A 288358-nucleotide genomic window follows, 5' to 3' on the forward strand; every position below is an offset into this window, starting at 1 on the left:
TGTGACTACATTATGAAAAGTATATAACAAACAAGACGGTCGACATCAATAGCAACTACTTGGAACCAAACGAGTTTGTGTCTTAAATCTTTTGTTTTGAGCAAAAAATCAAACATTATTTTTAAGCGACAACACAACGCCACTCCTAACATTGAACCGTAATTAAATGTTAAGAAAAAGCGAATAGCAAGTAATTTGATTTATATTTGGATAATAACTGGAATAGAACACGTGTTAATTACATAGAAATGAATTGAGTGCTGAACCACAGCAGTAGTTTGCCACAAAAGGAAAGAAAAAAATAATAAAACCAAACAGGAATAGAATCTTATAGATATGTATGTATGTTGCGTTGATGCTAATAGAGATGACGCAGAGAAATGACATCAGATAGTCGTGAGGGAAGTAAATTTTTGTGGTTTTTCAGCTATAGATTTGTTTTGTTGAGTAAGAGCGATGCACCGCTGCCGCAATGAAATTGATCTGTCCGAGCAAAAAAAGGAAATGTTAATTGTGTTAATTGCAATTAGTTCAATTTGCAAAAAAGTTTAATTACAAACATCTGTATTGATATGTTAATATACATATATCAATTGAAATAAAATGTGTATATGTATGTATGTTATTATGCAATTTATTGTTATTAAAAGTGTTGGCGGGTTTTAATTTTTATGGTTTTTATTTTCTGTTTGGCGTTATTACCAAATCTGGGTGGTATTATTTGTTTTTGTTTTAAGTTGTTTTTTTGTTTTGTTTTTAGCTGGTCTACTATTAACGCTAACGGTTTATAAAACAAAAGAACAAAATACACAATGAAATTTATTCGACCATAACTTAAGCGGTAATAATATAATTTAACCCATTAAGAGGACATGAGTGGTGTGTGGTTTATAACACTATGCAACACTGAAAATGCAAACAATTTCTAGTACGCATTTTTTGAAAGTACATATTTAGACTACAAAAACTCTAGTAGGGTTTTGTCCTGTCAGATCCAGTTCGGATTTTATGGCCTCGTCTAAACCGGGCTAAATCTACACTTTTTTGCATTTATCAGGCCTTTATCTCAGAAACGAAAAGGAATTTGTCCTTGCTGTCTTTAGCAATATTGTAGCCCTAAACTAGTAGAAGTTATCTTTTAAAAAAACCACATAAGAAAAACTCCATCTAGGGCATCAAAATCAATAAAATATAGAAAATGTTACATAATTGCTGAAATTCTGGTCAGTATCGGCTAAACTATTGGGAGTCGAACCAAGTAACCTTTTGCAAAACTCTTCCAAATAAAGTTCTCAACAATTCTTTAGAACATTCTGAAAGTCTAAAATGCTTACTTCATCTTGTTTCAGGGGTATTTTGCATCATATCTTTTACAACACGTATTTCAAACACAGTTCACACCAACAGTTTATTCTGGCATTTCGGATTTCACTGCATTATCGACATTTTTATTAAATCGTCGTTGAAAATGTACTGAAAACAACAGCATAGAGGCGTTTTGCAACAACGACATGTTCTGAAGAGTTGTGTATTACAATCCAGGGAATATTTTTCCAAAAGAAAATATTCATAAAAAATTAACGGTTTTGGAGATACGGTGCGAAATGTATAAAATTTGTTGAATTTTTTAATATATTTTGAATTTTGAGGCAATAAATGTAGTTTTTCGAGTTCATTATTTCTCCAAATATTTCATTCTTGTCCTTATCTACAAATTTGCTTCAGAAGTCAGAAGAAGATTCGCATTGGTTTCAGAGATATAGCCCCGAACTTCTTTAAAAACTCAATATTTAGCCATAAAATCTTAGCTGGATCTGACACAACAAAACCCAACTAGGGTTTCTTGTCGTTTGGGTCTGTACTTTCAAAAAATCCTCAGTTCGAATTGTTTGCACAAGATCACTTTTAAAATGTTGCACAGTGTAATAAAACAAAAAATAAAAATATGGAAACATAAGCCAAATAAAGTGAAGTGAATTTGCTAATCATATAGAGGCTATAATATTAGGAATAGGAAGACGTTGTTTACTCTGCAATGTTTGAAATTCCCTATTCAATCATTTATTAGATACTCTTTGGCTTTATACACATTCGAACTAAGAATATAAGGGTGTCTTAGCAAAGACATCATTGCAAAATTGCGTACATTATATAACCTTCGAAAATCCTGGGGAGATCTTAGACTCACCCAAGAATGTTGGGCTTAAAATATGAACACATCAAAAAAGCTACAGTAGGACGGCACAGCGATTTGTTCTCTAAGTCTACCCGAATTCATCTTGTAGCATTCTTAACTAATGTACGTTTTTGCACGTCAGATTGGAATAATAGTTTGTATGGAGTTTTACAACTTCAAACATTGATCTTTATTTATACATAATAGTGTTAAGATGCGGGAATTACCTACGTCTCACGAGTTCATATAAACGGTGGCCAAAAATAGAGGGAGTTGGCGTAGCTGGATAAATTTTGGTACAAGTACTTATTATAGGCTGACAATGTCGAGGGCAAAAAATTGGGATGGTCAGTCCACGTTTTGGTACAGCCCCCATATAACGGTACTTTCGAATTTTCGATATTTTTAATATTTTAACTAAATTTATCGACCAAATTGGCTGACATTTGAGGAGCAGGGTTCCCAGTTGACACAAAAACTTGTCCAAGAAAAATTATGGGCATAAGTCCACCTTTTGATATCGACCACATATAACGGTACCTCCCGATTTTCGGTATTTTGAAGATTTTATCTAAGTTTCTCCACCAAACTGGCTACATTTTTGCATCGAGAGTTCCCAGTGGAGCAAAAACTTTTCTGATAAAAACTATGGGCATAGGTCCACGATTTGATATAGCCCCCATAGAACTGTTACGCCCGATTTTCGGTATTTTTGAAGGTTTTAGCCATATTATCCATTCGAAGTAGCTGATATTTGGTATTTAGCCTTCGCCAGGGCTGCGAAATATTCCTACAGAGAATTGTTGCTATTGGTCCGCGTTTTGATATAGCCCCCATGGAACGGTGCCGCCCGATTTTCGGTTATTTTGAAGGTTTTAGCCACATTATTCATCCGAAATTACTGAAATTTGGTGTTCAGTCTTTATATGTTTTTGTGGGCTTATTGAATACATCAATTTTTATACCATCAGAATTTATGCTAACGAGGGTATATACACTTTCATACGGGCAAAATGTGCCTAATCGAAATAATGGTTTTAGAACCCAAGTATTTTTGGACGAAATCCGTTTCAGACAATTTGGAGTTGATTTAACCATGTCCGCCAGTCTGTCTGTCTGGCTGGAGCGCACGAAATCTTTCGAACGGATCAACCGATTCGGTCAAAAATTTTGGCTTTCGTAATATTCTATCCAAACTTAGTTTAAGTTCGAAGATGGGTTATATCGGTCCACTCCTTCCGGTACCTCCTCCACAAAAGTTCGAGGGAGAAATCGATTTGGCCCATACATTGCATATCGTAAAAATTCTACCAGGCTTAGATGAGGTTCCAATATGGACTCAATCGGTCCACTCCTTCGAGTACCTTCTACACAAAATTTCGGAAAAGTTCGGTTTAGGACCTGCTGATTTTTGCTGTGGCAACTTGTATTCACTGTCCCTTAAACGACGGTATAAGTTTCATCATGGGCAGGTCCATATTTCCTGAGAAAATAGCCTGAAATGTGTAAAAAAACTCGAATAAAAAACTCTAATGGTTGCATCGCAATATAACTCTCGAACGGATCTACCGATTCGGTCCAAAACTCGTCCTTTGTAATATTTTGTCCAAACTTAGTTTAAGTTCGAAGATAATCCATATCGGTCTACTCCTTCAGGTACCTCCCCCACAAATGTTCAAAAATGTTCGGAGAAAATGTTCGCATGATAACTATTGAAGAGAGTGACCGATTTGGTCCAAACTTTATATATCCTAATACATCTACCAGATATTGGTTTCAATATGGGCTATATTTGTCTTCTTTGTCACTCCTTTGATTACCTCACACACAAAATTTCGGATAAGTTCACTTTGAGACCTGCTCACGACTCACATTGATTTCTGTTGAAGCAATTTGCATTCACAGCCTCAATTACGACAGCAATTGTTTTTTTCGTGGGCAAGTCCATACTTCTTTATAAAACAGCCCGAAATGTGTAAAAACCCCTATGGCACCATATCGCTCATTTACTCAAAGAGTGGCATAACTCAAAAAATGCGTTACTCAGTGAGCAATTTCTATTTTTTTTCTGCGACTTCTATTTTTTCTTGTGTCAAATTTTCAGACTGATATTTCTAAAGCTGAACGAGTTACAGTGCATTTACTATGAGTTTCGAATAATTCAACCCAAAAGCACTAAAACACTTCAAATCATGTTTGACCTTGCACAGAAATTTAGCACTGATATCTGGTTAGCTGTTTGCAAAATATGGTCCAAGTAATTAATTTATTTTTTTGGAATAATCTTTTAAAGTTGGGAAGTCAAATTTCAATCGCCAACTTAAAACGCGTTTTTCTCGAAATTAGATTTTTTGAGATGTGTCACTCTTTGAGTAAATGAGCGATATGTAGTCGCTAGAGAGCACGAAAACTCTCGAAATAATCAACCGATTTGGTCCAAAATTTGGCCTTGGTCGTATTTTGTCCAAACTTAGTTTCAGTTCGAAGATGGGCAAAACTTTCCCCAATATTTAACAAGGTCACTAAAATTGTCTGCACGATATCTCTTGAACGGGACAACCAATTTGGTCCAAACTTTGGATCTCCTAATAATTTCTCTAAATTTAGTTTATTTCTAAAATGGCCGATATTGATCTTCTCTTCTTAGGGTACCTCCCCCACAAAAGTTCAACATTTGTGTCTAAGTGCAGTTTAGGGTCTGTTCGAAGATCCTTTGGAAATGTATACCGATGTTGTTCGTTATTGTCCTGTTTACAGCGATATTATGTTTTCCGTGGACAAATCCATGCTTCCTGGCATACTGGTCCAAAATAATAGGATGACCCAATGAAATGACTAGTGAGTCCAATATATATCGAAAAGATATGACTCTCAAAATAAGATGCACTTCCATAATGGGCTATTTTGGCCCATTCATTTATGTATCTCCTCAGCAACACTTTTAAACTTTAATTCTAATCCACATTTTTGTCATAAAAATGGTCACAAAATTCTGAAAAGATCCTAAATGCACTCGATCTGTCCGTAGATTAAACTTTCAATTCACATAGGCTGAGGGTATATCTCTGTCGGCAAAGCCGACCGATACTTTTTTACTTGTTTTCTTTAAATAACAGAATTTTGTTTAAAAAAGCGTTTTGACCGATTAATGATCGAAAATGATCAATTTTTTGTTAGAAATCGAAATTCCGATTTTGACCTTTCACCATTTGTTAAAATAGCGGGTTACCCTGTAATGAGGTGGTCACTGAAAAAGATAAGTAACATAAGTAACATGCAAGCCTCTGCAGCTGGTACCATTGTACATTTGAGGTACTCACTTTCCACAAATCAAACAACAAATAATATCGATATAAAATATTTTCACACTCCACTAATTTTAATATTTTCTCCACAAAATTGATGAATTAGGAATTACAGACCTGGGTAACGGAAAATACCGTATGATCACTATTTACTTCCAAGCAAATATGAAGCTAAGTTTATTACATCCAAAGCAATCTAAAAAATTAGTTTAATAATGACCGTTACTTGAAATATTCAAATAATTTAAGATAATAAATGTTGTTAATGTTATGAAAATATGGAGAAAATGCACATTGGCAACAATTATCGAACCCCCATATAGACAAAAGTTCTTAACGTATCAATGCCAAAATTCAAAATCCTTCTAATTGGAATGTTTTCTATCGACTCCCATCAATATATTTGTGCTCCGAGGTACTTGGTTTGACCAATTTTGGCCGCTGTCGTGACACTGTAAGTCTCCTTTTCCAATACCCTGGGGTATACCAAGACTGTGAATAATTTCCATTGGAAATCCACTCTTACAATCATATCTATATGGGACCTTAACAGGTTAATGTGGTTTAGCAAAAAATACCGCAGGCAAAATACACGCAACCCCCGTATATTCTTTTGTGTGAGCACAAACAAAGCTACAACTAACTATCCAAGAAAAGACACCGCAAATGTTTAACAAAACTCTTTTGAGCAAAACGAATCAGACACAAATCACAAATAAGAGTCTCCCTCTCTAACACTTCAAATGGCTTGAAACAAACCCAACCAGCTCATAGCTTAACTACCACTACAACTCAAAAACAACGAATAACAGCAAACATTTTCTAAATGTTTACCTTGAAAGGTGCAACTGAAACGTGAAAACAAAAAATATATAATAGAAATCACACACAAAATACAAGAAAGAAACAAAAATAAAAAATAAACTCACCTCAATCGCCACAGATGCAAAGAACAGAACAAAAATGTGGTAACACATACACTTACAAACAAACCTAATTGCAAACATTAGAAAAAGCTTATAAAATGTGCAAGTGGTGAGTTTTCTTTTGGAGAATGTTGGCTGTAATCATGTTACGCTTCGTTTGTTACTCTGAGCGAACATTAAACTAACAATCAAAAGTCTCCAAACAACGTTATGATCATTGAGATGAATTGACCGTCAGGGTTGGGAATATTTGTATATTAAATGTTTACATTTTTAGGCAGAATACGAAATTAAAAAAATATACATATGTATATATTTTATAATGCAAAAATTAACAAGTGAGCAGAGGCTATAGTCGGGACGGTGCCGACTCTGCGATACAATACACCACTAACCCTGTGCATAAGCTTTTCACGGGTAAACATTCCTTTTAGGTTTTCTTGGAAAAGGACATACAGTTTGACAAGTAATTGTTTTCAATCTAAGAAAAAGAACACTTTCCATGTAGTGAAAAATGACAAAAAATTGTGATAAAAATGTCGAGTTTTTTTGCAAGAATTAGTTAGTCGAATTGTTTAAGACCAGTAAATACTTAAAAATCATGACATTTTATAACTTTTATTGTTAATAAGGTTTAACTACTAACAAGTGTTCACAATATTAGGTATATAATATCGCAACTAAGAGGCTTATCATATGGTCCAAGGGAGTACCAGATTGTATTACACGCAATCAATATCCTATGGGTCTCAAACCGGGAATATCTGAAAACGAAGACGTTTTATGAGTTTTTTTGTTCACCAAGATGGACTACCACCAACTACAATAAATATTGTCTACAGAATAACTCGATCAGGAGGGTTGCAGGATCGACTAAAAAAGTATCAGGTCTTGTTAACAGTTAACGGGACCACCTAGGCCCACAACCACGGCATACAAGTAAAAAATTCAATTAAATGAAATTTCCGAAGTCATTTTAAAACAAGTAAGAACCGCTTTATGTTCCGCCGGGCCGAACTTCTTATACCCTCCACCAGGTGTGGTATTAAAGTAAAATGGAACAATTTCGTTGAAACAAAATCGCTAACCTTCAAAATACGGATATTCGGGAGGTACCGTTCTATTGGGGCTATATCAAAACGTCGATCTATACCGAAAAATTTCTGGCGTATAGGGGTTATAGGAAAACGTGGACCTATACTGGTAATTCTTTTCTGGAACATTTTATAACCCCATGAAAGACTAAATAAAAAATTTCAGTCATTTCAGTGTGATATTAACGTCACATTCTTCACAATTATGAAAATCGGGAGGTACCGTTCTATGGGGGCTATATCGAAACGTGGACGAAATTCAGTCGGAAAGGGTTTTACTTCAAACGGGGAAGAAAGTTTTGGGGGAAACTTTCGTGCCCCCAACGAAGAATAAATACCAAATTTCAGCCATTTCGAAGTAATATTGAGACCACAACCTTCAAAATACAGAAAATCGGGAGGTACCATCCTATGGAGGCTATATCAAAACGTGGACCGATGTAGCCCATTTGCAATACCAAACCTCCTAGGAGTAATGGAAACTTCTGTAACAAATTTCAAAGCTCTATCTTAAAAAATTGAGAGCTGTATCTTGATTTCAACAGACGGACGGACAGACGGAAATGGTTATATCGACTTAGAATTTAACCCTGATCAAGAATATATGAACTTTATAGGGTCTCCGATGAATACGAGTATTTCGATTTGTTACAAACGGAATGAGAAATTTAGTTATACCCTCCATACTATGGTGGAGGGTATAAAAACTTGAATTTCTCAGAAGACCGCACATTTCCGCAGCTGTTTTATGGCTTTGCGAACAGAGTAGACCCCAATCTTTCAGATAATATATATCTTAACACGGGAATATACGGGACTCACTTTTGAAATATGCATGGAAAATAAAAAATAATTTTGAAAACCTCAAAAAAGCACTTCTTTCCGATTAAAATTGCCCGAAAACAATAAAAGTGGCAGGCATACTGACTTACCATTTGTTCGCGCCGCGCTATTTATACCCTACACCACCTTGTGGTAATGTGCATTAGTTTGTAACATGCAAAAGGAAACGAAATAGACCCATAGTTCCATTTAGGGATATACATAGAATCACTTTCTGAGTCGATTTACGCATGTTCGTCTGTCTGTCCGTCTGTCCTTGTATTTTTGTAAACAAAGTACAGGTCGCATTTATTGTCTTTTTTTTGGTCAACGGACGAACGCTATTTATTTTGGTAAAAATCGGTTCAGATTTGGATATAGCCCCCGACATATCTTCGCCCGATTTAAGGCATTTGGTGCACGAAACACGCTATATATGACCGATTTCAATGAAATTTGGAATGTGCGACGGAATTTAGTCTAGCAATAAGTGTGCCAAATTATATAGAAATCGGTTCAGATTTGGATATAGGCCCCATATATATTTTCGCCCGATTTAAGGCATTTGGTGCACGAAACACGCTATATATGTCCGATTTCAATTAAAGTGTGCCAAATTTGGATATAGCTCCCATGTTTCAATAAAATTTGGAACGTTTGCCGGGATTTGGCCTAAAAGTAAGTGCACCAAATTATTTCTTATGTTGTTGTATTGTTAGGCTATATATAGGCTTTTCAAGTAAAAGACTTGATGTTTAATTTTTCCAATCTTTATTTGTTTCCAATATATCGATTGGATTCTCCAATCATCTTCAGGGAACTACAATTATTACAATTTGTACATGTTTGACAAAAGTGATGTGTACTTAAAACTTACTTAAAGGAAGTGTAATGCCTGTTTACTGTCCAAAGTACTACCTTTAACTAAAGGTTTTTCCTATCTGTATTTATTTACCAAATGTCTATAGATCTGAGCGCAATTGTCGGTGTCCATTTTATAATTTAATCTTTTGTTAGTGGGTGTGCTTATTATGTGCAACATCTCAAGAGTAAAGCGTTTATGGTAATTGTTCTCTTGAGCTAAAATTTTTACGTCAAGAAAGGGACGTGTCCTGTGAGGGTGCAGTGCGCGGCAAGCGCTGTTTTTTTGTTCTATTGGTTTGTTTCGAGCTATTAGATCTGATTTGTGTGATGATGTTCTGGTCTTCAACTTGGTTTTAGTCAGGGCTTCGGAGTCGAGCCATTTTTGGTCAGACTCCGACTCCAGTCCATTTTTTTCTCGACTCCAACTCCGGAGTCGACTCCGAAAATAGATAAAATAGAATTCACAATTTAAATTACAGTCATCTCACTTTGAACTTTCAAGATACATTACATTGGGAGGATACCAATTTTTTCTCGTTGACAATAGGAATACAAAGTAACAAGCACTTCAGCATACTTCACACTTCAGAACATGTAGCAAAACCCTTCAAAAGACCGAATATGTCGTTTAAAAAATAGCAGTAACATCGTCTAGATTCTAACTTCTCTCATACAAATTCAGCAAGAAGTCTAGTAGGTCTTTCGTATGATTTCCCTTAAAGTACTAAAAGGTCTTTCATAGAAGTCCAACAGGTTCTTTCACAGCATACATAAATGACTTCTATTCGTTCATCTCCCGCGTTTTTTGGTGATTAGTTTTGGCTGCACGATTTATAAGGTTGTGTATAGTCTCATTGGGAAAACTGTTATTGCTAAGAATTTCTTTAAAAAAAAAATTAATTTTATGTACTTTCAACATTTCTCAAAGTTCAACAAAACATCCTGCATTTCGCACTGAGCGTCGTTGGTTTAAGTGAAGTTCGTTGGAACTGTAGTGGTGAATTTTGCAGTCAAAGGGGTAAACTCTTAATATTCTCTGGCATGCCACAAAGCGATGATTCACACATACGAATGGTGGGAATCTTCTTAAGCAAAATAATGAAAAACGCGTTAATATCATGGAAAGCTATTAGAGAGCTCATTATTACAGCACGCATAAGAAGTAGTAAGATCAATATGACGGAGTGAAATGCTACGCTCCTACAGAAGACATTGAAAGGATAGAAAAGGAAGATTTCCGCAGCATACTAAATAGAGTTCTAAGTGACCTTCCTCGTCAGGACATAGTACTGAGTACGGAGAAAACGGAATAAATGATTGTATGGGAGAGACATTTTGAGAGGACGTTAAACGTTATTCATGGGCAAGATCATCCTAACGATGGAAACATATTACACTGAAAGAAAAATGTTTCATTGATTTTGAACCAACGCACAGTGGTCGAAACCACTGATCTAGCGGTGCGAAATTAATAACTTGGAAACGAATGAAGATATCTTTCTGAAATTTTGCACAAACTCAATCTGTGTCTGTGGGTAATTATGGACTAAATATGAACAACATAGGCAAATATTTTGGTATAGCCCCCATATAACGGTACCTCATGATATTCGATATTTTGAGGATTTAAGCCACCTTTTACTTCCAAATTAGTTGTAATTTGATACTTGGGGTTCCTAGTGATCACTAAACCTTTCCACCAAAAATTGTGGACATAGGTCCACGTTTGGGTATAGGCCCCTTTTAAGGTACCTCCCGACTTTCAGTAGTTTGGGGATTTAAAGCTACATTTTTCGACCAAATTATGTGTAATTTGGTATTTGGGGTTCTCAGTGGACACAAAAATTCTCCAACAAAAATTGCGAACATAGGTCTACATTTTGATATAGCCCCCATATAACGGTACCGACAGATTTTGGGTATTTTGAGGATTTAAGCTATTTTTCGAGACCATTTATCAGCAAGATTTGCAGCTAAATTTTGGTTATTCGGAATCTATGGAGTCCGATTTAATTATTAAAAAATAACTGGTCCAAACCTCGGTGGACCTTTGTAGTTACGCTCCATCCAACAAAAGTATATTGCACTAAAAACATACAAAAAATAATAATTTTTGAAAATTTATTGCTTTATAACTATGTAACTTCAGGCCCCAAACATTTTATTTTAATTTAACTTAAACCCTCCCCTATCATTATAAAATAAACTTTGTTTAGTTTTATTACGAATTTATTTAACAATTAAACAAATATGAGATCGGGTTTTTAGAAACAATTTTATTAAAATCTGATCCGTCAAAATTTCTTGCACTTGACACTGAATAACTGAGTGAATACTTACAACAACAAAAAAGTAAAACCAAAATCTTAGTCAGCAGAGTGTCTGTAATCGATATGATGGAAAACATTTCGCAATTTTATACTTTGATTTTTTGACTTTCGCGCCGCTAGATCAATGATTTCGTCCTCTGTGCAACGTAGAGTTTCATTGAATAAATAAAAAATTTCATTAAATAACAATAATGAGTTTCTTTATTATTCGAATGTGTACAACAAGGATGCGGACTATCACCAATATTGTTCATAATATTATTATAGATATTATACTATAGTGGGCAAATCAACATCATTATGGAATTAAATGGACCCTACATGATAAACTAGGCGAATTAGCTTAAGCATATGACATAGTCCTTGTAACAAACAATCGCTCCGACATGTAAAATAAACTGAATAATATTGTCGCAGAGGCTGAGAAAGCAGGACTAAAAATAAACATTGAAAAATTTATAGAAACAATGAGGCCATAAAGAGCATCGACAAATTTGAATATCTAGGCAGTATACTTACGAATCATGGAGGTACAAGAGTTGATGTGGAAAACAGGATACGAAAGGCACGTATATCTAAGTCTAATTAAGTGTTGTTATATGGTTGCGAAACTTGGCATGTCACCAAATCGATTACTACGAACATGCAAACCTTCATAAACAGATGTTTGCGACGCATACTTGGTATATGGCGGACCCGCACAATATCAAATAATAACTTACTACACGTTACCCAGCAAAAACCTATTGGTAAAGAAACTCTCCAACGATAGGACATACGCTGAGGAAATCAAGAACTGAAATAGCTCATGCAGCGCTGGAATGTAATTTCTAAGGACCTTTAGTCATTCACACAATATTCCAGACATATCTTACAGGCAATAGGGAGCAAACTAATGGCCCTATAATATGAACACACTCTTACTTCCTTTCTTGTGGCGGAACATAGAATCCCCTACAATCAGATAGTGTTAACCACCAAATACAATCATAAACAGAATTTTTGGTAAGCCATCGGCTTCTGCGGAATTAATATTCTTGAGCCAGTTTAAAGCTGTTTTTACCTCAACAAATTAGGAAAGAAGAGAAACAGATAAAGAGGAGTAGGGATCTGCTCTTAGTTCGGCTTGTAGGACAGATTTTCTGTGGATGGCCATATACATATGTAAGAAAGTAAGTTACAAAGGAGATGTAATACTGTGTGACGTAACCAAAAACACAATTTTTTCACGCATTTTGTGTACGTCGCATAGTGGTTCAGAATTCAATTTTCTTCCTAAAAAAACCACAATTTTTTGTGATTACCGGTTTCTATATATGGAATTTGGGTGCCACCGTGATGCAATGGTATGTGCACCCGCCTTGCACTCAGAAGTTCAGCAGTTTGATTCCCAGCCAAGGCAACATACAATTTTCAACGGTGGCAAATTACCCCTCAGTAATATAGGCGACATTTCTAGAGTATTTCAGCCATGTAAAACTTCTCTACAAGTGGTGTCAAAAGACACGCCATTCGGACTCGGCGATAAACAGTACACAGGGTGCACACATTGATATGAGAGAAGTCTTTCTTGTCCCTTTTGGGATGTTTGTGCAACAATTATATGTGTTATATGTATATATGGAATTTGATAGTAAACATATCGAAACTATAAACACCGAAAACATTGTTCAAAATATTGAAATATGTGGGAGAAATACGTGATTTGTGAAAATTTCTGAAGAAAGGAATATATTTTTCGTAAACTATTTTTTTACCTTAATTTTCTCAGAACTCTGTGATTTTAATGCAGTTTTAATTGACGGAAAACTTAAGATGTCACCTGTCAAAAAAAAAAAAAAAACAAAACATATAAATTATAATATGTTTTGTTTTTTTCCATCCGTTTAAGAGTTACAGAATTATGGAAATGGAAAAATAATCTTAAAAAATTTTAAAAAGTGTAGAATTGTTTATAAAATTCATAAAATTTATCCATCTCTGATTTGAAGCTGAGAGCAAATAATGAGACTGATCACTTGGCTAAAATTATTTTTATTAGAGTAGATAAACTTAAGCTTATAACAACATTTGCTAACTGTGGTAAAACACAATAAGCCACAATGCCTCCTGTGAGGGCAGTAAGCGGCAGCATGAGTTGCGCTGGCGTCGCAACACCCAAGCAATAAGGCAACACAATTTACACGCTCTACCACCAAAGTCAGAAAGCTGGCTTTCTGCCGTGGAGCAGAGCAGAAACCAGCTAGCAACTTAGCCACCAGGTATGCCAAAGCGATTGCAAATGAATGAATGCTGGCTGATGTTGAGGTTGATGGTGTTGGCTAAAACAAAAGTTTTGAGTGTGGTTTAGTCGTGAGATGGTAACTGAATAGAACGGGTAACGTTACGGCAAAGGTAATTTAACGTGATTTCAAATTTATGGTTTGTAAAGAGTGAGCGATTATAAGGCGCGTTGGTGCGTGTATTGTGCTTCTAAGATCTTCAAGAAAAATCGATCAAGTTTTTTTTAATGATTGGCTGTTAATAATGAGAAAGTAGTGTGCGATTTGCAAAACAAATTCAAATAATAAAATAAAATTAATGACAAAATATACCAGTAACCAGCCACACACATATTTACTAAGTATATACACAGTAAAAGTAACCAAATAACAGTGAATCTCAGTGAATGTTTATATAATTAAAAGCAACATTGCCAAGCAGCAAACAACTAACAACAAAACAGAAACGAGTTTAATAAAGAAAAAAAAAATAACACAGAAAAATCGCAAATATAAAGCTGATCTAATGTTTTCAAAGCTTTTACGTTAACTGTGAATGTGGTGGTCAAATGTAGAAAAAGAAGAAACAAATACCAATGCAAAATATGTGATAAAAATTTATAAATACATTTTAAAATGTGCACAATTTTTACAAAATAATACAAAAATTTCAAATAAAATTTAAACTGGCAGTTGAAAACAAAATTATGTATAATGGAAGATAAAAAAATATTATTAAAAAACAACCGTATTTCAAAGTCTTAACAGTTTTTAGCAATGAAGGTCATAAAGCCAACGCAAATTTAGTTGTGTTCCAAAAAAACCTAAAGAGTCATAAAGAGCAACAACATCATAGTCAACGTCAAGATCATCGCCATCATCATTAAGAAGAAACCCACATATCCATCGACAGATGACAACAAATTGAATAATACATAATTAGTTATGGCTTAAAATCCAAAAGAAATATAACTTTAAATAAGCCAAGCCAAGAAATTTTTTGGTGTAAACTAATTTATTTGCCAATTAAGTTTTTAGTTTAGTATTACAACGATTAAGGCTGACTAGTAATGAATGAAAATGATAAATGATAGCAAGCTGTACAACTAAAATTGAGACACATTGAATCTTCAAAAAAAAAAAAAAAAAAACAATATAAAAACGTTAACAATTCGCGCAATTAATTATTAAGAAATACAAAAGAAATGATTTTGTTTTAAACAAATAAAATCATTAAAGAAATAAATACATTATATTGCTTGGAAGTTTGTTTAAAGCTGAGCTATTACGAAACACCATTAAAGCACGAAATTGTTAATAATATGTTGTTAACATAATAGATGTGTTCGACTATTGTTGATATGTTCATTTGTCGTTTTCAATTAATATTGAATGAATAACTACGAGGTATTTTTTGTATTTGTATTCTCCATTCCATAATAATTTTTTTTGTAGTTTTCTATACCGCAAATACACTGCCAGTGAAAACGCAAAATAGTCTGGGGTGTTTTAGTTATTGACATTTTTCCCTTGTCTTGTCCAGATTACCAAAATTTCTTGTATAACTGAATATTATTTTAACGCTGATATATGGTTATATAATCTATTTGCTACTTGCTGGCCAAATTTTAAACAAATTTTGTAGTAATTAACCAGTTGTCTTTTTATTGTTTTTATGAATAACGGAACCGATTAATTTTGAATAGGTATATTCTGTAATAGAATTTGGTATATGCAATGGCCGGCCCCTGTTTTAAATATTTTTTTCAATATATATTTTGGTTTATAATAGATATGGAAATTATTTATTGAAAAAAGCTCACATTTCGCCACATGAGTATTTTTAAATACTTGGAACATGTTTGGGCTTCTCTGAAATAAGAATAAGAAACTGATTTTTTTTATATCTTAAAATAATTTTGTTTGCAAAGGCATCAACGTAAAACTTGACGGCTGATGTCAGAAAAGATTTTATTTGTATACAATAACATTGGCCAAAAATGTTGAAAACAATGCATGCACCGGTCGCATCCAGAAGTTTTAGGATCACAAATTATTTATTTTTCTTAAAAAAAAAAAAAAAAAAACAAAACAAAGCATGTAAGCATGGCATTAAGATCGCCCGAATCGAAGTTTGCAAATCCTCCACCAAAAATTGGCTGACAATTTTTATATCAAAATCGAGCGATATTATTCTATAACAAAACGTAGAGCTGTACCGTATATACCACCAACGAACACTAAGTACCAAATTTCAGGTATTTCGGTTGGATAATGAAGCAAAGACTTTCATAACTTCTAAAATCGGGGAAGTGCAGCTCAAGGAAACGTACAATTCATTGCAAAAATATTTGGTACCCCAACGGAGACCAAAAACCAACTTCTAGCAATTTCTGTAAGATAATAATTTTAATTATACCCTACACCACTATGTGGGGAGGGTATTATAAGTTGGTTTCGGCCAAAAAGTTTGTAACGCATCGAAATAATGGTCGTAGACCCATACTTATATATACCAAAATGAATGTCTCGACGAGCTGAGTCGATCTGGCTATGTGTGTCCGTCCGTCTGTCCGTCTGTCCATCTAAACTTTGTAATCACGCTACATGTCGCAATTTTGATCGGATCGTCACGAAGTTTTGGGTGTTGATGGGGGTCCCGGAGGGAAAGAAGCCTATTGATTTTGGTGATGGTCGGATAATATTTAGGGGTCGGAATGGGCAAAAAACTTATGTGGATAAAAAGACAACTTTTTTTCCAAAGCGAATATCTCAGCTTCTGTATGGGGTATACCAAAAGCAAAACCTGACAATGAAAGTAGAAAATATCACCTTTCTAATGATGTAAAGTAGGTTCTTGTAGGTGATCAAAAAACGAAGATATCACAATAGTCGCAAATAAACCCCACATTTTCATGTTTGCGATTTTAGTTATAATGACGAATATCACAGCTTTGGCTGGGGACTTTCCCAAAGCAAAGAAAGTATGAAAGTAGAATATCCCATCTTTACAATGATGCAAACTAGGTCGGCGTAGGTGACCAAATAACGGAGATATCGCAATATTCGATAATACATCCCATTTTTCCATTTTTTTTGGAAATCACACTACTGGGCTCAATTTTGATCGGATCGTCACGAAATTTCGAGGGTTAATGAGGGTCTCACAGAGGAAGAAGCCTATTGATTTTGATGATGGTCGGATAATATTTAGGGGTCGGAATGAGCAAAAACTTTATTTGGAGAAAAAGTCAATATATATAAAATATCACCTTTACAACAATGTAACGTACGTTGTCGTAGATATCGCAATAGTCGCTAATAAAACCCAACTTCTCATATTTGCGATTTAAATAATAATGACGGATATCACACCTTTGGTTGGGGACCTTCTAAAAGCAAAGCCAGACTAAGAAAGTAGGTTGGCGTAGGTAGTCAAATAATAGAGATATCGCAATAGTCGTTAATGCATCCTTTTTTCCACTTTTTCTGCAATAACACTACAGGTCGGAATTTTGATCGGATCATCAAGAAATTTTCTCACAGAGATAGAAGCCTATTGATGATGGTGTGGGTAAGGTTGTAGGACCAATATGGGCCATTTTAGAAGTTAAACTAAATTTTGACAAAATATTAGGAGATCCAAAGTTTGGACCAAATTGGTTGCACCGTTCAAGTGATATCGTCCTAACATTTTAGTAACATTTTTTAAATATTGGGGAGAAGTACCGGAAGTTGGGGACCGGTTTTGCCCCATGAAACTAAGTTTGAAGAAAATATGACGAAGACCAATTGTTGCACCAAATCGGTAGAACAGTTCGAGAGCCACATACAACATAGGGCATATGGTAACATAGGGCTTTTTACAACTTTCGGGATGTTTTCCCAAGAAATATGGACCTGCTCCTGAAAAAACTTTTAACGTCGTAATGGAGGTAGCGAATGCAAATCGCTTCAACAAAAGCCAAAGTGATTCGAGAGCACGTCTTAAAGTGAACTTATACGAAATTTTGTGTGGGAGGTACACAAAGCAGTGGACAAATATAGTCCATATTCGAACCTGATCTATATCTGCAGATGTATTAGGATGTGGAGAGTATCTGTTACTAGTCACTCCCTTTAAGAGTTATCGTACGCATATTTTTTTCGAAGATTTTTGAATTTTTGTGAGGGAGGTACCTGAAGGAGTGGACCGACATGGTTTATCTTCGAACTTAAACTATGTTTGGACAAAATATTACGAAGGCCAAATTTTGGACCGAATTGGCAGATCCGTTCGAGATTTATCTTGCGCTCCAACGCACGGTGTCATAGGGTTTTTTTGCACCTTTCAGGCTATTTTCTCAGGAAGTATGGACTTGCCCCTTAGGAAACTTATACCGTCGTATGGAGGGACAGCGAATACAAGTTACTACAACAAAAATCAAAGCGATTCGAGAGCAGGTCCTTAACTGAACTTTTCCGAAATTTTGTGTGGGAGGTACCCGAAGGAGTGGACCGATTGAGTCCATATTTAATCTTCATCTAAGTCTGGTAGAACTTTCACGATGTACAAAGTGTGGGCCAAATCGGTTACTCCTTTCAAGAGTTATCGTGCGCACGAATTTTCCGAACATTTTCGAACTTTTGTGGGGGAGGTACCGGAAGGGGTGGACCGATATAACCCATCTTGGAACTTAAACTAAGTTTTGGGCAAAATATTACGAAAGCCACATTCTGAACCGAATCGGTTGTCAGACAGACAGACGGACGGAAATGGCTAAATCAACTCCAAATCGTCTGAAACACATTTCGTGCAAACATACTTGGGGTCTAAAACCATTATTTCGATGAGGCACATTTGCCCGTATGAAAGTGTATACACCCTCGTTAGCATAAATTCTGAGGGTATAAAAAAGGCATGGTTGGACCTTTTAGATCCCAAAGAAGGGTCTAGGGTGAGAGACACAATCACCATTGTATATTCATTTTCAAACCGATACGTTCGCATGATATACAAAAAATGCGTTTTTTTTAATAAAGCCTAGTGGAGGTACTCCGGCCCCTCCGAAATTCAACGAAATATGTAGCCTATTTTCACCACGGGGTCATCCCTGTGCATTCTCTGAAAATTTCAGAAAAATCAGTTCAGTAGTTTTAGAGATATAACATATTTAAAAAAGTGGGCGTGGTCGGGTTTTTAGTTTCTAAATAACTAGCTAAGGTCGCAAATTCAACCACCGTTGCCTCGCAAAGCTATTTTCTATACGATACGCTCATAAGTTTATCAGAAAGTAGCGTTTTTAAAAAATAGGGCCCCACCGAAATTAAAAAAAATATTTATTGTCTATTTTCACCAGGATCATCCCGGTACATTCTCTGAAGTTTTTTGGAAAATCGGCTAACTTGTTTTAGAGATATAACATATTTAAAAAAATGGGCGCAGTCGGGTCTTTAGGCCCCAAATAAGTATTTATGTACATGTTTTATTGTTCACATGAAAAAGCTTTCGATATTATCATTATGGTCAAATTGAATTATTTATAAAAATAATAATAACATCAAGTTGTTCTGATGAAATTAGCAACTATATGCTTAAATATATTGTCACGATTCGATAGCAAAAAAATAATCTTTTTTGCTTTATTTCTTCCACATGGACTTTATAGGTATTTGCCTACTAGCCTGCCGCAGATTTAGATTTGTTTATAATTTGGGTAAATAATGAAAATCGCTTGCACCTAGGAGGTTTTAGCGGATTCTGAAACAATAATGTTCACAGATGAGAAAAATCCAAATATAAGTATTTCTATCGTAGTTTTGACATTCGCGTACACTGTAAGCCTTCCGGTTAGTGAAACTTTGTTCCTGAAAAGTTAAATTCCACTAAATTTGGAATTTCACTAATATTTAGTACCTGGGAAAAATATAATAGCTTACTTTGTGTAAACGTTTCTGTAATTTATTAAAACTATTCTTAAACGTAGGATATTTGTCTAAGGTACAAAATTTTAGTGAAATTCCAAATTTAGTGGATTTGAAATTTTAAGTAACAATATAAAAGAAAGTTTCATTAACCGGAAACCTTAGTGTGCTTTGTAAGCGAATGTCAAAACTTCGAAAAAACAATGAACACATTTATCTGCTATCGTTTCCGAGAATAGCTATTTATTTCTACAGAACGGTGTCTCTTTTAACCATTTTTTAACTTCCTCAGTAGAGCCTAGCTGCTGGACGCCTGAAGATTCGTATGTATTTGATTTTATCCCCAAAGTTTTTTAAAGCAAATCCCAGCAAAAACTCCCATTATCAAATAACGGATTGATATAGTACTTTTTAGTATCCGTAACTGCATACAAATCAACCTACTCACTCATAATGCAGAATTTGAAAATGGATTACACTGTGCAAGATTTTTAAGGTAATCAATTTGAGCTGATATTTTTTTGAAAGTACAAATCCAAACGACAAAACCCCTAGTTGAGTTTTGTTGTGTCAGATCCACCTTCGATTTTATGGCCCCATCTAAACATGGTTAAATATTGTCTTTTTAAAGCAATTCTGGGCTATATCTCTGAAACCTATGTGAATCTTCATCTCTCCTCTGAAGCAAATTTGTAAATAAGGGCAATAATAAAATATTTGTAAAATTAATGAACCCAAAAAACAACGTTTATTGCTTCAAATTCTATAAAATCACGAAAATTTCCATAATTTGTATACATTTGTATACCATATCTCCAAAACCGTTAATTTTTTTCTTAATTTGTTTTCTTTTGGAAAAATATTTGCTGGAATGCAATACACAACTCTTCCGAACATATCATTGTTGTAAAATGCATTTATCATATTGTTTTCAGTATATTTTTCAACGACATTTTAATAAATATGTCAATAATGTGGTGAAATCCGAAGTGCGAGAATAAACTGTTGGTGTGAACTGTGATGCAAAATACCGCTGAAACAACATGAAGTAAGCTTTTTGGACTTTCAGAATGTTCTGAAAAATTGCCGAGAACTTTATTTGGAATATTTTTGCAAAGAGTTACTTGGTTCAACTCGCAATAGTTTAGCTGATACTGACCAAAATTTCAGCAATTATGTAAAATTTTCTGTATTTTATCGATTTTAATGCCCTAGATGGCGTTTTCTTATGTGGTCTGTTTGAAAGATAAGATATACAGTTTAGGGCTACAATATTGCCAAAGACAGCAAGGCTAAATTCTTAATAATTTCTGAGATAAAGGCCCAATAAATGCAAAAACTGTAGTTTTAGCCCGGTTTAGATGAGCCCATAAAATCTGAACTGGATCTGACAGGACAAAACCCTACTAGAAGTTTGCATTTTCAGTGTTGAAAAAGGTTATTCGGCTCATGTGGCTTCTAAATTTTTGCGGGGGATTTTACTTTATGTATATTTAGATTTTGCATTTTTATTTACATTTGCACCTTTTTATACCCTCAGCATTTATGCTAACGAGGGTATATACACTTTCATACGGGCAAAATGTGCCTCATCGAAATAATGGTTTTAGACCCAAAGTATATTTTGACGAAATGTGTTTCCGACAATTTGGAGTTGATTTAGCCATGTCCGTCCGTACGTCTGTCTATCTGCCTGGCTGGATCGCACGATAACTCTCGAACGGATCAACCGATTCGGTCCAAAATTTGGCTTTCGTAATATTTTGTCCAAACTTAGTTTAAGTTCGAAGATGGGTTATATCGGTCTACACCTTCCGGCACCTCCCCCACTAAAGTTCGGAAATTTGTGCGCACGATAACTCTTGAAGGAATAAACCGATTTGGTCCATTCTTTGCACATCGTGAAATTTCTACCAGATTTATATGATTTTCCAATATGGACACAATTGGTCCACTCCTACGGGTACCTCCTACACAAAATTTAGGAAAAGTTCTGTTTATAACCTGCTCTCGAATCGCTTTGATTTTTGTTGTAGCAACTTGTATTCACTGCCCCCATATCAGAGGCAAAATCATACTTCCTGAGAAAATACCCTGAAAGGTACAAAAAACCCCTATGACACCGTGTCTAGTGCTTGGAGCGCAAGATAAATCTCGAACGGATCTGCAGATTCGGTCCAAAATGTGGCCTTCGTAATATTTGTGCAATTTTAGTTTAAGTTCGAAGATAAGCCACATCGGACCACTCATTCAGGTACCTCCCCCACAAAAGTACAAAAATGTTCGGAAATTGTGCGCACGATAACTCTTGATGGGAGTGACCGATTTGGTCCATACTTTACACATCCTTATATATCCACCACATATAGATCAAGTTCGAATATGGACTATATTTGTCCACTCCTTCGGGTACCTCCCACACAAAATTTTGGATAAATTAACTTTAAGACCTGATCTCGAATCACTTTAGTTTTTTGTTGAAGCAACATTCGCTGCCTCAATTACGACAGTAAAAGTTTTTTCTGGGACAAGTTCATACTTCTTGAGAAAATAGTCCAAAAGTTGTAAAAACCCCCTATGGAACCATATGTATGTAGGTGAGAGCTCGAACCGAATACTGTGTTCGTCCACAGTTTGGATATTGTAAATTTTCTTCGAATATTAGATGAAATTCGAAGGTGGTGCTTATAGGTCCACTCTTTCCGATACCTCCCCCACAAAAGTTCGAAAATATTCGCTAAAATGGTACGTGCGATTTCATAAAGACGTTGCAACCGATTTGGACTTTGGACCTCTACATATTGTTGAAACATAGTTTATGTTTAAATTTGGGCCATGTCAGTCCAATCCTTGTAGTTCCACCCACACAAATGTTCAACATTTTTGTGTGGTTAATGGTCTGTTCGAGGATCCTTTGGTCATATTTAACGAAGGTTTTCATAGTGACCCTGTTTACAGCGATATTGTGTTTTTCGTAGGCTAGTGTGATATAAAAGCTATCTATCGATATCCCCGCAAATTCTTGAGATTTAATCCTGTCCATACTTTTGTCGGTTCATACGACCAAAATTTTGAAAACCCCCCTAAATACATACGTTTTTTTTCTTTGGAAAAAAGCATTGCAATCCACACCGGATGAGGGTATATATCTGTCGGCAAAGCCGACTGATACATTTTTACTTGTTCTGAAGAACATTTAATAGGTCATATTACTGCCGCCTTTTCTGAAACCTCGTTTAATGAGGTTCTCTTCAGAGTCTACAGTTGATCTATGGTGTGTTTCCGGGTCAATGTTTTCCTTACTTTAATGCGAAAGACGTATGCTATGATTAAATGTTATTTCTCCAATACTGTAAAGTTTCAAAAGTTTAATAATGATTGATTACTGTTGTTACGCTCCATATACTTGGCTACGATTTTGTTAACATCCGGAATTTGTAAGCAAGCCAAAACTTGTTTATGCAAATCATAGTGAGAAAGAAAACCAATACAAAAGGGGGTTTGGCTTTTTCAGAAATTTTCGTAACAAGTTATTTGTTAAATATAAACAAAAGTTAATATTTGAAATAAGGTAGTAGTGGACGGTCGAAGTGAATATTATTAATTCCTATTGCATACATATACATACATATGAGCCAAATCAAACTGTTAGTTTCTTTTTGCTGAACATCATTGTTTGGCAAATTAAATTACATTCGAAACAATCAAGGTAGGGAAATTACGGCGGTAACCTATCTGCAATATGAACCCAAAATGGGTCTATAAGGACAAGGGACACATTTTAAGTTTTATTCTTAGACATTTTTAGAACTTCGTGCTGGTATTTCAGTTAAACAAGTAAAGATGCCATTAGTTGTTGCAGGGCAAAATAGCAAAATAGATTTGAACACATACTCGTAGTATTTCTAAACACCCTTTATATGACTTTTAGCCGATTCTGTAAATCGATTGTTTTATAGGTATATGCTCAAGTACATAAGAAGGAATAATAAAATACTAGTCCCAAACTCAAAAACAAATCATTTACGTCCACCGTTATTGTATATATAACGTACCAAACGGTATCGGTCCTATACCTCATATTGAAAAGATACAACCGTTCTCAGCAAATCAAAAGCAAATGTCATTTAAGTTTTTGACATAATCAGATTAAACGGATGTTCCGTCTTTTTATTTCAGTATTTTCTTTAAATCTGTATAAAGTCGCTGCTTAATTTTTTTATTTGGCGTTTGCACACAAACGCAAGAAAACAACTTTTATTTATTTTAAATTTTTAAATCGAATCTCAAGGTAATCTAGGTTGCGTGTTTTAGTCATTTTTGTTGGATTTTCTTACTTTTTTCTGTTAAATTGTGTTAATTGTATGTGTGGCTCTGCAATATCAACGTACATACATATATCACATTTTTCTGACTTGCTAAATGCGAGTATTTCGTTGTACATGTCGTTGTCGTCGTCGTTGAAGTAATAAAAACAAAAAATAAATAAATAAACTATGTAAGCCGTGTTGCCAAACCAGCCAACCAGACCTTAAACAATAAAACAACTAGTAGTACACATAGTCGTTGTTGGTGTTTGATGCAGTTTGTGATGATGACGATGATGTTGTTGTAGTTGTTGTTGCTTCTGTTAATTCAACAATTTTTCCTTAAAAATAAAAGAAGAAAAAACCCGTAAACAACAAACAAACATACCGAAAACTAAGCACTCTTTCTTTGCAATTTGGGAGCTATGTTCCGCTGGTGCTGCTGGCTTTCATTGCATTTGAGACCAAAATCAACAACATCAACTGCCAGCCAGCCAGTGAGTAGAGCAAACCAACTAACCGACCAACCGCCACTATAATCATCATCATCATCAACAAGTTTTAAAACCTTTTGGCCAGGCCAAGAGAAAAAAGTTAAAACATATTGTTTTTTGTTTTATGCGGTGTTGTGAATGTGTTTTTTTTTTTCATTTTGTTTATTTTCCTTTTCTTCGTAGCGTTGTATAAAGAAAAGTTGCAAGAGAGAAATAATAACAACGGCTAAAAAAAGAAAATAAAAACAAAAAAACTTAAATAACGCAAATTGGGAAAGTGTATACGGTTTTATTTTGGAGACTTTTTCTTGCTGGACAACTTGACGTCTTGGAGCAGTAGCCAACAAGCAACACCTTAATACCCGTACCCCCCACCATCACCATCACATAAACTAGGAAGTTTAAATGTATACATAATTGTGGTAAGTAGACAAAAAAGTTACTTTTTTAAACATTTTCACCAAAATTTATCGTAAATTTAAGAAAAAATTGGAACATTGTTCTATATTGTATTTAATATTATGCGAAGGGTATTAGGAAAGTGAAAAAGAAAAGTTGTCGAATGTTTGGATTTTAGACAACAACTAATCATATACTGTGTTTATGAGTTAACATTTGCAAACAATTCGTGATGTAGTCATGAATGAATAAATTGTTTTTATACCTCAGTCTTTAAGCAAACTAAGGTATCGTGCTGCTCAAAACATTTGCAACTCAATTGCCTATATAACATTTAAATTATTTTAGGGACATGTTGTGTTTTAAAATATATTTATTTTTGTAAATAGATTCATTATTGACCATACTTACAAGATTACAAGACTTTTGTTACAAAAATGTGTGAAATATCGGAGGATCACTTGTTTTATCCTGCTCAAAACATTTGCAACTCTGTGGTTCGAATATATATTACTTTATTTTTGATGAGTTTTTTGTACTAATTGGCATAATATTGTTTTTAATCAGAAAAAGGGGACAAAAAGCTATCATTTTACATTTTATCCCGCCTACGATTAATTTTGACAGATAAGTATGCCGAAAACAAGACATTTTTAATTTTTTTGAAAAAAGGAAAAGTTAATGTCCGAAATTTGTATCCAAGATATGCAACAATTTTTATTTCTGAAAATTGTAGATCCAACGCAGTCGAAAAATTAACATAAGAACAGTACAATACTTAAAAAAATCACCATAAGATGGGAAGGAGGTGAATGTACAACTATATCTACTGCAGGGAATAATCAAATAATGATGCTTATTTTTAACAGATCTCTCAGAGGGCATGAACAGATGTAAAATAAAGGCTTAATACTGATAAATCTATACAAAACCCTCCGATACCGGTGTACCAATATTGGCAAATTTTAGGAAAATAGTAATTTGCAGGAACAACTAAATTTTTCATATTAATTTTTGGAGTTGTCAACTTAAATCAATATCTGAGTTATATGACTTGAAAAAATTTACTTGATCACCAGGTCGAATGATAATCGAAAGGGTTTTGGAACTAAACTGAACTTAGACACAAATGTTGAACTGTTGTGGGGAAGGTACCCAAAGGAGAGGACCGATATATTAGGAAATCCAAAGTTTGGACAAATTGGTTGCCCCGTTCAAAAAAATCCTGCATATCATTTTAGTGGCATTTTTTTAATATTGTGGAAAAAATTTTGCCGTCGTAATTCAAGTCAACAAAAACAAGTAAAAAAGTGTCAGACGGCTTTGCCGACAGAGTTATACCCTCAGCCAATGTGAAGTAAAACTTTCATCTACGGACGGATCGAATGTATTTAGGGTCTCTTCAGAATTTTGTGGCCCTTTTTGAACATTTGAACTTGCCGACAAAAATGTGGATTAGGAATAAACTGCAAAAAGACACAATTGTTCAATTTTTGTGGGTGAGGTAACCTCAGGGAGGACCGATATGGACCAGTTTAGAAGTTAAACTAAATTTTGACAAAATATTATGAGATCCAAAGTTTGGACCAAATTGGTTGCCCATTGTGATATTGTCCTAGCATTTTAGTGAAATTTTTTAAATATTGGGGAGAAGGAGTAGACAAATATAGTCCATATTCGAACCTGATCTATATCTGCTAGATATATTAGGATTTACAAAGTATGGATCAAATCGGTCACCCCCTTGAAGAGTTATCGTGCGTACAATTTGTCCGAACATTTTTGAACTTTTGTGAGGGAGGTACCTGAAGGAGTGGCCCGATATGGTTTATCTTCGAACTTAAACTATGTTTGGACAAAATATTACGAAGGCCAAATTTTGGACCGAATTGGCAGATCCGTTCGAGATTTATCTTGAGCTCCAACCACTACACACGCTGTCATAGGGTTTTTTTGCACCGTTCAGGCTATTTTCTCAGGAAGTATGATTTTGCCCCTGATGAAACTTGTACCGTCGTATGGGGGACAGTAAATACAAGTTGTTACAATAGAAATCAAAGCGATTAGAGAGCAGGTCCTAAACTGAACATATCCAAAAATTTGTGTGGAAAGTACCCGAAGGAGTGGACCGATTGAGTCCATATTAGAACCTCATCTAAGTCTGGTAGAAATTTCACGATGTACAAGGTATCGGCAAAATCGGTTACTCCCTTCAACAGTTATCGTGCGAACAAATTTTTCGAACATTTTTTTTTTTGGGTAAATTTTGGACCGAATCGGTTGATCCGTTCGAGAGTTATCGTGCGCTCCAGCCAGCCAGACAGACGGACGGACATGGCTAAATCAACTCGAAATTGTCTGAAACACATTTCGTCCAAACATACTTGGGGTCTAAAACCATTATTTCGGTGAGGCACATTTTGCCCGCATGAAAGTGTGTATACCCTCGTTAGCATAAATGCTGAGGGTATAAAAACTAACCGGACATATAACATGTCGAATTCGCACCATGTACACATAGATGTCGTATAAGAGGGTGTTTTGGCATAATACCGCCGATAAACTTATATATGTATAAAATATATATTTTTTTATCGGACCCAATCAGCTTAAGTGATCTAAATCAATAACGGAGATCCCGGGACCCTAAAATTTACTCTACACGTTTATGTGTCGATTAAAAGCTAAGTATTTAACAATTATCCTTGGAGACACAATTCAAAAGGATATAATAATTTGTTTAGTTAACTGGATACCTTTATGATGTGTCCAGATAATAAATAAAAGGTTTAACTCAAAATATATTATCGCAACAAAAGTAATTTCTTCAGATTTTGAATCAACTTTTCTCAGATCCAAATGTTTTGAGTTGGACCAAACGTGAGTCTGAGCTTTGTTTTGTATATTTTTGTAAAACAAGTGCAATTATTTCAAATTACTTTTTTAGAACTTTAAAAAGGAGCCAATAAACAATCAACCTACAAAAATATCTGTATTTCAAATCCATCTCTATCTCAGAACTATAAAAAAAGTGAAGTAGTCATTCGAGTTGCAAATGTTTTAAAATATTTTTTGACTTTTGATAATAGACGATATAACTGCAATCTGGACTCTGAATGTTATTAAATCCAAAACTTAAATGTCAAGAAATTTCCATTATTTCCTATGTTTCTGCCTCTTGCACCCATGCTCATGCCCATTCCGTAGACCGGTGTCGCCCAAGAGTTACCATCAATGTTTTAGTATATGTGGCTCAGTTGCATATGTATTGACCATTAAATTTTAAGGCGTTTTATGTATTTTCAATTTTTTTCATAATTTTTGTTGGATATTGGGTCAAAACTTTTTATTTTCTTATACTTGAAGCATTGAATTATAAATAATAGCAAAAAATACCTAATTTGTCTTTCAAAAAAAATATTTGCAGAACATTTTCTAAAACATGCAATGCAAATGTATTGGTCACCACTGTATATGCACGAAACCCGTTCTTTTCAGCTCTGTCCGTCTGGCTGGCTGGTGAGAACGATAACTCTCAAACCGATCAACCAGTTCAGTCTAAAAGTTGATCTTCGTAATCTTATGGACGTCAAGATTAGGTTTGAAAATGGACGGTCCACTCCTTCGGGTACCTCCCACACATAAATTTATTTTTTTTTTTTTCGTACCAGAGCAATTTGAAGACAGGTATCGGATCTTCTATTACAACGACCCAGTTTTTTCGGGGCAAGTCCATACTTCCTAGGATAATGGTCTAAAAGTTATAAAAAGCAAGGTTTGGCCTAAATTTCCCCATTTTAAAATTTTCTGCAGATAAAACATCATGACAGAAGTTCAACATTTCCACTTAAGCTCGCTTTAATGATCGTTTTGAAATGTTTACCGAAGGTACTACGTGTGGTTCTACTTACAATAATATAATGTGTTTCGAAGAAAGTTGTTCCCTTCGAGAAAGGTAGTCTTCCTAAGAGAACCTTCTTGTATGACAGGGGGAATTCATAACAAGTTCCGATTACTTTACAATAGGGCAATGGAAATATTAAGCTTTCGGAAAAATCCTGGTGATATGTTAGTTAAAAGACGCTCCACCAACAAAGTTGAAATTAACATATTTTCATTACTCATGTAATATCGCATGACCTTACAGTGAACACTATAAAAGATTTAACTTATTATTAAATAATTCGGTTATCTAATAAAATAAGGCTTTATTATTTCCACATAAATGCTGTCACTTCTATACCAACTTTAAAGTTTCTCATTAAATAGTTATACAAATCTTTCAACTACAACTAATTTCATAAAAACGAAAGATTTTTATAAGCCAAGCCACTTTTATTACTCACACAAATGCGAAATCCATGGTTGAAATGTGTAGATTGTCTAATTTTGCAAAACAACAAGAAACTGACGAGAGAATGAGAGACCAAAAAGAACTCGTATTCTCTTTGCAGTTCCGTTAACGTATATGGGCGTGCAAATCTGCTTTGAACTGAGTTTTAAGACATATTTCGGAATGTATTTTTAGTCGGTTTTAAGATGCAATAAAAATGCATTCCACGCCATTTTATTTTTGTGCACACATTACAAAATATCCCAGAATAAATATGAACTTATTATTTGTTTAAAAAAAGAATATTAAGAATTTTATTACACTAACAATACAAGCGAAGCAATTGATTTCGCTTCAGCCCTTCATTAAGAATTTCCTTCTTGAGAATGTTCCGAACTTTGTTTGTACTTTTTTCTCTTATTTTTTAACCACATTTTCGAAATTTACCAGGCACACTTTTTTAAAGAAATTTTTGTCGCTTCTTAAAGCGGTCTACAAATTGACTTTCTTGTAGAGATCTCTAAAATGTAACAAAAAGAGTGCATTTTTCATGATTCATGATTTATACGACATCGAAACATGACTCTTCATTACACGACCTTCAAAATTTTAGTTTTTTCTGATGACATTGATATCATTGTTCGCACTTTAAATGCGACAACATTGTTGGCAAAGAAACTGTAACAGTTGAGTTGCCAGTTAATGGGTATAAAACCACGTTGATGGTTTTGAGATGATTTAAAAGTTTATATTATTTCTTTGCATCTTGCTTTTGCTTTACAATAACATCAATATTTTATTTAAAACATACATATATCATTTTAACCTTTGGTCTCGATACAAACCGATACAACAAAAATATAATACATTTCCAATTGTTACATTGTTTTTGATATTTTGTAATCATTAAATACCCACTTCTTGAATTTTCAACCCCCCTTATGACCTTTGTCTGACTATTCAAAACAAATGCTCAGTCATACAGTCAAAAAGGAGCTACACGATGATGATGATGAACTACAACCACAATAATCATCAAATGATGTAAATGTATGTTGCAGGTCAATGCCTTCACCTGTTAAGTAGCACTACAAATTCATAGCTAACAAAAGGTATGAATTACCTGCTTCCTACAACGGAAGTACAGATGAGAAGAATAACAACAACAACAATAGAAACAAAATACATCAGCACTTAATGAAATAGGTAATTAAACATTATTAACAAAACGAAATTTTGTAAATAACGTGTGTGCGTGGGGGCTAATTTTCTTGGCTTTGAGAAAACAACGAGTTCAATGATTTTTTTCTAAATGCTATGGGGTTTTCAAATATCGACAGTACTTGACATTTGGTTTGTAACACTTGTCAGATTAAAAGTTTAATGAACGATATTTGGTATTTATTCATTAATAAGTGAAGAAAAAATTCAAACTGAATAATTTACTCCCACAAAGATGCAATGGTTTTAGTTGTCTGGTTTAAGAAAATAAGTTTTGTGTTTATAATAAAGAAAGCAGTAACTTTTGATTTAAAGAGAAAATTTAAAAGAAAATTAATTAGAATTATGCATTAGAGATTGAATGCCATCTTTCAGAAAGCGCAGTGAATTTCATGGAGAAAAATTATTATACATATAAACTAAAAAAAAACTAACAGAACTAATGAGGGTTTAAGGCGAAATGCGAAACTATGGTATTATCTATCTTTAAAGAAATCAAATCTGATTAACTACAACTCATTTTTAAAACTTGTTGTTTTTCACTAAAAATACTGAAATTATGTTGAATTACCTTAGAAATAAAAAGTGGCATTATAATATTCTTAAGAAACATACTTATGGAAAATCATAGAAAAACATTTAACTTAACAGACTTAAAGATTTAATTATGAAATAATTCGGTTGTCTAATAAGCTATGGCTTTATTATTTCCACATAATTTATGTCACTTCTATACAAACTCTTAAGTTTCTCATTAAATAGTTATAAAAATCTTTCAACTAAAACTAATTTCTGAAAAAAGACTTTTATATAATAAGCCAATCCACTTTTATTACTCACACTAATGCCAAATCCATGCTTGAAATACGTAGATTGGCTAATGCTGCAAAACAAAGTAAAGAAACAGGCAACCAATTCAAACTGTGAAGTAGTGTTGCCAGCTTAAATTCGTATTGCTATCAAAAAAGGCTTATTAGAAAATTTATCAAAACAGAATTCTTAGGAGAAAAAGGTAAGAAATACCAAAATTCAGGAATTCGAGTTCAAAGGTAATTTTTTGGAGGCTTTATTTAGTTTTTGGATTTTTTGTCAAAAATGGTAAGTTTTACCAAAAATTAGTATATTTACCAATTTAAATTGAGATATTGCGAAAGGTCAGATTCCACATAAGCCGCCTAAGTGGATTATGAAGGGGAGACATTAATATACGCACTAGACTGACCCAAAAAAACATTTTTTTGGAACTTCCAATCAGTTATGGCGATCAGTTAACATTATCTGAAGGCCGCAATTATATTCCAATCGATAAAAATACTTTACCAGATCATTGTTGTTGCTAAAACACGAGTTCTGTATAAATTAGGCTATATTTTGATGTTGCTCAAATATGCAAATATGTCAAATTTTAAGTAATTTAGGCCGTATAATAAACCTAATATTAAAATCCGGTCAGATTTTCATAAATTTTTGTAGGATTCGCTTTTAGCTACAAGAATGAACTGGTAAATTTCTCTTCAACGATTGGAAACAATGTTGTCACGGGTTAACGTTAACCGGTCGCCATAAAATTTCATATATAAGGCTTTTGGATCAAACGAAAAAGTTTTAGGGGGTAGGAGTTCCAATTTTTTTTCTCAATCTAAGAACCACACCATGTTTTAGGTATTTCTCGTTTCCCGTTTCTCACTTTGTAGTAATCAGTTCATGAAAACTATACATTTCCGTAATCAGCTCACCCCTCAACCCTACCAAAAATAAAAATACTGTGAGTATTTTTTGAAGTCACTGTAAGCAGATATACAATTGAAAATAAACTTTAGAGTCACATAAGATAATTAAACTGACATAACATTTATTTCTCACTAATTTTCTTCAATTCTGAGAATCGTAAAAATTTCGTAAAGGCTTTTATTTAAAGATATAATTTTTTAACAAAAAACAAAAAATTTAAAATTTTTTTAAAGTTGTTTGTGCATGACCTTTTTCAATATTTGAATGAAATAAACATTATTATAGTTATTAGTAGGCTTATATTTATTCATTCGTGCAACAAAAAATAATTTTTGAAAAATTTTTTTATTCATTTCATACATTTTTTCAAAAAATTATATTTTTAAAATCGATTTGTGCGTGAACTTTTTTATATTTCAATGGAATAAACGATAGCGTAGTGATTATTAGGCAAAAGTTCATTCATTCCTGCTACAGGAAATCATTTTTGAGAAAAAATGCCAAAAAGTCATAACCCTAATGTGCATATAAATTATGTGTCTTTTAGAAAAACTATATCTCAACAATGGTTCGTTCTAAGAAAAATTAGATAAGACACATCGTTATCAAGAAAAATTTCTAAACGCTAAGAACCCTTTAAATTTTATTTTGACCCCAAATAACTTCTTTTGCACACATGGGATCGATGGAAGCTTTTAAACATTGTTTCCAATTGCAAACCCTGGCTCTGCTCCAATACTTAGCTTTATGGAAAGTTTTGCTATTTCAATTTCTTGTTTCACTGGGCTATAATCGTTGTTTCGAGATTCCTAGTATCAATACAGTTTGTAAAACCCTACAAGCAGCTACATAATTTTTCAAACACAAAAAAAGCTATAAAAATGTTTAAAACGTTATTATAAAACAAAAACAAGTAAGAAAGTATCAATCAGCACGGTGCGCCTTAACTAATTTTAAATGGAAGGTGCTTACACCTGGGAAGTTTTTGCAGATTCTGAAACTACAATGCTCATAGATGAGAAATATCAAGAAACAAAAAAAAATCGCCGGAGGGATTTTCAAATAAATCGCGATTAAACTTCACATTTTTAGGGGTTCTTTAGGTTTTCACGATTTTGCTTAGAAACTGCGAGCCCTATTTAAATGGGCCTAAAGAAAATGTTGTAGCTGTAAAAATTCTTCACAAGATTGACCTTTATGATATTTTCATAGGTTTTACCGTTTTTGAGATATAGAAGTTCAAATTGAGACAATGCACTGACTGTATCGCCTCCTTATAAAACAATGTCATTACTGAAATTTCCCAAATTAAACTTATATATCTCGAAAATGGTACTACCTAGGAAAAATAAATCGTCCAATCTTGTAGAGAATTGTCACAGCTTCAACATTTTCTTTAGTCCCATTTTGATATGACTTGCGGTTTCCAAGCAAAATCTTGAAGACTTAAGATAAAAATCTAAAAATTTGAACTGAACCTCTATATCTCAAAAGTGGTAAAACCTGCGAAAAAAACCTATAGGTCAGTCTTGTAGAGAATTTTCACAGCTACAACATTTTCTTTAGGCCCATTTGTATAGGACTCGCGGTTTCCAAGCAAAATTGTGAAAACCTAATGAACCCCTAAAAATGTGAACTTAAATCGCGATTTATTTGAAAATTCCTCCGGCGATTTTTTTGTTTCTTGAAATTTCTCATATATGAGTATTGTAGTTTCAGAATCTGCAAAAACTTCCCAGGTGTAAGCACCTTCCATTTAAATTTGGTTAAGGCACACCGTGTCAGTTGTGCCGACAGAGATACACCTTCAGCTTCGGACCTAATGAAAAGAAGTAAACACAATACTTCTTGTCCCCGAAAAAAATGTATCGTGGTAACTAAGGCTACGTACACAACATCTTGCCAAAATTTTCAAATGATCTCAGACGAGTCCTTAAATTGCATTCCGAGAGTGGAAATTCATAGTCCAAATGAAACTTTACAAGCGTGGAATGACAGATAACAGGCAGTACTATAACAAAATGCAGAAAAACAACCATTTTTTGTGGCATTGAAACGACCAGTGGCTTTAAGTGGGTTAAGTCTACATACAGTTAGTCAACTTAATTATTGCAAAACTAAAATTATCACAAAATTTTAAATAAAACATCATTTTATTGGTATAAGTAAATATCACTATTAATTGTTTTGTTAATAGTTTAATTCTTACACATGTTTATTAATAAAATAAAATAAAACAGTAGCTAAATTTCACTAAAATTGTTTTTTAAAATTAACAAAAAGGAGAACAACACACTATTTGTACTGTCACCTTAAAATTGCAAAATTCACAACTTTTCAGTCTTTCACGGTATTTTTCGAAAAGTTGGTTCTAATATTTCGTATGCCCACCTTGGGCATCAATAACAGCTTGTTATTGAATTTTATAAATATGTTTCCGAATATCATATTCCAATGGTATTTTTTGCCATTATTCTTTCCCGACTTCTGTTCTTATGTGTACCCATGAATTGTCGATGGGGTTATAATCTAGACTTTGGACTGGGGTGTCAATGACTTTGATGCAGTTGTATAACAACCAAGTTTGCGATTTGTTTAAATTTTCAGGGTCAATAGCTCCACATTTCTTGACGCTGTTAGTTAAATCATTTTTTAAAACATTTAAATAAACCTCCTCTGTCATTGTTTCCTCCAAAATCTGGATGTTACCAACGTCGCTGCTTGATACATAAGTCCATACCATAACTGACAGTCCCCGAACTTTACGGTATGTATTAAATTTTTGTTTTCCATGGCTGAAAGGGGTTTTCGCAATATTTTGTGAGGCCCATTGTGATAGTACAACATAATTTTAGTCTCATCAGAAAATATAACGTCGTGCCAATAATAAAGATGGCTTGAGTAGTTGTCTGTAACATGTCTGAATCGTTTCTAACATGTCTGAATCGTTTCTCTCGCTGCGGTATATGATGGTGATTTTATAATTGGAATAGACCAAATGTAGCATATTTTCCGAAATCAGTTTACCTGACTCTCCCTTTATCTGAATAATCGTCTATGTTTCACACAAAAATTAATTTATGATCAAAAATTATGGATCCGCATGTCAACATTATGGTACCTATCCTTTTGTTGTAATTAACTGGTAAATCAACAGATATGTACAAAATACCCAACAATATTTGAAGAATTCCTTGTAGTAATTCCTAATTAAAACCCTACATTTTTAGAAATTCATCTTTTGCAATAACTTAGTTGACTTACTGTATATTTTTAAACCTGTCCCGACTCTTCTATATTCAAAAAGTTTTTCGTATCCTCTTAATAAAATAGCGCTATGGAACAATATACAAATGTTTCTCAGCAATAGATGTCGCAAACAATTGTTTACGCGTTGAGTGAAAGCTACTCTCTTCACTCAAACTAAAATTTATAAAAATATAAACATTTACGAAGTTAGTTAGTAGAATTCACGATGAACTCGAAAAAAATACAAAGATAGTGTCCAAATTGTAGAAAAAAGAAAAAAAAATTTCGAAGTCGAGTGATTTCAGTTAGCTGTGAGTCAGATGACTAGCCCTAACATCACTTTGTGTGACATCTGTTAGGAACAGAAAATCAAAGATTTTGTTGTCTTTACATTCATTAGTGTATGTTTATATCATAAATAATATCACAAATCGCTATATAATATAGCGTAAAACATGTCGTATTTACTGGACAAATGGATTTAGGATGGCCTAACATGCAAACACTGACAATAAAGTAAGGTATTGCGAAAGTAATATAATTATATAGAATTTTTTAACGCTCCGAGGTCTCATATGTTGAAGATCACGTATTACAGAATGAAAGTGAGATTTAATTGATGTTAAAGATGTCTAAAAAATATGGAAAAGTGCAGCACAGTTGTGAAATGTGGACGAAATTTCAAATTATACATTTTCTACTATTATCGATTCGTATAGTTCAATATGGTAACACTGATAGTTAGCCGCAATAAAAATGGTCAAATCAACCTACGCACAAAATGTATACACACACACACACAATTTGCTGTGTTATATACTGATGGACGTTTCTAATACACACTGTATACTCGGTATCTGTGCAAATGTTGATGTCTGTCTTCGGTTAATGTATTTAACAATTTGCTTAATAATGCAAAGGCGGTCTTGGCTTAAACAGTAGAGACAAAAGAAAAAAAAAATAAAGCCAAAGCACATCAAATGGGTGAATAATATAAATACAAGCACATATAACGACAAACTGGCAGTCAAAACGACAGGCCGACCGACAGAACGAGAGGCGTTCAAATAGGTGGCCAAAAGCGACACATGTGCCAATATAGCCACTACACAGCCACACACAGCAACAACAACATGTTGCTGGATTTTTTATTTTTTTGAAAACTTGAAGTACCTTGTTGAGGTTTAAAACACACAAAAACCAACACAATTGTTGCTCAGTTATTAAAAGACTTAAAGTTTTAAGCTGATATTTGTTATTGCGGTTGTTTTGTCTACCAAGAGCCAGTTTGTTTTTTTTTGTGTGTTTTGTTTTAAACCCAAACAATGCGAACCAGATTTAGGTGTAACCAAAAGATAGAGGGCAAATATACGAGAAAAAACCCTCAACGACAAAAGTGCTAAAGTGCTGGGCTAGATTTAAATATGTTGTGGTTGTTGCTGTTCATTCATCTGGATTTTGCAGTAATCAGAATTTTCATCTGGGGTACTGACTGACGTATGTATGTTTATGTACAACGGATGTATGAATCTGTGTGTGGAAACATTCATCCATGTATTTAATACAAATCAAGATAGATTTGACGTCAAGCCATCCATTCAACGCCTTTCATCGTTCGAACAAAAAAAAAAGAGTTGAAAGCAACAGACAAACAAAACAACAACTCCCAGCTCAACGCGCGTGTTGTAATTGCCACCATAACCATCAGTCCAATTCAACCTAGGCTAGGTTTAAGTTAATTCTAAACACACACATAGATAGTATAGGTGGATTGACAAGACTGTCGGGCTATCAAGAGTACCAGCCAAACAAATGGACAAGAGCGGTTTTATTTTATTTATTTAAGTAACAGGGTGTGTAAATAAACAATTTACATAAATACACATAGATTGCATTTGAATGGCAACAAACAATTAGGTGAGTCGCAAAGTTATTTTGTGTGGAGGGGATATGAGCGTTATTTTTTATGGTTTTTAGTTCGCACCTTCCCATACAGGTGGGACCACTGTGCGCTGTGGTCTTTAAAACGGAGATTTTGTGACGTTATGGTGTACTATATGAAGACTTTATGGTCTTCTATAAGATGACCTTGTGGTATTCTATTCGAAGACCATGTAGCCTTCAATTAGAAGACCTTGTGCACTTCTATGTATAAGAAGAGGTCTTATAGTCTTCTATAAGATGAACTTGTGGTTTCTAAGAGAAGACCTTGTGGTCTTCTATGAGAAGAATTTGTGGTCTCCTATAGGAAGACCTTGTGGTCCTCTATAAAACACATTTATATGAGAAGACCTTGTGGTCTTCTATAAGAAGACTTTGTGGTCTTCTATAAGAAGACTTTGTGGTCTTCTATAAGAAGAGCTTGTGATCTTCTATAAGAAGGCTTTGTGGTCTTCTATGAGAAGACCTTGTGGTCTTCTATAGGAAGACATTGTGGTCTTCTATAAGAAGACCATTTGGTCTTCTAAAAGAAACCCGTGTGATCTTCTATTTGAAGACAGGAATACCTTGTGGTCTTTTAACAAAAGACCCTTTGGTATTTTATCTTCTATGAGAAGACCATTTGGTCTTATATAAGAAGAACTTGCGGTTTTCTATAAGAAGACCTTGTGGTCCTTTATAAATTCACCTTGAGGTCTACCACAAGAAGACCTTGTGGTCTTCTATAAGAAGACCTTGTGGTCTTCTATAAGAAGACCTTGTGGTCTTCTATAAGAAGACCTTGTAGTCTTCTATAAGAAGACCTCGTGGTCTTCTATAAGAAGACCTTTTGGTCTTCTATAAGAAGACTTTGTGGTCTTCTATAAGAAGACTTTGTGGTCTTCTATAAGAAGACCTTGTGGTCTTCTATAAGAAGACCATATGGTCTTCTATAAGGAGTTCTTGTGGTCTTCTATAAGAAGAATTTGTCGTTTTCTATTAGAAGACCATTTGGTCTTCTAAAAGAAGACCTTGTGATCTTCTATTAGAAGACAGGAAGAAATTGTGGTCTTCTAACAAAAGACCCTTTGGTCTTTTATCTTCTATGAAAAGACCATGTGGTATTCTATAAGAAGACCTTGTTGTCTTCTATAAGAAGACCTTGTTGTCTTCTATTAGAAGACAGGAAGACATTGTCATTTTTTAACAAAAGACCCTTTGGTCTTTTATCGTCTATGAGAAGACCATGTGATCCTCTATGAGAAGACCATGTGGCCTTCTATAAGAAGACCTTGTGGTCTTCTATAAGAAGACCTTGTGGTCTTCTATAAGAAGACCTTGTGGTCTTCTATAAGCAGACCTTGTGGTCTTCTATAAGGAGATCTTGTGGTCTTCTATAAGAAGAACTTGTCGTTCCTTTTTGTGATCTTTTATTAGAATACAGGAAGACCTTGTGGCCTTCTAGCAAAAGACCCTGTGGTTTTTTATCTTCTATGAGAAGACCATGTGGTCTTCTATAAGAAGACCTTGTGGTCTTCTATACGGAGACCTCGTGGTCTTCTATAAGAAGACCATTTGGTCTTCTATAAGAAGACCTTGTGGTCTTCTATAAGGAGACCTTGTGGTCTTCTATAAGGAGACCTTGTGGTCTTCTATAAGAAGACCTTGTGGTCTTCTATAAGGAGACCTTGTGGTCTTCTATAAGAAGACCATTTGGTCTTCCAAAAGAAAACCTTGTGATCTTCTATTAGAAGACATGAAGACTTGTGGTCCTCTAACAAAAGACCCTTTGGTCATTAATCGGCAGACTTTATGGTCTTTCATAAGAATATTTTGTTGTCTTCTATATGAAGGCTTTGAGGTCCTTTATAAGAAGACCTAATGGTCTTCTAAAAGTGAATACCACAGCAATATGAAGACTTTGTGTTCTTCTTTAAGAAGAAGTTGTTTTGATCTTCTAAGATGACGTTTTGTTCTTTTATAGGACGATCTTTTGAGGTCTCCTATAAGAAGACCTTGTTTCGTTCTATAAGAAGGCATTGTGGTATTCTGCTAAAAGAACTTGTGGCCTTCTATAAGAAAATCTTCTATAAGAAATCGTGTCTCCTATAGGAAGTCCTTGTAGTTTTCTATTAGGTCTTCTTATAACCTTTAGTGATCTGAAAAAATAACTGTTCGTCTACTATAAAATTACCTTTTGGTATTCTATAAGAAAATCTTTTGGTCTTCTATAAGAGGAGGAAATTTTTAGTTGTGTTCTATAAGAAGACATTACGTTCTTATGTAAGAAGACTGTGGGCAATCAGTGTGTAAGGCGGTAAGCTTACTATTTAAACACGGCTAGCTTTTGAATCACTACACTATCACAGCTTCGAGATATATGTAACATATCTCAGCACCGGAAGTAGTCCACCATCAAGTATATACTTTATTCGTATTTACGTTCAATATGGTAGGATCCTTATATAATGTAGGTTGAAGATGAATATTTTTTGCAAATATGAAACCCTCACGGATAAGACACCCCAACTGAATTTTTATTTTATGTTTTTTTTTTGTTTTTTTTTTTTTAACCACATATCCTACAAAGCTTACGGATTTCGAAATTCTTGCACTAAGTAGAAAAATGCATGCATACATAATGTTCGCTGGAAAAAAAGCTTTTAAATTAAATAAACTTTACATTTGTCTTGATTATTTCAGTACTCGTTATTTGCCCACTTGTCTGTCAAGCATTTCGTCTCTCTATCATGCATTTCATTCATATATTCATCGTCCATCAGAATAGTAACCGAGAGTGTGTATGCGACTCGTTTGGTTTGGATGGTAGAAACCAAACATCAAGAATAAATAATGGTTGAGATACAAGGTGACTCACAACCATTTATGGCAAATCCATCATCATTATAGCAATGATTACCAACGTCAAACACCAAAGCAACATTTCGTACAATACATACATACATACCTACTCATTCTAGTTTTGTAGATAACATACATACATAGGTGTATATAACCACCATTCATATATGTATCTTATTAATTTATATTTTCTTGAACTACTTTATTAATATATTGTGTCTGCGGCTAAAATTTCAGTTATATGTAGGTGTTTTATGTAAGTTGTCTTGTGTGGCTGTTTTGTGCTTTAGATTATGAAACAATATTACCACATTAAGTAACTTGATTTTTGCACATACATGCACATGTGCCTTTGAATGCTTCTATATCTTAAAAATATCTTGGTTTTATAACAATTTTCCATATAAGAAACAAAAGAAATTTCTTGCAGGGCAGTCATTATGTGATTGATTTTGAAAAGAGAAAATAATTTTGTCACCTAACGCCTAACTAAAGCTGACTCATGATTACAGCAGTTTTTAAAAATTCAGTTCTTTCACAATATCACTTTAATCCTACAAATCATTATTAATAAAATATAGCAAAAATTAAATATGTATATTTTTTATGTTAGGCTGTACAAAAATATAATGTCTGTTTAAAATTCACATCTTTCCTTTTTTACATATTTTGCAAACTAAAATAAACAAATTTGCATTTATGATTCTTAAACTAAAAGAACACACACAGAGTGTAAATCATTTTTAATTCACAAACAATTGTTTTCCATTAAAAATACGCACGCATTATTTTATTAGCTTTACCCAATATTGCATTGGGACGTGTTTAAAATTTTGATATACTAATCTGCAAATAACAAAGACAAACCAACAAACAAACAACACGATACAAAACAAATAAATCGAAATATTTCAGACATGACGTTTATTTGTTGCTGTTGATTATTTGTCATAACTTCGTTGGTTGGAAAAATATTAACTTTTGCCGTATAGCAATATTGGCTAATAACGTGAGGTTTTAAATGGATTTTCTGTTTATTTACTGGTTTGCATGCAAGTATTTGTTGGCACAACTCATTCGCTGATTTATCGAATGGTGACTGAAATCCCATGCGGCCGGTCGCTCATAAGGAATTCTCTGTTGGTTTTGTTCAATACAGACTGATGATCAGTATTGATCTTTTTCAAAAGAAAATAATAATAAAAAAACAAATATAAGAAGGAAACGTGAACGCATTTGTTTTAAGAAATATTAAAGAGGTTTTTGTATGCAAAACTCGCAAAATATTTGATATAACACTTTTTTTATAAATATTATGATTTATTGAGGTTCTAAGTTGGCTTAATATTTAATAAGAATTTTGGGAACATTCTTGGAAGAATACAGGTAGGATCCCGATGTTAATATTTATTGCATAGTCCATAAAATTTGTTTGTGTTTGTTGTGAGCTTCCATCCCTTCAGCTTCATTGCATCCGTTCTTCGTACGAAGAACGTGTAGATGAAGGTCATTCTTGACAAGTATTTGATTTATGTTTTATATGAATGTGTTCACATAGGATTTTTAGTGACAGGATCGTTTTTAGGGAATTTGTTATGACTTTTTTCTATTGAAACAAAAGCTCTGTTCCTATTTAAATATAAGTAAATATTTTTAAAATCCAATAGTAAATGAAAAAATATTGTTACGAATGTAACTGATAGGTTTAGGTTAATTTAGTTTAATTTCCGTTAATTTAAAAATTTGAATTGTACTTTATTTAAGCAGCAACAACAACTACTACCATGTAGAATTCTCTTCATCATTCTAGTTCTTACTTTACCTTTTATTAATGTGCTTTTGTTTGTTCTCGAATTATGTAATTATCGTTGAGTTGCCATTTCTTATTTCTTGCATTTGTTTGTTGTTGTAATTACGTCATTAGTGTGCTTGTCCACTTGTATTTGTCTTCCCCCACGAATGTGAGTATGGTAGTTCCATTAGTGCGAATGTGCGTCTGTGTGTTCGCTGCACAGATTCGAGGTGTTGCCAGATGTTCTGTATAATTCTAGACCAAGGAGATTTTGGGAATAAATACAGGTTGGAACGGCAACATTGAGTAAGTTGTGTTTTAAGCGTTGAACTGAGCAGATCGGTTAAAAAATAGCTGCGTGCTAACTGGAGACAAGCTGTGTGCTTAGTAATTAAAGTCGGTTCCGAATAAGTGTAATAAATTAAATAAAGCATTGTAGAAACGTAATCTAAAACGAACCCTGTTTTATTTGGTACAAATCGTATCGGGGAATAAAACAACGTCTACACGGAGATTAGTTAAACCTAATTCCGTAACAATATAATAATGGCTCTTATTGTGATTAGTGAATTTATTTAATTGAGAATTCTCCAAATACTTATATCTATAATCCAGGTTTTTTGAGCCCAATCATATCGCATATCGAGTGGCATAACTCAAAAAATGCGTTTTCTGAGTTAACATTATCTATTTTTTTCTACGACTTCCACATTATCTTGTGTCAAATTTTCATGCTGATATCTCTAAAACTCGCAAGTTACAGCTCATTTACTAGGAGTTGCCAATAATTCAACACACAAGTTTTTCGAGGTTATGAAGCACTAAAACACTTCAAATCATGATTGATCTGGCACAGAAATTTAACACTGCTAGCTAGATAGCTGTCTGCAAAATATGATCCAACTAGTGATTTTAGTTTTTGTGTAATAATCTTTAAGTTGGGAAGTCAAATTTCAATCGCCAACTTAAAACGCGTTTTTCTCGAAACTGGATTTTTTGAGATGTGTCACTCTTTGAGTAAATGAGCGAATATGTCAAATGTCTTCTATAAGAATACCATATGGTCTTCTATAAAAAGACCTAGAACTTGTTTTTTCTGTAAGATGGACTTGTGGTCTTCTTTAAGAATACATTGTGCTCGTATAAAAGGACACTTTGTGGTCATATATAAGAAGACGCTGTAGTCTTTAAAACGTAGATCTTGTGACCTTATGGTCTACCATAAGAAGACTTTATGGTCTTCTATTAGATGACTTTGTACTATTCTATTAGAAGACCACGTGGTCTTTAATAAGGAGACCTTGTGCACTTCTATGTAGAAGAAGTGGTCTTCTAGTTTTCTATAAGAAGACCATGTGGTCTTCTATTAGAATAACTTGTGGTCCTATTAGAAAACCTTGTGTTTTTCTTCTACAGGAATACCTGTGGTCCTGCGGTCTGGTAAAAGTCGACCTTGCGGTCTTCTATATGAAGACCAAGTGGTCTTTTTATACCCTCCACCATATGGAGGGTATAATTAAATTTGTCATTCCGTTTGTAACACATCGAAATATTCGTCGGAGACCCTATAAAGTATATATATTATTGATCAGCATAAAATTCTATGTCGATTTAACCATGTCCGTCTGTCTGTTGTCCGTCCGTCCGTCTGTCTCGCAATTTTAAAGATAAAGAGTCAGTATTTGGTACAGAAGTTTGTATTACTTGCAGGATGGTTGGTATTGAAAATGGGATATATAGGTCCACGTTTCGATATAGCCCCCATAGAACGGTACCTCCCGACTTTCGGTATTTGTAAAGTTTTAGCTTCATTATCCTTCCAAAATGGCTGCCATTTGGTATTTAGTTATCGTTGGGTGTATAAAACTTTCCACCTGACATTTGTTGGTATAGGTTCACGCCTTCATATAGCCCCCATAGAACGGTACCTACCGATATTCGGTATTTTGAAGGTTTTAGCTTCATTATCCCATCAAAATGGTTGAAATTTGGTAATTAGTCTTCGTTGAGGATATAAAACGTTCCACCTAAAATTTGTTGGTATAGGTCCACGCCTTAATATAGTCTCCGTAGAACGGTACCTCCCGATATTCGGTATTTTGGAGGATTTAGCTTCATTATCCCACCAAAATGGCTGAAATTTGGTATTTAGTTATCGTTGGGTGTATAAAACTTTCCACCTGAAATTTGTTGGTATAGGTTCACGCCTTCATATAGCCCCCATAGAACGGCACCTCCCGATATTCGGTATTTTGAAGTTTTTAGCTTCATTATCCCATCAAAATGGTTGAAATTTGGTAATTAGTCTTCGTTGAGGATATAAAACGTTCAACCTAAAATTTTTTGGTATAGGTCCACCACGCCTTAATATAATCTCCATAGAACGGTACCTCCCGATATTCGGTATTTTGAAGGTTTTAGCTTCATTGTCCCATCAAAATGGTTGAAATTTGGTAATTAGTCTTCGTTGAAGATATAAAACGTTCCACCTGAAATTTGTTGGTATAGGTCCACGCCTGCATATAGTCCCCATAGAACGGTACCTCCCGATATTCGATATTTTGAAGGTTTTAGCTTCATTATCCCACCAAAATTGTAATTGGGCGGAGCTAAGTACTTTCGTAGATGAAAGGAAACTAATTATTCCATTCTCTTTCAATTTAATTTTGGTGGAGGGTATACAATTTCGGTCCGGCCGAACTTAACGTTTTCTTACTTGTTTATTCTGTATCATGCATTGAAAAATACCAAAAATACATGTCAGAAATTTGCCACTGCTTATTCGTTTAAAAATAATGCAAGTAAAACTGACGTTAAGTTTCATTGGACCCCTACATTTCGTATATATTAAGGCAAGTTGGCTATATGTGAGAATAACTAAAAAATAATCAGTCAATCGGGCGAGAGATATGATATGAAGTAATGGCTTTCCCTAGCAAAATTTTAAAATATTGTAGTCATAATCCCAACGACACTTCTTATTAAAAGTTCTATTCGATTCGAGAAGTTGCCTTAAACTGGATTTAAGAGGAAAAGAGTTATACTTTTGCGGAAGATATACCTAAAGGAAAAGTCTATCTTGGCAGTCATTCCTTTCGATAATTTTTGTGCTAACCAGTCATTGATGTTGGTCACCTCAGGATGAAAATTTCAAAACAGTCTTCGAACAGCAATTAAGCTGCACATAATCGAACATTTTTAATTTTTGCGATGAAGGTACCGAAAAGATTTTTCCGATATAGTCCATCTTCGAATTTAAGTTTGAAAGAAATATTAGGATGCTCAAAAGTTGAACCGATGTAAGTTTCTTCGATGGTTATCGTGCATTTTATTTGGTCCCCGCAGAAGTTTATTAGAGCTTTTTGACCATACCCAGCAAAAATTCGGATCCGTTAATCATTATGTAACCCATTTCAAAGTAATGTAACAAGGTAAAACTACTTACTTAGTAATGAGTACGGTGGCACAGAACGAGTGAGTCCGACTAAAAATCCTAGGTTTGTGGGTTCAACGGTCGCCGTCGGCACGCGACTTTTTTGTTAAAAATTACAAAAAAACAGTTGTTGGTGCACATGTAAGTGTTTAAACAACCCTTAATGCACACATATGCGTAGCAAAGTGTGTAGTGTGTTGCGCTATAAATCAGAAGTTTGGATGATCAAATCCAGCAGAGAGCGAAATAAAATAAAAATACGAAGTGTGTTGAAATTGAAAACAAATTCCATGCCAACTGTTCTAAAAATAGAACATTTGTTATTAGCTTATTTTTCAACTTAAGAGTATTCTAGTGGTTATGGAAAAACTATTGTACACGAAAATGTGAGGAATGAATATTACAATAAGCAAAATTTGGACCAAATAGGTCACTCCCTTCCAGAGTATTTGTCCGCTCCATTTTAGTAATATTTATTTACCGTCTTTTGGGAAGATACTGGAGGGAGTTGACCGAGAGAGATAGAAATTAATACCGGTTGTTGCACTTCTGAAATGACCTTAGATCCGCCTTTTGAATTCAAATCGTTCAAACAGGAAATAATGTAATAATTGATCAGCATTAATGGGTTATGACTTCAAGGTGTACACGGACGGATCTAAGATAAATTGTGGAGTGGGCTCTGGTGTCTTCTGCGAAGAAGTAAATTCTTATCCACTTCCACAAAGTTGCCTGAAGGCTGCTGAATTTTCAGTATACCAAGACCTCGCTTTACGTCGTTGATAGGTTCCAAAAACATGACTCAAAGTAGAACGACGAAAAGCGAATTAAGATTTTTCTATGGACAGCCATGTGAAGTTCGGAGATAGGTTCCAGGGTAAAAAAAATACTATTTTTTCTTATGCTCATAACCAGGAACCCTAAATGCCAAATTATAGCTATTTTGGTTTAATTCGGCCAGATAATGTAGCTAAAGCAGTCAAAATACCTGAAACCGCGAGGTACCGCTATATGAGGGCTATAATAAAACGTGGACCTACGTTCATCATTTTCATTATAGCTAACTCGGTTCAAAAATGTAGCTAAAAATGTAAAATATCTGAAATTGGTCATTGGGCTATCGATAACCATAATAATGAAAATGAAATGAAAACAAGTAAAAAAGTATCAGTCAGCTTTGCTGACAGACATATACCCTCAGACTGTGTATATTGAAACAATTTTTTTCCCAAAAAACGTATGTATTTAGGGGGTTTTAAAAATTTTGGATGTATGAACCGACAAAAATGTTGATTAGGATAAAAGATCAAAAGTTTTGCGGAGGAGATACTTAAAGGAAAAGATCGACATTGATCATTATGGAAGTGGATCTCCAGCCATTACATATGGAGCCATAGGGGGTTTTTACACCCTTCGGGCTGATTGCTCAAGAAGTATGGCCTTGACCCTGAAAAAAATTTTACCTTCGTAAGTGAGGCAGCGAGTGCAAGTTGCTTCATCAAAAATCAAAGTGATTCGATTGCAGATCTTAAAGTGAACTTATCCGAAATTTTGTGTGGGAGGTACCTGATGGAGTGGACAAATATAGTCCATATTTGAATTTATATTAGGATGTGTAAAGTATGGACCAATTCGGCAACTCCCTTCAAGAGTTATCGTATGAACAATTTTTCCGAACATTTGTTGTGGAGGTACCTGAAGGAGTGGACCGATATGGCTTATCTTCGAACTTAAACTAAGTTTGCACAAAATATTACGAAGGCCACCATTTGGACCGAAACGGCAGATCCGTTCGAGAGGTTTCTTGCGCTCCAACCACCTCACACGGTGTCATAGGTTTTTTTTTTTGCAACTTTCAGGCTATTTTCTCAGGAAGTATGGACTTGCCCCTAATGAAACTTATACCATCGTATGGAGGGCAGTCAATACAAGTTGCTAAAACAAAAATCAGAGCGATTCGAGAGATGGCTCTAAACTGAACTTTTCCGAAATTTTGTGTGGGAGGTACCCGTAGGAGTGGACCGATTGAGTCCATATTGGAAACTCGTCTAAGTCTGGTAGACATTTCACGATTTGCAAAGTATGGACCAAATCGGTTACTCCCTTCAAGAGTTATCGTGCGCACAAATTTTCCGAACATTTTTGAACTTTTGTGGGGGAGGTACCGGAAGGAGTGGACCGATATAGCCCATCTTCGAACTTAAACTAAGTTTGGGCAAAATATTACGAAAGCCAAAATTTGAACCGAATCGGTTCATCTGTTCGAGAGTTATCGTGCGCACCAGCCAGCCAAACAGACGGACGGACAGACAGAAGGACGGACGGACATTGCTCAATCGACTCCAAAAATGGTCTAAAACCATTATTTCGATGAGGCACATTTTGCCCTTATGAAAGTGTATATACCCTCGTTAGCATAAATGCTGAGGGTATAAAGAGATGAGCATCTCTATATTCCTGTATCATATTTTGATGACTTTTTATTTAAGATTAAATAAAATCTTACATATAAGTTAATTCTATAAAAAGGCCCCAAGAACAAAATTATTTAAAAACCAGTAAGGAAAGGATCAAAGTCAAGCGGGCCGGCTTTATGATACTCTACACCACTGTGAATATGTAAAATATGTACATATATATGAGAGCTATATCTACATCGGCACCGATTTCGATATACTGCACACACTTGTTTCTAGGACAAATTCCGAGACACATTCCAAATTTCATCAAAATTAGACACATATTGGGTGTTTGGTGCAGCAAATACCTGAAATCGGCCGAAAATATATGTCGGAGCTGTATCCAAATCTGAACCGATTTCGATACAATCTATTTCTAGAAGAAATTCCGTCACACATTCCAAATTTCATCAAATTCGGACATGTATAGCGTGTTTGGAGCAACAAATACGTGAAATCGGTTGAAAATATATATGTATATTTAAATCTGTAAAGATTTTCACAAAAAGCAATATGGCTAAAAGATGAGATTCCCATTTTTCGGTTGAATCGGACAATAAATGCGACCTGTACGTTGCGAACGGACCCCCGTATAGACGTGTACAAGTCGACTCAGAAATTGATTCTATGTATATCCCCAAAAGGAACTATAGGTCTATTTCGTTTCCTTATGCGTGTTAGGGGTAGTTTACACTATATGTAAATGTCATATGACATGAAATTTTCCATCATTATATAGTCGCTAATATGTGCACTATTGGGGATTTTCCTTACCCCATTTACTTTGTGCGTCCACACCAGCAAAAATGTAATAAAATTACGTCTCCACATTGCCTTCGTGGGTAGATATGGAATGTTTTTATTTCGTGTCATATGACATTTACATATAGTGTAAACTACCCCTTACATAGAAATGCACAAAGACATAATACACCTTACCACAGTGTGGTGGTGGGTATAAACAATTATTTCTAAGTATATTGTGCGTAAAGTTTTTTATTGAATCAACTTATGTGTAAGATTTTATCTAATCTTACATAGAAACTCCTCGAAATATGATAAAGGGATATGAGGTTGTACAAAAGTCATCACCCTAATATACACGCGCTCATATGCATTAAAAAAAACTATATTTGAATTTTATTTTTGTAAATTTCCAAATAATATTTTTGTGATGTGTTATTTTAATATTTTTTGAAGAAATATGTTCTTATTTATATAGTGGAATCCTTTGTAACTTCCGCTTTCTTCTCATAAAACAGAAAATCATGTAAATTTGATCATTTTGAAAAGATTCTTATCGAATTTTTTAAAATCTCCATTCTAAATTTCTTTCATTTTTTAAACAAATAAGTCCATATTTATATTCGGTAATTTTCCTTGCGGCAATTGTCAATTTGTGCGTGAGAGAGGGTGTTGAGAGGCAAAGAGTTACCATATCTTTCCTTCAAACTGACAATTACCGCTAGGAAAATTTCCTAATATAAATATGTTATTTATTATTTTAAGAACATTTTTTTTTTAAATTGTATAATGATAAGGTCACATTAGGCAAATATTTGCTCCAGCGATCGGTTGTGTGCGCTTACTGAGAGCAAGTGAGCTTAAAAAAGTCATTGACATTTATGCTCACTTGCTCTCAGTAAGCGCAAACTGCCGGTCGCTAGAGCATATATTTGCCTAATACGACTTTACCTTAACTCTGAAGAACCTAGTGCCATTGTAATTTTTTTCTTTACAATATTTTTTAAGCTCGCAGTTGATGAAGTGTATTCTTCGATCTAAATTGTTTTCTTTTCCTGGACAACATTTCTTCTAATGAATTCATGTATACCTTAGCCTAATTGTCCCAAGCCTCTGGGACTACATAATTGTTAAAATAATTCATAAACTCATAATTCTTTTCGCGCAAAATGTTTGTAAATTCTGAAAAATTTTCTCACTCACTATCTTAATAACGCCATTAAAAAATCATAAAATCTTAAATAAAATAAATGATACGTTATTAAATAATTTGTAAACTTTGTATGTGCTAGCCTTCATAGAAAATGAAATTTAAGAGAAAAAAAATTTACTCATTTCTATCATTAAATACAAAAGTTGAAAAAATTATACTCATCAGCTGAGTCTTAACACAATCATTAATCTAAGCAAAGCTTCTGACAGCGAATATCCCGCCATGGCATACACGAAATGATTATCTCAATAGTGGACAAAGATAATGGGCGGAAGGAAGGTTTCATCATAAAAGTTGTTGCAAAATACCAATCATCCAAGTTCTACAACCTGCGGGGACATGAAAACTTGGGTTTGAGTGTGATATCCTTAAGCAAACAATAGCTAAACATAAGTCTTACAAAAGTGTCATAAAATTTACATAATTATGACTGAGACACCAGCACTAGAAGGAGGAACAGGACAGAATAAAGGCTGTATCAACAACATTATCAGATAGCCAGGGAGGTAGAGACATAAGTAATGGCAACACCACAAGCACCACTACGAACGACAACTACAATGATTACGAACTACGATTACTATAATTTATAAGCTACTAAAAACTGATGACCGACCGCACAAAAGATAAATAATGATGATGATGATGATGAGGATGATGTCGACGTCTCCAATAATCATACCAACATACACACTATTAACATACTCGTATCTGTGTATTATGGATTTACCTATGAATAGAGTAAAGGGGAGACATCCCAAGGATGCATACGAAATATGCACCTGCTGAGTTGGTGTTTGAATTCTGAAAAATCAGCAGAAAGCTTTTGGAATTTGTTTGCTTTGTTAAGGTGTCTTTTAAACAGATACTGCTTAGGTAATTAAATATACTTTAGTTCTATAGGTTGTTTTTTATTGACAAACAGCTTTAAGTGGCATTAAGTTTAAGTATTATTCAAGCCATAAAAACAAGTCATAGCGAAGGGAATAAAACTCGTCAATGAAATGGGAATTAGGAAAAAATAATTAACCGCCTACGGCTAAAGTAACATGGAGCGATTGTGATCGGTTAAATCATGGGAATATCCAGAATTTATTTTGGTCCTTAATGTCAATTATTGGCAGACTTTCAAGCAGTGTCCTTGAAGAGCTCCCTTTTAAATACGTAAAATTGAGCCAACATTTCGTAATAGTAGTTTGCGCTGAGACATCATCCCAGCAAGAAATACTAATATTATCAACATCCAGGGGAAAGGAATCAAGACAAAAAGGAACGTCTAATGATGAAGATACTGAAAAACGTTGTAAGGAGCATGGTTTGGGACTCTGTATCTATAATGTCTAACACTTTTTCAAAACGTGGTTTTTGATTTCCTTTATTTCTCGATTGTTTGATGCTGCTTCTCAACAAACCATCATAAGAAATACTCATAATTTCTTTATTTGGTCCAAATAGAAAAAAGGAAAGGATCAAAGTCGGGCGGGCCGACTATATGATACCCTACACAACTGTGAATACGTAAAATATATATGGCAGATATAAATAAATCTGAACTGATTTCGATATAACATGGTACAGTTATTACTAGACAAAATTCCGTCAGGAGCTATATCCAAATCTGAACCGATTTCGATCAAATTTGCCACATTTATTTTTAGGCCGAAGTCAGAAACACATATTATATTTAATTTAAATCGGAAGTATATAGCGTGTTTGGTGCAGCAAATACGTAAAATCTGCCGAAAATATATATGGGAGCTATATCCAAATCTGAACCTATTTTCACCAAAAGCAATAGCGTTCTTGCTATGGCTAAAAAATGATATTCCCCAATTTTCAGCTGAATCGGACAATAAATGCAACCTGTACGTTGCGAACAAAAATACATGCACCGACGGACGGACGGAAATGCATAAATCGACTCAGAAAGTGATTATATTTCGTTTCCTTCTACATGTTACATACAAATGCACAAAGAAATAATACCCCTTACCACAGTGTGGTGTAGGGTATAAAAATAGTTTTTTTTTTTTGATATTTTTAATAAAACAAATAAGAACGGCGTTAAGTTCGGCCGGGCCGAACTTGCTATACCCTCCACCATGAGTTGTTTTAAAGTAAAATGAAACAATTAGTTTCCTTTCGTTCGGTAAAACAATGTAGATGAACTTCAAAATACCGAAATTCGGCAGGTACCGTTCTATGGGGGTTATATCAAAACGTCCATCTATACCTACAAATTGCAGGCAGAAAGTTTTTAGACTCCATGAAGACTAAATACCAAATTTCCGATATTCAAGAGGTACCGAAAATCAAGTGGTACCCTTCTATGAGGCTATAGGAACCCACGGATTAGCTGGAATATTTTATAACCCCATGGAAGGCTAAATAACAAATTTCAGTCTTTCGGTGGGATATTGACGTCACAACCTTCAGAATTACGAAAATCGGGAGGTACAGTTCTATGGGGGTTATATGAAGGCGTGGACCTATACCAACAAATTTCAGGTTGAACGATTTTTTTATATCCTCAACGAAGACTAATTACCAAATTTCAAACATTTTGATGGGATAATGAATCTAAAACCTCCAAGGTACCGTTCTATGGGGGCTATATGAATGCGTGGATGTGGACAGATATATACCCTCAGCCAATGTGAAGTGAAACTTTCACCTACGGACAGATCGAATGTATTGAAGGTCTCTTCAGAATTTTGTGGCCTTTTTGGACATTTGAACTTGCCGACAAACATGTGGATTAGGAATTAACTGCACTAAGACACAAATGTTGAACCTTTGTGGGAGAGGTACCCTTAGGGAGGACCGATATGGGCCATTTTAGAAGCTAAACTAAATTTTTACAAAATATTAGGAGATCCAAAGTTTGGACCAATTTGGTTGCCCCACTTGAATAGTGGTATCGTCCTAACATTTTAGTGACATTTTTTAAATATTGGGAAGAAGTACCGGAAGTTGTGGACCGGTAATGCCTCATGAAATTAAGTTTGGATATAATATGACGAAAACCAAATGTTGGACCAAATCGGTTGAACAGATTGATAGTTATCGTGCTCTCCGACAGCCACATATGGTGACATAGGGATTTTTTTATACCTTTCGGGCTGTTTTCCTAAGAAGTATGGACTTGCCCCTGAAAAAACTTTTACCGTCGTAATGGAGGTAGCGAATGCAAATCGCTTCAACAAAAATCAAAGTGATTCGAGAGCAGGTCTTAAAGTGAACTTATACGAAATTGTGTGTGAGAGGTACCAGAAGGAATAGACAAATATAGTCCATATTCGAACCTGATCTATATCTGGTAGATATATTAGGATGTGCAAGGTATAGATTACATCGGTCACTACCTTCAAGAGTTATCGTGCGCACAATGTTTCCGAACATTTTTGAACTTTTGTGGGGGAGGTACCTAAAGGAGTGGACCGATATGGCTTATCTTCGAGTTAAAACTATGTTTGGACAAAATATTACGAAGGCTAAATTTTGGACCGAATCGGCAGATCCGTTCGAAAGTTACCTTGCGCTCCATCCACTACACAAGGTGTTATAGGGGCATTTTGCATCTTTCAGGCTATTTTCTCAGGAAGTATGGACTTGCCCCTGATGAGACTTGTACCGTCATATGGGGGCAATGAATACAAGTTATTGCAACAAAAATCAAAGTGATTCGAGAGCAGGTCCTAATCTGAACTTATCCGAAATTTTGTGTGAGAGGTACCCGAAGGAGTGGACCGATTGAGTTCATTTTGGAACCTCATCTAAGTTTAGTAGGAATTTCACGATGTGCAAAGTATGGATCAAATCGGTTACTTCCTTCAAGAGTTATCGTGCGTACAAATTTTCCGAACATTTTCGAACTTTTGTGGGGGAGGTACCGGAAGTAGTTGACCGATATAGCCCATCTTCGAACTTAAACTAAGTTTAGGCAAAATATTACGAAATCCAAATTTTGGATCGAATCGGTTGATCCGTTGGAGAGTTATCGTGCGCAGCAGCCAGCCAGACAGACGGACGGCCATTGCTCAATCGACTCCAAATTGTCTGAAACACATTTCGTCGAACCATACTTGGGGTCTAAAACCATTATTTCGATGAAGCACATTTTGCCCGTGTGAAAGTGTATATGAGGAAAAGTCAAAATTTTTTAGTTTCCATGAAGCCAAGGTTTGCACTATTATAATACGCGAACTATTGTAGTTTACCAGTAACTATGACTATTGCTGGATTAATTTAGATGTTTTTGTACAAAGCTCAAAAATTTAGCAAAAAAATTTAATTTACGTGGTAGTTACGACCGCGTAAAGGAAAAAAACATAGGTAAAAACACGTTGAAGCTAAACAGGTTTTTTACATTGGTATTCGATTTCTGATTAAACCATTCAAATGACGGACATCTGTCCAAAGTAAAAGTAGGAGAATACAAAATGAAGATTACACTTCTAATGTATCACTTTCCAAAATTTCCACTGCATCCACCTTTTATGGATGCTGACATTTTGAAGCCGGATTTCAGGTGTTTTTTGTATTTTTTATGTAACTGGGACGCGCATTCGGATATTTCGAAAAACCAATTATAGGATTAAAGAACTCGCGATTTCGCATAATTTGATATGTATATTGGCTATGTAGCCCACACAGCAGCAGAGTAATCTACTGCCCAAGGCCAAAATTTTGTGCGATATTTTTTCTAAAAAACCTATTTTTTGGGTACAGTATTTGCAATATTGTTTTGAGTGTGCTGGTACCCCGCGATATTTTAGTTTTTCGACGATCCGGATCATATGAATCACAGATCGTAAAAATCCATCTACTAGAACGGCGGAAATGGCTACTGCAAAAATTTAAAAATTTGCGAAAAATGTTTTTCAAAATATCGCTGACTAATTCGCGTTTTATGTGGATCGTTTCCATTTCAATGAAGAAAGTGAATCATCACTCGCGTTTGTGCGAAAACAGCGGTTTGAAAAATTTATTGGCATGGGAGCTGTATCCGATTTATCCAAAAAATACTGTGTAATGCTACATCCACGGTTCTTGATGGATTTTATTGAAATATGTTTTGATCGATGTATTTTTATACGGTTGATAGTGAAATCGGATGCGCATAAAAAGTGTATGCACTTTGTGCAAATTATAAGCATTATACAGTTTTTTGCACACTAAACTGTAGACGATGCTACATCTTAGCGGCCAAAGTAAATCCTGGCAAATGTGTACAAATTAAAAGAGAAGAATTCGCTGTATTGGTAAACCGCATGCGCATCAAGTGATTTTGAGGATTTCGCGATTTACACGCCTTTCAAAATGAACATTACCCGATACAATTATATTTCAAGATTATACCCCATTTAAAGGAACCCAACATTTATTTGAAAGATATCCATATCTTCTGCTAGATGTTAGCGTGTTTTCGAGAAGTTATTAGAATAAAAAAATGAGATTTATTGCGTGAAATTTAACTAAAATAGAAGAAAAACTCCGACCTATTTTTCTAACATTTTGTTCAACTAACTCACAAAATAAATTTTGATAAATATTTTCTCTTACAAAAATTTTATAAATTTCCTCAATATATTTTTTGTTTTTTGCTATAATATGCAAACCGCTAAACGGATTTGTATAGTTTTGGTTTCATTTGAATCTTCGCGATGTTTAGATTACGTACATATTTTTTATATATTTTTCAGATGCATAAACGGCTTGAATTTTATTAGAACAAGTTGTAAACTACCAATTGTTTTGAATGCTTTCCTAATTTCCGCGAAAATGTACAACTTTTTCACTAAAGTTATGGGACCTCAGTAAACATATAGTATGTAGGGAGCCCCTAATTAAGAGAGTTTCTCAATATAATGATTAGAGTCTTTTAACGATTTTTTTCTTTTTATCAGAATTGAAACCGCCATAACTTTTGCGCGCAACAACCAAAATTAGTATCACGAACAGATTTAAGAATGGCATTTTTTTCCCAATCCATGTACCAAAAATCTTTCATGTAGCTTAAAAAAAAAATTTAATTTTTTTTTTATGGAAAACTAAAAATTTTGTCTTTTCTTCATATACCCTCGTTAGCATAAATGCTGAGGGTATAAAAATAAAGGAAATCAGAAACCGATTTCACTTAGAAGTCTTCATACACTCTATGTAACGTGGTTTTGTCGTAGGCTGGGGTAGACTTAGTCGTGTCCAGGGTCGCCATAAGGACCCACGGATCGGATATTTATTGATGTAAAACTATAAAAAAAAACGATAAGAAGGATAATTGGCTGGGGGATCGGCAACTTGGATTCAGCGATTGATTTGATGATGATGATCGGGAACTCGGCGTTTCGCCGTTCGGTAGTAGGCGATCTGCAGATAATCGGGAACTCGGTGATTCGCTGTTCGGTTGTAGGCGATTTGAAGATAATCGGGAACTCGATGATTCGTTGTTCTGTAGTAGGTGATTTGAAGATAATCGGGAACTCGGTGATTCGTGTTGCAGATGTTCGGCCACTCGGGGTTCGTATGTGGTCGCCCACTCGGTGATTTGGTGTTCGGGGTTCGGTCACTCGGTGATTCGTGTTGTAGAGGTTCGGCCACTCGTGAATTGGTGTTCAGGGTTCGGCCACTCGGTGATTCGTGTTATAGATGTTCGGGCGCTCGGAGTTCGTATGTGTTCGGCCACTCGGTGATTCCGTGTTCGGGGTTCGTTCACTCGGTGATTCGCGCTGTAGATGTTCGGGCGCTCGGAGTTTGTGGAACAACACCCGAAGGTGGAGTGAATGTATTAGCCACCGCGCAAAGGGGTAGCTCTCAAAAATACTTCCCAACCTCTCTACACTCCCGTGTCGGTTGGCGGACCACGAACACACAACTGTACTCAAGCCCGTATGGCTGGCTCCCTGCAGTAGCAAGCCTGTCTTTCGCCAACGAAATTGGAATATTAGTGTGTACAGTCGCACAGAGCATTTGAGAATTACTCTGCAGTTGTTATGCTGTCGCTTGCCTATATTTGCACTGTAACACACACATCCCACACAGGTTGTGACGCTGTTGTGTAGTGGGGCTTTGCTGTTCTCCGTTGGCCGGTTGTAATGTTGTTGTGGTAGTGGGGCAGCGCTGTCGTTGGTTTTATGTATGTGATCAATTTGTCACGTTACATCTATTGAATCTGCCAAGAAACAAGTTTGACCGTCAATTTGCACTGTGCAACACTAAAACGTCAAACTAATTCTTTGTAAGGTCAATTTTCTACTCTCGTTAAAAATATGCACTTGACAAACTACATATTGTACCAATTAACTTATTTTTAGAAGGTGAATCGATTTTGATCCTCCTAGCTGCAATAACAACCAACACCAGCTGATAATATAACATTTCATCACGTACTGATTTGAGGCGAAAGCCGAACATCTCTGTTCATATTATAATTAATTCAATGACTCGTCACTTTTTGCCAATAAAAAAGGATTTGTACAACTTTCATTAAATGAATTACAAATGTCTTCAATATGTAATCATTTAACCAATAACATATTTAAGGATAGCAAATGTAACCTCAAACTATTTATTTACATGGTCTATGACTTATTTTCCTTTTACTCATGGAAAAGGAGAACGAACCATCGGCCTACCACAACTACTACTACTAGGTATACACTATTCGTTATACTGTCAAATGTTAAGTCATATTCAATTAGTTAAGCCTATGAAATGCAACATCATTTCGTATGCAACTCATGTTTTATTATTATTGCTCATAAATAAACGCTTACACTCTCTGAGTTGAGTGAGACCCATGACGATTTTTATTGTGTTCAATTTGTTGTGTGTTGCTGTTGCTCTGCTCTAGCTTCTTCGAGGTTAAACATTAAGTTTTTTTTTGTGTTACTATCATCATAGTTGTAACCATACTCCAACGACTATGACAAAAACAACAACACCAACATCTTGGGCCCATTGTGTGTCTTGATAAGAACAAGCATAACGCCATCCAAACTGCACTCACTCACTGATTCACTCCTTCATTGTCACAAACACATTGGGTCTGTTTAGGCCGCAACAGCGATTAACATAAACGTATGTAGTTATGTATTTTTTTATTAATAATGATTGATAACCATTTAAGGTAGGTGTGCAAATGACTTCATTTATAAAATGTGAAGAAGAAGCTTTCTCGATGTGTAATATCTTATTGATTTTAATTACTAGTCGTAGTATATGTACATACAGGTGGTTGGCCTTCACAAAATGACATCATGTGTGTAATTTATGTAAATTATTTAAGGGAATGTGTCTATGAAAAAAATCGTCAAACAATTTTATAACAATTTAATAACTTGCGTTGAATACTTCTATTCGTTTGAAACGGATCAAATGACAAATAATGTAGTAGAGTTATGACTTACGACTGATTCGCTTAAAGAACTCTCATCGAAATTACGGGTTTTGATCCAGATATCCTAGGTGTCATGCTTAAGTGTTCCACACGTCATTTGCCCGTTTTGAGATAATCGCATTTTAATGTTTTGCGTCACAACTGTGTGGAGCTGACAAAAGCAAATATTTATATATTTGACATGAAATATTAATAATGGTATAAAGAACATATTTGCAAAAATTTAGAGGAATATGTGTTGGAATATAAAAGTTATAGAGATTTTTTTAAAAAAAGAATTTTTGTCGATTTGTTCCATATCAGCACTTATGACACAAATGTGAAATATTGTAAATCACATGGAACAAAGTGACAAAAAATTTTCCCATATTTGCCTCAATAAATGAAATACTTCTAAATCGAAAATTAAAATTCTGATTTTTGAAATGTGTCTTTAAACTTTTAAGTTTTTAAAATATTAATTTCATAACTGAAAAAAGTTTATGCTTTCCCATCGAGAAGTGGATATCTCGGAAACTAGAGCAGATAGGAGTAAGCCGACAAGAAATTCAGAAAGAGCATACCGAAAAACCCTAGCAACCACCTATATCTCTAAAAGTCAAAAATGGGGTATGGAACACTTAAGCATGAAACTGACGATATGTTAAGACTAAAACCGTTACAAACAATTTGAAGCCAACCTGGAGATAGATCTCTGAATGAAATCGGACACTTTTTCAAAAAGTGGTTTCTGATTTCCTTTATTTTTTGCTGTAGTGATGCTGCTCAGTATATTTTCAGATTTTTTAACTCGCGCCTTAAAAAAGAGAATTCTGTAAAAACTATAGGCAAAGAAATAGGCATAACTTCTTTAATATTGGCCCAAATATACAAAAATAACAAATGTTTCGCACTTGTATTAAGAAAAATTTGTAAGGAAAAATTAAAAAAAAAACAAGTAAAAAAGTATCAGTCGGCTTTGCCGACAGAGATATACCCTCAGCCTGTATATGTTGAAACAATTTTTTTTCCCAAAAAACGTATGTATTTAGGAGTTTTTACAAATTTTGGGAATTTGAACCGACAAAAATGTTCATTAGGATTAGAGATCAAAAGTTTTGCGGTGGAGATACTAAAAGGAATGGATTTACATCGACCATTAAGTGGATCTCCAGCCACTACATATTGTGCCATAGGGGGTTTTTACACCCTTCGGGATGTTTGCTGAAGAAGTATGGACTTGCCCCTGAAAAAAACGTTTACCATAGTAATTAAGGCAGCGAATGCAAGTTGCTTCAACAAAAATCTAAGTGATTGGATAGCAGGTCTTAAAGTGAACCTATCCGAAATTTTGTGTGGGAGGTACCGGATGGAGTGGACAAATATAATCCATATTTGAACCTGATCTATATCTGGTAGATATATTAGGATGTGTAAAGTATGGACCAATTTGGCCATTCTCTTCAAGAGTTACCGTATGAACAAATTTTCCGAACAAATTTGAACTTTTGTGGGGGAGGTACCTGAAGGAGTGAACCGAACGTAAACTATGTATGGACAAAATATTACTAAGGCCAAATTTTGGACCGAATCAGTAGATCCGTTCTAGAGTTATCTTGCGCTGCAACCACCTCACACCGTGTCACAGGGGTTTTTGCAACTTTCAGGCTATTTTCTCAGGAAGTATGGACTTGCCCCTAATGAAATTTGTACCGTCGTATGGAGGGCACTGAATACAAGTTGCTAAAACGAAAATCAGAGCGATTCGAGAGATGGCCCTAAACTAAACTTTTCCGAAATTTTGTGTGGGAGGCCGATTGGAATATATTGAAACATTATCTAAGTCTAGTACACATTTTACAATGGGCAAAGTATGGACCAAATCGGTTACTCCCTTCAAGAGTTATCGTGACCACAAATTTTTCGAACTTTTGTGGGGAGGTACCGGAAGGAGTGGACCGATATAGCCCATCTTCGAACTTAAGCTAAGTTTGGGCAAAATATTACGAAAGCCAACATTTGAACCGACTCGGTTCATCCGTTCGAGAGTTATCGTGCGCACCAGCCAGCCAGACAGACAGACGGACGGACATTGCTAGATCTACTCAAAATTGTCTGAAACGGATATCGTACAAACATACTTGGGGTCTAAAACCATTATTTCGATGAGGCACATTTTTGGTCGTATCAAAGTTTAAATACCCTCTTTAGCCTAAAGGCTGAGGGTATAAAAATTATTTTGTCCGGATTATATTGATATTTTATTTAATATCGACATTGGAGCTGGGGTTTGAATCTTGAACAACATATGAAATGTGTTATCACGGCGCATAATGTCGCGAGATCATATTAACTGTGGCCAAAAATAGAAGGAGTTGTCGTAGGTACATCAATTTTGGTACAGGTGCCTATTATTGACTTACAATCTTCAGGACAAAAAATTGGGTTGGTCGGTCCACGTTTTGATATAGCCCCCATAGAACCGTACCTCCCGATTTTCGGTATTTTGAGTGTTTTAGACACAATGACCAACCGAAAGTATTCAAATTTTGTGGTTAGTCTTCGGCAGAGGTATTAAATATTCCAACAGAGAATTGTGGACTTAGGTCCACGTTTTGATATAGCCCCCATACAACGGTACCTCCCGATTATCGGTATTTTGAAGATTTTAGCCTCATTATTGCAACGAAATTACTGAAATTTGGTATTTAGTCTTCGTAGGGGGGCATTATACCTTCATCTTGAAATTTGTCTACATAGGTCCACACCTTCATATAGCCCCCATAGGACGGCACCTCCCGGTTTTCGGTATTTTGGAAGTTTTAGCCTGATTATCACACCGAAATGGCTGAAAATTGGTATTAAGTCTCCGTTGGAGGACTTATAACCTTCCACCAGAAATATGTCGGTATAGGTCCTCGTCTTCCTATAGCCCCCATAGAACCGTGACTCCTCATTTTTGGTATTTTGAGTGTTGTGACCTCAACCCGATATGGCTGAAATTTGGTGTTTAGTCTTCATATTGTTTGTGAGAATATAGAATATATCAAACTCTTGTCTTTAAATATGAGAAGTTTCCTTTAAAAAAATTTTTTGAGCGATTAGTGGTCAAAAAACGTTAAATTTTTTGTAAAAAATCTAATTTTGATTTTCGCTGTTAACATTTTCTTTAAATATTGATATTCTTAAAATTCTCTCGTTTTAAAGCAAGATTATTAGGTACTTAATAAGCTCACAAAAATATATGATGATCGGTTCATTCGTTTTCGCGCTATAGCCAACACCGCAAAACGATTTGTTAAAAAAGGGGGTATCCTCTCAGTGAGGTGGTCGCTGAAAAAGAGAAATGACAAATTCGTCTGCAAACCTCTGCAGCTGGGACCTTTATATATTTGAAGTACTCACTTTTTACTACTCATACAGCAAAAAATATCGATATACACTTTCATACCATTTTATCCCACTCCACTCAATTTAAAATTTGCTTCAGAAAATTAATAAACTTAGTAATAGATGTTTGGGTAAATGTAAACACCATATGATTAATATTTACATGCGAACAAAAGTGTAGCCAAGTTTATTACATCCCAAGAGAACTTAGGAACCATTTTTGCAGCGACCGTTACTTTTAAATTTTAAATATTAACGCATAATATATTTTATTAATTTTAGAAAAAAAAAACACAAAATACGTATTAACTAAAATTGTCGGATTTAAATCCTCATATAGCAAAAACTACTTCACGTATCAGTACCAAAGCTCAGATTTTTCTTAATTAATATGTTTTCTATCACTCCCCATCAATAAATTTGTTCAACGAAGTATTCAGTTTTTTCCATTTTTGGCCACGGTCGTGACACTGTGCGTTCAAAGCCAAGCTCATAACTTCCACTGCCGCATGTGTTTCCAAGTACAAAACATACGAAAAGTTGGTGATGCACATGCATGCGTTTAAGGAACCCTTTTATGTTTGTAAGCGAGGCAAAAAGTGTATTGTGTTCAGATATATGTAAATAAGAAAGTCGCAAGTTCAAATCCAGCAGAGGCAAAATACAAAGGTAGGGTGTAGTGTAATTGAACAGGTCTCAGTTTTTCCGCTTCTTTGTCGAATTTTTTTTGGAGGACTTGCTTATTTCGAGTGAAATGCCATATAATAGGTTAGTAGGTTGATTAATAACATAAATAGTTACGGCTACCAAAAGCACTACATAAACCCCATATATGGTAATGATGATGGATGCTACAATCAAAGCGAAACCAGTAGCAGTTTTAAATCGGCGTTGGCTTTCCTTTATCGTTTGTAGAAATAACTTCCTTCACAGTAATACATATATTTTGACGGCATTGACGGAACGCCTCTTTCACCTTCAACATCATGGTAGTGATACAGACTGTAGGCCGTAATTTTTCATATATTCCACTAACTTAAAAAATTCAGTAAAAATTAGTATTTCAATATCAAAAGAAGCATGGCAGGGAATACTATAGTTTCGATCCTTTATACTTCGAGCTGACGATTGATGTTTGGGTATAACAAGTTTCTTGTTGAAGAAGTTATTGAAAAATAACTTCGGTGGAGAATATCCACAAACAAGAAACAAGGGAACTGATGAGATCCAGTGGCGTGGATTGAAACTATAGTATTCCCTGCCTTACCCCTTGGCAAACAATGCCAAATCTTTTCCACTAATAAAATAGTTGTTTTAAAATATTAAAACAACAACAATGGGATTAAGCCAGACTATTTTGAAAAAACAAAAAAGTATTTCAATATCTTTAAATTCAGAAGTAAAACTGACTGTTTTCGCATCCCACATACACATCACCAACCCACTATGCAAACAATTTAAATCACATTTATCAAAGGACCTTTACTTCAGTACAATTATTGTAGAGAGAGAGAAAGGAAAAAACTTTTAAGGAGTTTTACGATGCTGCGTGATAGCGATGTGATGACGGCAACTTTTATTAAGTTAATCCTTCTGTGCCAGTTTTATTTGTATTTTTTGCTGCTTAATATTTTTTCATATTAAGTTGTCGTAGATAAAATATTTTTTTTGTTGTAAGCTTTGCATATGCTTAATCATCTTTTTTAATAAGGAAAACGCAGGTCGAGAATGGCCATAAGGAAGAATAACTATTATTATTATTGTGAAAAACGATGGATACAAGATGACTGGACATAAACATGGGATGTCTTCATCCAATTAGTTGAGTGCAGTACATGAAAGTACAAGAGCAACTTTAGAGCACATGTTAAACATAATAAATTATTATTAATCATAAATGGATAAATCTTTCGTTAGATTTGGATGGCAGCATCATTAAATAGATATGGGAATGGTTTTCTTTAAATATTACTCATTATTTAATGAATACCATTCCCATATTTTTAATGATGCTTTCAAGCAAAGAGTTTAAATGTTTAAGAAAAATAACGAATTTGACACAAAAAATCCACTGAGAAATTAATAAAAATTAAATTTTAATAGCTGAATATATTGATATTATCTGAAAAAAAAAAAAACAAAATGAGAAACCATTAAACACTCGTCAACATTTGTTCAAAAACTCCACTACAGAACACCTTTAATGCTATCATTCTTCATATAAGAACAAAACACAATTGTTAAGACATTAAAAAACTGCCATCAAATTAACGATTATGTTGTCATCACTATAAAAACTGCAGCGGCTTGTAGCGTGTAAAAGAAACAATAAACTTCGTTTCGCTTTATCTTTGCCGCTTCATCGGAAATTATTATGATACCTTTCTTCAAAAACAAAACAAAAAAACTCAATTCCAATTGTATTTTATGTTTTGTTTTAAACCCAACTAAAGTTCTTTCCTTCAATTTTAGACGGATGAAAAAAAGGAGAAGAATTTCACAGATTTATCATTGTTGTTTTATAGCACCATTGTTTTGGAGTTTAACATGGTCTATGATTTGGATTGAGCTATGTTTCCTAGAAATTTAATACAATTATCATTAGCATTGTGTTGAGGTGTTAAGGAAAGGAAAACAAAAGTAGTAGAAATAAATAAAACTTTAAAACATTTTAACTTGTGTTTCTGTTGCTGCTGCTTCATTCCCCAGACAATTGAAATTCATTGAAACAATGCACATAAATCAAATTGTCTAAGAGAAAGTTTCTCATTATTCGCAAAAAAGGGTATTTTAAGTGTTTGTTTTTTCTTTTTTTCAAAAGACTTTAAATAAATCATTGCAGGTCTACTGTTTTAAGCATGAAGGCAAAGTGGAAATTTTTAAAACTGTTTGCAAGTGTTTTTAAGGAGTACTGACAATGTATGCATTGTGGTGATACTAGTTGAAGTTGCTATATTATTATAACAGAACCACCTGATTTTATGTATTTTGAATATTTTGCCTACAGCAATCAACCGAATTAACTCAAAATTGTTTTCGAATAAAAAAATATACTTAAAAAAGTTTCCAATATAGGTCCACGGTTTGGACACGGGTTTGGAGCAAATTTACCTCCCGTTTTAAATATGTTAAGTTTTCTATGTTTTTATATAGCCACCATATAACCACCGCACGGTGCTCTTGAAGCAACTTTAGATGGAAAGTGCTTACACCTTCGAAGTTTTTGCGGATTCTGAAACTACAATGTTCATAGATAAGAAAAAAAAAACAAGTAAGAAAAGCGTTAAGTTCCGGCCGGGCCGAACTTTTTATACCCTCCACCACGAACTGTATTGAAGTGAATAGGAACAATTAGTTTTATTTCGTTTATGAAAGTACTACACTCTTCCTTTTATTGCAGGAGTACATATATCTCAACTGATAATACTCCCTTCAAAACAGTTAATATGGAGCGACACTTTTGTTTTTTCCAAAACATCGACCAATATTTAAAATTTATTTATTTATTTACGAAATACATAAAATTGTGCAAAACCCACTAGACCTAAACCTGGATATTCTGGATTTGGATAGTTAACAACATCGGAAGTGCCGTTAACCTGTACCGATAAACTTCTGAAGGAAAGTTTCGTAACTCCAGCGAAGATTAAATATCAAATTTCAGTTATTCCCATAGAATATTGTGGCTAAAACTTTCAAAATAGCGGACATTTTCAGGTGGGAAGTTTTATACCACCAGCGGAGCTTAAATATTGCATATCATCCGTTTCGATGGGATATTGATGACACAACCTTAAAATACCGAAAATCGGGAAGTATGCTTCTATGGGTTTATTTGAACAAAGGGCTTATACCGATAATTCTCTTCTGCAATATTTTATACAACCATGGCAATTTAAATACTAAATTTCAATCATATCGGTGGTATATTGAGGCCACAACTTTCAAAATACCGTAAATCGGAAGGTACGGTCCTATGGGGGTATTTGAGGACGTCGGCCTATACCGACAAATTTCAGGTGGAAACTTTTATACCCTCAACGAGACGAAGTACCATCTTGCAGCCATTTCCGTGTTATAATGAGGCTAAAACCTTCAATATACCCAAAATTGGGATATACCCTTCTATTGGGGTACCCCCCAAAAAATGCACGTATACCGACAAATTTCTGAGGGAAATTTTTGTAGCCCTGCAAAAGACTAAATACCAAATCACAGCTACTTCGGTGAAATAATGAGGGTACAAAATTCCAACTACCAATAATCGGGAGGTACCGTTGACCTGTATCGACAAATTTCTGAGAGAAATCTTTGTAGCCCGGAAAAAGACAAAATACCAAATTTCAGCCACTTTGGTGGAATAATGAGGCTAAAACCTGCAAAATATTGAAAATCGGGCGGTGCCGTTCTATAGGAGCTATATGAAGACGTTGAGCTATACCGACTAATTTCAGGTGGAAGGTTTTATACCCACATCGAAGACTATGTACTAAAGTTTAGCCATTTCGGAGGATAAAACCCTTCAAAACACCGAAAATTGGGATGTACCGTTCCATGGGGTGTACATTAAAGCGTGGACCGATACAGATAATTTTCTGGGAGAAATTTTTGCATCTCAAAAGAGGACGAAATATCGAATTTCAGGCATTTTGGTAGTATAGTATAGCTTTCAAATTTCAGCCATTTCGGTGGAATATTAAGTCCACATCCTTTAAAATACCGAAAATCGGAAGGTACCGTTCCATGTGGCTATATGAAGGAGTAGACCTATACCGACAAATTTCATACGGAATGTTTTATACCCCAAATGAAGACTAACCACCAAATTTCAGTCATTTCGGTGGAATATTGAGGCCACAACCTTCAAAATACCGAAAATCGGAAGGTACTGTCCTATGGGGGCTATATGAATGCGTGGACCTATACCTACAAATTTCCGGGGAAAAGTTTTATATCGCCAACGAAGACTAAATACCAAATTTCAGCCATTTCGCTGCGATAATGAGGCTAAAACCTTTAAAATACCGAAAATCGGGAGATATCGTTTTTTAAATAAATTGCGATTCAAGTTGACATTTTTAGTTTTTTTTTAGTTTTCATGATTTCATGATGACTAATACATTCAAAAAATGTTAAAATGACGCGTACTATATATGGGGCCAACGTGGTGCAATGGTATGCACAACCGCCTTGCACGCTGAAGGTCGTGGGTTCGATTCCCCGGCCATGGAAACATCAAAATTTTCAACGTTGACAAAATACCCCTCAGTAATGTTGGCGACATTTCTGAGTATTTCAGCCATGAAAACTTCTCTACAAGTGGTGTCTCAGGACACGCCATTCGGACTAGTCGATAAACTGTAGGTCCCATATCATTGAGCATAATATGAATCGGGGTGCTCTCATTGATATGAGAGAAGTCTCCCTTGTCCCGTATGGGATGTTTATATAAACATTTTATGGTAGATATGTTTCCCAGCCTCTTGAAACGCAAAATACAACCGAATATGTAATCGAATGGGGCTAATACATTCAAAATATCTTAATAAATTCGGTGGTAAAATGGGATAAATATCCCAAAAATTTCCTTAAAACGACGACGCGTCACGCGTCACTTTGAATGGGGGCTATACGAAAACGTGGACCTACATAGCCCGCTTTCAATACCAAAAGTCCTACGTAAATATAACATATTTTCCCAAAATTTCATCTACCTACTTCAATCCGTTCGGACGCTTGAGTGATTTCCACAGACGGAGAGACGGACGGACATGGCTATATCGATGTAGAATTGCACTCTGATCAAGAATATTTATAGTTTGTGGGGTCTACAATGATTATTTCGAGTAGTTACAAACGGAATGACAAACTTAAACTTAACCCATCCAATGGTGGAGGGTATAAAAACAAAAAAGTTGCCGGAGCGCTTTTTAAACAAATTTCGATTCAAGTTGACATTTTTAGTTTTTTTAGTTTTCATGATTTTGCTTGGAAACCGCAAGTCCTATCGAAATGGGACTAAAGAAAATGTAGCAGTGAAAATTCTGTACAAGATTGACTAGATTTTCGTAGGTTTTACCGTTTTTGAGATATAGAAGTTCAGATTAATTTTTGAGATATATTAATTTAAGTTGGAAAACTGCTGTCATGACATTGTTTTATAAGGAGACGATACAGTAGCGCATTATCCCAATTTGAACTTCTATATCTCGTGTACAGAATTTTTACAAATTCGGTCTAGCGGTTGCGGAGGAATTCGAGGTCAAAGTTAAAAATTTTAGTTTTTTATATTTTGCATCAAAATATGAGTATTTTTGAGATTTTTATATGTTGTAACTATATAAGAAAGTTCAAACCGTATTGCTAAGTTTACATTTACGAAATCCACTCGATTTCAATTCTCAAATCCATAGGTTAAACGTCAAATGAAATCCAGATGAGATTTCATTTGACGTTTGAGCTATGGAATTGACACTTGAAATCGAGTGGATTTCGTAAATGTAAACTTAGCATAATAAACAAACAATAAAAATATAAAAAATTAACTCCTCCTTTTAATATTTTGGTCAAATTTTTTTACTTTTCTTAGTTTCAATATGTTTACTATCGAGTCCGTAATAGATATTTACAATAGGTGTCAACAAAAAAATTGGGGGTTTTGGCAAGGAAATCGATTTCTGAACCACTGTGCGGCGTTTCATTGTCGACCGAAACAATTGTGGAGCGAAACAATTGTGGATTGAATTTTATAAAATTTTACAATATAAAAAGTAATAACTTTGACAGCCTGGTAGGCATCATAAAGCGATGTCGGGTTGAAATGTTTTTTTAAGTGGTCCAAAATGTTAAGAATCTAATCTATTCAAATATATGACTTGAAAAGTGGGACTTTTGCCTCAGAAACCTACCATTGGGCCCATAGTGCACCGGGGTGAAACTGCAGACAAATGTTTTAAATTCCGACGAACTTAAATTCTGCAACCAAACTCCTGTTTTATATCACGGCAGCTGTAATAATACACGGCGTTCGGACTCAATGAAGGACTATTTTAGCATTTTGAAAAATAGTACCACAATGGAACCCAGATTAATTTATTATTCATTCATTGAAATTCACATTCATAAATACACACATACACCTATATTTACATAGAAGCCATTTCCGATTAGATAAACGGAAAATGATCATTATGCCCTAAAAGTTTTGTAAATGTTTGCAATAACTTGTTGATACATACTGGCATATTTTAGTCTGATCTAAAGCACAATTTTGTACATGTATGTATGTGTACGTTGGTATTGAAGGTTTATTCCAGATGCACTTGGGTGATGCAAAACAAATAAAATAATTACAATGTGAATTTGATTTGAAATATTAGTATTGGCTACGGATCAGACAAACAAACGTTTTAAAATTACCGTGAAAAATTGCAGGTTTACCAAAGTCAATAGCAGACGGCAATAGCAAAAACACAATCATTCATTTTTCATAATAATTTCACATGAGTCACGATCATAGTAACACAGAGAAGAAAAAAAAAAACAAATACCTGAGCTTGTCAGTCAGATGCTGACTATTTAGAAGTGAGTATCTTTAGTAAGCAATCAAAACGAAGAACAATTGTAGACTAATAAATTTAAAATAATGTCCATCCGACTATTTTTGGTTATAACGTGGAGACAATAAACTGTAAAATCTAACTGTAAAATTCCATAAATAAATGTTAAGATTACAATCTGACTTTAAAATTAGAAGAGCAAAAGCGGCGACAGACAACAAAATTTGCCAAAAAAACGTATGCGTCATTTCTCAACAAAAACAGTTCACAAATACAAGCGCATCTTTCAGTTTTGCCAAAAAATGCCATACAGGTTTCTTTAAATTATCATTGTCGTTTAACATTTTGTACTCTGCGAATTCGCTCAATTCAAGGTCAAAAGAAAACAACATACAAAACAAAATCGATACGAAACAAAGGGACAGTTTGTTTGAAAAATGAATTCGTAAACTTCACCAGCACACACTCGTCGGAATATGCATTGAAAAGATTTTGTTTCTGTTTCTGAATTTAAAACGAAAATCGTCGTTGAAACAGAATTAAAAATAAAACTTGAAATTGAAAATGAAACAAAAGGTTAATGTGAAGTTCAGTACCTGAAGCTGGATTTTTTTTTTATTTTTCATTGGCTGAGATTTGAAAGAATGCGTTCATTGAATAATGCTTTAGTCGAAAAATATTAACACTTTAGATTTGTGGAATAAAATAAGAGTTCAAAAAATGTTCTTTTAAAGTATTGAGACTGTCCCTCAGTTCAAAGTGCGGAAAACAATTTATTTTTTTGTCTTTAAAGCAGCTAGCAAAAAACTGAGAAAGGTGAGAAAATTTATTTTTTCCTTCTTTTCTTGATTTCCAATTGCTGCTTTTGTTTTTTTTTTCGTATATCAATTTTCTTTCTTATTTTGTTAAATTCCTTTCAGGTAATTTTATAAAACATAATATGGGAGAGAAAGACTTCAAACCACAAAATCTTATTTTGCAAAGAACAAAAAGAAGCAAACACGACGACTGTCTGTTAAGCCTAAAATTTGTGAATAAAAAAAAAAATTATAAATATCATTTCTGCAATGGACAGCTTGTGGGTGTCCGGTATTATCATTTTAAAATCACGTTTGCTTGTGGGCGGATGTGCAAATATGCGTTATTATACGAATCATGCCACCGCATACACAGAATAGTGGAGAGTGGTTTCTAAAAATAATCACTTTTTGTCTTAGACACGTTGATGCCTTTATAAGTTACCTTTTATGTGGTTTTAATGTGTGTGCGTGCGTGCGTTTTTGTTTTCTTATTTTCATAAAGTGTGGGTAATTTTTTAATTCAATTATACCTTAATTACATGTAATTTACTCTGACCTTTTGACATTTGCATACATACACCTTCTTTGTTCACAAAATTATTGCGCAAAGTTTTATCTTTTTCTACATATAAAATCTTAAATGCGTGTTTAATTTATATACAAATCAGGATTAATTGTCTGCTATAATTAAATATCATTAAATAATTTATTCAATTTTCTTTCCTTTTCAGGTAAGTGAGAGTGCAACCAAAATGGTTACTAATGTGAACACTACAGGGGTGAGTAATATATGTATATGTAATATCGACGCCTCCAAACAATAGTATGCTAAGTCGACTTAGCATGTTTTCAAGTTCTTTACATTTTTATATTTAACGTTCTTTAACTTAAATTCTGTCAAATTTTAGTAATGATCGTACAATCCGAACAGAATTTATAAACAAATATTTACTTAGCATAGTACTGAAGGTCAAAAAAATTTCCAAACTTTTAGAGCTTGTCCTGCAAAACTCGCTTTTCAGAATTAGCAAACTATTATTTGGAGGTGTCGAACGTCCTTTAACTTAAATTCTGTCTAATTTTGGTAATGATCGGTCAATCCGAACAGAAGTTATAAACAAATATTGACTTAGCATAGTACTGAAGTTCAAAAAAATTTCCAAACATTGAGAGCTTCTCCTGCAAAACTCACTTTTTAGACTTAGCATACTATTATTTGGAGGTGTCGATATGTCATATGTGTTTTTAAAAATCTATGAAAATAAAAGTACTTAAATTTTAAAGTGGGATAGCTGAGTGTATATTTCTATATCTCTGGTATTTAAGCACTATTGTTAACGCAATTGGGACCAACTTAAAACTCAGGAGGTCCTCTGCAACATTGGTCATTGTTGTTGAAATGCCGCCAACAGAAGCTGGCATGTTTGTCATTACATTAAACCCCAAAAATGGACACAAGGGATGGATTAGCGATTATTACGTTTGGCTGTTTTGTCACGACAAAGTTTCACGACAAACATTGTGAAAATCGGATCAGATTTCGATTTAGCTATATAGGTCCCAAAATATCTAAAATCGGTTTATCGGAGCTACATATGAGGCGTTCAGAGCACACTTCGACTAACTCCATAAAACAAAAAGTTGAGAAAAGCAATGATGAAATGTATATTGTTTTTTAAAATTCCCCTAATAATATGGATTCAAATATATAATGTAGAATGCATAATAGCAGGTATAACTTTCATCTAACGGTATATAAAATAAAATAAAAAATAGTCAACAAACAATCGTTAGTAATGTTGTGGTAATGGTGGAGTTAATCGAAGTGTGCACTGAAAAAAGTAATAAAGTTAGGTCTTGATTTTTTTTTTGTTTTTTTTTTATTAACGAATAACTTAGTTTTTATACACATAATATGTGCAATTATCCTTGCGGCAATTTTCAGTTCGATGGAGAGAGAGAGGTGAGGTATATGGGAACCCCTTCCCTCTCAACACCCTCTTTTACCTACGAATTGCCTAATATAAATATGGACTTATTTGTGTTTCAATCAGAGATGGTCTGCTTTTTTAGGTTTTCGACGGTCACAAAGTTGTAAACGTCAAAAACATCAGATACCAGTAGAAAACGTTTAAAAAGTAGTAAACGTCATAAACCTCAAAAATGCTACGTTATCACCACATTTTTTACTGGAAACTAATTGCAAAAACTTGTTATACCCTACACCACTATGTGGTAAGGGGTATTATGTGTTAGTGCATTTGTATGTAACATACAAAAGGAAGCGAGATAGACCCATAGTTTCTTCTAGGGATATATGGTAACATGGGGCGCCTTCGCCACGTTTTTTTCAAAATGTTCTCATATCGACATCATTAAAGTTTTTCCAAATATTATTTTTGGTAAGAATATTAGCATGTCTTGACTATAAGTTTTGATATATAAATGATTATAATTTCGTTTTTAAAATATTATTTTTTAACATTTACAAAATGTCTAAAAAGTGGCGAAGCCTCCCCACCCATGGGGTAGCTTCGCCATCGACATAGGACATATATCAACGGACTCTAAAACTGGCATTTACCATACTTCCTCCCCAAATATCAACATTATGCATAAAAGGAACATGTTTTCTATTTAATAATCAAAAATGATTCTACAATTTACAAAAAGAAAGATATTCTAGCCGTTAATTGAAGTAGGTACCTTGAATTTAGGCATAAAAATGAAAATTTTGCCAAATTAGATAGGTTTAGCACAATATTTGATTTCAACTTCACATTATAGCGTGGTATATCAATAGCATAAACAATTTAAGTTAAACCTGACATATTTCTCACATTAACCCACAACACTCCCATCATGGCGGAGCCGCCCCACCCCCTACATAGTTCATAATATGAATATATTAACGTTTATAATTACTTTTATCATGCAAATTATTTGGATTTATATTCTTCAGTAGTTGTCTATTAACGGTATAAAATATAATTTTGATATCACAAAAGGTATACAAGATATTACAAAATATACCTACCATAAATATTTTTCACAATACCCCAGAAACATGAAACCGCGGGCATCAGCAATCATATATTTGATAGAAATGCCAATTTTTGGGAGATGTAAGATCTTCGTTAAACTCACAATTTTTCCTTTAACGGCATTTCTGTAGCAGTTATAATTATCAAGAAAATCGGTGCTGGCGAAGGCGCCCCAGTGGCGAAGCCGCCCCATGTTACCATACATAGAATCACTTTCTGAGTCGATTTATGCATGTCCGTCCGTCCGTCCGTCCGTTCGCAACATACAGGTCGTATTTGTTGACCGATTTCGCTGAAAATTGGGGAATACCATTTTTTTAGCCGTCGGAAGATCAAGTTCGAAGATGGGATATATCGGTCCACGTTTTGGTATAGCCCCCATATAACGGTACCCCCCGATTTACGGTATTTTGACGTTTTCAGCTACATTTTCAGACCGATTTGGCTATAATTTGACATTTAGGGTTCTTAAGTGTCAATAAACATATATAACAAAACTTGTGGACATAGGTCCACGTTTTGGTATAGCCCCCATATAACGGTACCCCCCGATTTGCGGTATTTTGACGTTTTTAGCTACATTTTCAGACCGATTTAGCTATAACTTGACATTTAGGGTTCATAAGTATCAATAAATTTATATAACAAAAGTTGTGGACATAGGTCCACGTTTTGGTATAGCCCCCATATAACGGTACCTCCCAATTTACGGTATTTTGATGTTTTTAGCTACATTTTCAGACCGATATAGCTATAATTTGACATTTAGGGTTCTTAGGTGTCAATAAACTTATATAACAAAAGTTGTGGACATAGGTCCACGTTTGGTATAGCCCCCATATAACGGTACCTCCCGATTTACGGTATTTTGACAGTTTGAGCTACATTTTCAGACCGATTTAGCTATATTTTGACACTTAGGGTTCTTAAGTGTCAATAAACTTATATAACAAAAGTTGTGGACATAGGTCCACGTTTTGGTATAGCCCCCATATAACGGTACCCTCCGATTTGCGATATTTTGACATTTTTAGCTACATTTTCAGACCGATGTAGCTATAATTTGACATTTAGGGTTCTTAAATTTCAATAAACTTATATAACAAAAGTTGTGGACATAGGTCCACGTTTCGGTATAGCCCCCATATAACGGTACCCCCCCAATTTACGGTATTTTGACAGTTTTAGCTACATTTTCAGACCGATTTAGCTATATTTTGACACTTAGGGTTCTTAAGTGTCAATAAACTTATATAACAAAACGGTACCCCCGATTTGCGGTGTTTTGACGTTTGTAGCTTCATTTTCAGACCGATGTAGCTATAATTTGACATTTAAAGTTCTTAAATGTCAATAAACTTATATGACAAAACTTGTGGACATAGGTCCACGTTTTGGTATAGCCCCCGTATAACGGTTCATTTAAGTTCATATTTTCGTATAGCCCAGATACCTCCGAACTAGCTGTTAATGACATTTGAAGTTCCCACGTTATGTACCGATTTTCGATATTTTGAAGATTCTAGCTAAATTTTTTAACCGAATTAGGAGTTATTTGACATTAAAGGCTCCCATCAAAAACTGTCAACATAGGCCCATGTTTTATTATAACCCCTATATAACAGTACCTCCCAATTTCTAGCCCACCAAAAATTGTCAACATACATAGTTAGATATAGGCACCATAAAAAAGGGCCTCCCGAATGAAGCATAAATGTACATAAACATTATCTGACATTTTAACGTACCCACTTAAAGTTGGGGACAGGAATATTTTATGGTGTAGGGTATGAAAAGTTCGGCCCGGCCGAACTTAATGCTTTTTTACTTGTTTTATATTAAAATGCATAATAAAAAACTCAAATGTTAATTTTCTTTAATTTTTTAAATAACTAAAATAATTGAACAATAAATTGGATGACGCACGCCATCTACCGTACAATCTGCACACTTCCACTACTTTACGTGTGTTGCATCTGTCTACAAAGTGACTTTGTTTACTATGTCGAAAACCTTGTTTTGGCTAAGTTTACGATGTATGTAATATACGTCAAAAATGTATGTCATATACATCATAATTTCAACAAAAGCCGAAAGAGCATTGAATGTAAAAATGTACACGTTGCGAGCAGAGCTACATTTGAATGTGGAGTTAATCGAAGTGTGCACTGAAAAAAATTGAATATTATTCAGTGGTCAAAAAAAAAAATTGTTATTTAAAGGTGCTCATCTTTATTATTCAGGAAAGATATTATAATCATAAATAGATATGGCTATATCAAAGGCTTTGACACTAAAATCTCAAATTTTTCAAAAAGTGGAGTTAGTCGAAGTGTGCGGCTCATATATCAAAATTCCATCCGATTTCCACAATTTTTTGTTGGAATCGTTTTTTAGCCACAACAATGAACTTAAAATTGTTTCATCGATTCGACCATAAATTGGGATATTAGAGAATTTTCGTGGAAATTCCCCCATAAAAATGACTATGGTGGCACGGGTTAACGTTAACCAATCGCCATAAAATTTCATATATAAGGGGTTTGGGTCAAATGGGGAAAAAAAACTTTGTATTTTTCACCTACATAGGCCAATCACCATTGCAAAGGTGTAATTTTATTTTTTATTTATTTTTGTTTCTTTCGTAGAATACAATTCTAAGTCCTAGATCCGATTAAAATTATACGAGGGCTGCACGAAAGCTATCTGGTCTAGGCAACACTGCGTATTGCCAGGCGCCATTTGAATTTTTTGGTGGAAAGTTTGGCTGTTTTCAGCCTAGAATTACTCAGGACAGTTTGTCGTACGACCATTTCATGTGTTGTTTTAAGTGACCTGAAATGGAATTTACTTGTGAACATTTTCGTCCAAGAATTTTTCACAACTTTCGACGTGGATAATCACCGCAAGAGTGTATCGATCAAATTAAATCTTTGTATGTCGATAAAGAACCATCCTATAGGACTATGAAAACTGGTTCAATGAATTCAATCGTGGTCGGCTCTCGCAAAAAAACGAAGGTTGTGAGGATCGCCCAAAATCAGCCATTGTGCCTGAAAAAAATATGCCGTGCATGAACGGATAATCCGAGATCGCCATGTTAAATATCGTGAGATAGATGCATCCTTGGGCATTTCTTCCACCAACTAACATTTGATATTGCATAAACACCTAGCCGCAAAAATGGACAATCGCTCAAAAAAAGCTCCTGTGAATTGGTTCAAAGGAATTGTGCATAAATTCGATTTCGGTGCTTTTTTTTTTTAAATATAATCCTTTATTTCTCAAAAAATATTTACAATAGTTTCAAATGCCTCAGCGCCAAAATGGCTTTGTAGAGGCTAGCTGGCAATATTAACAATATTATCAATTCATAATTACATAATAATATATATATATATATATATATATATATATATATATATATATATATATATTTTAATAATAATTTATTAAATGTTATCTAATAATGGAGTTTTATGTTTTTTGATATTTACAATGGAAAAAGTATTTCAACATTTTCTATTAAGTAATCCTTTAACTTCCGTTAAAAATTCGAAAATTCCACGATTTCTTTTAGCTCTTCTGGTAATAAGTTATATTGCATGGGACCAATATGTGCGATGCGTTGCTTAGTAAGTTCTAAGCGACAACGAGCGATGTTTAAATTCCTTGACTGCCTTGTTATTCGTTGTGTAACAGTTAAATTTGTTATAAAGTTATTAGTTAGTGATCCTACCCCTCTCAAACATTTAAATACATACATATTTACTTGCTGTTTGTATAAACCTTTTATTGGAAGTACGTTTTTAGCATAATTTTTAAAAAGTTCAATTGTACCAAATCTTCGGGGAAGGTTAAAAACAATTTTCAATGCTGAGCTTTGAGCTGCCTGCACAGATCTTAAGGCTGTCGTATTCCTTGATGCATATATCATTGGTAGATACGTTAAATGCGAATGAATTAAAGACTGGTATAGCATCATTTTCAGATCAACACCAAATTTGTTTTTAAACTTATACAATATTCCTATTCCCGATGCCATCTTGGATTTAAGATTGCCGATGTGCTCATCCCATAACAAATTTCTACTTAGGTGCATTCCAAGATATTTTACACTGTCCGACTCAATAATCTCATTACCATCCACATGAATGCTCACAACCTCATCATTTTTAGAAGCATACGGTCGAAAACGTATAAATTTAGTTTTATTTGAATTCAATACGAGTTTATTTATCCGCAAATATTCGCAAAGTATGGAGGCATCATATTCGATTTGTGTTTGTAATACTCTCGTATAATTGTAGTTGTAAATTAAGCTGATATCATCAGCAAACATAAATAATTTGCCGTAAAAGTTAATATTTTTAATATCATCTATATATATTTTGAACAGTAGAGGTCCAAGTACACTTCCTTGCGGAACCCCACATAAGACTGGAAGTATACTGCTTGTATCATCTTCAATTTGTACGTATTGTTTTCTCATGGTCAAGTAGCTCTTAAATAACATAAGTGTGTTGGGAGAAAAACCAATAATTTTAAGTTTTTGAATTAGAATATCATGATCAACTAATTCGAATGCCTTCGAAAGATCAAAAAACACTCCCGCCACTCCCTTATGTCCACTATCTAAACCACTACATACACAATCAATCAGATTTACGACACATTCATTTGTACCTGAACCCTTTTAAAACCATATTGACGCTCATATATGAATTTATTACTTTCAAGATATTCACTCAGTTGATTGAACATAACCTTTTCAATGACTTTGCTTATAGTAGAAAGCGTATTAATCGGTCGATAATTTTGAATCGATTGTGTATTGGAGCATTTAGGAATTGGCACTATCTTCTGCATTTTCAATATGTCTGGAAAAATTGACTCGTTTGTCATTGAGTTAAAAATATTAGAAAGAATCTGTGCTACTGCATATTTCCTTGTTAGCAGTAATTTCGAAGTAATTTTATCAAAACCAGGGGCTTTATGACTCTGTAACTTTTCCATTATACTTTCCATGACATCAGAGGAAACTGGTTCAAGATTAAAGCTTTTGTTAGTTGGAACCAAAGTTCCAAAAACATTAATATTATCATCGGCATAACTTGCTACTCCCGAACGTAATTTATCTATTGAATCTGAGAAGAATTTATTTAAGTACTCAACTTTATCTTGGTTTAATGATAAAACAACTCCATTTTCTGTAACAATTTCAGGTACAGTTGTACGCTGTTTCCCTAAATGCTTGTTCAAAAATTTCCACGTTTTCTTTGTGTCACCGCGGCATTTTTCTAAGTTATTTTTATAATAATTTTCCATTAAAAACCTACTGCACTTTTTTATAATTTTGCTCGTTCTTTTAAGTATTTCAGATATTTCCTTGTTGTGCCTATTCTTCCTTCTTTTAGATAAGAGATTATTTTTATAATCAATCAAACGTTCCAATGCATCATTAATCCACGGATTAATCTTTCTTTTTTTTATTAACAGGCGACATAGAGATTGTTGTGCATTGATCTATCGCTGTCGAAAAAATGTCTATTAAATTCTTACTTAAAACAGAACATGTCATACTTTCATCAAACAATAAATGCATATCAAGGAATTTTCCGACATCATCGTAATTAATATAGCAACGTTTTTCATAAGTAGTTTGAATCATTTGAATCATGCTTCAAACGACGATTATAAGATCGTCACAAATGACGATTCTAGGATCTATACTTAGGAGCCTTAAACAACATCAGGAACCGGCCGTTTGGGTGTTCGAAAGCGAGACAAATCAAATGAAAATTTTTCATGTAAGATGCACTTCGAGGCAAAAGGTTGCCAGTTTCTTTAGTAAAACTGACTGTGTGGCGACTATACTTCTTGAGAAATATAGGACGGTTAATTCTGAGTGGTACACTATAACTTGTTTGCTTGAAGTCTCCTGAGAATTTTGAAAAAATTCTGAAGCCTTAAAAACGTGTTTTGGAAGTGTCTTATTCGGAGTGGAAAATAGGTTTGAGCGCACGAAAAAGTGTATAAATCATGCTGGAGACTACTTATGAAAACAATAAAACCGTTTTTGATGGTAAATATTAGCGTTTTCATTGTTAGACCAGATAGCTATCGTTCAGACCTCGTATTGATGGTTTTTTGCTCCTAATAGAACTGCGGATGTTCGCATATGAATGATACATTGACTATTTGCTAAGATACGATTTTTGTCTACTCCGATCTCTGAATATGATCCGACCATCAACAAAGTATGTTTCTTCCAATCTAAAACGCCTATCTCCACCAACAATTTCTTGACTGCCTGATCAATATTGCTACCTGGAGCGTGATTACAAGATTAAGATGGACAGACGGAAGCGCGGATAGTTTGTCGAGACATTCAGTTTGGTATATATAAAGGAGGGTCTTACTTAATTGCTACCTGGAGCGTGTTTACAAGATTAAGATGGACAGACGGAAGGACGGATAGTTTGTCGAGACATTCATTTTGGTATATATAAAGGAGGGTCTTACTTAATTGGCCCTTTTCAGTAAGTTTGTCCTATGAGCCGAACTAGGAAAACATTTCCATTCCTCTCTATTTGTTGCCTTACTTTTCCAATTTGGAATATCGTGTTTTTCGATCTTGTCATCCACTTGCTTACTCCGCCGGAGCCTTGGTCTTCCATTATTGCATGTATCGCCATGCGGCCCGTTTTTATACGCCCTTTTAGCTGGTTCATCATCGCTCATTCTTATGACATGGCCTAGTCAACTCAATCGTTGTATCTCGATACGTTAAACTATTCTGATGTCGTTGTATAGCCGATACAGCCCGTGGTTCATACGACGTGGATATTTACGGTCAACGCATATTGGCCCGTAGATCTTTCGAAAAATGTTTCTCTCATGCACTGTCTTATCTGTTTTTGCGAAAGTACCCCGGCTTCGGAATCTTACATTAGCACGTGTAGTACCGTTGTTTTATAAATTCTTATTGCTGTTTTACGTAATGTGCCTTTGGTTTTAAACTTTTTTACTTAAGCCAAAGTAGTATATGTTGGTCAATACTATTCATCTTCGTATTTCACGAATTATGTTGTTTGTGTCTTTTGCCTAACTCTAGTTTAGTAAAATCTCTCCGATTTTTCTGAATTTTTCTCCACAGGTAGTTATCGTTGCGCTGATCACGGGAATGTATAATTTTCTTGAGGGACGGGCCCGGTTACTTGGGAATTTGACCCGAAAGAACGGGTGTAAAACCCGGGTTAGATCCGTCTCTTCTGAACCGTTTGCTACAACCGATTGTATCTTTGAAAAGCTTAGGAAATACCTTTCCAACAAGGTGTCACACGAAGGTCCGTCCCCCAAGAAAATTATACATTCCCGTGATTAGCGCAACAAGTAAAAAATCGGAGAGCTTTAACCAAACTGGAGTTGTTCAGTGCCTTTAACTACCTGAACATAATAGGTGCCTATTCCTACAGTTGGTCCGAGTTCTATGGGGGCATTGTTACCATCAACTTGTTCTTGTCGATGTTTACTGGCAGACCCACTTTAGCAGATTCTCCTTAGACCTTCTTAAATGTATCAATTACCTACAGACCCACTTTAGCAGATTCTTCTTAGACCTTCTTAAAGGTATCAATTACTTATTTTACTGATCGACCTGTGATGTCAATGTCATCAGCAGGATCACATGAAAGGCTATCTACTTGTCAAAACCACTTTTGTTATTGAACTGTTCGGAGAGGTTCCTTCCTATTTTAAGAGAGGATTAGTTAAAGTCATCTTACAAAGACGAATGAGCTTTGTGGGGATACCAAATTCAGACATGGATTGGAATACATTTCAACTTAAGGGACTGTCGAATGCTGCTCTATAATCGACAAAAAGGTGGTAAGGTCAGTGTTGCATTTGCCAAAACCCGCATTGTTGTGATCCAATTATTTCGATAACTATAGGTTTTATACGTTTGCACATCTCTGACAATGTCTTATAAGCAACAGGAAGCAGACGTATGCTCCTATAATAAGAACACACAGTCCTTTCTCCTTTCTTGTGGACGGGACACAGTATGCTCACGTTCCAATCTTCGGGTACGCGTTCTTCCTACCATATGGTGGTAACTAGCTGATGCATACACCTTATCAGCGTGCCGTCTCCGGTTTTGTACAGCTTGGCTGGTAAGCCATCGGCTCCTGCTGCCTTATTATTGTTCAGCCGGTTTGTTGGTATCTTTATTTCATCTTAGCTGGGATTGGATCTGTGTATCTTTCGGTAGCATACTTCTCGGGAGTATGTTCTATTTCCTGAGATAATTACCCTAAAGCTATTAAATACTTACGGCCTCCAACTAAAAAGACTGGTGATCGAGATAACTATTGAAGGTAGTACCTGGTTTGGTACAAACTATGCACATTGCAATAGTTCGAAAAAAGGGCGATAAAAACCTCACAATACCTGAAATCGGGAGGCCCCATATAACAGGGTCTGTTCCAAAACCTGGACTAATGACCACAATTTTTTGTGTAAAAGTTTTTTGACCACTAGGGACCCTAGATGCCAAATTATAACTAATTAGGTCAAAAATTTAGCTAATGTATTCGAAATATCTTAAATCGGGAGGTACCGTTATGTGGGGCTATAACAAACCCTGGACCTACATATGTCGACAATTGTGGGTAGGTCAGTTTTATGACCAATGTATAGATTAAATGTCAAAATACAGGCAGTGTGGTTAGAAAATGTAACTAAAACTCAAAAATACTTGAAATCGGGGATTTCAAAAAGTGGGCCGATATGGATTTTTTCTAACTTGACCTCTCGGACGCATAAGCTCTGTGTCACTGTACTCATTACTTAGTAATGAGAAAAAAAGAAGTTTTGCTTTGTAACATGTAAAATAAATAATCCATAATTTTCCAGGCATTACAAAATAATGTAAACAAGATACCTTCTGTAACTAAATTATACAATAAAATTATCAAAATTAATGGTATATGGCGAAATAAAACCTCTTTTGAATTATAGATAATTTTCTTGTAATTAATGCATTCTAATAAATTTTTAATATTCATAATGCCATTTTACGATATAATTACAAAATATTTCACTTAGCAGACCTTTATCATAAACCTAAATCTGTCAAAAAGTCAAATAGAATATATAAATTCTTATTAAAGTATTACTTCATAAACTTGTATGAATCTTATAGCTTCTTCGAGGTAATTTAGTTTTTCATTGACAGCAACAACAGCAGCAAATGCAACGCATGAAATGTATGAAGTCTTATGTACGCAATTTATGGAGTGTGAAAACATAATGACAAACTTGGCCTTGCCTCTTCGCTTGAATAAAAAGCAAAACAATGTTAGAAGATTAAATATCATAAAAAAGTTTGTATGTATGTGTGTGCAATGCGCAACGGATATAAACGTCTGTCTCTCTGTCTACCTTAGAGTAATGCAAACCAAAGTATTTTCCATGAATGCAGACTAAGAAGAGTGTTTTGTTGCCAAGCTAAAAGCTTTAATTTAGCCGGCATTTCTCCAAGGATAATTATGAACGGATATTTGAAAAGTTTTCTTCCGTCTACATAACTTAGTTAAATTATACCCAATACCAAGAAGATTTTTCATAATTAAATGGAGAATGTTAAAGAATGTTCATGGTTAATACACGCAAACACAAAAGACATGCTTAAAATCTTTAGAGGTTACCCTGCGGAGAGTGTTATTAGTGCAATGTTTGTCTGTGGGAAGTTTATGGCACACTCATCAGAAATAACAGTTGAAATGAAATATTCTCATAAAACATGTTTAGTACCCAAAAGGAGGATTTGCAACAGCCACATAATTCGTTAAATAAAATCTTTATAAGAAAGTAAACATTTGCTTTCAATGCATGACATAAACTTTCGATATTATCAGATCCCAAGAGTGACACCGAGCTAAGTACATTGTTTGAAGGTAACTGCATTAATGCAACTAACACTTGTGTGAATAAGATACAAATCGCATGAGACTCCAAAATATGCAATAGGTAAAAGAAGCAAATACGAAATGCGTTTCATACGAATATACTCTTGTTCCAAAAACATTTTTCCTCTGTGTGTTTTTTCTACCTACATCTTTTTTGGGAACAAAAACATTCAACTTTAAAATGTTCTTTTGGAAGATATTCTAAAGATTTAATATTTTTTTAAAGTATGAGTGTGTGTGTACGAGGTAATGGTTGTTTGGTATAAAAAGAAAGGTATCTCACTACTTTGCCAAGCTAACAAGTTACTAAGTTGAATATACCTGTTCATTAGATTTATACCTTTGTCATAAACAGTGGTAATAAAAATCAAAATTTATATTCGAAAGAATGTTCTTTGAAAACTTCCTTCGATAAAGTAATGAAATTGATAATTTAATCGTTAAAAATTACAAATTTGTCAGACCATAAGGTTTTCACTAGTGTAAGAGTAAGAAGAAGTTGTTGTGAATATAGTTTATGACCATAGGAGTAGTAATAACCAGAATTGTCGTTAAGTAGCACTGCAAATCAAGTGGTTTATGTCGTTTACTTATATATAAGAATAAGTTGTAGCGTAATGTATGGGACTTTATACTCTTATAGTATGAAAAATATTAATTTTATATTTAGTGAATTGAGCTATTATGACTTATAATGACTAAATGTCAAAAAAAGTAGTCTATTTTTAGAACTCTTGAAGTGATTTGGTTTTTTTTAAACGCTACACATTTTGCATTGAACATACGGTTTTCTGATAAGTAGCTAATATAGCGACCAATTTAAAAAAATTAAAAATAATTAATTATTGGAAGCCCACTACCAAATAGGATTTAAAATGTTTGTAGGACTAAAAATCGTAGCTTAATCAAAAAAAAAAAAAAAAAAATTCAAGAAGAGTACAACCTTTGATAAAAATTTATTTTAAATATTAAATCGTGAAAATTGCATCCTAGACCACTGTGCAAAATTTGTTTTTATTTTTAGCTGATAAAACTACAAAAAAAGATTATTTCTACTTGGACCAATATTAAAGAAGTTATAAGTATTTCTTTGCCTATTGTCTTTAAAGAATTCCACTTTTTCAAGGCCCGATATCTCCTGAACCGTTAGTCAAAAAATGCATCGGATAACTACAGAGAAAATAAAAATAAAACAGTGCATATCATATGACTAAAATGTATTCTAAAACATGCGTTTTATACAAATTTGTTAATAGCAAACAGCTATGCTGGACCAGAAGTTTCCCACCATCACACATAGGTTTCAATCAGGAAATTTTTGGCCAAAACCCTATTTTTGAAGTTTCGAAATTTATTTTTTTTTGCACAGAATAATAAAAAACACTTCAAGTCATCTGAAAATAATTAGTTTTTGTAAATAACGTTAGTATTCGTTGATTGGCGCAATACCAAAGTTGACACTTTTTTATGTAAAAATAAAACAGACCGTGTGCTGTAAAATATACTATTTTTGTTGTATTGCGTCGCTGCATAAATATACAGAAGTGATACCAAAGTTATTATGAATCGGGAAGCTGTTAATGAGTACTTTCATAATATTTACAAACAGAACGATGAAATTTGTAAAATTAGCGTAATAAAAGCAATGTTTTTATATATATTAAAAATTATTTTTTACAAATATTTTTTTTAAATATACTTAAACTTTTAAAAAAATGTCCAAATATGTCCACCTCCAAATCGAATTTGAAAGATAGCAGGGGGTCTGTACTAATAAATTCAGAAGTCAAATCGTGCTCAAATTTGCCACAGTTAAAATAAAGTGGATTTTTCTATTTTAAGATGGGAGAATTTTTTTGTAAATACCTGTTGTGACTGTACGTAGTATCCATTTAAAATAGAACGGTAATACCCACATCTATCAACCGATTTTCCTTAAAATTCATATTTAAGGATTTCAGAGTGTAGAAAACAAGTATGTATAATTTTTTTGAAAATATGTCAATTTTTTGTCATAGCCCCCACATAAAAGTACCGTCCGTTTTTAGATATTTGGTGGATTTTAGCGACACTTTATGACCGATTCGGCTGAAATTTGGTATTTTGACATCTTAGAAGATATGAATCCTTCGTACCAAAAATTATTATCATAGGTTAATGTTTTAGACCCCATCAAATTTTGGCAGTTTTTGGTCATTTTGGTCGATAAAACGTAAGAATTGCTGTTTGTACACACTTATTATAAATAATAATTAATTTCAATACAAAATGGACGTTGAAATAGTTTTGGCCAGAAAATTTGGATTTGGGACCATTGTGCATCAGTAAATTACAAGTCTGAGAGATATGCCTCAGGTTGTGGCATAAAAAACCCCACATATTTTTCAAAAGTCAATATGAGTTCACTAGGTTCAGGAATATTCGACATTTTTGTTTTCAAAAAAAAAAACTGGGAACTGGGAAAGCCCTTGGTGGGTATGTTAAGAATCCAAAAGGAAATTTTCGCATTGGTCAAGTTTGTGAGATATCTCGTGATGAATTTTTTTATTTTCCTCCTATAATGCCTGAGAAAATAGCGTTATATCTCTATTTGACGTTATTTTATCGCTGTTTTGAGATTACATGTTTTCAGTCAAATCGATTTGCGAATCTTTTCATACAGTATTTCAGCCTTGTAACCCAATTCCTTTCATGTCCTTTTAGTCCTTTATTTCTTGAACCGTAGTAAATGTACCACAAGATGAGATTTTTTAACATCCAAATATTCTAGAAAATTGTTGCTCGGAAGATTTTAGGAACGGTTCTCACTGGCAACTTATCAATATTTTCCCGTTTTCATTGACCTTTTTGACATTTATTTGGTCTTGGTTCAGAAAAAAACTATGTTTTGTTTTTATGAATATTCGTTATTGATTATTTTGTTGGTATGTAGACATGCCAATTGGTTATTGCTTACGTAGACATCTGGGGTGTTTCTGAAATATTATATTATATATAATAATATTAAAAAATTTTCTTAGAGGATAGATTCGGTTATATTAATTTTTGAACCGGATATTCCAACATCAAAATCGATTTTTGAATCGGTTTTAAGTAACCGATTAAGCTTTCATGTATACCATTAATATGCTTACAGGGTTGTCAACCAAATGAAGTTAATTCGCAGATTAAAATTTAGCTAATTGCAGTGCTAGAACAAAAAACCCGGTTTCTTGTGCCGTTTTAGGGAAAAATATCACTAAGCACAAATACATATGCTGGGGGCGAAAAATTAATTTTGGCAATGAAATTCGATCAAGATAATATTACAAACCCGGAAGGACAGTTACACCATAGGTCAAACTTGTGAGTTATAGCGAAATAAATCTACCTTGACGAAACATAACAAACATTTGATCACGCCATTACTCAGAAGTTTGACCTATGGCGTAACTGTCATTCTAGCTCTTCTTGTGTTTATTCTGATGACTAAAAGCAGGAAACGGTTGTGTAAAATCTATACATTTCTTTCATTTTCACGAGATGATGATTTTTAAAGAACTATCTATAGCTCTGAAAAGCTTATAGACTCACTGGAAAAATATGAAAATATGACTTATGAAATTAAGACTTACACAACAACTGGTGCAAGAAGGATAACCTCTCACTAAAATTCATCCTCTTCAATAACAAAGTGAATATTTTACCTTTTTGTGTGTTTATGAGATTTGTGACTTTTTTATTATGACTTTATGACAGTTTTTCTCAAAAATGATTTCCTGTAGTGTATAAAAATACAAACCCCTTTGTATTTGTTTTTTTGTTTTTTTTTTTTTTGAAAAAAATCCTAGACAATGAAAAAAAATCGCAAAAAAATATTTCCTCTTGCTCGGAAGTATGACCTCTTGCCTATTAATAACTAAAATACCTTTTATTCCATTTAAATATTAAAAAAGGTGCCGCACAAACCACTTTTAATTTTTATGATATATGATATAAAGTTATATATAATATAAAAGATACGATGATAAAATTAGTGAGCAACAAACGGTTATGTCATTTTGTCGTGTGTCTCCATACCTTGTTATGCCCTCCACCGTTTGTAACACATCGAACACATCTGTCCGTCCCTTCGTCTGGTGAAATCAAGATACAGTTCACAATTTTTAAGATAGAGCTTTGTAATCTGGTATAGAAGCTTCTATTACTCCTACGATGTTTGGTATTGCAACTGGGCTATATCGGTCCACGTTTTGATATAGCCCCCATAGAACGGTACCACCCGACTTTCGGTATTTTGAAAGTTTTATCTTCATTATCACACCGAAATGGCTGAAATTGGGCATTTAGTCTTCGTTTGGGGTATAAAACTTTCCACCAGAATTTTGTCAATATAGGTCCACGCCTTCATATAGCCCCCATAGAACGGTACCTCCCGATTTTCGGTATTTTAAAGGTTGTGGCCTCAATATTCCTCCGAAATGGCTGAAAATTGGTATTTAATCTTCCATGGTGGTATAAAACTTTCCCACGGAAACTTGTTGGTACAGGTCCACACTTTAATATAGCCCCCATAGAGCGATACCTCCCGATTTTCTGTATTTTGAAGGTTGTGGCCTCAATATTTTACCGAAATTGCTGAAATTTGGTATTTGGTCTTCATTTGGGGTATAAAACTGTCCATATGAAATTGGTCGGTATAGGTCCACGCCTTTATGTAGCCCCCATAGAACGGTACCTCCCAATTTTCGGTATTTTGAATGTTATGGCCAGAATAATCCATCGAAGTGGCTGAAATTTGGTATTTAGTCTTCGTTTCGGGCATTTAACTTTCCCTTTTAATTTTGTCGGTATAGATCCACGCCTTCATATAGCCCCCATAGAACGGTACCTCCCGTTTTTCGCAATTCTGAAGGTTGTGACTTCAATATCCCACCGAAATGACTGAAATTTGTTATTTAGTCTTCCATTGGGTTATATAATACTCCAGAAAAGAATTATTAGTATAGGTCCCAGTCTTACTATATGCCCATAGAAGCATACCTCTTAATTTTTGGTATTTCTTAGGTGTTAGCCACATTATCTTACAGAAATATTGGTATTTGTCTTCTTCATAAACGAAAGGAACTAGCTATTCCATTTTACTTCAATACAACACGTGGTGGAGGGTATACAAAGTTCGCCCCGGCGGAACTTAACTCCGTTCTTACTTGTTTTCAGATAAGTATTCCCTAACAGTGACCTCAAACAATTTTTCAAAAGTTCTGAAAAATAAAAACTGTAAAAGCTTTTTGTGTCGAACCTTTTTTATCGAATCACTTTATAATTAAAATGTTATGTAATCTTAGGTAAAAAAACAAAATATCATACATGGATACTAGGTTGCAAAAAAATCATAGCCCTAGTCGCCCTAGTCTTTATACCTTACACCACACTGTGGTAAAGGGTATTATGTCTTCGCGCATTTGTATGCCACATGCATATTTGCATATTTTACATTCGTTTGTATGTCTATTGTACTCACTCTAGCAGACACGTCTGCAGACAGGTCAAATTCGAAGATATATCTCCCTTATAAAGAACAGCACGATTTCAGGTATTTTGAAGTTTTTAGCTACAGAATTAGCTATGATTTGGCACTTAGGGTTCCTAGTGGCCAAAAAACGTAAACAAACATTGCGAACTTAGCTTCATGCCTTGGAATAGCCCCCATATAACGGCAGCGCCCGGTATTCCAGTATTTTGACGTTTTTAGGTACATTTTAAACATAATTAGCTATCAATTTACATTTAGGGTTCTTTGTGCTTAGAAAACTTATCTACCAAAACTGTGGACGTAGGTTCATATTTTGGTATAGCTACAATTTGGCATATAGTAGTCAAAAACATATCTAAAAAAATTGTGAATTAAGGTCCATGTTTCAGTACAACCCCCATATATCAGTTCCGCACGCTTTCAGGTATTTGGAAGTTATTATATACTCTACGGGTTGGCATTTAAGGCTGCCAGTTATCAGCAAGTATCGTCATTAAAAATTGTAGATATATGTAGGTATGGTATAGGTCCTTTATACCAATACCACCCAATTTTAGGACTTTAAAGTTTTTTTAACATTGCTGCCTCCGCCAAAAGCTGTGGACATATGCCCACGATTTGGTATAACCCCATATAACCGTACCGCCGATTTCCATTTTTTATCTACATTTTCGCGCAAGATTGCAGGTCATTTGATATTTATGGCTCCCTATGCACTATGGGCTCAATGGCAGGTTTCTAAGACAAAAAGTCTATTTTTCATGTCATATATTTGGACTACTTAAAAAGAAAAAAAAAAATAATTGTTATGAAAAATTTAATTGTTACTTAGTAGGGAGTAAAATAAGTTGTTTTACCTTGTACAATTTTAAATAAAAAATCCATTATTTTTCAGCTTACTGGTAAATAAGAAAGTAGCTTGTTTACATTACTTTGTAATGGGTTTCATAATGACTAACAGATCCGAATTTTTGTGGAAGAAGTCAAACAACTTATTTTCGAAAAATTATGAACATAGTTTTATGTTTTCTACTAGTACTCATATAACGGTACCGCCCGATTTGAGGTATTTTGACATTTTGCCCACATTTTAAGACTTAATCAGCAGTTATTTGACACTTAGGTTTCCTGCCGGTCACAAAATTTATTCCCCCCATTTAACGATACCGTCCTATTTTAGGTTCTTTGACGTTTTTAACCACATTTTCAGAGCAAATTAGCTATATTTTCTACAGAGCTCCGAGTTTTTACTCGCGAGTGGGAGTACTCGATCAGTGCCAGTAAAAAGTCCGATTTGCTCGTTTTTACTCGCGAGTAAAAAATACCTGCGAGTGGGAGTACTCGAAGAGTACGAGGTGTACACGAAGTTCACTCTACTCTCTGTGTTTAAAAATAAGAGTGCGAGTGAAAATACTCGAAATAGGGTAGGAGTTTGCTCGAAGAGAAAAATCGAGTGAAAAAATTATTGTTTTGCTGTTTGTGTGTAGTAGAGAACAGGGTACCTATTCTGTAACTTTTTAACAATTTCACTCATTGTTTATTCTAAAACAATTTCATTTGTTTGTTTTGTAGTTGTTACAAAAACAAAATAATTTTTAACAAATTTTCAATCGATAAATGTTACAGAATAGGCCTACTGGTTTTGATGTTCCAGTGGACTGAATATGGAAAGAGCAAGTTGTTTGAAGGTCCGAGGAGGTTTTGTTCCGAAGTTCAGAAGAGGATAGTCGGAGGTCCAGAGGAGGTTGTTACGAAGTTCGGAGAGGGTGGTCGGAGGTCTAGAGGAGGTTGTTCCAAAGTTCGGGGGAGGGTGGTCGGAGGTTCAGAGGAGGTTGTTCCGAAGTTCGGAGGAGGGTGGTCGGAGGTTCAGGAGCCCAGCAAAAAAGTCCTCCCAAAATCATGGGTTTTGTAAGGGATTTTTGGCAGCCGTAACTACTCGCAAACCCCCTTTCTTCCCCATTATTTTTACAAGGGCATGTCGCACTCAGTTTGTAGTTATTTTATGACCACTAGAATAACTAGCTATTCTGGGGCCACTAGAAGTTGAAAAGTAAGTTGAAAAAAAAAATCTATTTTTAGAACAGTTAATGTAGAGATTTCTTTTAATTTCTTCACACTTCTTACTTTTATTTTACTTTATTTTATTTCGCTCGCTGTGCAAGTTAAACACACGAACCCTCTGATTTCTAGCCAAAGACACTACATACTATGCCACGCACACGAACATTAAGGGTTGCTTAAGAACTTAAATGTGCAGTGCACATGTGCACCACGAACTGTTATTCTTTAATTAAAAAAACTCGCGTGCCGACAGTGAGCGTTGAACACACAACCCTAGGATTTATAGTCGGACACACAATCACTGTGCTACCGTCCTCATTACTTAGTGATGAGCAAAGTAAGTAGGTTTGCCTTGTAGAAGGAAGTTGTTCCGAAGTTCGGAGGAGGGTGGTCGGAGGTTCTGACTTTATCATTTATGATTCCAATATTTTAGGATTCAACAAACTTCTACGCCAAAAGTTGTGAACATAGCCGTATTTTCAAATTTATAGCTGAATACAAGGTTTTTGAATATTTTACGGTGGAGGTTGAAAAAGTTCGGTCCGGCCGAACATAACCCTTTTGTACTTGTATTAATTGAATTTAAAAATATTTATTGGCAAAGCCACGTTGCAAAAACAACTCCTCTCGGATACAAGGGAAACACATACATCTAAGAAAATGAAAATGAGAAAAGAGAAAAATACCTCTTGCCAGATAATATAAGTTATGTATGTTGAGACTTTAGTAAGGTCTCTGTCTGGCTGACTATCTAATGTTGGAGGCACTAAGCCACCTCAACTCATGACGATGATGCAGGAAGCCAAAAACTAAAATGTTTACTACATCTTCTGCTTCATCTTAGTTTTCGGCCTCTTCATCATTATTATCATCAACTACTACCAAAAAAATTCCCTCCACATTGCATATCTTGGCCACAGCAACCGACCAACCCATTATCATGTTTAGTTGCTGCTGCTTCAGCGGCACGTTTTGTATTTTTTAAAATCATGTTTTGTTGTTGGTTTGTTGTCATGTTAATACAATGTATTCACATATTGGAGCATCAGTAGCAGCAGTGTTAGTAGTTGCGGCATTATGGAGAGAGACGACGACAGACCATCCCCAGCCATTATCAAAAACAAAAAAAAATTCACAAACACAAAGTAAAACGGAAGGCAAAGAAATGGAATGAAAACAAATGAAATAACTTGGCTACTATGCTTGTGGCTCACTAAGTTATAGAGTTTTGTTTAGACAATTCTTCTTCGCTTTTCTATTGTTTATTTGGTTATTTTTCACATCAACATAGATGCCATCGTAATATTATTGTGTTGTCTTGTTGTTGTTGTTGGAGTTTTTCTCTGTTTGCTATTTTCCAAACGAATATTTAAGCTTCTGTGTATAATTTTGTTGTTTGTTTGCTGTTTCGTTGTTGTTAGTTTTATGCCATGTAAACTCGTTGAACTTTTCTTTAAAGAATGTGGGGGGAAAACAGCTGTTGGGAATTTGTTTGGGCCATAAACAAATGTAAACTATAAAGGGTTATTAAATAAGCTGGTTAAGTTTTAGACGGGTAATTATTGTATTTCAATGCACGAGTGTTTAAAATTGGGGTAGTTTTTCCTTTTATTGGTTAAGCAATTCTTATGCATTTTGTAATTTACACTGATGGGCCGGTTGGCCTTGAATTACAAGTTAAATAAAATTGAATTGACTTGAAGTTCTATCCCTGAAGTGCTAATAAATCCAACAAATATCCGTAGGACGAATTTTTAAATATAATCCTTTATAATACAATATGGACTAATCAGCCCCTATTGGATGGATAATATTTTCTAAGTTCATTAATTGCCTACCCTGACACATAAATGTACATCAATATTATTTACCATAAACATCTTGATTCCCAAATCAGCCATTTCTCTTACAACAGTAGATCTCCTAGTCCACAAAATTACCATAAGCTTCTTGATACCAACATCATAACCCCTCTTATGATACACATACATCCACCACAACAACTCTTTATTGAATCGACTGAAAACAAACAACATAAATTTTCATAGCAGACAATGACTGATGTCGTAATGGGAAAATAATTTGTATGAGCTCAGCCCCCGATGATCTACCTTTATTTCTTTTGTTTTTGTTTTGTACTGTTTTGGATTGGGGCTGCTCTCAACCACACCAAATTTTTACACTTGACTTCGTGTCTTGTTTCGATGTCAGTGTACGGGTGGTAGTAGTAGGTAGCTTAGTTGGTGGCGGATGTTGTGTTGCTTCTGGAAATTGTATAACGAATTCGTAGCCAACGTGGAGAGGGTTAGAGATGAGATGTTTGTTATACGCTTCCGCAAAAAGTTTTAGGGTCATTAATGATAAAAATGATTAGTTTTGGGGTTTTTAGAGTTCATGATAATTTCCTTTGTAGAACGTTGACAAAACACGGGGAATATTTAACATAAATAATATTAGTGATAAGATGCGATTTGATTGACCGGAAGTTCCGTCATAAATCGGAACAAACATGTTAGCGTTTACATTTGGATGAAGGTATTACCGCAGATCTATAAAACTACAATTAAAAATAAAGGCGATCCATTACTTTCTTTAAAGAAAAACAAGTAAGAAAGTATCAGTCAGCTGAGCCGACAGAGATATACCCTCAGCCACGTACCCGAAGAAAAAAAGTTAACACAATACTTCTTTAGGTTTTTTAGTTGTTGGGAAAATTTTCCAGGATGAAAAGGGCCGCAAAAAACTACATGTTGCAACAAAATTCAGAATGATCCAAGAGGAGTGCATTTTTTCCAAACTTTGGGTAGGGTAAACCCATAGGAGTACATATTCGATGTAGTACATATTCGGACCTAATACAAATCTGTAGGAAATATTTTTTTCCTTTATTAGTCTATGGATATTTTCCTTACAGACTATATAATTTACAAAGTTTGAGCTAAATCGATTTCTCTCTTAAAGGGTTATTTTACACATTAGCCAGTTTAGGTGGTGCCGGTAGGATTTTCTGGACCTATTTGGGTCATTATCTCCTCAGGAAGTATGGACTTTCCCACGAAAAAAAATTACAACGTCGTAACAGGGGCCGCAAGTGCAACCTGCTGCGTCACAAATTAATAAGATCAGAGAGGAGTTGTTAAACTATACTTTTTCCAAATTTTGTGTGGGAGGTACTCAAATGAGTGGACCAATATAGTCCATATTAGAACTCGATCTATGCCTGAAAGTAATATTACCAATAGCAAAGTTTGGCTCAATTCGGTTATTCCCTCCTAGAGTTATCATGCCCACAATCTTGGCGAACAATTTTGAACCTTTGTGGGGGAGGTACCGGAAGGAGTGGACCGATATGGTCTATCTTCGAATTTAAACTAAGTTTGGACAAAATATTGAAAGACCCAAAATTTTAACGAAATATGTTGATCCTTTCGAGAGTTATCGTGCACTCCAACTACGACACATGGTATTATACGGGTTGTTTGTAGTTTTCGTGCTGATTTTTGAGGATATATGGACATGCTCCTGAAAAAAATTATATCGTCGTAATGGGGGTAGTGAATACAAGTGGCTGCAACAAAAATCAAAGCGATTCGAGAGCAGGCCTTAAACTGCACTAAAGCAAAAATTTGTGTGGGAGGTACCCGAAAGAGTGAACCAATAGGGTCCATATTGGAACCTCATCGATGTCTGGTAGAAATGTCACGATGTGCAAAGTATGGACTAATTCGGTTACTCCCTTCAAGAGTTATCGTGCGGACAATTTTTCCGAACATTTTTGAACTTTTGTGGGTGGGGGGGGGGGGGGTACCTGAAGGAGTGGACCGATATGGCCTATATTCGAACTTAAATCAAATCTGGAAAAAATATTTCGATACCCAAAATTTGAACCGAATCGATTGATGCGTTCGAGAGTTATCGTGCGCACCAGCCAGCCAGACACACGGACAGACAGACAGATGGACGGACATTGCTAGATCGACTCAAAATTGTCTGAAACGGATATCGTACAAACATACTTGGGGTCTAAAACCATTATTACATTATGAGGCACATTTTTGGCCGTATCAAAGTGTAAATACCCTCTTTAGCCTAAAGGCTGAGGGTATAAAAAACACAGAAGAATCAAATTGAATGGGGAATGTTTATTATCATTTGAAAGAACATTCGATGGCATTTATTTTTTGCGGATTATGTCTAACAAATATTGGCCGAGGCTACGTCTCAGACGGTCCATCCGTTGAGTCCAATTTTCAATGACTTTTCATGTTTTTCGACTGGTAACTGCAGAATGGCACGTCTGATATTTCCCCCCAAGAACGGAATCGAAGCGGCTGTATCCGCATACTATTTTGACTTTACATATTCTCACAGGAGAAAGTCTAACGGAGGGATATGAGACGATCTTGGTGGCCAATCGACTGGTCCAAAACGTGCTCACAGAAGTGTTCTTTCAATAAATCCATTGATTGATGCGATGTGTGGGAAGTGGCGCCGTTTTGTTGAAACCAAATGTCGCCGAGATTACGAGCTTCAATTTCAGACATCAAATAGTCGATTATCACGGCGCAATAACGGTCGCCATTGACGATGAAGTCCTAACCGGCATCATTTTGAAGACATAGGGTCCGACGATTCCACCGACCCACAAACAGTTATTTTTTCTGGATGAAGTGGCAGCTCTTGAATTTCTTTAAGTTGCTCTTCATCCCAAATGTGGCAATTTTGTTTCTTTACATACATATAAAATGTGCCTCATCACTGAACAAAATTATGCTCGAAACACACTCCGCACATAACGCGAATTTTCGTAGTAAAGTTGAAAGATTTGTAAACGTTGTAGAGGTGTAAGCTTTTCGATGATAAAAGATCAAACAGTACTAAACAAAAATAACATGAACACTTGACACGATTCACTCGTGATCTGTCAGAAAAAGGCTGTTGAAAAATGTTGGATCACCCGTTATATGAGTTTGGCTGTTCATTTGTATTAGTCTTGTCTCCAGATGTTGAGCGAAACTATAAGAAAATTAAAAAAAAACATCTCCACCAAAAATCGTAAACATAGGCCATGTTTTGATATAGCCGTCATATAACGGTACCTCCCAATTTTCGGCATTTTGAGGATTTTAGCTACAATATCTAACCGAACTACCTGTAATTTACCAGTTGAGGTTCACGAAACTTCTCCACCAAAAATCGACAATAGAAGTCCGTGTTTTTTATAGCGCCCATTAACGACATTTGAGATTCCCAATGGTCACAAAACGTTCCCATTAAAAATGTTTCCCTCACTATTTTCGGTATTTTTAGAATTTCTTGACTGAGCTTGCTGTAGTTTGGCATTTCAAACTCCAAGTGTGGACCAATCTTCTCCACCAAAAGCTGTCAATTTTGCGGCAGAGGGTTATTTCGGATTGACCCGAAACCATAGTACTTCGTCCAGCGGGCATGTTTTCGTATAGGTCCCATATAACGGTATGTCCCGATTTTCGGTATTTGAGGGTCTTGGCAAAATTTTTTGACGGAGCTACCGCAAATTTGGCATTTGAGGTTCTTTGCAATCACGAAAGTTCCCAACCAAAAATTGTAAACATAAGTCCATTTTTTGGTATACCGACAATATACCTTCCGATTTTCGATATTTTGTGGGTCTTATATCCCGTTTATATATAACCGGATTTAACAAACCGACTGGGTTTTAAATGTCAATTCCATTGCTTATATTTCAAACAAATCCTTATAAAGAAGGTTAACCCTGCAAAAAGCTCTAATACAGGGTGTTTTTTTTTTTTTTTTAAGCTAGATAGAACTTTAAATTGTAAAAAGTAACACAAACAATTGGGTGCCACCGTGGTGCAATGGTATGCACACCCGCCTTGCACGCTGAAGGTCGTGGGTTCGATTCCCCGGCCAGTCAACATCAAAATTTTCAACGGTGGCAAAATACCCCTCAGTAATGTTGGCGACATTTCCTGAGTATTTCAGCCATGTAAAACTTCTCTACAAAGTGGTGTCTTAAGACACGCCGTTCGGACTCGGCGATAAACAGTAGGTCCCATATCATTGAGCTAATATGAATCGGGGTGCACTCATTGATATGAGAGAAGTCTCCCTTGTCCCGTATGGGATGTTTGTGGAACAATTATATATAACACAAACAATTAAATTGTGATGAAACTTTTTTTTTTATTTGTTTCAGTATACTCTGACAAATCATTATGAATAGACTCACGCTTGAACAACGTTACGAAATTATCCAAATTTACTTTGAAAATCAGTCGTCGATTCGCGCAACTTATATCGCAAAATTGTGTTCAGCGATGAGGCGCATTTTTGGCTTAACGGGTTTGTTAATAAGCAAAATTGCCGCATATGGAGTGAGACCAATCCACAAGAGAGCCTACAGACTCCATTACATCCAGAAAAATGCACCGTATGGTGCGGTTTTCACGCTGTTGGCATTATCGGACCTTATTTCTTCAAAAATGAGGCCGGAGCTCGCGTTACGGTCAATGGAGATCGTTACCGCACCATGATCAATGATTTTTTGTTTGAAAATATGGATGACATTGATCCGGAGGAGATGTAGTTTCAACAGGATGGCGCTACGTGCCATACGGCGAACGCAACCATCGACTTATTGAAATCAAAATTTGGCGATAAGTTGATTTCGAGAAGTGGACCTGTCAATTGGCCTCCTATATATTCTTTTTTCAATATTAGAAAAAATCAGTTCCTACAGAAGTAGAATATCCTCAATCCACCACAAATAAAACCAATCATTATGAAGCACTATTTAATAACAAAACCAAGCATCAATCAAATAGAAACCACAAACAAGGTAACAAATTGAAATAAATTATATATGCTTTCTACTACATCTAGATGTACATACGTCAAATGAAATTTAATATAACCTGGCAATTTATGCAGCCAATTAAGAGTTAATAATAATAAAAAAGGCACAAACAGTAATGACCATAACATCTTGTGGTATTTATTTGTGTCGTTAATGTGATTTCTCTCTTCCACTTCCTAATTAAAGTATCAGCCAATCAATCGGTAAAGTGAAGAAGTTGTAACAATTACATGATTGATTACAACATAGTGGCTTACATTCATTTGAGAGTGATGGGTAACCAATATCCCGTGTTATTTTCTTCTGTGTTCGAAATCACGCAGCTAAACATTCGTACATACCTACCTACAAACAGTTGTGATCACATAATAATAGCATGTTGCATTTACTCGCTAGCCCACTCACTTTTCCATATGGTTTCATTTCTGGTTAATGGTCATGATTGTTTGGTTAGCACGCACTTACTAGATGCAGTCAGTCAGCCAACTAGCCAATTGAAGCCTCAATAGTTTTTTGCATATGAAGTTAAAAAACTGATGAGAAAAACCTATTAAAAATAACCAATAAATATAAATTGCACGAATTGGTAAAAGTATTACAAAAGTGTTACTATTACAAAAACTATAGTTGTAAATTTAAGTTAAAGATATAACAAAATAGGCAATGAGGTTTGTAGTAAAAAATATTGTTAATGCCTCAGTGAGTTGTGAAGTAATGAAGAGAAGAAAAATACAAAATATTATGTTCGTATACAAACAGAACATGCAATGGAAGTTATTTTGAAAAACTGTCTAATAAATATCATTGCTATTGGCAAGAACAATAATGCAACGCTTTTGAAATGCAATAACTACCCAGCAAAATAAATTGGAAGTAGTGCAATGTGGACTAGTTCTGTCACGGCATGTTTTGATGCAGTTCAAACGGAGTCGTGAAAAAGGCACTCCAATTCCTCACAATTTAACAGCATCCGGATGCAGTCCAAACGGAGTCGTGAAAAAGGCACTCCGTTCGCTACATATTATTAGCAGTTGTTAGAGATCCCTACATGTACATAAATCAGTTTGTACATCTCTACAGGCAGCGACATAAATTTTCCAATAAGAGATAAGCGTGTTAATATTTTCAAACATTTGTTAATACAAACTGAATAATATTTCATTTGTGAACATTTTTCCGGTAACTCAAGAGAAGAAAATTTCCGAATGGAGTGCTGTTGGAGTACATGTAGAAATCTTAACTGGTGATGGGAAGACAACCCATTTAGCAAATGAAACAAAAACCGTTCAGCTTGGAACAAATGGAGAGCGGAGGAAACACGCATGTTTGCGATTGAATTCAATGGAGAATTTTCATAATTTGTGTTAATGTAATAAAGTTCTTAATATTTTTGTTTTACACAAATAATGCATTTTATTTGTTCTGGCATATTTTGTAATGGCTTGCACAATTTCCGCAGAATGCCTGTATCAAAACACGTGCTTTGGACTGCCTCCTATTCTACCCCAAAGGGTTAGTTAAAATGCAATGCCAAAGGGCCAGTTAAAATGCAGTGCCAGAGGGTCAGTTAAAATGCAGTGCCAAAGGGTCAGTTAAAATGCAGTGCAATGGAGTGCCTCTTTCCGTAGTCACGCTTTTGTAAAAATCATGAGTGAAAATGCATAATTTGATGCACTTCCAGATCACTTGTACATATCATTTAACTGCCTCTTTGGAGGCAAACTTTTTGCTGGGTAGCTATTTAATTATTTGAAAAAAAAAAAAACAAAACAAAATAATAATAAACAGAATATATCTTTTAATACATCTTTTAATATCTTTCTTTTCAAATAATAAATATTTTTTCTCTCTTTTTCCAGGTATGTGTAATCATATTTTATTTAGAGCCTATTTAAAATGTAAGTGAGTTCACATTAATATCATATGTGTGTGTATGTACACAAATTTGTGCATTAAAATAAGGGTATATTAACGGCCTGCTTAACTGCCCAGCAAACCAATCGTACCGACATCATAACGAAATCGGGACAAAATTCGGGTGCTACGTCCGATGTTGGATCCGAAGTCGTAGCGATATCTTAACGAAAGTTGCATGAAGTGATTGACATAATTTCGGAACGAAATGTCGGAGCAAAATCGGTCCGATTTCGGAACGATATCAGAAGAAAATCCTTGGGAAATTCGGAAGTGGAATTTTTTTCTTCCAAATCTTCGTACAGATTTCTAAACGATTTTGGAATAATGTCGTATGAAAATCGGATATACCTTCCGAATCTTCGTAAAGATTTCTGAACGATTTCGGAATAATGTCGTAGGAAGATCGAAGGAAAATATTTCTCTAACGCTTTTTTATTGACCAATTTTTCTTTGTTATGTTTTTTATTTGAAGATTGTTATTCCAAACGTTCTAATGATATTTCCATTGTTGTTCGTAGTTATAGTAGAACAAAGTAAATATTGTGTCCGAATATGTTGAGTCTATCAGCACTAGCTTGAATTATTATATTTTGCATTTATATTTAAAATATTTAGAACTTTATATGCGAATTTTATAACCAAACACTTTGTTTTTCGACACCGAACTAAAATGAAATTAACCCCTTGCTATGTATCTATCAAAAGGTGGTGGTTGTGCGAAGGGAAATTGTTTGTTTCTCTGAATTCGTACCGAAATCGGAAGAAAAACATTGGTATATTCGAAGCGAAATTTACTTGCGGAACAAAATCTGAACGAATTTCCCTATGAAAAATCGTATAGAAATCGGAACGAAATCTGAACGATTTTGCTTTCGGACTTCTGACATTTGGTTTGCTGGGTGATTGTAAACGGAAATCATTGCAACCGAACGTCTTTCAAAACTCGATAATTTCACATTTTCCAAAGTTTATTCCATTCAAATATTGAAAACACAAATCAATTTGTTTTTTTTTTTGTTTTTTTTTATCATTTTGTGAGCGATATTTTTATAGCAATCACCTTATATATAAGATTTTTCTAATTTTTAATATAAACTCATCAAATCATGATGATGAGTTGTATAAAAGTTATCCTTCTACTTTCGACTCTAATACACACACAGAAAAAAAGAAAAAAAAAAAAAAAACAGAAAAAAGGCCTCTCTAACATATGTCCCAAACGTAAAATGTTTGCTGCAAGCAGTCCAAAACATAATATATGTTTGGGTCCTGCAAACAAATATATATTTGTGCAAACAAATACAAACCCAAAAGCCACAAAAAATAAACACATGCACAAGTGGGCGGTTACTGAGAGCAAGGGAGCGTAAATTTCAATGTAAAACACATTGAAATGCATGCTCACTAGGCCGGGGCGATTTGTATGGAAGGAAAAAATGATAGTGGGCGCGTGGAGTTTCTGATTCTTGGGATTGTACTGAGCAAAAAAGTCCACTAGACCATATGTCTACGGTGAAAATCGAGCCCCCGGATTTTGACTTGAAATTTTTTTCAAGGATATTTTGGCCAAACCATATCTCAGAAACTTGACCTATCCTGAAAATTTCCTTTTGCGTTCTTAGTACACTCAACAAGGGCTTTCATCTCCAAAAGGAAATTTCCACCAACTGACTTTGAGTCAAATTTTGTAGCACAGTGTAATTTATCGATATTTTCTGAAAAATGTGCACATTCTCGGGGCCATAACTGCCTGAACGAGCATTCCAATGCTTTGCTGTGTATTAGAGAGTTCTTAATTATACCCTCAGCCTTTAGGCTATGAAGGGTATATACACTTTCATACGGGCAAAATGTGCCTCATCGAAATAATGGTTTTAGACCCCAAGTATGTTTGGACGAAATGTGTTTCAGACAATTTGGAGTCGATTCGGCAATGTCCGTCCGTCTGTCTGTCTGGCTGGAGCGCACGATAACTCTCGAAGGGATGAACCAATTCGGTTCAAATTTTGGCTTTCGTAATATTTTGTCCAAACTTAGTTTAAGTTCGAAGATGAGCTATATCGGTCCACTCCTTCAGGTACCTCCCCCACAAAAGTTCAAAAATGTTCGGAAAAATTGTGCGTACGATAACTCTTGATGAGAGTGGCCGAATTGGTCCATACTTTACATAAATCTTCACTTTAAGACCTGCTTTCGAATCACTTTGATTTTTGTTGAAGCAACTTGCATTGCTGCCTCAATTGCGATGGTAAAAGTTGTTTCAGGGGAAAGTTCATACTTCTTGAGCAAACACCCCTGAAGTGGCTGGAGATCCATTCTTTTTAGTATCTCCTCCGCAAAACTTTTGATATTAAATCCTAATCAACATTTTTGTCAGTTCAAACGCCCAAAATGTTTAAAACTCCCTAAATACATGCGTTTTTTGGAAAAAATTGTTTCAATATACACAGGCAGAGGGTATATCTCTGTCGGCAAAGCCGACTGATACTTTTTTACTTGTTATTGTCTTGGCTACAATTTGTGTCTTTGTGTTGGATCGAAAATCTCAGTGGTTTGGCTGTTACATATATGCCAAAATATCCAAAAAACCTTGAAAAAAACATCAAGTCAAAATCCGGGGCTCGATTTTCACCGTAGACATATGGTCTAGTGGACTTTTTTGCTCAGTACAATCCCAATAATCAGAAAATCCAGGCGCCCGTGGTGGTGTTCAAATCGCCCCACTCTAATGCTCACACATTTATAAATGGTGGTTGTATATTGAAAGGCAAAGCAAAAACAGACACATAGGTACATACAAAATTCCAAAGAAATACATAACACACTTTAGTTAAAGAAAAACTGAATGAAATAATTTGTAAATAGTCACACTTTTAAAAAGAAAAATATATATAGGAACTTCGTTGAACGCTTCTCCTTAGTTGTGAAATAAAACACATTTTCCTCGAAGTTAAAATCATCAGCGGGGAATCGGCATCTGGAATCAAATGATTATGTAATTTAATATAAGGTACTTCCATAATACATATGTTTGTATGTATGTAATTTCCAATATTAAATGCGATTTCTTCTTTGTCCAATAAGATAATTCCATTCACCTTTTCGATTCAATTATAAAATGTATTGGGCATTTAATTTACTAAAAAGCACCATTTCTTTAAGAAAACACAACACACACACTCTACCGTCTTTACTCTACGATGGTATTTAAAAAAACTGAAGAAAAAGAACAAGATAATTCATACCATTTTTTCTTTTCCTCTTCGCTTGCTACGTTGGATAACAACAACAAAACAAGAAACAAACGTGTTTGACGCATACACCCCACTAAAGCGCTTCTACGTCTTCTATTATAACATACACGCAGCTCTTTATTATAAAACAGCATTCCGCAGCCGCGAGAGCACTGTTGTTACTCTCTTTGACAAATACCCATAAAAAATATGTTGGTACCCAAACAAATAAAATTGAGATATGTTACAAAATGTTGCAAACATATATTTGTTTGGACACAAAGAAGTTATGTTTGGATCCAAATATATATTTGTTTGCAACCAGTTCCAAACAAATATTTGTTTGGATCCAAACATATTTCTAACAAATATTTTTCTGCGTGTACAAGTTGAAAATAAAATAAGAATGGAATTTAATGAATGAAGACCTCTCCATGTATTATATTTTGATGGGTGTTTATTTAAGATTAGATAAAATCTTACATATAATATGATTCGATAAAGAATGTAAAATTATATATAAGATTTTATCATCACCATCAACATCTCCCTACTGCAAAATTTTAAATGGCACCTCTTGAATTCTACTCGTAGTGCTGTGATGATTTCTATACCTATAGGCATATACCTAATTAGTGCATATATACTTGTGTCTAATCGAAATAATGTTTCATACCCTAGACAGACGGCAGCGTTAATTTGCATTAACTGCCTTAATTCAAATTAATTCGTACATTAACCACATTCTTAAAACACAAAATCAAACTGAATTTAAAGTGCATGTAGGCATTTCAATATGGCAATACCGTAAAAGAGATTCCATATTCACATGAGGAAGAGAGCATGTTTATGCTCTGAAAAATTACAGTACAAACAACAACAAGAAAGCAATCAGCTGTTTCGTAAATGCAGAAACTGTCGTCTGTCAGGGTAAAATCAAATGCAGGGCCCTATTCCACGAAACAACATATCAACTTTTCATTTTGCACTTGGCAATATTTTTGACAGTTCGCAAATTTTTGGAGGGTACATTAAGTTTGTTTTTCCGTTTGTAACGCATTGAAATAATCATTTGCGATCCTATAAAGTATATATATTCTTGATTAGCGTAAAATTCTGAGTCGATCTGTGAATGTCCGTCCGTCAACAAAAATGTAGATAGGACGATGAAATTTTGGGAAGATGCGTCTTTTATTTGCAGGCAAATCAAGTTCGATGATGGGCTACATCGGTCAACGTTTTGGTATAGCCCCCATATAACGGTACCGCCTGATTTCATGTATTTTGCCGTTTTAGTCACATATTCAAACCGAATTAGCTTTAATTTGACATTCAGCGTTCCTAGCGATCAACAAACTTATATTCCAAAATATATGGGCATAGGTCCATATTTTGGTATAGCCCCCATATAACGGTACCTCCCGATTTTCGGTATTTTGAGAAGTTTAGCTACATTATTTGACCGAACTACCTTCAATTTTACATTTGAGGCTCCCAGTGGTCACAAAATATCTCCACCAAAAACCGTCAACATAGGTCCATGTTTTAGTACAGCCTCCATATAACAGTACCTCCCTATTTTCGGTATTTTGGGGATTTTAGCTACATTATTTGATCGAACTACCTGCAATTTTACATTTGAGGTTCCCAGTGGTCACAAAATATCTCCACCAAAAACCGTCCACATAGGTCCATGTTTTAGTACAGCCCCCATATAACGGTATCGGATTTTAGCTAAAATTTTTGACCGAACTACCTGTAATTTGACAGTTGAGTTTCCTAGTGATCACAAAACATATCCACCAAAAACTGTCAACATATGCCCATATTTTGGTATAGCCCCCATATAACGGTACCTCCCGATTTTCGTATTATGAGGATTTTTGCTATTTTTTGAGGAATCGCGTGTAATTTAACATTTGATATTCCCAATGACCACAAACCATCTCCACCAAACATTATCAACATGGTTCCAAGTTTACGTACATATATCGCCCATATAACGGTACCTTTCGATTTTCGGTATTTAGAATATTTTAGCTAATTTTTTTAAAGGAATTACCTGTAATTTAGCATTTGGTCCCAGTGGTCAAAAAATACCTTCACCAAAAATTGTCAATTTAAATCCAAATTTTGGTTAGCCCTGTGTTTTTGGCATAAGCCCCCGTATAAAGGTACCTCCCGATATTAGGTGCTTTGGGGATTCCATCCACATTTTTTGACCCAACTACCTGTAGTTTGACATATCGCCAACAATTGTCAATATAGATCCATGCTTTTGTTTAGCTCCATATAACAGCACTTTCGGATTTTGGGTTTTCTGACAATTTCAACTATATGTTTTCACCGAGCTAACTGTAATTTGACGTTTAAGTTTCCCAATGGTCACAGAACTTCTTCCCCTAAAATTATTATGGTCCATGTTGTGATATAGCTCCACATAAATTTGCCGCCCGATTCAAGACATTTTTAGATGTATTTTTTTACTACCCGATTTTAGGGTTTTGAGGAGTACAGCTACATTTGTTATCGGAACTATCTGTGATTCGACATTTGCGGATCTCAGTGGTCACAAAACGTTTACATCAAAAATTTTCAACACAGGTCCATACATTGATATAGCTCCAAATAAATGTGCCGCCCGATTGAAGACATGTTTAGATGCATTTTAGGTATCCGTGGTCACAAAATATTTCCACCTAAAATTGTGGACAGGAAAGAAAATAATATTCCATATTTAGTATAAGAATATGTTATAGTGGAGGGTATAAAAAGTTCGGCAAGGCCGAACTTACCTTTTTTAATTGTTATTTTTATTTTATTTTTGTTTTATTTTATTATTTCATTTAGAAAATAATGCAAAGATGATCGAATGTTCTGTGGATCAAATAGCATCCACACTTTGCAAGAGAACGGGGAGACTTATCAAGAGGGCGCTAAAATGAAGCAAGAGAGCACAACAACTTCGAACAGTGATACTAAAATTTGCTAATTACAAAGAGAAACTGAAAAGTAATTTTGTGGAACAAAAAATATCACTTTTCAAATTAATTACTTTTTGATAAGTGCAAAGTGAAAAGCAAAAAGTTGTTTCGTGGAATAGGGCCCAGATCATAATGCCGTCTGTCTAGAGTATTAGGACGAAATTAGTTTCAGACAATTTGGAGTTGACTTAGTCATTTCCGTCCGTCTGTCTCGAACTGATCAACCGATTTGGTTCAATGTTTGGATATCGTAATATTTTGTCCAAACCCAGTTTAAGTTCGAAGATAGGTCATATCGGCCAACTCCTTTCGGTACCTCCCACACAAAAGTTCAAAAATATTCGGTAAAATAATGTGCACGGTAACTTTCGAAGGAAGTGACCAAATTAGTGGTACGTTTGTATATGGTATTAGTGTTTCCAGTTATGTATCAGGTTGGAATATGGACTATATCGGTGCAGTCGGATTCGGATACCTCTCACACAAATTTCGGAAAAAAGTAAAGTATAGGAGCTCTTATGGATCGTTTTGATTTTGTTTCAGCAAGTTGACCTTGCGGCTCCTTTTACAATGGTAAAATTTGTTTAGGGGGCAAGTCTATACTTCCTGACGTAATGAACTAAAAAGGGAACCAACTAAAATGCAAATTCCCAAGATAACTCTAGCAGGGAGTTTCTTTGCACATCATATTATTTCATCCAGATAGAAGATATGCCGAATCTTCGAACTTAAACAAAATTTTGAAAAAATATTACGAGTTTCCAAAGTTTGCGCCGAATTATCGTGAGCAGCAGCCAGCCAGACAAAAACAAAAAATCCACGCCTGATAAATGTACCTTTATAAAAAAAAATTATTATAATTTTAAACAAATATTTATATGTAAAAATGTAATTTTTTTGTTAAAATAACAGCTTAAATATCAAAATTTGGCGAAAGTATGTATTAGATTTATTTACAAGAAATATCGGACGAGTCTTAGATCATGAAAAATTTTACCTAAATACTTTTTTAAGAGTAGATCACCTCCTTAGCTAAACTACCATATCCTAAGCTACACCAGAAATACTGAATGAGTGAAAAACTTTATCTCTCCTATACTTAAGCATTAAATTCGAAAATAACTGTTCACCCTATATATGAATGTAATACGAGGTAATTCATCTAAAAATACATAATATGTTATATTAAGTTGTATTATATAATGCAAGACAAATATTGCCTAGTATGGAAAAATAAATTATGAAAGAAGAGGAGTTATAAAACAATTCGCTAAAATTTTTTTCTGTGCTAGATAAGCAGCATAATCGGCTCTTTTGGATATCTACTTTAAGTTAGGCTTAGGCTTATCGGTTATCTACAGAAAATCTTGTTGTAAACGATTTTGGCTTGTTTCATTGAGTTTTTTATGCTTATAATATAAACATTTTAATTGCAATATTTATACAATTTCTTCTGAAAAATTACAAATAAAAATCCCCAATAAAACTTACTTTAACGAATGTTAACCCCAAAACACGTAAACAACATATCACAAAATATCTGCAGACTGATTCTTCAATATTTATGTTCAGAACTTTACTCTCAATGTTTTGTTACCATTCTTTCAAGCCATAAAACAGTTTCTAATCATGGCATTAAGTTTATTGACCTCTTCGGTACGGTGTTTTAGAACAAAACAACACTCATATCATAGAACAAAACAAAACGAAGAAGAAAGCATTTCTTTTTTTGGCATCACGTACAAGATGGATTTCGGTTTCGCACAATAACAACAAGAATTTAATTTCTAGGATGATGAAATGAAAACATGGCATATATAGGTATATAGACAGACAGACGATGTGAAGAATGAAAACAAAAAAATAACATTATTATTTACACCAAATGTGTGGTTTGACAAGATGAAGACTTAAAAAATAACAACAGCAACAACAAAACTGTATTGAAATAACAATTCAGAGCTTGGCAAGAAGTAAAACAACAAAACATAGCATAAATACCACAAATACCACATCAATTGTTGAGAATAATAACATCAAGCGAAAAGAAATTATTTCGTTCTATTGCAGATATAACAAAGAATGATGTTATAAAAACATATACCTACTTCACTTACAAGTTTCTCGGTTTATTGAACCATAGGTGAAAAAAGAAGGCGTTTTAATAATTGTAAGAATTTAATTAAAATCATTTCTTTTTTGGAATTACAAAGAAATGTTCTTTCTTCGCCAAGAACTTTCTAAGTAGACAGACAACAGACATGAGAAAAGTAACAGACAATAAAAGGATTATTTTACACTTCATAAATTTCTCTATAAAGAAGGAGAAGAAGAACAATAAAATACAATTTCCTTTCTAGAACGAACCAAAACGAATACCAAACAAAACTAAGAATATCAGTTGTTTTGTAAAGGTAAATGGATGACCACTTACTTTCGAGTCAATTAACACCTCCACACAACTGAACATTAATTAATCAACCAACCTAGAAAAAAATTGAGTTCTCATCCAAGTTAGCCAAACAACAGTTCAATGGTTTTTGGTTTCATGATACCAACAAAAAAACCAAATAACAATTTAGTTTTGGCCAATATTTTTATGTTGTGTTGTTCTTTATTTGGCAAACAATTTAAATACATTTGTAGACAGTGCGACTGAAGTGGTCAGACGCTTGGCCTTGTAGTTTGTTGCCTTACAAATAACAATAACATATATACATACAAGACAATAATTGTAAGGTGAAGTGTTTTAATAGTTTGTGGCCAAGTAACCGAAAAAGGGAAAATTCGGATATTCATTTTATTTTTGAGTTAAGCAGAAATATCCACAGTACTTTGCGGAAATAGTATGGGAATGGTAGTAACTCGACAAACTTTTTTGGTGAACGCTTGTAAAATGTTATAGTGCTGAGCAATGTCTTACTGAACAGTTGCTATTTTTGGTAGGAATACCACTTTTGCCAAATTATAATGATTATATTTTCGCCCGATTTGTGGTGTTTGGTGCACCATTCACGCCAATTTTACTAAATTTTGGAGTGTGTTACGGAATTCGGACTAGGAAAAGTTTGCCAAATTATATTGCATATATGTATGTATATTTTCATATATATATATATGTGGTATTTAGTTGACCAATCACGCTATGTATATGCAACACGCCGTGACAAAAAAATGCATTTGAAAGAAGAAAAGCTCGATGACAGAGAAGCCGCTCCACAGCCGATATGTCTGAAATGCCTCTGTCAAAGGCGAAACATGCATGTCACATCGTGGTGGTTGTATGGATTCGAATCTTCGGCTTTCCTTTTTTAATTGAATCATTGGTCATTAAGCTCGATTCCAACGAGAAATTAATTAAAAACAAGTAAAAAAGTATCAGTTGGCTTTGCCGACAGAGATATGGTAAATTTCAAATTTCTTTTCCGATTCCAATGGAAGAAATTTGAAAAATTTTTTTGCGAGCACATCCGCAATTTTTGGAACATAGATTAAGAAAAAAAGTCTTGGTTTCAAATCTGTTCGCGTTCACAAAATTGGATGCTGCGCTCCAAAGTTATGGGGGGTTTTATTCCCTTATAAAGAACAAATATTTAAAAATTCCATTTTTGCTGTAATAAGAAAATGTATATATAAAGCGTTAACAGCATTTAATATCTATCCGTGGATGCCTAAATATTTACTAAATGTATTTCTATTTTCGCGGAAAATCAAGAAATACTAAAAAAATCTTGGAGTAAATTTAATTTATTCTAATTTAGAGTCCAAATAAAACTCGAAAAAATAAATTAAAAATACGTACAGATTCTAGACAACGCGTAGAAAAATATGAGACCAAAATTTTAACGATAGGATTTATAACTGCCATATTACAGCAACAACAAAAGACGAAAACTCATTGTTGGAATATTATTTCAAAAATATATTTTTTTGTTTAATACGAAAAATAGAAAAAACATTTTTGGGAGTTATTCTACTATTTCGCTAAATTTCGGTGCAAGGACTGACGGACTTCGCTGAAACTTCTTCAGGGAAAATGCGATGATAAATCCGAAGGTGTATTTGCTTACTTTGATAAACAATAGGATTATGAAATAGAAAGTAATATTGAAATTACAACCAAAGAAAAAACGTAAAAGTTAAAAAACGTATAATTCGCGAATTCGTTAAAATCAGTTAACAAAGTGTGCCGTCAGCTGCATCTTACTGTTCAAAAAACCTTTATGTGGGTAAAAATTGCGCGATGTACATAAGATTATAAGGCGCATCCGATTTCAGTGACCGCCTATAAAAAATACGTCATTATAACAAATTTTAAACAAATTCGTCAAGAACCGCGGATGTGCTACCAAATTCTATTTGATACGAAATACGAATATTACTCTGGAATCTCGGTAATTTATGCCACACGCTTTTGGAAAATAATATAATCGCGTATAAAGGATTCCATTTATGTAAAAATAACTAAAGAAAATCGCGGTTCAATGCGCGGAATCATCAAAATATAATTTTGCAGAATTTCGTACTTTCAAGGTATCTATAACCGCCGTTTTAGTGGATGGATTTGAAAGCGGAAGGGTTCATTGGATCCGGCGCGTAAAAAAACTAAAATCACGCGGTGTTCAAGGGTACCTGAGTCACAGTTGTAAATTTTGAAACCAAAAATAGGTTTTTGAAGAAAATTTACGCACCCAAATTTCGACTTTGGACTCCTATTACTAGGAAGCTGTATGAAGCACACTCATGAGATATACATCAAACGACGTGGAATCACGAGTTCTACAATCCAATAAATAGTTTGGGTAATTATCTGGTTCCGATTTCAAAACTTCAAAATGTCAGCATCGATTTTAGGGGGATGCAGTGTATATATCGAAAAGTCATACATTAGAAACATGTTGCCCAAGGGGTATTCTTCAATTCTTTCTTTGAGATCCGGTCTGAATTTTCCGTGGTTTGGCCAGAAATCAAGAAAGAACACAACAAAACTTGTAAACTTCAACACATTTTTACCCATTTTTTAATGTTACCACCAACACAGCTTCCACATAAATTATTTGTTATGGTTCATTTTATGCGACCCCAGCTAAAACACTTCAATTAATATAAATATATTCATATTGAATAAAATATATTGACAGTTCGCGACTTATTAAGTGGTGAACCTCAACTTCAACGATTGTAAAACATTTTTGAATATTACCATATACCCTCAGCTTGTGTGGATTGAAATACTTTTTCCAAAAAAACATGTATTTAGGGGGTTTTCAAAAAACCGACAAAATTATGGATAGGATTAAAGCTCAAAAATTTGCGGCGATAACGATAGATAGGGCTTTTTTATCAAACTAACCTACGAAAAGCATAATATCGCTGTAAACAGGGCTACTAGGAAAACCTTCTGTGAAAATGTCCAAAAAATCCTCGAACAGACCTTAACCACACAAAAATGTTGAACATTTGTGTGGGTGGTACCACAAGGATTGGAGAGATAGGGCCCAAATTTGAACATAAACTAAGTTTCGACAATATTTAGAGATCCAAATTTGGACCAAATCGGTTGCTACGTCTATGAGAAATCGCGCGTACCATTTTAGCGAATATTTTCGATCTTCGCCACCTTCGAATTTGATCTAATATTCGAAGAAATATTATATTGTCCAAAGTGTGGACGAACGCAATATTCGGTTCGAGATCTCCAGCCAGTACATATGGTGCCATAAGGCTTTCTTAAAACTTTCGGGCTGTTTTCTCAAGAAGTATGGACTTGCCCCTGAAAAAACTTTTACTGTCGTAATTGAGGCAGCGATTGTAAGTTGCTTAAACAAAAATCAAAGTGATTCGAAAGCAGGTCTTAAAGTGAATTTATTCAAAATTTTGTGTGGGAGGTACCCGAAGGAGTGGACGAATATAGTCCATATTCGAACCGGATCTATATCTGGGAGATATAATAGGATGTGTAAAGTATGGACCAATTCGGTCACTCCCATCAAGAGTTATCGTGCGCACAATTTTTCCGAACATTTTTGAGCTTTTGTGGGGGAGGTACCTGAAGGAGTGGGCCGATATGGCTTATCTTCGAACTTAAACTATGTTTGCACAAAATATTACGAAGGCCACATTTTGGACCGAATCGGAAGAGCTATGTTGCGCTCCAACCACCACACACGGTGTCATAGGGGTTTTTTCGTAACTTTCAGGTTATTTTCTCAGGAAGTATGGACTTGCCCCTGATGAAACTTATACCGTCGTATGGGGGGCAGTGAATACAAGTTGCTACAACAAAAAACTAAGCGATTCGAGAGCATGTCCTTAACTGAACTTTTCCGAAATTGTGTGTGGGAGGTACTCGAAGGAGTTTACCGATTGAGTCCATATTGGAACCTCATCTAAGTCTGGTAGAAATTTCATAATGTGCAAAGTATGGACCAAATCGGTTACTCCCTTGAAGAGTTATCGTACGCACAAATTTTCCGAACATTTTCGAACTTCTGTGGGGGAGGTACCGGAAAGAGTGGACCGATATAATCCATCTTTGAACTTGAACTAAGTTTGGACAAAATATTACGAAAGCCAAATTTTGGACCGAATCGGCAGATCCGTTCGAGAGTTATCTTGCGCTCCAACCACTACACACGGTGTCATAGGGTTTTTTGTAACTTTCAGGCTATTTTCTCAGGAAGTATGGACTTGCCCCTAATGAAACTTACAGCGTCGTATAGAGGACAGCGAATACAACTTGCGTAAAAATCAAAGCGATTCGAGACCAGGTCCTAAACTGAACTTTTCCGAAATTTTGTGTGGGAGGTACCCGAAGGAGTGGACCGATTGAGTCCATATTGGAACCTAATCTAAGTTTGGTAGGAATTACACGATGTGCAAAGTATGGACCAAATCGGTTATTCCCTACAAGAGTTATCGTGCGCGCAAGTTTTGCTACAATTTTTGAACATTTGTGGGGGAGGTACCTGAAGGAGTGGACCTATATATCGATACCCATAATTTGAACCGAATCGATTGATCCGTTCGAGAGTTATCGTGCGCACCAGCCAGACAGACTGACAGACAGACAGACAGACGGACGGACATTGCTAGATCTACTCCAAATTGTCTGAAACGGATATCGTACAAACATACTTGGGGTCTAAAACCATTATTTCGATGAGGCACATTTTTGGTCGTATCAAAGTGTAAATACCCTCTTTAGCCTAAAGGCTGAGGGTATAATTAATATTAAAATTGATCTTCGTCTTAAAAGGGAAATTTTTCAAAGAAATAAGTTTGCCAAATTATATTGAAACTGTTTCACATTTGGATATACCTCCCATATACATATATCGCTCATTTACTCAAAGAGTGACACATCTGGAAAAATCTAATTCCAGGAAAAACGCGTTTTAATTTGCCAATTGAAAATTGACTTCCCAACTTAAAAAAACTACTTGGACCATATTTTGTAAAGAGCTGGCCAGATATCAGTGATAAACTTCTGTACAAGCATGATTTGTGCTTTAGTGCTTCATAACCTCAAAAAACGTTCTAGATGATTTATGCCAAATTCCTGCAAAATAAGCTGTAACTCGTTGAGTTTTAGAGATATCAACTTGAAAATTCAGAAAAGGCATTTTTTGAGTTATGCCACTCTTTGAGTAAATGAGCGATAGGTTCTCCCGATTTTAGGAATTTTGTGCCCCAACCTCGCTCATTATTTAAAGTCCTATTTAAAGCTTAAAGCCCTATGGAGCAAAACAATGAACTAGCCACACATATCTTCTTTTGTTATCCTTAACTCGACTGACGTCGTTCCATGAATAGTTTGCTGCTTGTAGTTCTGCATCGATCGACCTTCTCCACGTTTTAGCTGGTGCACCAAAACGCCGGCCTCTACCCTGGAGATTCCGACGAAACGCTTGACGAGCAATGTTTTCGGCAGGTCTCCGTAGTGTGTGGCCTACCCAACGCCATTTCCGTTGACAGGCCTCAACAGGAGCTGCAATTTGATTTGTGATGTTTATGCGGTTCGGCCACCAAATTTTTAAAATATGCCGCAGACATTTATTCGTCAAGTTTTGTAGACTTCTATTGAACTCGTGAGTTTCCAGGTTTCGCATCCGTAAAAGAGAACAGATTTAACATTCGAATTATATATACGAAGCTTCGTGTGTGTTGAGATCTGTACCAAAACGTGGGCCGATATGACACATCTTCGAACTTGACCTGCCTATGGCAAAAAGACACTCTGGTGCCAAAATATAGCGTTCTAGCGTTATTATTGTGGACGCTAGAGTGATTACAACAAACGGACAGACGGACATGACTATATTGACACAGAATTTTATCCTGATCAAGAATATATATACAAATTATTACTTCAATGCTTTACAAACAGAAAAACAAACACAGTATACCCTCATTACTATGGTGGAGGGTATAAAAACAAAACATTGATTTATTAAAGGATGTTCAAAGAGAAAAACAAATTGGGTGCCACCGTGGTGCAATGGTATGCATGCCCGCCTTGCACGCAGAAGGTCGGGGGTTCGATTCCCCGGCCACGCAACATCAAACATTTTTCAACGGTGGCAAAATACACCTCAGTAATGTTGGCGACATTTCCTGAGTATTTCAGCCTTGAAAAACTTCTCCATAAGTGGTGTCTTAAGACACGCCGTTCGGACTCGGCGATAAAGAGTAGGTCCCATATCATTGAGCTAAATATGAATGGGGGTGCACTCATTGATATGAGAGAAGTCTCCCTTGTCCCGTATGGGATGTTGTGGAACAATGTTTTTTGTGTGTTCAAAGAGAAAAAGAACCGCATTGAGTACTACATCGGCAAACCTGTTGGTGCCACCAATACCATTCATCCATTCAAGCGAAAGAGGACAAAAGAAGCGTCTGTGTCTAAGCTTACTAGCTCATCTAACATCAGTACATATCGTCCTTGGTAGCTGCATCAACGAACAAAAGGAAGCATAGACATTGCCCGTGGCTTTGCTGTAAGCAACAATGGTGTAAAAGAAAAGGTTTATGGGTCGACATAATCACCAAACATCGAGTGAGTACTTTCTTAAGGATATTTCCTAAGGAGATCCTGTTGAAAAAAAATATATCTAGCGAAGTTACACACATCAACCTTTAACACCATTAGTCATATTAGATGTGGCTAAACAATTTTCGGCATTTGGAGCTCTTATTTATACGTTTCAATTTAAATTAAAGCTTTTTTATACCCTCAGCATTTATGCTAACGAGGGTATATACGCTTTCATACGGTCAAAATGTGCCTCATCGAAATAATGTTTTTAGACCCCAAGTATGTTTGGAAGAAATCCGTTTCAGACAATTTGGAGTCTATTTAGCAATGTCCGTACGTCTGTCTGGCTGGCTGGTGCGCACAATAACTCTCGAATGGATAAACCAATTGGGTCCAAACGATGGTATAAGTTTTTCTGGGGCAAGTCCATACTCCCTGAGAAAATAACCCGTAAGCTGTAAAATCTCCTATGGCACCATGTGTAGTGACTGGAGCGCACGATAACACTGTGCAACATTTTTAAGGTGATCTTGTGCAAACAATTCGAACTGAGGTTTTTTGAAAGTACATACCCAAACGACAAGAAACCCTAGTTGGTTTTTGTTGTGTCAGATCCAGCTCGGATTTTATGGCCCCATCTAAAAATGGTTAAATATTTTAAATATTTAAATATTTTTAAAGAAATTCGGGGCTATATCTCTGAAACCAATGCGAATCTTCTTCTGACCTCTGAAGCAAATTTGTAGATAAGGACAAGAATAAAATATTTGGAGAAATAATGAACTCGGAAAACTACATTTATTGCCTCAAATTTCAAAATATATGCAAAATGCACCGTATATCCAAAACCGTTAATTTTTTCTGAATATTTTCATTTGGAAAAATGTTCCCTGGAATGTAATACACAACTTTTCAGAACATGTCATTGTTGTAAAATGCCTCTATGCCGTTGTTTTCAGTACATTTTTCAACGACGATTTAATAAAAATGCCAATAATATAGTGAAATCCGGAATGCGAGAATAAACTGTTGGTATGAACTGTGTTTGAAATACGCGTTGTAAAATATATGATGCAAAATACCGCTGAAACAACATGAAGTTAGCATTTTAGAGTTTCAGAATGTTCTAAAGAATTGTTGAGAACTTTATTTGAAAGATTTTTGCAACAGGTTACTTAGTTCAACTCCCAATAGTTTAGCCGATACTGACCAGAATTTCAGAAATTATGTAAAATGTTCTATATTTTATAGATTTTGATGCCCTAGATGGAGTTTTTCTTATGCAGTTTTTTCAAAAGATAAGTTCTACTCGTTTAGAGCTACAATACTGCTAAAGACAGCAAGGCCAAATTCATATTCGTTTCTGAGATAAAGGCCTGATAAATGCAAAAAAGTGTAGATTTAGCCCGCTTTATATGAGGCCATAAAATCCGAACTGGATCTAACAGGACAAAACCCTACTAGGGTTCTTGTAGTCTAAATATGTACTTTCACAAAATGCATACTAGAAGTTTTTTGCATTTTCAGTGTTGCATAGTGTAACTCTCGAACGGTCAAACTTAGTTTTTGTTTGAAGATGATCACTATCGGTGGTGCGCACAATCCAATAACTACTCCTCCCAAAAAAAATTAAAAAAGTCAACGGAGCAACCTTCCAAACTTTGGATCTCTCAATATTTTGTTCAAAAGTAATTTTACTTCAGAAATGGTCCATATCGGTATTCTGCTTAGGCTACCTCCCCCACAAAAATTCAAAATTTTTATGTGAAGTTTAGGATCTGTTCGAAGATCCTTTGCAAAATTATACCGATGCTACTTCTTTTGGTCCTGTTTAAGCGATATTACGTTTTTCGTGGGCAAGTTTATGCTTCCTGATATAGTGGTCCAAAATCTCTAAGTAAAGCGGCGACCAACTGAAATGACTACTGGGCACAATATCTACCAAAAGAAGACCCTCTTCCAAAATGGACTATGTCGGTCCATTCCTTCAAGTACATCCTCCGCAACACTTTTGAGCTCCAAACTAAATACATTTTTGTTGGCAAGTTCATACTTCCAAAAAAGGCCCACAAAATCTGCGTAGCCGGTATTAGATTCGATATTGTCAATAGATAAAACCTTCAATTCTCACAAACTGTGGGTATATCTCTGCCGTTAAAGCCGACTGCTATTTTTTTTACTTGTTTTCTTTATTTTCTAAAAATAATTTGTTTCTCATTATTACATCTTATTACAATCGAAAGATTTTATTTTCATCGTAGATTGTAGTATGTTTTTCATATCGAAAGATTTGTTAAGTGGATTGTGGTTATGAACACTAAGACGTCAGCAGCATTTTCTGTTGATTGGCGACCACCCAGGTTCAAATCCTAACCGGGCTCATCTGAATGGGAAACCATATACATCTTTAAATAATGAACACTTGTTGTCATATGATAAGTCTTCTTAAATATATTTTAAGAAATCAATTTTGGCAAAAAAATGTGTCTAATACAAATACTTGTAATGGTTTTAATCACTCTCTCCACCCAGTAACATTTTGGGCAATATTCATCCAAAGATTTTACAATATCATATTACTTCATTGAAGTTTCCCATTTGCTTTGCATAAATTCTGCAAACGCTATGTTATTTCCCTAATAAACTAAACCGTAACAAACCAAGATAATAAGATAAAAAATGCAAAAAACACTACTTCCCCATAACATTATGACATATTAACGCATATTGTGTGTTCGCTTCCTATTCAATATCTTTTGTTTGGGGTTTTATTGTTAACCATCAACAACTCCATCATCATCGTCTTCCTACATTCATAGCTGGTATTATTATGCATTTATTTGAATATTCCCATAATTCTTTTATATTTTTCACCTTGTTTTTATTGGGTTTTGAGCTTTACAATGAAAAGACGATGAAATAAAACTTCACGTTGCATATGTTATGTGGCGTTTATGAGATGTTGTTGTAGTTTTTTATATCTTTTTCCCAAAAAAAAAAAAAAAAAAAAAAAAAAAAACACAGATGATCTTTTGTGCAAGCCATGTGTCTTTTTCATTGGAGGTTAGTGGCTCTTGAATTAAAGGTAGGCAGATTACATCATCACACTTCTCCTCACACAAGTCATTGTTATCTGAATTTGATGGAGTGGAAGACACAGATATTATAAAGTTGATGATAGTAATGACGGCACAAAGACAATGATGCCGGTGTCTCGTTTTTGGGATGACTGTCAGTGTCAATAATTATAACATGTGGAGTAATATTTCATTGTTTACTCAGCCATGGTTGTAATTTTGAGTGAAATAAAATTTTTAATGTAATTTGTCAAATGTTGTCACATGTAACCAAGCTGATGAGGCTTAGGCTTTCAGTGAAATTATGAGGAAACATTAAGAGTAAGGCTTTTAATATTAAAATTAAAAAAAAATTACAGTTTGTCGAGTAATTTTTTTCGAACCTAGAAAACTAACATTTGTCGATATTAATTTATGAAAAATGACTGATAATTGTGATAAAAATGTCGGATTTTTTGCAAAAAATAGTTGGTCGACTTATTTAAGACAAGATAGGATGAATAAATAAAAAATTAACCCACTTAGTCCAACAAAAAGTAACGAAAACCAATAACTACATGTAATGCAAGTTGTCAAATAAATGTTTTCGAAATGTAGTGAAGTTCCGAAATATCCCATATTTTTGGTAAATTCTTGAAAATCATGACATTTTATGAATGTTATTCTTAAAAAGGGTTAACTACTAACAAGTATCAACAATATTAGTCATAGATATCCCTACTAGGAGGGTTACCATATGGACCAAAGGAGTACCAAGTCATATTACATGTAAACAGGGTCCTATAGGTCTTATACCGGGAATATCTGAAAACTAAGACGTTTTATAAGTTTAAATAGTTCACTAGGATGGATTGGCATCAACTAAGATAAATATTGCCTCCAGCATAATTAGATCAGGGGGGTTGCCAGATCTACTAAAAAGGTTCCAGGTTATATAAACAGTAAATGAGACCACCTAAATCCATAACCAGGGCTTAAAATTTGTTGGGTGGGTGCCACCGTGGTGCAATGGTATGCACACCCGCCTTGCACGCTAAAGGTCGTGGGTTCGATTCCCAGGCCAAACAACATCAAATTTTCAACGGTGGCAAAATACCCCTCAGTGATGTTGGCGACATTTCCTGAGTATTTCAGCCTTGTAAAACTTCTCTACAAGTGGTGTCTTAGGACACGCCGTTCGGACTCGGCAATAAACAGTAGGTCCCATATCATTGAGCTAATATGAATCGGGGTGCACTCATTGATATGAGAGAAGTCTCCCTTGTCCCATCTGGGATGTTTGTGGAACAATTATAAATTATTAACTCAAATTGACAAAATACGACATAAAAGTATGAAAATCGCTTAGAAATGTATATATAAGATATTATCAGTCTATGCTTATTTTTAATAGACCTCCGATTTCAACTGTTTATAGCTAGTTCAGAGGAATTCTCTAAGTTTTTTTTGCTTCCATGCTAACATTATTTACCCATCAACATCATTTTCCCCTTAAAAATGTACTACAGTAGTACTGCAGAGTACGCGAAATGTGTCCAATAGGTCGAAGCATGCATTTCTGAAAATTGTCGAAACTTTAAACCCATACATTTCTAAGCAATATTGGTCTCCTACTGCGATATTTCCGATTGTTTAGTGAAATGTCATTATCTCTTAATTAAGTTTAATTAAAAAAACAAAACGTCGGTGTCCTGTTTCGGGGCCCAGGTGGCCTCGATCACTGTTTATATAACCTGGTACCTTTTTAGTCGATCTGGCAACCCTTCTGATCTAATTATACTGTAGGTAATATTTATTGTATTTGATGGCAGTCCATCCTCGTGAACTAAAAAACTCATAAAACGTCTTAGTTTTAACATTTTCCCGGTTTAAGACCTATAGTACCCTGTTTACATGTAATATGACTTGGTACTCCCTTGGTCCATATGGTAACCCTCCTAGGAGGGATATTCTATGCCTAATATTGTTGACACTTGTTAGTAGTTAACCCTTTTTAAGAATAACATTCATAAAATGTCCTGATTTTCAAGAATTTACCAAAAATATGGGTTATTTTGGAGCCTCCATTAAATTTCGAAAACATTTATTTGACATGTAGTTATGGGTTTTCGTTTTTTTTGTTGGATTACATGGGTCAATTTTTTATTTATACATCCTATCTTGTCTTTAATAAGTCCATCAACTATTTTTTGCAAAAAACCCGACATTTTTATCCCAATTATCAATAATTTTTCATAAATTAATACAGAAAAATGTTAGTTTTCTTGGTTCGAAAACAATTACTTGACAAACTGTATATGGAATTTTATTAAAAGCAAACATTAGTTTATTACATTTGAATTCATTAACCTGAACAAACAGTCGACAAATAATAGAACAAATTTTTCTTCTGTTATTTATTTATAAATTCTAAAATGTATTATTATCATTAACGATACTTGTTACTTACTACGACACGAATTCCTTAAAAAATTCATACTATTTTTCTAATCACAACCTTTCATCAACCAAGTTAAAACTTTCTATTTCTTCCGGCAATCCGATAGAATCAATTGATTGATTGTTATCAATCGTCTAATCGACCATTTAACTTAATTATGTGTCTTGTCAAGATAGATCTTAGCTTTGACTTTCGTATACGTCGACGTATTTCTTTCGTCTTCTAATGAGATGTAGGGTTGGTTACATGCAGACAGTTGTACAACACAAGTTAGCGGCATCAATCCACCGAACCCATGGATTAGTACCACCAGCACAACGGATATTGCCACTGACAACACAAGCACAGTGGTCTGGAAAAGATAAATAACATTTGAGTATTAAATCATTAGTTTAAAACAGCGACTAGATCAAAAAGGCTATAGTCGAGTCGGGGCCTACTATGTGATACAATCGCTGCATAAGCTTTCCACTCGTAAAAATTTCTTTTAGGGAGATACTAAAGTTTTCTCCAAATGATTTAAGGCGAACTGAACCAAAATAATTTATATTTAATTTTATATTTAACTACTATCGACATCTACTTGGTACTGATTTAAAGCTTAGCTTGATTAGCACTTTACATGTCTATAATACACCAAATAGTAGCAGAGGTATTTGTGAAGTAAAAACTTTGAAATATTAAAATTGTAAGAGCTTAGCGCTTTTTTCAATAACTCTGATATTTTACCATAAAAGCCACATTTTGTATTAACTTAAAGCTCAGATGGTTAAGATTCATTATCAAGCTCTCTCCTTGGAATTTGTCCAACGAAGAAGAAATATCTGACATGGAAATAAAATTCAATAAATTAGAAATTGGGAACATTTTAAAGTTCAGAATGTCTTCATTGTTGAAACACATCCAACCAAAGCTGAGAAACACGTCAGTACAATTCAAATAAAAATTCAATGGGAGAGTGGGATGTGCGCCAACCTATTTTGCATCATCATAAAGGTGATATTTTCCTCATCCATTGACTGGATTTCCTTTGGAATATTACTACTAAAAGCGGAAATATTCGCATAAGAATAAAACTTTGAATTTTTGTCGACATCAGTTTTTTGGCCATTCCGACCCCTGAATATTATCCGACCATCATCAAAATGAATATTCTTTTTCCTCTATGGCCCCCTCTTAAACCCTCAAAATTTCGTGACGATCCGATCAAAATTGCGACCTGTAGCCTGATTAAAAAAATGGAAAAATGGGATGTATTACCGACTATTGCGATATCTCTGTTATTTGGCCACTTGTAAATATGGGATTTTCTACTTTCATAGTAAGACTTTGTTTTTGGAAGGTCCCCAACAAAAGCTGTGATATTCGTCATTATTATTAAAATCGCAAAAATGAAAAGTTGGGTTTCACTAGCGACTATTACGATATATTCGATGTTTTGCCACCGACGACAACCTACTTCACATCGTTAGGTGATATTTTCTACTTTCCTTGTCAGGTTTTGCTTTTAATATACCTCTTACAGAAGCAGAGAAAAAACGTTAACTGTCGTAATTGAGGCAGCGAAAGCATGTTGCTTCAGCCAAGATCAAAGTGATTCGATAGCAGGTCTTAAAACGAATTTATCCGAAATTTTGTGTGGAAGGTACTCAAAGGAGTGGACAAATATAGTCCATATTCGAACCTGATCAGTATCTGGTAGATATATTAGGACGTGTAAAGTGTGGACCAAATCGGTCACTCCCTTCAAGAATTATCGTGCAGACAATTTTTCTGAACACTTTTAACTTTTGTGTACCTATGAATTGGACCGATATGGTTTATTTTCAAACTTAAACTAAGTTTTTCACAAAATATTACGAATTTTAGACCGTTTGTCTGTCTCTCTGTTGAAGTCAAGATACAGATAGCAATTTTTAGTATAGGGCTGGTAATTTGGTATAGAAGTTTCTATTCCTCCTAAGATGTTTGGTATTGAAAATGGGCTATATCCACATTTTGATATAGCCCCCATATAACGGTAGCTCCCGATTTTCGGTATTTTGAAGGTTTTAGCTTCATTATACCCTCAGCCTAGAAATGGCATATACACTCTGATAGGACCAAAAATGTACCTCATAGAAATAACGGTTTTAGATCCCAAGTATATTTGGACGAAAATCGTTTCAGAAAATTTGGAGTCGATGTGGCCATGTCCGTCCATCTGTCTGTCTGGCTGGCTGGTGCGCACGATAACTCTCGAATGGATCAACCGATTCGAACCAAATTTAAGTTCGAAGATCGGCCATACTCCTTCGGGTGCCGCCCCCACAAAAGTTTAAAATTATTCTGTACAATGGTGTGGATGATAACTCTCGAAGGGAGCAATCGATTTGGTCCAAACTTTGCACATCGTATTATTTCTTCCGGTTCACTCCTTCGGGTACCTCCCACACAAAATTCGTATAAAGTAAAGTTTAAGAGCTCCTCTCGGATATTTTTAAAAAATTTTCAATAGTTTGTCCTTGTGGTTCCCTTTATGCCGGGCATACACTATGGGCATGCAGGACAGCAACCGATGAACCCTTGTGTAAGTGTGTGATTGAATAGTGTGTGGCATTCCTTCAATCCATATAGCAAAAATGATGAATTTTCCTCCAGAACTCGATTTTGGGTTGAAGTTTTCCAAATTTCTAATTTCCTCACAAATAATATTTGTTGTTTTCAAAAATTATTTGTTGGTTACTTGGAAAATAAACGAAATTCATCGGATTGAAAGGGGTTCATTTACAAAATCAAAACTATTTTGATTTCAATCCTGCCAAAACTACTCCCAAATACATTGACAAAAACTTCAAAATTTACTAATACTATTACAAATGCTGTCCTGCATGCCCATAGTGTATGCCCCGCATTAAGACGATACAATTTTTTTTTGCAAAGTCATTCTTCTTGAGATATTGGCCTAAAAACTCCAAAAAAATCCTGATGAGACCAACCAAAATGGCAAACCCGCAAGATAATTCCCGCAGGGATTTTCGGATTGGTTCAGACTTTGCACATCGTATTATTTCATGTAGTCATGTATCAGGTTGCAATATAAACTATATTGGTCCACTCTTTCGGGTACCTCCCACAGAAAATTCCGAAAAAGTTGAGTTTAAGAGCTGCTCCTGCATCGTTTTGATTCGTTTTTCAGTAGGTTGCTCTAGCGGCCTCATTTACAACGGTACAATTTTTTTTCGGAGTAAGTCAATACTTCCTGAGATAATGCCACAAAGCTCCAAAACCCTGCCTGCACATACTAAAAGTGCTACTGTACATTATAACTCTAGAACTTTTCAAAAATTTCGCCCAAACTTAATTTAATATTTCGAGTCCTTTATGAAGAAGTTTGGTTACTAACAATGTTTGGTATATGTCAATGATTTGGTATAGCCCCATTACGGTACCTACAGATGTAAAGGCAAACTCATCATATAAAATCAATATATTTTATATACGGTTTTTTTGTTTGTCAGTGGCTAAGGGTATATTATCTCCATCAACACAGCTGACTGACTTTCTTACTTACTAGAATAAGAAATATAACCACTGTTCCACGTGACTTTATATTGGGAAGGCGTTGGCTGATGTTTGCAAGCTTTCAGGTTATTATCGGGTTATGTGCTTTGATTTGACTGATAGAGTGACTGACTGTCTGACAGAGTAACAACCACCACCGACAGAGGCATTTGCGCGTGTTACCACGTTTTAATGGTATGGAATTGAAGGTACGAGTATACAGCTTGTGGTTGCATTCTTTTTGCCGACCATTTGATTGGCTGGCTAACCATTAAAACTAACAATGCGTGTAAGTTTTCTTCTTATGCGTGTTTGATACAAAGTTAGAATAACACGAGAATAAGTCAACGTTTTTTCGGGATAAACGATGGAAAAACCAAAAAAACTCGTGTTGCATGTAACTGTCTACAGCTGCTTGTCTAGCTGTCTATCGTTAAATACTTAACGCAGTTAAAGTACAGTGGAACCTTGAATTATTTATTAAACACCGAAGAAGAAGACCATCAAAATATTGTGCTCATTAAACGAAACAAAAACCAAAATACCATAAAAACGAATTCAAAATGTTTAACTGTATTTAGATTAATGGTTGTTATAGATGTTACGCTTTTTTTACGCTTCGCAAAGTGCCACTCAAACACATGCCATCACATTGCCATTAGACAAGGAAGAACAAAAAAAAAAGAACTGGAAAAATGAGCGGGTTTATAGTGTGTGTATGCTATGCCACCAACTCTGAGATGAGATGTAAAAAGAACACCGACTTCATGCGGAATGGTTTAGATAATTTGAAGTAATTTTTGTTCTTACAACTCTGGGGCATAACATAAAAAAAATGAGTCTGGTAGGAATAAGGAAAAAAAGAAATGGTTAATGCTATGCCTCAGGTAAAATAACATCTTTCAGGTTACACTACTTCTGATCTTGTGATGTGTGTAATGAGAAAAATACAAGTACCTATTTTTCGTTTTGAACACCATTGTGTCCAGACGATCTGCCAGACATGTTGTCAATCACGTTGAAGCTTAAGCATGTTGCTGGAGGTCGGTTAACTGGTAGTGGCTGTCAAATGCTGGATTGTGTTAATTAGAATGATTCTGTTTGTAATAATGGTTGGGGAAAATTATATAAATAAGCTGGGGAGGAAAAAGTTTTGTCTACAAAATGTATAATTGGCAAAAGGATGCGTTAATTATCAATAACATTTCTCATTATGTAAGGGTGGGATTATGAAATGTTCAAAAGCATTCCAAATAATACCTTGGAAAAATGTGTTAACAGAAATTCATTGGAGTAAAAGGAGCATTTGTTTAAGCATTTCATTCCCACCGCAAATATTCTACACACTCCCCTTGAAAATATTTATTCAAAAAATGCATCAGTTTTTTGGCCATTCCGACCCCTGAATATTATCCGACCATCATCAAAATGAATATTCTTTTTCCTCTATGGCCCCCTCTTAAACCCTCAAAATTTCGTGACGATCCGATCAAAATTGCGACCTGTAGCCTGATTAAAAAAATGGAAAAATGGGATGTATTACCGACTATTGCGATATCTCTGTTATTTGGCCACTTGTAAATATGGGATTTTCTACTTTCATAGTAAGACTTTGTTTTTGGAAGGTCCCCAACAAAAGCTGTGATATTCGTCATTATTATTAAAATCGCAAAAATGAAAAGTTGGGTTTCACTAGCGACTATTACGATATATTCGATGTTTTGCCACCGACGACAACCTACTTCACATCGTTAGGTGATATTTTCTACTTTCCTTGTCAGGTTTTGCTTTTAATATACCTCTTACAGAAGCAGAGAAAAAACGTTAACTGTCGTAATTGAGGCAGCGAAAGCATGTTGCTTCAGCCAAGATCAAAGTGATTCGATAGCAGGTCTTAAAACGAATTTATCCGAAATTTTGTGTGGAAGGTACTCAAAGGAGTGGACAAATATAGTCCATATTCGAACCTGATCAGTATCTGGTAGATATATTAGGACGTGTAAAGTGTGGACCAAATCGGTCACTCCCTTCAAGAATTATCGTGCAGACAATTTTTCTGAACACTTTTAACTTTTGTGTACCTATGAATTGGACCGATATGGTTTATTTTCAAACTTAAACTAAGTTTTTCACAAAATATTACGAATTTTAGACCGTTTGTCTGTCTCTCTGTTGAAGTCAAGATACAGATAGCAATTTTTAGTATAGGGCTGGTAATTTGGTATAGAAGTTTCTATTCCTCCTAAGATGTTTGGTATTGAAAATGGGCTATATCCACATTTTGATATAGCCCCCATATAACGGTAGCTCCCGATTTTCGGTATTTTGAAGGTTTTAGCTTCATTATACCCTCAGCCTAGAAATGGCATATACACTCTGATAGGACCAAAAATGTACCTCATAGAAATAACGGTTTTAGATCCCAAGTATATTTGGACGAAAATCGTTTCAGAAAATTTGGAGTCGATGTGGCCATGTCCGTCCATCTGTCTGTCTGGCTGGCTGGTGCGCACGATAACTCTCGAATGGATCAACCGATTCGAACCAAATTTAAGTTCGAAGATCGGCCATACTCCTTCGGGTGCCGCCCCCACAAAAGTTTAAAATTATTCTGTACAATGGTGTGGATGATAACTCTCGAAGGGAGCAATCGATTTGGTCCAAACTTTGCACATCGTATTATTTCTTCCGGTTCACTCCTTCGGGTACCTCCCACACAAAATTCGTATAAAGTAAAGTTTAAGAGCTCCTCTCGGATATTTTTAAAAAATTTTCAATAGTTTGTCCTTGTGGTTCCCTTTATGCCGGGCATACACTATGGGCATGCAGGACAGCAACCGATGAACCCTTGTGTAAGTGTGTGATTGAATAGTGTGTGGCATTCCTTCAATCCATATAGCAAAAATGATGAATTTTCCTCCAGAACTCGATTTTGGGTTGAAGTTTTCCAAATTTCTAATTTCCTCACAAATAATATTTGTTGTTTTCAAAAATTATTTGTTGGTTACTTGGAAAATAAACGAAATTCATCGGATTGAAAGGGGTTCATTTACAAAATCAAAACTATTTTGATTTCAATCCTGCCAAAACTACTCCCAAATACATTGACAAAAACTTCAAAATTTACTAATACTATTACAAATGCTGTCCTGCATGCCCATAGTGTATGCCCCGCATTAAGACGATACAATTTTTTTTTGCAAAGTCATTCTTCTTGAGATATTGGCCTAAAAACTCCAAAAAAATCCTGATGAGACCAACCAAAATGGCAAACCCGCAAGATAATTCCCGCAGGGATTTTCGGATTGGTTCAGACTTTGCACATCGTATTATTTCATGTAGTCATGTATCAGGTTGCAATATAAACTATATTGGTCCACTCTTTCGGGTACCTCCCACAGAAAATTCCGAAAAAGTTGAGTTTAAGAGCTGCTCCTGCATCGTTTTGATTCGTTTTTCAGTAGGTTGCTCTAGCGGCCTCATTTACAACGGTACAATTTTTTTTCGGAGTAAGTCAATACTTCCTGAGATAATGCCACAAAGCTCCAAAACCCTGCCTGCACATACTAAAAGTGCTACTGTACATTATAACTCTAGAACTTTTCAAAAATTTCGCCCAAACTTAATTTAATATTTCGAGTCCTTTATGAAGAAGTTTGGTTACTAACAATGTTTGGTATATGTCAATGATTTGGTATAGCCCCATTACGGTACCTACAGATGTAAAGGCAAACTCATCATATAAAATCAATATATTTTATATACGGTTTTTTTGTTTGTCAGTGGCTAAGGGTATATTATCTCCATCAACACAGCTGACTGACTTTCTTACTTACTAGAATAAGAAATATAACCACTGTTCCACGTGACTTTATATTGGGAAGGCGTTGGCTGATGTTTGCAAGCTTTCAGGTTATTATCGGGTTATGTGCTTTGATTTGACTGATAGAGTGACTGACTGTCTGACAGAGTAACAACCACCACCGACAGAGGCATTTGCGCGTGTTACCACGTTTTAATGGTATGGAATTGAAGGTACGAGTATACAGCTTGTGGTTGCATTCTTTTTGCCGACCATTTGATTGGCTGGCTAACCATTAAAACTAACAATGCGTGTAAGTTTTCTTCTTATGCGTGTTTGATACAAAGTTAGAATAACACGAGAATAAGTCAACGTTTTTTCGGGATAAACGATGGAAAAACCAAAAAAACTCGTGTTGCATGTAACTGTCTACAGCTGCTTGTCTAGCTGTCTATCGTTAAATACTTAACGCAGTTAAAGTACAGTGGAACCTTGAATTATTTATTAAACACCGAAGAAGAAGACCATCAAAATATTGTGCTCATTAAACGAAACAAAAACCAAAATACCATAAAAACGAATTCAAAATGTTTAACTGTATTTAGATTAATGGTTGTTATAGATGTTACGCTTTTTTTACGCTTCGCAAAGTGCCACTCAAACACATGCCATCACATTGCCATTAGACAAGGAAGAACAAAAAAAAAAGAACTGGAAAAATGAGCGGGTTTATAGTGTGTGTATGCTATGCCACCAACTCTGAGATGAGATGTAAAAAGAACACCGACTTCATGCGGAATGGTTTAGATAATTTGAAGTAATTTTTGTTCTTACAACTCTGGGGCATAACATAAAAAAAATGAGTCTGGTAGGAATAAGGAAAAAAAGAAATGGTTAATGCTATGCCTCAGGTAAAATAACATCTTTCAGGTTACACTACTTCTGATCTTGTGATGTGTGTAATGAGAAAAATACAAGTACCTATTTTTCGTTTTGAACACCATTGTGTCCAGACGATCTGCCAGACATGTTGTCAATCACGTTGAAGCTTAAGCATGTTGCTGGAGGTCGGTTAACTGGTAGTGGCTGTCAAATGCTGGATTGTGTTAATTAGAATGATTCTGTTTGTAATAATGGTTGGGGAAAATTATATAAATAAGCTGGGGAGGAAAAAGTTTTGTCTACAAAATGTATAATTGGCAAAAGGATGCGTTAATTATCAATAACATTTCTCATTATGTAAGGGTGGGATTATGAAATGTTCAAAAGCATTCCAAATAATACCTTGGAAAAATGTGTTAACAGAAATTCATTGGAGTAAAAGGAGCATTTGTTTAAGCATTTCATTCCCACCGCAAATATTCTACACACTCCCCTTGAAAATATTTATTCAAAAAATGCAAGACAAAATAGTATTTCTGTTGTTGTTGCTAAGGTAAACATTGAGGCCCGTTACGCATACCTTAAAAAATTGTTGCTGTTTTCACTTCCTAAGAATCATCTCATCATTAATAATCACTTAATCATCACATAAACGTTCCTGTTATAATGATGTTCTGTGCCTGTTCCGGACACACTACTAATGATGCCACTACTTCATTCAAGTGGCATAGAGCATCATTATCATTTAAACATGATGAGACCCCATTATGTTTGTATTTTACGCTTAATATGGGTCAACCAGAAGAAAAAAAAAAAACAAGCACACACAAAACAAATAAAGGAAAGAGAAAGAGAAAAAATACGCGAAAATATTTACATAATAGAATAAAAGAAGTAATATTACAAGAACACAGAACACTGACTTCTCAAAAGAATCTCCCACCAACAAAAACATTGGGGGGAAAAGGTTCTAGCTTTTAGTTCATGCAAAATCGCTTACGTACCGCATTCACAAAGCATTAAATTCCCTCAACTTTAACAGTGGTGAATGTACGATACATCGGTAACGAACCATTGCCAGCGACTTACCTTCACTGAGTAGGATAATGATGAGGAGTGATAATGTTAATGACGGGCGGGGGACACGATAATGTTGTGAGTTTAAAAGAATCCCAGACAAAAGAAGAATTAAAGAAAATGTATGATGCCATGACATCACCATCATAATCATGCCACCAACACCATTATCACCATAATCATCATCTGTACATTCATTATAATATGCCACACAAAACCAGTGCCATTGTCACTATCTTAAATACGCCACCACAATGTGACTACTGGCTGGCTGGCTAACAGCACTAAAAGCAACTAACATATTCAACACTATCAGTACACTCACACACCTAAGACTATCTAAAAAGCAAATACTAACCTTTTTTTTTAAAGTTAAGAAAAAAACCGAACTCGCACACAATGTCATCAATACTTTAGTCAGCCAGGTCATAGTTAACCACAAACCCAAGGAATTATTGATGAATACATTTTGCATAACTTTGGTTGGCCTGTGCTTGACTTGATCTTGTAGTGTTTTTGGAATTCTTTTTCGTTAAGAGGGTAGGTGGTGTAAAAACCGCATTATGTTCGGGCCATCATGAGTTGTATTGAAGTAAAAGAGAAAAATTACTTTCCTATCGTTTATGAAAGTACTAAACTCTTCCACCACGTCAAGGATTATTCCTAGAAAAATTGGAATATAATAACTGAAGAATATCAACTTCTTTTGAACAAAGCCATTATAAGACATTGATGTTTTCTACTAATTGAGAATCCGAAATAACAATTTAGGACCACTTCAGTAGAAAAATCATTTAAAAGACTTTACTTACTTACTTAGCCCATTACAGAACATTTGTTCCATAGAGCGAACTAAGAAAAGATCTCCAATTCTCTCTGTATTTCTCTTCGCTTTTTACCGCGCTTTTTTATTTCTTCATCCAATACGATGGTGAGACGACGAGACCATTCAAAAGAAAACGACAACAAAGTTGAGAGCATTTACCAACCAAGAGAGGAAATACGAGAGTAAATAGTGGAATATCGGGAAAAACAGGAAAGTGATTTTGTATCTTATGAAAATCTTACATATTTTTGAAAAAATAGTGGCTTTAGGATGGAAATAAGAAACTGTACATGTATCTTATGTGAGGTACCTTTACAGTATGAAAAAACTACATCACGAACGAAAATATGTAAAAATTCTTGAAATATTTTTTTTCTGTGCATGCTTCGGAGCCATACATTAGCACGGGCAGTATCAGCGTTTTGTATAGTGTTATTTTTGTTTGGCGAGATGTGGCTTTGTTTTTAAATTGGTTATTTAAACCATAGTAGCATCTGTTGGCCAATACAATTCTTCTTCTTATTTCACAACTGATGTTGTTTGTTGTGTTTATGGCAGTGCCGAGGTAGACGAAGTCTTTAACTACCTCAAAATTGTAGGTACCAACTTCCACAGTTGGTCCGAGCTCTATGGACGCTTTGCGCGTCGACACCATCAATTTGGTCTTTTCGCCTTTTACCGCCAGACCCACTTTCGCAGATTCTGCTTCGACCTTCCTAAAGGTATCAGTTACTTCCTCTACTGATCGTCCCATGATGTCTATGTCATCAGCATAGGCAAGTAACATGTGAATAATGGTGTAGATCGTGCCACTTCTTTTGACATTTGCATCTCGTATTACCTTTTCCAGCAAAATGTTGAATAGGTCACACGAAAGGCTGTCTCCTTGTCTGAAACCTCTTTTGGTATTGAACTGTTCAGAGAGGTTCTTTCCAATTTTAACTGAGGACCTAGTATCAGTTAAAGTCATCCTACAAAGCCGGATGAGCTTTGCGGGGATACCAAATTCAGACATTGCATGGAATACCTTTGATCTGGGGGGACTGTCGAATGCTGCTTTATAATCGACAAAATTTGATATGCGTCGATCTGCATCTCTTGGGTCTTTTCAAGGATGTGCCGCAGGGTAAATATCTGTTCAATGGTGGACTTGCATTGGCATGGTCTAATTATTTCGTTGACCATTGTCTTTAGTCGTTCGCACAATATCCCTGACACTTATCCCTGACACTATCTTATAGGCAATAAGGAGAAGACTTATGACCCTATAGTTGGAGCATACGGTCTTATCTCCTTTCTTGTGGACGGGACACAGGATGCTCAGGTTCCAATCGTCGTGTACGCGTTCTTCCTGCCAGATGGTGCTAACTAACTGATGCATACACCTTATTAGCGCGCCGGTTTTAAACAGCTCGGCTGGTAAGCCATCGGCTCCTGCTGCTGTATTATTCTTTAGCTGGTTGATTGCTATTTTTACCTCATCTTGGCCGGGTGGTATACATTCTATACCATCTTCTGGTATTGGATCTGTGGTATCATCGTCTTCGCTACTATTGGATACCAGCAGATTGGAAAAATTTTCCTTCCATATCCTGATCACGCTATCTGTATCTGTTACCAGATTACCTTGCTGGTCTCTACAGAAGGATGTGCCTGTACCAAAGCCATCTGTTTGATGTTTCACTCTTTGGTAGAATTTTCGGACTTCATTCTGGCTCCTGTACATCTTGATTTTTTCACACTCCCACTTTTCCATTTCCTTTTTTTTTTCTTGCGGAAAAGATGTTTCTCTTCTCTACTTTTCTCTCGATATCTCTCTCGTGCGGTACGCGTTGCTACTGATTGGAAAGTAGGTATATATGCCGCATTTTTCTCTTCGGTAGCAGCACGGCACTCCTGGTCACACCATGAATTCCTTTGTGGGGGATATGGTATGGATTTTGCGGCTGTTTGCATGGAGTGGGCAATATTTTGAAATTGTGTTGTTATGTTATCGGGAAAAGGAGTGCTCTCATTAAGCCATTGGGCTAGTTGAGTGGAATATCGATGTCCAACTTCCGCGTTGTGTCTGTTCGTGCTTTATTTGCAACGTTTAGACGGATACGTACCTTTGCTGCAACAAGGTAGTGGTCCGAATCAATGTTTGCGCCTCGGAATGATCAAACATCCAACACGCTCGATGAATGTCTTCCATCTATCACAACATGATCAATTTGATTACTTCTTCTTTGATCTGGAGACATCCAGGTGCCCTTATGAATATCGAGATGATTAAATCTGGTACTGCTAACTACCATGTTTTTTGCAGCTGCAAAGTCTATCAGCCTCATACTATTGTCAGATGTTTCACTGTGGAGACTGAATTTCCCGACTGTTGGGCCAAAGATATTCTCCTTTCCAATTTGGCATTAAAATCGCCTAGAATGTTTTTAATGTCATGGGCAGGGCAATGGTCATATGTTTCTTCTAAGCGATCGTAAAATATATCTTTGGTATTTAAAAGACTTTGCATCGCGCAATATCGTTTACCTTCCAAACTGGGCTATCAAAAACTAAACACAACATTTCAACTATTTCGGTAAAAAGCCTTCATAATACCGAAAATAGCGAGACAGGTTCTATGGGGGCTATACCAAAACGTGGAAATGTACAGACCACTTTCAGCTTGAAAGTTTTGTACTTCCAATGAAAACGAAATACCAAATTTCATTCAGTCCTGTTAGAAAATCAGGTCCTATGGGGACAATGTCAAAACGTGGACCTATGCCGACAATTCTCTGCATGAATGTTTTATACTCCCAAGGAATACTATATGCGGAATTATACCCATTTCTGTACGAAAATGAGACTAAAAGCCTGAAAATACAGAAAATCAGGCGGTATCATTCTATGGTGGTTATATCAAAACGTGAACCTGAATAGGGAGGTACGGTTCTATGGGGACAGTATCAAAACGTAGACGTGTATTGACAAATTTCTAGGAGAGAGTTTTATAGCCCCAAGGAAGACTGTATACCAAATTTAAGTCATTTCAGAGGAATAAGGAAGCTAAAACCTTGAAAACACCGAAAATAGTTATATTGGCCAATATCAAAACGTGCCATTGTCAATACTAAACATCCTAGGAGTTACATATATAAAACTTCTGTACAAATTATAAAGCTATATCATAAACATTGCGAGTTGTATCCTGATTTCGGACGGACGAATATTCATATATCGACTTAGGGACTTATAGGGAAGAATATTTCCATATTATGGTGGAGGGTATAACAAATATAAATTTTTAAGTAGGTACTGTTTCATACATTTTAAAAAAATACATTACCAAGAGCCTTGACCCAAGAAAAAAATCGGAGTCATACACAGGTAAAAATTTGTAACCATTTGATAAAAAAATTCAAAAATCTGATTAATTTTTAATTGAGTTTTTCTTTTTTTTGACGATAAAAGTAATATTAAATATTGACAATCGTCGATAACAAAATTTTTAGTTTTTATTAGAAATTATTTTGATAACGCAATTCTCATATTAACTAAGAATTTTGTTGAATTTTATTTTTTTTCAATCGATAAAATATTTTTCATATTAACAAACTGGTTTATCGATTTTTTAATTTTATTTGATAACAAAAATTATCACATATACAATAAGGTTTGTTAAATATCGATAAAAACATGTTCATATTTACAATTATTTTGTTGATTTATTTGTTAAATACAAACCCAAATACCACAAAAAGATATATACATAAACACACATTTATAAATGGTTGTTGTTGCTTCTTTTATTGAAATGTAAAGTAATGCCAAACACAAAAGCAACAACAGACGCTAGGCACATACATAATTACGTATAAGAAATAAGAAATGAAAGAAAGACGGAATGGAACAATTTATAACAAAAGTAATAATTTGGTGTCACACTTGAATTTAAATAGAACAAAACAAATAAAACACTTTTAAATATAAAATACAGGAATCACGTTCGATTGCTTCTTCGTCCAATAAAGTATTCCCATTCTCCTTTTTCCGATTTTTAGATTCAATAACAAAATTTGGTTCCAATCATAAAATGTATAAGCTCCATTATTTACACATTAACACTGATTTATTTTCACACTTTTCGATCTGATAACAGCGAACGTCTTAAACAAATTGCCACCAAACAGTTGATTGAAAAATAAATTCGTCTTGCTTTATCGAAACAGAACAAAAAAATTTTTTCTTTCCCTCTTCTTTTGTTAGGTTCACAAAAACAACAAACCAAAGTTGTAGTATACATACAAGCAATCCCCGGGGTAAAAAGTAGATAAATAAACTAAACGCCAGGCACACACTCCCTTCATGCCGCAAAAATGTCATACTCATGCTTTGACATAAACATAGCAACGACACACACAAACACAGCACATTATTGTAGCGGAAAATCTTCTATACCATAAAAAGTTATTTTCTCTCGCTCTTGAGAGCGAGAACATGGGACAAACGTTGAAAACCATTATACTATATATATAATAACAAATATTGTTTAAAAAACTTCAATAAATTATTTGTTTGAAATCATTTAGCGGTCGCTTTTTAGTAAGTAACATTTTCATGTTTGATAAATATTTTCCCAATATGTTTGTAATATTTTATCGACATTCGACAAAAATATGGTGACAAAACTTTTAATCAAAATAATCGGGATGGCTTTTTTCTTTCTGACCTAGCCGGATGAGTTCTTTCCTGTTTTGTTCTGTCGAAGGCTGCTTTATAATCGACTAAAATATGGTATGTGTCAATCTTCATCTGTTGGGTCTTTTCCAGGAACTGCCGCAAGATAAATATCTGATCATTTGTGGATTACCCAGATCTAAAGCCTCACTGATATAGCCCAAATATTTCATTGACAGCACTGATATTGCCCAAATAGTTCTAACTATCTGATGCATAAACCTTATCATTGTCGCTTCCAGTCTTGAAAATCGTCAGGGGTTATTATTTCTTATAGTTTTTTGAGGCCTGTACCTAATGCTGGCCAGGCGGTTTACATTCAACACCACCTTAGTATAATACCGTTAGTTTGCAATTGTTTCATCCCATAACATGTTTCCTTCCTTGCCTGGGTTATGTATTGGGACCACCCTGCCCATTTTCAAGACTTCGGGTGCGATGACATATTGAGAAATTCATCAGCTGTTTCAGCATTACCATTGAGGTACCAAAAGGGCCCAACGCTTTGGATGATCATGCATTCCTGATGGCATTTGCATCAGAATCCATTATAAATTGTGGTGGTTTCTCTTCGGCAGCAAGTGATCTAATGCGATGCTGTACACTTCTCTTCGCCCAGCCACCCCTGGGGCACTCGACAAATTGGCGATTGATACAACTTGCGCACCTTTTTTGATCCTTGTACCAACTTCCTGTTTCAGCTCCTTAACACTAAGGCCACTGGGTTGGCTTGACTCCGTTTCATTTGCTGGGAAATTCGGTCTCACTTTGGGTTTTTGTCTAGCAGCTATATAGCGAGTGCAGCTGTGATGATGTCGCGGAACATTCTTTCTACTACCCGAACATCAGAAGGTTAGGGCAGTCCTCAGAAGCAGTGATTGATGATCTCTCTGATACAATTAGCTTTCCCATGACTGAATATGGAGGGGCGTTAGCATTCGATGAAGTCGAGCGGTCTGCTGATGGAGACGAATATAGGGAAATGGTTTGAGAGAGAAACGAAAGATTGCCACGAGACGTCGTTTGTCAGACCATGATTAAGTCTGGCGAACTATGGCAATCTCCGCTATTTCTTGCAGATCGTTCTCAATGTCTGATGGAGGCGAATAAAGGGAGATTGTTTGACGAAAGGTTGCCAAAAGACGTCGTTTGTCAGACCAGGTGACACGATGATTATGTCTGGCGAACCATGGCCATCTCCGCTATTTCTGGCAGATAGTTCTCAATGGCTGTGCAAAAAGTAAGGCTATGCATCAAAGTTCCTTTAGATAAGGCGACCTATGACCTTCCAAAAGGGGACTAATGTTGGGCATATAATCTGAAGTACAGCTATTAATCGACGGAATGTATATGTTAAGCAACTCTACCTCAGTTCCACACGTGACTGCTATACCCATATATTCCATGTACGGATCATTAGAGCATGTCTAAAATGAGATAGGTCTGTATTGAACAGACTGGTGCAAAGGGAAAGCTAGTCTTTGGTTTGTTGAGCTTGGTTTTCTGCATCGCCGCGACCCTGATATTCACCCGACTTATAAAGTTCAATATTTCCTCGATCTTGCCAGGGATTGGAAACCGCAACGACTAGTGTTAAGTGCTGCGTGCTCGCTTGCTGTTGTTGGACTTCGAGGGAGTCTCGTATTCTGATGACGACGTTGAATCGCTCGGATTTTGTTCTTCAGCATACATAGTCCCTGTTGTTGTAAATAATAACGCTGAAGAATTTAAAAATTCAATACAAAAATATTGAAATTTTAAATATCAAATTATTAATATATAAATTTCTATCATTTTGAAACGACCCCCCTAATAAACAACATTTCACACCAACTACCTGTGAATTTTTTTCTCGTTGATGAAAAGTAGGTGGGTCTGAATACAAAGTGTTATTCTTAAGACAAATGACTTTAATAAAACCATCATATTTGTGTGAAGGAGTATAGTGTTTTTTCTTGTCTCGATGATTGTCGTCGTCGTTGTGTGTTGGTGGTGGCACAATATTCAGTGTCATATGAGAACCAGCAGCAACAACAAATTACAAAATAACACGTAATATAACCATTGATGGAGTTCATCATTGGTAGTGTGGTGGGTTGTGTTGTTGTGGCTGTTGTTGGTATTAATTACCAAATTGCAGACATAAGTTCAGAGCTATGTTATGAAACAACAGAAATCTTCTTTTAAAAATATAAAATTTCACATGAAATCAAGATGTTAGAACTTTAAACCGCAAGAATGTCAACCTTAATTTGAAAAATAATTCTTGAAAGTTTAAAGGTTTTATTTTAAGTGTAATTTGTTGGTTATTTGGTTCTAATGAAATATAATATGAAGATTGGTCAGAGGCCAATTATATACTATATGTTTTAAAAGAATGCATAATCTTAACAAAATTGTCTAAAATTACAAATTTGTTTTTATTTTCAGGTACGTTTATCGAAGATGAAAATTGATTAATATATAAAGAGTGAGTAATTTTATTACAAACATTTTAAGGAACCAAGAAAATTTTTGCCTGCTTATCATATTAACTGGTGAATGTCCTTTATGGTTACATTAGAGGCTTGATCTATAAGGGTGTCGATTTCCGTTCAATGACAATATATTAAAATCTCTTCGCCAATGAAATTAAATCCGATACTAACGCAATTCTATGAAAAACTCAGTTATTTATCGGCTCTCATATTTCATATTGAAATTATTGCAATGATAACTTTTACTTCACAATAAACACCTTATGAAAAAGAATGTAGAATTTTTCAAGAAAAAATCTCAAAGAAATTATCTCTGCCATAAACAATTTTTATCATTTTTCTGAATCTTTTCAAGTAGAACTAGACTATCCACACTGAATACAGATCGCGCCAAACAGCTATAGTTAAAATTTATCGTTAATAAATATACATAATTTATAGCGACAACATATGAACGGCATTCGTCCATAGAAGAAGAAACAAATGAAGAAGAAGTAACAAAGAAGACAAACTGAGATTCTCTGGGTTACAGCAGCCAACACATGTAGTATTACATGCGTGAAGTCGTACCTACCACATTGGCACGCGTTAAGCGCTTCTTAATGTAATCGTAAGATTCTCACCCAAATATGGTTATGTTGTTGGCCTCGCATATGTGAATTCCCATGAGAAAACATAGACCGGTCGTTCGGATGGTCGCTCGTTGCATCTCTCAATACCAGCCACCATCAACAACAACAATATTACAATGTAATAAAAGGGTATTTTGTGGTGCCGAAGAATTATTGTATTGTCAGGCCCTGGCTCAATGCGAATGCGAAAGAAATCAACGAGTGTATGTAAGAGAAATAAAAAGAATGACTATTCATGTTGTTACAATGTTTTGAGTGGATCATTACATTTGTAAGCCAAGTGATGTAGACAGAATCAAGTCAACATGAATTTACCGACGCGTACAAACCAATTGGTGTCGTTGAGGTAACCAACAATGACGTTGTCGACGTCAACGACAACAATGATGGTATATGTGGCCAATATTCTAGCAAGCCACTACTGAATGACCATGGTTGATATTTTGTTTTTGGTCAATGTGGGTCTTGGGCTGGTTGGTTGGCTAGTTAGTTAGTTGGCGGTGGTTAGCACACATTTGTTATTTTTTTTTAATAACGAGGGGTGTTTTTACATTTTGAGTGTATGAAAATTTAATACAAAGTTCATATAGTCAGGCATAGAGGAAAATCTCAGCCAAGAAAGACCTCTAGAATGTCTTTAACCCACACAAAACTTATTGAAGGTATTCTACATTTTTTGAACTGTATAAAGTATTCTATACATAAAATAACTAAAAAAGGTCCTTTATTCATACACGGAAGACCTCTGGAAAGTATTCTAGTAACAGAAGACCTGTAGAGGGTATTCTATCCATACAGGACCTGTGAATGATACTTGTGGTTTTATATCCATCGAAGACCTGTGAATGAGACCTGTGGTCTTACATCCATCAAAGACCTGTAGAAAAACTGTAGAAGTCTTCTATCCATGGACCTTCAACAGGCTTCCTACGGATAGAAGAACTGAGGAAGGTCTCCTGTCCATATAAGACCAAGTAAATATATTCTATGCATATACCTAATGGAGGTCGTAGAAGGTCTTTTATCCACAGAAGATCTGGTGAAGGACTTCTATGCATAGAAAACCTGCTGAAAGTAGTTTATCCACAAAAGGCCACTAGAAGGTCTTCTGTGTACAGAAAACCGGTTGGAGCTCTTCTATATGTAGAAGACCCAATGAAGGTCTTCTATTCATAGAAGACTTGTTGAAGGTCTTCTATCCATGGAAGACCTGTTGAAGGTCTTCTATCCATAGAAGACCTGTTGAAGGCATTCTATCCATAGAAGACCTGTTGAAGGTCTTCTATCCATAGAAGACCTGTTGAAGGCATTCTATCCATAGAAGACCTGTTGATGGTCTTCTATCCATAGAAGACCTGTTGAGGGTCTGCTATCCATAGAAGACTTGTTAAAGGTATTCTATAAGCTTTCAATCCACAGGAGACCTGTAGAAAGTCTTCTTACCACAGAAGACCTGTAAACGGTCGCCCATCCACAGAAAACCTGTACCAGGATTTCTAGCCGCATATGACCTGCAGTATGTATTTTATCTACAGAAGGCCAGTAAAAGGTATTCTATCCACAGATAACGTGTAGGAAGTATTTTATCTACAGAAGTCCCGCAGAAGGTATTCTATCCATAGAGGACCTATTGAAGGTCTCCTATCCAAAGAAGGTCCGTAGAAAGCCTTCTACGAGAATCCATAGAAATCCATAAAAGACCTGTTGAAGGTCTTCCATCCATAGAACCGTTTAGAAAGTCTTCTCTCCATAGAAGACCTGTTGGAGGTCTTCTGTCCATTGAAGACCTGTTGAATGTCTTCTATCCATACAAGACCAGCTGAAGATCTTCTATCCATAGAAGACCTGTTGAAGGTCTTCTATCCATAGAAGACCTGTTGAAGGCCTCCTATCCATAGAAGACCTGTTGAATGTCTTCTATCCATACAAGACCTGTTGAAGGTCTTCTATCCATAGACAACCTGTTGAAGGTCTTCTATCCATAGAAGACCTGATGAAGGTCTTCTATCCATAGAAGACCTGTTGAAGGCATTCTATCCATAGAAGACCTGTTGAAGGTCTTCTATCCATAGACGACCTGGTGAAGGTCTTCTATCCACAGAAGACTTGTTGAAGGTCTTCTATCCTTAGAAGACTTGCTTAAGGGTTGCTATCCATAGAAGACTTGTTTAAGACCTATCCATAGAAGACTTGTTGAAGGTCTTCTATCCTTAGAAGACTTGCTGAAGGTCTTCTATCCACAGAAGACCTGTTGAAGACTTATTGAAGGTCTTATATCTTTAGAAGACTTGCTGAAGGTCTTCTATCTATAGAAGACCTGTTGAAGGTCTTCTATCCATAGAAGACTTGTTGAAGGTCTTCTATCCTTAGAAGACTTGCTGAAGGTCTTCTATCCACAGAAGACCTGTTGAATACTTGTTGAAGGTCTTCTATCCTTAGAAGACTTGCTGAAGGTCTTCTATCCATAGAAGACCTGTTGAAGGTCTTCTATCCATAGAAGACTTGTTGAAGGTCTTCTATCCTTAGAAGACTTGCTGAAGGTCTTCTATCCTTAGAAGACCTGTTGAAGGTCTTCTATCCATAGAAGACTTGTTGAAGGTCTTCTATCTATAGAAGACCTGTTGAAGGTCTTCTATCTATAGAAGACCTGTTGAAGGTCTCCTATCCATAGAAGACTTGCTGAAGGTCTTCTATCCATAAAAGACTTGCTGAAGGTCTGCTATCCATAGAAGACCTGTTGAAGGTCTTCTATCCACAGAAGACCTGTTGAAGGTCTTCTATCCATAGAAGACATGTTGAAGGTCTTCTATCCATAGAAGATGTGTTGAAGGTCTTCTATCCATAGAAGACTTGTTGAAGGTCTTCTATCCTTAGAAGACTTGTTAAGGTCTTCTATCCATAGAAGACCTGTTGAAGGTCTTCTATCCATAGAAGACCTGTTGAGGGTCTGCTATCCATAGAAGACCTGTTGAAGGTCTTTTATCCATAGAAGACCTGTTGAAGGTCTTCTATCCATGGAAGACCTGTTGAAGGTCTTCTATCCATGCAAGACCTGTTGAAGGTCTTCTATCCATAGAATACCTGTTGAAGGTCTTCTATCCATAGAAGACCTCTTGAAGGTCTTCTATCCATAGAAGACCAGTTGAAGGTCTCCTATGCATAGAAGCCCTGTTGAAGGTCTTCTATCCATGGAAGACCTGTTGAAGGTCTTCTATCCATAGAAGACCTGTTGAAGGTCTTCTATCCATAGAAGACCTGTTGAAGGTCTCCTATCCATAGAAGCCCTGTTGAAGATCTTCTATCTATAGAAGACCTGTTGAAGGTCTTCTATCCATAGAAGACCTGTTGAAAGTCTTCTATCCATAGAAGACCTGTTGAAGGTCTTCTATCCACAGAAGACCTGTTGAAAGTCTTCTATCTATAGAATACCTGTTGAAGGTCTTCTATCCGTAGAAAACATGTTGAAGGTCTTCTATCCATAGAAGACTTGTTGAAGATCTTCTACCCTTAGAAGACTTGTTGAAGGTCTTCTATCCATATAGGTCTTCTATCCATGGAAGGTCTTCTGTCCATAGAAGACTTGTTGAAGATCTTGTATACATAGAAGACCTGTTGAAGGTCTTCTATCCATAGAAGACTTGTTGAAGGTCGTCTGTCCTTAGAAGACTTGCTGAAGGTCTTCTATCCACAGAAGACCTGTTGAAGGTCTTCTATCCACAGAAGACCTGTTGAAGGTCTTCTATCCATAGAAGACTTGTTGAAGGTCGTCTGTCCAGAGAAGACCTGTTGAAGGTCTTCTGTCCATAGAAGACTTGTTGAAGATCTTGTATACATAGAAGACCTGTTGAAGGTCTTCTATCCATAGAAGACTTGTTGAAGGTCGTCTGTCCTTAGAAGACTTGCTGAAGGTCTTCTATCCACAGAAGACCTGTTGAAGGTCTTCTATCCACAGAAGACCTGTTAAAGGTCTTTCACCAATAGAAGACCTGTTGATGGTCGTCTGTCCAGAGAAGACCTGTTGAAGGTCTTCTGTCCATAGAAGACTTGTTGAAGATCTTGTATACATAGAAGACCTGTTGAAGGTCTTCTATCCATAGAAGACTTGTTGAAGGTCGTCTGTCCTTAGAAGACTTGCTGAAGGTCTTCTATCCACAGAAGACCTGTTGAAGGTCTTCTATCCATAGAAGACCTGTTGAAGGTCTTCTACCCATAGAAGACTTGCTGAAGGTCTTCTATCCACAGAAGACTTGTTGAAGATCTTGTATACATAGAAGACCTGTTGAAGGTCTTCTATCCATAGAAGACTTGTTGAAGGTCGTCTGTCCTTAGAAGACTTGCTGAAGGTCTTCTATCCACAGAAGACCTGTTGAAGGTCTTCTATCCACAGAAGACCTGTTGAAGGTCTTCTATCCATAGAAGACTTGTTGAAGGTCTTCTATGCTTAGAAGACTTGCTGAAGGTCTTCTATCCACAGAAGACCTGTTGAAGGTCTTCTATCCATAGAAGACCTGTTGAAGGTCTTCTACCCATAGAAGACTTGCTGAAGGTCTTCTATCCACAGAAGACCTGTTGAAGGTCTTCTATCCATAGAAGACCTATTGAAGGTCTTTTATCCATAGAAGACTTGTTGAAGGTCTTCTATCCATGGAAGACCTGTTGAGGGTCTTCTATCCATAGAAGACCTGTTGAAGGTCTTCTATCCATAGAAGACCTGTTGAAGGTCTCCTATCCATAGAAGCCCTGTTGAAGATCTTCTATCCATAGAAGACTTGTTGAAGGTCTTCTATCCATAGAAGACTTATTGAAGGTCTTCTATCCATGGAAGACCTGTTGAAGGTCTTCTATCCACAGAAGACCTGTTGAAAGTCTTCTATCCATAGAAGGCCTGTAAAAGGTCTTTTATCCATAGAAGACTTGTTGAAGGTCTTCTATCCGTAGAAAACATGTTGAAGGTCTTCTATCCATAGAAGACCTCTTGAAGGTCTTCTATCCATAGAAGACCAGTTGAAGGTCTCCTATGCATAGAAGCCCTGTTGAAGGTCTTATATCCATAGAAGACTTGTTGAAGGTCTTCTATCCATGGAAGACTTGTTGAAGGTCTTCTATCCATATAGGACCTGTTGAAGGTCTTCTATCCATGGAAGACCTGTTGAAGGTCTTCTATCCATGGAAGACCTGTTGAAGGTCTTCTATCCATAGAAGGCCTGTAAAAGGTCTTCTATCCATAGAAGACTTGTTGAAGGTCTTCTATCCGTAGAAAACATGTTGAAGGTCTTCTATCCATAGAAGACCTGTTGAAGGTCTTCTATCCATAGAAGACCAGTTGAAGGTCTCCTATGCATAGAAGCCCTGTTGAAGGTCTTCTATCCATAGAAGACTTGTTGAAGGTCTTCTATCCATGGAAGACTTGTTGAAGGTCTTCTATCCATATAGGACCTGTTGAAGGTCTTCTATCCATGGAAGACCTGTTGAAGGTCTTCTATCCATAGAAGACCTGTTGAAGGTCTTCTATCCATAGAAGACCTGTTGAAGGTCTCCTATCCATAGAAGCCCTGTTGAAGATCTTCTATCTATAGAAGACCTGTTGAAGGTCTTCTATCCATAGAAGACCTGTTGAAAGTCTTCTATCCATAGAAGACCTGTTGAAGGTCTTCTATCCACAGAAGACCTGTTGAAAGTCTTCTATCTATAGAATACCTGTTGAAGGTCTTCTATCCGTAGAAAACATGTTGAAGGTCTTCTATCCATAGAAGACTTGTTGAAGATCTTCTACCCTTAGAAGACTTGTTGAAGGTCTTCTATCCATATAGGTCTTCTATCCATGGAAGACCTGTTGAAGGTCTTCTATCCATAGAAGACCTGTTGAAGGTCTCCTATGCATAGAAGCCCTGTTGAAGGTCTTCTATCCATAGAAGCCCTGTTGAAGGTCTTCTATCCACAGAAGACCTGTTGAAAGTCTTCTATCTATAGAATACCTGTTGAAGGTCTTCTATCCGTAGAAAACATGTTGAAGGTCTTCTATCCATAGAAGACTTGTTGAAGATCTTCTACCCTTAGAAGACTTGTTGAAGGTCTTCTATCCATATAGGTCTTCTATCCATGGAAGACCTGTTGAAGGTCTTCTATCCATAGAAGACCTGTTGAAAGTCTTCTATCCATAGAAGACCAGTTGAAGGTCTCCTATGCATAGAAGCCCTGTTGAAGGTCTTCTATCCATAGAAGACTTGTTGAAGGTCTTCTATCCATGGAAGACTTGTTGAAGGTCTTCTATTCATATAGGACCTGTTGAAGGTCTTCTATTCATGGAAGACCTGTTGAAGATCTTCTATCCATAGAAGACCTGTTGAAGGTCTTCTATCCATAGAAGACCTGTTGAAGTTCTCCTATCCATAGAAGCCCTGTTGAAGATCTTCTATCCATAGAAGACTTGTTGAAGGTCTTCTATCCATAGAAGACCTGTTGAAGGTCTTCTATCCATAGAAGACCTGTTGATGGTCTTCTATCTATAGAAGACCTGTTGAAGGTCTTCTATCCATAAAAAACCTGTTGAAGGTCTTTTATCCATAGAAGATCTGTTGAAGGTCTTCCATCCATAGAAGTCCGTTAGAAGGTCTTCTATCCATTGAGGAACTGTTGAAGGTCTTCTATCTATAGAAGAACTGTTAATGATCCATGGAAGGCATTCTATCCATAGAAGACCTGTTGAAGGTCTTCTATCCATACAAGACCTGTTGAAGGTCTTCTAACCATATAGGACCTCTTGAAGGTCTTCTATCCATAGAAACCCTGTTGGAGGTCTTCTATCCACAGAAGACCTATTGTAGGTCCACAGAAGACCGGTTGAAGATCTTCTATCCATAGACGACTTGTTGAAGGTCTACTATCCATATATGACCTGTTGAAATTCTTCTATACATAGAATACCTGTAGAAGGTCTTCTACCCATATAAGACCTGTTGAAAGTCTTCTAGTAGACCTGTTGAAGGTCTTTTATCCACAGAAGACCTGTTGAAGGTCCATAGAAGACCGGTTGAAGGTCTTCTATCCATAGAAGACTTATTGAAGCTCTTCTATTCATCTAAGGCCTGTTGAAGGTTTTCTATCCATAGAAGGCTTTTTGAAGATCTTCTATCCATAGAAGAAGTTGATGGTCTTCTATCCATAGAAGACCTGTTAAAGGTCTTCTTTGCAATGTTAATGTTCTTCTTCTGTAGAAGACCTGTAGATGGTCTTCTATCCGCACAAGATATTTTCTCTACAGAAGACTTGTAGGAGATCTTCTAGAAGGCCTATTAAACATCTTCTATACCTGTAGAATATCTTCTATCTGTCGAAGACCTGTAGAAGTTTTCCTTAACACACAAGGATTTCATTGTCATTCCTTTGCCTTAATGTCCTTGCAGCAAATTTTCTTTACACTCCTCGTAACACATTATTCAGCTATTCTTTTGATTCACTTCTCCACCTCACCACCTTGTTGGACATTCATCTTTAGAATTCTTAAAAGAATTGTCTTTTTGACCGGGATCTCTAGAAATAGCACAAACAAGAACAATTCCCAACAAGAGTACAACAATAAAAAACGAAATAAGAACAACTACATTAGAGTCTACAATACCACAACGAAACAACAACAACTCCAACAAAATTCTGTCCGACAAAGAAAAAAATGTGCGAAATATATAGCGATTTTATTTGTTTCGAAAGCCTATGAAAAACTACAAAAAAAACTGAAGATTGAAGATGGATGGCCGTTGATTGTTAATGTGACTGGCCTGGGGGGTTTTAACAGGCGGCAGCATTAGCGCTCTGCAGCGCTTAGCCAACCGATCAGATCATCAAAAGCTTGATTTGGAACAGACTTGTTGGGGTTACAGCCGGTAAATATCAGTGGGATGGATATTGTAAGGTAGTAGGTTGATGCCAAGTCCCAATGTGCTGCTGCTGTCGCTTTTGTTGTTGTTCTGTGTCTTTTCATGTCCAATTTAAGTAGGTCTATATTTTATTGTGTTGCTAACCACCAAACGAACGAATGTTGTTGTGCTTGTAAACACAAGCTAGAAAATATTTATGACTTGTGGCAGTCCCAGGAGCAGAAGCAACAAATGCAGAGCATTAAAACCATCACATAAACACCACGTTCCATTCATCTTGTCCATTCGTCTAGATGGCCGTCTCTTGTCTTTTCATCTTGGTAAGATTTTTCTATTGCAATCGTTATTGAAATATTTTCCCTATATTTTCCTCAGCAAGTACAAATCTCAAAAACTGAGAAGTGGATGGAAAAAATGTACCAAGAAATGTGGCTAAAATCACACCAATTTATTGTATTTTCTTCTTGATGTTGTTACAAATTTAAAAAGCATTTACCATTTTTTTCTTGTTGTTCGTCGTGTTTGCTGAATGTCTGACATTGTGTTTTGTGATGTAGAGAGACTTGTTGTTGCTATTTGGTGTGTGCCTTGTCCCTATTTTGTAGGACAAACGTGATGAAGTTTTTTTTGTGTCTTTTGGACTTGAAATTGTCTGTCTGCCGCCTATCGGCCAATGACTATTTACTATGATTGTTTGACCGTGAGGGTATGTGTTGCATTTAGGTTGTCCTTTTATGTAACGATTTTATCATGTTTGCCGCCAAACAAAGAATGGGACAGTGGGGTTGTAAGGGTTTGGATGAGAAAACATTGACGATAATTGGGGATGCCTACACTAGGCCCTCGCTTCTAAAGGTATATTATGTATTCCAGTAGTCATTTTTAAACCATCATCATTTATAGCATTGGAATTTTCATATAAAAAGTAGAGATATACGTGTTCCGTCTAGCGCCCACAATAATTGAGATAGAACGTTATATTTTAGCATCCGAGTGTATTTTTCCATAGGCGGGTCAGTTTCGAAGATGGACTATATCGACCCAAGTTTTTGTATATCCCTCGCATAACGGTACCACCCGATTTTCAGTATATGGAGGATTTTTCCCAAAAATACGTATCTTACCTCCCAATTTTCGGTACTTTAAAGCTAACTGTATTATTAAAGTTTTAAGTTTGCTTTTCGGTTTGTAACACATCATTTGGGACCATATAAAGTGCCATATATGTATATTCTTGATCAGAATAAAATTCTAAGACGATCTGCCATATCCGTCTGTTATAATCACTATAGCGTCCGCAATAATTGAGATAGAACGCTAAAATTCTTCAACCGAGTGTCTTTTTTCCATAGGCGGGTCGAGTTTTAAGATGGGCTATAATGGTCCACGTTTTGGTATAGGCCCCATTTAACGGTATCTCCCGATTTAATGCATTTTGAGGATTTTAGCTAAATTTTCCGTAAAATTGGCTCCAATTTGGCACTTGGAGTTTCAAGAGGTCAAAAACATATACACAAAAAATGGTGAATATAACGGTACCTCCCTATTTAAAGCATTTTGAGGTTTTTACCTATATTTTTCATTGAATTAGCCGAAATTTGACAAGTGAGGTTCTCAATCACCAAAACACTTTTGCACTTAAAATTGCTAAAATAAGTCCACGTTTTGGTATAGTCCCCATGTAACGGTACCTCCTGATTTAAAGTATTTTAAGTAGGCAGGGGCGATTTGAAAACCTTAATGGGCCCTTCGCGTTTCTGATTCCCGGGATTGAACTGAGCAAAAAAGACCACTGGACCATATATCTACCGTGAAAATCGAGCCTCCCGATTATGACTTTAAGTTTTTTATTGACGTTTTTTGGATATTTTCGCATATAACAGCCAAACCATTGGGATTTTCGATCCAACACAAAGACAAACATTGTAGCCAAGACAGTAATTGAAAACTCTCTAATACATCGCAAAAGCATTGGAACGCTCCTTCAGGCAGTTTCGGCCTTAAGAATGTGCAAACTTTTCGGAAAATGTCGATAAATGACATTGTGCTACAAAATTTGACCCGAAAAATATTCAAGTGTTCTGATGCAAAATTATATCGTGTTGGGATCCATGGACAACGACAATGCCTTTATTTCGTTTGGGTCACTTCGTTTTATTTTTTTATAACGGTAAAAGTAGTGAAAATCTGGGTTTCTTACATTTTCAAATTTAAACGTGCATATTTCATTTTTTCCACTACGGATTTCTTTTGATCCTTCTTCCTTTTAAAGGGGTGAATAATGTCTTTTGAATAAGCTATTATTGGCTAAGTTATAGTGGTTTATGTCTGAAAAACCCCACAAAAAACCTATAAAGGAATTTCTCATAATTTTCAAAATAAATATTGAACAAAACAAAAAAACATTATATTTTTGAAAATTATGAGAAATCCCTTTATAGGTTTTTTGTGGGGTTTTTCAGACATAAACCACTATAACTTAGCCATTTGTTAACCGATTTAAAACAGTAATAGCTTATTCAAAAGACATTATTCACCCCTTTAAAAGGAAGAAGGATCAAAAGAAATCCGTAGTGGAAAAAATGAAATATGCACGTTTAAATTTGAAAATGTAAGAAACCCAGATTTTCACTACTTTTACCGTTATAAAAAAATAAAACGAAGTGACCCAAACGAAATAAAGGCATTGTCGTTGTCCATGGATCCCAACACGATATAATTTTGCATCAGAACACTTGAATATTTTTCGGGTCAAATTTTGTAGCACAATGTCATTTATCGACATTTTCCGAAAAGTTTGCACATTCTTAAGGCCAAAACTGCCTGAAGGAGCGTTCCAATGCTTTTGCGATGTATTAGAGAGTTTTCAATTACTGTCTTGGCTACAATGTTTGTCTTTGTGTTGGATCGAAAATCCCAATGGTTTGGCTGTTATATGCGAAAAGATCCAAAAAACGTCAATAAAAAACTTAAAGTCAAAATCGGGAGGCTCGATTTTCACGGTAGATATATGGTCCAGTGGACTTTTTTGCTCAGTTCAATCCCAGGAATCAGAAACAAGAAGGGCTCATTAAGGTTTTTTTGCTTCCACACAAATCGCCCCACCCTAATTTTAAGGCTTTTAGCTACATTTTCTGGCCGAATTAGTTGAAATTTGATATTTGAGATTCCTAATGACCAAAAAACTTGGTATAGCCCTCATATACGGGTCCCCGCGATCTAAGATGTTTCGGGAATTTTAGCTAAATTTAGCTAAACAAATTTTGTTGCGAAACTTCTCCACCAAAATTCGCAAACGTAGGTCTATGTTTTAGTATAGTCCCCATATAACGGTATATTGAGGAATTTAGCTACAATTTTCAACCGAACTAGCTGTGATTTGACACTTGAAGTTGTCGTCAACATAGATAGGTCTATGTTTTAGTATAGCCCACATATAACGTTACTCCACGACTTTCGGTATTTTGAGGTTTTAGTAACAAATTTTATCCAATCTAGCTCTAATTTGCCATTTGAGGTTCCCTGCATTCACGAAACTTCTACACTAAAATTGTGAAATATGTACATATGTATGACTATATCAACCCCATGTAACAGTACCTCCCGATTTTAGGTGTTTTGAGTTTAGCTAGATTTGTTGATTGAACTATCTGTAATTTGACATTTGAGGTTCCCAGTGGGTAAAAATATTGTCAACAAAGTTTCAAACATTGGTACACTAAACCAGAGATGGCCAGCAACAACGAATTTCCTATACCCGCGGGCATAGGCAAAGCGATATAGAGTAAACATCTTCGTGTGGCTTCGTAAGGTTGGCCTGTTGTTTACATTTTGCAAATCAGTCGATGAGAAGAACGTTGGTTTGTTAGTGTAATACTAATGTTGGTCGTTCGGATACTCACACAAGCGCAATGTATAATCTGCAAATGTGTGTTTTTGGCCATCAATACCTTTCGATTTTGGGATTTTTAGCTACACTTTTTTAACGGAACTAGCTGTAATTTGTCATTTCAGGTTCCCTGCAGTCACAGAGCTTTTATAAAAAATTGTCAAAATGGGTCCATGCTATGGTATAGCCCCCATATAACCGTACCTCCCGATTTTCAGTACTTTGAGGATTTTAGCTTCAATTGTTGGCCGAACTATCTGTAATTTGACATTTGAGGTTCCCAGTGGTCACAAACCTTTTCCATTAAAAATTGTTAACATAGGTCCACACTTTAATATAGATCTCATAAAAGGGTGCCACCCGATTGATCCTTTTTTAAGGTACATTACCTGACCTAATTTAGGCATTTGGGTTATCCGTAGTCATAAAATATCTCGACCTAAAATTGCAGGAAAGAAAATTAATTACCCAATTTTAGTTCAGAATATTTTATGGTGGAGGGCATAAAAAGCTCGATTTTTTACTTGTTTTTTTACTTGTTTTGAAAATATTCAAAACAAAAACAAAAGCTCTCTTTTTAAATTGTGTGTGTGAACAAATTGACACACACCGACAGCCCAAGTACGCACTTTGAACAGCCTTGCTTTAGACTAACGAGTGTATATCCACATTCATATGGGCAAAATGTGCCTCATCGAAATAATGGTTTTGTGATACCAAAAGTATTGAAGTCGATTTTGCAATGTCTGTCCGAACGGATCAGCCGATTCAGTACAAAATTTGACCTTTGTAATATTTTGTACAAACTTAGTTTAAGTTTGAAAATGTGTCATATCGGTCCCCTTCTTCGGGTACCTCCCCCACAAAAGTTCAAAACTTTTCGCTAAAATGGTGGGCACGATAACTCCCAATAACCGTGTTGGTACCTACTTTGCACGTCGTAATATTTCTACGAATCTTAGAAAAAGTTCGAATATGGACTATATCCGTAAACCCGTAGGACAGACACATCCCTCAAAAAATTTCATCATTTTTGTTTAAGTGCTGTTTAGGGTCTGTTCGATGTTCTCCCTTGTGGTCCTGTTTACATCGATGTTACATTTTTCTTGCGCAAGTCCATGCTTTCTAACATAGTGGTCTAAAACATATAAGTTATACGGTGACATACTGAAATGATTGGAGGGCACCTTCTATAGAAATGAAATTGCTTCCAAAATAAGATCCGCTTCAAAAATAAACTATTAAGGTGCATTCCTCCATGTATGTACCTTCCCTCAACACGTTTGAGCTTTTATCCAAATATATGTTTTCGGCAACTTCATACGTCCAAAAAGGGGCCACAAAATCTAAAAACCCCCAAATACATACACGGTGCGCCTAAACTAACTTTTGTAATAGGACTAAAGAAAATATCGTAGCAGTGAAAATTCTCTACAAGATTGGCCTTAATCTGATTTTCGTAGGTTTTACCATTTTTGAGATATAGAAGTTCAAATTGAGACAATGCACTGACTGTATCGATATTTGAATGGAAACCGCTTACATCTGGGAAGTTTTTGCGGATTCTGAAACAGCAATGTTCATTGATGAGCAAAATCCAAAAACAATAAACAATAGCTGGAAGAATTTTTTAAATAAATCACGGTCAAACTTCAGGTTTTAAGGTTTATCTCATGTTTCTAGATTTTTCTTGGAAGCAGCAAATCCTACCGAAAAGGGACTATAGAAAATGTTGTAGAGGATTTTCACTGCTACAACAGTTTCTTTATTCCCATTTCGATAGGACTTGCCACTTCCAAGTAAAATCCGGAAAATCTAAGATAAACCTAAAATTGTGAACTTTGACCGAGATTTATTTAAAAATCCCTCCAGCGTTTTTTATGTTTTTGGATTTTTCTCATCTATGAACATTGCTGTTTCAGAATCCGCAAAAACTTCCCAGGTGTAAGCACCTCTTGATTTAAAGTTAGTTAAGGCGCACCGTGCATAAGTTTTAGGGTTGCATAGCAGGTATTCAATTCGATATTGTCAATAGATGAAAGTTTCAATTCAGACAGTATATCTTTGTCGGCAAAGTCAACTGATACCTTTTTACTTGTTTTCTTTTGGAAAAGATTTTAAAGAGGTGCCTTGTATGAATAACTCTCCAAAAGAATTCTATTAAACAATGACTTCTAAACCTTTTGGGTATCTTTTCCTACTACTCATCCCATTGTGCACAAATGCCTTTGTTGCCCGCATTATTTGGCCAATGTTTGGACATACTTTGACTTTGTTGCCACTATGTATATGTCACTCTTGACCACTTTAGCCATTAATGTTGCATTATTTGCTAGTCGTTGATTTCTTGCACTCTTTTGTTGTTGTTTTTTTATCCTAATAATTGCTTGTAATGTGTGTATAGTTTGACTTTCATGGTTTTTGTCATTAATTGGCAAAATATTTGACATTTTTGTTCATTGCTTCTTTCAACGAGATCTCAAGGGTTCTTTGGCTTTATTTTAGTCTCGTTTTTCATGCAATAAATTTCTGTGTGTCTCTCCTCTCTCCACCTCTTTTGAAAAAAAAAACACCATGCGTACTTACATGTGTTCTACTACTTCTGCTGCTGCAGGATGGTAGTGGCACTTATAGACAGAAGTGCAATAAAGGCTGGCATTCAATTAAATCGGTTGGTTTATGTTTTTTTACTACCGTTTGTCCTGTATTTGGTCACAAAAGTGGAAATTGTGAATTGGGCCAAAAGGCGGACGGGAGACACAATGATTTTAATTGTTGTTGTTTTTATATAAAGCAATTGAATTTTGTTTTTATGTTGGGAATTCTTCCATAATACTAATTGGTATTTCTTCGAATTTGTTGCAATTGTACAGTTTTTATTCCTATAGATTTTTTTGGGAATTTTGGTTATTTTGTTTCAATTGTCAATCCTTGGGAGACAATATTTTTACGACTTTGAAATTCTAGGAAATATGCCAGCCAAAGATCAACATGCAAAGAGTTTTTTTAATTCACATAAATTCTTTTTTTTTTTTTTTTGAAAAACGCATTACATGAATGCCCTTGAGCCAATATATTACTAAGTGAATTTGCAATAAAAAATATGATAGTGAGTATTTTCCAAAGGACATACTTTACACAACTACAAAATCAAATCTGAAGAAACATACATACATATATCTCCTATATAATGTTTTTGTTCAACAAATTGCAAATCTGTGGCTTTACATACATTTGTTATTTTATATTCATTATTCCAGGTATCCATGACAGCGTTCGTATATTAAATAGAAATTATTCATGTCCGACCGACCCCAACGACAGCGTCAGGGCAAGCAAATTCTTATTGAAAATTATGTGCATTTTAAATTCAAAAACAACAGAAAACCGCAGCATGAACATGAACAACAGTCAAACTAAGCAAAAATAACAAATCATTGTATACAAATTACTTTTTATATTATGGCCAAAATACCCGGTCGTTCGGTCAGCTAGCTAGCCAATCAGTTGAGTCAGCTTGACCCCCGCCAAATTTGTACTAAAGTCAAAATGTATATGCAACGTAGAAATCATGTTAAGTGGGGTATAGAATAAATACTACAGATTTATATACCCTCAGCATTTAGGCTACAATCGATGAATCCTAGTTTGACCCTTTCAGAATTCGCGAATTGTTGACAAATTCCATATAATATGACCGAATTTCTTTAAAGTGAAGTGTCTGACATTTTGAAGTCTGAATTTCGTTCTTTCTTTGTATTTATTTATAATTCGGACGCGCAAAAAGATAATATTTTAAGACTGATTATAGGACTACAGAACTCGTGATTTTAGGTCGTTTGATGTGTATCTCATGAGTGTGCTCCATACAGCATCTTAGTAATAGGAGTCCAAAGTCGAAAATTTGTTGCGTAAATTTAAAACCCCCATTTTTGGCTTTAACATTTACAACTATCATACAGCATCCTTGAACCCCTCTTGACTTTATAATATAATTGTTCCACGAACATCCCAGAAGGGACAAGGGAGACTTCTCTCAATGAGTGCACCCCGATTCATATTAGCTCAATGATATGGGACCTACTGTTAATTGTCGAGTCCGAACGGCGTGTCCTAAGACACCACTTGTAGAGAAGTTTTACATGGCTGAAATACTGAGGAAATGTCGCCAGCATAGCTGAGGGGTATTTTGCACTCTTGAAATTTTTGAAATTGATGTTTTGCAGCAGCTTGTCCTTTGCAACTATTACAATCTCAAGATAATGGTAGTTACAGTGGTCACGAAAATTCTTTACCAAAAAGTGAGAACATAGATCCAAATTCTGGTATTTTCAGGTTTTTAACTACAGTGTTTGACCGAACTACCTGTAATTCAACATTAAAAGTTCACAGTGGTCACAAAACTTCTCCACCAAAAATTGTAAACGTAGGTTTTGGAGCTCCCATATTTTGGTACCTCCCGATTTTAGGTATTTTGTTTATATGTTCGAGAGTTATCGTGAGCTCCAATTGTCTGAAAGGAATTTCGTAAAAACATAAAACCGTTATTTCGATGAGGCACATTTTTGGTCGTATCAATTTGGAGTTGATTTAGCCCTGCCCGTCCATCTGTCTGGCTGGAGCTCACGATAACTCTCGAACGTATAAACCGATTCGGTCTAAAATTTGGCTTTCGTAATGTTTTATCGAAACTGAGTTTAAGTTCCAAGATGGCTTATATCGTTCCACTCCTTCCAGTACAAAACCACAAAAGTTCAAAAATGTTCGGAACATTTGTGCGGACGATAACTCTTGAAGAGAGTAACTGATTTGGTTCATACTTTGCACATCGTGAAATTTCTACCAGACTTAGATGAGGCTAAAATATGGACTCAATCGGTCCACTCCTTCGGGTGCCTCCCACTCAAAATTTCGGAATAGTTCAGTTTAGGAACTGCTCTCGAATCGCTTTGATTTTTGTTGTAGCAACTTGTATTCACCGCCACTCATAGACGGTACAAGTTTCATCAGTGGGAAAGTCTATACTTCCTGAGAAAGGCGCCCAACGTGGGGCCTTTAAGGATAACTACCATGTCCTTATGGCTCTTCCCGATCTTTGTTATATTGTAGATTTCATAATAATGGGAAATTTTAAGATGGGTTTTTGAAAGTATTTCAGGATGCCAATCTTTCGTTAGTCATTTCCTTGGATATTCGGTAATCTGAAGTTTACTTCGATTAACTGACCGTTAATTACTACGAATACTTTGTCTCCTGCGATTTCTTAATAAAATACATCTTTTCATTTGCCTGAACATGTTTATATTTCAATTAATTCAACTGTTTTGGTGGCTTAGGTATCAGTACTGCTGCCGAGATGGATTTCATTATATTTTGCGTAAGCATGTTGATGACCTCTTTGACAACAGAAAGTAGATTCGTCCTTAATTATCCTTTAACTGGTGTGTCCCAGAAAAGTTGTTTCATTGAAATATACACAAACCATAGACCAATTTGAGAATCCACTGTTGTTCATAATGCCTTTCATCACTCCAAATGTTTTACCCTTACCCAACAAAGAAACATAAACAATAAAATATTTTCTGCTTTCTTTGCCGACTTTAGTTTTTGAAATTTCAAAAACATAAAAGAAAAAACAAAAGCTTGTTACTTTCATTTTATATGATTTTTTCCTTGCAATTTAACAAATTTTTTACTACTTTCCATTCGAATTGAATGCTCATCATGGCTAACGAAGGAACCATGCCACCTCCGGAGATGCCTCCACAATCTGTGACTTTTTTCACTAACACTCAAACTGCTTGCGATATATGCAAACAAGCATTAAATGATGGTCAAGAGTGTATAATTCTTAGTAAATGTTCACATCCATTTCATCGGGCCTGTATTGAGGAGCATCTTTTACATTCATCGGAATGCCCAATTTGCAAGCATATTTGCAACCTCAATGAACTAAGAGTATACAACCCGGTTCCAAACCCACCTCCTGCCCCCCCTAAAACTTGTATTGCAAGAGGTAAAGGTAGAGGTGCCATCAGCAAACAATATAACACACGTAGTGTTACCAAAAATCTTTTTCAAGAAAATCCTAATTCTCAATATGAAGGTAATAAAACTCCTGACCGAAACAACTCATCATTTGAATTTTCTAGCACATCGCCTTTAATTAATGTTAATACACAGGTCTCCAATGCAGCTGTCGATTATCAAGAAATAAATCGAATGATCGAAAAGCAATTGACTACGTTTTTCGAAAAATTAAATTTCCCACCAATTCCTAATACAAATTCTGGCCCAAATTTGAACCAACCTCCTCCAAACTGGGGAAATCAGAACACACATCCTTCTGGTCAAAATATACCCCAAAATAAAAAGCTTCCAAATAAATCGTTTATTCCTCCAACAAATGCTTCTAAAAATGTTCCAAATAATGGGTTTATTCCACCAACTAATGTTCCTCCTAGCAATATCCCGAATTTTTATCCCAATCAGGTTCCTCCTTATTATCATCTGCCCTCATATCCTAGTGTAAATGCTTCCTTAGAAAGAAACGCCGAGAAGGTTACTTCAATAATTAATAATTGGAACCTGAAGTTCGACTGTTCTTCTAATGGTTTAAATATCGATGAATTTTTGTATAGAGTAAAGACTCTTACAAAAGATACTTTCAATAATGATTTCACCGTAATATGCAAGAATTTAAATACACTGTTAATTGGAAAAGCTCGCGAATGGTTCTGGCGATACCATAAGCTAGTGGAAGCCATTGTTTGGGAGGATTTCTGTAACGCAATCCGAGGTCAATATAAGGACATGAAGTCCTCATTTGATCTTCGTGAGGAAATGCGGAACAGAAAACAAAAACCGGGCGCGACATTTGATTCTTTCCTGGATGCCCTGCAAACCATCGCTGATAAGCTTTCTCTTCCTATGTCTGAGGAAGAATTTATTGAAGTTATAGCCCGAAACCTTAGGCCTGAAATTCGCCAAGACCTTCTTTACGTGCCTATTCGTTGCTTAGCACATTTAAGAAAGCTCGTCCAAATGAGGGAGAACTTCTTAAACGACTAGTACGTACGTAGAACTCTTTCACATCGCACTCAAAACATAAATTTCCAACCTCGGAAACAAGTGGCCGAGGTAGAAGATCAGTTTCTTGAAGAAACTGAAAGTAATTATGAGGTTAACGCACTCCATAAGTCCGACTCCAAATTTGTTTGTTGGAACTGCGACAAAGCAGGCCACACTTGGCAAGACTGCCTTGATGAAAGAGCAATTTTTTGTTACGGCTGTGGTGCAAAAAACATTTACAAGCCTCAATGTTCTAAATGCCAAGCTCGTCACCAAAACCCATCATTGCCAAAAAACTTCCGAGCAATGGGGCCTCCCCGAGACCAAATTTAACGGAAGGCCTACCTCCCAATAATGACAACTTAAACCCAGATATACCCTATAACACAGATTTGACAAAACCATTGAATAATATTACCATTCTTAAAAGACCCAGTTCTATTCAAAATACGTCCAATGAAGACAGTTCTCCCATAATTTTCCCCAGGTTGCCTTATCACAAACGCTGGGAAATTTACATGCAAAAACGAAATGCAATTTTCAATGTGTCTACGATATCAGCACCCAAACCACCCAAAAGATCCACACTTCGGTTGCGTAACTATTTTCGTTTAAAGAAAATATGTGGAAAAATCACTATTTCTACCATAATCTCTGACCCACAGGACAAACGATTTTATGCCAAGGTGTCTTTTTTGCAATTCCAAGAATTTGGTCTATTGGATACTGGTGCAAATGTCAGCTGCATTGGCAGTGAACTTGCCCAGTTTGATTTTTCCAAGTTCCCAAATTACCACTCCTGTAAGTCTTTTGTGAAGACAGCCGATGGGAAATCGCAGAACGTCTCCGGTTGGATAAGTGTGGCTGTATCCTTTAACGGCAAAATAAAAAGTATGAAACTTTTTATAATACCAACAATTTCCCAAAGATTAATCCTGGGAATTGATTTTTGGAAAAGCTTCGATCTTTTAGGAAATATGTTTGGTCCGCAGGATATTATCTCCTTTAAAAATAATAATCCCTGCGTTCCAGACATTTCCGAGATTAGTCCTGTACCCGTGGAGAATGGCGATAACCTTCAAATACCTCTATCCAGTGAAGAAACGAGGCAGCTAAATGCTGTCATCGCTTTATTTCCCACCTTTGAGAAGCAAGGGCTTGGTAGAACCTCATTAATAAAGCATGTTATTGATGTTGGGGATGCCAAACCCATAAAGCAACGATTCTACCCGGTTTCACCCGCGGTAGAAAAGCTGATGTTTGCTGAGATAGACCGTATGTTAGAGTTAGGGGTTATCGAACCGTCTTCGTCACCATGGAGCTCTCCCATGAGGCTCGTGGTAAAACCTAACAAAGTTAGGCTATGTTTGGATGCGAGGAAGTTGAATTCCGTCACAAAGAAGGACGCTTACCCGCTTCCAAACATAGAAGGGATTTTCTCCAGGCTACCGAAAGCCAATATCATCACAAAGCTAGACCTTAAAGATGCGTTCTGGCAAATTGGTCTGGATGAGCCATCCAAGCAGTTGACAGCATTCACAGTCCCGGGTAGACCACTCTACCAATTCGTGGTCATGCCCTTCGGACTGTGCAATGCTCCACAGACAATGTGTCGACTGATGGATGAGCTCATACCACCAGACCTACGCCATACGGTCTTCGGCTATTTAGATGATATGGTCATAGTATCTGAAGATTTCGATACACATATTCAGGTACTTATGAGAATAGCCACACAATTCAGAAAAGCAAATCTTACCCTCAATATCTCAAAGAGCAAATTTTGCGTGTCGAAAACTAACTATTTGGGATATATTATAGGCAACGGGGGTATTACGACAGACCCCGAAAAGATATCGGCAATAATCAACTGGCCAGTACCGAAGAATTTGAAGCAGGTACGTGGCTTTCTAGGCATTTGTGGGTGGTATCGCCGGTTTATCCACAATTTTTCTACCGAGACATTCCCCATCACTGAAGTTGTATCCACCAAGAGAAAGTTCAAATGGACAGAGGAAGCACAGAAAGCCTTTGAACGAGTGAAATCGCTGTTAACATCCGCTCCAGTGCTAAATAATCCTGAGTTCACAAAGAATATCCTGAGGTGCAGAAAACCCCTATGTCATTGTGTGTGGTGGTTTGAGCTCAAAATAACTGTCGAACGGATCTGCCGATTCGGTCCAAAATTTGGCTTTCGTTATATCTTGTCCAAACTTAGTATAAGTTCGAAGATAAGCCATATCGGTTCACTCCTTCAGGTATCTCCCACACAAAAGTTCAAAAATGTTCGGAAAAATTGTGCGGACGATAACTCTTGAAGGTATATGAATTGATGACCGATTTGATCCATACTTTACACATCCTAATATATCTACCTGATGTATCTCAGGTTTGAATATTGACTATATTTGTCCAGTCCTTCGGGTACCTCCCACACAAAATTTCTGATCAGTTCACTTCAAGACCAGCTCTCGAATCACTTTGATTTCTGTTGAAGCAGCTTGCATTCGCTGCTTGAATTACGACGGTAAAACCTTTTTCAGGGGCAAGGTGTAAGAACCCCTATGGCGCCATATGTAGTCGCTGGAGAGCAGTAAAACTCTCGAACTGATTCACCGACTTGGTCCAAAATTTGGCCTTCGTCCTATTTTGTCCAAATTAATTTCAGTTCGAAGATAGCCAACCACTTCCGGCATTTCCCCCCAATATTTAAAAAATGTCACTAAAATGGTATGCACGATATCTCTTGAACAAGGCAACTAATTTGGTACAAACTTTGGATCTCCTAATATATTGGATCAAAAGTTATACGATGACTAGTGGGAGCGATATCTATCAAAAAGATATAACTCTAAAATAAGATCCACTTCCATAATGGACTATGTCAGTTTATTCCTTTAAGTACCTCCTCCGCAACACTTTTGAACTTTAACGCTAATCCAGATTTTTGTCGGCAAGTTCAAATGTCCAAAAAGGGCCACAAAATTCCCTAAATACATTTGATCTGTTTGTCGACGAAACTTTCAATTCACATACGCTGAGGGTATATGGGCAAAACTGCCAATTATTTCATATTCCATTTTCAAAAAATTGAATTTTTTCTTTTCGCGCTACATTAACGATTTTTGGTACATAGGTTAAGAAAAAATTCCCCAGTACAAATCCGCTCGCGAGCAAATTTTTGGTTGTTGCGGACAAATGTTATCGCGGTTTTACTTCTGCTTTTATGAAAAAATTATTATAAAAACGCTAATTATTTTATTGAGCACAATTGGCACTAAAAAGTTATCACGAAGTGACGTCATTAAGTAGATTGCATAATATTTGTAAAATGTTACTCAGCATTCGCGGAATTTACAAAAAATTGACAACATTTTAAATGTAATCCGAATTGTTTGAAAATATAGGTCCATTTACCCGTCAAAAATTAGAAAAAAGTAACAGTTTTAAAGAAAGACTTCACGGGGAATCAAATGAGACCAAACTTATAATCATCGGGATAGTAGTTGGGATATTATAGCCAAAATAGGCACATATTTGTGATACAAAAAACAAATTTTGGTTTGGAATAATAGTTTTCACATGCATTCTAGAGTTGAAAATATTGGAAAAATTCTATAGGAGTATTTTGCTTTATCTACATTCACATAGAAGGTTTCCCATTGAGGAAAGTTATCGGGTTGTTGAAATAAGTCATTAGATTTCTTAAACGGAAATAGAGTTCAAATAAACCGCTTTAACTTATATGCATTATTAAAATATGTGTAAATCGCGTAATTATCAAAATCGTTTTGTCCGCATGTGATTTTCATGTACAGCAAGACCCTATCTTTTAATTTGTATATATTTTTCGAAATACAATTTGGATGCTAAGATGTAGCATCGGCTGCATCTTAGCATTAAAAAACCGGTAAAACATCGCTAATTTGCGCAAAGTTCATACAATTTCGTTCCGCATCCGGTTTCAGTGTCAACATTAAAATCTGCATCGATATATACCTATTTCAAGGTAATCAGTCAAAAACCGTGGATGTAGCATCACACTCTATTTTTGGGATAAAATGAATGTAGTTCCCTTAACAGTGAAGTTTTTAAATCTCTGTTTCCGCAAAAAGGAAGATGCTGCACTAGTTTTTTCATAGTAGTGCAAGCGGCCGACAGAATACGCGATAAAATGCGCGATATTTTCAAAAACAATATTAGGTGATTTTCCTACCTTGGAATTTCTCCTACCTCGCGTTTTAGTAGATGGATTTTAACGAATAATGATTTATTAGATCCGCAACGTAAAAATCCAAAATTTGCAATCATGCACGAGTAAATCGAATGCCAATTGTACAAATTAGACCCGAAATATATGATTTTTAGAAATTTGTTCGCACAAAATTTTCGTATTTGGATACAGATTTCTCTGAAGCTGTGCAGGCTACATTCACGACACATATATCAAATAAATCAGAATCGTGAGTTCTTCATTCCTATATATGATTTTTTGAAAAACCTGTTTGCGGAACGAAATTATAAGAAAATTTCAAAAAACACTTAAAATCTGGCTTCAAAATGTCAGCATCATTTAATGGTAGACGCATATCAAATTTTGAGAAGTTATACACTAGTGAGATGATCCTTATTTAGTTGCCTTCTACTTTTACTTTAACGGGAAAATCGTGAAAAGTGTGGTTTAATCACAAATCGAAAGAAAACAAAAAAAGACACGATGGTTTCAACCCATTTTTACCCATTTTTTAACATAAATATAGCCACAGCTTCCACGCAAATCAACTTTGAAGGCCAATATTTTTTGCCAAGTCTAAAAACATTTCATTTTATCCAAAAGCATGTAAATTATACAATATACAACCACTATTCGTGAGTTATAAACGGGTAAACCTTGGCTTCAACGATGTTAAATTTTCAATAATATTGCCCATATATCTGTCGGCAAAGCCGACTGATACTTTTTTACTTGTCCGATATAGCTCCCATATTTTGGTACCTCCCGATTTTAGGTATTTTGTTTATACGTCTGTCTGGCTGGAGCTCACGATAACTCTCGAACGTATAAACCGAATCTGTCCACAATTTGGCGTAATGTTTTGTCGAAACTTAGTTTAAGTTCGAAAATGGGTTATATCATTCCACTCCTTCCAGTACCAAACCATAAAAGTTCAAGAATGTTCGGAAAATTTGTGCGGACGATAACTCTTGAGGGGAGTAACTAATTTGGTCCATACTGTGCACATCGTGAAATTTCTACCCGACTTAGACGAGGCTCCAATATGGACTCAATCGGTCCTCTCCTTCGGGTACCTCCCACACAAAATAGTTCAGTTTAGGGCCTGCTCTCGATAAGGCGGTGCAAGGTTCATCAGGGGCAAGTCCATACTTCCGGAGAAAATAGCCTGAAAGTTGCAAAAAAAAAACCCTATGACACCGTGTGTACGGGTTTGAGCGCAAGATAACTCCCAAACGGATCTGCAGATTCGGTCCAAAATGTGGCCTTCGTAATATTTTGTCCAAACTTAGTTTAAGTTCCAAGTTGGGTTAAATCAGTTCTGAAAATTTGTGAGCACGATAACTCTTGAAGAGAGCGACCGATTTAGTCCATACTTTACACATCCTAATATATCTTCCAGATGCAGATCAGGTTCGAATATGGGCTATATTTATCCACTCCTTCAGGTACCTCCCACACAAATTTTCGGATAAGTTCACTTTAAGACCCGCTGGAGAGCACGATAACTCTCGAACTGATCAACCGATTTGATCCAAAATTTGGCTTTGTCATATTTTGTCCAAACTTAGTTTCAGTTCAAAGATGGGCAATACCGGTCCACAACTTCCGGTACTTTCCCCCAATATTTAAAAAATGTCACTAAAATGTTGTGCACGATATCTCTTGAACGGTACAACCCATTGGGTCCAAACATTGGATCTCCTAATATGTTGTCCACGTTTAGTTTAACCTCTGAAATGCCCTTATCGGCCCACGCCTAGGGTACCTCCCTTACAAAACTTCAACATTTGTGTCTAAGTGCAGTTTATGATCTTTTCGAAGATCCTTTGGAAATGTACACGATGATGTTCGTTGTGGTCCTGTTTACAGCGATATTATGTTTTCCAAGGAAACGTCCATGCTTCCTGATATACTGGTTATACGATGACTCACTAAAATTACAAATAGGCGCGATATCTATCGAAAAAATATGACTTTCGTAGTAAACCAAGTCGGTCCATTCATTTAACCCAGATACACGTAAAGCCACTGATCGTTTAAACGCCACAAAAATGTTTTTTTTCGACAATTTTTGTGGGGTTTTTGCATTTTTTTCCACCCAATTGGCCTAAACTCCAAGCTATTCAAAAAATCGACTTTTTGTAATTTTCGACTTTTGATGAAAAATTTAAATATGCGATAAAAATGCTTAAAAAGTCTCAAAAATAAAATTATCATTAAAAATTTAAAATGTTCTCACAAAAAAATTCTCGGCTCTAAGTGGATTAAGTACCTCATCCGCAACACTTTTGAACTTTCATCCTAATCCACATTTTTGTAGGCAATGTCCAAAAAGGCCCACAAAATTCTGAAAAGACCCTAAATACATTCGATCTGTACGTAGATAAATGTTTAAATTAAAGAATATCTCTGTCGTCAAAGCCGACTGATACTTTTTTTACTTCTTCTATAACCCATTAAAACAGTGGTATACCTAATGTTCATTGAAGCGTACTGTGTAATATGTACAAATAGCCACAATAACAATAGACAATAGAAAACGCAAATAGAGAATGAAAATAAAATCTCAATGAAGAATAAAATTGTTTATTTTTGTTTTGTTCTTTTTTTGCTTAAAGTTACAATGCCCGGTTTTAGCTAAGCTTAGCTATAACGACAGTTATTTTTTCGGCTATTTAGATTGTGGTTAATGCAATTACAAATGTCCCCCAACAGAATGAAAATTGTTCAATATTCAGTGATTACTTGCCGTTTGATATGCCTCCAAGAGACAATGAACGTCCACCATGGTAATGGTTGCGTTTCTAATTTTGTTTTTTAACAAAAAATAACAAAAAAAAAGAAACAAATGTTGCCCAGCTGCATTCAAAATTTTCAATAAAAACCAAATATTCGTTTGTCACTTCGTAGAATGGGTTATGGGTTAAAAAGCGAAAAAAAAATGCAACCAACATGCATTTTGACCGACATTTTATTTTTTAACAATATTTGTTGTTTGTTTTTGTGCAGCTGTCTCATTTTTGCACCAATTATTAACTTTTTTGTAGAACTATATCCATGGATACATGTCCGTGTTGTATATGTTACAACTTTTGATGCACATGTACATATATATGAACAAATATGGAGTAAAACATAAATATGTATGTGACTTTTGTTTATTACACGAGTGCGCGCTCTGGTTTGTTATATTTATTTTTTTAATTTAATTTTTTTCACCATCATGAGAGTGAAACAAAATTTTGTGAATGTTCATTCCAAACTGAAAATTTATTGCATTATTAATGAATTTAAAACGTGTGGCAGTTGTTGCAACCGGTGAATGTAATGTTGCATTATTGTAAAACCAGTGGCGTCTATTAAGGAACGAAATCTAAGTGCGGTTGGAAAATTGTTGAAGAAACAAATTTTCTTTATTCATATTTATAAAAATAAGGCTTAAGAATTTAACGTTCAGAATTTAAAACAGTTTTTAACCGATTTTAATATATCCACTAATGGGGGATATGAAAACTATCCTAAATAAATGGAAAACAAGTCCAAGTTGATATCTCAAAATACTCTAGATGGATGCGTTTAGAACAGGGTTTAAAAGCCAGCATCTAAAATTTAGCATTAGCTGTACACTTCAACTGCTACACAATATTGACACACACGGCTAAATAAGCAACCGAACGCATATTTATATATTTTTGTACATTTTTGCTTATTTCGTTTATTACGCCTAATCTTTTTTTCGTTAGGCATAATCGACAACCACGCTACATATTTAGCAGTCGGCTGACCATTCGTCGTAGCGAATTAGCAACAGAGGGTGTTTTTTTGTGATTATAGTTGCCAACGCAGTTAAAATGCCTCCATCATATGGCAGAACCTAAAGAATACTAATTATTATTGTTTAAAAATAAATAATAAATATATTGAACGGCTTCACCAAAAATTCACATGTCCTTTGAACGAAAAATTGGAATTAATTATATCTTGATTTTTAATGCATTACATTGGTAACCAAAAACAATTGCTTGCTGAAAACCTGGCTAAGCCGTTGAAACTTTGTTGCTTATTCTCTTTTCTGATATGTGGTGATCATGTGTGCTGCAAAATATGAGTATGCGTGTCCGATGCTATTTTAGTATAGCGACAATATCAAATAGCATCAGCATCGCTAGCAATATTTTTGTGAAATTTGTTGCTACATGTTGCCATTGTTCATTGTTGCTAAACATATTTCGAAGAAATTGTAGCAGGCAAAGCTGCAAATATTCGGTGCTTTTGCTAATATGGCGTTAGCATTTTAAACCCTGGTTTAGAACACTATTCTATGGCCGGTTCGGTTTTTTTTTGTAAAGTCTCAGAATATTCGATATATAGGCAAATATTGTTAAGGATGGAGTTGAATGTTAACTACTCAAACATGAGATACGTTAGCTAATCTTTTTTTTCGTAATTTGCACAATTTTTCTGAAACTTACTTTGCAAAATTAAAAAAAAGTTTTGATACCACAGACAAATTTCCAAAATTTTCTAAAGAAGGACAATGACCGCATAATATCCCACATTATTCCTTTGTTGTGCCTTTAAACAAAAAATGTTAACTTTTTAAGTTTAAAAGAAACATACGCCTTTTTCTGGCAGATTGATTAACAAAACATAATTAATAATATCTGTTTAAGAGCAATTTAACAGATCTGAGTGAACAGTAAAACACAATTGATTTAAATATTTTGATGGACACATTTGAAAGGAGTAGACCATTTCACTATTCAAAATTTTATTTGGGTTTAAAATGTCCCTTATCAAAATCTTTACTGATTGACAAGCCTTTAGATTCACATAGAAATCTTAGAATTGAAAAGATTTACATTTCTAAAACATGATTTAAGTAGAAAAGGCAAAACATTCAAGCAGAAAGAGATAATAAACGAAAATTTTACGGAATGTGTATTCAAATCTCTACCTTAAATTTGGCTATCGTTGGTTACCCTGAAATAAATGAAAATATTTAAAATTATTAAAGTAAAATGTATCACACTGTGACACAAAATGGAACTAAAAGTCTGGTGGGGCGGAAAATTCCTTTTGGAGATGACAGCCCTTGGTGAGTCAAGTTTCTGAGATATCGCTTGATGAATTTTTTGATTTTCCCCTATAATACTTGGGAAAAAAGCTTCATATCTCTCTTTGGCGTTATTGTAGCTTCGTAGCATTCTTCTAACTCAATTCCTTTCATACCTTTTCGTCCTTTATTTTTGAACCGTAGTAGAAGTACCACAATATGAGATTTTTCAACATCCAAATATTCTACAAAAATGTTGCTCAGAAGATTTTAGGTACGGTTCTATCTGGCAACTAATCAATATTGTCCCGTTTTCATTGTCCTTTTTGATGTTTACTCGGTCTTGGTTCAGAAAAAACTTTTTTTTGATTTTTCTGTATAGTTGTTGTTGTAGCAGCTGGCCGAAACACTTTTGGTTTCGGGTCAATCCGGTACGTAAGAACCCGCTGCCGTGGGATTGCTTTCTGTTTAGTCGACATTGGTTATTTATTGGTAGACTTACCTATTGGTTATTGTTTATGTAGACATCTGGGGTGCTTCTGAAACATTTACCACAAAAAGCTCCTGTAATGAAGAACACGTTAATAACACATTTTTATGGAGGACAGATCCAGTTATCTCAATTTTTGAATCGGATATTCCGACATTAAAACCGATTTTTGAACCGGAAGGACAATTATACCGTAGGTCAAACTTCTGATACATACATGTAAATATATTCAAGAAATAATTTATTTCTTAAATTTGGCTATCGTTGGTTAACCTGAAAGAAATGAAAATATTTAAAATAACTTTAGTAAAATGTATTATTTTAGAATCAGTGAAATGTTTTGGGGAACCTGGAAGAATGTAGCCATTTTGGAAGTGGATTTAATTTTTGGAGTCATTTCTTTTCGATAGATAGGGCAAACCCCAGATATTTCAGTTGGTAATCGCATAACTTTTAGGTTTTGGACCGATGCACTTCAGTCACTACACATGGTACCATACCTATAACTATGGACTTGACCCTGAAATAACTTGTACCGTCCTAATAGGTGCAGCGAATACAAATTGTTGTGGAGAGGATAAAAGGAATTTGAGGACAGGACTTAAAGTGCACTTTTCCGAAATTTTGTGTGGTAGGTACCTAACGAAGTGGACCATTTCGGTGAGAGCGATATAACTCATTTTTACTACCTAACATACTAGGAAAAGTATAAACATCTGTACAAAATTATAAAGCTATGTCTTAAATATTGCGAACTGTATCTTGATTTCAACAGACAGACAGGGCATCGTTGTTTCGACTCACAATTTCGACTAACTTTGCGATCTTTTTGTAAAAGTCCCAAAATTCTTCTTATAAAAAAACCGGTTGATATTCTTATAGAAGACGCGAAGGACTTCCTAGAAAAGATGTGAAAGTCTGTTTATAGAAGGCCCGCAGGTCATATTATAGAACATCCGAAGGTTTTATTATAGAAGACCTATTGAAGACTTATTGAAGACGCGGAGGCCTACTTGCAAGTCCAGAAGAACCAAGTTTCTTCTTATAAGAGTACTGTCGGTCTTATTGTAAAAGACACTGAGGTGTAGTTATCGAAGACCTCGATTTCTTCTTATAGAAGACCCGAAGTTCATCTTACAGAACACCTGAAGGTCTTCATAGGGAAGATGCGGAGTTATTCTTTACTAATAATCGAATGCCTTCCTTTAGAAGGCGCAAAGGTCTTCTTATGACACGCCCAAAAGTCTTCAAAGAAGACCCGAAAGTAATTTTATGGAAGATCTGAAAAACTTCTGATGACAGACCGGAAGATCTTCTTATGGAAGACCCGAAGGTCTTCTTACAGAAGACACGGAAGTCCATTCATCGAAGACCTGAATGTCTTATATAGGAATCGCGAAGGTCAACTTACAGAAGACCCGATGTTCTTCTCAGGGAAGATCCAAAGGTCTTCTTATAGAAGATCCGAAGGTCTTCTTATAGAAGATCCCGATCTTCTTCTTAAAGAAGATCCGAAGGTTTTCTTACAGAAGATCCGAAAGTCTTCTTATAGGAGACACGAATGTCTTCTTATATATATAATTGTTCCACACACATCCCAGATGGGACAAGGGAGACTTCTCTCATATCAATGAGTGCACCCCGATTCATATTAGCTCAATGATATGGTACCTACTGTTTATCGCCGAGTCCGAACGGCGTGTCTTAAGACACGACACCACTTGTAGAGAAGTTTTACATGGCTGAAATACTCAGGAAATGTCGCCAACATTACTGAGGGGTATTTTGCCACCGTTGACAATTGTCTGATGTTGCTCGACCGGGAATCGAACCCACGACCTTCAGCGTGCAAGGCGGGCGAGCATACCATTGCACCATGACCCAAAAATCTTCCTATATAAGGCATGAAGGTGTTGTTATGGAAGAGTCGAAGAACCAAAGTCATTTTTATAGAATATAAGAATTATTCTTTTAGGAGATAAGAAAGTCTTCTCATGAAAGACAAGAAGGTCTTCTCAGAGAAGACCAGAAGGTTGTCTTATAGAAGACCAACAAAGTTGCTTATACAATACCAGAAGGCATGCTTATAGATAGAAGACTAGAATGTTTTTATGGTCGACTAAAATGTATTCCCCTGACAGACATGAAGGTCTTCTTAGAGAAGTCCTAAAGGTCTCCTTTAGAAGTCTAGAACAGTGTTTTCTTATGGAAGACCAGAATATCCAATCGTTCTGCTGAAAATCGGTGGCGACATGTTGATATTAAGTAAGCAAGTACTGATTAGCAGTACTAGACAGGAGGAGCGTATATGGTGACCATATAGCCGATGGTCAACGAAATAATCTAGGCATTTCGGTGCGGTTTCATATAAGCCAAAACCACAATTGACCATGTCTGCGTCAAATTTTTAAACTAGAATTTCGAGACGGCCCACAGTGTCACGACCGTGGCAAAAAGTGGTCAAAAGCAAGTACTTCGGAATACAAATTTATTGAAGAGTATTGATAGTAAACATTTCAATTTGAAGGAATTTGAATTATGGTATTGATTTGTCAAGTAGTTTTCTACATGTGAAGATTCAAACCCGAAAATTGTTGGAAATATGCATTTTTGTCCCTATTTTACTAAAATTAATAACTTTTATTATGCTCCAATATTTTCATAAATAAAGTAAGTTATCATTCTAAAATAAATTTTTACAGTAGCTTTGGAAGTAATAAACGTGGATTTACTTTTGTTTAGAAGTAAATATTGATCATATAGTGTTTGCAGATAGCCAAGTCTGCAAGTGAAAATTAGTGGAGTGGGAAAAAAATGTATAAAAGTGTATATCGATATTATTATGAAAAGTGAGTACTTCAACTGCAGAGGTTTGCAGACGAACCTGTTATTTATCTTTTTCATTGACCACCTCATTAGGGAATTACCCCTTTTTATATAAATGTTTTGCCATGTCCACTAAAGCTCGAAAACGAATCATCATATATTTTTGTGGGCTTATTAAGTATCTAATAATCTTGCTTTTGGACGAGAGATTTTTAAAAATATAATTTAAAAAAATGGTGAACAGCCAAAGTCAACGTTAGATTTTTTACAAAAAAAATTGGCCGTTTTTGATCTCTAATCGGTCAAAAAACGTTTTTAAAGATAATTTCTCATTTTTGAAGACAAGAGTTCGATTAATTCAATAAGCCCACAAATTCGAAATCTGAACACCAAATTTCAGACATTTCGGGTGGATATTGAGGGCACAACCTTCAAAATACCGAAAATCGGTAGGTAAGGTTCAGTGGAGGGTATGTGAAGGCGAGGACTACACAGACAGATTTCAGTTGGAGAGTTATATATCCCCTACCAAGACTAAATACCAATTTTCTGCAATTTCGGTGTGATAATGAGCCTTAAACCTTAAAAATACCGAAAATCGGTAGGTACCGTTCTTTTGGGGGCTATATGATGGCAAGGACATATACCGACAAATTTCAAAGGGGAAGTTTTATACCCCTAACGAAGAATAAATATAAAATTCCAGCAATTTCGGTGTGATAATGAGGCTAAAATCTTCAAAATACCGAAAATCGGGAGTTACCGTTATATGGGGGCTATATCAAAACGTGGACTTACACCCACAATTCTCTGTTGGAATGTTTCATACCTCTGCTGAAGACTAAACACCCAATTTCAATCATTTCGGTTGGTTATTGTGCCTAAAACTTTTAAAATACCGAAAATCGGAAGGTACGGCTATATGGGGGCTATATTAAAACGTGAACCGGACATCCAAGTTTTTTGTCCTCGTGATTGTAAGTCTAAAATAAGTACATGTACCAAAATTGATGCACCTATATTAACTCCTATTTTTGGCCACAGTTAATATGAACTCGCGACATAGTGCGGCCCGCCCTTATAAAGCAAGCAACAGCAGTTTTGTAATATAAAGACAAATAGTAGTTACCAACATATACTACCAACATATGCTACTAGGCCACCTCTCATTAAACAAAAATCATTTTTACAAGACACTGATGCTACTACGAGGGCTGAACGAATACTATCTATTTACCATCAAAAACGATTTTATTGTTTTCTTAAGTAGTCTCCAGCATGATTTATAAAATTTTTTGTGCGCTAAAACCTATAGGCGAAGCACTTTTTCCGCTCCGATTGAGACACCTCCAAAACATGCTTGAACGCTTTTACAGCATCTTCATGTAACAAAAGTCGTTGATTACGCCTTTTTTCTTGATGTGCTGGAATCAAATGAAATCATTGTATCCCCAGTCAGGGCTGTACGACGACTGACCCATAAATTCCACGTTTTGTCCTGTCAAACAGGCGCTGGTTTAAATCGATGAATAGAAAAATTCATTTTTTCGGCCAGGTGTTTATGCAATATCAAATGTTAGTTGGTGGAAAAAATGTCCAAGGATGCCTCTATCTCACGGTATTTAACATGTCGATCTTGCATTATCATATTTTTTTCTGGCACAACGACCGATTTTGTGCGACCCTCACGAACTCCGTTTTTTGCTAGTGCCGACCACGGTTGAATTCATTAAACCAGTTTTTCATAGTCCTGTAGGGTGGTCCTTTATCGAAATACCAAGATTTAATTTGATCGATACACTCTTGCGGTGATTATCTACGTCAAAAGTTGTGAAAATTTTTTGGACGAAAATGTTCACAAGTAAATTCCATTTGTCTTGCAAAGTGATTTTTTCAAGTCACTGTAAACAACACATAACATGGTCGTACGACAAACTGTTCTGAGTAAGTCTAGGCTAAAAACTGTCAAACTATCCAAAAGAAATTTTCAAATGGCGCCTGACAATACACAGTGTTGCCTAGGCCAGGTAGTTTTCGTGCAGCCCTCGTACAAGTAACATATTGGTCCACTAACATGTAATATGTATATCTGATGAGCTGTATAACCACCAGCGAAACGATCGCAGCATATTGATTTGGTGTGAGGGACTATGCTAGATACAATTTTAAAAGGGATCCACTTAGGTCATGAAAACTCAATCAATTAAATTAAATAAAGGTATCGAGTTACAAATGGTTGAGTCATGTTATGACTTCGAATAGGGGAAGGTGCTTATTCGATGTCATAACATGACCGAACAAAAAAGGTTTATGATAATGAGTCTTTTATAGGTATAAGCAATGCTGTGAGGACAATACTAGGATGGAATGATCAAGGGCCAAAAATATCAACAAGTACTTCTTATATATCGTTGATGTTTAATTAATACTCAGAACAAAAACTCGCTTATTTGTACACCATTTTAGCGTTATTCATCCATGAATATTATCAAATCATGGCCATAAGTACCTCTAAAGTGGATCCTATCTTGGTTAAACAATTCCCATTATGCAAAATATCATATAAAAATTGGGACCTACAGCTCTATGACAAGGTTTAGAGGGACAAGGCTTTAAAAGCTTTTGGTGTTTTAAGATATACACCAAAAATCCTCGAAATATACATTTTTGGTTTTTAATGAAGTTGGAAAATTCTTATTCGTCCCCACTTAATATTTCAGATGTATAAAATATTTCATCTCTTCAGAAAACATGTCATGATGTTTGCACTGGGTGTTGTTGTACACAGTCCTGTGTCCCTGCGATGCATTATGATTATGGCAAATAAAAAACAACACGTAATTTCATGTAATTAATTTATGTTATAAATTACTCTGTTAACTTTTTCATTTAACCGGAGACCACAACTACACCCAACCAGCAGATATGAATGGGTGGATAAAGAAATACAAAGGAGGTTGGTTATTCAGGAAACCCACGATAAACTTAAGTGTAAAACTGATACGTGTTACAGTATTCGTGATGGGTGGACGACTATAACAAGCACAACAAAAAAGAAAGAACTATAAATTAATGTAAATATTTAAGCAAAACTGACACCAATAGATAGAATTAGGTTCAGTAATAGGTCAGCTGTACAGACAGCATTCATTATTAATCTTAAAAAAAGTTGTTTGTCACTTTTGCTCAAATTATTGCTGTGTGAATTGTTTAACACATTTGTCATGCCGAAGCATAAGGAACTTTTAATTGATTTCTGGTTTTAGAGAGCAAATATTTAACACAATTGTCCAAGTACACAGATCAAATGATCCATTGTTGCAGAGAATAATAAAAAATATGTGGGCAATATTGATTTTTTTGTGGTAAAATTCGAAACAAGTTATTTCATGTTATAGTTTTTTTCGTATCTGTTTATTTATCTGATTGAAATAAAATGAAATGTGCAAAATAATTCAAGGTTTTTATTGTTCGACCAGTTAAAACGACACATTGTCACTGTTTTGTTCTTTTTTTTTTTGCAATGAGGTGTTGTTCATGGCTACAAAAAATTGTTTTTATTCTTTTGTGGTTTTATCACAAAATGAAAAAAAGTTTGCTTAATTAACATCAATTGGAGTTTGGTTGCACACAAACAGTTTATTATTATTTAAAGTATAGTATATTTAAAGTATACTGCTAATAAAAATATTTGTATTTAATTGTATCACACTATGCAACACTGAAAATGCAAACAAATTCTAGCATGCATTTTTTGAAAGTACATATTTAGACTACAAAAACTCTAGTAGGGTTTTGTCCTGTCAGATCCAGTTCGGATTTTATGGCCTCATCTAAACCGGGGTAAATCTACACTTTTTTCCATTTATCAGGCCTTTATCTCAGAAACGAATAGAAATTTGGCATTGCTGTCTTTGGCAATATTGTAGCCCTAGTAAAACTTATCTGTTGAGAGAACCACATAAGAAAAACTCCATCTAGGGCATCAAAATCTATAAAATATAGAAAATTTTACATAATTGCTGAAATTCTGGTCAGTATCGGCTAACCTATTGGGAGTTGAACTAAGTAATCTTTTGCAAAAATCTTCCAAATAAAGTTCTCAACAATTCTTTGGAACATTCTGAAACTCTAAAATGCTTACTTCATTTTGTTTCAGTGGTATTTTGCATCATATCTTTTACAACACGTATTTCAAACACAGTTCACCCCAACAGTTTATTCTCGCATTTCGGATTTCACCACTTTATTGACATTTTTATTAAATCGTCGTTGAAAAATGTGCTGAAAGCAACGGCATAGAGGCATTTTACAACAATGACATGTTCTGAAGAGTTATGTATTACATTCCAGGGAATATTTTTCCAACAGAAAATATTCAGAAAAAATTAACGGTTTTGGAGTTACGGTGCGAAATGTATAAAAATTGTGGAATTTTTGCATATATTTTGAAATTTGAGACAATAAATGTAGTTGTTCGAGTTCGTTATTTCTCCAAATATTTTATTCTTGTCCTTATCTACAAATTTGCTTCCGAGGTCAAAAGAAGATTCGCATTGGTTTCAGAGATATAGCCCCGAATTTCTTTAAAAACTCAATTTTTAACCATGTTTAGATGGGGCCATAAAATCCGAGCTGGATCTGACACAACAAAACCCAACTAGGGTTTCTTGTCGTTTGGGTCTGTACTTTCAAAAAAAACCTCAGTTCGAATTGTTTGCACAAGATCACCTTAAAAATGTTGCACAGTGTTATTAAAATTAAGTTAAAAAAATATTATATAATGAACTTTAAATACGCAACACAGAACTAAATACTCACTAATACTTTCAATGTTTAAAGATCAAAATATTAAAAAAAAAACAGTTGTCTTTTGTTTGAAGGATATGATAAAACTTGTTGATTTAAAGCCTTGGGGCGTAAAATTGTAGACGACATAATACGAAAAACATTGACATCAAACATCAGACTGCTTGACTTCACATTCATAAGTATAAAAAATCGATGTAAAATTAACATGTAGCCATCGTTTCGTATAACAAATAATATCGAAAATATGATCTGTCAAAATGTCGAAAATTTTGAAATTTCATCACCGTTGCTAACCCTTGTTAAATCAATCTAATTATTTTGATCATATACCTACATGTTTATAAACGATACTTATATTGAAGTATTCTACAGACAAATATTGACAGACTAATATGTCACTTGACATTATGTTAATACATGTCATTAATTAATAATTTTCTTTTATATTTCTAGGTAAGTGTTACAATATAAGAACGGAGTATGTAAGTAACAATTTTTATTTGATTTTAAATTTAGTGAATAAATTAAACGGCATAACTGTGGTAGGCTACTAGTTTGACATGACTTAGAGCCTGAATATGTATGGGCGAAAATTCCCTTTAAACGGAGACTAACTTCGATTGATTAAAATCTATGGTTGATTGATGTGATTCTGTGTATCTACTCAACCCGCAGCAAAATGTATCGATTATAGATTATCAGTGGACTTTTTATGTTGAAAATTATCGAATTTGAAAAGCGTTTCGAATTGCACACGTATGTTCGTTCAACATCAGTCGAAAACGGCATACATATGTAATTAAAATCGTGTACATGTATTCTACTCAAAGCACAGGACCGCAACTGTCGGTAGTTTCGGCAGGGGATACCACAAACTTGCAAGCCTATTACCTGAAAGAGCGCATGCCATACCAGCGATTTTTTTTTTGTTTTTGAATTTTTCTCACCTACGAACATTGCTGTTTCAAATCCGCAAAAAATTTCCAGGTGTAAGCACCTTCCATTTAAAGTTGCTTCAAGAGCACCGTGGAGATTTTTGTTGTACGTAGGATGCCTCAAAAGGTATTATGTTGTCGATAGAACAGCTCAAAGGGGCATCTGTTTTTGTAGACCACCTTAAGGGGCCTTCTGTTTTCTATGGAAGACATTAGGAGGTCTTCTGTGGTCTAAGGAGCTTCTGTTGGCCCTATAACACCACAATATGCCTTCTTTTATGTATAGAATACCTCAAGATATATTCCTTTATCTGTAGAATACTTCTTCTGTTATCTATAGAGCAACACCTGAGGTGTTCTATTGTCCATAGAGAACCTCAAGAGGTATTCTATTGTCAGTGAACCTGCTGCATATATCGCCGTCCGTCGTAAAGTACTCGTCTATTGAACATTCTGACTTGGTATTGCTTATTTGGTATATTCATTATCGATATTACTTTGATCGTCTCTTTAGGTTCACTCTAATGTCATTGTGTCTTCCTACTGCACGTTTCGATTTGTTTGCAGTACCTTTTTATAAATATATTAATAAATAGAAAAATTGTGCACAGTGGGCTTCGATTTTCATGAAATTTGTTTGTAATTGATCGTAGTTTAAGATCAATTACAAAAATTTTAAGTCCTATTTGGTAGTGACATTCAAATACCCAGCAAAAACTTGGTATTCACATGTCAGTACTTCATGCATTACCGAGTAGTGAGAACTAATTACTCTCCGCATTATCAGACAGTACATGTATAAGTCTTAAACATTACTAATTACTTTACTCATTATTAAGTAGTTTCTAAGTAATGAGTGCGGTGGCACAGAGCTTGTGTGTCCGGCTACAAATACTAGGATTGTGTGTTCAAAGCTCACCGTCGGCATGAAAGATTTTTGATAACAAAATTACGAAGAAATGTTGATGTACATGCATGTGCTTAAACAACCCTAACTGTTCGTACGAGTGGCCAGTGCGCATGGGTACAAATCGGAAGTTGGTTTGTTCAAAACCAGCAGGGAGCGAAATAAAAGAAAGAGAAAAAAAAAACAAAAAAAATGGAGTGTTAAATTTCAATATTACTTACTTACTTAGCTGGACCATCACAAAACATTTGTTCCATAGGCCGAACTAAGAAAAGATCTCCAATTCTCTTTATTTGTTGCTTCGCTCTCTGGAATACCGCGCCTTTTCATCTCTTCATCCACTTGTGTGCGTCATCTATTCGGCCCGTATTTATATGCCTTTTCAGCGGGTTCATCATCGCTCATTCTTATGATATGGCCTAGCCAACGCAATCGTTGCATCTCGATACGTTTAAATATACTGATGTCGTTGTATAACAGCTACAGCTAGTGGTTCATGCGACGTTCAGATTCTCTTTCGACCTTCATAAAGGTATCAGTTACTTCTTTTACTGATCATGATGTCTATATTATCAGCATAAGCAAGTTATATGTGGCTATTGGTGTAGATTGTGCCACTTCTTTGGACGTTTGGCTCTTGTATAACCTTTTCCAGCAGGATGTTGAAGAGATCATACGAAAGTCTGTCCCCTTTTCTGAAACCTCTTTTGGTACAAAACTCTTCGGAGAGGTTCTTTCCTATTTTAACTGAGGATCTCGCGTCAGTTAAAGTCATTTTACAAAGCTGAATGAGCTTTACGGGCATACCGAATTCAGACATGGCTTGGAATAATTTTGAACGCAGCGGGCTGTCAATCGACAAAAAGGTGGTAGGTGTCGATCTGCATCTGTTGGGTCTTCTCCAGGATTTGCCGCAGGGTAAATATCTGGTCAATTATGGACATGCCAGGTCTAAAGCCGCATTGTATGGTCCAATTATTTCGTTGACCATGGGATAGTCATTCGCACAATGTCCCTGACACTATCTTATAGGCAATAGGGAGAAGACTTCTGCCCCTATAGTTGGAGCATAAAGTCTTATCTCCTTTCTTATGGACAGGATGCTCAGGTTCCAATCGTCGGGTACGCGTTCTTCCTGCCAGGTGGAGCTAACTAGCTGATGCATACACCTTATCAGCCCGTCGCCTCCGGTTTTGAACAGCTCGGCTGGTAAGCCATCGGCTCCTGCTGCATTATTATTCTTTAGCCTGTTTATTGCTGTATTTACCTCATCTTAGCCTTGTGGTATACATTTAATACCATCTTCTGGGATTGGATCTGTGGTATCTTCGTCGACTTCGCTACTATTGTATACCAACATTTTGGAAAAATGCTCTTTCCATATCCTTAGCACACTATCTGTATCAGTTACCAGATTACCTTGCTGGTCTCTACAGGAGGATGCGTCATCAACGCCATCAGTTTGATGTTTCACTCTTTGGTAGAACTTTCGGACTTCATTCTTGCTCCTGTACATCTCTATTTTTTCACACTCCCACTTTTCCATCTCTCTTTTTTCCTGCGGAAAAGACGTTTCTCCTCTCTCCTTTTCTCCCGATATCTCTCTCGAGCGCTATGCGCTGCTACTGATTTTAAAGTAGCCCTATATGCCGCATTTCTCTCTTCGGTAGCAGCACGAGACTACTGGTCATACCATGGATTCCTTGGTGGAGGTCTCTGGTATCCAAGTACTGATTTTGCGGCTGTTTGCATGGAGCGGGTAAAGTTTTGTCATTGTCCTGATATGTTATCGGGACGAGGAGTGCTTTGATTAAGCAGTTGGGCCAGTTGAGTGGAATATGCTGTGTTGTGATTGCAGCTTACCGATGTCCAACTTCATTGTTGTGTCTGTTCGCACTTTGTTGGCTACGTTTAATCTGGCACGTACGTTAGCTGCAACAAGGTAGTGTTCCGAGTCTATGTTTGCACCTCGGAACGATCGTACATCCAACACGCTTGATGCATGTCTTCTATCTATCACAAGGTGATCAATTTGATTTCTTGTTATTTGATCTGGCGACAGCCACGTGCCCTTATGAATATCGAGATGCTTAAATCTGGTGCTGCTAACTACCATGTTTCTTGCAGCTGCAAAGTCTATCAGCCTCATACTATTGTCAGATGTTTCACTGTGGAGACTGAATTTCCTGACTGTTGGGCCAAAGATATTCTCCTTTGCAATTTTTTTCATTAAAATTGCCTAGTATAATTTAAATGTCATGGGCAGAGCAATGGTCATAAGTTTCTTCTAAGCCCTCGTAAAATATATCTTTGGTCTGTTCGACCTTATCTTCAGTGGGAGCATGAGCGCAGATAAAGCTTATACTAAAAAATTTGGCTTTATCCGTATCGTAGCAAGTCTTTCATTCACTGGGGTGAAGCTGGAGACCAGATGTTTTTAACTCCGACTGACTACAAATCCGCAACCAAACTCATGCTTTGTGTCATGGCAGCTATAATACAGTGCGTCACCTTTGATGTTGTTGTTTCGCCTTTCCCATTCCTGTATGGCAGTTACATCGGCCTTGTACTTTTCAAATACATCTGCCAATGCGTAAACTGCACCTTCTCTATAAAGAGTGCGAACATAGCAGGTGCAGATTCGCAGATCATGATCCTTAAAACATTTGCGGGGGTCGTCAACTTTAGAGGGATTTGTTTTTCTTTTCTTTCGTTTTTTCATAATATGCTGTTTTTTTCTAGGGGAAGGTTACTAACCCGACGCCCAAACCCATGTTTTTAACGTTGTTATGGGTGAACGCGCGGCACATTTTAGCTCACTACCTTTAACGGGTGTTAAAGGCTGCTAACCCAGGTGACACCACTGGGAAATCAGTGTCCACTTGAGATGAAACAGGGACCAAGATAAATCCTGGACTTTGCCATGTTAAAACTGGTCAGGACTGTTTCTTTGTATCTTTCATCCCCTAAGTCACCCACCACACAAACACTATTAAAATTATCTTGCCATTTGGTTTCAAAATTATAAACATTGTCTGAACATACTCGTATGTTAATGTTTGTGAAAAATTTAAATCCACTTTAATAACCACAAATCTTTCTTTAAATAAATAAAATGCAAAATCACTTTCAACCCATAAATGTCACAATGTGTGTAAGGTAAAGCTCTTTGTCTGCTCGAGTAAGTTAATCAATCATTTTATAAAGCAGTGGTAATAAATGTCAACTTGTTGTTACATTGATAAACAAACAACGAACGATGACAACGACTCTAACCGTCTGTTTTATATCAAGGTAATGGAAAAACAGCAACACTGACAATCACAAACTTATTTACACAGACAGTAAGGAATATGGTGGCAGAAAACTGAGTTGTTTGCACACTTTCGTGTCGTGTAACCTAAAGATGTTCATTTTATATGTTGTTAAATAGAATTTATTGAAGGATTTTTCTTCAGATATTTCTTAGATTTCCTTTGCTTTTACTTTGTGTAACAATGGATTACTGCACTCATGTGTAAGTAGAAGTACCACCGACACGACCACCTCGACCCAACACTGTCTGTCAAAATCTTTAAAGTATTTGAAATCTAAGTCGAAGCTTTAAAGATTTCTATTTCACAACGATGTAACCATAAAGTATTTTAAAAACACCAAAGTAGGTATGTAGTAACAAGCCAACTTGCAAAAACAACAACAGCAACTATTTTGCAGACATCAATGACAGCTTGTAAAAATAGAAGCAAAACAACAAGCAGTCATTCAGTTGTAGGATTGGCGGCAAATTATTGCTAGAGCAAAGAAAACACAACATGAAGCCGATAATACTTATTTTGGCAGTCTTTTTTTTTGCTCTCTGGAAATCAGGTCAGGGTTTTTGTAAATCATTAAAGTTGTATTGACAATTTTAAAGTTGTGATGTTTTCTTTTTTTAATTAGAGGAATATTTAGATTTGTTTTTTTTCGTTAATAAAATGACATTGGTGTTGTAACAGTTGGAGTCAATGTTAAGTGAAAAAGTACGTTTTATGGTATGATGACAAAATTCCTCAACTTCCATGGATTGAATTTATTGCAAAAGAAAAACTCCCTTTGTGTAATTTATAACCGTATTTGGATATTGCTAATTTGGTATTCCTCACGTTAGTTTGGACGAATGAATTTCCAAGAACACCTCAATCACAAAAGTCAATTCTCAAAAGATTTAACATACAAGATGCACTATTCATTAGCTAAGGGGAAAGACAATACTATCTTAGGGAAATCCAATGGCAAACAAATCTTGCCTATTGCTTTCTGCTGTAGCCCTTGGACCATAGGCTGGAAGGTATTTTGAGTAAAAAGCCAATACATGTTAACAACAAAGAGGTTGGCTGCTTTGACTTGTTTTATGTTGCCGCCTTTTACTTTTATAATTGCCATAATTAACAACCTTCCAGGACACATTTTCTAGACAGGCACCACCAAAACGTAATATCCCAGCGTTCACCACCATCCTCACAAGACTAGACCACGACGACTAGTCGTAACTAAGAAAACAATTTCTTTATAGCCTCTCTAGCCAATTAACCTTAAAGCTGTTTAGTTAGCTAGCCAGTGATGGTGTTAGTAGATGTGATGTGATATTATCATTTAGTGTTGGCAGTTGGACATTTGGTCATCATCATCGTTGTCGATGGGCTGTTGGTCTATGTATTTGCAAGCAGTAATGACCGCCTCATTTCATCTGAAAAGTTTGTTTCTACATTTGTGCCTAGGCATTAATGTCGATTTGAATATTTATCACTCTGTGATGCCTTAGCTTAACCTGGACAAGCCCCTGAATAGCTTATCTGCCGGCAGTTAACCAGATAGTCTTTGTTTAACAAGCCCTTTCACTTCATTAGCTCACAAGTCGGGTTATACATTATGTAGACTTGGTCATTAATAAAATTTCTTATAAATTTTTTGCAATGTTGCCTATGTTATTTCTTTGGTTTGGTTTGGCATGGCATGCTATAAAAGTGTCCCAGAGAGTTTGCCACAGGCCCTCGTACGCAGTGTGTCAGAAATTGTTGGACAATCTTAGGTGAAATAATTTATGGTAATCACCAGATTTAATGATTTAGTTGTAATTAATAAATTATAGTGGGGCGGTCATAAATTTTTGCGGGTATAAGAGCTGCGTGAATGCCTACAGAAAAGGCTTTTCAGTATCATGTCGAAAAATTGTTGTTATTAATTTAAACAAGTTGCAAATAGATCAAAGAAATTAGTCATTATTTTATAGAAAAAAATTCCTCAGTTTACTGAGGTTGGCTTTTTCTATAGAAAGAAATCCTCAGTTTATTGAGGTAAGGTTTTTTTTATAGAAAAAATTCCTCAGTTTACTGAAGTTGGTTTTTTCTATAGAAAAAAATCCTCAGTTTACTGAGGTTGGATTTTTCTATAGAAAAAATTCCTCAGTTTACTGAGGTTGGTTTTTTCTATAGAAAAAATTCCTCCGTTTACTGAGGTTGGTTTTTTCTACAGAAAAAATCCTCAGTTTACTGTGGCTGGGTTTTTTTTTTTTCTATAGAAAAAAATTCTTCAGTTTACTTAGGCTGGGTTTTTTTCTATAGAAAAAATTCCTCAGTTTACTGAGGCTGGGCTTTTTTCTATAGAAAAAATTCCTCAGTTTACTGAGGCTGGGTTTTTTCTATATAAAAAATTCCTCAATTTATTTAGGCTGGGTTTTTTTCTATAGAAAAATTCCTCAGATTACTGGGGTTGGTTTTTTCTATAGAAAAAATTCCTCAGTTTACTGAGGTTGGTTTTTTTCTATAGAAAAAATTAGTCAGTTTACTGAGGTTGGGTTTTTCTATAGAAAAAATTCCTCTGTTTACTGAGGTTGGTTTTTTCTATAGAAAAAATTTCTCAGTTTACTGAGGTTGGTTTTTTCTATAGAAAAAATTCCTCAGTTTACTGAGGTTGGTTTTTTCTATAGAAAAAATTCCTCAGTTTACTGAGGTTGGTTTTTTCTATAGAAAAAATTCCTCAGTTTACTAAGGTTGGTTTTTTTCTATAGAAAAAATTCCTCAGCTTACTGAGGTTGGTTTTTTCTATAGGAAAAATTCCTCAGTTTACTGAGGCTCGGTTTTTTCTATAGAAAAAATTCCTCAGTTTACTGAGGCTCGGTTTTTTCTATAGAAAAAATTCCTCAGTTTACTAAGGTTGGTTTTTTTCTATAGAAAAAATTCCTCAGCTTACTGAGGTTGGTTTTTTCTATAGAAAAAATTCCTCAGTTTACTGAGGCTGGGTTTTTTCCTATAAAAAAAAATCCTCAGTTTACTGAGGCTGGGTTTTTTTCTATAGAAAAAATTCCTCAGTTTACTGAGGTTGGTTTTTTCTTTAGAAAAAATTCCTCAGTTTACTGAGGATCGGTTTTTTCTATAGAAAAAATTCTTCAGTTTACTGAGGCTCGGTTTTTTCTATAGAAAAAATTCCTCAGTTTACTGAGGTTGTTTTTTTCTATAGAAAAAATTACTCAGTTTACTGAGGTTGGTTTTTTCTATAGAAAAAATTCCTCAGTTTACTGAGATTTGTTTTTTCTATAGAAAAGGCTGATTTTTTCTATAGAAAAACTTCCTAAGTTTACTGAGGCTCGGTTTTTTCTATAGAAAAAATTCCTCAGTTACTCATTTTACTGAGGTTGGTTTTTTTCTATAGAAAGAATTCCTCAGTTAACTGAGGATGATTTTTTCTATAGAAAAAAATCCTCCGTTTACAGAAGCCGGAGTTTTTCTACAGAAAAAAATCCTCAGTTTACTGAGGTTGGTTTTTGCTATAGAAAAAATCCTCAGTTTACTGAGGTTGGTTTTTGCTATAGAAAAAAATCCTCAGTTTATTGAGGTTGGTTTTTTCTATAGAAAAAATTCCTCAGTTTACTGAGGTTGGTTTTTTCTACAGAAAAAATTCCTCAGTTTTCTGAGTCAATCCTTTTCTATAAAAAAAAACTCAGTTTTCTGAGGCTGGTTTTTTACAGAAGCCGTTTTATTAGTAAAGACCTCAGTTTCTGAGTTAAGTTGTTTCTGTAGAAAAATTCCTCAGCTTAAAAAGGGTGTTTTTAACCCACTTAAAGCCACTGGTCGTTTAAACACCACCAAAAATGGTTGCAAAAATTGACGTAAAACTCGGGTATTTTCGAATATTTTTGTGGGGTTGTGTCATTCCACGCCTATAAAGTTTCGTTTGTCCTACGCATTTCCACGCATATGCACTAAAACTTAACCCATATCGTAACGAGACAATTTTTTATTAATTTTTTTAAAAATAAAGCACTTTTTTAGGGTCAAAAATCAACTCAAAAAATTTTTCCGATTTTTCGTTTTCCCAGAAAGTGGTGTTCGAAATTTCGAACACTGGTGCTTAAGCTATATGTGTAGAAGTAAAATAAAATGGATTTATTTGCCGTTTTATTGACTTATTTTATTAATTGTTGTATGACAAAATGATTAAAGATTGGTATTGAGACTTCTTTGAACCTATAAAACTTTACCCTGAAATGTGTCAGCACTGGTCCACGTTTTGGATTGCCCCCTATAGAACGGTACCGCCCGATTTCGAGGATTAAGCTGCATTATCCTACAGAAATGGCTGTAAATTAATACATATTTAGTATTTTTTGAGGCTACTAAACTTTCCTCAAGAAATTTGTCAGCATAGGTCCACGTTTTGTGTAGCCTACTTTGAATGGTACCTAACGATTTTAGGGTATTTCAGGATTTTAGCCGCACTATCCTTTAGAAATGGCTGAAATTTAGTATTTAGTCTTATATGGTGCTCAAATAACTTTTCCCCGCAATTTGTCAGTAAATTTCCACGTTTTGATATACCCATCGATATGTGGATTAAGTACCAGCGTTCGAAATTTCGAACAGTCAACTTTGCACATCTGTAAAGCCGCGCTTGCGCATGTTAATCATGTTCTCTATATTTTGTGAAACGGATACATATATTGGCAATAATTCTCCATGATTACTTTTTTAATTTAATTTTTTTTTATAATTTTTTTAAATTTAATTTAAAAAGTATCCAAAAATATAGGTTTCAAAAATCCACCCTTAACATCGAGGGGGAGGGGGGTTTTCATGGGAACATTTTTTTTATTTGCTGACAGATTAGACTTTATACATATACCAAAACTTGTTTAAAATTTAATCTTTTTCATCCATATCAATAAGACATTTACCACGGTGCTCTTGAAACAATTTTAAATGGAAGGTGCTTACACCTTGGAAGTTGTTGCGGATTCTTGAACTAAAATGTTCATAGATGAGAAAAATCAAAAAACAAAAAAAATCGCCGGAGCGCTTTTTAAATAAATCGCGATTTAAGTTGACATTTTTAGGGGTTGTTTAGGTTTTTACGATTTTGCTTAGAAACCGCGAGTCCTTTCAAAATGGGACTAAAAAATGTTGTAGCTATGAAAATTCTCTACAAGATTGACCTTTGTTGAAATTTCGTAGGTTTTACCGTTATTGAGATATGGAAGTTCAAATTGGGACAATGCACTGACTGTATCGCCCCCTTATAAAACAATGTCATGAAGGGTGCGCCTTAACTAACTTTTGATGAAAACCGCTTACACAGGGAAAGTTTTTGTGAATTCTGAAACAGCAGTGTTCATAGATGAGAAGAATCTAAAAACCAGAAAAAATCGCTGTAGGGATTTTTAAATAAATCGCGGTCAAAATTCACATTTTTAGGTGTTTTTTAGGTTTTCACGATTTTGCTTGGAAACCGCAACTCCAATCTAAATAGAGCTAAAGAAAATGTTGTAGCTGTGAAAATTCTCCAGAGGATTGACGTTTATTATTTGTTCCCAGCCTGTACCATTTTTGAGATAAAGGAGATCAGTTTACATTTTTAGGTTTTTTTGTTATAGTTTCGCGATTTTGCTTGAATACGGTAAGTCTTATCGAAATGGGACCTGAAAAAATCTTAAAGCTGTGAAAATTCTCTACAAGACTGGCTTAAGTAAGTTATCCTAAGTTGTAAAATTTTTTAGATATATAAGCTTAAGTTGGGAATTTGCAGCCATGACATTGTTTTATAAGGAGGCGATACAGAATTGAATTGATTTTGAATTGTCCCAATTTGAACTTCTATATCTCAAAAACGGTAAAACCGACGAGAATACCATACCGGTCAATCTTGTAGAGAATTTTCATAGCTACAACATTTTCTTTAGTTCCATTCTGATAGGACATGCGGTTTCTATGCAAAATCGTGAAAACCTTAACAACCCCTAAAAATCTCAACTTAAATCGCGATTTATTTAAAAAGCGCTCCGGCGATTTTTTTTGTTTTTTGATTTTTCTCATCTATAAACATTGTAGTTTCAGAATCCGCAAAAACTTCCGAGGTGTAAGCACCTTCCATTTAAAATTGTTTCAAGAGCACCGTGTTACCCTATTTAAGTATTGTATTATTTTGGTATAAATCAGACTTTTCCTAAAACACAATAATAGATATAACTTAAACAAGTTTTATTATCAATGGATTGCCATCCTCTTATTATAGTAAAGTTTGAGTTCTTCATTTTATTAACCAATGTCAGTGTAATCACATTTCCTGCAGAATCAAATAACAGAGCCACACTCAAACACTTTTAGAAAAAATCGATAAATTATTTTACTCCCCTTCTGCTACACCTGCCTATTTATGAACAACAAAAAAAGATATTTTGCAAAAAAAAACAATGAATGTACACCTTCAAATCAGTGATTGACCGAAACAAATCGTAAACAAGGTATTCAACTTAAAGGTCGTTCATTGTATAGCTAAATAAGCACAAAAAATGAACACACATACACACACACACCGATATATAACATACCGTGAACTACAACTATATTGGTAATAATTTGTTTCCCTTTGTCAGGAAATCTCCACTCGATGCAACCATTGACCACCATTCCCATTGCAGTAGGCCTTGTTCAAAGAAACATAAAAATATATTGTATGTTGACGCCTTCGGTTTTCGGTTCGATGCCATCGATATTAAGATACATGTTAATATTGCAACAAAAATACAAAACGATGCCCAGAAAAAGAAGAAGAATAAGAAAAATATCGAAATTCCGCCAAACATTATAACAACATCAGCAACATCCGACCAGCATACCAAACTTTATGCTAGCTTTTTTATCGTTTATAGGAACATACATATAAAATCAGATACATTTATTTGGTGGTGTGGTGTGGCGTTTCTGTTTTTTTGTGTGGAGATGTCTGTCCAGCGTAGAATAATTGTTTGGTTAACTTCGTCGTATCTTTTAGAATTGCACTGGATACTCTTTGCTAAAGGAAGATATTTTGTAAAATGTTTGTTACAAACCTAGAAGCATATGTAACGTGATGTTGTTGAATATGCCTGTGAGGCACAGTGAAAGATTGGAACGTTTAAGGTGGATCCACATTATTAAGGTTATCTTGTAAGAAACGCATACAGAGACACCTGTTCAACTTCGTTAATATTTAATATTGTTGGGCAATTAGTTTCTCGGAGCGGATCGTTCTATCTAGTCCCTTTTCCCAAAAGTAACTAGTTCTTTAATTTAGTTTCATAGTTCCAAATAGTTCCGAGATTTATATAGTTCGATGGATCTTCCTCTTTCATCGTTCTTTTTTTCCACCTCTCCAAATAGTTCCGATCCCAAAATAGTTCAACGAATGTTTCTCTTTCATCCTTATTTTCATTTTCATCGTTTGGTGGATGAATTAAAAAAAAATTAAAAAATAAATAAATTGCAGTGATTTACGTTTAACAATACGACAGTGAGTGTAGAATCAAAGGAGGGAGATTAACTATACGAATAAAAGCAACTACATACATACATACATACATATATCAACTCAACAGCTGGATATAGTTCTATATCCGGAATAGTTTCTTGGAACTAGTAACTACACAAATCAAATAGTTAAGGGAAAGCAGTTTATTTGTCTAGGCAAAGAAAAATAAAATTGGACAGCTAAAACTAATGCTGATCAAACAAAAAAAAAACTACTGGTTTATTTCAATAAACATTGATTATTCTATACAATACGTAGAATTCCATTACAATTTCAATGCATTTGGCATCTTCTCGCAAATTCCACACTGTGTCAGATTATTTTAAGCAATACTTTGTATGTACACTCTATATTAGTATCCTTATTGTAAATTTTTCTCCTTTATTAGGTTTCTCTTATGTGAGCCGATTTGCCCAGTATATTAAAAGTGTTCCTCCTAAGCAACAGCAAAAGCTATGGAAACAAATATAAGTTCATCGATTCAATAGCAACACAACAACAACAACAACAAAAAAAAACAAATCAACAAAGACGACCACGCTCCATGGCATACCACATAATATTATTATAACTTGTTGCCGGTTACAAGTACCATGAAGTTGTTAACATCATCGGCATTGTTGGGTTGTTCCTGAACCTGGTTGATAAGATGTAACAACTTTTGTACACATTTTTCCAAGTACATTTATGCTGTATTATTGTGGCAAAGGCAAAAACAAAAATACCTAAAGGAAATATTTTGTAATGCAGCACAATTTGGGAATATTTTAACAATGTTAGAAATTCCAACACAGCAAAAAATTAGCCATCGGCAAGGATTATATGTTTTTTTTGCAAAAAAAATTTGCAAAATTGTTACTACTTGGCAGTGAGTTGAGTTGCAATTTACCCCAAAGCAATTATGTTCCTACTGGGCAATCATGATTTTTCCCAAATTGTTTTTCGTATTTATCTACATCCTTGATATTTGCCCATTTGTATGCAACTCTAATAATATGTATTGTCATGTGTGTGCAGCATTGAAATGGAGACAAAAACCCAGGAATACAATTATTTCCTATAAATAGCTAAACAACAAATTGGAATTTATGTTTATTGGATATGTACACCACCTTCAAGATTAACCATCTTTGATAACCCAAGGATAACTTTATTATTATTTCTTGGTTTTGTCAAAAAAAATCCCTGGATTATGTAGCTACTGAGTTTTATGGATGCAAGGTTATTTTAGTTGTTGGCAAATTGAAAGTTATAAGCTTTCTCACATTTTATAATTACTAGAAGTAAATGGTGCACAATTTTATAAATTTAGAAATTTGAAGCACACTCCTTGCCAAATTATAAAAAAAAAGAAAAAACGTTTTACAAACATAAATACTTATTTAGTAAAAAAAAACGTAAATTGAATAGTCGTACTGAATTTTAAGATAATACGTATGCGGACACAGACACAGATCCCTACTAAATGATTTCAGTACAGCTCTGCGTTTTAGTATAACTACTAATCCACAATAACTGGTTCAAGAATTTTTTTTTAATCCACCATCACTGATTCAAGAAATATTGTTTTAAATCAACGATCACTGATTCAAGAAATATTTTATTTTTAGTATCCAACATCACTGATTCAAGAAATATTTTCTTTTCAGAATCCACGATCACTGATTCAAGAAATATTTTCTTTTTAGTATCCACGATCACTGATTCAAGAAATATTTGTTTTTTAAATCCACGATCACTGACTCAAAAAAAATTGTCTTTTTAAAATCCACGATCACTGATTCAAGAAATATATTTTTTTAATCCACAATCAGTGATACAAGAAATATTTTTTGTTTATTTAAATCCACGATCACTGATTCAAGAAATATTTGTTTTTTAAATCCACGAAATCCAAGAAATATTTGTTTTTTAAATCCACGATCACTGATTCAAGAAATATTGACTTTTTAAAATCCACGATCACTGGTTCAAGAAATATATTTTTAAAAAAATCCACGATCACTGATTAAAGAAATATACATATTTTTAAATCCAAAATCACTGATTCAAGAAATAGTTTCTTTCCGCGATCATTGAGTCAAGAAATATTTTTTTTTAAATCCACGATCACTGATTCAAGAAATATTTTCTTTTTAGAATCCACCATCACTGATTCAAGAAATATTTTTTATAAATCTACGATCACTGATTCAAAAAATTTTTTTTTAGAAATTCGCTATCACTGATTCAAAAAGTATTTTTTTTAAATCCTCGATCACTGATTCAAGAAATATTATTTTAAATCCACGATCACGGATTCAAGAAATATGTTTTAAAAAATCCATGATCACGGAGTCAAGAAATATGTTTTAAAAAATACAGGATCGATTTTTTTTAATCCACGATTACTTATTCACGAAATATTTCTTAAACAATCCACGATCACTGATTCGAAAAACATTTTTTTTAAAAACCCACGATTACAGATTCAAGAAATACTTTTTTTTAAAAAATCCACGATCACTGATTCAAGAAATATTTTTTTTAAATCCACGATCACTGATTCAAAAAATATTTTTTAGAAATTCACGATCACTAATTCAAGAAATATTTTTTTAAATCCTCGATCACTGATTCAAGAAATATTTTTTTTTTAAATCCACTGATTCAAGATTTTTTTTAATCCACGATAACTTATTCAAGAAATATTTTTTAAACAAATCCACAATGACTGATTCGAAATATATATATTTTTTTTAAAATCCACGATTAATTATTCAAGAAATATTTTTTAAAAAATCCACAATCACTGATTCGAAATATATATATTTTTTTAAAAATCCACGATTAATTATTCAAGAAATATTTTTTAAAAAATCTACGATCACTGATTCGAAATATATATATTTTTTTAAAAAATCCACGATTACTGATTCAAGAAATATTTTTTAAAAAATCCACGATCACTGATTCAAGAAATATTTTTAAAAAATATACGATCACTGTTTCAAGAAATATTGTTAAAAAAATCCACGATCACAGATTCAAGAATTTTTTTCTAAATCCACAATCACTGACTCAAGAAATATTTTCATTTTAAAATCCACGATCACTGATTCAAGAAATATTTTTTAAAAAATCCATGATCACTGATTCTAGAAATATTTTTTAAAAAATGCACGATCGCTGTTTCAAGAAATATTTTTTAAAAAAAATCTATGATTACTGATTCAAGAAATATTTTTTTAAAAAATCCACGATCACTGATTCAAGAAATATTTTTTTAAAAAATCCACGATAACTGATTCAAAAAATCCAAGATCATTCATTTTGAGAAATATTTTTTAAAAATGTACTGATTCAAAAAATTTAAAAAAATCAATGATACCTAACTGTTTCAAAAAAATTAATGATCACTGAATTAAAAAAAAAATTAAAAAATTCTATGATTACCGTATCGAAAAATATTTATAAAAATCCACTATCACTGATTCAAGAAATATTTTTACAAAATTTGCTATCGCTTATTCGAAGAAATATATATTTTTTTGTTTTAAATCCACGATCACTGATTCAATTGATTATTCGAAAAAATATTTTTTTGTTTCAAATCCATGATCGTTTATTCGAAAAATATTTTTTTTAATCCACGATCGTTTATTCGAAAAAAAATATTTTTTTTTTTGTTTTAATTCCACGATCATTGATTCGAAAAAAATATATTTTGTGTTTTCATTTATTCGAAAAATATTTATTTTGTTTCTTAAGTCCGTGACAATTGATTCGAAAAATATTCTTTTAAATCCACGATAGTGGATTCGAAATTTTTCTTTTATATCCGCGGTCATTGATTCGAAAAATATTTTTTTTTTAAAATCCACGACTTGGATTCGAAAAATATTTTTTTTTTAAAATCCACGACTTGGATTCGAAAAATATTTTTTTTAAAAATCCACGACTTGGATTCGAAAAATATTTTTTTAAAAACCCACGACTTGGATTCGAAAAATATTTTTTTTAAAAATCCACGACTTGGATTCGAAAAATATTTTTTTTAAAAATCCACGACTTGGATTCGAAAAATATTTTTTTTTAAAAAATCCACGACTTGGATTCAAAAAATATTTTTTTAAAAAATCCACGACGTGGATTCGAAAAATATTTTTTTAAAAAATCCACGACTTGGATTCAAAAAATATTTTTTTAAAAAATCCACAATCACTGATTCGAATTTTTTTTTAAAAAAATCAACGATTACCGATTCGAAAAATATTTTTAAAAAAATTCGAATCAGTGATAATTCGAAAAATATATTTTTTTAATACAAGATCATTGACTCAAAACATATTTTCTACTTTAAAAAAAAACACCTATCACTAATCGAAATTTTTTTTAAAAAAATCCATGATCACTTCGAAAAATATCTTCTAAATACCGGATTCGGATATCCCTGATTTGTAAAATATTTTGTATAAAATTCACGATCACTAATTCGAAAAATATTTTGTATAAAATCATCGATCACTGATTCGAAAAACATTCTTTTAAAACCCCACGATTACTGATTCAAAAAAAAAATCGATTCGAAAAATATTTAAAAAAAAATCTGAAAAATATTTTTTTTCAAAATCCACGATCACTGATTCGAAAAATATATATATTTCATTAAATCCACGACCGATCATTCGAAAAATATTTTTTGTTTAAAAATCCACGGTCATTGATTTGAAAAATATTTTTTGTTTAAAAATCCACGGTCATTGATTTGAAAAATATTTTTTGTTTAAAAATCCACGGCCATTGATTTGAAAAATATTTGTTGTTTAAAAATCCACGGTCATTGATTTGAAAAATATGTTTTGTTTAAAAATCCACGGTCATTGGTTTGAAAAATATTTTTTGTTTAAAAATCCACGGTCATTGAATTGAAAAATATTTTTTGTTTAAAAATCCACGGTCATTGATCGAAAAATATTTTTTGTTTAAAAATCCACGGTCATTGGTTTGAAAAATATTTGTTGTTTAAAAATCCACGGTCATTGATTTGAAAAATATTTTTTGTTTAAAAATCAACGGACATTGATTTGAAAAATATTTTTTGTTTAAAAATCCACGGTCATTGATTTGAAAAATATTTTTTGTTTAAAATCCACGGTCATTGATTTGAAAAATATTTTTTGTTTAAAAATCCACGGTCATTGATTTGAAAAATATTTTTTGTTTAAAAATCCACGGTCATTGATCGAAAAATATTTCTTAAAAAATCTGCGGTACTGACTCCAAAAATATTTTTTTAAAAAATCCATGATCACTGATTCGAAAATTTTGTTTTTTTGAATCCACGGTTACTGATTCAAAAATATTTTTTAAAACATACACCATCATCTTTAAAATATCACGATCACAGATTTGATCACGATCACAGCTTTTTTAAAACAAATCATGAGCAGCTTTGATATCACTTCAAAAATATTCTTTAAAAATCGACAATCATGGATTTGATAATTCGTCGAAAAAAATCCTTAAAAATCCACGACCTTTGCTCTGATAGATTTTCACAAATATTATTGAAAGATTGCCATTAAAATCAAAAAAATCCACGATCAAAGCATTGATAGATCTTCAAAAATATTCATTAAAAAATAAATGATAAAAGATTTGGTCATTTAGATAGACCAGAGTAATAAGAGAGATATTCGAGGATAGAGAACTGTCAGTTCTTCACAATGGAAACATTAGCCAACCGTTTCGCACAAAAAACATGCTTAAAAAATAAGAAGATTTTGCATAGTTACTATTGAGATGAACATCAAGAGAGTTAAGACCAAAACTTATGCACATGGGTAGTGGTGTAAGGTATCAAATTGTATTATCTTGATTTATTTGACATACATATATTGTATGAAAATGTCAACTGGATTTGCTAAATCAAAGCATAGTCTAAACGTGCTATTGGCTTGGGTTTAGGAGGAACCACTTTTTAAAGAAACCAGCCAAATATAAACCAAAGTACTGAATTCCCAACTGTTTAAATACGAGATGAAGGTTAAACAAATATCCTTGGTATTTCCCAAAAAGTTGACCGAATTCAAGAATGAAGTTTTCACACACATTACTATGTTCTCACCGAATATGCCATAAATAAAGTAACAATCTTGTTTGATAATAAAACTCTGTGGATTATTAAAAGAATTTTATGGAAAATTGATTTCACCATTTCGAAATCTCAATTTTTATTAAGCCATACTTAGCTATTTATTCATAAATACCAAATTGACTCCAATAAATGGCATTTCTACTGGCTTTCTCAATTAAGTGAAGATATATTCTTCACATAAATTTTTACTTTTACCAACTACTGGATAATAACATAAAACCAGTTACCAGAAATTGTGAGTTAAATCAAAAATGTCAATGAAAGTATTTCTGTGTGTGTCTGTCCAAATATCTGCCGCATTGAGAAACAAAATTACACATACTAAGGCTGGTTGGCAATGGTCAAAGTAAGCAAAGAAAAAAGTAATTATGTCAAACTACCAGATATTGAGTTGAGAAAGAAGCAAACGACTAAAAGAAGAGAGCTCGGCACAAAGCCACAAAGCAACAGCTCTTTGATTATTTTCCATTTCCTAGTCAGTCATCTGTCGGCCAGTTCAATGGAACTGGAACAAAGATTTGTTAGCTTTGGCATCAAATCATTATTTGACTCTTGCCATAGAGTCTATGGTAGCAGCAATGACAAAAAGTAGAACCATGTATTCAATTCATAGCCTCCTTCTTCTTCTATTTCCCTCACCTACCATTGGCACAAACAACTTGCCAAACAGCACAAATAGTTTTGGGGGACAACACACAAATCATCATCAATTTCGATCAAATGTGGTTCTTAACACTTGAATGAGTTTTTAAACGCTAAAAGCGCGAGAGTAATGGCGGCTGTAGAATATCTAAGGCACTTCATTGATGGTTTGTTTTGTTGTCCCCATGAAAACTAGTCAACCAGCCAGCTGGTCGCTTGTTGTTTTTCTTAGTTTTCCATCTGTTTTTTCTTCGTTTGGTAACTATATGTGGTAGTTGAATATGTGCCGCTGCTAGATGTTGTTGTGAGGAGGATAAAAGCGAAACGTTCTAGTTTTAACTTGAATTTGTGGCCAGTGAGATTTGTTCAAAGCCGAATCTAATAAAATTGTAACTTGGTATTGTAGAATGTTTGGAAGTGCTTGAGAGCATACATACCAACGGAAACCATTCTATTAGCACTGTCATCATGTACTTATGTGTGGAGGTTGAATGAACGGGTATATTGAAATAATATTATAAATTAAAATTCAGTAAAGAAGACCAGGTTGAATGCTTACTTAATAAACTTTTGCTTCATGAAAGTTTATTTTTGTTATTTTTAAATATAAGTCTATCTATCCTTCCGCATGTTATTATCTCCAAGGGAGTGTATTTATTCATAAAAAAATACCTAATAATCTATAGATCTCCTTTGATAACCCTTTTCTTCAATTTTTTTTTTCAATATTTTTGCCATTAGCACACTGTTAATGTGGTTGTTTTGGTATCTGTCTAATATTGGGTAGAAAATTGTGGCAATTTATCTACATAACTTTGGCGTTTGCTTTTAGCCATGATGTCTGTGCCATGTTCCACCTCTTCTATAATTCCCCATATGTGCGCAATGCCGCCGCCGGTGTTCGCTGTTCCATGTGCCAATCCCCAGTCCAACCAACCAACCAACCTTGTTGAAAATAAAACATGTCACGTTAAAAGAGTGGAAAAAACTCCAAACATTTTTGGTACAGACAGTAAAGAAAAAAATGTTCGCAGATGTTTTTATCTTCGTAACTGTAGCTGTATGAAAAACCAAAAAGTTGCAGCTGTGTGTTTTGTTTTTTTCATAAAAGTTAGAAACAATAAAAAATGCAAAGAGAGGAAAAAACTTAAAGTAAAAAAAAATATTTCAACACCACGTATGGTCGGTTAGTCAATTTGAATTGTCAGCCAGCTATGTTGTTACTTTGGCACTAAAGTGAATGGTCATGCATCCATACATACATACATATTTGTATGCATAACTTTTGATTTTGTTTTCTCATGCATATAACAGCAGAGTTTCCATTGTACATGAATGAACTCCATTTGTTAGTTTAACCATGTGGATATGAGAAAGGAATAGAAATTCCAAAAGTGGTATGCAAAATTGTTTAAGTGTCGCAAGAAATATTTTGAATTAAAATTCAGTAAAATATCTTATCTAATCAGATATTAGCATGCTGCCAGCAACACCTTCACGTAATTCATAAACTGAACGCAAATACCAAAGACAATGTATACGAAGGTCAAGAGTCAAACAAATGGTCCAATACATATTAGAAATATTTTGTATTTTCATATCCTCCACCTTAGTATTGAGGGTATTATTAGATTTTGTAACACATTCCATTTGTAACACATCCAAATATTGGTCGGAGATCCTATGAAGTATATACATATATATTCTTGATCTGTATAAAATTCTAAGTCGATATAACCATGTCCGTCTGTTGAAATAAGATACAGCTCGCAATATTTAAGATAATGCTCTATAATTTGGTACAGATTTTCTATCTATGGCTCGGGCTCGTCTGTGTATCGGTCCACGTTTTGATATAGCCCCCATAGAACGGTACCTCCCGATTTTCTGTATTTTATATTTTTGAGAGATTTATTAGTAATAGTATCTTTGCCAAAAGTTGGAGAAATATCTGTTGTAATAAAATATTTACAGAGAATTTTTTAAAAATATAATTTTTGTCGAATTGTTCCACACTTATGAAAAAAATGCAAAATATTGTAAATCACATGGAACAAAGTGACAAAAACATTTTTCCATCTTTGCCTCAATAAATTCAAACCTTCTAAATCGCAATTAAAGTTCTGATTTTTGGACACAGCACCCACAGGAACGCTACCTCCTGATATTCGGCAGTTTTAAGGCTTTTGCCACTTTATTTTACCGAAGTGGCACAAATTTGGTATTTTGCCTTCTTTGGGGCTACACAACTTCCCCCCAGAAATTTGGCGTTTTGATATAGGCCCATAGATTGGTACCGCCGATTTTCGGTATTTTCAAGGTTTAACCGCTTTATCCTAGAAGAATAGGTAAAATTCTTTAATTGTCGGTATAGGTATATCTTTTGATATAGCTCCCCGTAGAACGGTATCTCGATTTTCGGTATTTTTTACGTTCTCGATGAGAATAATCGGTACATATTTACGTTTTATAACCCTTATAGAAGAGGTATTTTGGGTTCTCAGATTGGAAGGTACAACAATACCACTCGATGTCACTGTAGCGTCTGCACGGAGGAAAAAAATGCCTATCTAACATATGTCCCAAACATATTTTACAGCAAACATATATTTGTTGGCAATCAGTCCCAAACATAATATATGTTTGGGCGCTGCAAACAAATATATGTTTGGGTGCAAACAAATTATATGTTTGTGTGCAAACAAATTATATGTTTGGGTCCAAACAAATTATATGTTTGGGTGCAAACAAATATTTGTTTGTGTGCAAACAAATACAAACTCAAAAGCCACATAAAAAAACATGCACCAGTGGGCGCTTACTGAGAGCATGTGAGTAAACATTTCACTGGCTATCTAAAACATATACACTCATTTATTAATGGTGGTGGTTTATTGAAAGGCATAGAAAGAAAGCAAAAGCAACAACAGCCACATAGGTACATAAAGAATTCCAAAGAAATACATAACAGACGTTAATAAAAGAAAAACTGAATGAAATAATTTATAAAAAGCCCCACTTTTAAAAAGAAAAAATATATAGAAACATCGTTGAACGCTTCCCCTTAGTTGTAAAATAAAAAAACACATTTTCCTCAAAGTTGAAATCATCAGCGGGAAATCGGCATATCGTCGGTGTAATGCTTAAGTGTTCCATACGCCATTTGCCTGATTCGAGAAAAACTGAAGTTAATGTTGAAGGCCATACAGTATAAAAATGGTGCAATAATCTAATACTTTAAGAGCTCAGTTCTACTTAACTAAACTCATAGAATATATCAGTAGTTTATTTTAGTCAGATATCTGCGATAGTCTAGAAGTTATGGCCAATTTTTATAATTGCAAAAAGTTGCTGAATTGTTCCATGGAATCTTTTTTTCATGTTTTTGGCAGTTTGTGTCACATGGAACACGTTTTGTCACATTTCAACCAAAACACTTTTTATCAATCGTGTTCCACCTCCCTTTTATGAAGTGCTACTGTGGAGTTTAAAAATCAGGACTTTAAATGAAACATTAATTTTTCTCATATAAATACAATACGGACCATTATTATAGGTTTCCTTAATATTTATTTAAGGGATTGCCTCCACTTATCACTATTTTTTTGTTATAAAAATTTCGATCGGACAAAACGGATTGATATTTTGCATTTCTAAGGTAACATAAAATATTTAAAAGCGTTTTTCTTATAACACAATTATTGTAGTCGATGTCCACACTAGCTTCAAGTCGAATGGCGTTTTTTTGCGTATATTTTTGTGGACTAACATCAAAATTTTGTCTTTACACTAGAGAGTTTTTGTTAAAATGATTGATAAATTGTCGTTTTCATATAACAATACCATATTCAAAAATATTTGGATTTAGAAACTATTATTCTTCAGTTTTTAAACCAAATCCTTTAAAACAATTTGTTCCATACGCCACATTATTCGTAAGTTGGCAAAAATGGGCAAATTTTTGTTCCAAACGCCATCATTTTTGGTGCCGAACAATTCGTTTTTATCTCTTTTTGTTCCATACGCCAATCGACATGGATATGGAACTAAAAAGTTAAAAGTTGTTTTGTTCCATACGCCAGGCTTTATGGATATGGAACAAAACGACAAGATTTTTTGGGTCACAAAGCGGATATGGAACATAATGGCATCTGAATATCTCAGAAACTATAAGAGATAGAGAAAAACCGACCAAAAATCTGAAAGAGCATGGTTCAAAACCTTGTAAGGTACCTTTATCTCAAAATGTCAAAAATGGTGTATGGAACACTTAAGCATGACACCGACGATATGGAATCAAATGATTATATATAATGTAATAAATAGGTACATCAATATTTCAAATATACATATATATGTATATGAAAAATTTATTGATGTAATTACCAATATTAAATGCGATTTCTTTCCTGTCCAATAAAATATTTCCATTCACCTTTTTCATTCAATTTTAAAATTTCCAATTAAAAAGTATATTGGGCATTTAATTTACTAGAAAGCACCATTTCTTTAAGAAAACACAAAACACTGATTTATTTACTCACTTTACTGTCTTTACTCAACGATTGTATTTAGAAAACTGAAGAAAATGAACAACATAATTAATAAAATTTGTTTCCTTTGCTTCTCCTATTACACCATACACACCAAACAAATTTCTAACATACATATATTCTTCTGCGTGTGTTACTTCGTAAGTATATTTGATTCTCAATGGGTAGAAAACCTCCACGCAAACCTCCAAATCATCAATGTAGGTTTATCTTTTGGTATATTTTCAAATTGAAGTTTGTACGCGCATCGTCCAAATAGATGACTGTAACATGGTATTTCGGATTTTGATTGGGTAGAAAACATGCATGGCCCATTGGTATTAAACCTAGTTTAAGAGAAAGTGATATTCTTCAGTAAGCATATTCCACTTCTCCTAGGAATATACTTAGACGTGTCGGAAGAGCTTCTTAGTACTTCAATACAACTCGTGAGGGAGGGTATAAAAAGTTCAGCCCGGACGAACAGAACGCTGTGGTGAGATCCGGAACTATATCCAAATCTGAGGTGAATAAATTTATAAATTCGACATACTTACTTAGTTGGCTTTCAACAGAACATATGTCTACTCTATTTGTTGCTTTATTTCTATAATATGGGATACTGCGCTTTTCGATCTCGTCTTCCACTTATTTTCTCCATCGAGGCCTTGGCCGAATTTATACGCCTTTGTAGCGGAATCATCATCGTGCCAAAATGATGCGATGCATTTCATTAAACTGCAATTTTGCGAATGTTTTTAAAATTTTGTGTGCGATGTACCCGACTGACTGGATCGACATAGTCCACATTTTGGTCCAATCAGTTGATCCGTTCGATAGTTAGCGTGCGCTCCACCTAGCCAAACAGACGGACGGACAGGGCTTAATCTACTCCAAATTGCCTTAATCGGATTTTGTACCAACATACTTGGGGTCTAAAACCATTATTTCGAAAATATATGTTAGAAATATATTTGGTCCAAACAAATATTTGTTTGGGACTGATTGCAAACAAATATATGTTTGGATCCAACATATTTTTTATGTTCGAACATATTTTTATGGGTGTAGAGAAGATTTTTGTCAAAGAGAGTAACAACAGGGCTCTCGCGGTGCTGTAATAGGAGACGCAGAAGCTTTGGTAGTTTGTATGCAGTAAAACAAGTCTGTTTCGTGCTTTGTTGTTGTTAACCAACGTACCAAGCGAAGAGGAAAAGAAAGAAATGGAATCGTTGAGTAAAGACGGCAGAGTGAGTGAATAAATCAATGTTTTCTCTTTCCTCAAAGAAATTGTGCTTCTTAGTAAATTAAATGCCCAATACATTTTATAATTGAATCAAAAAGGTGCATGGAAATGTTTATTGGACAAGGAAGAAATCGCATTTAATATTGGTAATTACATCAATACATTTTTCATATACATACATACATATGTATATTTGAATAATGGATGTACCTATTTATTACATTATATGTATACTCATTTGATTCCAGATGCCGATTTCCTGCTGATGATTTGAACTTTAAGCAAAATGTGTTTTATTTCACAACTAAGGAGAAGCGTTCAACAATGTTTCTATATATATTTTTCTTTTTAAAAGTGTGACTTTTTTATAAATTATTCCATTCAGTTTTTCTTTTATCAAAGTCTGTTATGTATTTCTTTGGAATTTTTATGTACCTATGTGTCTGTTGTTGCTTTTGCTTTTTTATGCCTTTCAATAAACCACCACCATTTATAAATGTGTGTGTATGTTTGAGATAACCAGTGAACGCTTATTGGGGGCAAGTGAGCATACATACATTTCAATGTTTCACATTGAAATTTAGGCTCCCTTGCTCTCAGAAAGCGCCCACTGGTGCAAGTGTTTGTTTTTTGTGGCTTTTGGGTTATTAATTGTTTGCATCCAAACATATAACTTGTTTACACCCAAACATATAATTTGTTTACACCCAAACATATAATTTGTTTGCACCCAATCATATATTTGTTTGCAGGACCCAAACATATGTTATGTTTGGGACTGATTGCAAACAAATATATGTTTGCTGCAAAATATGTTTGTCACATATGTTAGATAGGCGTTTTTTCCTCCGTGTATATATCCTCGTTAACTCAAAGACTGAGGGTATACAAGTTTATGTTTATGGATTCGAAATTGGAAAAAAATATTACCAACCTAGGATTTTGTTCTCGTTGCCCAAGAAAAAAATACTTATAGAGTAAGCCTGCGTATACCAATACATACATTTTTATTAATGTTTAAAATTAAATCTTTTCCATATGCAAACATACATATGTATGTGACGTTATGAAGGGTATATTAAGTTTGTTTTTCCGTTTGTAACGCATTAATAATACTCATTTGCGACCCTATAAAGTACATATATTCTTGATCAGGGTCAAATTCTGAGTTGATCTGTGCATGTCCGTCCGTATGTCGTAATCACTCTAGCGTCCACAAAAATGGAGATAGGACGCTTAAAAATGCGTCTTTGGTTTGCAGGCAGTTCAAGTTCGATGATGGGCTATATCGGTCCAAGTTTTGGTATAGCCCCCATATAACGGTACCCTCGATTTACGGTATTTTGACGTTTTTAGCTACATTTTCAGACCGATTTAGCTATAATTTGACATTTAGGGTTCTTAGTGACCAAGAAACTTATATTCGAAAAATTATGAACTTAGGACCATGTTTTGGTATAGCCCCCATATAACGGAACCTCCCGATTTTCGGTATTTTAAGAATTTTACCTACAATTTTTAACCGAATTAGCTGTAATTTGAACATTTGGCATTTTAAGTTCTTAGTGGTCAAACCACCTCTCCAACATGGGTCCATGTGTGGATATAGCCCCCATATAAAGGTCACTCCCGATTTTCAGTACTTTGGAAATTTTAGCTAAAATTTTTAACCGAACTAACTGTAATTTGACATTTGAAAGTTGTGGTGGTCACCACATATCTGCATCAACAATTTTCAACATAGGTGAATATTTAGATATAGCCCCAATATAACGATACCTCCCGATTTTCGGTACTTTGAGGATTTTACTTAAAATGTTTAACCGAACGTAGGTCCATGTTTTGGTATAGCCCCAAAACAAACCTCCCGATTTTCCGTACCCTAACATTATTTGTTGGCCGAACTTTCTGTAATTTGATATTTAAGATCCAACAACAATTGTTAATTTAATTTCATATTTTCGTATAGAGCACATATAGAGCTACCTCCGAACTAGCTGTTAATGACATTTGAAGTTCTTAATTTATGTAGCGATTTTCGGTATTTTGAGGATTTTAGCTATAATTTTTAATCGAATTAGGAGTTATGTGGCTCCCATCAAAAACTGTCAACATAGGTCCATGTTTTATTATAACCCCTGTATAACGGTACCTCCCAATTTCTAGCCCACCAACAATTTTCAACATACATAGTAAGATATAGGCACCATATAAAAGTGCCTCCCGAATGAAGCATTTTATGCACACTGCTATTATAGAGGCTCCTCGATTAAGTCCTCTTATTATATTAGGCACAATAATTTTATATAAATGTTATAGTAACATGTTCCAATTAATAACAACATACTCTTCTTATTTTCTTTACAGATGTCTAACTGTTACCCTTCCTAGGCTTCCCCCAAAATATAATTACCCAACATAAATAGAGAAAAAAATCGCATTTCACAGTACATAGCAACAGTTCCCGGAAATCATAACGTTTCATAATAAGACCTTTGACGAGGCAAATACTCGAAAAATAGACAACAAGCTACAACAAGAAAGGAGCAGCAGCAGCGGCGGTCGCAACACACCGAAGAACACACAATGAATGAATGTTGTTCAATCAAATTAAGGCCCATGCTGGCTTTACTAGTCATCCTTCTAAGTTCTTTGCAATTTAGTTATGTCACAGCACAATCGAATTATGTGCAACATGGAGATAGTGGGAATTATACAACCAATGGTCTGCCCGAAGAAGCAACACTCGATGGAAAGGTAAGATACAAATTTCTAGACATGTACCCAAGTACCTACATACATTGATATGTACTTACATAGTAGATGATAGTCACATGGCCAGAGTCCACTCACTGCCAATAGAATTATGTCTACATTTTAAAGTGAATTTGACCATATTTTCATTGTTTACAACTAAAGTCATGACATGTTGTCCGATTTCATGGAAATATCTTAACATGTAGAATTTTAAGTTGTTGTTGTTTTTTTGTCTGTTTATTTTCTTGTTACGGTGAATTTTCATCATTACTTAGTCGTAGAGACTTTGCTGCAGCGATGATAGTGTCCACGACAATAAAGCCCATCCTTTAAAATGAAATCTTTTCCATATGCAAACATACATATGTGACGTTGTGTGTGTCTCTACCTGGTAGGCGTATGTCATATACCATGGTAATATTAAAGACGACAGGCCATAATGAAAAAAAGTAACAGTTTATTTTTTCGCCATAACTTTTCTAATGTCATTGCAAATAACCACTATGCCTGCAAGAAAATATAAGACATTGGTATGTAACGGTATTAAAATAGGTTTATTTAAATACATTTAACACTTAAACAAGTGTGCAAATTTTCCTCCAGGGTGGAATTTACATTCTCAGGGTGATAACACTGAGAAATGTGTTTTCCCGCTCTCTCATCAGTTCTGTTATAAGGAGTTAAATCGTTGTCGCCCTCAATCTAAGAATTAACAAGAATAATACGAGTATCTTCGTAATGCCTGTCTTTTAGGATGTTACAATTTAGCTGACAAATATGGTATTCCCTAACATGCCTGCCCTTCACCCTTTCCATGGTTGTCCATTAGTTCATTTTTTCCAATTTGTTTAATAGCGTTTAAATCCCTTTTTGATGACCAATTTTTGCACTAAATCTAAACTGGACTATAAAAATTGATGATACCATATAAAAAATTCTAAATTGAGCTTTTTAATTCACCATAGAATTAAAGAAACCATGATGAGACATTCAACGTTATTATATTTAATAATAAAAGTTATATAAAAAACTTTACAACCAGATTTTTATGTGCAACTCTAAATTTTAAGATATGAATACAGCAACAATACCTTTATCCATTGCGTCTCGTTGTACAACCGGTTGCTTTGTCTTCTTTGGTTTTCAATGAATAATGTATTGCGTAAGTGGTATGAAGTTTCCAGAAGACAGAGTGCAACGTAATATAAGGTCAAAAATATTATAATATTAAAAATATTACTTAGTGTCGGCTTAAGCCAAGGGTACATAGACCGATAATTACCGTACACACCAGCCATCGAAAAAAGTAATATTTTTTAAGCTCCATGAAAGATTTTTGGTATATGGACAGAGAAATATTTCCATGCTGAAATCATTCCTATAATAAACAAATGTTAAACAAGTAAAAAAGCATTAAGTTCGGCCGGGCCGAACTTTTCATACCCTCCACCATAAAATATTCATTCCTGTCCCCAACTTTAAGTGAGTACGTTAAAATGTCAGATAATGTACATAAAATGCTTCATTCGGGAGGCCCTTTTTTATGGTGCCTATATCTAACTGTTGACAATTTTTGGTGGGCTAGAAATTGGGAGGTACTGTTATATAGGGGTTATAATAAAACATGGGCCTATGTTGACAGTTTTTGATGGGAGCCTTTAATGTCAAATAACTCCTAATTCGGTTAAAAAATTTAGCTAGAATCCTCAAAATATCGAAAATCGGTACATAACGTGGGAACTTCAAATGTCATTAACAGCTAGTTCGGATGTATCTGGGCTATACGAAAATATGAACTTAAATGAACAATTTTTGTTGCAGAATTTTTGTTGACTTTTAAATTTCAAATTACAGAAAGTTCGTCCAAAAATAAAGCTAAGGTACGGAAAATCGGGAGGTTTGTTTTGGGGCTATACAAAAACATGGACCTACGTTCGGTTAAACATTTTAAGTAAAATCCTCAAAGTACCGAAAATCGGGAAGTATCGTTATATTGGGGCTATGTTGAAAATTGTTGATGCAGATGCGTGGTGACCACTACAACCTTCAAATGTCAAATTACAGTTAGTTCTGTTAAAACTTGTAGCTAAAATGGCCAAATTACTGAAAATTGGGAGGTACCGTTACATGGGAGCTATATCCGAACATGGACCTATGTTGACAATTTTTGATGGAGAGGTGTTGTGACCACTAAGAACTTCAAATGTCAAATTACTGCTAGTTCGGTTTAATATTGTAGCTAAACTCATCAAATTACTGAAAATCGGGAGGTATTTTTATATGGGGGCTTTATCAATACATCGACCTTTCTTGACAATTTTTGGTGGAGAGGTGTGGTGACCACTAAGAATTTCAAATGTCAAATGTTCAAATTACAGAAAATTCGGTTAAAACTTGTTGGTAAAATTCTCAAAATACCTGAAATCGGGCGGTAACGTTATATGGGGGCTATTCCAAAACATGCACCTATGTCCACTAGTTATATAAGTATATTGACATTTAAGAACCCTAAATGTCAATTGGTAGCTAAATCGATCTGAAAATGTAGATAAAAACGTCAAAATGTCGTAAATCGGGGGTACCGTTATATGGGGGCTATACCAACACGTGGACCTAGGTCCACAACTTTTGTTATATAAATTTAGTTACACTTAAAAACCCTAAATGTCAAATTATAGCTATATCGGTCTGAAAATGTAGCTAAAAACGTCAAAAAACCGTAAATCGGGGGGTACCGTTATATGGGGGCTATACCAAAACTTGGACCTATGTCCACAACTTTTGTTATATAAGTTTATTGACATTTAAGAACCCTAAATGTCAAATTATAGCTACATCGGTCTGAAAATGTAGCTAAAAACGTCAAAATACCGCAAATCGGGGGGTACCGTTATATGGGGGCTATACCAAAACGTGGACCTATGTCCACAACTTTTATTATATAAGTTTATTAACACTTAAGAACCCTAAATGTCAAATTATAGCTACATCGGTCTGATAATGTAGCTAAAAAGGTCAAAATACCGTATATCAGGAGGTACTGTTATATGGGGGCTATACCAAACCGTGGACTTATGTCCACAACTTTTGTCATATATGTTTATTGATACCTAAGAACCCTAAATGTCAAATTATAGCCAAATCGGTCTGAAAATGTAGCTAAAACCGTCAAAATACCGTAAATCGGGGGGTACCGTTATATGGGGTTATACCAAAACGTGGACCTATGTCCACAACTTTTGTTATATAAGTTTATTGACACTTATGAACCCTAAATGTCAAATTATAGCTACATCGGTCTGAAAATGTAGCTAAAAACGTCAAAATACCGCAAATCGGGGGGTACCGTTATATGGGGGCTATACCAAAACGTGGACCTATGTCCACAACTTCTAATATATAAGTTTATTAACACTTAAGAACCCTAAATGTCAAATTATAGCCAAATCGGTCTGAAAATGTAGCTAAAAACGTCAAAATACCGTAAATCGGGGGGTACCGTTATATGGGGGCTATACCAAAACGTGGACCGATATAGCCCATCATCGAACTTGACCTGCCTGCAAACAAAAGACGCATTTTCCCAAAATTTCAGCGTCCTATCTCCATTTTTGTGGATGCTAGAGTGATTACCACAGACGGACGGACGGACGGCCGGACGTGCTCAGATCGACTTAGAATTTTACCCTGATCAAGAATATATATACTTTATAGGGTCGCAAATGAGTATTTCAATGCGTTACAAACGGAAAAACAAACTTAATATACCCTCCATACTATGGTGGAGGGTATAAAAACGCTACATATTATATTGAGAAAAACTGTTAATTAATGGCTTCCTACGCACTATATGATTACTGAGGTGCCATACTTTAGTAAAAAAGTTGTAAATTTTCGCGGAAAATAAGAAAGAATTAAAAAAATTGGTAATTTGCAACTTGTTTTAATAAAATTCAAGCTGTTTATGCATCCTAAAAATACCCTCCTCCACAAGTTGTATTGAAGTAAAATTGAACAATTAGTTTCCTTTTGTTTATGAAGGGAGGTATCGTTCTATGGGGGCTATATCAAATCTTCGATCAAAAAAGGAAATACCAAACTTCCGATATTTCGGTAAGATTAGCCACATTATGTTTCCTTCAAAATATCGAAAATCAAGAGGTACGCTTCTATGGAGGATATAGGAAGCGTAGACCTCTTCTAATAATTCTCTTCTGAAATATTTTATAACCCCATGGAAGACTAAGTAACAAATTTTAGTCATTTCGGTGGGATATTGACGTCACAACCCTCAGAATTACGAAAATCGGAAGGTACCGAAACGTAGTCCTATACCGACGAATTTCAGTCGGAAAGGTTTTTACCTCCAACGTAGACTAAATACAAAATTTCACCCATTTCGGTGACCCATTTTCCACACAAACCTTTGAAATACCGAAAATCGGGATGTACCGTTCTATGGGGCTATATGAAGGCGTAGACCCATACCGACAAATTTAGAGGGGAAATTTGAAGACTAAACACCAAATTTCAGTTACTTCGATGGATTATTGTGGTCACAACCGTTAAAATATCGAAAATCGGGAGGTACCAAAACATTTCTGGGAAAAATTGTTGACCCCCAACGAAGACTAAATACCAAATTTAAGCCACTTCGGAGGAATATTGAGGCAACCTGCAAAATACCGAAAATCGGGAGGTATTGTTCTATTGGGGCTATATGAAGGCGTGGACCTATACCGACAAATTTCATTTGGAAAGTTTTGTATCCCAATGAATACTAAATACCAAATTTCAACAATTTCGGTGTAATATTGATGCCAAAAACTTCAAATTACCGAAAATCCGGAGGTACCGTTCTATATGGGCTATATGAAGGCGAAAAAATTCTGGGGGAAATTTGTATACCCCCAACGAAGACTAAGTACTAAATTTCAACCATATCGGTGTGACAATGAACCTTCAATATACTGAAAATCGGGTGGTACCGTTCTTTGGGGGCTATATCAAAACGCGGACGGATATAGCCCATTTGCAATAACAAACATCCTAGGAATAACACTAGAAATTATAATAGAAATTTCCATACCAACTTACAAAGCTCTATTTTAAAAATTGCGAGCTGTATCTTGATTACAACAGACGGACGGACGCACTGTGGGCGAAATCCAAATCTAGCGGGGAAAAATTAATAACTCCTAAACTAATCGAGGTAAGCGGCTATAATTTGGTACAGATATTACTTATATGTATAGGCATAGTTACACTGAGTATGGCGAATACCGTTAAAACATATCATCCTCGTAACCGTTAATTTTGCTGTATTTTGTTATTTAGAGTCTTCAGGGGGTATATAACAATATCACCCATTACGGGGGCCATAGTTCTAATGTTTGGTCTAGCCCCGAGATTTGAGTTATTTTGAAGGTATTCTTTACATTTTCCAACCAAATTGACTGTACTTTGGTATTTCGGGTTCTAAGTACACGCAAAAATTTTCGACGTAGATCCACGTTTTGATATTGTGCCCATATATAAGTATCTCCCTATTTCCAGAATTAAGAAGGTTTTAGCAACAATTTCCAACGAAAATGGCTGTAAATTTGGTTTTCGGAAAATAGGAAATATAGGTTGCAGTTATTCATCTTTTTTAGGTATATTTCACGCGAAAAAAGAACACTTTTTTATGGTAATCACTTCCCGAATACACGCTAACATCTTGCGAATGATATGGAAGACTTCCAAATCAATTTTGGGTTCCTTTAAATTGGAAATAATTTTGAAGGAAAACTGCATCGGATAATATACAGTTTGAAATGTGTGTAAATCGCGAAATCCTCAAAATCACTTGATGCGCATGAGTTTTCCCGATCCAACGAATTGTTTTCTTTTCGTTTGTATACATTTACTTAGGGGTCTGCGATGCAGCTTCGTCTACAGTTTAGTGTCGGTAAGGGATTTGAATGTGACCCCTAGAATCTTGGGATTAATTGTCGAAATTCGGTTTCCATTCAGTTAAGAGCTCAGTTAATCGCAGAAGTCCATGTGATGGACAGGGTGGCCGTAGATTTAGTTGCGGATATTTGCATTTTCCTCGCACGATTAGTACATATTTCATAAATGACATTAGGAAAGTTACCCGACTTCAAAGCCGTCTATAAGGGGCAGAATACAGGAACTGTAAAAATTAAACAAGATTTCAAGAGACTTTGGGCAATCCCTGCTGTGCAGCTTATGATGTTCGGCGAGTGGATAGTTATTTCTGACGCTATGGAGGAGTAAAGCCTCAATAAGCGACAAAAGCCAACAATTCATATTTGCTGGCATTGTTGCTTGGCTATAGTAGCGAGACTATGCTATTCATTTTACAGACTTGTGGCACGATGTAGATGGCTAGCGACAGGTTGAGAACTTTAGTTAGATAGTCAACTCCATGATTTAGCATTTTAAAGAGGTTTATTGCAACGAAATACTCTTCTCTTCGCCCTGTCAATTCCAGAAAGCAAATTTCATATTAAAATAAAGTGACATAGATCTTTTTTTCCTCCTACATGGATTCGAGGGTGACTTAGCCGTTGCCAACAGATGATCTATACACATATTTCAAATATTCCAACCCACCAACCTGTTATCTTTTGGTGTCAGCTCTCTGACTCTTAGGTCACTTAAGTTCCGCCATCTCTGCTCGTAATTTTGGTCCCACTTCGGGTATTCGACCAGCAGGTATATATCGAGAAGCTACAGCATTTATGATGTCTCGGAATATCCATTTCCGAACATCAGAATGTTCGGACAGTTCGCTGAAGTGGTGATTGGGGAACTCTCTTATAATAGACTAACTGGCTTAGCTGTGGTTATTGAAATTACAGCGTTCAAGTAGATGAAAGGCCAGTTGGGGCCAGGTGACGTTATTTTTCAGACCAGAATCAAAGCCCACTCCTTCGCCCTCTCTTCCTTCGGGTTATTAGGTACACTATTTCCTTATTATACCTCCCCTACGGGATTTCAAAACTTTTCGCTAAAATGGTGCGCACGATAACACTGGAAGGGTGTAAACGTAATATATCTATGAGGCATAGATCAGATTTAAATATGGACCATATTGGTCCACTCATTCGGGTACCTCCTACACAAAATTGGCAGCTATCGAATCGCTTTAATTTTTGTGATAAAAACATTTATTCTCGAATAGCCCTAAAGCTGTAAAAATCATCTACGACACCATGTGTAGTGGCTGGATTCGGTCCAAAATTAGGCCTTCTCAATCTTTTCGTCAAACTGAGTTTATGTTCCAATAAATATAAATTCGCTATACATCTTGAACGGAGCAACCGAGTTGGTCCAAACTTTGGATCTCCTAATATTTGGTCCAAATTTAGGGTACCTTCCTCAAAAATTTTCAACATTTTTGTTTAAATGCAGTTTAGGGTCTGTTCGAAGAACCTTTGGAAATTTATACCGATGCTACTCCTTTTTACAGCGATATTTTATGTTTGTGGGCAAGTCCGTGCTTTCTAACATAGTGGTCCAAAAGCTCTAATGTATACGGTGACAAACTGAAATGGCTGGTTGGCGTGATATCTATCGAAAAGAAAGGACTTCCAAAATAAGATCCACTCCCAAAATGGACTATGCATATGCAATCCTTAAGGTACCTCCTCCGCAACACTTTTGAGCTTTAATCCAAATATATATTTTTGTAGTCAAGTTCATACGTCCAAAAAAGGATTTTGGTTGCGTATCCGATTCGATCCTATATTGTCCCTAGATGAAAGTTCCAATTCACACAGACTGATGGTATATCTCTGTCGGTCAAGCTGACTGATACTTTGTACTTGTTTTTATACCCTCAGCATTTATGCTAACGAGGGTATACACACTTTCATACGGGCAAAATGTGCCTCATCGAATGGTTTTAGACCCCAAGTATGTTTGGACGAAATGTGTATCATACAATTTGGAGTCGATTGAGCAATGTCCGTCCGTCTGTCTGTCTGGCTGGAGCGCACGATAACTCTCGAACGGATCAACCGATTCGATCCAAAATTTGGATTTCGTAATATTTTGTTCAAACCGAGTTTAAGTTCGAAGATGGGTCATATCAGTCCACTCTTTCCGGTACCTCCCCCACAAAAGTTCGAGAATGTTCGGAAAATTTTGTGCGTACGATAACTCTTGAAGGAAGTAGCCGATTTGACCCATGTTTTGCACATCGTGAAATTTCTACCACACTTAGATGAGGTTCCAAAATGGACTCAATCGGTCCACTCCTTCGGGTACCTCCCACACAAAATTTCGGATAAGTTCAGATTAGGACCTGCTCTCGAATCGCTTTGGTTTTTGTTGCAACAACTTGTATTCATTGCCCCCCATACAACGGTACAAGTTTCATCAGGGGCAAGTCCATAGTTACTGAGAAAATAGGCTGAAAGATGCAAAAAGCCCCTATAACACCGTGGGTAGTAATTGGAGCGCAAGATAACTCTCGAAAGGATCTGCCGATTAGGTCCAAAATTTGGCCTTCGTAATATTTTGTCCAAAGACAGTTTAAATTCGAAGATAAGCCATATCGGTCCACTCCTTCAGATACCTCCCCCACAAAAGTTCAAAAATGTTCGGAAAAATTGTGCGCACTATAACTCTTGAAGCGATTGACCGACGTAATCTGTACTTTACACATCCTAATATATCTACCAGAGTTAGATCAGGTTCGAATATGGACTATATTTGTCTACTGGTACCTCTCACACACAATTTCGGATAAGTTCACTTTAAGATCTGCTCTCGAATCACTTTGATTTTTGTTGAAGCGATCTGCATTCGCTCCCTCCATTACGACGGTAAAAGTTTTTCAGGAGCACGTCCATATTTCTTAGGAAAACAGCCCGAAAGGTGTAAAAATCCCTATGTCAACATATGTATGTGGCCGTCGGAGAGCACGATAACTCTCGAACTGTTCAACCGATTTGGTCCAAAATTTGGTCTTCGTCATATTATATCCAAACTTAGTTTCTATATCGGTCCACAACTTCCGGTACTTCTCCCCAATATCTAAAAAATGTCGCTAAAATGCTAGGACGATATCACTTGAATGGGGCAACCAATTTGGTCCAAACTTTGGATCTCCTAATATTTTGTCAAAATTTAGTTTAACTTCTAAAATGGCCCATATCGGTCCTCCCTAAGGGTACCTCCCCCACAAAGGTTCATAATTTGTGTCTTAGTGCAGTTAATTCCTAATCCACATTTTTGTCGGCTAGTTCAAATGTACAAAAAGGGCCACAAAATTCTGAAGAGACCTTATATACATTCGATCTGTCCGTATGTGAAAGTTTCGCTTCATATTGGCTGAGGGTATATATCAGTCGGCAAAGCCGACTGACACTTTTTTACTTGTTATTTAATCAAAGACTTCTATTTAAATTAAAAAAATCCAATGCCGTGGGCCTAGTGATATTCCAGTCGGCAAGCGCGACTCCTTATTTTTACATTTTAGATATCAAACATGTATTTCCCGCTTATATCAGTCAAAATTACTTTTATTAGTTTACGTAACAATTATTTAACCCATTTCGTACTTGGTGTTCGATTTTTCCAACAGTAAAATAACATATTTTCAAAAAATATTTATGGATGAAAAACGTAAAAGTTTAAAAAAGTTTAATTATATATATTAAGTCTCATCTGTTGAAAAGTTTATTTTTGGATACTTTTTAAATTAATTTTAAAAAATATAACAAAATAAAATTTAAAAATAATCATGGGGAATTATTGCCAATATATGCAACCGTTTCACAAAATATAAAGAACATGATTCACATGCGCAAGCGCGACTTTACATATGTGCAAAGTTGACTGTTAGAAATGTCGAACATGGGTTCTTACCCTATTTGTCAGTGGCTGTACCAAAAGCGGAGAAGTTCTAACAAATTAGGGGAAAATATATTATAACCTCATAGAAGACCCTATACTAAATTTTAGCCATTTCTGTAGGATAGTTCGTCTTAAATCTTAAAATCGGGAGGTACCGTTCTACTGAGGCCCTGTAAAACAAGGACAAGTGCTGCCAAAGAAGAATAAATATGCATTAAATTTTCTGTAGGAAAAACCGCGAAAAATTGTTTGGTACCGTTCTATGGGGGGTAGCCAAAACGTAGACTAGTACTGACACATTTCCGGAGAAAAGTTTTGTAGGCCCAAAGAAGACTCAAAGTACTCTTCAACCATTTTTTCATTCAAGATGATAAAATAAATCAATAAAAGAGCGAATAAATAATTTTTTTTTTTACATCTACATACATACATATATAGGATAAGCGCCAGTGTTCGAAATTTCGAACACAATTTTCCGGGAAAACGAAAAATCGGAAAATTTTTTTGAGAAGATTTTTGACATCAGTGGTTCCTAATTAAAGTACTTTTTTTTTTTCTTAAAAAAAATAAATAAAAAATTTGTCTCCCGAGGAAATGGGTTAATTAAAAATCAATACAAATCCCTAATATGAAGCTAAGCATTTTATCGATTAACTTACGCTACACCCTGTGTGTCTACACGTGTTAAATATTTGATTATTATTATTATTATTTGTGTTGTGCGACGACGACTTTTGTGTGAGTTAAATATTTGATTGTTTTTACAATTAAGGATTTAGGTGTGGGTTGTTGGAATTTCCATTCATTTTACGGGCGACACTTTGAGCGTTCGCATAAAATTTGTTATGTATTTGCAAAGTAAAAATGAAACAGAACAAAAAAAGAGAACAGAAAAGAAATAGCATGGTGTTGTCAAGGCAAACGACCGCATAACAAAAATGATTGCATTTCTGTGAGAAGGTAATGCCAGAATGAATCTTTGGATGGCGACTTAGTGTGTGGTATGTTCTTCTTAGTTTTCTCTGCTGCCAGATTATGAATAGTGTGATTTTAATGGCTTAGAGTTTTTTATGACAAAAACATAAAATTCAGAATTTTTACTTTGCTAGTTTATTTTTTGTTGGTTTTTTTTTCTTCTGTTAACATTTCCAACAAAATGTGTTGACAATGGTAAGAAGGCAGCCAACTATAACAATGCTGCTAACTTTAGTTATAAAATTTCGTTGAAAATGCTCTTGTAATAATAAAACTCGCTATGTATAATTCTAATCACAATCTTCAAATAGTTCATTCATTCCTGCATGTCTGAGTGCATAACAATTATAAATTGCATAGTTAATTGAGAATAGAGTTAGGCAGAGGTGAATATGATATTCCCTACATTAGAAAAAAACGTAGATATTTATAACAAAAATAATCACAAACGAAATCATTGGAGATAATGTTTTGAAACGCAATATAAACTTATAGTACGTTTATACATAACCGGATTTAACAAACCCACTGGGTTTCAAATGTCAATTTCATTGCTTATATTTCAAACAAATCTTCATGAAGAAGGTTAACCCTGCAAAAAGCTATAATATAAACATGGCCTAATTCGATAATTACTAGATGTCATAAACACTAACTAATCACATTATTAACCCATTATTTGAACTTGGGGATGTCATAGAATGAAAGTACTAGCTCTCCCAAATGTATAAAGAAAATTTACTTATGTAATCCCTTATAGGACATGTAATTGCCAGGTGCTACAAAGCGTTTGACGGGTTACGTATTCCCACTTGTAGCGTACCCAAATAACTGTAATAAATAATGTGAATATTACGTGACACTACATAATAACATACAACGATTAGTTTTAAAGCTAAGATCATTAGTTTGATGGAAAATTTTTACCAAACTACTCCATCATATTACGCATGTAATGTGGAAAACTTACTAATTACTGTTATATCAGTAAAAATTCACAACTGCAAGTCTTCATGCTACTTGTAATGTTTACTTTCTTAATGTTAGTGGTGGTTGCAACCACATCTTAGTATTAAAACCAAGAATCTAATATCTGTAAAGTGGAACACTTCATTACTTTGTATGACGCTAATTAAAATAAATGACTGGAAACCTATTTGTGTGTGTATGTGGTTTGTACAATGTTGATTCACATTTTGTTATTAGCCTTGGTAAAGATTAGTTCTTGTGGAAAAACGTATTATAACATTATGTAAATTAAAACTTTAAAACTTTAAATTTGTTTGCATTACTGATCAATCAAATGGAATTAGCACTTAAAATGCAAAATTTAAATTCATTTGTCATGGAAAATTAACATTGATTAGAAGATTATTTAGAAAATTTTAAATAATATTTTTTGTATATACAGTTTGGCAAGTAATTGTTTTCAAACTAAGAATACGAACACTTTTCATGCATTAATTAGTGAAAAAGTACAAATAGTGGTGATAAAAATGTCGGGTTTTTTTCAAAAATTAGTTAGTCGACTTGTTCAAGACCAGACTGAATGTATAAACTAAAAATTGGCCCACTTGGTTCAACAATAATAACCAAAACTAAAATTTAACATGTTATACAAGGTTGCAAACAAATGTTTTCAAAATGTAATGAAGGTTTCAAAATACCCCATTTTTTCGGTAAATACTTAAAAATCATGCAATTTTATAACCTTTTTTTCCTAATAAGGATTAACTACTAACAAGTATCAACAATATTAAATGTCTAATATCCCTACTAAGAGCGTTATCATATGGTCCAAAGGGTACCAGATCGTATTACATGTAAACAATGTCCTATAGGTCTCAAACCGGGAATATCTGAAAACTAAGTCCCGGGCCACACTAGAGAAATTTCAATGAAATTTTGACATGAAACTCTGCATTTTTTTGGGAAAAATGTATAATTTCAAGAAACGGTTTCATGTGTTCTGCAATTTTGCTTTCGTATGAAACAAACAGACGGTTTTATTTTACATTTTCTTCTATTTTCATGTCAAAATTTCAGTGAAATTACTCTTAGTGTGGCCCGGGACGTTTTGTGCATTTTTTAGTTCACCAGGATGGATTGCCATCAATTACAATAAATATTGCCTACAGAATAACTCGATCAGGAGGGTTGCCAGATCGACTAAAAATGTACCAGGTCTTATTAACAGTAAACGGGACAACCTAGGCCCACAACCACGGCGTACAAGTGGTTTATTTAATTATGAGATAAGCATATTTCATGAAACAGTCGAAAATAGCACATTTGGAGAATAATATTCCTAAGAAATGTATGGAGTACAAATTTCTACAATTTTCAGAAATGCTTACTACGACCTACTGGAGACATTTCGTTTACTATGAAGTAATACTGTGGCATAATTTTCTAAGTGCTACAGTATTACCATAGTATACCATGAACGCAAAAAAAAAACTTAGAGAATTCCTCAATCTGGCTGTTAATAGTTAAAATTGGATGTCTATAACAATGTCAGTATAAGCTGGCAATATCTTCCATATGTATTTCTAAGCGATTTTTATACTCTTTGGTTATATTTTGGTTTGCTTTAGAGAATGTCCTTATCCTTCAATTCGATTTCAGTTAAATAAACTACTTTTAAGACCTGATTGTGGGCTTAGGAGGTACAGTTTATAGTTAATAAGACCTGGTACTTTTTTGGCAACACTTTTGATCGAGTTATTCTGTGGGCAATATTTATTGTAATTGATTGCAGTCCATCCCGGTGAACTAAAACAGTCATAAAACGTCTTAGTTTTCAGATGTTCCCGGTTTGAGTCCTATAGGACATTGTTTACATGTAATACGATCTGGTACCCCATTGGCCCATATGATAACCCTCTTAGTAGGGATATTATACAACTAATATTGTTGAAACTTGTTAGTAGTTAATCCTTATTAAGAATAAAATTCATAAAATGTAATGATTTTTAAGTATTTACCGAAAAAATTGGTTATTTTGAAACCATTACATTTTGAAAGCATTTGTTTGCCACCCTGTAATGGATGTGGAGCGGCTTCGCTGTCCTCGAACTTCTCTTGTTTGAAATGCATTTTTGCTTTGTTTTTTTTTTTACAATTTCTTTTTCAGATGCATTATTGATCATTAAGCTCGATTTCAATGAGAAGTTAATTAAAAACAAGTAAAAAAGTATGGGTCGGCTTTGCCGACAGAGATATACCCTCAGCCTATATATGGGCAAAACTGCCAATTATTTCATATTCCATTTCCAAAAAATTGAATTTTTTCTTTTCGCGCTACATTAATGATTTTTGGTACATAGGTTAAGAAAAAATTCCCCAGTACAAATCCGCTCGCGAGCAAATTTTTGGTTGTTGCGGACAAATGTTATCGCGGTTTTACTTCTGCTTTTAAGAAAAAATTATTATAAAAACGATAGTTATTTTATTGAGCACAATTGGCACTAAAAAGTTATCACGAAGTGACGTCATTTAGTAGATTGCATAATATTTGTAAAATGTTACTCAGCATTCGCGGAATTTACAAAAAATTTACAAAATTTTAAATGTAATCCGAATTGTTTGAAAATATAGGTCCATTTACCCGTCAAAAATTAGAAAAAAGTAACAGTTTTAAAGAAAGACTTCACGGGGAATCAAATGAGACCAAACTTATAATCATCGGGATAGTAGTTAGGATATTATAGCCAAAATAAGCACATATTTGTGATACAAAAAAACAAATTTTGGTTTGGAATAATAGTTTTCACATGCATTCTAGAGTTGAAAATATTGGAAAAATTCTATAGGAGTACTTCTTTTATTTTTCTTGAAACTCCCAAGAAAATGGGCGGATTTTGTTTTATCTACATTCACATAGAAGGTTTCCCATTGAGGAAAGTTATCAGGTTGTTGCAATAAGTCATTAGACTTCTTAAACGGAAATAGAGTTCAAATAAACCGCTTTAACTTATATGCATTATTAAAATATGTGTAAATCGCGTAATTATCAAAATCGTTTTGGCCGCATGTGATTTTCATGTACAGCAAGACCCTATCTTTTAATTTGTATATATTTTTCGAAATATAATTTGGATGCTAAGATGTAGCACCGGCTGCATCTTAGCATTAAAAAACCTATAAAATATCGCTAATTTGCGCAAAGTTCGTACAATTTCGTTCCGCATCCGGTTTTAGTGTCAACATGAAAATCTGCATCGATATATACCTATTTCAAGGTAATCAGTCAAGAACCGTGGATGTAGCATCACACACTATTTTTGGGATAAAATGAATGTAGTTCCCTTATCAGTGAAGTTTTTAAATCTCTGTTTCCGCAAAAAGGAAGATGCTGCACTAGTTTTTTCATAGAAGTGCAAGCGGCCGACAGAATACGCGATAAAATGCGCGATATTTTCAAAAACAATATTAGGTGATTTTTCTACCTTGGAATTTCTCCTATCTCGCGTTTTAGTAGATGGATTTTAACGAATAATGATTTATTAGATCCGCAACGTAAAAATCCAAAATTTGCAATCATGCAAGAGTAAATCGAATGCCAATTGTACAAATTAGAACCGAAATATATGATTTTTAGAAATTTGTTCGCACAAAATTTTCGTATTTGGATACAGATTTCTCTGAAGCTGTGTAGGCTACATTCACGACACATATATCAAATAAATCAGAATCGTGAGTTCTTCATTCCTATATATGATTTTTTGAAAAACCTGTTTGCGGAACGAAATTATAAGAAAATTTAAAAAAACACTTAAAATCTGGCTTCAAAATGTCAGCATCATTTAATGGTAGACGCAGATCAAATTTTGAGAAGTTTTACACTAGTGAGATGATCCTTATTTAGTTGCCTTCTACTTTTACTTTAACGGGAAAATCGTGAAAAGTGTGGTTTAATCACAAATCGAGAGAAAACAAAAAAAGACACGTTGGCTTCAACCCATTTTTACCCATTTTTTAACATAAATATAGCCACAGCTTCCACGCAAATCAACTTTGAAGGCCAATATTTTTTGCCAAGTCTAAAAACATTTCATTTTATCCAAAAGCATGTAAATTGTACAATATACAACCACTATTCGCGAGTTATAAACGGGTAAACCTTGGCTTCAACGATGTTAAATTTTCAATAATATTGCCCATATACACCTGTTGGACCAGTATGCCAGGAAGCATGGACTTGTCCACGGAAAACATGATATGGCTGTACATCATCGGTATAAATATCCAAAGGATCTCCGAACAGACCCTAAACTGTACTTGGACACAAATGTTGAACTTTTGTGGGGGAGGTATATTAAGGAGAGGACCGATATGGGCAATTTTAGAAGTTAAACTAAGTTTGGACACAATATGGCGAAGGCCAATTTTTGGACCAAATCGATCTATCAGTTCGAGAGTTATTTTGCTCTCCAACTACTACATATGGTGCTATAGGTGTTTTTTACAACTTTCGGGCTGTTTTCTCAAGAAGTATGGACTTGCCCCTGAAAATGCTTTTAATGCCATAATTGAGGCAGCGAATGCAAGGCGCTTCAACAAAAATCAAAGTGATTTGAGAGCAGGTCTTTAAGTGAACTTATTCGAAATTTTGTGTGGGAGGTACCCGAAGGAGTGGACAAATATAGTCCATATTTGAAACCGATCTATATCTGGTATATATATATTAGGATGTGTAAAGTAAAGTATCGGTCGTGCGCACAATTTTTCCGAACATTTTTGAACTTTTGTGGGGGAGGTACCTGGAGGAATGAACCGATATGGCTTATTTTCGAACTTAAACTATGTTTGGACAAAATATTACTAAGGCCAAGTTTTTGATAGAATCGGCACATCCGCTCGAGAGTTATCTTGCGCTCCAACCACCTCACATGGTGTCATAGAGGTTTTTTGCAACTTTCAGGCTATTTTCTCAGGAAGTATGGACTTGCCCCTGATAAAACTTATACCGTCGTATGAGGGGCAGTGAATACAAGTTTCTAAAGCAAAAATCAAAGCGATTCCAGAGATGGCCCTAAACTGAACTTTTCCGAAATTTTGTGTGGGAAATACCCGAAGGTGTGGACCGATTGAGTCTATATTGAAACCTTATCTAAGTCTGGTACACATTTCACGATGAGCAAAGTATGGACCAAATCGGTTACAAATTTTCCGAAAATTTTCGAACTTTTGTGGGGGAGGTACCGGAAGCAGTGGACCGATATAGCCCATCTTCGAACTTAAAATAAGTTTTGGCAAAATATTACGAAAGCCAAAATTTGAACCGAATCGTTTCATCCGTTCGAGAGTTATCGTGCGCTCCAGTCAACCAGACAGACAGACGGAAGGACATTGCTCAATCGACTCCAAATTGTCTGAAACACATTTTGTCCAAACATACTTGGCGTCTAAAACCATTATTTCTATGAGGCACATTTTGCCCGTATGAAAGAGTATATACCCTCGTTAGCATAAATGCTGAGGGTATAATTAAGAGGTAAATGTACAATTTCCAAAATGAAACTTATAGTTGATGGCATTGACAATATTCTTACGAAAAAACAAATTCAAAATACGTTTTCTAAGTTCCTTAAAAATAAATTCTTTGTAAATTTCTTTTTGTGCTATTTTTAATATCATTGCTATAAATTTATGTTGAGTTTTACTAATGTGGGCGCCGCCCCGTAAGGGCAAGTCCATATTTTTTTTAAATACAGGGTAGAGTCTCTAGTTTACGATAAAAAGAAATCCAGCTGCCACCCTGTAAGTTATTCCCTTTATACCACGCCTGTAAAATCGACAAAATTCCGAAAATCGGGAGGTACGTTTATATGGGAGCTATACCTAAACTTGGACCTATATTGAACATTTTTTGCACGGACGTATGATCTGCCCTCCGAAGTCAAAATACAAAATTACATCCAACTCGGTTAGAAAATCTGGCTAAAATCGTCAAAATACCGAATATAGGGAGGTATGTTTATGTGGTATGTTGTTCCCTCAGAACACAAAATGCAAAATTACAGCCAAATCGACTGGTAAATTTGGCTAAAATCGTCAAAATATAAAAAATTGAGGGGTACCTTTATATGGGAGCTACACCCAAATTTGAACCTACATCCATTAAAATTGTTTTTCTCCCTTTTGGGCTCGTTATAAAACTATGTTTAAAACTTCGAGGCGTTAACTCGATTAGAACTATTTTTGGCACTCCTTTCCATACAAGTGGGACCACTGTGCCTCTGTGCAACGCTACAATTTTGTCCTCCATACTTCTTTCAAATTTTTCAAAAGGGTTCTCGTAAGTAAATATTAATTTTTTATTTATGTTTTTGTATACTGGTAGATAACTATCCCACAAACGCCAAATTTTCTTTTGTTTTGTCAATGTTAAAATTAGGGATCTTTACAAAGTAAATTAAAATCCACCAACTCCGCTGTAGTGTTTTTTTGCCATAAGATGAGGTTATTTAGTTGCCAGTTGTCGACTGATTCTTTTTACTTGATGTTATATTATGTAGCTTAAGGCCTTAGTATCTTTTTTTTAATAAATAAATAAAGTAAATAAATAAAATGTGAAAAAGGCCTAATCACTTTCGAACATACTACCGGGTTAATCTCTGTTACGAAGTTAACGCTTTCGGCTACATGCAGACCGCCACAAAACAATAAATTCTTCCGATATCTTGATTGGCGTTACATAGATAACCACTTTTACTTGATGCTACTTTTACTTCCTTCAAAAAAGGTTGAAATTTGTATCTTAACATACCTATATTAGAATATTTTTCTTTTGCACTGTCATTTGCTTATGCTGCAACATTTCCTTAACTAAAGAAACCATACAATATACTAAAACACAGCAATCAATTTCTATATAATGTTTGTTTTCTTTACAAACAATGATATTTTCTCATGTGTAAAAAGAAAAATAACAATAATTAGAATAAACAATTATTTTAACCTCAAAGTTGTTAGTCAGATATCCCAAAAATGTATTCACACAAGGACATTTCGTGATTTAAAATATGTTTAGTATTTCCCTCGTTTTCTACATTAGTGGCTTTGTTTATTTTTCTTAACTCTCTACGCTCATTTAAATATCTGTCCAACCAACATTATTTTCGTTGTTCGAGATGTGTTGGCAATCACAAGCCAAGTGACATTTCCTCAAAAACAAATGTTTGCACTGAATTTCCGGTTTTATGACAAAAACTTGGCATTAGAATGCAAATAAGTGACAAATATGCACAGACAAAAAGCCAAAGTATTCATAAATGTATTTAGTATATGTATGTTGGAAGACATCGTCTGTCTATATCATCCTGTTGGCATTAAAAACACTCAAGTTATAAATTTGTGTGTTTGTTTTTTGTTACCAAAAAAATATCATGATTTTTCATTGAATGTATTTATTTTAATTTAACATAAAAACTTATTTTATGCAAAGGAGATGTTATGATATTATTTCAACACTATAGACGTTAGAAATGCATGGATTAAGACTCCATTGCACTGTGGTCGAACTTGTATGGAAAGTGCGGCCAAAAATACTTCCTGTGCAGATATAAATACGAAATTTTCAGTAAAGGTTAGTTTAGCAACACAAATTAAAAAAGCAAAAAATAGGTATAACCCCCATAGAACGGTATCCATTGGTTTCTGGCATTTTGGGGGTCTTGACCACATCCTTCAATTTTTCCTTAGGCCATGTTAGCTCGATTAATCCAATTAATTGGCTACAGTTTGGCTACTAGTATTCCCTAGTGTTAGAAAGCCTTCTTTCAAAAAATGTTTGAATTGGGTACACGTTTTGATAGGGTCTCCATATAATGGTACCACCCGATTTTCGAAATTTTGAAGGTTTTATATAAATTATTAATTCGAAATGGTCGAAATGTCATTTAATCATTCCTGGAGGTAGGCAACATATGTATATGTTTAGGTATGATTACACTGAGTATGGCGAATAAAGTTCACCGTTAAAGCATATCGTCCTCGTAACGGTATTTTAGGAATGTGGACCACAATTCACTGTAAATTTTGCTGTATTTTGTTATTTAAGTCTTCAGGGGATATATAACAATATTTTCCATTATGAGGGCCATAGGTCTACGTTTTAGTCTAGCCCCGAGATTTTAGTTATTTTAAATGGTATTCTTTACATTTTCCAGCCAAATTGGCTGTACTTTGGTATTTCAGGTTCTAAGTACACACAAAATCTACATACCAAAAATGTTCGACGTAGGTCGACGTTTTAATGTAGTGCCCATAAAGGTATCTCCCGATTTCCAGAATTAAGAATGTTTTAGAAAGTTTTTTTTTTTTCCAACGGAAATATCTGTAAATACGGTTTTCGGGGTTTTAACAGACTAAACATCTACACACCAAAAATCAATCACTTAGTTTCACGTTTTGGTACAAATACCCTACTTTAAATTACGTATTTTCATGTAAAAATGGATTTATAAAATATTTGATAACATGAAAAAAGGCAATCGAAATTTTTAGAGTAGGTACTTGGGAGTAGGTACTTGGGAGTATCTACCTATATATCACGAATATTGTCAATTATTTCAGATTCCATTTCAGAGAAAAAGCAAAAATTTTTTTGCGCAACATTAAAGATTTTTGGTATATAGATTAAGAAAAAATTTCCCAGTACGAATCAGGTCGCGAGCCAATTTTTGGTTGTTGCGGACAAAAGTTATGGCGCTTTTATTTCGCTTTCTAAGAAAGAAAATATTATAAAAACGCTAATTATTTTAATAAGCACAATTGTTACTAAAAAGTTCTCTCGAAGTGACTTCAGCGAGTAGATTGCATAATACCTGCAAAATGTTACACAGAATTCGCAGAATGTACATAAAATTGATAAATTATTGAATATAAGTCTACTTCTTTCAAAATTGAGGCCCATTCAGTGGTCATAAAATTACATAAAAAATTGTTGTGGATCCAAACTTCACGCCAAATCAAATGAGACTACAATCATACAGATTGGTGTAATAGCTTGGATGTTACAGCCAAAATAAGCACAAATTTTGGTCAAAAAAAAAAATAATTTTTTGTTTGAAAAAATATTTTTTCACATGCATTATTTAGTAGAAAATATCTATAGGAATACTTCCTTCATTTTGCTTAAATCTCCCAATCAAATAGTCGGATTTTGCTTTAAAGACATTCATATTAAAGCTTTCCCATTGAGGAAGATAATTGTGTTGCTGCGGATATATCTCAAGGCTTCTGAAGTGTCCGCATGTGATTTTCATGTACAGCAAGACCATATCTTTTAATTTGTATATATTTTTCGAAATATAATTTGGACTCTAAGATGTAGCATCGGCTGCATCTTAGTATTAAAAAACCTATAAAATATCGCTAATTTGCGCAAAGTGCATACAATTTTTGTCCGCAACCGATTTTAGTATTCACCATGAAAATCTATATCGATATATATCTATTTCAAGGCGATCAATCAAGAACCGTGGATGTAGCATCACACACTATTTTTTGGGATAAAATGAATGTAGCTTCCTTATCAGTGAAGTTTTCAAATCTCTGTTTCCGCTAAAACGAAGATGCTGCACTAGTTTTTTCATTGCAGTGGAAACGATCCGCAGAAAACGAAAATTTTCAAAAATATTGGTGATATACACTTTCATACGGGCAAAATGTGCCTCATCGAAATAATGGTTTTAGACCCCAAGTATGTTTGGACGAAATGTGTTTTACACAATTTGGGGTCGATTTAGCAATGTCCGTCCGTCAGTCTGTCTGTCTGTCTGTCTGGCTGGTGCGCACGATAAATCTCGAACGGATGAGATAATTTGGTCCAAAGTTTGGCTTTCGTAATATTTTGTCCAAACTTAGTTTAAGTTCGAAGATGGGCCATATCGGTCTACTCCTTCAGGTACCTCACCCACAAAAATTCGAAAATGTTCGGAAAATTTGTGCGCACGATAACTCTTAAAGGGAGTACCGATTTGATCCACACTTTGCACTTCATAAAATTTCTAGCAGTCATAGATGAGGTTCCAATATAGACTCTATCGGTCGACTACTTCGGGTACCTCCCACACAAAATTTCGGAAAAGTTCAGTTTAGAACCTGATCTCGGATCATTTTGATTTTTGTTGTAGCAACTTGTATTCGCTGACCCCAATACAAAGGTACATGTTTTATATGGGGCAAGTCTATACTTCCTGAAAAAATAGCCAGAAAGTTGTAAAAATCTCCTATGGCACAATGTGTAGCGGTTGGAGCCCACGAACTGATCTGCCGATTTTCTCTGAACTTAGTTTAAGTTCGAAGGTGAGCCATATCGGTCCATTCCTTTAGGTACCTCTCCCACAAAAGTTCGAAAATATTCGGAAACATTGTGCCCATGATAACTTCTGAAGGCAGTAACGGATTTGATCCGTACTTTGCACATCATAATATTTCTACGATACATAGATCAGGCTTGAATATGGACTATATATGAAAACTCCTTTAGTTACTTCCCACACAAAATTTCGAAAAATGCAGTTTAAGGCCTGCTTTCGAATCGCTTTTAGCTTTGTTGTAAAAACTTGTATTCGCTGCCCCCATTACGACGGTGCAAGTTTTTTAGGGGCAAGTCCATACTTCCTGAGTAAATAGCCCGAAAGCTTTAAAAATCCCTATGGCACTATGCGTACGATAAATCTCGAATGGATCAGCCGATTCGGTCCAAAATTTGGCCTTAGTAATATTTAGTCCAAACTAAGTTTAATTTTAAAAATTGGCTTTATCAGTGCACAACTTCCGGTACCTCCCCTACCGCCAAAAGTTAAAAAATGTCACTAAAATAAAACGCGCTATATCTGCTGAAAGGAGCAACCGTCCAAACCTTGGATCTCTTAATATTTTGTCTAAATGTAGTTTTACTTTATAAATCAGTCTTCTTCTTAGGGTACCCCCAATAAAGTTCAACATTTTTGTTAAAGTGCAGTTTGGGATCTGTTCGACGAATCTGTGGAAAATTGTATCGATGCTTTTCATTGTGGTCCTGTTTAAGCGATTTTATGTTTTTCGCGGGAAAGTCCATGCTTCCTGACATCGTGGCCCAAAAACTCTAAGTTATACGGTGACCAACTGAAATGACTGGTGGGCACAAAATCTATCAAAAGGAATGAATCCCAAAATAAGATCCACTTCCAAAATGGAGTACGTAGGTCCGATCCACAAAGTACATCATCCGCAACACTTTTGAGCTTCAAATCAAATATATTTTTTGTCGGCAAATTTCAAAAATCTTTAAATTCACACAGGCTCTGGGTATCTCTGTCGGCAAAGCCGACTGATACTTTTTTACTTCTTTTTACAAACGCTACTTCTAAACTATTTGAAAAAAATAAATTATGGTCCTCTTTATTTTCATTTGTCCATATTACTTGTCAACGTACAAGTTATCAAAAATGTCCATTTTATTACTTGCAAAAAACTCCGTTATTTAGTTAGTTTTCGGACTTTTTCCCCACTAGATTTGAATTTCGCACACAATGGGTCGGATCCAACCCGCTATAGCCCTTTTTATCTTGACTTATTAACAGCAGTCATTTTTTGGAAAAACTAAATGTAACATTTTTATATGACCAAAAGAATTTACCACATTAATTTCTAAGTACTACCAATGGAACGTTAATTACTTTTGTTTTCAAAAAAAAGTGAAAATAGAAATGAAAATAATGTTTCAAACCTGTTCCACACTATATTCCATGTGAAATTAAATTCTATAGAAAATTGCTTTTTATGCTATTAAATCTCACTTTTAGACATTAAGTTCATAGATTCCAGTTAAAAGCACCAACCTAACTTCCCTTTACTTTTATATTTTGCGACAGTACTGTATGAGAATAATAAGATCTTCAAATCATTGACTTGCATTGATATGTCGACACAATCTCAACCCAATGCCAATGTAAAGAAAACAAAATATTTGTTGTATAAATTAAGCAAAAAAATAAAATAATGAAACAGAAAATGGTGCCAATATACAAAACTATATCTTTTTTCCGATTCAATCCTTGCATATTAAGTAAGAAAGCAAATCAATCGAATTGCTACGTACCTCTCTGGTCGTGGACGTGTTCAGTATGCTAAATTACGCAAAGAAGTCGAATAATAATAATGTTCGTTGAAAGAGAACACACATTGTGGTGGTCATTCCAATATTCACTACATGTGTTGGGAGATGCCAATAATAAAAGATTTCACGTGTATGTCAAATGTGTATTGGTTTTGGATGACTAATTTTGAAGAATAATATTTTGTTTGGCATTTTACAGTGAGTCAAAAACAAAAGATTCAATCATGAATGACAGAGAAGAAAATTATTTCGTTCACGAATTAGATAAAACTAGTAGAAAAATATAAGCCAATTAGGCGGCACCCAAATATGTATATAATCTCAGTCTGTGACTACAAAAAGAAAATAAAAATTATTTATATCGATAAAAAGAAAGAAATTATTTAAGCCTAGAACCGAAACCTATGTGTAAAATGTTTAGCCTTTGTGTGGAAGGTCCTTTCTAGAAGGAGTGGAACTCATGATTTCATGTGCTACGATCCCTTAACTAATAAAACGCACACAATTTCGCTGAGTGTAGGCTTCAATATTTGTTTTATTTTTTTCGGCGTCAACTCATACCGCTTCCCCTTCTCCCTCTTTTTCCAGGTTACCAAACTAGACGATATTAGTCCATTGATATTTTTAAATCGCACAAAAGCTGCACTAAATTGTGCAGCCGGTTCTATGCAGGTGAGTTTTAGTTGGAAAATTTCCCATTGAAATGTAATCTGACACAAAAATTTACATATTATTATAAAATATAAACCGAAATTTTCATACTTCAATGAATATGATTGCACATGCAACAATATATATTGGCAATACTTAATTACATTTGGTCATATATACTTATGTTGTATGTTGTTGAAATATAATACTCTTTACCTAGGTGGACATGAAATTCAATGAGCCATTTCATGGCATTATACAAGCCGATTATGATCGCAGCAGTGCATGCCGAGTCAATGGTAAAGGTGCATTAAGTTATAGATTGGAACTGCCATTGAAGGGATGTGGTACTATACAGGTTAGTAGAGTGGAAAAAAATAATATTAACAGTTATGTATGTGTAATTATAAATTTATTTTTTGTTGTTATAGAATCCAACACGTGTCTTCACCAATAATATAATTGTACGTTTTCATGCAAATTTGGAAATGGATGGCGATGAAATAATAACAATTGTATGCCGTTATCCACCACCTGTACCTTCACTGCCACCAGCTTTACCAGCTCCCATGTAGGTTTTTGCAAAACATTTTGTGATATGTTATATCATTAGGTTATATTATTTTTCCCTGATTGATTTCAGCCTGAATCCTGTCGATAAAGCTGCTGTCGTCCATCCCCCCTTAAAGGGTATTCAAATTTTGATGATTATTTGTGCTATTATGTTCCTTACATTGTTGCTGTTGGGCTTGGCTGTTTCCTATTACTGCCTGCGTAGCCGTCCCATACCAGTGGTTCGACGTCTTCCTATGTCCATGGGAAGTGGTTCGGAAATTACTAAACTCAGTGGTAGTAGTATGGGTGGCATTGGAGAATTTGAAGGTGTTAAAATACCACGAGCTCATGCCCCATTGGCTGCTGTACATAGTTCATCGGGTAGCGAGGGTGCCTTAATACCTTCGGATTACCCAAGTGAATCACACTCCGAAATTGAAGAAATCGATACTAGGTAAGTAAATGGGAAAAAATAATTTAATATTTTATAATAAATAATAAAAAAAAATATAAAATAAAATATAAAGTAAAAAAGATAAAATACAAGGTGGCGCAAAAGTAATCTTCCGAAGTTTTTTGGCTGTTATTTAAAAAAAAATTAAAAACGTTGATTTTTCTTGTGGATTATTGTTATTTGGTCTTTTAATTTTTTTACATCAAGTCGAGAATATGATATCAGATAAATGGCCGCCGCCACAGTTTATTTTCTTTTGAGCCCTTTTTATGCCATTTTCCATCACTTTGGCCAAAACTTCCGGCGATAGGTCCTCACATTCTTGTCGGATATTGTCTTTAAGAGCTGAAAGAGTCTGAGGTTTGTTGACATAAACCGGCGACTTCAAACAACCCCACAAAAAGATGTCTGGAGCGCCTCATCACTCAGGATTATTTTTGATGAAAAATCATCTTCCTGTTGGTGGTGATTAAGGATGGCTTGATCGTATGTTGGACGCGATTGGCGGTCAGCATCTAACAGCTAATGCACCGTCTGGACTTTGTACGGAAACAGCTTCAAATCATGTACAAAAATTCGCTGTAGAGACCGTCAACTGATACCCATTTGCGTAGCACGTCGTCTGGTCTATGTCGACGGCGCTTCCATGACATCCTCGGCTACAGCAGCAATATTCTCTGCTGAACGGATACTCCGGGGTCTGCCATGCCTGGCAGCATCTCGTGTTGTGCCAGTCTCTTCGAACGTCTGCGACGAAATTCACGTTGTGCCAAAGTCACTGACCGATTATTGGTCAAATAAATAGTCACCAATATTCCGCGTTCTGGAGCAGTGTAGCGTAACATTGTTTATCAACGTGTATTTCGCACGTGTTGACTACACAAATGTCAAAACAGAACTGACATTAGGGGCCAATCGCAAAAATTATAGCATTTTCTGATAGGAAGATTACTTTTGCGCCACCTTGTATAAAATATAATATATAAAATATAAAATTATAAATACAAAATATAAATTATAAAATATATAAGGTAAATATAAAGTAAAAATATAAAATACTTACTTACTTAGCTGGCTCATTACAGAGCATTTGTTCCATAGGCCGAACTAAGAAAAGATCTCCATTTCTCTCTATTTGTTGCTTTGCACTCTAGAAAACCGCGCCTTTTCGTCTCTTCATCCACTTATTTGCGCCATCTATTCCTTGGCCTGCCAATTCTGCGCGCACCGCCAAGAGGTCCGTATTTATACGCCTTTTTAGCGGGTTCATCTTCGCTCATTCTTATGATATGGCCTAGCCAACGCAATCACTGCATCTCGATACGTTTAACTATATTGATGTCGTTGTATAGCAGATATAGCTCGTGGTTCATGCGACGTCGATATTCACTGTCAACGCAGATTGGTCCGTAGATCTTTCGAAGAATTTTTCACTCAAACACACCAAGCACTGCCATGTCTGCTTGCGCAAGTACCCAGGCTTCGTAGCCATACCTCAGCACGGGTAGTATCAGTGTTTTGTAGAGCGTTATTTTTGTTTGACGAGTTGTGGTTTTGCTTTTAAACTGCTTACTTGAACCAAAGTAGCATCTGTTAGCCAACACAATTCTTCTTTTTATGTCACTGATGTCGTTTGTTGTGTTTACGGAGGTGTCGAGGTAGACAAAGTCTTTTACTACCTCAAAATTATAGGAACCAACTTCCACAGTTGGTCCGATCTCAATGGACGCATTACGCGTCGACACCATTAACTTTGTCTTCTCACCGTTTACCGCCAGACCCACTTTAGCAGATTCTCCTTCGACCTTCATAAATGCATCAGTTACTTCTTTTACTGATCTCCCATGTTGTCTATATCATCAGCATAAGCAAGTTACATGTAGCTATTGGTGTGGATTGCGCCACTTCTTCTGACGTTTGCCTCTCATATAACCTTTTCCAGCAGGATGTTGAAGAGATCACGCGAAAGGCTGTCGCCTTGTCTGAAAGCTCTTTTGGTACTAAACTTTTCGGAGAGGTTCTTTCCTATTTTAACTTGGGACCTCGTGTCAGTTAAAGTCATTTTACAAAGCCGGATGAGCTTTACGGGGATACCAAATTAAGACATGGCTTGGAATACAACGGCTGCTTTATAATCGACCAAAAAATGGTAGGTGTCGATCTGCATCTCTTGGGTCTTCTCCAGGATTTGCCGCAGAGTAAATATCTGGTCAATGGTGGACTTGCCAGGTCTAAAGCCGCATTGTTATGGTCTAATTATTTCGTTGACCATAGGCTTTAGTCTTTCACACAATATCCCTGACACGATCTTGTAGACAATAGGGAGTAGACTTATGTCCCTATAGTTAAAGCATACAGTCTTTTCTCCCTTCTTGTGAACTGGGCACAGGATACACAGGTTCCAATCGTCGGGTACTCGTTCTTCCTGCCAGATGGTGCTAACTAGCTGATGAATACACCTTATCAGCGTGTCGCCTACGGTTTTAAACAGCTCGGCTGATAGGCCATCGGTTCCTGCTGCCTTTTTATTCTTCAGCCGATTTATTGCTGTCTTTACCTCATCTTGGCTGGGCGGTATACATTCAATACCATCTTCTGGGATTGGGTTTGTGGTATCTTCGTCGTCTTCGCTGCTATGGGATACCAACAGTTTTGAAAAATGTTCTTTCCATATCCTGAGCACACTATCTGTATCAGTAACCAAATTACCTTGCTGGACTCTACAAGAGAATGTGCCTGTACCAAGGCCATCAGTTTGATGCTTGACTCTTTGGTAGAATTTTCGGACTTCATTCTGTTTCCTGTACATTTCGGTTTATTCACACTCCCGCTTTTCCATCTCTCTATTTTTCCTGCGGAAAAGACGTTTCTCCTCTCTCCTTTTCTCCCGATAACTCTCTCGTGCGCTACGCGTTGCTACTGATTGTAAAGTAGCCCTATATATCCTGATCATACCAGGGATAACTTGGTGAAGGTCTCTGGTAACCAAGTATGGATTTTGCGACTGTTTGCATGGAGTGGGCAATACTTTGCCATTGCGCTGATATGTTATCGGGATGAGGAGTGCTAGTTGAGTGGAATATGATGTGGCTATCTGTTGTGATTGCAGCTTACTAATGTCTAACTTTCGTGTTGTGTCTGTTGGGACTTTGTTTGCTACGTTTAACCGGGTGCGTACCTTTGGTGCAACAAGGTAGTGGTCCGAGTCTATGTTTGCTCCTCGGAACGAACGCACATCCAACACGCTCGATGAATGTCTTCCATCTATCACAACGTGATCAATTTGATTTCTTGTTTTCTGATCTGTAGACAGCCAGGTGCCCTTATGGATGTCGAGATGTTGGTGTTGGTGCTACTAACTACCATGTTTTTGCCGCTGCGAAGTCTATCAGCCTCATACAATTGTCAGATGTTTCACTGTGGAGACTGAATTTTCCGACTGGGCCAAAGATATTTTCCTTTCCAATTTTTTCATTAAAATCGCCTAGAATAATTTTAATGTCATGGGCAGGACAACGGTCATATGTTTCTTCTAAGCGCTCATAAAATATATCTTTGGTCAGTTCGTCCTTGTCTTCAGTGGGTGCATTTTTTATTTATTTTGCTTTTATTCGAATTGTAGCAAGTCTTTCGTTCACTGGTGTGAAGCTGGAGACCAGGTGTTTTAACCTCCACCAACTACAAATCCGCAACCAAACTCATGCTTTATCTCATGGCAGCTATAATACAGTGCGTCACCTTTAGGTGTTGTTGTGACGCCTTTCCCATTCCATCGTATTTCCTGTGTGGCAGTAATATCGGCCTTGTACTTTTCCAGTACATCTGCAAATGCGTAAACTGCACCTACTCTATAAAGAGTGCGAACATCCCATGTGCAGATTCGCAGATCATGGCGCTTAAAACGTTTGCGGGGGTCGTCAACTTTAGAGGGATTTGTTTTTCTTTTCCGTCCAAATTTGATTAAATTTGGAATGTGTGAAGGAATTTGGTCTAGAAATAAGTGTGCCATATTATATCGGAATCGGTTCAGATTTCGATAAAGCTCCCATATATATTTTACATATTCAAAGTGGTGTAGGGTATCATATAGTCGGCACCGACCATCTTTAATCCTTCCCTTACTGGTTTCCATTCCTTTTTTAATCTTGCATAATTATTTTTTAATTTTCCTTTTTCTCTCCCCTTAGATCTCTACCGGTCAGCTCAGCTGGAAGCTTTGAAAATCGTGCCTTTGTTCAGGAAACCTCAAGCATTTACAGTGATCATTATGGTCATACACAAGAGCTGCAAGCTGCCAATGCCATTGCCACTGCTATACCACGTCATCCAATTGCTGTGAAGGAAGCCTCATCACCTAAATTCGATGTTCAGGTGCGGGTAAAGAAATCACCCCCACCACCACCATCGCCACAAACATCGGATACCGAAAGCGTGGCTACACTACGACCTGATCGTAATAATCTTTCGACTATTATGGAATCTCATGAGGATCGTGAAAGTGTTACTACCATGGAATCACTGCCAGGACATGAAGAGACTATGCAAACACAATTCACCTATACACCTGATATTCATACTGCACCACAGCATACGGAAATTACACTGCCACCACCAGTTCAACCTGTGTTCTCCGTCTATACACGTACTCATCATGAAATGGTAGATGGCCGTCCTGAAACATGGTCAGATTATACCGATGGTCCGGCATTGAGTGAAATTACTGATGTTACCTCAAGGGCACCTGATCTACATTCTGTTGCCGAAATGGTTGATAGTAGTCACTTTGTGGAAACCGAATATATACCACCAGAACCACCAATTGTCATTAAGAAACCTCAAATCACCTCCCACACTGTGGATGATGTCTACCTACGTACCATTACCGAAAAGAAGACCATTGAAGATATTGAATCACATAAACGTAAGGTTACCGAATATAAGGCCAAACCGAAACCATTGGCTCCACCAGTACCCGATCCAAAATGGGATGTTAAGATACGTAACTATCCTACTGAGCGTGAACAACAACAATGGGAGAACTTCTCTGATATTTCAAGTGTTTCTGGTTTGACATTGACACCTAAAATGGAAAGATCCGAACTGTCTTTGCCACCTGTAAGACCTACCGAGCCACCACAACAAATATATGACAATAAGGAGAAATTGACCAGCCCTCAGTTGGTGGGTAACATGAAACCCATAGAATTGCCACCAGAGGATAAGGCTGTACCCAATTGGGATGTCTTGATAAGAATTTTGGAAGAACCTGAAATGTCTGAGGCAGATGATGCAAGCTCTGTACACTCTAGTGTCCATGCTTTGAGTCGTTACATTAGCTATGACGACAAGGCCAAATGGAAGGAAATTATTACCACAGAATCATCACTGCGTACCATGTTGACAGAGGCGGTGGTCAAGGAAGATTTTGAACGTATACGTTCTGATACCAGATATGAACGGATCTTTGAACCACAAACTTGGGATGTAATAATACGCATATTGGCACCACCCTCTGATGATGAGGGCGATGTAGAGATGAGAACACCAAGACGTAATAAGAAGACCCAACCCTGGGATACACGTTCCAGACGCAGTTCATTGCCCACATTGTATGAATATGATAGCGATGGTGGTTCCAGTGTTAGGACCATACGTAATGATCCTTCAATGCCCATACATCCAAATGCCTTTAATTTGCAAAGATCACGCAGATCATCACGCACCTCCTATAATACCGATCACAACGATTTCCGTTCCATGTCTGAGGTTACCGTGGACTTTGGACGCATGGATAATATGTCAAATGCCAGTTCATATTATCCCATGCAATACGATGATGATGATAATATTTCCGAAAGACGTTCATTCCATCGTTCGGTAAGTCATCCATCATTGGCTCGTTCGGCTAGTGAATTTACTGAACATTGGGGTGTCCCTGATGATATGTCTTCGCCTGAGGGTACACCAACTGCCACAAGATCACAAAGAATGGTGGTAAGTCTAAGTGAAACAAAAAACTATATTGAAATGTTTTAAAATATATTCCTGCTTTTCAGACCACATTCCAATCTAGGGTGCCAGCCCCACCTCCACCACCCAGATCCGGCCGCATGGTAGCTCAAACCCAACACGAATATGTCGAAACTAGACGCACATCTTCATCTTATCGCACAGAAGCTCAACCCAGACCCAGAGAGTGGTAAACTATTTAAAATTGAAGGAAGAAGGAGGAGGAAAAGAAGAGGAGGATCATTTTAAAAAACCATGTAAAAATTTAAAATCAAAAATGAAATTGGGCGGCAGGAACCGCTTGATTTTAGTCTCTTGTACAAGAAATGGGGTCCTCTCTAAAAATTCTAAACGTCAATTTGTATTGCTCTCTATCTTTTAAATTCGTTTTACTCTTTATATACTGCCCAGTAGTTGCTTTCCCTTGAGCTTATAAAGCTATAAGAAAATGCTACAAAATTGCTTTTTTCATTTGTCTTAAATTCTCCTTTGCTTCCCTAATGCTTCACTTAACATTTCATTTCGAATAATTTGCGAGCAATTTTATATACTTTTTATTATTTCTTTTTTTTAATGTTTATACATATTTTATAGTTGTAATTTAAAACAAGTGCCAATTGACTCAAAAGAAAAACAAACAAAACATACTAAAATGTAATAAAAAATAATTGCTTTAAAGAAAATTATTGCCCCTTTTAAACAAATTGTAAAAACATCCTTAGCTTCCTTTTGATTAGATTTAATGTTTAGTTTAGTGATAATGGAATTATTTTTGATGATAATTTGTCATAGTCAAGTGTGGGGAAAAACCTAATATAAAAATGTTCTACTGATAATGTACAGTCACAACACGGTATACATGGGGGAATTGGAAGGTTTTATCAATTTATATGAAAATGCTTTCGCTGGAAGGCCTAAGAAAGTCATTTTGGCTTCAACCTCAATTTTATTAAAAAAAAAAATGAAAATTGAGAATATTCTTTGAGAACAAATTATATATCATATTGAGTGAAGCTATAATATTGTCACAAATGTAAACGAAGAACCTTCAAATTAATAAAAAAAATCTTGCCATTTCATGTACTTATGATCATGAAAGCAAAAAATTCACATTTTTATATTACGTTTTTTGAATTAAAATTATTAGAAATCGCAACATGAAATTCAATACTTTTCAATATTTCATCACAAACAAAACCATGAATTACTGGAAACTATTGAATTAAATCAAATTTGTATTGCTTAATAACATTTTATATATATTTTTCATATTTCAACAACAATAAATAAACTATTAAATAACTATTGAAAATAGGTGGTGGGAACCCTTAAATGCAACTTTTCTATTATTTTGGAATATAACAACAAGCCTTTAAACAAAATAATATAAATAAATAACTTTTTTTAATAGAACAAACAAACACTCAAAAAAAAAATAATATAAAGTATTAAATACTACCTTAATAATGCATAACAACAATATTATATTTTAAATATTATTTTATTAAAATTACTCATTACGTGTATTATTGCAGTAAATAGGAACCACATGTTGTTGTCCTTTATCAAGTCCGTCCTAAAATATATATAAATATACATATACACAAAATGTGTTCTTTTATTTAGCAAACAGGAAAACAGATATTGTAATAAAAAAACTTTTAATTAGAAATTCACAAATTGTAATAGTTTTATATAAACAAAAAATTATTTTAATTAATTTAATTAATTAAAATGCAAAATGCGTATTGATAATTTTTAATAAACAGTCTTGAATTTTCTAGTTTATTTACATTTTAACAGATAATAAAATGAATTGATGTAAAATTTTATATTTAAACGTGAAATAAATAAAAGCAATTACTAACAAACTATTGTGTTGTTTATAAATTACTGAGCAAAAATTGCTCTCAAACATTCTACAAAATGTACCTAGTATCAATTTCGTAGGCCTAAATATTGGCTTCCTCTAGAAAAAATACACGTTCCGTTTAACGAAGATGATTCGAATTAAAATTCGTTTGAAATTTTATCAAAGTTATTGTTAAGAAATTAATCCCGTGTTGACGTTGTATTATTGCATAATACAATTAGTACCATATAAAATTTGGGTTCGCTTAGATTAAGATTTTATAATTCTTTAACTATTCGTAAATGACTTTACTAAGCACACAGCTTAACTCTACTAAGCACACATATTTCCTTTACTTCTTCTCTAACTGACGGTTTTAGTTCGCGGTCTGAATTAAACCTGTTACCCTCCCGTATTTATACTCGCTCGTTGATGCATAACCAGTTCTAGTATACTAAGTCTAGGGTGTTTTCCAATGTTCAAGCGAAGCGCTGACCGATTCGTATATACACATACATACATACAAACAGACAGATGAATGTAAACAACAAGTGGGACAGAGGTAATAAATAAAAGAGCGTACAATGGGTTACAATAACCCAAAAATTTGTACATACTTCTGCAATATGCTGTTCGATAACAAACTCTTTCTGTAAAAGAGAACTGAGAAGAACCTGCATGCACTTGCAGAGAGGGAGAGAACAAAAAACAATAACAAAATAAACATGAAAGTACTGAGTGCAATTCTATACAGTAGTTGCTATTGTAAAAATTAATTCAAATACCCTCCACCACGAGTTGTATTGCAGTAAAATGGAACAATTAGCTTCCTACCGTTTATGAAGAGGACTAAATACCAAATTTCAGCAAGTTAGGTAAAACGATGTAGCTTACCTTCAAAATACCGAAATTCGGGAGGTACCGTTCCATGGGGGCTATATTAAAACGACGATCTATACCTACAAATTTCTGGCGGAATTTTTTAGATTCAAAGAAGACTAAAAACCAAATTTCCATATTTCGGTAAAACCTTCAAAATTCCGAAAATCAAGAGGTACGTTTCTATGGGGGATATAGGAACCCGCTGACCTATACTGATAACTCTCTTCTGGAATTTGTTATCACCCCATGGAAGACTTAATAACAAATTTCAGTCTTTCGGTGGGATATTGACATCACAACCTTCAAAATGACGAAAATCGGAAGGTACCGTTCTATGGAAGCTATATCGAAACTTAGACCTATACCGACGAATTTCAGTCAGAAAATTGTTTACCCCCAACAAAGACTAAATTTCAGCCATTTGGGTGGGTTGCTGTGGCCACAACCTTCAAAATACCGAAAAGCGGTAGGTACCGTTCTATGGGGGCTATATCAAAACGTGGACCGATATAGCCCATTTGCAATACCAAACATTCCAGGAGTAATAGAAACTTCTATACCAAATTACAAAGCTCTATCTTGAAAATTGCGAGCAGTATCTTGATTTCAACAGACGGACGGACAGACGGACATGGTTATATCGGCTTAGAATTTTACCCTGATCAAGAATATATACCCTTTCTAGGGTCTCCGATGATTATGTCGATGTGTTACAAACGGAATGACACATTTAATTATACCCTCCATAAAATGGTGGAGGGTATAAAAATCAAATGTCGTTCGTTGGTAATGGCATCAGTTGATATCGGCAGGACCGATTTGGATAACACTGTGTAACATTTTTAAGGTGATCTTGTGCAAACAATTCGAACTGAGGATTTTTGAAAGTACAGACCCAAACGACAAGAAACCGTAGTTGGGTTTTGTTGTGTCAGATCCAGCTGGCATTTTATGGCCCCATCTAAACATGGTTAAATATTGAGTTTTTCAAGAAATTCGGGGCTATATCTCTCAAATCAATGCGAATCTTTTTCTGACCTCTGAAGCAAATTTGTAGATAAGGACAAGAATTAAACCATTAATTTTTTCTTAATATTTTCTTTTGGAAAAATATTCCCTGGAATGTAATACACAACTCTTCAGAACATGTCATTGTTGTAAAATGCCTCTGTGCCGTTGTTTTCAGTACATTTTTCAACGACGATTTAATTAAAATGTCAATAATGTAGTGAAATGCGAAATGCGAGAATAAACTGTTGGTGTGAACTGTGTTTGAAATACGTGTTGTAAAAGATATGATGCAAAATACCGCTGAAACAACATGAAGTAAGCATTTTAAAGTTTCAGAATGTTCTAAAGAATTTTATTTGGAAGATTTTTGCAAAAGGTTACTTGGTTTAGCTCCCAATAGTTTAGCCGATACCGACCAGAATTTCAGCTATTATGTCAAATTTTCTATATTTTATAGATTTTGATGCTCTAGATGGAGTTTTTCTTATGTGAATTTTTCAAAAGATAAGTTCTACTGGATCTGACAGGACAAACCCATACTAGAGTTTTTGTAGTCTAAATATGTACTTTCAAAAAATGCATACTAGAAGTTGTTTGCATTTTCAGTGTTGCATAGTGTAATTCTTTTTCTTTCGTCATAACCCAACATAGAAAATTTGACCAAGCTCCCTTTTACGTCCACTTTTTTTACATTTTCAATTTTAATCTTTTCTGTATAAACTACTGAACTTGTATTCCTGAAATTTTCATTGAATGTACATGCATGACATGCTACGAAGGCAGTTCGGAAACTTCTTAGCCTAGCACAAAAAGCGCGATATAAACAGAAAAATGTTAAGTGTTTTGGAAACTTCCATCTCTGTTATGAACCCATGTTAAATATTGTTTCGATCTGGCAACTCTTTCATATAGAAACAGGTGTTCAAAAAAGACGCATCCGCAATTTTTTTACAATGGAAAAATTAGAAATGCGTGCTGTTATTAAATATTTACATAAAAAAGGTTTATCGGGACAAGAAATTCATAATGATATGGTGAATGTGTTAGGTGAAAGTGCTCCTTCATATGCAACCTAAAAAATTGGGTTGCTGAGTTTAAACGTGGTCGTACAAGCATTGAAGATGAACCACGTAGTGGACGTCCAAAAACAGCAACAACAACAGAAATTGTAGCCAAAGTGCATGATATGGTATTAAATGATCGACGAATAAAAGTGCGTGAAATTGCCAATATCGTGGGCATCTCAAATGATCGAGTCCATTTAATTTTGCATGAAGAACTACAGATGAAACAGCTTTCGGCAAGATGGGTGCCGCATTTGTTAACAGTCGTCCAAAAACGCATAAGAATGAACATTTCTCAAGCTTGTTTGGATCGTTTTAAGCGAAACAAGAAAAAAGTCGTTAAGTTCGGCCGGGCCGAACTTTTTATACCCTCCACCATAAAATAGTCTTAATTAAAATGGAATAATTAGGGTCCTTTCACAATTTTAGGTGGAACAACTTTTCGACAAAGGATAGACTCCTACTGCCTCCCACTATTGCTTAAATTACACTGTGAGCACAAATTTTTTGGGGCAGAGATATTTCCTTTTGAAGATGAAAGCCCTTGGTGTGTGTATATCAAAAACCCCGAAGGACAGATGCGCCGTGAGTCGAACTTCCGCGTTATGGCGTGATGAAGGTTTTACAAGAGACCCTGTAAGCCATCATGAATTAGCATTATATCTTTGTTGGTTGTTTTTGTAGAGCACTTAAGCAACAGTGAACAAAAATATAACGCTAATTCCTTATGGCCCACAGGGCCACGCCATAACGCGGAAGTTCGACTCACGGCGGATCTGTCCTTTGGGGATCATAATATACTCACCAAGGCCTTTCTTCCCCAAGAGGAATTTTCCGTGCCCCAGACTTTCACCTCCATTTTGTTGCACAGTGTTATCTAATCTAATCTAAAAAATGTGTTCAGCTAGGTGAAAGGTACCACTAACGGGGCTATATCAAAGAGTCAACCTATCTTTAAATTTTGTTGGCGGAAAAGTTTTATAGCTACAGGGAACTTCAAGAGTCAAATTGAGGGTAGTTTCATCAAAACAATGTAGACCCTCAAAAATGGACCAATGTTGACGAATTTTAGTGAAGAAATTTCATGACCACTGAAAATTCCCGAAAATCGGGAGGTACAGTTATATGGGGGGATATCAAAACATGGACCTTTGACGATTATTTTTGAATAGACAAAATTGTAGGTAAAATTCTCAAAATACCGATCATTACAGCTAGTTCGGTTAAAAATTTCAGCTAAAATTCTCAAAATACCGAAAATCGGGATATACCGTTATATGGGGGCTATACCAAAACATGGACCTGTGTTGACGATGTTTCGTTGGAGATGTTTTATGACCACTGAGAACTTTAAATGTCAAATTACAGCTATTTCGGTAAAAAACTGTAGTTAAAATTCTCAAAATACCGAAAATCGGGGGGTACCGTTATATGGGGGCTATACCAAAACATGGACCTATGTTGACGATGTTTGGTGGAGATGTTTCATGACCACTGAGAACCTCAAATGGCAAATTACAGCTAGTTCGGTTAAAAATTGTAGCTAAAATGCTCAAAATACCGAAAATCGGGAGGTACCGATATATGGGGGCTATACCAAAACATGGACCTATGCTTAAGATGTTTCGTGGAGATGCTTCATGACCACTGAGAACCTCAAATGTCAAATTACAGCTAGTTCGGTTAAAAATTGTAACTAAAATGCTCAAAATACCGAAAATCGGGAGGTACGGTTATAAGGTGGCCATACCGAAACCTGGACCTATGTTGACGATGTTTGGTGGAGATGTTTCATGACCACTGAGAACCTCAAATATCAAATTGCAGATAGTTCGGTTACAAATTGTGGCTAAAATTCTCAAAATACCGAAAATCGGGAGGTACCGTTATATGGGGGCTATACCAAAACGTGGACCTATGTTGACGATGTTTGGTGGAGATATTTCATGGCCACTCAAATGGCAAATTACAGCTAGTTTGGGTTAAATTTGTACCTAAAATTCTCAAAATACCGAAAATCGGGAGGTACCGATATATGGGGGCTATACCAAAACATGGACCTATGTTGACGATGTTTCGTGGAGATGTTTCATGACCACTGAGAACCTCAAATGTCCAATTGCAGATAGTTCAGTTAAAAATTGTAGCTAAAATTCTCAAAATACCGAAAATCGGGAGGTACCATTATATGGGGACTATACCAAAACATGGACCTATGCCCATATCCTTTGGGATATAAGTTTTTTGATCACTAGGAACCCTAAGTGCCAAATTATAGCTAATTCGGTCTGCAAATGTGGCGAAAAACGTCAAAATACCTCAAATCCGGAGGTACCGTTATATGGGGGCTATACCAAATAGTGGACCGATATAGCCCATCTTCGAACTTGACCTGCCTATGGAAAAAAGACCCTCGGGTGCAAAATTTCAGCACTCTATCTCAATTATTGCGGACGCTAGAGTGATTACAACAGACGGACATGGCTAGATCGTCTTAGAATTTTATCCTGATCAAGAATATATATACTTTATAGGGTCGCAAATGATTACTTCGATGTGTTACAAACGGAATGACAAACTTAATATACCCTCCATACTATGGTGGAGGGTATAATAAAATGGATTTTAAGCGTCGCACAGTGCAAAATATGAGCACTTTAGCGGAACTTTACTAATAACTTTTAAAGGAAAAGGTGTAGATTCCTAAAATTTTGCACAAATGTTTATTATATTAGTGGACAGTGTGGGGCTCAAATTGGGCCACATAGACCCGCGGTTTCCTGTAGCGATCATGGCTGCTGTTTTTACGGTGGCTGCTGTTTTTACGGTGGCTGCCGTTTTTACGTTTTACATTCATTTTTCAATCGATTTTGATGCGAATTGGTACATATATTGAGTTTTCAGCGGATAGAAAACTTATGTAAAAAATATTTTCAATATAGGTTCGCGTTTCGGAATAGCCCCTACATGCCGGGTTCCCTCATGTTGGGTATTTTAAAGGTTAAAGACAAAAATTGCAGCCGATTTTGATGCAAATGTAAATTTTAAGATGTTAGCGAATAAAAAAACCTTCGCACACAAAAGCTGTCAACATATACACTTCTGGGTGAAGCCCCACAACCCTACACATCTATTAAGGAGTCAAATGTCAATATTTTTTATTTTTATTTGTATCTATAATGTTTATTGCTCCATTCAGCATGTCTGTACCATTAATTTTGTTAATAATGTCTTTCAGATCAAGTTCAGGTCTGTACTGCATTACAATTTTTAACGTATTTTGTGGTATTTGCACCGCAGCATCTAAAAATGTTGCACTATATGTAAATCACCAACATTTAGAGGTCAAAACTACGAAAAATTGCGAGAGGTTTCTTAATTTTACAGAAATTTTCATTGTTAGAATTAGTGAATCCATTTCTTCAAAACACAGTCAACAATGGCGTTCATTGTCGCGTTTACATTCCACTTTTGGAAAATGCAACTGAATGAAATTCCCGTAGTCTTTTTAGAAAATCTTGAATATCTCCAAAGACCGCGCGATACCGCAGCAGTTTTATAGCTTTGCGAACAGAGGAGATTCCAATCTTTCAGATTATATATATCTTAACATGTGAATGTACGTAACTCACTTTTGAAATGTCCACGGAAAATAAAAAATTATAATTTTGAAAACTTCAAAAAATCACTTCTTTCCGACAAAATTGCACGAAAACAATAAGGGTTTTTTGCATTTTTTAAAGTGTAAAATATCATAATTGTTTTGTAAAATATTAAGAAAAATAAATCATGGCTCACCGACTTACCATTTGTCCGCGCCACTCCATGTTTTTAATGAAGCAAAAATACATTTCTTACAAAAAAAAAATTATTAAACAAAAGTGCAACTTTAAGTGCATTTTTAAGTCGTTTCGTGGAGTATATCGACAAACTGAGTATGGACCATTTGCAGTGGAGTACTTAGCTAACGAATGCAATAAAAGTTTGATTAATTTCATGTACTTTGAAAATACCTTAAAGTTCCACTAAACTTCCCAAATTTCGCACTGTGCGTCGTTTCATAACTGTTGATGAGACATGGATCCACCACTACACTCCAGAGACAAAAGAACAATCCAAGCAATGGACTGAAGCTGGAGGAAGTGCCCCAAAGAAGGCAAAAAAAAATTCAATTGGCTGGTAAGGTTATGTTTTTTTGGAACTTCAAAGGTATTTTATTGATTGACTATCTGCAAAAGGGTAAAACAATAAATTCAGAGTACTATTGCAACCTTTTGGATCAATTAAATGTACAAATTCGAGAAAAACCTCCTGGCTTACAACACAAAAAAATAATTTTTATCAAGACAACGCACCAGCGCACAAGAGTGTTTTAACAATGGCTAAAATCAACGAATTAAAGTACGAGTTGCTTGACCACCCACCTTATTCTCCTGATTTAGCTCCCAGTGACTGTTACTTGTTCCCAAATCTAAAAAAATCCTTGCTGGCAAGCGTTTTACCTCAAATGAAGATGCAATTACAGTTGTAAACCACCATTTTGAAGACCTTGAGGAAAACTATTTTAATCAAGGGATAGAATTGCTAGAAAAGCTTTGGACTAAGTGTATTGAAGTTTCAGGAGATTATATTGAAAAATACAAATATTTTTGAAAAACTAACTATTCTCTTTCATTGATAGGCTAAGAAGTTTCCGAACCGCCCTCGTATATTTGCAAAAATTACGAATGTATCAGTTTAAAAATTTACGAATTAATCTACACTCTAGATACTTCTTTGGGGCCTAAAAACCCGACCACGCCTGCTTTTTTAAATATGGTATATCTCCATTACTATTGAACCGATTTCCACTAAATTTGCAGCAAAAACTCAAGGTTTGCCGTTTTTATGTATTTTTTATGAACTTGGTAGGAGGTGAGTTACTTAATTTCGGGGGCCTATTGTTTTATAATCGCTATGTTGCTAAAGTTATGAGTGCATCGGCTTGCAAATTAATTTTCGAGACAACGGTGGTTGCGCCCGTCCGACATATTTAAAATTTCCTTAAATGGTGAGGCTCAACGGTCCATCAGCCATGAAAAATTAAATCATAAACATAAGTTACAATAAGCGGGAGAATTCAACATAACCATGGTTTAAAAACTTGTATAATAAGATCGCTTTAGGAAAAAGACAGGGGACATGGACGATAATAATTCCAAACAGCTTCAATAGGCCAAAAAATCGGACAAATTGCCACGGCAGCGGTTTCTTTCGTACCAGATTGACCCGGAACATCATAGTGTTTCGGCTTCTTCGTAGGTTTCTATGCTGCTACAACAACAATAAAGTCTGTAAGAAAAAAGGAAGGTTACAGACAAAATCTGTTGATAAATTTAATATCCTCCTCGGTTTGACAATGGACCGATGAAGTGAGGTAGAAAATACCTATTTCTGAATTGCCAAGCATAAAGTCCATAAAAAGTTGTCATTAAAACTCATTACGACGGGCCAGCAACGCGAACTTGGATCTGCTTGTGATTAATAAAAATTGACGCAACCAATCAGATTTTTAAATGAACGAAACTCATCTAAGTTCAATTAAATCCACCAGTTATGAAGGTACGAGGGCGATATTTGGCCTAACAATGACGTAACTATTTACCACCAAAAATAGTTTTATGGTTTTCTTAAGTAGTCTCCAGCATGATTTATACACTTGTTCGTGCGATCAAACCTACAGTTGAAGCACGCTTCAACAGCATATTCTGGCGACTAAAATCGTTGACCACGCATGAAGTCATTGGGTACCAAGTCAGGGCTGTACGGCGGCCCATCAATTCCACGTTTTGTTCGGTCAAAAAGGAGCAGGTTTGAATCGATGTGTGAGAGCTCGCATTGTCATAGTGCACAATGATCCGTCTTCTCCTTTGCGTTTATCGAATTTTTCAGAAAACTTTAGGAAAACAAATTGTAGTGTATCACTCAGAATTAATCGTCCTACGTTACTCAAGTCGTATTGTCGGCCACATGGTCAGTTTAGCCGAAGAAACAGACAGGAGACCATTTGTTTCGAAGTGCTTCTTCCATGAACAGGTTTTGTTGGATTTGGCTCTCCTCCGAAGACCCACACAGTCGATTGCTGTTTTGTTTCGAGCTCATACGCATAGACCCAAGATTCGTCGTCTGTACCAATCGACAAGAGCCATTTTTGAGCGATTGTGTAAATTCCATTTATTTGCAAAGTCATTTTTTCAAGTCACTGTAAACAGCACAACACATGGTCGTATGTCAAACTATCCTGAGTATGTTTAGGCTAAAAACTGTCAAACTTTTTTCCAATGGTAATGTCAAATGACGATTGGCAACACGCAGTGTTGCATAGATGCTACAGAAATCTTTCGCACTAAAGATTTTACAACGCTACAATTTTATTCTCCATACTTCTTTCGTTAATGGTCTGAATGTCCCACAGTCCAAGTCCGAAATACTCGAGCGAGATTGCTCCTGTGAGTAAAAACAGAAATGCGAGTAAAAGCAGAAATGTTCTCTGCCACCCGAATAAGAGCGTATATGATTTGCTAGTTTTCGTTGTGGAGTAAAATATGTTCGAAATCGAGCAGGATGTACTCTTACCGAGATTTATGTTAATTTTTTAATAATATTTCGAAAACTAATGTTTGGGTGTGATTCATTCGCACACATTTTCGTTTCGACATAATGCAACAGGGTTTAACTTTTTAAAATTGATAAAACTGAGCATCTAGTCGAATATTGCACCAAATATATGCAATGGCTAAACCTATCGCGGATACAAAAAACTTAATTCAGTAACACCCACTAATCCTGGTACAATAATTGCTAAACCATTTTCAAATTAAATTCCTAAACAAAACAACAAGTATGTTTGGACGAAATGTGTTTCAGACAATTTGGAGTTGATTTAGCCATGTCCGTCTGTCTGTCTGGCTGGCTCGTGCACACGATAACTCTCGAATGGATTAACCGATTAGGTCCAAAATTTGGCTTTCGTAATATTTTGTCCAAACTTAAACTAAGTTCGAAGTTGGGTTATATCGGTCCACTCCTTCCGGTTCCTCCTTCACAAAAGTTCGGAAATGTGAAATGCAGTGACCGATGTAATCCATAATTTACAAATCCATTATATCTACCAGATATAGATCAGTTTCGAATATGGACTATATTTGTCTACTCCTTCAGGAACCTCTCACACAAAATTTCGGATAAGTTCACTTTAAGACCTGCTCTGGAATCACTTTGATTTTTGTTGAAGCAATTTGCATTCGCTACCTCCATTACGACGGTAAAAGTTTTTTCAGGGGCAAGTCCATATTTCTTGGTAAAACAGGCCGGAAATTGTCGGGCAAAGCCGACTGACACTTTTTTACTTGTTGTATTTTTTTTTTTCGTAAAATGGCAAATGTTTCACACCAGTATAAAAGAAACAATAGTACTTATTCGAATCCTACTTCCAAATAGGACTTAACATTTTTATAATTTTTATAATCGCAGGATAATACAAAAATTCAAGAAAATCGAAGAAGACATTCATTGATACAAATTTATTTTAAATATTAAATCGCAAAAATTGCTCCCATGTCCACTTTGCAAAATTGTTTTCTATCAATATTAAAGCAATTATGAGTATTTCTTTACATATGTTTTTGCAGAATTCGACTTTTTCATAGCGCAATATCCCTGAAACCGTTACACACAAAAATCTGAAAGTATACTTAAATGTTTTGATGAAGAGCAGCATCAACGCAGGAAAAAATAAAAGAAATCAAACATTACTTTTTGCAAAAGTGTCCGATTTCACACAGAATTCACCATATATTCTTGATCAGAGTAAAATTCTGAATCGATCTATGTTTGCCCGTTCGTTTTTGGTAATCTCTAAAATTTTGCACAGGTTGAAAGATGGGTTATATGGGCCCACGTTGTAGATAAGTACCATATAACGGTAACGATTTCAGGTATTTTGAAGTTTTTAGCTACATTTTCTGACCGAATTAGCTATATTTAGACCTTTGGTATTCCTAGTAGTCAAGAAACTTATCCACCAAAAACTGTGGACATATGTAGGTCAACGTATTGCAATAGCCCTTATACAACGGTATTGCCCTAATTCAAGTATTTTGAACTTCTTATCGACTCTAATTGGATGTTACTTGGCATTTAGTGTTCAAAGTGGCCAAACACTTACCCACTAAAACTGCTGGACATAGGTTTACGTTTTGGAATAGCCCCCATGCAACAGTACCACCCAACGTCACGTGCCATTTGAACACAACTGGGTGTCCATTACTTTACGAAATGTGTGTCGCTGTGGAATGAAGCCTTTACCGGAGTAGTATAGATAAGAGCGAAACGATTGATGGTCTTTTAATTCGCTATCAATGTTTCCTCATGTCTACCAGCTATTGCTTTGAGGACTTTATTCCTAGTTATAACTTTTTGGTGTATGTATGAGGTGTATGATGAAAAGAGGAGAAAGTTGTCGAAGATTACCTTCAGTATACGTGGGAGTATGAATACCTTCTGAAGAAATGAAATACGAATATTTTTCGGAAGCCAATGTAGAAATGAAAAACGATTTATTTCGGATGCTGGGTGGGTTTGGTTTCCTATAAAGAAACATCAAACTCCAAAACAAAATTAAGAAAAACGACAACCAGAATCAAATCATGAAGTTGCCGAAATTAAAATGTAATTCGGGTTTATGTCCGTTGAAATGGTTTTATTCTTACCGTTGGTTTATTATTACCTCGAAATAAAAAGAAAAGATGGTGTATGCTGCTGTTCGTACGGAATTCACTTCAACTTTATTGTTCGGATGGTGCAGCGAGAATAGAACGAACGACTATGAATTCGTTTCGCTGTCGCATTAATGCCTACAATTCAAGTATCTTATACTATAGGTTATTTTACTTTACAGTGACCTCTGTAGTTGAGGTTCATAATATGTTTACCGTGATGCAAATAAGTATTTGGCATAAACATCCCGGCCCCTGTTGCAGGAATGCAATACTTAAAACTAGCTAATTGTAAAAAATGAGAAACATTTTAATGCAATTATGTTAGATAGTTCTGAGTAATTCAAATTATTTAAATTTAGGTGATAAAATAACATGTATAATTTGTACTAATAATTAATTCGAAAATGCGCATGACCCCGATAGTACCCATCCAAAGATCGTGTTCATAGCTACTGGTAACCCTGCGTTGCCTGGCAATAATCCCGGTTGAATCAGTCTAGCATATATGTCTGCCCCAAATACGATTGCAAATGGTCCACTTCGGTAGAAATGTGGATCTGCCAGAACTAAGTTGGGAAATTTCGTAGCAATGGAAGCGGAAATTGATTTTTTTGGAGTTTCCATAGATATTCGATTGTTCACCGTCATCATTGTTTCCAGGCATGAACTTGGATTTTGCCGGGATTGTACCGTGACTGAACAAATAATATCATTCCCCAGAGACGTAGTTGGAAGATCGAGGTCTTTAACCAACTGATTTGAGATTTTGCTGGTGGATGAACACGGATCGATAACAGCTCTAACGTGATGAACTTTCTTACCTGTAATAACATTTACCACGGCCGTTGGAAATAATGAAGTGGAATGTTGCGAGGCGATGGACTCCAGGCTAACTGATTTCGGAATGGATTGGGGTGATATTGAAGCTTTTCTTTTCGGGATGGCTTTAGTTGTCCTTTGGAGTGGTGATGGTTTAGGTTTGGGGTTATCATTCTTGAATATGTGCAGCAATGAATGGTGGTTACTCCCGCAATATTTACATCCTAGATTGGAAAAACATCTCCCAGACGAATGTTTGTGAGCGAGACAATTGGGGCAATAACTATGACTTATGACCATTGTCAATCGACTTTCAGTTGTCATCTTTAAAAAACGTGCACAATGCCGTAGTCCGTGATCTCCTTTACAAATCTTACATGGAAATTTAAACCATTTTCCCTTTGATTTGGATAGTCTGTTTTTAATGGGAGTCATGCTGTAATTAAAGAAAAGGATACATACAAAATTTTAACAGGGAGGAAGTATCACAAGCTTTACAATAGGACGAGATATTACACCCTTTGCCGTGAGGATGTCTGCCACTCTTACCAGATTATCTTTTCCTTTATAAATTTTTGATATTCTACCTAATCTCCACTCATTGGCAGGGAGATTGTCATCGCGGATAACAACCATTGATCCTACATCTAGATTTGGTTGTGGGACTTGCCACTTATTTCGTTTGGACAATTCCTTAAGGTATTCGTGTTTCCACCTTATGCAGAATTGTTGACTTAATACCTTAACACGTCTCCAGCGATTAATTATTGACAAATTAGTTTCAGTCTCAGTTGGCTCCGCAACTGACAAAATAGGACCTCCAGTCAGGAAGTGTCCAGGCGTTAAAGGTAGCAAATCATTAATACTTTCAGACATTGGAGATATGGGCCTAGAATTTAAACAACCCTCGATTCGAGTTATGACTGTAACGAACTCCTCAAAAGTAAATTTATGTCCTCCGGCCATCTTTCGAAAATGTACCTTAAAACTTTTTACCCCAGCTTCCCAGAGTCCTCCCATATGCGGGGCTCCAGGTGGGATAAAATGCCAGGTGATTTGTTGAAACGTAAATTGTGATGAGATTTGCTCGCGGGATGAACGGAAGAAGTTCTGGGCCAGTTCTTTGCTTGCCCCTACAAAGTTTTTTCCATTGTCGGAATAAAGGTTCACTGGACAACCGCGTCTTGAGACAAATCGGTGGAAAGCTGCTAAGAATGCCGGAGTGGAAAGGGAACTAGTAACTTCTAGGTGTATAGCTCGGGTAGAGAAACATACAAAAAGGCAGACGTAGCCTTTTGTAATAATATATGAACGACCAGAATAAGCCTTTATGTCGAACGGACCGGCGAAATCGATTCCGCAATTTGAAAAAGGCCTGGAGAGAGTTGTACGTGCCGGTGGCAAGGATCCCATTAACTGGGTTTGTAATTTGTGTTTAGCAATAACACAATGTTTGCAATTATGAATTGTAGCTTTTATAAGATTTTTTGCTCTAGGAATCCAAAACTGGAGCCGTAGCATCCGGAGCATTAAATTATTGCCCCCATGCAACGTAATTTCGTGGATAAACTTTAAAAGTAACCTTGAAAAATTGCAAGCATACGGGAGTATAATGGGATATTGTTCATTGTAGGTCAAACTTTCGGATCCCACAAGACGACTACATACTCTCATAACCCCGGTAGGGTCAATAAATGGATTAAGATTGGAAAGGGGACTTGATGATGACATTAGTTCCTTTTTGGAAAGATGTTGGTATTCTTTAGGATATAACAGTTTCTGTGCGATAATAATAAGTGAATTACGGGTATTTTCAATTTCGTTCTTATGTAGATCCTGAGAATAGGCGAGTGTGCTAGGGTGTTTCTTTACCTTATAAATAAAGCGAAATACATACGATAGTACTCGAAGGGCTCTACCATAGGAAGAGAAGCGGTTAAGAGGATCATCGTAATTGGAAAAATAGGCAAAATTCACTGAAATTTTCTTCTCTTCTATGTCGTCATCAAGTTCGGGAAGTACAGGGATTGGCCATAAACTTGGAGAATTTTGTAACCAGGAAGGACCCGACCACCATAGCTTACTTTCGGATAATTCTTCAGGAAAAGCTCCGCGTGAAGCAATATCTGCTGGGTTATTTTTGGAATCAACATGAAGCCAACTGTCTACGTTTATAATTTCGGAAATCCGAGCTACCCGATTCGCTACAAACGTCTTCCAATAATAAGCAGGTTTTTTAAGCCATGCCAGGACGATCATTGAATCGGTCCAACAGTACAATTTAATGTTCGGAATAGGAATTACCTCCATCAAAGATTCAATGGATTCTGCTAGTAACAAAGCACCGCACAGTTCGAGTCGTGGAATCGACATCGTACGGAGGGGTGACACTTTGGATTTGGCCATAAGTAAGTGAGTAGTTACGTTTCCACTAGGGGACATTAATCGAAGGTATACCGCAGCTGCGTAGGCTTTCTCCGAAGCGTCGCAGAATCCATGTAATTGGACCTCACTTTGCGGAGTGTATTGATTCCAACGAGGGATTTTAATTCTTCCTATATCAGTATATTGGATTAAGAAATTTTTCCAAATTTGGAGTAAATTACATGGAATCGGATCATCCCAGTTTACATCGGAAGCCCATATGTCTCGCATTAAAAGTTTAGCCACAACTATATATGGACAAAGCCATCCTACTGGGTCAAATAACTTCGAGATTTCAGACAGAATTTGCCTCTTCGTGGGATTTTCTGTAGATTTAATAGTTTGAGCATTGAAATAAAAGTAGTCAAATTTGGCATTCCACCTGACCCCTAATGTTTTAGCCATACTGCTTTCGTCGAATTGTAGGAAGTCTTCATTTAGTAAATGTTCCTTTGGAAGCGACTTAAGGAATTCTTGAGAGTTGGAAGTCCATTTTCTCAGCGAAAACCCTCCCGACTCTAAGGCTGAAATTAATTCGGTTTTCGCTAAAATTGCCGACTGCTCATCATGGCTACCAGCAAGGACATCGTCTACGTACATACAGGACATTAAAATATGACTAGCGATGGGGTACTTGTCCTTGACGTCAATGGCCAATTGTTGCATTGTTCTTAATGCCAGATACGGGGCGCAATTTAGACCAAAGGTAACCGTCTGTAATTCATATTCTTGAAGATCTTTGTGGCTGTCTTCACGATGAAGTATACGTTGGAAAGGGGTATGGCTGGGGGTGACCAGGATCTGGCGGTACATTTTTTCGATGTCGCTATTAAAAACGATTTTGTAAAACCGCCACTGGAGTAGAAGATTTGTTAAATCAAGTTGTAAAGACGGCCCACAATGAAGCACGTCATTTAAACTGATACCATTTGATGTTGGATTTGACGCGTTAAAAACTACTCGGACTTTGGTAGTAACGCTATCTGGACGGACTACTGCGTGGTGTGGCAAATAATATTGATTGTAATGCACAGACGAGTCTGATTTTACGTATTTCATATGACCAAGAGTTAAATACTCTTTGAGGACATTGTCGTATTGATGTTTCAAATTAGGATTGCGGATAAGTCGGGACTCGTTGCGGAAGTATTGAGCCATAACATTACTTTTGGATAATCCTAAACGTAATGTTTTTTGAAACTCTTCTTTGAACGGAAGTGCCACTATATACCGTCCTGATGCATCCCTTACCGTAGTCTTTTTGTAGTAGCTTTCGCAATATTTATCGGAATCTGACAAGTGTTTCCTTTTAGGAAGGCCTTCCACCTCGAAAAATTTGGCAATTTCGTTGCTAAGTTTTGTCTCCTCAAGATACGAAACAGAAGCAGTAAAGGAAGAAATAGATACCGGCGGTATGGGTCCAGACAGAACCCACCCAAATACGGTCTCCTGGGCTATAAGAGAACCGCAAACACTATGTTTTATACCTTGTAACATTATCTTAGGGATTAAGTCAGAGCCAATCAACATATCAATATACGAAGTTTGGTAGAATTGTGGATCGGCTAAGCGCATATTAGGTAAATTTGGAAACATTTGTAAATTAGCTGAAAATGTAGGTAAACAAGACGTAAGATGAGGAAGGACAATGGCGTTTGTATTAATGAGAATCGAGGGGTTCAATGGGGAGCTAATGCAAAGTTCGCAGATTTTTTGCGATTTTGCTGAAATGGTCCCATTGAGACCTGAGATTTGAGCTGAAATTTTACTTGGTTTTATTTGAAGGAGATTAAAAAGATTATAGGAAATGAAGGAGGCCTCAGAACCAGAATCCAATAAAGCTCTGGCTTTATATAGTTCTCCTTTATGTACGATATGAATAATTGCTGTCCCTAAGAGAACTTTTCCGCTGGTAGTAGCAGCACAGGATTGTATGGAATCCGTTGGATATTGCATGCGAGTTTCGGGAGTGGACTGTATGGTTTCTGATCTGAATACGGATTGGGTTTTGTTATCGGATCCCTTTGTAGTTGTACATAATAAAGTATTGTGTCGACGTTGACATTTTAAACAATTAAAAGCGCTTTTGCAGTCCTTAGCGGAGTGTCCTTTGGCAAAGCAATTGATACACAATCGGAGTTTTTTGACCCAGTCCATCTTCTCATTATAACCCATGCCAACAAACTTTGGACAGAAGCGAATAGTATGCACTTGATTTATGCAAATTTTGCATGTAGGAGGAGATAAACTGTTTTGATAAGAGTTTATACGTTTTGGTGGTGTACCTTTATGGACATTTTTTGAGGATTCAGGACCTTTCTTCTCGGTATGAAAATCAGATAAGTCATAGACTGTTTCTAGAGTCTGGTATCGGCTTGTAAGGAAGGTGTCCAGTTCCTTCCAAGACGGACATTCAGTTTTGTTGTTGACCGACTGTTCCCATAGTGATAAGGTACTTTCGGGAAGCCGGGTGCAACACAGGTAAACGAATATAGGGTCCCAGCTTGAAATGTCAACCTCATAGAGTTTTAAGGCGGATATTACGCTGTTAATTGAGCTTTGAATAGCCTTAATAGATTCTCCTGATTCAACTGAAATCTGTTTCAGATTGAACATTACTTTTAACTGGCTATTGATGAGCAGTCTTTTATTGTTGTACCGCACTTCCAAAGCCTTCCAGGCGATATCAAACCCTTCGTTTGTTACCGGCGCTTTCCTGACCACCTCCCGAGCCTCGTCCCGAGTTTTGTTGTTAAGGTGAAATAATTTCTCAACTGGAGAAAGGCTATTGTTTTTTATGTATATTGCCGTGAACAAGTCACGGAAGGTTGGCCAGGAAAGATAATCCCCATGGAAAGGCTCTGTATCACAGGGCGGAAGGTGCGTGGACGAACGTTCATTTCGGATTGTTGTGGCTTCCGATCTGGAGATGGAAGATCGTTTAGATTCTATAGTGCTGCTCATCCTTGCCATACAGTCAACGTAAGTAACATACGTTGTTTGGTATTTGTCTCTAATGGTATCTAGAACGTTTTTATCACTATCTTCCTTTGATGCTAGGAGTTCTTGTACAGTGTCTTCGTATGTACGCTTCACTCTTGACCAAATGTCCCTCAATTCTTCTTTGTGTACTTCCAGCTAATGAACGGTGGAATTGTTAATAGCTTCTCCACAAATGTCTGCATTGAACATAATCAACGCGTCTGATATTTGCGTGAACTTGGGAAGACAAGACATTTTGAAAATGGGGAAGAGTTTTGGAATGTGTATCAAAAGACGTTGCCTAGTTTAGAAGTGTGTTATGAACGTATAAACTGTGCAAGCTACTTGTACGCTTTTAGCAGTAACAACGTGAAGATATAAAGCGGAGTGACAAACGATTTGTAATTCAGATAATCTGGAAAGGTATGCAAAATGGAATCACTTGATACGCCTAACGAAAGTTGAAGAGGAATTACGTGAATCTTATGGGACAGAGTTATGGAATGGAATGGCAGTTGAAACACTTTGGATCTGTGAACTGATAGCTTATAATAGGACCAAAAGGTTTACATTGGTTTAATTATCCTACACGAAAGGTGTCTGGTTTTTATTTTGTTAAACTGTTTTCAATCCAAGGCAAAATTCTTAACACGGATCTTATAGTATTTGTTTTAGATAGGTATCCAAAAATTTTTGTTTTTATATTGATTTTAGACCTATTGTAGGAAGTATTATGTTCAATTTATATATGCAACACAATAGTAATGTATGTTTAGACGTAATCTTGAAGTCAAATTTAACTATTTTGAACAAAATTTAAATGTTAAGAAGATATCGGAATGGTAAAGAATGTAAAGAATTTGTTAAAATATGTGATACGTACGAAAACAGTAGGTTTATTTGGCACTGTACTCATATATAACAAAATTATTTGTTATTAAAAATCTGGCACATTTATCAGTGTAACTATACAACAATGCTTTGGATATTAGGTATGTAAACAATGTCCACATTTACTTTTTGATTTGCCTTTTTTGTAGTAGCCCATTAGCTCATGGGACTGTGGAGTTTGCTAATTGCAATTGATTACTCTCTCTCAACTTGGAAGGCTCAGTTGACAATTTTATAAATGGAATGAATTTAGCACTTTTTATTTATTTATTTATTTATTTATTATTTTTTTTTAATCAGAAACCTTTGAATATATTTTAAAGTGGTTGTACTCATACCTGCGTGGATATTTGAAAAAATCAATAACTTTGAAATGTGATGTATTCAAGTCAAATGTTCATTATTCCTTGATTGTACTGTTCACTTAATTTTGCTTGGATTTTTAATGCACTATTAGTTGACTAATTATGTTAGCTTATAGTGTTTATAATATGTATTAATATTATTTCTTTAAACTCAATCACCATTAATTATTAAATTTATTCTTTTCACAAAATATTTCACGTTATGTCTCTATCACCAGCTAGAACAACTAAACATGTTGAAAGCAAGAAGGAAAGGAACACAATAAAGAAAGAGTGGTGAGTTTCTTTCCCCCTTTTGATTGCTCCAAAAACAAAAGTGTTATGTATTTTGGTCGTAAGGAATGACGATCAGTCTCAGCCCATGTATTGAGGGGAATCAACTCAAGAGAACAAACTGTTATACAGGAGAAATCGAGTGTAATTGATGTAAAAGAGAGATGTTATAATTTCTCAAGCAAGGTGATATGAAACTGGTTTTGACGAACGGCAGATAAAATAGAATGAAATCTCACCTAACAAAAAATAAGGCACAATCAATAAGTAGGAAATATTGAAGGTGAATTTAACGCTGCTATACAAAGAGGAACGAACAAGAAATATTAGTGATATTTTGTAACAACAAACAACTAATATCTTGTTAAAATATTCACTTCAATTTTGTTTCTGTTGTTTCTTTTCATAAATATATGGATGTTTTATGTATGTACATATGTATATACATATGTATGTTACACGTCGTGGCGGAATTGTTTTTATATGGAATGTTTGAAAGGTTACACTTTGAAACTAATTTAAAACGAAGTTTCAGTAAACTTGCAATTGTAAAATTCGGACGTGTCTTTAATTATGCTCGGAGTCGTATTTAGGTTCACTTGTTCTTTTATAGGTTTTCCAATCCGGCTCGCGAGGACCATGAAGAAATGAAATACGAATATTTTTCGGAAGCCAATGTAGAAATGAAAAACGATTTATTTCGGATGCTGGGTGGGTTTGGTTTCCTATAAAGAAACATCAAACTCCAAAACAAAATTAAGAAAAACGACAACCAGAATCAAATCATGAAGTTGCCGAAATTAAAATGTAATTCGGGTTTATGTCCGTTGAAATGGTTTTATTCTTACCGTTGGTTTATTATTACCTCGAAATAAAAAGAAAAGATGGTGTATGCTGCTGTTCGTACGGAATTCACTTCAACTTTATTGTTCGGATGGTGCAGCGAGAATAGAACGAACGACTATGAATTCGTTTCGCTGTCGCATTAATGCCTACAATTCAAGTATCTTATACTATAGGTTATTTTACTTTACAGTGACCTCGGTAGTTGAGGTTCATAATATGTTTACCGTGATGCAAATAAGTATTTGGCATAAACACCTTCGATGTACATTTTCAGCTATAAGTTTAATTGTCGTGTTCAGGAAATGAAAAGTGAAACGAGGGACTTTGCTGGGTATAAATGCAGATTGTGCTACCTGAAGACTTTTGGACTTTCGCTCTACGAATCTCTAGTGTTGTGTTTTTTAAATAAGTACAACAAATACGTATTTAGAGGCGTAAGTTATGGTCAGACTCCATTATCATCATCATCCACCCAGCCAAATAATTAAAGACATAACAATATCCGCAGGCTGAGTAATAATTAATAAACGATAATTAAACCGCATTTTATCATACCCGAAATAAATTACATTTATGTAATATAAAATGAATTTATTTAAGTCTTTAAATATAAAAAGGTAAATATACCTCCCAGACGTAAATTTGCAAAAAAAAAAAAAAACTTTAAATAACAATCATAATAACACAGACACCACACATTTAAGCCGCATAATATTTTCATACATTTACATTTGTATTTCAATGATAAACATTTCCACTAAGGGTCACATGTTGATTTTCTCATGACCAGACAAAGTGGTTTTCCCGACCTAATAACAAGCTTTTGAAAATTACTTAAAATTGGTGAAACCTTTTTATGTAAATATTACTTTAGTGAAGATAATATTAATGGTCCATTCAACAACACTTCAGTAACACAGGTACTCACACATATACATACAATTTTTATGAATGGCTTTTTTAACCGAGAAGCCAAACGAAGTTGAAGATATTGCAAATCATAAGCGAAACCAATTTTAAAAGCAAAGTTTGAGCAGGACAAAACGTAACGAAAGTTTTAAAATAAATATTTCCATTTAACAAAAAAGGTGTAGACAAACTACAAAAATAACTTTCTTCTTTCTAACATGGGATTATGAGCAATGGTAGCCGTGCAAGCACCACAATAATACAGGACCAGTTGATTTATGTGTGTTCGGTGGAAATATTTAGTCAGACAACAAACAAACCCCCCACCCACTACATAGAAGAGTATTTGCTTTCATTTATTCAACATGTTTGTTTTATTCGTTATGTACCCGCACCCTTCTAGACACAACATTTACACTTGTTGAATTTGGTTTGTATTATTTCAACCTTGAATATAAAATGACAAAGTTTAAGTAAAATGAATAATTTATTGTTAAGAAAAGAAGGCGGATAAAGGACAACGTACTTCGTGACTAAAGAAATTAATGATGGCTTACAAAAATTCCATTCAGGAAAAAGAGGAGAGTTTGGAAGTTACTTTAATATAATTGTGTTTGCTGTTAAATAAGTTTGTAGACAGTAATAAAATTAGGTACGTTAAAATTTGGTTCTTTATAAATCGAAAATATCATGACGACGTTTTTGTTGAGAGTTATACATCCTTCGATAGGTTTTTGGAAAAAGTTCATGATATAATTTGCAAAATAACTTCACGGTGCGCCTGAACCAACTTTAATGGAAGGCGCTGATACCTGGGAAGTTTTTGCGGATTCTGAAACTACAGTCGAAATCGCTTATAACGTCGGTCAAGGGACCGACGGAATTTGTCGCTATAACCGATATGTCATTATAAGCGATAGGGCTATAAAGGGCCCTAGAGATTTGGGACTTTTGTATATCGTCGTTATAACCGATATGACGTTATAAACGACGACGTTATAAGCGATTTCGACTGTACAATGTTCATAGATGAGAAAAATAAAAAAATCGCGCTTTTTAAATAAAGTTCACATTTTTAGCTTTTTTTAAATTTTCACGATTTTACTTGCAAGTCCAATCGAAATGGGATATTGTGGCAGTGAAAATTCTCTACAAGATATTTTCGTTCGTTTTACCGTTTTTGAGATATAGAAGTTCAAATTGGGACAATGCACTTACTGTATCGTCTTCTTTTAAAACAATGCCATATACGGTGCGCCTTAACTAACTTTAAATGAAAACCGCTTACACCTGGGAAGTTTTTGAGGATTCTGAAACAGCAATGTTCATAGATAAGAAAAATCTAAAAACATGAAAAAAATCGATGTAGGGATTTTTAAATAAATCGCAATTTACTTGGAAACCGCAAGTCCTATCCCAAGCGGGCTAAAGAAAATGTTTAAACTATGAAAATTCTCTGGAGGATTGACCTTTATAATTTGTTCCTTACGTACTTACTAAGCTTGTCCATTACAAAAGAGTTGTTCCATAGACCGAACTAAGAAAAGATCTCCAAGTCACTCTGTTTAGTGCTTCGCTTTCTGGAATACCGCGCCTTGCCATCTCTTCATCCACTTCTTTGCGCCATCGATTCTTTGGCCTGCCAATTCTGCGTGCACCGCCATGTGGCCCGAATTTATACGCCTTTTTAGCGGGTTCATAATCGCTCATTCCTATTATATGGCCTAGCCAACGCAATCGCTGCCTTATCTGCTTGCGCAAGTTCCCAGGCTTCGGAACCATACATCAGCACAGGTAGTATCAGTGTTTTGTAAAGCGTTAGTTTTGTTTGAGGAGTTGTGGCTTTGTTTTTGATGTCCTTACTGAAGCCAAAGTAGCATCTGTTGGCCAATACAATTCTTTTTTTATTTCACAACTGATGTCGTTTGTCGTGTTTACGGGGGTGCCGAGGTGGACGAAGTCTTTTACTACCTCAAAATTATAGGAACCAACTTCAACAGTTGGTCCGATCTCAATGGACGCATTGCGCGTCGACACCATCAACTTGGTCTTCTCACCGTTTACAGCCAGACCCACTTTAGTAGATTCTCCTTGGACCTTCATAAAAATATCGGTTACTTCTTTTACTGACCGTCTCATGATGTCTATATCATCAGCATAAGCAAATAACATGTGGCTATTGGTGTATATTGTGCCACTTCTTTTGAGTTTGCCTCTCGTATAACCTTTTCAAGGAGGATGTTGAAAAGATCACACGAAAGGCTGTCTCCTTGCCTGAAACCTCTTTTGGTACAAAACTCTTCGGAGAGGTTCTTTCTATTTTAACTGAAGATCTTGTGTCAGTTAGAGTCATTTTACAAAGCCGAATGAGCTTTGCAGGGATACCAAATTCAGACATGGCTTGGAATACCTTTGAACGTAGCAGGCTGCCAAAGGCTGCTTTATAATCTACAAAGAGATGGTAGGTATCGATCTGCATCTCTTGGGTCTTCTCCAGGATTTGCCGCAGGGAAAATATCTGGTCAATCGTGGACTTGCCAGGTCTAAAGCCGCATTGGTATGGTCTAATTATTTTGTTGACACTATCTTTTAGGCAATAGGGAGAATACTTATGCCCCTATAGTTAGAGCATAAAGTCTTATCTCCTTTCTTATGGACAGGACACAGGATGCTCAGGTACCAATCGTCGGGTACGCGTTCTTCCTGCCAGATGGAGCTAACTAGCTGATGCTTACACCTTATCAGCGTGTCGCCTCCGGTTTTAAACAGCTCGGCTGATAGACCATCAGCTCCTGCTGCCTTATTATTCTTCAGCCGGTTTATTGCTGTCTTTACATCATCTTGGCCGGGTGGTATACATTCAATACCATCTTCTGGGATTGGATCTGTTGTATCTTCGTCGACTTCGCTACTATTGGATACCAACAGTTTAGAAAAGAGGTTCTTTCTATTTTAACTGAAGATCGTGTGTCAGTTAGAGTCATTTTACAAAGCCGAATGAGCTTTGCAGGTATACCAAATTCAGACATGGCTTGGAATACCTTTGAACGTAGCGGGCTGCCAAAGGCTGTTTTATAATCTACAAAAAGATGGTAAGTATCGATCTGAATCTCTTGGGTCTTCTCCAGGATTTGCCGCAGGGAAAATATCTGGTCAATGGTGGACTTGCCAGGTCTAAATCCGCATTGGTATGGTCTAATTATTTCGTTGACCGTGGACTTTAGTCGTTCGTACAATATCCCTGACACTATCTTTTAGGCAATAGGGAGAATACTTATGCCCCTATAGTTAGAGCATAAAGTCTTATCTCCTTTCTTATGGACAGGACACAGGATGCTGAGGTACCAATCGTCGGGTACGCGTTCTTCCTGCCAGATGGAGCTAATTAGCTGATGCTTACACCTTATCAGCGTGTCGCCTCCGGTTTTAAACAGCTCGGCTGATAGGCCATCAGCTCCTGCTGCTTTATTATTCTTCAGCCGGTTTATTGCTGTCTTTACCTCATCTTGGCCGGGTGGTATACATTCAATTCGTCGACTTCGCTACTATTGGATACCAACAGTTTTGAAAAATGCTCTTTCCATATCCTTACCACACTATCTGTATTAGTTACCAGATTACTTTGTTGGTCTCTACAGGAGGATGTACCAGTTCCAAAGCCATCAGTTTGATGTTTCATTCTTTGGTAGAATTTTCGGACTTCATTCTGTCTCCTGTACATCTCGATTTGTTCACACTCCCGCTTTTCCATCTCCCTCTTTTTCCTGCCGAAAAGACCTTTCCCCGCTCTCCTTTACTCCCGATATCTCTCTCGTGTGACACGCAGCCAGGTGCCCTTACGAATATCGAGATGCTTAAATCTGGTACTACTAACTACCATGTTCCCTGCAGCTGCAAAGTCTATCAGCCTCATACCATTGTCAGGCCGAAGATATTCCCCTTTCCAATTTTGGCATTAAAATCGCCTAGTATAATTTTAATGCCATGGGCAGGGCAACGGTCATAAGTTTCTTCTAAGCGCTCGTAATTTATATCTATGGTCTGTTCGTCTTTGTCTTCAGTGGGATCATAAGCGCAAATAAACTGATGTTGAAGAATTTTGCTTTTAATTGAATTGCAGCGAATCTTTCATTCACTGGGGTCAAGCTGGAGACCAGATGTTTTAACCTCTGACCAACTACAAATCTGCAACCAAACTCATGCTTTGTGTCATGGCAGCTATAATACAGTGCGTCACCTTTAGGTGTAGTTGTGACGCCTTTCCCGTTTCATCATTTTTCTTGTATGGCAGTAATGTCGGACTTGTACTTTTCAAGTACATCTGCTAATGCGAAAATTGTACCGATGGCCAAACCCAAGTTTTTAACGTTCTTATGGGTGTTAAGGGGTCCGGCGTCTTTTTTATACCCTCCACCATAGTATGGAGGGTATATTAAGTTTGTTTTTCCGTTTGTAACGCATTGAAATACTCCTTTGCGACCCTATAAAGTATATATATTCTTGATCAGGGTAAAATTCTAAGTCGATCTGAGCACGTCCGTACGTCCGTCTGTGGTAATCACTCTAGCATCCACAAAAATAGAGATAGGACGCTGAAATTTTGGGAAAATGCGTCTTTTGTTTGCAGGCAGGTCAAGTTCGATGATGGGCTATATCGGTCCACGTTTTGGTATAGCCCCCATATAACGGTACCCCCGATTTAAGGTATTTTGACGTTTTTAGCTACATTTTCAGACCGATTTGGCTATAATTTGACATTTAGGGTTCTTAAGTGTCGACAAACATATATAACAAAACTTGTGGACATGGTATTTTGACGGGTTTAGCTACATTTTCAGACCGATTTAGCTATAATTTGACATTTAAAGTTCTTAAATGTCAATAAACTTATGTGACAAAACTTGTGGACATAGGTCCACGTTTTGGTATAGCCCCCATATAACGGTACCCCCCGATTTACGGTATTTTGACGTTTTTAGCTACATTTTCAGACCGATATAGCTATAATTTGACATTTAGGGTTCTTAAGTGTAACTAAACTTATATAACAAAAGTTGTGGACCTAGGTCCAAGTTTTGGTATAGCCCCCATATAACATTACCCCCGATTTACGGCATTTTGACGTTTTTATCTACATTTTCAGACCGATTTAGCTATCAATTGACATTTAGGGTTCTTAAATGTCAATAAACTTATATAACTAGTGGGCATAGGTCCATGTTTTGGAATAGCCCCCATATAACGTTACCGCCCGATTTCAGGTATTTTGAAAATTTTACCAACAAGTTTTAACCGAATTATCTGTAATTTGAACATTTGACATTTGAAATTCTTAGTGGTCACCACACCTCTCCACCAAAAATAGTCAAGAAAGCCCCCATATAACGGTACCTCCCGATTTTCAGTAATTTGATGATTTTAGCTACAATATTAAACCGAACAAGCAGTAATTTGACATTTGAAGTTCTTATTGGTCACAACACCTCTCCATCAAAAATTGTCAACATAGGTCCATGTTCGGATATAGCTTCCATGTAACGGTACCTCCCAATTTTCAGTAATTTGGCAATTTTAGCTACAATTTTTAACAGAACTAACTGTAATTTGACATTTGAAGGTTGTAGTGGTCACCACACATCTGCATCAACAATTTTCAACATAGCCCCAATATAACGATACTTCCCTATTTTCGGTGCTTGGAGGATTTTACTCAAAATGTTTAACCGAACGTAGGTCCATGTTTTTGTATAGCCCCAAAACAAACCTCCCGATTTTCCGTACCTTAGCTTTATTTTTTGGACGAACTTTCTGTAATTTGAAATTTAAAAGTCAACAAAAATTCTGCAACAAAAATTGTTCATTTAAGTTCATATTTTCGTATAGCCCAGATACCTCCGAACTAGCTGTTAATGACATTTGAAGTTCCCACGTTATGTACCGATTTTCGATATTTTGAGGATTCTAGCTAAATTTTTTAACCGAATTAGGAGTTATTTGACATTAAAGGCTCCCATCAAAAACTGTCAACATAGGCCCATGTTTTATTATAACCCCTATATAACAGTACCTCCCAATTTCTAGCCCACCAAAAATTGTCAACAGTTAGATATAGGCACCATAAAAAGGGCCTCCAGAATGAAGCATTTTATGTACATTATCTGAGATTTTAACGTACTTACTTAAAGTTGGGGACAGGAATGAATATTTTATGGTGGAGGGTATGAAAAGTTCGGCCCGGCCGAACTTAATGCTTTTTACTTGTTATTTTTCTCATCTAGAACGTTTAAAGTTTAAAGTTAGTTCAGGCGAACCGTGTATGTCAACAAAAGTTCTCCAAAAATGGTTCGAACGATAACTCTCGAAGGGAGTAACTGATTTGGCATAAACTTTGCACATCTTAATGTTACATAAGACGTAGTTCAGGTTCGAATATGGACGATATCGAAATTTGTTTTTACAAGTTTAGTTTAAGGCAGGCATCAGCAGGCTGTTTTTTGCATACTTTAGAGATCCTTAATTGTGTGTGTACATGGTTTTTCTCTTTAAGGCAGTGTCCCTCACCACGGAGCTCGCGAGTCTTTACTTCAGCGAGTTTCAACGTTAATTTCACCACCGATCATCTTTTTTGTTTTCTAACAAGAAAACAATGAATTAACGCACACGATGTTTATCGAGAGAGGGAGAGACAATCTTGTGTGTGTGTGTGTGTGACTAACACGAACAGAGCGCTTGCATTTGTGTGGTTGGTGAGCACTGCTTTAAGGGCAGGCATGTCTCTTATTGTCGGATAGTGGTTTAAGGACATCACTTGAATCGTTTTGACATTTTCCCATCGGACCATACTACCTCAGACAATCAAGGCCGCCGTGGCCGATTTTATGCACCGGATTGTCTCGGAGGAATCACCTCAACAATTATGTGTTTGTGTTCGTGTATTTTTTCACCATGGGAGCGGCAATTTATCCCGGAATGCCTGATCCGAGCTCTTTTGGTACGTGCTGGTATAGAGATGAACTCCGGGGCAGTATGGGTATGTTCCGTTTGCCACATCCGCATTCACCACCTGCCAGTATCGGTGAAATGTAATGGATGTAGGGAATGGGTGCATTTACGAGCGTGCTTGCTGTGCCGGAACATCGCCCAGTGTGTCTTCAACTTTGTTGTCTAGCTCTTCGTCGTCGTGCAATTCAATTGCAACGGTCTCCGCAATAAGGTCAGCGAAATTGTGGATTTTATGAGTCGGAAAAACATCATGGTCGCTGGAAACTATGCTCACTGCCACCTGTTGCTTGCAACGTTGTGATGGTTACAACGTTTTGCGGAAAGATAGCACAAGAAGCGGAGGAGAAGGACTTGCCTTCCTAATACACCAGTCTTTCTAATATAGACCAATCTCGCTTGAGCTTGACTCTGGTGATCCATACATACAATTTATTGGGGTAGCACTAAAGTGCGGTATTGCCGAGCAGCTCCAGCTTAATGTGTACATTAGGGTTATGACTTCTTGATTTTTTCTCAAAAATGATTCCCTGTAGCGGGAATGAATGAAATTTTGCATACTAATGATTAAAATATCGTTTGTTCTATTCAAATACTAAAACAGGTCACGCACAAACTACTTTGATTTTGTTTTTTGTTTTGAAAAAATATTGTGAAATGAAAAAATGTGTATTTATTAAATGAAAAAAAATTAAAAAAATATTTCCTGTTACAGGATTGAATGACCTTTTGCTTATTATTGACTATAATAACTTTTATTCCATTTAGATATTCAAAAAGGTCCCAGACAAGCCACTCTTAATTGATATGATATATGTATATAAATGTGAATGAATGCCGTACTTAAGATCCGGTCTATGCAGCCGCCTCAATTCGTATTGGGCCCGAATTGATGCCACGATACCCAACACATGCCCTCCACATGGATTGGGACCACATGACACACTGCATTTGTTCAGTTGCTTGCTAACCCCACTCACCTGTCTCCGGATTCTTTATGGACGCAACCAGTTCAGGTTGCAGAATTTTGAAGTCCGGATACAGAGGAACCAGAACCTGATAACTGAAATAATACATGAACGAATATAAATGCGTTGCTACAACTAAGCATTACATGCAAAAAATAACTACTTGTTATATAAAGTAGTAGGTTGATTTCTAAGTAGTTGCGGCGCATAGTTGTTCCATATCGTTTTTCCCTGGTCAAAATTCGATAATTTTGTACGAATAAAGATATTTTTACAATTCATATTAATTCCTAATTGTACAGGTTGCACACCTTCTGGTAAATCAATATCGATCCTTAGTCTAATAGCTTAAACCGCACTCAAACTTCGTAATTTTTTTTTTTTTTTCTTTACAAAAAATATTTCTTCGGTACTTGAGTTCTCAGTAAAAACTTTCACTCTTCATATCAATACTAATTTTCTAAAATTTTAAATATCTAATTAATTTTGCAGGCTTAATCCCGTAGTCGCTGTTTTAATACTTTTTTAAAAAAAAACTTTAATTTATTAGTGGGAAAAATTGGCAATGTTTACCTAGGGGCAAGGCAGGGAAGACTATAGTTTCGGATCTCGCTACAGATCCTCATCAAATCCCTTGTTTCTTGTTTTCATCAAGAAACTTTTTATACCCAAGTGTCAATGGCTCGCTCAAATAGATACGTGTCAAAAGAAACACTCTGATCGAGAAGTGAAGTTGTGTGATCAGGGTGTTTCTATGAACACGTATCTTCTGTGTGAAGCAATATCACGCCTTTAAATTCAAATTCAAGTCTGGCTTTTTAATTTTTTGTCGACATGAACGTTTTTTTTTGCTGGTCGTCGACTGAATAAACCGGCCTCTATCGCTCTTCTGTGAATCGTGCTTTTGCTAATGTTCATATCTGAGCGATTTTGTATTTGACAGGAAATTCTGTCGGATAATTTTGTATGAATATGAAAAATATTCATATAATTATAACTATAACCGTACCTCCAGATGTTCAGTATTTTGACGATTTAAGTTCATATTATCGGAAAATTTATTATTTCGCCTGAAATAGTTAATAACACTGTGCAACATTTTTAAGGTGATGTTGTGCAAACAATTCGAATTGAGGATTTTTTTAAAGTACAGACCAAAACGACAAGAAGCCCCAGTTGGGTTTTGCTGTGTCAGATCCAGCTCGGATTTTATGGCCCCATCTAAACAGGGTTAAATATTGAGTTTTTAAAGAAATTCGGGGCTATATCTCTGAAATCAATGCGAATCTTCTTCTGACCTCTGAAGCAAATTTGTAGATAAGGACAAAAATAAAATATTTGGGGAAATAATGAACACTAAAAACTACATTTATTGCCACATTTTTTTGAAAAATATTCCCCGGAATGTAATACACAACTCATCAGAACATGTCATTGTTGTAAAATGCCTCTATGCAGTTGTTTTCAGTACATTTTTCAACGACGATTTAATAAAAATGTCAATAATGTAGTGAAATACGAAATGCAAGAATAAACTGTTGGTGTGAACTGTGTTTGAAATATGTGTTGTAAAAGATATAATGCAAAATACCGCTGAAACAACATGAAATAAGCATTCTAGAGTTTCCGAATGTTTTGAAGAATTGCTGAGAGCTTAATTTGGAAGATTTTTGCAAAAGGTTACTTGGTTCAACTCCCAATAGTTTAGCCGATACTGACCAGAATTTCAGCAGTTATGTAAAATTTTCTATATTTTATACATTTTGATGCTCTAGATGAAGTTTTTCTTATGTGGTTTTTTCCAAAGATAAGTTCTTCTATTTTAGGGCTACAATATTGCTAAAGACTGCAAGGCCAAATTCCTATTCGTTTCTGAGATAAAGGCCTGATAAATACAAAAAAGTGTAAATTTAGCCCGGTTTAGATGAGGCCATAAAATCCGAACTGGATCTGACAGGACAAAACCCTACTAGGGTTTTTGTAGTCTAAATATGTACTTTCAAAAAATGCATACTAGAAGTTGTTTGCATTTTCAGTGTTGCATAGTGTAATTTAGTATCCTCTATGCCTACAAGATGTGCGTGTGTTATCCAGAATAAAGGAAAGTGGAAAGTTTAGTACTAAAGACTAAATACAACATTTCAGCCATTTCGGTATTATAATGAGGCTAAAACCTTCAAAATACCGAAAATCGGGGGGTACCGTTCTATGGGTGCTATATCAAAATGGTGACCGATATAGCCCATTTTCAATACCAAACATCATAGGAGTAATAGAAACTTCTATACCAAATTATAAGAGAGCTGTGAGCTTGATTTTAACAGGCGAACGGACGGACATGGTTATATTGACTTTGAAATTGAAATTTGAAATTTGTGCGGATCTAAAATATATATTCATTATAGGATATTCGACGAATATTTCGATGTGTTAAAAATGGAATGACAAATTTAATTATGCCCTCCGTATTTATGGTGGAGGGTATAAAAATTATCATTTTAAGAAAAATGTACTGAGGGTGTGCTTAAGTTTTGGCCAATACTGTATGTGCCATTTTTGGATTTTCATTTTTCGTCTTTTGAGATACCTGTCTCCCAACATGCATAAGAAAGTCATTATTTGACAATTTCGTAATTCTTTATTCCTTTCGATCCTTTTTGGCGGCAACAACTTAAAATATTATTGTCATAAATTCTCCATAAGAAAAGGCACACATATCCATTCCTATTATAATAATAGGTGTGTACGATAACCCAATAATTTGTACAAATTCGTACAAATTATTGCTGAATGCTGTTCGATAACAAAATTATCCAGCAAAAGAGAGCGAGTTTGGAGAGATTTTTGGAGAGTTTTGTGACTGAGAACTTGCAAATTTTTGCTGGGAAAATTTGTCCCGCAAAAATTTGCAAGTCTGATCAGCTGATTTGAAAACATTTGTTTTGTTTTATTTTTTATTCTTGTTTGGCGAAAACAAAATTAAACATTGAAATATCAAAAAATTAAACATCAAAAGCTGAAAAATATAAAAAAATCATGGAAAACAAGAACATCAAATTGATGCAAAAACTTTTCTTCTTCTTCTTCTTTTTCAAAACAGTTGATTCCTTGCAAGTTTTTACAAATTGTTGTTCGATAACTTTCTGCAATTTTTCTTGCTTGAGAGAGTAAAATTCACTGAGAGAGGTTGCTGGAATTGACTGAGTAATTTTTGCTGGGAAAGTTATCGTACACACCTAATGCTGATATGCCAGCAATTTGTCAGAAATGGAGCAGTAACGTACAAGGGCTTTTTTTCTCTATACTATTAAATATTCATTAAGTTCAAAAGGTACATGGAAATGAAGACATACCTTTGGGTCATGTTGTAAATGTTTGTGTATTATTACCCCACAACGGCGATGTAATTGATTTTAGTTTAAGGGGAGTTGCAATGCAGCATTGGGTGTATGTAATAATAGAATATTAAATTGTAACATAATTGAAAGGTTTTAAATTATTCTAACAGATATATTTAATCTTTCAATTCATCGGTATAGTATTTATCAGGAAATTTATCAATTTCCAGGTGCGGAGAAAAGGGTCTTCAATTATATCCAAGTTTATTAAAATGTAAATACAAATATCTTCGGGAAATGCGTGCTATTAGAGAATTTATCAATTTGATGGTATATTTAGTAAAAGGTTCCTCAATTATATGGAAAGTTATCCAAATGGAAATATGTATACTCGTACATATACTAAGGAAACATGTTGCAGAGCCAATGCTATAGAAAATTTAGATACCCTCAGCAATATGGAATTCGCATCCCAATTAAAACAATTTATTACAGGAATAAGATTAAGTTTAATTTAATTGTTTGCAGATGTAAACTCTGTTTTACATTTGCCACTTATTTACTCACACATCTGCAGTACAAATGAGAAGATGAATGACCCTAGACGTGTGCAAATATCGCACAAAAAATGCTTCTCTGGCAATTTCCATATAATGAAGTCTCATGCATTGAAAACAAAGAATACAATAAAAGACGACACAACGGAGGTAAATAACATTAGAAATATAAAGTAATTTGATTTACGACAGAATTTCCTACATTTTATTACAGATACTTTGTACGTGTCAAAGGCTCTGGTCGCTGAGTGTACATCATGAATGCAAGGACGGACCAGACGGACCAATGTAAATACATACAAACTGATTTCATTGCAGGTTGTTGGGAAAATTGTAGACTAGGAATTAATCGTGAAAATTATAGTGTAGACGGTGACTTGGTCAGTAGACAAAATGCAATAGAAGTAGTTTTAGCTTTTTTAAAAAAGGGAAAAATTTAATTAAAACTATAAATGAACATTTCATTTAGAACTTTGAGCAGCAACATTAAAAGTTTATTAATTGTAAAGTTTGACTAATGAAAAGTAATGGAAGGTGTACCATAATAAGTCAGTCGTGTATGTTATTTTCATCTTTAATCAAATAAAAGGCAGCAAATCTCCAAAAAATCATTTTAATGCATGCAAAATCTAATCTGTTATCAAATATATGATAAACCGTCTAATTTGTATACGCTCATTCTTATGACTGATAGGGGTACTCATTAGGCCGGGGCGATTTGAAAAACTTAATGAGCCCTTCGCGTTTCTGATTCCTGGGATTGAACTGAGCAAAAAAAGTCCTCTAGACCATAGGTCTACCGCGAAAATCGAGCCTCCCGATTTTGACTTCAAGTTTTTTATCCACGTTTTTTGGACATTTTAGCATATAACGGCCAAACCATTGAGATTTTCCATCCAATGTAAAGACAAAAATTGTAGCCAAGACAGTGAGTAAATAATCTCTAATTCATCACAAAAGCATTGGAATGCTCCTTCAGGCAGTTTTGGCCTTGAGAAGGTACAAACTTTTCGGAAAATGTCGATAAATGGCACTGTGCTACAAAAGTTGACCAGAAAAGTATTCAAGCGTTCTGATGCAAAATCTATCGTGTTGGGATCCATGGACAACGAAAATGCCCTTAGTTCGTTTGGGTCACTTCGTTTTTTTTTTATAACGGTATAAGTAGTGAAAATCTGGGTTTCTTATATTTTCAAATTTAAACGGGCATATCTTCTTTTTTCACAACGGATTTCTATTGATCCTTCTTCCTTTTAAAGGGATGAATAATAATTTTAAATCGGTAAACAAATGGCTAAGTTATAGTGGTTTATGTCTGAAAACCCCCACATAAAACCTATAACTGAATTTTTCACAATTTTCAAAATAAATATTGAACAAAACAAAAAAAAAACACTATATTTTTGAAAATTATGAGAAATTCAGTTATAGGTTTTTTTGTGGGGGTTTTCAGACATAAACCACTATAACTTAGCCATTTGTTAACCGATTTAAAACAATAATAGCTTATTTAAAAGGAAGAAGGATCAAAAGAAATCCGTTGTGGAAAAAATAAGATATGTCCTTTTAAATTTGAAAATATAAAAAACCCAGATTTTCACTACTTTTACCGTTATAAAAAAATAAAACGAAGTGACCCAAACGTTCTCCATGTATCCCAACACGATGGAATTTTGCAGCAGAACGCTTGAATATTTTTCTGGTCAACTTTTGTAGCACAGTGTCATTTCTCGACATTTTCCGAAAAGTTTGTACCTTCTCAAGGCCAAAACTGCCTGACGGAGCATTCCAATGCTTTTGCGATGTATTAGAGAGTTCTTACTCACTGTCGTGGCTACAATTTTTGTATTTGTATTGGATGGAAAATCTCAATGGTTTGGCCGTTATATGCTAAAATGTCCAAAAAACGTGGATAAAAAACTTAAAGTCAAAATCGGGAGGCTCGATGTTCGCAGTAGACCTATGGTCTAGAGGAGTTTTTTGCTCAGTTCAATCCCAGGAATCAGAAACGCGAAGGGCCCATTAAGGTTTTTTTCCTTCCATACAAATCGCCCCACCCTAGTACTCATATATACTAGGGTTGTGAAGTAGGAGTTATCTAAGCAAAGTAACCGAAATGTGATATTAAGTATTCATGAAGGGTATAAAACATTTCATCAGAAAATTGTCGATATAAGTTCACGTTTAGACCTAAATTGCGGTAATTTGGTGTTACGGCTCTCAATGTGTACAAAAGAAAAAAAATTGGAAAGTTGTAAATATACCCTCTAGGAAATGTCAATAGTGAATCTATACTAACTCACTACTGACATTGTCAACAGTACTACTGACAAACTGTACACACAGAGAAAAAAGTGTGATTGATCCACCAATATTCGAAGGGCAAAATATTGCTAGATTCCAACAATCATTTTTGTTAATTACAAAAATTATTTTTGTCATATCCAACAATAGTTCTTGTCTCCTGGACAATATTATTATCTTTTCTTCGGCAGAGAAGACAATCTCTCAGTATTCGTGACATGTGAAAAAACAATTTTGATGATTTTGTTTTTTATTTTACCTTTGTTCTTTTTTGTGTATGTACACCTTGAGATTTTTTTTTATTATTTACATCTTCTTTCTCATTCTTTTTTGTGCTTTGATAGTTCAGTTACATCACAATCTGAGAAGTGTTTTTGGTCGTAATTTGTGTCTTCTTTTCAAATTTGTTTTGGTTTTATGATATCCCTTATGTTGGTGGGGGTGCGTTTGTCAGTACTCATAATTATTTAAGTGACATTTATACCAAAGTAATGTGGAAAATGTTTGTGAGAATTATATACGATCAAATCAAAAATTTCCGTAACAGGTTTTCTGGGCTGACAATAGTTTTTGTAAAAATTCGTTATTATGATAGTTCCTACCATAGGTATTGTTAATGGTTTTTACAATATTGAGGGATTTATACAACTTATTTTTGTTTTTTATGTTTGGAGCAAAGATGATATTTTTAGATTTGCAATTGCAATGTTTGAACAAACTAAATGATTTGTTGGAACAAAGTAGATATCGTTGTTCCAACAAAAGCGAAAAATATTTTTTCTCTGCGTTTAGACAACTCATGCAATTTCCTATAGACATTTAGTAATTTCCTACAGACAGTAGTATGTCATTCGAAAGTCACTAGTGAGATTGGAACTTGTATGTCAATAGTAAGCCAGTAGTAACTGAGAGACCATGTGTTGACATTGGAGACAGTGAGTCAGTAGAGACATTGGATGTAGTGAGTCAATTGTTCATAAAGGGTCTTATGGGGACAATGGTACCTGGTTTTCACTATCAAGATTTTTGGCCTATTTGGAATTTTTATAGATTAAAAAGCTATAAAATACGTTTAAAAAGACGATGAACTAACACTTTTGTTTAAACAGTATATCACTGTGCAACATTTTTAAGGTGATCTTGTGCAAACAATTCGAACTGAGGATTTTTTGAAAGTACAGACCCAATCGACAAAAAACCCTAGTTGGGTTTTGTTGTGTTAGATCCAGCTCGGATTTTATGGCCCCATCTAAACATGGTTAAATATTGAGTTTTTAAAGAAATTCGGGGCTATATCTCTGAAGCCAATGCGAATCTTCTTCTGACCTCTGAAGCAAATTTGTAGATAAGGACAAGAATAAAACATTTGGAGAAATAACGAACTCGAAAAACTACATTTATTGCCTCAAATTTCAAAATATATGCAAAAATTCCACAATTTTTATACATTTCTCACCGTATCTCCAAAACCGTTAATTTCTTCTGAATATTTTCTTTTGGAAAAATATTCCCTGGAATGTAATACACAACTCTTCAGAACATGTCATTGTTGTAAAATGCCTCCTTGGCGTTGTTTTCAGTACATTTTTCAACGACAATTTAATAAAAATTTCAATAATGTAGTGAAATCCGAAATGCGAGCATAAACTGTTGGTGTGAACTGTGTTTGAAATACGTGTTGTAAAAGATATGATGCAAAATACCGCTGAAACAACATGAAGTAAGCATTTTAGAGTTTCAGAATGTTCTAAAGAATTGTTGAGAACTTTATTTCGAAGATTTTTGCAAAAGGTTACTTGGTTCAACTCCCAAAAGTTTAGACGATACTGACCAGAATTTCAGTAATTATGTAAAATTTTCTATATTTTATAGATTTTGATGCCCTAGATGGAGTTTTTCTTATGTAGTTCTCTCAAAAGATAATTTCTACTAGTTTAGGGCTACAATATTGCTAAAGACAGCAAGGCCAAATTCCTATTCGTTTCTGAGATAAAGGCCTGATAAAAGCAAAAAAGTGAAGATTTAGCCCGGTTTAAATGAGGCCATAAAAGCTGAACTGGATCTGACAGGACAAAACCGTACTAGGATTTTTGTAGTCTAAATATGTACTATCAAAAAATTCATACTAGAAGTTGTTTGCATTTTCAGTGTTGCATAGTGTATTTTATTAAATAAAAAACTTATAATATTGAAAATGCTAAAAATATACAATATGCGTATTACAGTCTTTTTTATCTTTATAAAGGGCTAATCCCAAGATTCCGCATAAGCACAAAATTAGTACATATATGAAATTAGTAAATCGTTTTCATTGTCAGAAATATCATCGCCTTTTTATATTCTTGGCCATTAGACTTGGTGACTTCTTCTTCTGCTGCACTTAACGCTTTATTCGACGATTCGCCCTTTAGGGAAGGTTGTGGAGCCTGTCCCGTCTCGCCGGAAATGCTGAACGCAACATACATCTGATAGTTGAACACGATATAATAATGCGTTAAGGTAGAAACACAATGGATGTTTCTTGCTTGCGTGGCTTCATTTCTGGTAGAAGAATAAAGAATGGCCGAGACGAAATCGAAATAGGTTGTTTTTTTCATTTTTCATAGGTAAGCAAACTTAAGGACATTTATACTTTATACTTTTCAATTACTAGATGTTTCAATTACTAGATATAACATCTAGTGTAAACATCTATAAATAAAGAAAATGTCCTTAATTTTGCTTACCTATGAAAAAATTAAAAAAAAAAAAAAAACAACCTATTTCGATTTCGTCTCGGCCATTCTTTATTATTCTACCAGAAATGAAGCCACGCAAGCAATGTATGTTGCGTTCAGCATTTCCGGCGAGACGGGACAGGCTCCACAATCTTCCCTAAAGGTTCCTAAAGGTTTGGATGACATTCGTTTCAGACAATTTGGAGATGATTTAGCCATGTCCGTCCGTCTGTCTGGCTGACTGAGCGCACGACAACTCTCGAACAGATCAAGCGATTCGGTACAAATTTTGGCTTTTGTAACATTTTGTCGAAAATGGGTATCTCCCCAACAAAAGTTCGAAAATATTCGGAAAATTTGTGCGCACGATAACTCTTGAAGGGAGTAACAGTTTTGGTCCATACTTTGCACATAGTGAAATTTCTACCAGACTTAGATAAGGTTCCAATATGGACTAATTCGGTCCATTCCTTCGAGTACCTCCCACACAAAATTTCAGAAAAGTTCAGTTTAGGACCTGCTCTCGAATCGCTTTGATTTTTTTTGATTCGCTGCCCCCATACGACGGTATAAGTTTCATTTGGGGCAAGTCAATATCTCCCGAGAAAATAGCCTGAAAGGTTCAAAAATGGGATAAATTCACTCTAAGACCTGTTCTGGAATCACTTTGTTTTTTGTTTAATTAACTTGCATTCGCTTCCTTCATTTCGACTGCAAAAGTTTTTTCAGGGGCAAGTTCATACTTCTTGAGAAAACAGCCGGCAAGGTTAAAAAACCCGTATAGGACCATATGTAGTGGCCAGGAGAGCACGATAACTCTCGAACTGATCAACCGATTTGGTCCACAATTTTGCCTTCGTCATATTTTGTTCAATGTTAGTTTCAGTTCGAAGATGGGCAATATCAGTTCTCAACTTCCAGTACTTCCCCGCAATATTTCAAAAATCTCACTTAAATGGGATAAATGAGCCCAAACTTTGGATATCCTAATATTTTGTCCAAATTTAGTTTAACTTCTAAAATGGCCTTTCCCAGGTTATCTCCCCAACAAAAGTTCAGCATTTGTGTCTAAGTGCAGTTTAGGGTATGTTTGAAGATCAATTTCCAAAGGATCTTATACCGACCCTGTTTGTTGTGGTCCTGTTTACAGCGATATTATGTTTTCCGTGGACAGGTGCACGTTTCTGGCATACTGGTCTAAAAGTTATACGAAATGAAAAGACTAGTGAGCGTGATATTTATCGAAAAGACATTTTTGTCGGCAATTTCAAATGTCCAAAAACGACCACAAAATTCTGAAAATACCCTAAATACATTCGATCTGTCCGTAGATGAATGTTTCAATTCACATAGGCTAAGGGTATATCTCTGTCGGCAAAGCCGACTGATACTTTTTTTGCTCGTTATTTAGAAACTTTGTAGGTTAGGCGTAGCTCATCGCACAGTCTTTAGTATAATGCCATTTAGTTTGATAAAGTTAAATAAAAACTTTATACAACAGCTAGACTTTAAATTTTCTGCAACGTTTCTGTCTATAGTCATACGTTTCAGAACGCTTTTTAATCCACAAATGAATTGGGATTGTGTCGATATTGTCTGCTCAGTTCTTTGAGTTATCTATAGGGCATAGCTTTAAAATAATCTATCTTCGGTTATGAAAATGCCTTTCAGAATGCTTTAAGTCGTCTGGTATAACAGCCAGGCAGGTGAATAACTTTAGTGTCTCCCTAAAAGAGTGGTGTAGGGTATTCATAGTCGTCCCCGACCCGACTTTATCCTTTGCTCACTTGTTTTTTTTTTCTCCACCGCTCGTACCTTTCCCGAAGTTTTGTTAGTTATGCACAAATTCGCAAGATTAATTTAAATAATTCCAAATTCTTACAAAATTTTACCGATTCAGATTTTTGAGCGTTGCATTTTCTCCATTTTCATGGCGACTTACAACGTTAAGTTTGTTAAAACAAATATGTCTTAGTTATATTGCAATAATCGAGTTCATCAAATGCTTGATTATGTTATACTTACAAAAATATTTTAATGATTACAGTGTGCAACTATTAAGGGTTGAACCAAGTAACCTGTCGCAAAAATTTTCCAAAAAATTCCAAGCAATTCTTCAGAACATTCTTAAACTCTAAAATACTTATTTCATGTTGTTTAGACGGTATTTAATATTATACTTTTTACAAAATATATTTCAAACCCTGTCGCACAGCCTGATTAATTTTCATATTTGGGATTTCAATGCACTGTTGATATATTTATCAAATTGTCTTTGAAAAATATGCTAGAAACAGTGTGATAGACGCATTTTACAAGAATGGAATATTCTGAAGACTTGTGAATTACATTACAGCGGTTAATTTTTTCAAAGATAAGTCAACGAAATCTGTAAAATTTTGGAAATACCCGTGCGAATTTTGGATATCATGCATTTTGAGGCGATAAATGCAGTTTTTCCAGTTAATTTTCTCTCTAAATATTTCCTTAATGCTCTTATCTACAAGTATGCTTTAAGAGGTTTAAACAAAATTCAAATTGGTTTCAGAGATATTGCATCAAATTGCTATAAAAATCAATATTTAGCCATGTTTAGATGATGAAATAATATCTAAACCCGATCTACACGCAGAGAAAAAATATTTTTCGCTTTTGTTGGAACAAAAATATATGTTTTGGTTCCAAAAATGTATTTGTTTTGTTCAAACATTATAATCCAAATCCAAAAATACCATCTTTTGTTCCAAACATAGAAAACAAAAACAACTTTCGAATTTCCGCAATATTGTTAAAATCGTTAACAATACCGATTGTAGGAACTATCATAATCTAATTTTGTTTACAAAAAGTATTGTCAATACAGAAAACCAGCCCAGAAATTTTTGATTTGAGTGCATATACTTCTCATATACACTTTTCGCATAACTTGGATATAAATGTCGCGTATAATATTGCAATCATTGATGAACACAATACATGGTTTGCTGCATTGGCTGACAACAAAGACAAACAAAAACCACAAGAACCCACCACAACATAAGGAATAATTAAACACCATAACAAACATGAAAAGGAAAGAAGAATGAAACAAAACAGAAACAAATAAAAACAAGAGTCTCACAAGTACATACACACAAAAACAAAGGTAAAGGCAGCATGTCATACAAACACACCACAACTCACCAAAATTGTTTTTTCAACACGGCATCGAATAGCGAGAGAAGAGAAACAAATTTTCGAAGAAAAGAGAGAAATATTGTTCAGTTGACACAAACTATTTTTGGATTTACAATACTACATGAGGAATCCAACAATATGTTAACAATACATATTTTGCTCTTGGAATATTGTTGGATCAAACATATTTTTTTCTCTGCGTGTAACAACACAAATATGAGTCTTGTCGACTGGGTCGGTACTTTCATAAAATCCGCAGTAGAAGTTGTTTGCTCACAATTACCTTGAAACTGTTGCACAATGTTATTATTCAACGAAAAGAGTAATACAACTTTTTAACTTATGTTCCTCAACAAGATTTCTGATACGGGCAAAAAAAATTAAAATTGAGTTTTCCATTTAAAAAAAATCCCAAAGATGCTCGAAATAACGGACCATAAGTATGTTTGGACGAAATCCGTTTCCGACAAATTGGAGTTGATTTAGCTATGTCCGTACGTCTGTCTGTCTGGCTGGCTGGAGCGCACGATAACTCTCGAAAAGATCAACCGATTTGGTCCAAATTTGGCTTCGTAATATTTTGTCCAAACTTAGTTTAAATTCTAAGATGGACTATTTCGGTCTACACCTTCCGGTACCTCCCCCACAAAAGTTCGAAAATGTTCGGGAATTTTGTACGCACGACAACTCTTGAGGACAGTAACCGATTTGGTCCGTACTTTGCACATCATAAAATTCTTACCAGACTTAGATTAGGTTTTAATATGGACTCAATCGGTCCACTCCTTCGGGTGCCTCCTACACAAAATTTCGGAAAAGTTCAGTTTAGGACCTACTCTCGATTCGTTTTGATTTTTGTTGTAACAACTTGTAATCACTGCCCTCCATACGACAGTACAAGTTTCATCAGGGCAACTCTACACTTCCTGAGAAAATTCCTACCAGACTTAGATTAGGTTTTAATATGGACTCAATCGGTCAACTCCTTCGGATGCCTCCCACACAAAATTTCGGAATAGTTCAGTTTAGGTCCTACTCTCGCATCGTTTTGATTTTTGTTGTAACAACTTGTAATCACTGCCCTCCATACGACAGTACAAGTTTCATCAGGGCAACTCTACACTTCCTGAGAAAATAGCCTGAAAGGTGAAAAAAACCCTATAACACCGCGTGTAGTGGTTGAAGCACTGTAAAACTCTCGAACGAATCTGCCGATTCGGTCCAAACTTTGGACTTTGTAATATTTTGTCCAAATTTATTTTAAGTTTGAAGATAAGCCATATCGGTCTACTCTTTCAGGTACCTCCTTCACAAAAGTTCAAAAATGTTCGGAAACGTTGTGCACACGATAACTCTTGAAGGGAGTGACCGATTTGGTCCATACTTTACACATCCTAATATATCTACCAGATATAGATCAGGTTCGAATTTTGACTATATTTGTCCACTCTTTCGGGTACCTCCCGCAAAAAACTTCGGATAAGTTCACTTTAAGACCTGCTCTCAAATCACTTCGAAACTAGTATTCGTTTCCTCCATTGCGACGGTAACAGTTTTTCAGGCTTTGCCGACTGAAACTTTTTTACTTGTTGTAACTAACTTTGATAGGTACGCGCATACGACCGTTTTAAGTTGAATGTTTAGAAAAAATTATATGATAAGTTATTATACATATATTATTACCGACAACTGAATGCATACTCTTTAAGATGATACAAAAATAGTTCTGAAATTGCTAAATGGATTCCCGAAAAATCAAATTTATGACAAAATTGTATGTATTTGAAGACATATTTTTGAAAGAGTAGCGCATGCGCATACAATATATACATATATTTAAAAAAATTGAAACAGCATCCAGACTTCGTGAAAAATAAAATGAGGCATATGTCGTGAAAGTTAGAGCTAAATATTCATGTTACTTGCACAAATGGGACGAAAATTTGGGAATAAAAATAAAAATTGCATTATTCTAATTTTGTTATTTTATGATTTTATAGGAAAAGTTAAAAAAAAAATGTTTCGAGTTCTTTCGCTTTTTTGTAAATATTTTGTGCGATAATGATAATATTCGGTTGCAACCAATGTTTGCCTTATAGTTTTCCTATTGGCGAATATTTCGAGATCATCATATTAAATCACAAGGAATTCCAATCGTAACATTAAATTATTATAAAGTTATAAATGATACCACTTAAAACTCATATAAACCGCGTAATAATGGAAATGACATCATGCGCATCCGATTTTCCAACACAGCGGATGAGTCCCTTTTATTTGATAAGGACTTTGTGAAATTCTCTTTGCGACCACGATGTAGCATAAGTTGCATATTAGGGTCGGGTATCGTATGATAGTTGTGAAATTTTAACCAAAACAAGTAAAAAGTATCAGTCGGCATTGCCGATAGAGATATACCCACAGCCTGTGTGGATTGAAATACTTTTTTCCCAAAAAAATTATATATTTAGGGGGGTTCCAAAGTTTTGGGCGTATGTACCGACAAAAGTATGGATAGGATTACAGCTCACAATGTTGCGGGGATGTCGATAGATGGGGCTTTTTTACCACACTAGCCTACGAAAAACATAATATCGCTCTAAACAGGGCACTAGGAAAACCTTCGATAAAAATGTCCAAAGGATCCTCGAACTACCCAAAAATGTTGAAAATTTGTGAGGGTGGTACCACAAGGATTGGACAGATAGGGCCCAAATTTGAACATAAACTAAGTTTGACAATATTTAGATATCCAAAGTTTGGACCAAATCGGTTGCTACGTCTATGAGAAATCGCACGTACCATGTTACCGAATATTTTCGAACTTTTGTGGGAGAGATACCGGCAGGTGTGGACCTATAAGCACCACCTTCGAATTTCATCTAATATTCGAAGAAATATTATAATATCCAAAGTGTGGACGAACTCAGTATTCGGTTCGATCCCTCCAGCCACTTCCTATGGTGCCATAAGGGTTTTTTACAACTTTCGGGCTGTTTCTCAAGAAGTATGGACTTGCCCCTGAAAAAACTTTTACTGTCGTAATTGAGGCAGCTAATGCAAGTTGCTTCAACAAAAATCAAAATGATTCGAGAGCAAGTCTTAAAGTGAATTTATCCAAAATTTGTGTGGGATGTACCCGAATGAGTGGACAACTATAGTCCATATTCGAGCCTGATTCATATCTGGTAGATATTTTAGGATGTGTAAAGTATAGACCAAATCAAGAGTTATGGTACGCACAATTTTTCCCAAATTTTTTAAACTTTTGTGGGGGAGATATTTTGTCAGGAAGTATGGACTTGCCCCTGATGAAACTTATACCGTTATATGGGCTACAACAAAAATCAAAGCGATTTGTGAACAGGTCCTAAACTGAACTTTTCCGAAATTTTGTTTGGGAGGTACCCGAAGGAGTAACCAAATCGGTTACTTCCTTCAAGAATTATCGTGCGCACAACGGAAGGAGTGGACCGATATAACCCATCGTCGAACTTAAACTAAGTTTGGACAAAACATTACGAAAGCCAAATTTTGGACCGAATCGGTTAAGCCTTTCAAGAATTATCGTGCGCACCAGCCAGCCAGACAGAGAGACAGACAGAGGGACGGACATTGCTAAATCGACTCCAAATTGTCTGAAACACATTTCGCGCAAACATACTTTGGGTCTAAAACCATTATTTCGATGAGACACATTTTGCCCGTAAGAAATTGTATATACCCTCGTTAGCATAAATGCTGAGGGTATAAAATAGGGTTTTGTTTGAAAATTTTACGCACAAAAATTTTTATGTTGGGAGAGGATTGCTCTGATCCTATGAAGGTAACACTCTCGAGTTATACATGCGAAATCGCGTAATCGCAAGTACTACAATCACATATTAAGCTTATAGATAAATCCAGTTACGCGTCCAAAATAGAGACAAAATTCAAAAAACCCAATTTTCAGTCTTCAAAATGTCAGCCTGCCTTAGAGACGGATGTAGTGGATATATTAAAAAATCATACATTAGGAACTTCATCTTTGAAGTGTATTCTTTAACTTCTTCTTGGCGTATTAAGCTCTACATTGGAAATAATATAAAAAACACATTTTCTCCAATGATTTTTCCTATTTTTTATATTAATACGACCACAGCTTCAGCTCAAATTATTATTTTATAAATCCCTTGGTGAATCGTGCTAAAACAGTTGATTTTACAGAAATGCATTCAAAACTTCGGGTATAGTACAGTTGTTCGCGAGTTATTATACCCCATACCTCAGTTCAAACATATGTTAATTTTCTACAATAAGGCTCATATACATACATACTTGTACATATACTTAAACAGTATTATTAAAACTTTGCAAAACAAAACGAAATAAGATTAAGCGATACATTCCCCCACACATTAGCACCTTGGCAATGAAGCAACAACATTCATTGGCATTCTTGGCAAAAAAGTACTCAAAACAATATATTGCTAATCCGCCACATTGGCCCAGTTAACACAAATTTATTAATATTTTATGAGATTTTACCAAGTTTTTGGGGGTGTGTATGAGGAAGGTATTAATGTTGGTTTGCATGTGAATGTGTAACAAAATGATAATATTTTGAGATGTTTGATGTTAAACGTGCTAACTTCTTCCTTTACCTTAGCTATTTCATCATGTTCATTTCTGTGAAGTTGTGTTACATCAAAGTTGAGTGTGTGCCTTTGCTGTGGCAACTTGCAAAGAAATCATTAAAATAAACTTCATGGCTGTTGTGGTTGTGTTGGTTTTGTACCAGTTACATGTACTACATGTCATAGCATACATACATAATAGCCTAAAGGAAGAAAGAAATATGCATGCAAACACCAGATGCTTTACAATCAATTGCTCAATACAGTACTAAGCGTAAAAATTATTACACCCTGATTTTTTTAATGAAATATGAAATGGAATGATTGACGTGTAATGATGGGGGTTAAAGAAAAATATAACATAAGTCTTGATTCCATCCCATATAAACACATATATTTCCGTCATGTCATTTCGGAAATCTCGAATGATTGTTTAAGTAGTGAGATAAAGTGCTCCTGCACTTGATCATATTAACGGCAAACATACTTTACTACTTTACACTGACTGATGTATTTGAGGAAATGTTATGAACAAGGTCCCCTAGAAAACCCATTGAGATCAACTTTAACAAAAATCTTCTGGAAATAATTGACAAAGAATTCTTCAAAGTGGATCTGGCAGTAAGCATCGATAGACGAAGTAAGCTACAATTCTGAGGTGATGAATTTATATTTATAGATAGCGTAATTAGTAAAAAAATTATTTTTATACCCTCAGCATTTATGCTAACGAGGGTATATACCTTTTCATACGGGCAAAATGTGCCTCATCGAAATAATGGTTTTAGACCCCAAGTATGTTTGGACGAAACGTGTTTCAGACAATTTGGAGTCGATTGAGCAATGTCCGTCCGTCTGGCTGGCTGGCTGGAGCGCACGATAACTCTCGAACGGATTAACCGATTCGGTTCAAATTTTGGCTTTCGTAATATTTTGCCCTTACTTAGTTTAAGTTCAAAGATGGGCTATATCGGTCCATTCCTTCCGGTACCTCCCCCACAAAAGTTCGAAAATGTTTTGATTTTTGTTTTAACAACTTGTATTCACTGCCCCCCATACGACGGTACAAGTTTGATCAGGGACAAGTCCATACTTCCCGAGAAAATAGCCTGAAAGTTGCAAAAACCCCCTATGACCCCGTGTGAGGTGGTTGGAGCGCAAGATAACTCTCGAACGGATCTGCTGATTCGGTCCAAAATTTGGCCTTAGTAATGTTTTGTCCAACCATAGTTTAAGTTCGAAGATAAGCCATATCGGTCCACTCCTTCAGGCACCTCCCCCACAAAAGTTCAAAAATGTTCGGAAAATTTGTTCGTACGGTAACTCTTGAGGGATTCGCCGAATTGGTCCATACTTTACACATCCTAATATATTTACTAGATATAGATCAGGTTCAAATATGGACTATATTTGGCCACTCCATTCGGTACCTCCCACACAAAATTTCGTATAAGTTCACTTTAAGATCTGCTATCGAATCACTTTGATTTTTGTTGAAGCAACTGGCATTCGCTGCCTCAATTACGATGGTAAAAGTTTTTTCAGGGGCAAGTCCATACTTCTTGAGCAAACAGCACGAAGGGTGTAAAACCCCTATAGCACCGTATGTAGTAGCAGGAGATCCAGTTCCATAATAATCAGTGTAGATCCATTCCTTTTAGTATGTCCTATGCAAAACTTTTGATCTTTAATCCTAATCAACATTTTTGTCGGTTCAAACGCCCAACATTTTTAAAAACCCTTAAATAAATTCGTTTTTTGTTTCAATATACAAAGGCTGAGGGTATATCTCTGCAGCGAAACGATCGAAGCATATTGGTTGGGTGTGTGGGACTTCACTTTTTTCAATACAATCTCCTTATGTCATTTTAGCTCGGTTAATTCAATTAATTAAGTTTCATATACATATCGCTCATTTACTCAAAGAGTGACACATCTCAAAAAATCAAGTTTCGAGAAAAACGCGTTTTAAGTTGACGATTGAAATTTGACCTTCCAACTTAAAAAGACTATTACACAAAAAATAAAATAACTATTTGGACCATATTTTGCAACCAGATATCAGTGCTAAATTTTTATGCAAGATCAAGCATGATTTGAATTGTTTTAGTGCTTCATAACCTCAAAAAACCCGTAGTACATGAGCTGTAACTCGATGAGATTTAGAGATATCAGCATGACATTTGACACAAGATAAATTAAAAGTTTTAGAAAAAAAATATAAATTGCTAACTCAGAAAACGCATTTTTTAGTTATGCCACTTATTGAGTAAATGGTAAAAACCAAACTTCCTTTACAATTCTATTTGGAAAAAAATTAAAAAAAACAAGTAAAAAAGCATTAAGTTCGGCCGGGCCGAACTTTTCATACCCTCCACCATAAAATATTCATTCCTGTCCCCAACTTTAAGTGAGTACGTTAAAATGTCAGATAATGTACATAAAATGCTTCATTCGGGAGGCCCTTTTTTATGGTGCCTATATCTAACTGTTGACAATTTTTGATGGGCTAGAAATTGGGAGGTACTGTTATATAGGGGTTATAATAAAACATGGGACTATGTTGACAGTTTTTGATGGGAGCCTTTAATGTCAAATAACTCCTAATTCGGTTAAAAAATTTAGCTAGAATCCTCAAAATATCAAAAATCGGTACATAACGTGGGAACTTCAAATGTCATTAACAGCTAGTTCGGAGGTATCTGAGCTATACGAAAATATGAACTTAAATGAACAATTTTTGTTGCAGAATTTTTGTTGACTTTTAAATTTCAAATTACAGAAAGTTCGTCCAAAAAATAAAGCTACGGAAAATCGGAAGGTTTGTTTTGGGGCTATACAAAAACATGGACCTACGTTCGGTTAAACATTTTAAGTAAAATCCTCAAAGTACCGAAAATAGGGAAGTATCGTTATATTGGGGCTATGTTGAAAATTGTTAATGCAGATGTGTGGTGACCACTGCAACCTTCAAATGTCAAATTACAGTCAGTTCTGTTAAAAATTTTAGCTAAAATTGCCAAATTACTGAAAATTGGGAGGTACCGTTACATGGGAGCTATATCCGAACATGGACCTATGTTGACAATTTTTGATGGAGAGGTGTTGTGACCACTAAGAACTTCAAATGTCAAATGACTGCTTGTTCGGTTTAATATTGTAGCTAAAATCATCAAATTACTGAAAATCGGGAGGTACCCTTATATGGGTGCTTTCTTGACAATTTTTGGTGGAGAGGTGTGGTGACCACTAAGAATTTCAAATGTCGAATGTTCAAATTACAGATAATTCGGTTAAAACATGTTGGTAAAATTCTCAAAATACCTAAAATCGGGCGGTAACGTTATATGGGGGCTATTCCAAAACATGGACCTATGTCCACTAGTTATATAAGTTTATTGACATTTAAGAACTCTAAATGTCAATTGATAGCTAAATCGGTCTGAAAAAGTAGATAAAAACGTCAAAATGACGTAAATCGGGGGTACCGTTATATGGGGGCTATACCAAAACGTGGACCTAGGTCCACAACTTTTGTTATATAAGTTTAGTTACACTTAAGAACCCTAAATGTCAAATTATAGCTATATCGGTCTGAAAATGTAGCTAAAAAGTCAAAATACCGTAAATCGGGGGGTACCGTTATATGGGGGCTATACCAAAACGTGCACCTGTGTCCACAAGTTTTCTTATATTAGTTTATTGGTACTTAAGAACCCTAAATGACAAGTTATAGCTAAATCGTTCTGAAAATGTAGCTAAAAACGTCAAAATACCGTATATCGGGGGGTACAGTTATATGGGGGCTATACCAAAACGTGGACCTATGTCCGCAACTTTTGTTATATAAGTTTATTGATACTTAAGAACCCTAAATGTCAAATTATAGCTAAATCGGTCTAAAAATGTAGCTAAAAACGTCAAAATCCCGCAAATCGGGGGGTACCGTTATATGGGGGCTATACCAAAACGTGGACCTATGTCCACAAGTTTTGTTATATATGTTTGTTGACACTTAAGAACCCTAAATGTCAAATTATAGCCAAATCGGTCTGAAAATGTAGCTAAAAACGTCAAAATACCGTAAATCGGGGGTACCGTTATATGGGGGCTATACCAAAACGTGGACCGATATAGCCCATCATCGAACTTGACCTGCCTGCAAACAAAAGACGCATTTTCCCAAAATTTCAGCGTCCTATCTCCATTTTTGTGGATGCTAGAGTGATTACCACAGACGGACGGACGGACGGACGGACGTGCTCAGATCGACTTAGAATTTTACCCTGATCAAGAATATATATACTTTATAGGGTCGCAAATGAGTATTTCAATGCGTTACAAACGGAAAAACAAACTTAATATACCCTCAATACTATGGTGGAGGGTATAAAAATTGCGAACACATCTACGATTTTTGGTATAGAGGTTAAGGAAAAATTCTGCTTTCAAATCTCTTCGCGTTCACAAAATTGGCCGATGCGCACAAAAGTTATAGCGGTTTTTATTCTTTAAAAAAAACATCTTAAAACTTCTTATTTTTTAAATTGAGAAAATGTATGCATATATCTGTAACAGCATTTGATGTCAATCCGTAGATGCACCATAATTTCTAAAATTTCTTTTTATTTCTACGGAAAATTATTTCAGCGGCCATTGTGTGCCGTCAGTTGCATCTCACAATGCCAAAAACCTTAAAGTGGATAAAAGTCGCGCAATGTACATACGATTTTGATGCGTATCCGGTGTCATTAGCGCCCATCAAAAATACGTCAACATACACCTATTTTAAATACATTCTTCAGGAACCGCGTATGTGCGTCCGCATTCTATTTTGCGAAAAAGACCCATATTATATTATAATTATATTATAGAAAAATGTTTAAAGAAAATTGCGGTTTAGTACGCGGATTTGTCAAATATATTTTTTCTAATTTTCCTATTTCCAAGGTTTCTATGGTGGATGGATTCGATCGCGGAAGGGGTCATTAGATCCGTCGCGTAAAAAAACTAAATTCACGAGTGGTTCAATGGAATTTGAATAACACTTGTCAATTTTAATACTGTAAGGAGCACACTCATGATATATGCATTAAACGACGTAAAATCACGAGTTCTATAATCTTATTATGAGTTTGGAATATTATCTTGTTGCGCGTCCGAATTATTGAAAAAATTCAAAAACTCCAGAAATTCCGGCTTCAAAATGTCAGCATCAATTTTAGGTGGCTGCAGTGAATATATCAAAATTTATACAATAGTAACATGTTGCTCATGGAGTATTCTGGTATTCTTTTTTTTGGGCATAGGACTATAAAATGTAAGGTTAAGCCATATAAAAAGTAAGGAAGGGAGCCTAAAACCTTGTTGGTTTCAATCCATTTTTACCTATTTTTCTTCATTGATGCCAGCACAGCTTCTACGAAAATTAATTTTCACATGTTCGCGGACGTGAATGCTATAGCATTCATTTTCATAGTGCCGTAGGATGACGTGAATGCTATAGCATTCACATGCAAAGTCAATCTTTAGTCATTTACTTGTATACAATCGCATGTTTCTGTGATCAATGTACATAATACGACTAACTTCATATAATAAGTAAAAACAAGTAAGAAAAGATTATAATAGGACGGGGCCGACCATATGATACCCTACTCCACTACTTTTGCATTATCTTTCGGCGGATAAGAATTAATTTTGTAAGCAAAGATACCCTTTAAAGTGTCGAGAAACTACATTGGAAAAACTGTAGATCTTCATGCAGGTTAAAATATCAGGTAACATATAAACAATTATAGTTCAATACCCTATACCATATCGACCACATTATTGACATGATTTGTATTCAAGACCCACCACATACTTTACGTGTAGATGTCAGAAGTTCCTCTTTAATATAATTAAGTTCTTCAGAACTACTCGGACATACAATACACATTTTGAAAGTTTCCCACAAAATGTATGGTCCATTTGACTCAATAAATAGTGCATGATCTATATCCAAAAGTAGGATTCGTCCTTGTCATGAGTTCTTGAGTTCCTTGCGAAATATCACGACGACTGACATATGAGTGATTGAGTTCTGATACTACTTACTTACTTAGCTGGCCCATTACAGAACATTTGTTCTATAGGCCGAACTAAGAAGAGATCTCCATTCCTCTCTATTTGTTGCTTTGCACTCTGGAATACCGCGCCTTGTCATCTCATCATCCACTTGTTTGCGCCATCTATTCCTTGGCCTGCCAATTCTGCGTGCACCGCCATGTGGCATGTATTCATACGCCTTTTTAGCGGGTTCATCATCGCTCATTCTTATGATATGGCCTAGCCAACGCAATCGCTGCATCTCGATACGTTTAACAATATTGATGTCGTTGTATAGCAGATACAGCTCGTGGTTCATGCGACGTCGATATTCACCGTCAACGCAGATTGGTCCGTAGATCTTTCGAAGAATTTTTCTCTCAAACACACCAAGCACTGCCATGTCTGCTTGCGCAAGTACCCAGGCTTCGGAGCCATACATCAGCACGGGTAGTATCAGTGTTTTGTAGAGCGTTATTTTTGTTTGACGAGATGTGGCTTTGTTTTTAAACTGCTTACTTAATCCAAAGTAGCATCTGTTGGCCAATACAATTCTTCTTTTTATTTCACAACTGATGTCGTTTGTTGT

At 35.3% G+C, this 288358-nt stretch overlaps 1 protein-coding gene across 11 annotated transcripts; it reads left to right on the top strand.

The window, feature by feature from the left end:
- The first annotated feature begins 13577 nt into the window (after nt 1–13577).
- Nucleotides 13578–235797, top strand: pot (zona pellucida domain protein papillote). 11 transcript variants are annotated; one of them, XM_073975235.1, is made up of 11 exons: nt 13597–13911; nt 24667–24905; nt 99278–99316; nt 137386–137425; nt 201906–202295; nt 226846–226929; nt 227129–227266; nt 227340–227479; nt 227552–227917; nt 232105–233911; nt 233974–235797. In XM_073975235.1, the coding sequence occupies exons 5-11, from the start codon at nt 202125–202127 to the stop codon at nt 234118–234120; spliced, it is 2853 nt and encodes a 950-aa protein (XP_073831336.1). In that variant the 5' UTR covers nt 13597–13911; nt 24667–24905; nt 99278–99316; nt 137386–137425; nt 201906–202124; the 3' UTR covers nt 234121–235797. The 11 variants fall into 11 exon arrangements, with proteins under 11 accessions (XP_073831332.1, XP_073831336.1, XP_073831334.1 ...); XM_073975236.1 differs by lacking the exon at nt 99278–99316 and adding an exon at nt 70697–70744 and having other exon boundaries at nt 13777–13911; XM_073975241.1 differs by lacking the exons at nt 13597–13911; nt 24667–24905 and adding exons at nt 69173–69190; nt 70697–70744.
- The last annotated feature ends 52561 nt before the right edge of the window (nt 235798–288358 follow it).

Source organism: Musca autumnalis, unplaced genomic scaffold (genome assembly GCF_047663935.1).
Source record: "Musca autumnalis isolate F117 unplaced genomic scaffold, ASM4766393v1 scaffold_3, whole genome shotgun sequence".
Lineage (NCBI taxonomy): Eukaryota > Metazoa > Arthropoda > Insecta > Diptera > Muscidae > Musca > Musca autumnalis.

Coding starts and splice junctions, on each gene's coding strand:
- pot (XM_073975231.1), top strand. CDS start 202,125: ATGAATGAATGTTGTTCAATCAAATTAAGGCCCATGCTGGCTTTACTA. Junction 226,930..227,128: donor GTGCAGCCGGTTCTATGCAG/GTGAGTTTTAGT, acceptor CTCTTTACCTAG/GTGGACATGAAATTCAATGA. Junction 227,918..232,104: donor ATTGAAGAAATCGATACTAG/GTAAGTAAATGG, acceptor CTCTCCCCTTAG/ATCTCTACCGGTCAGCTCAG.